General features: G+C 35.8%; 21 protein-coding genes, 1 long non-coding RNA gene and 2 pseudogenes across 52 annotated transcripts; 15 read left to right on the top strand and 9 right to left on the bottom strand.

Annotated features, from left to right (window-relative positions):
- Window positions 1-4022: 4022 nt before the first annotated feature.
- Window positions 4023-5414, bottom strand: LOC132192367 (uncharacterized). The gene has a single exon (XM_059607684.2). The coding sequence runs from the start codon at window positions 5162-5164 to the stop codon at window positions 4202-4204; it is 963 nt and encodes a 320-aa protein (XP_059463667.2). The 5' UTR covers window positions 5165-5414; the 3' UTR covers window positions 4023-4201.
- Window positions 5415-7629: 2215 nt separating this feature from the next.
- Window positions 7630-10813, bottom strand: LOC132161789 (POLAR LOCALIZATION DURING ASYMMETRIC DIVISION AND protein). Of its 3 annotated transcripts, none has more exons than XM_088511254.1 (4): window positions 10271-10813; window positions 8770-9209; window positions 7938-8193; window positions 7630-7836 (listed from the first exon to the last, which is right to left on the bottom strand). In XM_088511254.1, the coding sequence occupies exons 1-4, from the start codon at window positions 10710-10712 to the stop codon at window positions 7739-7741; spliced, it is 1236 nt and encodes a 411-aa protein (XP_088367380.1). In that variant the 5' UTR covers window positions 10713-10813; the 3' UTR covers window positions 7630-7738. The 3 variants fall into 3 exon arrangements, with proteins under 3 accessions (XP_088367380.1, XP_059427963.2, XP_059427962.2); XM_059571980.2 differs by having other exon boundaries at window positions 8755-9209; XM_059571979.2 differs by having other exon boundaries at window positions 7938-8226; window positions 8755-9209.
- A 6188-nt stretch (window positions 10814-17001) lies between these two features.
- LOC132191887 (E3 ubiquitin ligase PQT3-like) lies at window positions 17002-22295 on the top strand. Of its 2 annotated transcripts, XM_059607008.2 has the most exons (11): window positions 17002-17527; window positions 18048-18144; window positions 18390-18471; window positions 18581-18854; window positions 19021-19177; window positions 19276-19424; window positions 19582-19746; window positions 19835-20140; window positions 20482-20707; window positions 20790-20865; window positions 22104-22295. In XM_059607008.2, exons 1-11 carry the CDS (start codon window positions 17362-17364, stop codon window positions 22254-22256), a joined length of 1851 nt encoding a protein of 616 aa, XP_059462991.2. In that variant the 5' UTR covers window positions 17002-17361; the 3' UTR covers window positions 22257-22295. The 2 variants fall into 2 exon arrangements, with proteins under 2 accessions (XP_059462991.2, XP_059462990.2); XM_059607007.2 differs by lacking the exon at window positions 22104-22295 and having other exon boundaries at window positions 20790-21309.
- Window positions 22296-23553: 1258 nt separating this feature from the next.
- Window positions 23554-27306, bottom strand: LPPGAMMA (Phosphatidic acid phosphatase (PAP2) family protein). Of its 3 annotated transcripts, none has more exons than XM_059572451.2 (2): window positions 26493-27306; window positions 23554-23858 (listed from the first exon to the last, which is right to left on the bottom strand). In XM_059572451.2, the coding sequence occupies exon 1, from the start codon at window positions 27177-27179 to the stop codon at window positions 26511-26513; it is 669 nt and encodes a 222-aa protein (XP_059428434.2). In that variant the 5' UTR covers window positions 27180-27306; the 3' UTR covers window positions 23554-23858; window positions 26493-26510. The 3 variants fall into 3 exon arrangements, with proteins under 3 accessions (XP_059428434.2, XP_059428436.2, XP_059428435.2); XM_059572453.2 differs by lacking the exon at window positions 23554-23858 and adding an exon at window positions 25689-26028; XM_059572452.2 differs by lacking the exon at window positions 23554-23858 and adding an exon at window positions 25689-26055.
- Window positions 27307-28843: 1537 nt separating this feature from the next.
- Window positions 28844-35569, top strand: LOC132161624 (importin subunit alpha-9). Its single transcript, XM_059571783.2, has 11 exons — window positions 28844-29024; window positions 29467-29686; window positions 30019-30172; window positions 30495-30597; window positions 31471-31655; window positions 32038-32117; window positions 33087-33237; window positions 33800-33881; window positions 33986-34044; window positions 34125-34430; window positions 35145-35569. Exons 1-11 carry the CDS (start codon window positions 28973-28975, stop codon window positions 35307-35309), a joined length of 1557 nt encoding a protein of 518 aa, XP_059427766.2. The 5' UTR covers window positions 28844-28972; the 3' UTR covers window positions 35310-35569.
- A 2662-nt stretch (window positions 35570-38231) lies between these two features.
- On the top strand, window positions 38232-42975 carry LOC132162654 (P-loop containing nucleoside triphosphate hydrolases superfamily protein). The gene is made up of 12 exons (XM_059572936.2): window positions 38232-38432; window positions 38547-38664; window positions 38745-38881; window positions 39023-39114; window positions 39842-39938; window positions 40133-40213; window positions 40307-40539; window positions 40914-41108; window positions 41211-41301; window positions 41533-41655; window positions 42095-42245; window positions 42617-42975. The coding sequence occupies exons 1-12, from the start codon at window positions 38352-38354 to the stop codon at window positions 42814-42816; spliced, it is 1599 nt and encodes a 532-aa protein (XP_059428919.1). The 5' UTR covers window positions 38232-38351; the 3' UTR covers window positions 42817-42975.
- Window positions 42976-45210: 2235 nt separating this feature from the next.
- IRX9 (Nucleotide-diphospho-sugar transferases superfamily protein) lies at window positions 45211-48848 on the top strand. The gene is made up of 3 exons (XM_059572021.2): window positions 45211-46043; window positions 47342-47570; window positions 48534-48848. The coding sequence occupies exons 1-3, from the start codon at window positions 45382-45384 to the stop codon at window positions 48660-48662; spliced, it is 1020 nt and encodes a 339-aa protein (XP_059428004.1). The 5' UTR covers window positions 45211-45381; the 3' UTR covers window positions 48663-48848.
- Window positions 48849-54507: 5659 nt separating this feature from the next.
- On the top strand, window positions 54508-61265 carry LOC132192032 (protein IQ-DOMAIN 3). 2 transcript variants are annotated; one of them, XM_088511302.1, is made up of 7 exons: window positions 54508-54524; window positions 54637-54790; window positions 55334-55437; window positions 55532-55843; window positions 56082-56303; window positions 56731-56850; window positions 60189-61265. In XM_088511302.1, the coding sequence occupies exons 3-7, from the start codon at window positions 55363-55365 to the stop codon at window positions 60930-60932; spliced, it is 1473 nt and encodes a 490-aa protein (XP_088367428.1). In that variant the 5' UTR covers window positions 54508-54524; window positions 54637-54790; window positions 55334-55362; the 3' UTR covers window positions 60933-61265. The 2 variants fall into 2 exon arrangements, with proteins under 2 accessions (XP_088367428.1, XP_059463201.2); XM_059607218.2 differs by lacking the exons at window positions 54508-54524; window positions 54637-54790 and adding an exon at window positions 55010-55078.
- A 2072-nt stretch (window positions 61266-63337) lies between these two features.
- Window positions 63338-66724, top strand: LOC132192143 (mitochondrial import inner membrane translocase subunit TIM14-2). The gene is made up of 3 exons (XM_059607387.2): window positions 63338-63442; window positions 64791-64969; window positions 66162-66724. The coding sequence occupies exons 1-3, from the start codon at window positions 63440-63442 to the stop codon at window positions 66316-66318; spliced, it is 339 nt and encodes a 112-aa protein (XP_059463370.1). The 5' UTR covers window positions 63338-63439; the 3' UTR covers window positions 66319-66724.
- Window positions 66725-77949: 11225 nt separating this feature from the next.
- On the top strand, window positions 77950-79395 carry LOC132162390 (UPF0481 protein At3g47200-like). Its single transcript, XM_088511416.1, has one exon. The coding sequence runs from the start codon at window positions 77950-77952 to the stop codon at window positions 79393-79395; it is 1446 nt and encodes a 481-aa protein (XP_088367542.1).
- A 6834-nt stretch (window positions 79396-86229) lies between these two features.
- On the bottom strand, window positions 86230-87599 carry LOC148583429 (F-box/FBD/LRR-repeat protein At5g56420-like; annotated as a pseudogene).
- A 1478-nt stretch (window positions 87600-89077) lies between these two features.
- Window positions 89078-91876, top strand: LOC148583430 (uncharacterized). Its single transcript, XM_088511417.1, has 3 exons — window positions 89078-89269; window positions 90423-90764; window positions 91091-91876. The coding sequence occupies exons 1-3, from the start codon at window positions 89078-89080 to the stop codon at window positions 91874-91876; spliced, it is 1320 nt and encodes a 439-aa protein (XP_088367543.1).
- A 13041-nt stretch (window positions 91877-104917) lies between these two features.
- LOC148583431 (uncharacterized) lies at window positions 104918-105568 on the bottom strand. The gene has a single exon (XM_088511418.1). The coding sequence runs from the start codon at window positions 105566-105568 to the stop codon at window positions 104918-104920; it is 651 nt and encodes a 216-aa protein (XP_088367544.1).
- Window positions 105569-117754: 12186 nt separating this feature from the next.
- On the top strand, window positions 117755-124774 carry LOC132191458 (uncharacterized). Of its 4 annotated transcripts, XM_088511149.1 has the most exons (5): window positions 117755-120333; window positions 123126-123277; window positions 123673-123803; window positions 123920-124380; window positions 124461-124774. In XM_088511149.1, the coding sequence occupies exons 1-4, from the start codon at window positions 117777-117779 to the stop codon at window positions 124050-124052; spliced, it is 2973 nt and encodes a 990-aa protein (XP_088367275.1). In that variant the 5' UTR covers window positions 117755-117776; the 3' UTR covers window positions 124053-124380; window positions 124461-124774. The 4 variants fall into 4 exon arrangements, with proteins under 4 accessions (XP_088367275.1, XP_088367276.1, XP_088367274.1 ...); XM_088511150.1 differs by lacking the exons at window positions 123920-124380; window positions 124461-124774 and having other exon boundaries at window positions 123683-123791; XM_088511148.1 differs by lacking the exons at window positions 123126-123277; window positions 123673-123803; window positions 123920-124380; window positions 124461-124774 and adding an exon at window positions 121753-122511.
- A 317-nt stretch (window positions 124775-125091) lies between these two features.
- On the top strand, window positions 125092-128091 carry LOC148583432 (uncharacterized). The gene is made up of 3 exons (XR_015909339.1): window positions 125092-125208; window positions 126627-126799; window positions 127175-128091. It is a non-coding gene; the product is annotated as an uncharacterized LOC148583432 (long non-coding RNA).
- A 2481-nt stretch (window positions 128092-130572) lies between these two features.
- Window positions 130573-136105, bottom strand: LOC132192075 (alpha/beta-Hydrolases superfamily protein). 2 transcript variants are annotated; one of them, XM_059607278.2, is made up of 7 exons: window positions 135784-136105; window positions 135078-135493; window positions 133917-134108; window positions 133557-133796; window positions 132441-132658; window positions 131804-132058; window positions 130573-131273 (listed from the first exon to the last, which is right to left on the bottom strand). In XM_059607278.2, exons 1-7 carry the CDS (start codon window positions 135801-135803, stop codon window positions 131016-131018), a joined length of 1599 nt encoding a protein of 532 aa, XP_059463261.1. In that variant the 5' UTR covers window positions 135804-136105; the 3' UTR covers window positions 130573-131015. The 2 variants fall into 2 exon arrangements, with proteins under 2 accessions (XP_059463261.1, XP_059463262.1); XM_059607279.2 differs by having other exon boundaries at window positions 135818-136104.
- A 471-nt stretch (window positions 136106-136576) lies between these two features.
- POP4 (ribonuclease P family protein) lies at window positions 136577-146445 on the top strand. 3 transcript variants are annotated; one of them, XM_059607044.2, is made up of 10 exons: window positions 136577-136728; window positions 138920-139198; window positions 139854-139889; window positions 140017-140093; window positions 140222-140487; window positions 141237-141305; window positions 141472-141530; window positions 142209-142310; window positions 143731-143854; window positions 146112-146445. In XM_059607044.2, exons 2-9 carry the CDS (start codon window positions 138976-138978, stop codon window positions 143826-143828), a joined length of 930 nt encoding a protein of 309 aa, XP_059463027.1. In that variant the 5' UTR covers window positions 136577-136728; window positions 138920-138975; the 3' UTR covers window positions 143829-143854; window positions 146112-146445. The 3 variants fall into 3 exon arrangements, with proteins under 3 accessions (XP_059463027.1, XP_059463028.1, XP_059463026.1); XM_059607045.2 differs by lacking the exon at window positions 146112-146445 and adding an exon at window positions 144998-145097; XM_059607043.2 differs by lacking the exon at window positions 146112-146445 and having other exon boundaries at window positions 143731-144097.
- An 8540-nt stretch (window positions 146446-154985) lies between these two features.
- On the bottom strand, window positions 154986-166484 carry LOC132162392 (uncharacterized; annotated as a pseudogene).
- An 8961-nt stretch (window positions 166485-175445) lies between these two features.
- Window positions 175446-180792, top strand: RIP2 (ROP interactive partner 3). Of its 6 annotated transcripts, XM_088510911.1 has the most exons (5): window positions 175446-175583; window positions 176987-177111; window positions 178254-178434; window positions 178687-180366; window positions 180450-180792. In XM_088510911.1, exons 2-4 carry the CDS (start codon window positions 177092-177094, stop codon window positions 180346-180348), a joined length of 1863 nt encoding a protein of 620 aa, XP_088367037.1. In that variant the 5' UTR covers window positions 175446-175583; window positions 176987-177091; the 3' UTR covers window positions 180349-180366; window positions 180450-180792. The 6 variants fall into 6 exon arrangements, with proteins under 6 accessions (XP_088367037.1, XP_059427810.1, XP_059427808.1 ...); XM_059571827.2 differs by having other exon boundaries at window positions 175446-175697; window positions 178687-180792; XM_059571825.2 differs by having other exon boundaries at window positions 175446-175697; window positions 177013-177111; window positions 178687-180792.
- A 3259-nt stretch (window positions 180793-184051) lies between these two features.
- LOC132161661 (small ribosomal subunit protein uS12) lies at window positions 184052-196652 on the top strand. 12 transcript variants are annotated; one of them, XM_088510913.1, is made up of 9 exons: window positions 184052-184288; window positions 185916-186132; window positions 186218-186321; window positions 187387-187567; window positions 187863-188014; window positions 188099-188225; window positions 188328-188430; window positions 195616-195796; window positions 196043-196652. In XM_088510913.1, the coding sequence occupies exons 4-8, from the start codon at window positions 187532-187534 to the stop codon at window positions 195678-195680; spliced, it is 483 nt and encodes a 160-aa protein (XP_088367039.1). In that variant the 5' UTR covers window positions 184052-184288; window positions 185916-186132; window positions 186218-186321; window positions 187387-187531; the 3' UTR covers window positions 195681-195796; window positions 196043-196652. The 12 variants fall into 12 exon arrangements, with proteins under 12 accessions (XP_088367039.1, XP_088367046.1, XP_088367049.1 ...); XM_088510920.1 differs by lacking the exon at window positions 184052-184288 and adding an exon at window positions 184775-184866 and having other exon boundaries at window positions 188328-188433; window positions 194440-195796; XM_088510923.1 differs by lacking the exon at window positions 184052-184288 and adding an exon at window positions 184775-184866 and having other exon boundaries at window positions 188328-188433.
- Window positions 184774-199605, top strand: LOC148583433 (small ribosomal subunit protein uS12). 2 transcript variants are annotated; one of them, XM_088510924.1, is made up of 5 exons: window positions 184774-184860; window positions 197814-197833; window positions 198873-199028; window positions 199112-199238; window positions 199334-199605. In XM_088510924.1, the coding sequence occupies exons 2-5, from the start codon at window positions 197829-197831 to the stop codon at window positions 199472-199474; spliced, it is 429 nt and encodes a 142-aa protein (XP_088367050.1). In that variant the 5' UTR covers window positions 184774-184860; window positions 197814-197828; the 3' UTR covers window positions 199475-199605. The 2 variants fall into 2 exon arrangements, with proteins under 2 accessions (XP_088367050.1, XP_059427812.1); XM_059571829.2 differs by lacking the exon at window positions 184774-184860 and having other exon boundaries at window positions 197731-197833.
- A 1752-nt stretch (window positions 199606-201357) lies between these two features.
- On the bottom strand, window positions 201358-206699 carry LOC132161662 (uncharacterized). Its single transcript, XM_059571832.2, has 9 exons — window positions 206440-206699; window positions 205872-206069; window positions 205517-205783; window positions 204967-205001; window positions 204787-204882; window positions 204124-204277; window positions 203350-204023; window positions 202054-203133; window positions 201358-201797 (listed from the first exon to the last, which is right to left on the bottom strand). Exons 1-8 carry the CDS (start codon window positions 206552-206554, stop codon window positions 202090-202092), a joined length of 2583 nt encoding a protein of 860 aa, XP_059427815.2. The 5' UTR covers window positions 206555-206699; the 3' UTR covers window positions 201358-201797; window positions 202054-202089.
- Window positions 206700-209147: 2448 nt separating this feature from the next.
- LOC132161663 (PWWP domain-containing protein 5) lies at window positions 209148-212711 on the bottom strand. Of its 2 annotated transcripts, XM_059571833.2 has the most exons (3): window positions 212606-212711; window positions 211778-212510; window positions 209148-211495 (listed from the first exon to the last, which is right to left on the bottom strand). In XM_059571833.2, the coding sequence occupies exons 2-3, from the start codon at window positions 212499-212501 to the stop codon at window positions 209580-209582; spliced, it is 2640 nt and encodes an 879-aa protein (XP_059427816.2). In that variant the 5' UTR covers window positions 212502-212510; window positions 212606-212711; the 3' UTR covers window positions 209148-209579. The 2 variants fall into 2 exon arrangements, with proteins under 2 accessions (XP_059427816.2, XP_088367036.1); XM_088510910.1 differs by having other exon boundaries at window positions 209148-212510.
- Window positions 212712-215185: 2474 nt separating this feature from the next.
- MCM8 (minichromosome maintenance 8) lies at window positions 215186-224144 on the top strand. The gene is made up of 17 exons (XM_059571834.2): window positions 215186-215394; window positions 216026-216166; window positions 216279-216396; window positions 216550-216772; window positions 216908-217071; window positions 217255-217518; window positions 218106-218201; window positions 218377-218529; window positions 219169-219239; window positions 219331-219449; window positions 219701-219830; window positions 220431-220482; window positions 220616-220772; window positions 220891-221065; window positions 222492-222662; window positions 222742-222855; window positions 223329-224144. The coding sequence occupies exons 1-17, from the start codon at window positions 215221-215223 to the stop codon at window positions 223377-223379; spliced, it is 2373 nt and encodes a 790-aa protein (XP_059427817.2). The 5' UTR covers window positions 215186-215220; the 3' UTR covers window positions 223380-224144.
- Window positions 224145-231601: the final 7457 nt, after the last annotated feature.

Here is a 231601-nt window from a genome sequence, read left to right on the forward strand (position 1 = left end):
ATTGTGGAACGAACTTGTATTAGGAAAATTTCACTAAAAGAATCATGTATTAGGGTATGAGAATAATCTAGGGCAAATGGAGATTGTTATTTGTATTTTTTTGCTGATGAGGGTATATATATATATATATATATATATATAGCCTTCCTCCCCGTATATGCAAACCATCCATCGATCTTTTCAAGAAAGACATCATTTCCTCCATGTATTTACAGTGAGGTTGCAGTGGAGTTATGGCACGCAGTAGAAGAGTAAATAGTTTAAATAAAGAAAGCAGTTGATTTTGAAAGCACGATCACGTAGGGTCGTTTGCTATTTATGACATTTGTTTTACTCACTCCCGAAAGCATTAACTTAAATATTCCAGGGTGCCATGATTCAAAAGGGTTGAAATTTTGGATTCCAAACTGGCAACATTTTGTTAGTGGCCAAACGAAACATGACAAATTACATGTACCCCCTTGTGATTTCAACTGCCATGGATCCTGTACGGGCATTATAATTAACAGTAATATTACATTGGATATACCTTCACTTACTCTAAATTTTTTTGTTTTTTTTTTTTTACTAAGGGTACGTTTGAAATTACGATTTTAATAAGTTGTTAATTAGCCGTTTTCCGTACGAGCCAAACGGGGTTTAAAATAAATATGGTCGAGGTATCTATATACTGCTCATTATTTTGGCCTATTATGTGGCCTGAGTTTAGAATTTGTATACCTTATGTTTCTTTTCTTGCTTGTAAATTGGAAACAGTATTGAAGATAGTATCCTTATATATATAATCAGCTTCTCTACATGGTGATTACTCTACCTTTCTTAAATCCTTTTCTTTATATGCAAAATTACCAAAATGCACCTCTTGCATGAGTCAGAAATACAAAACCTAGAGAGAAAGAGAGAAATGCCACTTCAGCAAACCCATTCACACATATGTATGGGTTTGCTGAAGTGGCATTTTTTATTTTTTCTTTTTGTTTCCTTGAGTTTCTTTAGGTTGCATCATCTATCTACATATTAACTGCTGTTTTGTATTACTCATAAACTTTTGCAAAGGATGCCAAAGTTAGCCTTTCTTCCATCTTTAGACAGCATAAAACAATTAGGGAATAGGCAACATGTGCATATTAATTGCCATTGTCTTTTGTTTTTCAAACACATCAGCTTAGGTTGTTGGCATGCATGGGGGGATGCTTGTTGGGAGCAAGTGAAATAGAAATAGTGCATAAGCATGATTTATAATGTTTTGGAAAATGTGATAATGCTTCTTCTGCGTTATCAACAATTTATACAAAGATACCCAATATATATACTTAATTTTACTATAAATGGGTTCTGAATTCTATCAATAATCTTCGAAAAGTATCATCTTAATCTTAAGTAAATAAATGTTGTTGAGGATCTGGTTATCTTGGATTGACAATTGTCACCTAAAGAGTTGTCTTTATTATAAGATAGTGGAAATGGGCTTTTGAAATTTAGCTCGGACTTAAGAGGTCTTATAGAACTGTTCTAGTAGCATATATTCAAAACTCATGAAAAATACCAAAGAATCTATATTGTGGCTAAGATGGCTCATATAGTTTTTGATTTTTGTTTCCATTGTGTTTTTGCTCATGGGAGTTAGCAGTTTGAGTATCTTTAGGGGGTTAACATTTTTTGTTTTAGTGGAGTGAATTTGTCATGTGATATGGACAAATCATTGGAGGTAATGGCTAGCTCAATTATTACGATCGTCCTTATAAGGACATAGACATAATTGCCTTGCCCTAAATGAATTCAAAAGTTGGTTATCTCACATATATATTACTACTAGATACCAAAGATTTTGTAAATGCCTTAAAAGTCATTTGATGATTTGCTGAGTGAAATCTAATGTCACCTTGTGAGTTTGACTGAAAATAATGGTAGAGTAGCTAACTTTGTGGTGATTTATTGAGATATAAAGGCATTGTATGAATGAAAGTAGAATCTCTTGATTTATTATAGTAGGCACGTCAATTTTTTTTTTTAAGTCACTACATGTGTTGCATATATAGAGAAATAGTCCTAAAACACTACTTGAGCTTTTTGGTTTTAGTGTTTGTAGTTAACCATATTATGTGATTTATTTCTCCTAGATGATGATGTTGTGTTTTTATGCACATGATAGTGATGTGTTCTATAATCATTGTGGCATGACTATGAACATCCTGGAGAGCACACGCATACTCACAGGCTTAAGTTAGCTCACTCACATGAGCAACCGCCTCTTGCACTTAGCTAGAGAGCAAAGATGAGACATTGTCCCTTAATGCTGATGTAGCACATAGACTTAATTTACACAAATATATGTTGTCTTAGTTAGAGCTAAGATGAGGTCTATCTTTTTGTTAAGACCGTGTATGGATAGCCCACAATCCATTAGTCTATGATTAGTCACATGTGATACCTTAATTTGGCACCTGAGGTGGTGAGTAAATGGAGGACTCGGGTTAGGTGCTTGGGTTACCGCCTAGACTAAGATCTGCATAGTGTACTAAGTTTAGACATGCGCTCTTTTGAAGAAAAAAAACCCTCCACAATAACATGTAGTTTATACTACATATTCTTGTTCGACCAACAGTGAAAGTGAGTAAATGGATCTCTACTTTCTTACCGCTTGAGTCCCGTAGGTCATTGTTAATGACCTAATTTATGCCCTTTATGACTTTTGAATATGTCACAAGGTTGAAGTTTTAGTGTTTGCTACTTTATCATGCTACCTATGACCATGTATAATTAAAGGAGCATTCCTAGGAAAGCAACAAGATTAAAGTTGATTGGCATGAGGACGAATGAGAGACTATTTGGTACCATATTCGTATTGTATTTGTACTCATTGCCGTCAAGTTGTGTTGCTTCTTGGATGTTGCGACCTAACTCTCGATACATCATGTGTTGTAGAGGTTAAACATTGCTCTAAGATATCATACTCAAAAGGGATTATATATGCTTAGTCTAATGTAACCAGATGACTTGAAACATAATGAGACACTTAAAGGAATGTTGCTATGCTGATCCTTACAAGATCTGGCATAGTGTTCCCAACATTTTCTACAAGTATGTTCAGTTATCCCACAATTTCTCTTTTTTAGACCGTGGGTATAGCGTGCATCGCTCTAGTATCGTGCTTCACCGAATCACCACCAAGAGAAGGAAAGGCCAAAAGAAGCAAAAGCTAAGGCACATAAAACAACAAGAGAGATACCGAATCTATGTTATATACATTGTTTTTCAAACAACATTAGAAAGGGGATTAGACAAAATAGGTTTCTATCGAGCCTTAAAAGTCCATAAAAATTGTCATCATAATTTCTTTTCCATCATGATAAATGTCCTAGTCATTGTTGAGGGCCAATAAATTAAGCCCTCAAGGCCAGTACATGTCCAATCCAGTTAGCTGGACTGAACCAAGAGGCAGTGTCCGCCCTCTATTTCTTATCTAATGTGAAACGAACAACGGATTTACGTTTCCCAACCCCATATAAAACGCCCTGTAGCGGACAATCGACAACGACCCGCCCACGCATCTTTCACATTACACAACAACTTCTGTTTCTGTTTCTGTTTAAAGACATCATTAAAACTTCAAACTGGTGATCTAAAATCCTAAATCCCAATTAAGATTCTAAGAGGCAGGCATGCAGGTGGGTGATCTGATAAAAGATAATATTATATAATAACTTTCTAATAAATGATATAAAAAAGTTTGGTCAGAGTATCCTGTTCCATCCAAAGATGCTTTTGTATGGTTGATTGTATTAACCAAATCCCATTTACCCAAAACAAGCCTATAAAAGCAAAAGCAGAAGACACCGAGAAGAGTCCCAGAATTGCCAGTTCCACCAAGTTTTGTTGAAAACCACAAAGTGATGTAAATGACACAACAATGGAAGTAATAAATATAGAGGGATCAGCTGCCCATGATGTGATGCAGAGAGTTGGGATGATGAACATTGAACATTGAACACAACAATTCATTGCTTCTTCAGCTTTCAGTGTACGAACAACTTAACCCTTTTATATTACTATCAACTACCAGGGAAAGAAAGCGCCATACAGATTCTCTCGTATAGCCCAACATGTAATTGTATATAAAAAAAGAAAAAAAGAAAAATAGGCAATATAATTGAGTTACCCAAATAAAAGAAGATTAAAAAAAAAAATAGTAATTAATTAATCACAAAACATACGGGGAGTGTGAATCAGCGAGTCCCAACCTGCTCTGTTTCCAGAAATTCATATCTGCGTAGAGCTTCTCTGCAGTTCTTGCTGGTTCTGATTTACACCTTGTGAGTATGAGAGGCTGTACAGAGTCTACTGCTTCCCCTGCTTTCAATTGTTTGAGATTTTCGGATTTGAGGAATCGTTCTGTAATTGGACGACCTTCAAATTCTTTCAAAAAATCCAACTTTCCCTCCGTCTCAGGACCTATTCTCGATTCTTGATCCAAAGTCGGTTTCTCAGTCTCTGCGTGCTCCTCTCTGTTTTCCTGCTCTGCTCTCTGTGTTTCTTCCGCCATGAGCGGTGAACCCCAGAATCTACTGGCTAAAGATGAAGATCTGTAAGGAGCAGATCTACACCTAGTCAACAACAAAGCGTTCTTTGGTGGTGAAGAAGAATTACACACAAACACCTTCGCTGCTTCTTTCTCATCTTCTTCGTCCGCTTGCTCTGACAATTCACTATTATTCCCAAATTTCTGCTCCTCCACCTTCGGTGAATCTTCTCGAATTTTGGCTTTTCGTCGAAACCCCACCTTGAAAAACAACACGCACTTGCGCCAAGCGGGTCGGCACGACTTGGACTTGATCTTCCGGGCGATATGGTGGCAGAACAGGGCATTCCGGAGCCACTTGCACCAGCCTTTTGTCGGGGCTCCGGCCCGACGGGGCCGACCGGGTCCGGCTGTAGCCGCTTGTTTGGAGGAGCGCTTTACGCGCACTTGGCCCATGCATGTGACTTTCGGAGAAGAGGGTTCTTGTGTTTCAATGGCGGCGTTCTTTTTCCTAACAAACATCGGGCTTGTACGTGACCTGCCTCTGCTTCTGCTCCCCACATTGCTCCTCAGAAACCTCATCAATGGCGGCGGGAACTTGTCGGTCCGACCCGGACTCGATATGGGTTTTGTGGATAGCTTCATTCTCACCCACCCTTCTCTCTCTCTCACCCTTTCTCTGATATTGAAAAAAGTTACCTCCTTCTCTCACTCTCTCTCCCTCTCTGTCTCTCTGTATCACAACTGCTATGAGAGTTTTTCTTTTTGGAAGAGAGAAAGATATGGGTGTCGTATCCTATGTTACTCCCCTCCCCAGCCCTTTATTTCATCTTCGCACGGATGGGTTGATTCAAAGTTAAATTATTTTTCCAAGCTTGTAGTTGTAGGGTTCAGTTTGGCAGTCTCTTCTCGGAGTCAGTTTTCTTTCTTTTTTTAATATTATTTTCTTAAGGACTTTTTTGTACACTATTATATAATATTTATATCAAGTCTTCAGATGCATGTGTACAGTAAATTTTGAAGCAATGATAACCGTTAGATGTTAGTTGAGTTTGGTTTCTTTGTCGGTTTTATATTATGATGGTAGGAGGAGTAATTATCTTGGTAATTGGACAAGTTACAGTCTAATGAGGCTTTGCTTGTCCGTTCCCCTTCTTTTTCTTGTCCACTCAAGTCACTCAAGAATCTATGATTGTAGATTTGCTTTTAATCAAGTAATATTTATTTCTCTGTTTAAACTAAATGATTTTTTTTAGTTTGCATAGAAAAAACAAGTTATATGATTTAATTTGCTCCCACTTTCTTCTCAACCCACATTAATAGCTTCTAATAATGGTTTCAAAACTGTTTAATTATAACATTTTCAGCAACGATGGCAATTTTAGTTATTCAAAATATGTCTATTAAATAATGGAGAAAGAGAGGGAGAGAGAAATGATTAAAATAATTATAATTAGAATAATTACTCTCTTAGAGACAAAAAAAGAAAAACAAAAAGGTTGATAATAGTCTTACTATTTATCATAAAACATTAAAGAACTTGATATTTTTGTTCTGATATTATATTAAATTATCACATATATTAACTATAAGCTTCATCAAATAGTTTATTAGATTCCCGTCCGCTTGATTTATTGTTTATTTCGATAATATTAAAAAGAATATTATTTTCTCACTTGTCATCATTAATTTCTCATTTTCTTCTAATATTTGTGCTTAATGGGTTCACATCATCTATAGAGATGGTATTTCAACAGTATTTTTTTTTTTCTGTGTTTTATATTTCTACCCTAATGTTATGTGTAGGCATTAAAAACCACAGTTGCCGTAACTGCCAAGTAAAAGCCGGTGGGGAATATGGGGGGCCTAGCCATAGCTCACCCTTACGTCTTTCTTTCAAGTACCAGCACAGATTCAAAGTGTCGAGCTGCTTCTTTTTCCCCTAAACAAACCCTACCCGACCACATTTGTGAGTGGCTTTCAAAGTACTCAGTACTCACATGTTGGAGCAGGTTTTTACAGACGGTATACACATTTGTCCGAACCCTTCATCGGTGACTTCTTCTCACAATTGATTGCAGGGACAGACAAAGGCAATTACAAAAATATCTTCAATTACAAAAACAATTAGTTAAAGTACTGTTCATGAAAAAATATCGCATGATTCTTGTACTTTAACTTTGTGGAACATAAGATGATTGGACTTTAGATGTAGTATTCTTAAAGATTAATGAGAATAGCCACATTTGTTTTACCAATCCAAAAGAATAGTTAAATGTATCATTGTAATAGCTAAGAATTATTATCCCTGACAATAACAGCACCGGCAATAGATACCCAATAACCTATTTTTTGTTGTTCTCAATTACTTCTTTAAGCATTTGAAATGTTACAATTGCATTGAATAGAGAAGAAAATTATAGTTTTGTTACTTAAATTTATCGTAAAAAAAAAAAAAAAAAAAAAAAAAAAAAAAAAGCTACTTGTTTGCATGGAACCGACTTAAAAACATTTCTTTCGAACTGAATTTTTTCCAATTAAATATATTAAAATACATGTAATTCTCACATCTATTTACATTTTTTTTAATGCATTTTTGGAAAACATCACTTTAATCTGAAATAATTTTTCTAAGGAAAGTTAAGGAAATAGTTTGATAATAATAATAATAATAATAATAATAATAATAGACCTTATAACTTGTGTCAGGGGGTAGGGTTCAGTGTTTATTTATTAAAAAAAAAAAAAAAAAAAAAAAAAAAAAAAAAGAGTTTCATAGGGTGGGAATCTTCACAGTCCTCCTAAACCCTACCATGTCTACACCTTTCTATATATGTATCTCTCTGAGCAACCCCCACCGCACTAAATATTACCACTTTCCACTACTATCCTCGGTGATTGAAACCACCTTCTGAGTGCTCGGTGCAATTTAGGAAAATACGTGAATGGAGTACTGAAAAGCAAAACAAGAAAGTCAACTAAGCTTTCTGGCTTCCTTTCTGGCACCCACAAAAGAGCAGGTAGATTAGATAAGTCAATTGGGTGCGAGATACAAGACATAATAAATTAACATTATCATAATATAAAACTGGTAATTACATGTGCAGAATGTAAGAAAAGCAAGTAATACAAGTTTTGATTAAAAAAAAAAAAAATTCACAGCTATTTTTCTAATAAGGAGGTGCTAATATTACCTTCTTACCCACAAAATATATAGCATCATCTTACATAATGGCCGCATGATTCTGAGTCCGTAGGTCTTTTCATCCCAACCAATAAGGTTTCCTCTTGTTCCTCATGTGCTGCAGTTTCATCCTCTAGGGAAAAAAATGCCATGTGTGAAATAGTCAGTAAACAAAAACCACAACTTTTTTTCACATGACGACTGGCTTAAATGGGTGAAGTTTGAAAGTCCTACCCGAAACAGTTGACAGAGAGAAATCGGTTAGGCGTCTAACGCACTCCTTCAATGCTTGGAGCTCAGCTTCCTTGGACTGGAGCTTGGATTGGGCCAAATTCAATTCAGATTCCAGCTCCACAATTTGGTTTTCCTGCTGGTCAATGAGCAAATGGCAAAGTTTCTGATCAAGTTCAGCTGGCACTACTCCATTGAACTTATAAGAGTCCAAACTCTGGCCCTCCGCTTCATGAAACCCCATAGCTGAAGCATCGGTCTGTGCAACATTTCCCAAGTCAAACTGAGAGAACTATCCAGAAAGATGCATAGTTTAGTAGAAAGGCGCAAAAACTGCATCAACATTTCATGAATTACCATGCCCACAGGCACATACCATTCATCTTGTGCAATGTCCAGCATGGAAGTATTCTAACAACCAAAAAGGGGTTTTTTTTTTTTTTTTTTGGTCTTTTAAGAAGTAATTCAATCCAAGGAATGCTATACATACTCCCAAATGTTTACTCTCTAATGTGACTGAAAAATTACAGTTGGGTGCTAAATGTACTTTCATCTGTTATTTCAAAGGATGATTTTTGCTGCCATGTTAGAAAGTAGACACTTGAAAATATATATGTATGGCATTATGTAGTTGAATACATAATAGTGTATCAAAGCCATAAATCCCGGTATCTAGAACTGACACAAAACTCTATATAGAAAAATCAGAAGCATGTACCATGTTGTTAATGTTAGAGGGAGATGAGCGCAATAGTATGACACATCTTTATGTGTTAAAGTAATCTTATAGAACACAAAAATTCTAGAAGAAAAATCTCACCTCACCCAGATTTACCTTCATTTCCTCTTGGTGAGATGCTTCTGTGATGGACCAAGGAAGCTTTTGCAGTTCAGACTCTAGCTCAGCTTCCAGTTGATCTATTTCAAGCACCCTTGGCTCTGGCTCTTCAGTAAGCACACTACTTGTGCATTCACCATCGTCAATAACAGGGAGATCAGAAACTTTGATATCATCAGGGTCTCTGTTTCCTGCACCAAACTTGGTTGATTGAGTTTTCTTGCTGCGATTTTTCTTTGACTTTCCATCGACTTCACTAGCAGAACCCGGACTATGCAGATGCGGCGATGATTTTCTTTTGCAAAGCTCAGTCTTTAATTCCTGGACAACCTTTGCAGTCTCATCCATGGCTGTGTTCAGCTTACTAATCTCAACTTTCCCCGCTGACATCATGTACATGATCCCAACACCAAGCCCCCAACCAAATATGGAGTTTTCTACATAATACAACATGAAGTGATCTTAAAAATTATGTAAAAAGCAGAGCACGCGCAAGTTGCAAACTAGTAAAATGAAAACAGATAAACGTTCACTAACAACGCATAGATTTGAGACAAACAAAAACGTTAACCGCTAGCAATTAATATTGTCATTTCTCTTTTTGGGGGTGGGGTGCCTAGTTTGGCTAGTTATCATATTGGAGTTGGACCCCATAGAGCTTCATTACAGTGACAGGAAACAAAGTTGTTGGATAATTAGCACAAGCAAATCATTTTCTTCCTTTGCGGTCATCAATCATATAAAGGCTTTTCTTTCCCTTTTTAAGTTTTTGCATAATTGACCTACTTTTTCTCATTTTAATATAGAGCAATCTTTTATCACTTTGTGTTCCAAGATGCATGAAACTTTATCTGTAACAACCCAAAAAAAGGTCAATCGCAATGACTCTAAAATGAATAATTGAGTTGTCCAATCTCACCTAGTAAAAAATTAAGGTAAGACTTAATACAACGAGCACCTTTATAATCTATTTACTCAATATAGGCAGTTCACCGTCTCTATTTTCACAATTTTTCCCGCTCAAATCCCACGCATAAAAATTATTGTGAGACTTTGCATTCATGGCCACCTTTATACTCTACTCCTTCAATGCAGGCAATCCACCTATTGCACTAAAATTTCGGGTTGTCACGTTCTTTACCTCAAGCGATCAATTTTTTTCTTTAAAATATTAAAAGGACTCCTTGCAAACCTTAATACCCCATATCACTCAATCATTGAAATTAACAAACTTTTTTTTTCTTTTTTTTTTTTCTGAATACATGATTGCTATGGATGATCGCTTTGCGTGGAATTTCATCAATTTTGTAGTCTTGGCATCAACATTAGAGCATTCAAAATTATCTAATACGCACATTTCAGACACAAATTTGAAGGCTGCAATGATAATAACGTGTACGAACTTAAACAACAGAAGTAATTTTAATCAAATACCCAACACGCACAAGCATAACAATCGGAAGGTTGTAATTTCACACTAACCAAACAGTTCACTAACCTTTAGAGGAAGACAATCCAGGCTTTGCAGCCACATTCTTAGTAGTTGTCCTCCTCTTCAAGCGAACAGCGAAACTCCTCGAACTCTTCCTCGGGACCTCCGTCTCCTCCCTTGCACAACCAGATCTGTCTCCAGCCTTCTTAGCCCCAACCGCTTTCTTCCGCAAGCTCTTTGATCCAGATCGCGACGCACCCTCCGAGCTCGAGAACCTGAAGATCCCATCCTGTCTCCGGCAGTGGCTTCTGTCTCCGTTTCCAAAGTCGTTGCAACCACTCGAGGCCGGGGGAGACCCCAATGTGGAAGCGACCGGGACTTGGGGCTTGGAATGATCAAATGGGTTCTGGGTCTGATCGGAAACAGGATCGGCATTTGTGTTGAAGACGTGCTTGGCCACCAGACCGGTGGATCCGGCTACTGCTGCAGCTAAGAGAACCTGCCACATTGGTTGCGATCAAAGAATCTGCGCTTTTTTTGTTTTTTCGTGTGAGAAAGTGCGAGGCCTGAGAGTTGGAAGACCCCAGAGAAGGTTTGGTTCGGTCACATGTTTCCCGCTTCCCACCGATTTTCCAAATTAGGCGAAGGTAAAATTAAAGTTCACCCCACCAAAATTGATAGTATTTTTCAATTCTAACATTAAAGTTTTAATTTTTGTAATTTATCTTTTAAAATTTTTACAATTTAATTAATTGTATCCAAAACTTCCTATATTATCCTTAATTTTTATTTTTTTATTTTTTATAAAAAAATTAAATAAATAAATAAATAAATTCCAGGTGGCTAACCTCTGGCAATTTTTGCCCTCTCAAATTTTTTTTTTTTCCATAAAAAATAAAAATTATGGGCAATATGAAAATTTTGGGATATTAATGGTCGAATTGAAAAAAATTGGAACTTTGTTGGTGTGGATTGCAAAAATTGAAACTTTGGTATTCGAATTAAAAAATATTGTCAACGTTATGGGGTAAACTATAATTTTCCCTTAGATGAAATAATTGGGCCGGCTCTTGAATTTTATTGGGTTTCAAGGGTACTGGGTCTCCAGTTGGCGTTTTGATGGATCCCAACGGGGATTTCAAGTGGCTAAAAAGTCTAGTTTAAATTTCTAATTAACCCTTCGCATAGTGCAGGAAGGGTTCGGGTATCATTATTTATGATTAAATGATTATCAGATTGTCAGGTAGCAATTTATATTTCAATTAGAGTGTCAATCCAGTCCGGTTTTTCGGTTTTTGGCCAAAACCGGGATTGAAACTGGGGTACCCCGGTTCTTGGATTTGGGAAGCCGGAACCAAGAACCAAGTCCCGGTTCCGGTTTTTACCCGGTCCGATAACCTGTTTTTTAAAAAAATTGTTTTTTTTTTTTTTTGAAACCTCGTGAAAACATTGTTTTCTGAAATGAAACCTCATGAAAAAATCATAAGATTTCATTTACGAACCATTTAATCACCTTAATATCAAATTGACAAATACCCAAAGCTTAAAGGAAAGAGAAATTTACCTTTGAAGAACTGTCAATCCATTGGGCCAGACTCACTGATACAAAACTCACCAAAAAAATATCAAGCACAAAAAGTAAATCTTCAAAAAATGAAGCACACAAAGCAAACTAACCAACAAAAATCCATACCGTATACAAAAAGTGGAGAGGAAGAAGAGAAACGAAGGAAAGATGAGAAGAAGAGGGAGAAGATGAGAAAATGGAAAAAGAAAAAATGAGGAGAGAGAGAGGAGGCTCTCAAAGGATGAAGAGGAAAAAAAAAAAAAAAAAAAAAAAAAAAAGTAAAATAGAAATTATGAGAAGACACAAATAACCCTATTAATTTAACTATGACAAAGAAAGAATAAGGTCTAACCGTAAATCTACACCATCATACAAAACGTAAGTGAAATGAAATACTTAAAAACCCGATCAAACTAATTCAAGTTCATTATTTCCTTACCTTTCTTACCTTTGTGTATTAAAATAACCACAAATCAAATTCATTATTTCCTTACTAATTAAACTAGGTGAGCTTAATACCAAAGGGCAAAATAATAATTTGGCGCCATCAAAGAAAAATCATTGTTACAAAGGCATTGGATCTTTTGTATATATATATATATATATTAAAATAATAATAAAAAATGATTATTATATATAAATGCACCTGGTTCTAGTTTCCCAGTTTTTACTGGGTGCCCAAAACCGGGGTCCCCGGTTTTTGGTTTTTTTGCAACCGGAACCGGAACCGGCTTCCCGGTTTCTCGGTTTCTGGTTTTCCGGTTTCCCTATTCCGGTTCCAGTTCCCTGGTAATTTTTAACACCCCTAATTTCAGTGTTTGGCTATCAGATTAATTTGGGATGGAGGTAGAGTGTAGTATGGCCAAGGTCAATGGCCAATAAATTGTGTTGCTAGGGGCCGATATGCAAAAAAAAAAAAATTAAAAAAAAACCTTATAAATTTTTTTTTTTCTACCTTCAATTTTTTTTTTTTCCTTTTGAGTTGGGGGTGGTCATGGCCTATATGGGTCATCCCCTTCCTCTGTCCTTGGTTGTCATGCAATATTCTACATTTTAGTAGTTAACATGGTAAGTGTTATATGACTGTCACTTCAATTTGTAAAAAACTTATTGTAAAATATAGAACACCTCTAATAAAAGAGTCAAATTTTAAAATCTCACTTACATGCCTATAGACTAATTAGTATAAAACCTCAATTGTTTCTACTATCTTGCAAAAATACATCAAGATTATGAAACTCCAAATAGAAAGAGCAATTTGCTCTAAATTAACAATGTCACTAACACAACCTGGTGTGTCTTCCAACCACACCTCATTAGAGAATTCAACCAAAGCTAGTTTCGCGAGATGGTGGGCTGCTGTGTTCGCTTCTCTCTTCACACGGCTGATCATCCAACTTCTAAGTGAACCAACAACTGCCCTAATATCATCCACCACATGCCCATAAGCCCTCTAGCTAGGTCTCAACTCTTGTACCACCTAAACTACCTGCAAAGAGTCCCCTTCAAGGATTATGTCATAAACACCTAGTTCTCAGCAAAATTCCGCATCCTACAAGGCCGCCATCGCCTCCCCGATTACTGGTACTTGAAAGAGGTGGACTCATTTGCACAAAAATAATTATGATTATGTCATAATTATTGTTTTAAAATAAGGGTTAAATATACTTTACCTCTCAAAATTTGAGCTGATTTTCAATTTGACCTCTAATACTTTAATTTTTACAATGCAACCCATCAAAGTTTTTTTAAAAAAAAACAATTTCAATGTGGCCCGTATGTTAACTGTTTCCGTTTTCTTCAGCGAAAATAATAAAAAATATTAAATTGTCCCTATAATTTTATTTAAAAAATAAAAATAAAAATTGGGGGTGGCTTCTTTGGCCATGGTCACCCCGATCTTGCCAAATTAGGGCTAGCCTAGCCACCTCTAAATGGCCAAGAGCCACCCCCAAATGGCCGGATTGGGGGTGGCATAACTCATGGGGGGTGCTTGACCACCTCATTTTGCCACTTGGGGGTAGCTTGCGTTTGGGGGTGGTTTCAGCCACCCCCATTTAGGCCCTTAGGGGTGGTCGGCCACCCCCCATGAGTCGTGGGGTGGCTCGCCATCCCCAATCCAGTCGTTTGGGGGTGGCTGGCCCTAAGGCCGGCAATTTGGACACGACCCGCGAATTCGACACGAACACGATACGAAGTTAACAGGTAATGAGTTTAGGGTTATCGGGTTCGGGTCTACCCGATTAACACCCAGATAAAAATCGTGTCTGGCGGGTCGACCCGGCGGGTCCACGGGTCGATCCGCCAGACACGTTTAAGTTAACGGGTCTGGCGGGTCTCGGGTGACCCACCAGACCCGTTAACCTTTTTTTAAAAAAAAAAAAAAAAAAAAAAAAAAAAAACCACCCCAAGCGTAAGCCCAAGTGCCCAACCTGCAAGTGCAACTAAAAAATAAGAATAAGTGATTCAGACATTTAGTGAATAACAAATAAAAAGTGAAAGTGAAACCCTAAAAAATCAAAATTTCCTAATTCCCTAAACCTGAACTCCCTCCCTCTCAGACACTCACCCTCGTCCCTCACGGTCACGGCCTCACGAGCTCAGCCCACTACCCCACCAATCGCCAGCCACCAGCGCCCCCCCCCCCCCCCCCCCACCGGCGACGCCTCTCTCCCTCCCCTGCATCCGCCAGCTCCCCCCACCCAAACCGGCGATCGGTCACCACTCACCGCCTAAGGGTGGAGAACATCCATGCTTCTCTTTATTTTGGTCTTTCCTGCACATTCTTGTCCATTTAATTTTTGATTTTATTTCATTCCTTGTAGATCTAATGCTCAAGCAGCTCAACAAAACAAGCATGTCAATTGTTCAAATGGCTTTTCTTAGTTTTCTGCATATTTTTTCGGGTCAGGTCGGGTCGAATTACCTGTTTAACGCATGTGTCGTGTCGGGTTACTCGGGTATTTTCCGTGTCATAATCATGTCAAACCCGTTAAGCCGATTAGCTAATCGAGTCGCGGGTCTTAATCGGGTCTACCCGATTACCCGAATTGCCACCCCTAGCTGGCCCTTGGCTATTTGGGAGTGGTCGAAATCACCCACATTTGGCCTCTTGGGGGTGATCAGCCACCCCCATGGGCCATAGAGGTGGCATGCCACCCCCAATTCGACTAGATGGGGGTGGCCAGTCCACCCCCATGGCCAAAAGCCACCCTTATTATTATTATTTTTTTAATTTTAATTTGATTTGGGGTCATTTTTTAAATTTGTTAAAATACATGGAACAATTTTGAAAATTTAAGACAAAAAAAAAAAAAAAAAAAATACACGTGCTTGGCACGTGACCAATTTTTGATTAAATTGGACGGAAAATTGTTAACGGATGGGCCATATTGAAAAATTTTGAAACTTTGATGGAGTACATTGTAAAAATTGAAACATTAGAGTTCAAATTACAAATCAGCTCAAACTTTGAGGGATTAAAGTGTAATTTTTCCTTAAAATAATTATAAGGGCAGTAGTACAAAAATTGACTTATAAAATTGTTCCAGTAACAACATGACGGAATCCATTATCAAAGCTCCTTGTTGAGGTTATAAATCTTGATTTGATTTAATTGTGTTACATTTAGTACAATAGAATGGTAATTCTTTAAAATAAGAAATGAGTATTATTAAGAATATGAAAAACTGGAATGGAATTACCATCTGTATTCTTTTGTCTGACGACAAGTCGACAACACAAGAAAATTTTTTAAATTAAAATTGAATCATATTTTTCCCAAATTTCCTCAAAATGTCTAGCTCAAAAAGTTGTTTCTCCAAAAATTCATAATTTTTTTTATGGGCAACAAATTAAAACTAATCTCCACATATGGTTAGCCACCACAATTAGAAGCCCTGGAGCCCTTGATGGTTCTACTTGGGGTGAGAAATAAAAAATGAAAGGGTTTTGTGGAAAATTTATTCCCCTCGTGGCTATTCCTCTCCTTTTGTGAAAGACTATTCATATGGAATGGTTATTCTCAAAGAATAATAAACAAACTAAACGTCAGAATATCTATTATATTTTTGAACCTATTCTTATGTAATGTGTACCAAACATGAATCTTACCACCAAAGAGTAATAGATAATGGGGTATGAAACTCCATTCCATTATATATATATATATATATATATAAAAGATAGGGAAAATACACTTTACTCTTCTGAATTATCTATTTATTTACACTTTTAACCCAAATGTTTACCCACCCCAAAAGTATCTGACATTAACACTTGACCCCATGAAAAACACTTTACCTCTAAAGTATTTTGAGTTGACACTTGACCCCCTCGAAGTAACTAAGTTTTGGAGGGTAAAGTGTTAACTCAGGAGGATAAAGTGTCAATTTAAAATATTTCAGAGGGTATTTCATGGGGTCAAGTGTGAATGTCAAATACTTTGGAGGGGTAAAGTATCAATTTTTAAACATTAGGGTTAAAAGTGCAAATGAGTTGATAGTTAGGGAATAAAGTGTATTTTCCCCTAAAAGATAAACAAGAACTACAAACAAAATATAGAAACTAAACAATATGAAAATTATTAACTCAATCCATAATGTTGTTTTATTGTTTTGTTTTTTTGAGTGAAAATGCCTTGTTACTTGAAAATACTATATTGTCTTTAAAATTAAAAATACGTTTTTTTTTTTTTCTCTCAAAATTATTAATAAAAAAATTCAAAACATAATACATTTTTTAAATACAAGTGGATGCTACCAATAAAAAAAAAAATTGTTTTTTGTATCACATTAAAACTATATATATTTTTCAAATCAAAACCAAAAAAAAAAAAAAAAAAAAAAACTCTTATCATTTTACTATTATTGATAGACCCATGATGAATACGCCTACAACTTAGAGTCCACAACAACTACAGCCCAAGAAGGGTCTACGGACCATCTTACTAAAGCCTAAGAAGGGCCCAATAGAACTTATAATGGGCTCGGTATACATACATTTTTTACATTTAAGATCGAGGCTCATTCTTGGATAAGGATAAGGGCTCGGTACTCTTTTTAAAAATGTTTTTTTTTTTAGAGAATAAAAACAAAAACGCGTATAAAAAAAACAAGCTGTAAAAAACGCGTAAAAATTGACGGCGTTAGGGCTAACGAACCGTCATAGCTCGGACCAGTATATATACGGAGACCTCAGTGCCAAGTTATCTATTTGGTTATTGCTTTCTGAAAATTGGTTCGTTTTGTTTCTGCGCTAGCAAACCCTAATAATCTGCTTCTTGTTCTTGATCTGATTCACGAAGACTGTTTGGGGCTTGTTCTTGATCTGAATCACGAAGACTGTTTGGGGCTTGTTCTTGATCTGATTCACAAAGACCGTTTTGGGCATGTCCTTGATCTGATTCACAAAGACTGTTTAGGGCTTGTCCTTGATCTGATTCACAAAGACTGTTAAGGGCTTGTCCTTGATCTGATTAACGTAGACTGTTTAGGGCTTGTCCTTGATCTGATTCACGAAGACTGTTTAGGGCTTGTCCTTGATCTGATTCACAAAGACTGTTTAGGGCTTGTTCTTGATCTGGTACGCCATGGCGGTGTACTATAGGTACAACAGTGAAAGACTTTTCGATTCTATTGCCATAAATGTGCCATTCATCTCAGTGGGTAATTTTAAAGAAAGAATTTTTGAATCCAAGCGCTTTGGTAGGGGTAAAGATTTCGATCTTGTGGTCACGAATGCCAACTCTAACGAAGGTTTGTTCTGAATTTTAAAGATTAATTAATTGAATGCCGTTTTCTAATATTTCCAACAAGATTAGGGTTTTAGGCGGTGTCTTGAGAGGATTGTGATTTTTAGAGATTAGGGTTTCAGGCGGTGAGATTATTTTTTTTATTTGGGATTTAAAAAAAAAAAAAAAAAGAATCGTTTCCCCTAAAAAGAAATAATCGTTAAGGGGTTTGGGTTGGGTTGCATCGTTACGATTCCAATGGAAATGGGCTACCATTTGCCCTGGCGTTGACAAAATAAAGAACTTTATATTGGTGAATTTACGAATGCCATGGAATTGAAAGAAATTTGGTTCAAAATTTGATGTGGTGCAATTTGTGTGGGGATCGGTTGTGAGATCGATACTGGGGAGGTGTGGAATCGTTAGGCATACGAGTGGGGAGAATAGGGTCTTCTTGTATTTGATAACTTGTTTGGTTTTTTAATGAACTAATGTGTTTTACAGTATTTAATAGACAATCCGTTTCTCTGTTTTGGAATTTTCAGAGTATCTTGATGAAGCAATGCTGATTCCTAAAAATAGCTCAGTTTTAATTCGTCGAGTTCCTGGATGGCCACGCATGCCCATTGTTGCCGACCAAGTGTACTATCTCTAACCTTTAATTTCGTGATTGCCTAGTTGAATTTGTTTCAGTTTAGTCGTTTAATGGAGTGAACATTTATGGAAATTGAGCGTAGCAGCACACAAACATGGTGATATGGACAATCATTGTCACTTTATCTTTTCAAACCCATATCACGGTGGTTATTTGTGCATAAATAGATTTCTTCCTTTTGTTGTGGAGCAAATATACTTAAAGTTTGGTTTTGGGCTCCTTTGTTTTGCAGGCTGATGGTGGAAAATAAGAAGGTCAATTCTGAACCAGAAAAGAGTAGCTTTTCAGCTACTGATGCTTCTGCCATGAAATATGTAAGCTTAGCCTTCGTAATTGTCCCTTGGATTCAGTATCTTATGGAACTCTGACGTTTTCCTTAGATGTATGCATTCAAGTAATAATGTGTTTCATTTGACTTTACAGCCTGAATACTCGGAGTGGGATGACTTTGGGGATGATGTGTATTCAATTCCTGAAGTTCCACCTGTTCAGTCAAGCAATCCAACTGCGGGAACTCCCCCTACTAATATAGCTGATGAGGAAAGCAAGATTAAAGCTAATCTTGTATTCAATTGCAGTCAACGTCCTGATGGTTTTGGCCTTAGCAGAGGATTTGGAAGGGGTATAGGTGGTCGAGCAGGATTTGAGTGGAAAACACCGCCACAGGGCTATGTTTGTCACAGGTGCAAGGTGCCTGGTATGTTCATTTTTTAATGATTTTTTTTTTTCTTCAAATGTTTTCTCTTCCTCGTCTTGTTGCTGGTGAGGGGGGGAGAGAGAGAATTGCTTGCTCTAACGTTTATTTTTGTAGCCAAAACAAAAATGAAAAATAGTGCTCACTGTGTGGAACTTTTTGTCTTCAGGGCACTTTATTCAGCACTGCCCTACAAATGGTGATCCAAAGTTTGACATTAAAAGGGTGAAGCCACCAACTGGTATACCAAAGTCCATGCTAATGGCTACTCCAGATGGCTCATACGTGTTGTCAAGTGGTGCAGTAGCTGTTTTGAATCCAAACGAGTAAGCTGATACCATTATTATTGTTGCATATATATATATTATAGACTATCTAGATTTAGTCTAGAAAATTGATTATAATTGTTAATTGAAAAAAACAGGGCTGCTTTTGAGAAAGAAATGGAAGGGTTACAATCCACATGTTCTGTTGGTGAGCTACCACCTGAGCTCCACTGCCGGTTGTGCAAGGAAGTAATGAAAGATGCTGTACTGACGAGCAAGTGTTGTTTTGAGAGCTTCTGTGATAAATGTAAGTTGTGATGTTTTAAGTTTTAAAATGTGAACTTTCTGCCCAATTTCGATGTTATATAGAATCTTAACTTTAATAGTATGGTTTCATGAGCTTTTCTTCATCCATCGGTAAATGTTTTATTCTCAAGCTCATATGTTTATAAAATTTTGCTCAGGTATCAGGAACCACATAATCTCAAAGACAATGTGTGTATGTGGGAAAAAAAATATTCTTGCTGATGATCTCCTGCCAAATAAAACGCTCAGGCATACAATCAACCGTATATTGGATGGTGGTACCAGTAGTTCTGAAAATGCTGGAAATGCTTTTCCAGTTCGAGGTTTGTATTTTAGTAACATGACTGTTATAGTGATCATAACTATGTGCCATAATACATCTTATTAACAACATTTTGACTTAAAATTCAGATATGGAATCTGCTCATTGTCTGCTGCCCAAAGTTCCTTCCCCAACTTTATCTGCTGCATCAAAGGGTGAACAAAAGCCATCACCTGTTAATGAAGAAAAAAACCCGAAGATACAGGAAACTAGAGATGAGGGACAGGCTACTATTTCCCCTCTGCGTACTGCAAAGAGGAGGAGGACTGAAAAAGCAGCTGACATTTCTGAATTTACGCATGAATCAGTGAGTGTGAGGGAACCAACAACATCACTGGGGAGTGTTCCCTTGGCCAAGGAAGAAGTGCACCAGAAGGTGGCTACAAGTGAGGCTGGTAAAGTTTTGTTCTGTTGTATTTTGAATCTATTTCTTTTTCCTCCTTCCTCCCAACACTTATTGACTCCATATCCTATTTTTTAGTTATGTTTGTTGTTGCATTAGGAGCTGCATGGATAGTTGTCATAACAGAGACTGAAACCATATAAACACTATTAAAAGAAGTGTCCTACAATCTATTACTATTACTATATTGTATATTATATCTGTTGGTTGTGAGGACTGGGTTTCTTTTAGTGGCTCTGGTTATGAATATGCTTAATTTTGAAAACCGTAATGTGGCGGGTGCATCCCTTATGTTTTTAAGATAATTTATTCTAGTTTTGAATGCCTTTGTAGATTTGCAGTGGAAAACCTCTCAAGGCCTTGCAGCTGAGAACAACAATTTGATGCCTTCTGGTTCCTCTGCCTTTAATCCGTACTGGACTGGCATGCAACCTGGTATGGATGGGTGTCTGGCACCATATCCTGGTGCTATGCCCTACATGGCTTATGGAATGCATCCTTATGACATGCCTTTTGGCGCACAAGGCTATATGTTCCCTCCTATTCCACCACCTCAAAGGTATGTGTTTGTAGCATCGTTTGAACCATAAAATTGCCGTTTTTTTATATGACTAATTAGGTTAATTTCTTTATCTTGACAGGGCGTTTTCCAAAGATTGGGAGTTTGATAAGTTAGCGAACCGTGATGCCGATGTTGATTCAATGAAATTGAAATATGTATGTCTTTTGTATTGCCCTAATGTTGTTCCTTTGCCCTGTTTATTTTTCTACCAAGGAAGAGAGATTGTTTTATTATTGTTGTTAAGATTAAATAATGGATATTTTAGAAGTACTAGTTCATTCTTCTTTAATATATATATTTTTAGTGATGCTCCATCTAATTATGGAGTTATCATGGAAGACGGTGCAACATCATTTCAAATTTTGGTTTCTCTATCTATGGCAATTAAATGTATATCTAAAGTGGATGAAAGAAAAGTGGGAGAATATGCAAGCCAAGTTCATGGCAGCATGTTTTTGGTCCTATTGCCTTCTAATTCCACTGGCGAATTCATTTCAAGCTATCCTTCGAGGAATCAACATCAATGTCCAATCATGTTTTTCAATTTTGGGAAGACAACAAATAGTTCATTTGAATCCGATTGAAAAAAAAAAAAAAAAAAAAAAAAAATCATTTTTGCCTAATTATTAGGCATTAAAAATTATCTTACCCACACAATTCACACCTTCTGGGATTTTAAGCCCAAAGATATGAAGACATGATTGGATATGGATAAAAGTGAAGAATTTCGGAAAGGACAGAAATTTTTCCCAAACTAGTTCGGAAGAAATTTCTTCCAACTTACTTCAATAAGCGACAAGTGTTATCTCTTACATATTTTAGGACAGTTTTCCTCCAAACTAGGTTGGAGGAATTTTCTTCAATCCCGTCAATAAAAATGACATTTTTCTGTTTTTTAATTTGTAAGATACACATGGGTTTTTAATATTATTTATTTTAACTTTGTCTCTGCTATTAAAAAAATATGTGCATCTCATATCTTCAAATGGCACATGTCATTTTTATAAACTGAGTTGAAGGAAGTTCCTCCAATCCAGTTTGGAGAAAAACTCTATCCCATAATTTATTTAATATTTAAAACAATCATTTATTATCATTCTACTAACTTAAGAACCTAAACATTAATTTTTGAAAAATCCAAAGATGTTGAATGACACTTGTCACTTATTGAAATAGGCTGGAAGAAACGGAGGAAATTTCTATCCTTTTGGAAATTAACTAGTTTCGGTTGCTGTAATATTTTTCAAAGAATGATCCTATTAAAAAATAAATATCATTTTTAATTTTTTTTTAATTTTATGTTGCATCAAAATACTTTATAAAAAATTAATTTATTGTTGATGAATTAGAGCCAAGGGAATTGTGTCTGATATGGTTTATTCCATTGGTGTAGAAACATTCCCACCACCATCGTGCAGCTAAGAGAAAATCGGAGCACTATGTGGACGGAGAAGTGAGCAAGAAGAGAACAAAGACAGCCAGTGCTTCTGTGCATTCCACGTTTCATCGGCCCAGCCCATTATTTTATGCACAAATTTTGACCTGAGCAGGCCCAAACTAAATGGAATGGGCCTTACCTTTTTCGGCCCAATGAGAAGAGGATTAGTCTAGTTTCTTTTTTTCTTTTTTTTTTTGAGCAAAAATTATGATTGTAAATGAAATCACATTGTAAGAAAAATTGGGAAGAAAGTGAATGAAGTGATTCTTTCCTCTAGCACAATGATTTCATATCCTTTATTGCATTCGACTAAAAATTTTAATTGATTTTGAAATTTTCAAATCAAAATAAGAACTAAAGAAGGTTTATATTTTGAGTTGGGTATATATATATATATATTATTATTTTATTTTTATTTTTTTAAAAAAAGGGAGACTAGGTCATGTACAGGCAGTACAGCCACGATGGCTAGTGAGGCAACCATGGCGAGCACGACTCAACCATCTTTATTTTAATTTTTAAAATTTTTTTATAAGAGTAACATATTTGTATTTTTATTATTTATTTAACAGAAAAATAGATGTAAATCTCAGATTTAAAATCATCGTGAATTCAATTTTTAATTTTTTTTTTAAAAAAAAAAATTGAAAACTAGGGTCTAAAAATCAAAATTGGATAAAATATTGGGATGTTCCATTATATTTTTCCTTTAAAAAAATATTTATATGAGAATGTGAGTTATTATCTTATTAAATAATCACTTTAAAGAGAGAAAGAAAAGATAACTTCAGAAGATTAAATCTATAATGGTAGTTGCTATGAAAACAAAAAAAAAAGTAAGTAAAACTAATGAACATCATTTGTGCAGGAAAAAAAAGCCTCATTTTAATATATATGAATTTTGAATCTTTTATCTTATATTTTTAAACATATAGTAAATTTTGCAAAGAAATAAAAGTTTATTAGTTTACATAACGGAATATCATGCAATGAGATTGAATTTTGTTCCTTTTTATTTTAAAGGTGAAATATCGTGCAATTCTTTTTCTAAGCTAAGCAAGCATTCTTCGGTTAGTAAAGCAACATCATAAATATTTTTGACAAATGTCATAAGATTTTCCAGCAAATTTCAAAACAAAATATCAAGTGCTATAAAAGATTCATATAGGAGCATGCAAACTGGGAAATAAATTCATATACCCAAATCCTTTTTATTTTTTGGACAAGGTCACAATTATCGTTTGTAGTATAACCGAGCTTGAAGAACGCTTCAAAACAAAAGCATTAACAAACATTCTATAATACAAAATATTCAAAATTATTTTTACTTTTATGTCGCAACATAACATTTTTTCACACAAAAAAAATAAAAAATAAAAAACCAAAAAAAAACCAAAAAGCACTCTCTAAAAAGCATGGAGTTCATTGCATTCACAAATTCAGTCAGGAAGCAAGTCTAGCGTTCTGACAAGCAAAATCTTCCATTGTAATGTAATAATTTTTGAATCATCCACGTGATAAATATGGAAGTTTCTATATGTAGTATCTAAAGATATATATATATATTTCTTTCAGCTAGGTAGAACTTATGCAAGTACTTAACATGAGAAAATCCAAAATCCAGTGCTGATCCCTCCTGCAGCCACCTTTCCTAGGAATACTCTCCAAATGAAGTGATCTAACCCACAATGACAGTCATTTAATGTTTACCTGGAAAAAAAGAACATAAAGAGCAGTTTCAACGATAAACATATATCAAGAACCAAAGGATCTCATACATAATGTTACTTGTCCTCCTTGTGTCAGGCAAAATTAATGTGGCTTTTAAAATCATGATTGAATTTGTGATAAATCACTATTAAATTTTAATTTAATGGTGATTTTAAAAGCCACATCGTTTTTTAAGGGACACAAAAATGACGTTTAGCGTTACTTCTTTTACATTATAGACACTGCAAAATGGAAAATCATGAAATAGGAAACAGATTTTCTTGAGGCTTCACAATAACAGGATCGGCTCATTTGCTTAACCCTGACATTTGAAGGCAAGAAGTAAACCTTCAAATCAACATAGACACTTCATACTGGAAAATCATGAAATAGGAAAAAGATTTCTCCAGGGCTTCACAATAACAGGATCAGTTCTTTTGACTACACCAGACATTTGAGGGCAAGAAGTAAACCTTCAAATCAACTAAAATAGACAACATATTGCCCTAACCACATGAAGTCAATTAAAAAAACTAAAGCACTATTTATATCCTCAATCCCTGTTTCTCCTCTCATCACTATAGCACTTTTAACTCTGAAGAAAAGCAGTTCCTCTGGGAGTATCACACCAAAACAATTTAAGGAATCCTCTCATCAATCCTCAATCAGCATTAATTGTAACTAGCTCAGAGGCATCTTAATTATATTTATACTCATCCTGTTTCTGACATCCACTTCAACATCCTTAAATCATGCTCATTATACAGACGTCTGATTCCTTAACCACCTGAAACTGACACAAAAATCCTAATTGTGCTCCTTCACCGCATCCATCCTACTCTTTATCCATGAAAGCATCTTTGTGGATGCCCTACCTTGCCAAGAAACAAACCCCCCCACCCAACGGAATATCCAATCACAATGAAGCATAGAATAGTTAAATTCAAAATATTAAAATCATTCTTTGGAGCCTTGTACCTGCAAGTACATGTAACTTTCATAGTGCCATATTAGAAGATTACTTTCAGAGAACACCTTTTCCTTTGACAAACTTAACATATAATTAAATATTGAGGGTCGCTGCACCAACTTAATTCCAAGCTTAAAACTCAAATAAAGTATCATAATACACAAAGTATTATAACCGCTAAACAAAGCCACGATCTTGTCTAAACATATAACCCGGCACCACCAGTTGGTCCTAAGGACAAAAATTGAGGGGAGACACATGCCCAAACCATTGAAGCACTTAAGTTTCACGCTTTTGTGGTGTTTTCTTCAAAAAGAATTCATTTTAAAAGCAAACCAACTTGAAATAGGATGAGTGCAAGATTTAGATTGTGGAAAGTTTGCACAAGGTCTCAATACTCTGTTTCTTTGGACAGCTGCACTTTTTTCTCCTTTGCTTCTTTATTTATTGTGATTTCCTTGGTCTTTTTTTTTTCTCTAGTATAGTTCACGTATACTTGATGGCACTTTATGCTCTTAATGATATCTTGATTACTTATAAAATTTAAAAAAGAAAAAGAGTTTGCACAAGGTCTTCAGGTTCAAAAAAGTCCCAGTTATGTTCTTTTTGGTTCCCACCAGTTTACAATTTATATGCAAAAACTGAAAGCCTACTAAAGTAATCATGATCAATAAAGTTATAAGATTCTTGGTAAAGATATACTTATTTCTGATCCTTTTTCTTTTAAAGATGTCACATACCCCAGGTGATAAAGTACAACAGCATTAGTATTTAGCAGGCTTTGATTTGCCCCATTTTAACTCTCTCAGATCCCCTATCCCCATACCATGTAATGATGTTCTATGATTTGTGAGAAAATCAGAAAAATAACCTATTTATTTTCGAGGACCGTTAACTTAAGACAGATACAAACCAAATCAAAATTTATTATAGTTGGGGGCCAGCATATTGCTCCTTCTGGAATGCTTTTCCTCAACTGTCAATAAACTATAAAACAGAATAAATCCATAAACAGTGATCTATTTTACGTGTAAAAGTATGCCAGTTGCCAATGAGCTCTAGCTCAAATGACACCTCCTCCTCCTCCTCCCCATAAAAGTACACGGCAGAGGGTGTGGTTGGGGCTTCAAAACCCATCAGGTGCACGTTTCACTTACCAATCAAAAAACAATATGCCAGTCCTATTGCTAAACCAATATCCTGCAAAGCACCTAGCTGATGAGGCATCTACAATATGTAGTAAAATAAACCAAATAAGGAGATAAGGAGATAATTATATCATATAAAAACTGCATGAATCTTCAAATAAAGCATAACATATTTTAGGAAAGATAATAGTAAGAAAATTATAGGCATACACTAAATGATTCTAATCTGCATCTCTTATTAAACTTGCCCTGCGAATATACTCTCAAATAATAAGAGCTCTACTGGTCCACTATACATCTATGAATTGACATTCCATAGCATCTGGCCATTATACTTTTGATCGTACAAAAGCTGGATTGCACGATCAAATTCGCATCCAGGTCTGCCTCATTAAGTTAAGCTAAACAAACAATATCCACTTACAGAGTTTCAAATCAACGCAAAAATAAACGAGGTTTAAATCACATATGTAAACGTCCAATGTTTAGCTCAGGAAAGATAGAATTCATTCATACCCAGATGAATTTCATGGTTTAATTGCTCTTGGAAGCCATGTTTTTCCTCGCAGCTCTGGCATTGTCGTACTCGAACTTCAACACATTGGGTATATGAGACGTATCCTTAATATAGAACATCCTCCCAAATGCGCTCTCCTCGATGGCCGGAAAGTAAGGGGAAAGCACAGAATTCACCACCCAGAACCACAGGGCCCCAAGAAAGACCCCCAGAATAGCCCCAGCGAAGACTTGGGCAACGGTATGGTACCCCAAATACACCCTAGAATACATAGTGAAAAATGCAAGAGACCAAGGCCAAAAATTCACAACCCACTTGTTCGTCGTGTCCCAGAACCCAATCCCTTTACACGTCAACAGCGTAAAATACACAGCAAAGAAGAACATGTACTGGGAGTGGCTGGAGGGCCAGCCGTGCGAGTCGCACGTCTCGAGCAGAGCGCAGGTCTCGGGGCGAGCCTGCTCGACCGATGTCTTGACGAACTCGTTGATGAACTGCGAGATTATGAGGCCCAGAGCGAAGAACATGCCCTGGAGCTCGCGCCGGAAGAAGAAGTGCGAGACGAATCCGCCAAGGCTGATGAAGACCGGCACTAGCGAGACCCACGCTAGGAAGTACCCCAGCGGATCCCCCCTCTGGTACCGCACGTGTGTCAGCGTCAAAGCCTTCAGTGGCAGCGTCGCCATGACGAATAGCGAGCGAGACACCTAAAGAAATTGGGTTTTGATTTATAGCTGATTACCAGATCTCTGCTCTGGTGCTCTGAGACAGAAGAGTTGTTGAGGGAGAGAGGGGTCCCTTTTAGGCTTTTAACCCAGTTTTTTTATTTTTTATTTTTTATTTTTCTAAAAAAAAAATTATTATTTGATGTTTGTTTCTCGGGAAAAACCGTTGACGATTGGACAAAAAAACCCGGGGGAAAAGAAAATCAGCCATGGAGTGGGCAACACGTGGTTGTCTGGTAAAGCCGTATAAAAAGCGTCTTTTCATATGAAAGCCACATGGCCCGTAAGGTGTGTTCCCTCTCACTAGCCACTGCCAACAAAGTTAGTGGAACTCTTTTAATTTCATTTTGTGGATGTGAATCATGTGATATTGTTAATCAGATTTTGAGTAACATATTATGAATAATGTTATTTAGTAAATATAACTTAACGAAGCGAGAGTGAAAGTTAGGTTTAATATCCGTATTTGTCAAAAGTTGCTATCATGTTATTTCAATAAGCTAACAATTTGTCTTTAAGGGGTAATTTGTCTTTGAGTGAGCATGTCAAAAAAAAAAAAAAAAACAAATAATTTATTAAATAGTATTATATTTTATAATATTGATATAACAATTTTAACTAATTTTTAAACTTTTTTTTAACAATAATTAATTCAATAGTTAATTGAAACTGACACGTTAAAATAGTAAAATGATTATGAGATAAAAATGTAATTTCATTTATTTTTTAATATTTTTTTAACAAGAGTTAATCCAAGAAATGTTCGATAATATCAAAGCGGTTGTTGTCTTACAATTGGAAAATGATCAATAAAGAGGAGTTATTAAGTAGTGAATGTGTCTAACTGTACATAACACCTAACAAATAATAAATATTTTGGCTAACCATTAAAAAGATTTAGAGGAAAGCCTACTTAACTCAATTGATAATATTCTACTTAAACTTTTAATTGGGATAATGTCATCCAAAGAAATTGACAATATCCCCTCAAGGTCAGCAAAAAAGGAGTATCTGAACTTTTCTAATATATATATATATATATATATATATATGTATGATACAGTTACAACTTAAACCTAACTTTGATTCAATTTTTAGACCAAATTTTTCTCTCTTTAGTTTAAGGCTCACTCTCTCCTCCACAGGCAGTTTTTTTTTTTTTTTTTTAACTTAAGAGAAAAGTTGGACCAAAGTTATATTTAAGTTGTGCATTTATCATTTTCTTAAGTAATGCTATGTACCATTTTTTTATCCTCCTAAAATCCTCCTAAAACTGATGTGGCTTTCAAAATCACTATTAGATCAAAATTCAAGTATAATTCATCTAAAATTTAATGGTGATTTTAAAAGCCACATCAGCTTTAGGAGAATTTTAAAATGATAAAAAGATGTTACTCTATATATATATTTCCTATTCAATTCTAATATATTTACTTGAATCCAATGCAAGTCCTGTGCATAAAAGCCACAAGCTTGTAGGAAGAAATGCATGGCCCAACATTTGAACGATCCAGAAAAATAAAGCCCAAACCAAATACACAAGCCGCCTAAAACGGGTTCCTAAAACGGCATGACGTTTCTGTTTCTTAATACAAAAACGAAATATCGGAAATTTCAGGGGAGACCAGCGTAGTACGAGAAACATTGGGAGCCTTTTCGAATTTTCCGAGAATAAAGAGGTAGCACAGCACAGGCGGCCGACATTGGCGCTTGCCCACCGAACTTGAAACATTTCTCCCGGAGCTTTCTCAACAATGGCGGATGAAGGCTTGGCTTCTCACAGAAGAGACCCTATTAAGTCTTCAGGCACGTAACTTTTCAAATTACGTCTCGTTTTGTTCTATTTCAAGTTCAATGTTGACCCTTTGTTTGGTTCCCGAGAAATCCGAGGGAAAGAAAAAGAATAAAAATGAAAAATCGCGGACTTGAAGGACTTGCCTCGAGTAAGCCCATGGTTGGAATTTACTAAGTTGAGTTGGGTTTTACTCCGATATTTTAGTTTCCATGCTTGCTTGCAATTTCTTAGCAATCAGTTTTGTCCGTGAAGAAAATAAAAAAATTGAATTTTATTAATTTAGTTATTTATTTATTTTTTCTTTTTTTTAGAAAACCATATTGTTTGTAAAAATTTACAAACTGGTTTAATTGCTTTATATACATGTAATATATGTTAGTATTTATTTTGTGAATTTTTTTGGGACTCTGATGTTTGCTTCTGAGAAATGCTAATTATGTGTCTGGGGATTAGTCGGGAATGCTGCGTCAAATCGAAGACGGCAACATGCGGTTACGGTGGGAAAAGAAAGAAGAGAATCATTGGTGCGGGCGAAGCGCCTATGCAGAGCGGGGATTAGTGATGAGAGTGATGTTTCTCTTGACAATGATATGATGATTGATGAAGAACAATCAATTTTGGAGGCTCAAACTTCTTCGGCAGTGGAAGAGTTGAAGTCAGCCGTGGCATATCAGTATGTCGATCTTAAATTTTGGTCTCACTTTCTCTTGATTTTAGTATGCAGGTAGTGCTATGTTTTAGTTTGACAGGAAATGAACTTGGCATATCAGTATGTCAATGATATTCTATTGAATGATATAAAAAATAGTTCCTCTTGAAATTATGAGATATGGGTATTCTTGATAATTTCTTCACCCTGCTTAGTTGCTATGTAAACGCAATAACTATCTTCCTATTTTTCGTGCTACATCTAGGTTTCTTTGTCTATAAGCATGTGGAAGTTCAAGCTTCTGGCTGGGTCTACCTAATCTTAACATATGAACAAATTCCGTGTTTTAATCTTAGGGGAAAAGGTGCAATGCAGAAGAGAGTAAGTGCCCTTCGTGAACTAAGGCGTTTGTTGTCAAGATCTGAATTACCTCCTGTTGAAGCTGCTCTTAAAGCTGGTGCAATATCCATACTTGTGCAGTGTCTTTCATTTGGCTCTCCAGATGAACAGGTTTATTTCATTCTGCATATGTATATTCTTCCCAGCACAATATAATAACAAACAGTAGTTGTTTTTACTTTGTTGAAAGAAGAAGGGAAGAAGCACTCTCTAGATATTGCTTACTGTTATGGTCTAATTTTCTATTAATGTCTCTTTTCAAATTCCAGATGCTTAATGATTTTTAGTACACATAATACTCACCTATATAATTTACGTGTCGAAGTAGACATCAGTGGGTTGATAAGCTATTTAGGATTGGTAAACTGAATGATGAAAATTGGAAGGAAATATATATATAATGGTTTTTTTTGGTTTTTTTGTTATATGGCAGTTGCTTGAGGCAGCTTGGTGCCTCACAAATATTGCAGCAGGAAAACCCGAAGAAACAGAAGCTTTATTGCCTGCATTACCATTGCTGATTGCTCATCTTGGAGGTTGGCAAGGACCCATGCATTCCTTTTTCATATGAAAAAATGTTTTATTTTCTCATCTTGATAAATATAATAACAAAAACTTCAAAAGAAAACTTTTTGAGCCCATAGTTGGCAAAGGTGTAAGATGATCTAAGAGACCGTGAAATACTCTCACAACTTTGAAAGTTGAAATAGTGATTTGTGAATAATTTTGGTCAAATGTGAAAAACATTGGGCCTCCCGATACATTGCTTCTAGCAACACTCAATTGATTCTCTAGGTTGATGGTTTGTAACAGCTAGCGCATAGTCAACATTGGTAGATGCTGCTAAATTTAAGTACCCATGATAGCTTACATTGATTCCCTTCGTGATGAAGATTTAAAATTTTGTTGAACTATGAGCAACCTCACGTTGTTGATGTTGTCTTAAAAGAGTGATGACACACTGACCTGAAAATCATGGTTTGAGTCATTTAAAAGAACAATAACTGCTATATGAACCTGAACAGTTTTATCTGGAAATTTGAAGTGGTAGAATTAACAGCAATAAGTATAATTCTTTATTTCTGTTTACGATTTTTGTGTCCCAGATTTCTTTTGGATCTATTCTCATAGTAAATATAATATGTATACTTATTGTATCTGTCACTGTATAAATAATTAAACTAACTAAAGTAGGTGGTGCCTGGTCCTTGTTCTATTCAAGATCCATATTTTTCTCACGAGTCATGCTTCTTCCCTTGCTTTTGTAATTCTGTTTATTGATATCTACAGTATTCATGTAACTTGTTTGTTGATTAAATTATTTAGATATAATTTGTGCGTGAAAATTGGAACAGTTATCATCATTTACTGCATTTGGCTCTGCATTTATCATTGTACTTATGTTGCAGAAAAGAGTTCCTTGTCTGTTGCTGAGCAGTGCGCATGGGCATTAGGAAATGTTGCTGGTGAAGGAGAGAAGCTGAGAAATGTTTTGCTATCCCAAGGGGCCTTACTACCTCTTGCAAGAATGATGCTGCCAAACAAGGGTTCAACTGTGAGAACAGCTGCTTGGGCATTGTCAAACCTAATCAAGGTTTTAAACCCTTCTCTAAGGAACAATTTGTTCATACATACAAAGACACATACTAATTAATTAGAGGCATCTTCAGGCCTTGCTTTTCTGTATTAGTTATGCCCCACCTGCCTTTTGTTGATCATCCTCATTAAAAGCTTGACAGTATTTTTGATATTCCATTTCTGTTTTCATACCAGATTTGTCATTTTGATGCATGTTTTAACATTTCATTTTTCCTACACTAACATGTTTGACTTTCAACATTATATGAGTTATGAAGGCTTTGTATATGTATGGAATATATTGTGTGTGTGAGTATGGGTGTGGGTGAGGTGTGTAGGTATGTGCTCTTTTCCTCAAATTTCATTTACAACATGACTTCAGTTTGCTTTGAGTGTAGGGACCAGATGCGAAAGCCGCCACTGAACTCATCAGAGTTGATGGGGTATTGGATGCAATTGTTCGGCATTTGAAAAAAGCGTAAGTGGAGTTTATCTCTTTGGACTATTTTAAGTGTGTTTGGTCTTCAGGGTTGGATGCAGTGATAGACATTTGGACTATTTGTAGTTGGATGTTGCAAGAGTTTATTCAGTCCGTTGCAAACAACGGGAAACTTTTTACCTCACCACACAATTCTTGGTATTGTAATGTAGTAGAAGGATCTGTTGTTTCAGCTACCACAATCGTGTGTTCCATTGCTCTCCTTTCTTAATGATAATTTAAGAGATGCTACCAAGGCCTGAGATTAACCCAAAATTTTCTGTTTTATAATTTGTTTGTGAATGCAAATTGTCCTGGTCAACGGCCATTTCAATTTATTTTCATATTTGTTCTGCCACCATCTTGCTTCTTGGTATTGATCTTGTAGTTGGACTAACTAGCAATTGAAGTTTAATGCAAAATCATTTCTTCTGCTTGTTGCTCCATTATATTCGAAGATTGCTTGTGTGTTTTCCCTTTTGTCTCTCTTTTCCTATCTTTCATTTCTGTAGTCATGGATCTACAGGGGAAGCCATATGATAAAAGATTCTTAGATAATGTTAATTGACCGTGTCTAACTTATGAAGTAATGCCAATGCTCTTTTGATGGCATTTTTTGTTGCCATTAGAATTTAGATGCAGTTATATTGCTCAGCGATATCATATTTGTAAGGCTCATTTGTATATTATGAGAAATAACTATAGGAAACAATTTTCTAGAGAGAAAAGTTATCTTTAAAGTTTCATTCCTCATGATGATTTTTTTTTTTTTTTTGTATAAGTAATGTCATATCATTAATAAAGCGCAGATGATATTATTATAAAGTTCTTGTTTTCTCCTTTTATTATAATTATTATAATATTGATGATCCCTAAAGTTCTTGTTTTCTTGGAGAAAGTTAATTTTGGAAGTTTAATGTTGAAAAGGATAGATATCCAAGTATAATCCACTTACTTTCTGAAATGCAGGGACGATGAGTTGGCAACTGAAGTAGCATGGGTAGTTGTGTATCTCTCAGCCCTTTCAAATGTTGCTACCTGTATGCTAGTGAAGAGTGATGTCCTTCAATTGCTTGTGGAAAGATTGGCAGCATCAAATAGCTTGCAATTGCTCATTCCGGTAGTGAGAGAATTAGCTTTTACATTTGACCATCTCCTTTTGTGAATAATGTAATGAAATGTTTGTGGAGCAACCGATGAATATTTATTTATGAAGGTTAAGATGGGTATTACGCTAAATGGAAATTTGCATGCTTCTATACTTGTCCAAGATTTTCATATGGTGACTTTTCTTGGGTCTTTTTTTCATGGTACATATTGTGATATAACCAATATTAGCACATAATTGGTGCCAGTATATGATCTGTTAGTTGATTTCTAATTCTGAAGCCAGTCGCCTATAAGTTCACTCTGAACTCAGGTTCTATGTGTTCTTTTCTCAACTTCTAATGATGCTGTAAACTTTTCCACTTGTCTAGTATTTAAAAACTTAAGTGAATCCTTGAAATGAAAGTGAAAATCTACTAATTATCAGTACATAATTGATCTGTAACCATCTAGAGCATGTTAAAGGATGCACAAAACTTGGTGTATCATTTCTTTCAAGTTGTATGTTAATGTGAGAGTAGCTTTGATTATTACATTGTCCTTGGATTCACATTGACCAATGATATTCCATTTAGGTGCTGCGGAGTTTAGGTAATCTCGTAGCTGGTGACTCCAGCACAACTAACACTGTTTTTGTTCCTGGACGTGAAATTACAGGTTTGTAAATCATGTCTTATGCTTGCTAAGATGAAAACAGTAATCTTTAGAACATGTTTTTATCTAGAACTCCTTATATTTAATTTATTTGGCAATATCTTCAGATAATGTCATAGAAGTCCTTGTAAAATGTTTGAAGAGTGAACACCGGGTTTTGAAGAAGGTATGCCAATTTCTCTTAACTGTTGTTATGACTTTACCTTAAATCACCCACCCTCATTTGACACTTCGTAATTTACGTAGGAAGCAGCGTGGGTACTATCTAATATAGCTGCTGGTTCTGTTGAACACAAGCAGTTGATATATAATAGTGAGGCAGTGTCATTGCTATTGCGCCTTCTGTCCACAGCACCATTTGACATAAGAAAGGAAGTAGCATATGTACTGGGGAACCTGTGTGTTGCCCAAACAGAAGGTGATGGAAAACCAAACCTGATCCGGGAGCACTTGGTTTCACTTGTTGGTAGAGGATGCCTGCCTGGATTTATTGACTTGGTTAGATCTGCTGATACTGAGGCTGCAAGACTAGGACTTCAGTTCATGGAGCTGGTAAGCAAATATGATGGTACATGATATCCATCAATTTTAATGTGTATTGTGTAGCATGTATGTTTCTCTACTGCAACGGCAAACAAAATTCTCCGTTTTATGTTCTGATGTAATTTTACTAGTACGGAACGATCAAGGCTTATTAAATTCTGTGATGTTTGAGAAAATTAGGCCTTTTCGTGCATGGGCACACTAGCACCCCCAGTCTTGAAATGACAGGACATTTACCTGTGTGGATGCTTCAGTTGGCGTAATGTGAACTGATTATCCTACAAGCAGATCAAATTGGCAAATCTTTTCAATATAGCATTAGGCTGTAATGCTCATGGTTTCCTATGTAATATCTTTGGTTCTAAATTAGTCTAAGACAATCTTTTAGCGTGGAACTCTGTTTAGTGTTTCCCTGTCCATGTAATGAAGATTTGGCATAGGTTTTTGAGGAACTAGGCCAGATTCACCTGCAGTGGTTATCTGGGACATGTTATTTTGGAGCTTTAAGAATAGCAAATCGACATGAGGAGATGGCATCCACATTCCCTGAACATCATATGCATTAATTTCTATGTGAAGCTCCTTTTTAGAATTTGATATATTGCCTTTTGAGCTGATAAGAAGAGAGGAGTGTTTTCTAATCCAGTTATTATGACACTCCCAATGAATTATGACAAGTTCTTTGACAACTAAAACATGGTGTTTTTATTTTTGTGCAAGCAGGTTTTGAGGGGCATGCCACATGGTGAGGGCCCAAAGCTTGTTGAGCGAGAGGATGGAATTGATGCCATGGAAAGATTTCAGTTTCATGAAAATGAAGAACTGAGAAATATGGCAAATGGTCTAGTGGACAAGTACTTTGGAGAAGACTATGGGCTTGATGAGTAGGGCAAGTGATGCATCTCCAGAGATTCCCAGCTATCTTCTTCCTTCCTTGTATGCAACACCTTTTGGTTTTCTTTGCCAATCCTCCTGTGCAATTTATAACAAGTTTTTGGTTCAAGAATTCAGTGTCCATGGTGAATAGAGTAAGATCTTTAGGTTTGGTTTAAACATGTAAGATATGGGGTCAGCTGATGGCCTCTGTTGGGCACTGTTTGTAAGATCTGTTTTTTGTCTCTTATCCTGGTGAATCTTGGGTTTATATAGCTACATATTCTCAAATGCACCTTTCTTGACGTGGCACTAAAATTACTAGTGGATCCAAAATTCAACAGTAATTTTTAATTCCACGTTAAAAAGTGTGGGAGTGTACGTTGCGTTTCTCTTATAAGAAAGTAGTTCATGCTATTTGAAAATAGTTCATGTTATTTGAAGAAGATATTTGTTTTTTACTTGTATTTTGGTAACAGTGACTGCAAATTGTAATTTGGTGAAGATATCTCTTACAAACAGGGTTCTATTTTTAATATGAGAAATGCTATATATATCCTACACCCCAATGCCCACCCCAATGCCCCAATGTTCATTAGCCTTTATTTTATTTTATTTTATTTTTTTATATTTTTAAGGTTGATCTAATGGTTGATGCGCACCGTTACATTAACCCAGTGAGACAGAGGTTTAGTATATAACATTGATAAATTAATCCCATAATTATTCCACAATGTTGGCATAATAGTCTTAATTATCTCTTGGACTAATAGTTCAAAAATAAAGAAAAAAAATCACGAGTTGGTTGAAAGTGTCACGTTAATATTGTGTGATGATTATGAGATAAAAATGTAGTATATAACATTATTTTTTAAAAAAAAAAAATCAAAAAAATCAAAGGCAATGTTACATCAAAAAAGTGAAATAAAAACGAGATAAAGTGGATAGCATTCTTAAAGTTGATGTGGCTTTTAAAATCATCTTTTTATTCTCTTAAAGCTGATGTGACTTTTAAAATCATTATTAAATTTTAGATTAATCATACTTGAATTTTGATCCAATAGTGATTTTGAAAGCCACATCAGATTTAGGAGGATAAAAAGATGATCCTAACATTACTCTCTTATTTATTTATTTTATTTTATTTTGGGAAAATACTCATCTCATTGATTATTAAGTAAGAGTAACATTACTCTTACTTAATACACATTATAGTCAGGTGATGATACCTCCGGAGGGGTGGATTCTTGCAAACTGGGATGCTTCTCTGGACAAGGAAAGAGGAAGGGTTGGACTGGGAGTGTTGCTGAGGGACCACACAGGGAAGATGATCCTGGCGATAGGCCAAACACGGAGGGGCTACCTCAGTGCTGCGGATGCGGAGACGCTAGCAGCCATCACCGCTACCCAAATTTGCCGCACATGGGGTTTTGACAGTGTGCTGTTCGTGGGTGACGCTAAAGGGGTCGTGGAAGCGATACAAAAGGGAGAGCGGGGATGGAGTCGGCGGCACCTTCTCATCGCAGACCTTCACCATTATCTGAGTGAATTTTCTCACTGGAAGATTGCATACAGTAGGAGGGAGGCTAACACTTAACAGGCCAGCCCATGAGCTTGCGAGAATGGCAACACAAAATGTAATGGACGCTATGTGGGTCGTGGACCCACCCCGGTGTATTCACTATTCAGGACCATCTGGTTCTGGAGGAAATTGCTTTTGCTGCTTGAGTAATAAAAGTTATACTTTTCATCAAAAAAAAAAAAAATACACATTATAAATTCACTAAATTTATATAGATCACGTGTTGTGAGCTATAATATAAAGAATCAATTTTTAGCACAAATACAAGGCCAATAAATTTAGAGAGCCCTACTATCAGGTCCATCTTGATAACATCCATTTTGCAGCCTCCAATTACTACGTGACACATTATTAATTTAAAAAAAATGCAAAAAATAAAAGTGAGAACAATCACACCAAATCAAAGAAAAAAAAAAAAAAAAAAAAACAATAGCTGGCAAGACCTAGACCCACGCCGTGGGTCTGGCCGGACCCACATCATGGGTCTCGCCAAACCCACGGACCCACGGGTTTGGACAGCGGCGAACGCCTCAAATCACAGGGGCAGTGACCCGCCTCAAAACCCGTTTCTAATGCCTCCAAACTCATTTCTAATGTCCTAAAACTCATTTTTAATGCCTCAAAACCCGTTTGTAATGCCCAAAAACCCGTTTTTAATGCCCTAAAACCTTTTTCTAATGCTTCAAAATTCGTTTTTTGATTCAAAACTAAAACCTAGAGGTGGATGGTTAAACTTATTTTTGTATTTTGGTCAAACTTATTTTTGTGCATTTTTTATATTTTTGCTTATGTATCGGTTATTGATTGGAGGCGATAAAATGAGTGTTATCATGATGGTCCTAATAAAAGGTTTTCCCTTGAATTTAATATTTATAAACTTATGAATAAATATTAGTTTATCTAATTATTTGAATGAAATAATATCAGAATAATTAAGATAAATTTATTAAAAAAATATAAAATTTCAATTATAATAATACTCCTAATAAAAGGTTTTCCCTTGAATTTAATATTTATAAACTTATGAATAAATATTAGTTTATCTAATTATTTGAATGAAATAATATCAGAATAATTAAGATAAATTTATTAAAAAAATATAAAATTTCAATTATAATAATACTCCACTGAAGCATTACGTGTTTTTTTTAAAAAAAATAAAAAATAAAAAAATAAAAACTATTTATTAAACTAATATTTGTTATCATATTAATATCATGACAAAAATAACACACAAATTTGAAAAAAAAAAAAGAAAAAGAAAAAAAAAAGCACCAGGAAGTAAACCGTGTTAAACCATATGTCTTATACTATATGTATCTAAAACCTCCGAGAAACCCATATGTATCTAAAACCTCCGAGAAACCCTTAGACCACCAACGATCTAACAGCCGTTTCCTCCGCCGATTGCAGCCACCATTGCCTGCAACCAAACGAAGCCTATACCTCTTCTTCAAATCTGACAGACCTTGTCCATGGAAAAAACCGCTTCCTTTTTGTTTTCCGGCATTAACTTTGACCGGAAAAAGTTCGCAGGAGATTTCGCCAGGTTCGAGGTATGATTTTCGTTTTTTTAACGAATAAAAGGAAACTCTCTCAGATTGAATGGCTTTGTATTCTGATTTATCAAAAAAAAGGAAAAAATATATATTTGTTCATGTTTAATTTAGGAGAAGAAAAAAATAGATAAATCGGCGGAGGAATCGAGCTTGGCGGAAATTGGAAACTCTGAACCGGAGAAGGGGAAGGTATCTGTCAAGAAGCGAAAGCGAAAAACAAAGGATTCAGGTATTTTATTTTGGTATTTTTCCTGAATGTGAAGGCAATGAATTTTGCGCTAACATTCGCATTTGTTATACTTTCGTTAGACAAAGAAACGGTAGAAGGATTCAGTGTCTTTAAGAGCTCGAAACCAGAAGTGGAAGCTGTGGTGCTGAATGAAGAGAATGACAAAGACGAAGACAAGCCTTTAAAAGCAAAGAAAGAAGTGTATAGGCAACAAGAGGTTTCTTCTATTTCTTCACCTTCTTCACTATTCTATGTGCACATGGTTTATGGTTTATGTTTTTTTTTTTTTTTTTAAAGAATGTTTGTGTATTTGTTTCGTTCGAATTCTGTTGTAATTTCATTTTCTTTATGCGAGTAGCGGGATGCTCTGTCGCGTAAGAAGTACAACATTCATGTGTCCGGGAATAATGTAGCAAGTCCACTTCAGAATTTTGAGGAATTAAGTTCAAGGTATTCTATATTTCTTTATATGCTAGGTGTTTAGGCACAAGCATCCATGGCACAAGCATCTATGTTCAGCTCTTTACACGGTCAGTATAAAGAGGTTTCTGAGGAGCCAATGCTTTGCTATAATTATTGGTATGAGTAATGTTAGATACCATATTTTTATCATTCAATTGTTTAATAATGTTGACGTGGCACTCCAAATCAACCATTGGATTATTTATTTAACAATGATTTATCCAAGGTTTAGTTGAGAGTAGCACGTTAGCCTTGTTGGATAGAATTATAGCATCTAGGATTTCTCGTATTGGTATTCCACGGATTAAACCCTATTCTTATTTTGTGATTATATAATTGTTACAGTTGTTATTATTTCCTACCAAAGGTTTTTTTTTGGTGTGTGGGTTTTCTGTCATATTCTATGTATTCTTATAAAAGATTATTGCCAAAAAATATCACAGCATAAATTTTAGTCTGGTGTTTCCTAGATATTGCACACACAATTAGAAAAAATGTTTTTATTCCTGCCTTTATCATGCTTCTTTACTTCTCTCTCTTTTAGTCATTGCCGTCTACTATTTCTTGCGTCTTTAGGTGTAAAAATTACGGAGGGCGTTCTGCTTCCTATTACTTAAATTTTTAGAAGCATTATTAATGAATCTAGTTTGTATTTTGCAAATTTTGCTTGCAATAATTATTGCTTAGAATGAGAATTTACTTGGTTTGTTCACAGGTTTGGGTGTGAACCTTATTTGTTACACAATATGGCAGGACTTGGATTTAATGAGCCGACACCAATTCAAAGGCAGGCTATTCCGGTTCTTTTATCTGTATGGTCTTCTATTTTATATATCTTCTGCTTTAGCTGATTTGACTTCCTTTTATTTTTCCTTTTTCCTTAGCTTCCAATTATTTTTAAAATTTTTGAGAATAGAATTCCTAAGCATTGGTCTGATTAAACTCCAGCATGAGTTGATAACTTGGTGTTAAAGTTGTTCTGACTATTGTCATAATATCGTATCAGGGCCAGGAATGCTTTGCGTGTGCTCCAACTGGATCTGGTAAAACCTTGGCTTTTGTCTGTCCCATGCTAATGAAACTTGAGGTATTTTTTTAATGCCATTTAACTACATTTTTTTTGGCAAACGATGATTCTTTGAGTTTCTCTAATGAACTTTATTTATATCCTCATTATCAGCATCCATCAACTAATGGCATCAGAGCTCTTATCCTCTGTCCCACACGAGAGTTAGCTACTCAGACAACTAGAGAGAGCAAGAAATTGGCAGAAGGAAAAAAATTCCGCATCAAGTTGATGACAAGAGAGCTATTACGAAGTGCTGATTTGTCAAAGCTACCTTGTGATATACTTATATCAACACCACTTAGGTTGAGGTTGGCTATAAGGAAAAAAAAGCTCGACTTAAGCAGGTGCATGGCGTTAATCTCTTATTTATGGATCTCATTCACGCTAGTAGAAAAAAAAACCAATTAATAGAATGATGGTTTGGTTAAATCAACCTAATGTGTAACTGCCTCCACTGTGAAGAAGATCCCTTTCTATTGACACTCGGAAGGCCTGAAACAGAAATCACTACTTTATATTGGTTCAGCTAGTAGACTGATGGATGTTTTATTTCTCCTTGTTGGATTTCTGTTTAAAAAATTAAAACATAAAAGGAACTTGGACTACAGGTTTTTGTACTATAAAGTGAATTTGTAGGAAATTATGCACTATAGACAGCTCTCAGTGGTAAATAAAATGGTTTGAATGCTTTCCAACTTAGAGTTTTGGTGATGTGCAGGGTTCAGTTTCTTGTCTTAGATGAATCTGATAAGCTATTTGAGCCTCGTTTGATAAAGCAGATTGATTCTGTGGTCAAAGCTTGTTCAAATCCTTCAATAATACGCTCCATGTTTAGTGCTACCTTACCTGACTTTGTTGAGGACCTTGCACGCACAATAATGCATGATGCTGTTCGAGTTATTGTTGGCAGAAAGTAAGATTGGCTTACTCTATTACTAAACCACGGAGGGATTCCTTGAAATGCATTTCATTCTTTTCCCTGATAAGTTGACTCATGTTCTACTTTTGAAAACAGGAACACTGCTTCTGAATCGATCAAGCAAAAATTGATTTTTGCGGGAAGTGAAGAAGGAAAACTTCTTGCACTTCGTCAAAGCTTTGCAGAGGTATCTGAAGATTCTGCTTAATATCTCACCTGATATTTAAAGATTCTGCTTAATATCTCACCATGAAAAATGTTCTCACACTGCTAGTTGAGGAAGCAGTTATTTGTTGAAACTTTTTAAGCATGCCATGTTGCAACATCCCTTTTCTTATCATTTCCTTTTCAATGGTTTTCTATTCGAGCATGTTTATCTTCTTGACCAAACTCCTTGTTCCTGTTGTATTGTCAGTAGAGTTTGAATCCACCGGTATTAATCTTTGTACAAAGCAAGGAGCGGGCAAAGGAACTGTATGGGGAACTGGCATATGATAACATAAGAGTTGATGTCATCCATTCTGATTTGCCCCAATCGCAGGTAGCATCCCATTCCTGATATTGTCTTATATAACATGTGTACATTCCTAGAATTCTAGTCCTGAAAAAAATTAAATGAAGATGAAGGAAAATCTTGCTCAAATGGTCAAGCCTCATAATCACTTAAATTTTTTTTTTCTATGCATGACCTGCATGAGAAAGACTGAGCATTGTTATATCTGGGTCTCCTAGAGGATTTAATGGGAAAAGTAAAGATGGCCAAATGGATTTAAATGTTCTCCTTGTTATCCTGCCCCATTATACTGGGGTTTTAACTATTCCTCTTAGTATTGAATTGCCTGAGAAGTCATTTTAACCACATTTTCGTGCTAAAGTGGCCTAGAACAGAATTTCTCAAGTCGCCATATTTTATGCTTGTAGTTTCTTTGTGTTCCAACAATTGTCGGCTTCTTAGTACTGATGTATTAAATTTAACACAGCGAGAAAATGCTGTGGATCGCTTCAGAGCTGGCAAGACATGGGTCCTGATTGCCACTGATGTTATTGCCCGGGGTATGGATTTCAAATGTGTCAACTGTGTGATTAATTATGATTTTCCAGACTCTGCTGCTGCATACATCCACAGGATTGGTATGTTCCTTGTCTCTAACTGCTCCTAGCCCCTGTAATCTATGTTTGTGGTTATTAAATTGAGTTGTCAACAAACAATTATATGTGAAAAATGTTTCAGAAAATGCACAAGATACTTCAAATTTTGTTAGATTTCACTTGTCTGTTGTTGTTGTTGTTAGGAATCATTGAGATGATATAACTTTCAATTTATCCATATAATTCTTGATGCCCCAGATCTGTCACTTTGCACATGTCATATGACATAGCCATTCGATGATGGGTTATAATAGATATCGTAAGAAATGATTGAAAAAACTACATGCATCTCTTTTGGGGGTAAATGTCTTTTTTGTGGTCCCTATAGCCAAGTTTGTCGTTCTTCCATATAGGTCGGTCGGGCAGAGCGGGGAGGACGGGAGAAGCGATTACTTTTTACACCAAGAACGATGTTCGCTTCCTGCGGAACGTAGCTAATGTAATGACAGCTTCTGGTTGTGAAGTTCCATCCTGGGTCATGGCATTGCCCAAATTGAAATGGAAGAAGCACCGTCCACAAAGAGAGCCAATATCAACTAATCCAAAAGATTAGGAAGAATATAGTCGGTGATGAGGGATAATCTTTTACATGGAGATATTTCAGGGAGTTATCTTTTGTTAACAGTTTCAGAACACATTGTAATATGTAATTTTCCAACTTTTGCATTTGTAGCTCGATATCATGGGAAGCAATCATTTTTCTGAGGATGAATTTCAGTTGCAACAAGGAAATGATATTTATATTTTTGTCTATTACACATAACACTTTTATAGGCTGTATTGGAAGAAGTTTTTTCAAATCAGTTTGGAGAAAAACTTTTGTCTTTCTTGAAAGGCCCGACATTAACAACTTTTCTTAGTTCGGGCTATCTTTTTTGATGCCCCAAGTCTAGCCTAGCGTTAGAGCTTCATTTTACTTGTCCAAATTAAACTCAAAAGTTTTTTTTTTTTTTTTCCTACATGGACAAATGACAATGTACTTGCTTTGTACTTTTTCTTGAACCATAAGATGCAATAGTTTCGGACATCTTTATAGAACAATTTGATCTTAATATAGAAGCACAAGTGTTATAAAAGCTATAGTTTTAGAGGACACCTAGTCTAGGAATGCTCCAATAAGATTGATTAGTGGAGAAAGATTAGCTGAGAAAGCACACAAGGAAGAGTTTTACTTAGGAAGCCTCTTTCTTTGAAACAAGTTCTGCTGCACGATATTCATGATAACATGTGCTCTTTTTATCCCCCTCTCACTGTGCACAATACACATGATGAGCACACCTATGGTGCAAAGATCTCTAAAACCACCTCCTTGCAAACAGCAGCCATCTTGCCTATTGCAGCCCCCCAACCACTCGTTCCTCCATACATGCCACCACCACCAAGGGACAATGAAAGTGCGATTGCTTAATTAAATAATTTAACCCCAAACCCTACTGAGAGTGATGACATTGCAAGCTTTTTAAAGTTTGATACACTAAATCAATAATTTTTAAACTTTAGAGGATGATTGCAAAAGCGATAAAAGTTCAAAAATGTTAAAAGAAGTTTCTTCCAAAAAGGTATTCATCTTCATTCCATTCTTGATGCTTAAATTAATTTCAAGTTATCCCCAAGTAGCAGCTCAATTGGCTGAGGATCATGCCTCGTGAAGCGGAGGTCACTAGTTCGAATTCCTCATCCCCTCTTGTGCGGACAATTAAAAAAAAAAAAAAAATTCAGGTTTTCCAATTTTTTATTTATTTATCTATTTTGTTTATTTTTCTTTGGGTTGGTGTAATTTTCGACCCACCTAATGCAAAATCGCTGTTTTCTTACTTTACTTTGTTGTTAAATGGCTCCGTCCGCAGTGCTTATCCATATTAATCAAATTCATTTTGGGTTGGTAGAATTTTGGACCTTAGGGCCACCTAATGCAAAATTTATATGACTCAAAACTGCAGTTTTGCTTGTCGTTAAATGGGTCGGTCCCAAGTCCTTATCAAACTTGTGAGTGCTAAAAGGGATGGGTGTTCGTTAGCTGTTAACTTATTACTTCTCTTAATTTTTTTTTTTTTTTAATTGCCTAACATCTTCTATGAACAATAGCCAATGTGTTGGATACATTTACATTTATTTCTAACTGGATTTTGAAGTTCCATGTTACGAGTCCGGTGGTGCCTAATTTGGGGTACGGGTGTTAGATTGGACCAGCCTAATATAAGATAGGTTTAAGAGCATAACTTTTCACGTTCTAATAGCCCTAAAAATTGGAGTTCTCGGCATATTGTTTGGATACCTAATACTGGTATCAGAGCAGGTACCGCGTTACGTACATTCGAATCTCAAAGTGGGTGACCTATTTTGAAAGGGCTACATAATGCCTGAGTAAAGCCGCTACAAAAGTAAAAAGAACTACCATATTCGGAGTGAAAGCTGACGAAAGAAACGTTATAGATTGTTATGATCCTAATAGCACCAAAATTGAGGTACATGCACCCTAGATTGAGTCAATTTGGTCTAAGGTAAGTTCAAAAGCCAAATTTTTCTACGTTCTATCAACTTTGGAACTTTTGGCATGGGTATTGGTCAAGTACCTAATACAATAACAATATTGCATAGGATCCAGTAGATATGATTTTGAATTATCACAAAGTTAACCCCAATCAAAGTCGGTTGAATCCCTTTTCCTTAATTTTTTTTTTCTTCCTTTGTTGATTCTTGAGTCAACTCCTCCTAACAAAATAAACCCTAACAACAGTTTTTAGCATACATATTAAAACTTTCAAGCCTTTTAGTTGTTGGGTTGCATCCCAACAACTATTTGGTGCAGACAGCAACTCATGTAATGTATGTTCCTCCATCTTCCTTTAACTTCAAGGCACAACTAATGAAGCAATCCCCTGACCAATGAAACAACCGCATACAAAAACAAATCAATCATTGAGTTTGCCTGTGCCTTTCATGGACGCATTAGCTCCCAACTTTTTACTAAACAAATACTCTTTGTATGACACAATTTGCTGTGTGTCTTATAAATTCTAGTCTTCTTCTTCCAACATCCTCCTGAGCTCACCGACAGTGACTGCTACATACTTTCTACAACAAATTGTTTGATTTCCGGTCGTTCTTCAGGAGTTGAATGATGGGGTCAATGGAAAGATCAAAGAAAAAGGTTCAATTATGGAAGAAAGCAATTTTCCATTTCTCTTTGTGTTTTGTCATGGGGTTCTTCACGGGCTTCGCTCCAACGGGTAAAGCTTCAGTCTTTTCCAACCATTTTGCTTCGTCGAATATATCAGAGCCTTCATCGTCAAAACCCATTGAAACGCTGCCCCAGGCGGCCAACGTCAACCGGAGTTTGATAGCCCAAGCTCCGGCGGCCATTCCGGCGAGGCCTAAACAGCCGGAAAACACAGAAATTGAAGAAGAAAAAGAACCCAAGTTGACACCCAGAAGACTTTTGATTGTCGTGACGCCGACGAGTGCAAAAGATCAGCTTCGAGGTGTTCTTTTGAGAAAAATGGCTAACACTCTGAGGTTGGTTGCTCCGCCATTGCTGTGGATTGTGGTGGAGCCGCAAACGGATTCGAACCAGGTGTCGGAAATACTTAGAAAAACAGGTATTATGTATAGGCATTTGGTTTTCAATAAGAATTTCACCGACACGGAAGCTGAAATGGATCACCAACGAAACGTTGCGCTTAAGCACATCGAGCACCATAGGCTCAGTGGGATTCTGCACTTTGCCGGGCTCTCCAATGTCTATGATCTTGGCTTCTTCGACCAGCTCAGAGAAATTGAGTATGAAAAAACTCTTCTTCTTCTTGTTTTTTCTTACTTTTATAGTTATAGTTATAGAAGTTACACAAAGATTAAAATAGTTTTAGAAAATGTTTGAAATTGAGTTAAGAAATAAAGATTTTAAAGTTTAAAAAAAAGAAAAAGAAAAAAGCCAGCTTTTTCTATAAGTAAAAAAGGAATTTTGAAGTTTTCTTTTATCAATCATCGAGCTTTGTGTTTTGCACAGTTTTTTAGGTACTAAATTAATTTTAAAGCTTCTTAAATGAATTAAGATCATTTTCATTTTATTTGAATTAAATAATATTCAATTAGTTATATTTGATGAACTGACTGATGTCACTTAAAAGTAAAAATGAATTAAAAGATGTTACGTTAATTAATATAAAATGAGCGTGATAAATGATGGTAAATAGTGTTACGTTTTTCAAAATTAAAGAAAGGAAATAGAAAAAATGTTGAAGTGGTCTTTCGAAACCTACCTGCCTGCTAGAATTGGTGGGCTTGGGCACACAAAAAAGATAAAGTTGGTGGGAGAAAGTTCCAAAGTTTGTAGAGTAATAATTTTTTTGGAGACAAATTTCAACATTATTGATTGAAAAAGACGGCTGAAAATCTTCCCCAAGTGGGTTGTGCCAACCTTTTACACCGCATTTTTTCTTTATTAATTGGAGGCTCATTATCATTAACATACATATATAATTCTCTCCCTTCTATTCAACCTCATTCTATCTTTAAGGTATCAATATATTTGGTTTCATGGTTGGAAATATAATAATAATAACAATAAGATATTTAATATTTAATTATGCTTGCCTTTCTCACTTGGAGACATGGAACCAAATATATGTATATATTATTATATATAGTTACATATATATATATATATATATATTAGAGCCAAAATATTGCATTTGACCCTTATTGACTCGACTCTAGTGCCCTTTATAAAACCCTAACTTTATTATAATTGGTCTCTTTACACCCAAAGATTTTTCTAATTTGAATAATTTTTTTGTAAAATCAAACTGGGTCTTAAAGTCAATTAATGATTTCACAATGTGAAATACATTATCATATGTGTGTAAGTAGTGTAACTTAAGCCATCAAAACAAAGAACTTAAGATAAACCAAAACAATTAAACGAGGTTTTAAGTTAATTGATTGCATACTGTAATGTCTTTTAATTGTTATTTGTTATGTTGTGCATATATATATATATATATATATATATATATATATAAATTGGTAATGAAAGATAATTGGTAAATAGGACCTCATTGAGTTGAATAATTTTGCAGGGTGTTTGGGGCATGGCCAATGGCTTTGCTCTCAGCAAACCAGAAGAGAGTGAAAATAGAAGGACCAGTGTGTGATTCTTCACAAGTTATAGGATGGCATCTACGGAAAATGAACAATGAATCTGATACAAGACCCCCAATTCATATTTCAAGCTTCGGCTTCAACAGCTCCATCCTTTGGGACCCCGAGCGATGGGGCCGCCCTTCCGCTGTTCAAAAATACTCCCAGGTATGCCAAATCAATTATTTTTTTTTTTTTGGATTTGCTATTTTGTATGCTTCTATTCATTTGCATTCATCTTTTATTTTTAAAATTAATCATTGAATTTGTAGGAAAATGAGTAATGCTACATATTGCACATTTATCTCACTTCTGTCACACTAAGTTGACGTGACAGTATCCATCGGTTTTTTTTTTTTTTTCTTTTTATAAAAAAAAAAAGAACTAATGAGCATGTGTTGGTTTGGTCACCTCTAAATTCACAAATTAGAAATTTTGTGGGTTTCTAAACCACCCCCTTTGCATCAAATGGGTGGTTTGGCCTGGCCCTTAAGGATCTCAGGGTGACCAAACAACCCCCCAAAGCTATGTGGGTGATTCAGCCACCTCAAAATAATCTTTTAGAGGTGACCTCAAAATAATCTTTTAGAGGTGGCCGTTGGCCTACCTTCCCCTCAATTTGAAGAGGTGATCCGACTATCCTCTTTTCTCTTTAGTTTTTGTTGTATGTTTTATTTAAAAGACAAATGTGAATTTTACCTCCTAAAATCAAGGTATTTTGTGTATTTTAAAATAAAAAAAGTTCCATATGTGGGTTACATGCACCATTTTCCATCCATTTTAACACCAAACGCTCACAAAAAGTGCCATCTACAATAAAATTGTAGTTAGAGGGATAAATATAAATGAGATATTAGCTGTAAGTGTTTTTTTATTTCACAAATAATAAATATACTATTAAAAAAGGTACTGCATGTGTATATCAAGTTAATCATGCCTTAATTGTTGTAGAGAATTGGCCAACCTCCAGCGTTGGCAGTAGGTAAAAGGCATGATTAATGATGACTAAGGTTTTGTTCAATTAAAAATTAATCAAATTATATATATATATATATATATATATATATATATATATATATATATATGTTTCTTTCATATAAATTAATTTCCCTTTTTTTTTAATTCTTTTAGAATTCAATGAGATTTGTAAAACAAGTAGTTCTCGAAGACGAGACGAAATTAAAAGGAATCCCGCCGGAAGACTGCTCCAAAATCATACTGTGGCGTCTTCAGTTGCCCAGAGGGACGGCGTCCAATTAATTGATCGATCATCATCACAAGATGTAATAAGAGGAAGAAAGTGAGATTAAGAGGATATTTTAATCAGTGGAGATCCATTACGATCATATAAATAGCTGTCAAATTTTTGTATTATTTTATAATTTCTCTAATTTTTGGGGGAAATATTGTATATTATAGGGTGTATCTTTTGCATATTACTTGAACCCAAAGCATAAATCATTAGAAGCAAATGATGTTTATTTCTCGTAGAATTTTAAAATTAGTCAATAATTGAATTATTAAGGAGCATAATCTGAAAGGTTGGGTGGGAATTCGGTTAGAAATTGTGGCTTCGGTGGGTGGGGGTGGGCCGGTGGGGGGTGGTGGGTGGTGGGGCTAAAGGTTATGCACTAGCTTGAAATCTATGTTCAAGAAGAAATAAACCACAAAGAATTGAGAAGATCGGCTACTAATTGGAAAAAAAATGAATAAATGTTATTTAATAGACTGTCATACAATTGAAATAATGTGACAATGAAAATTAGTTTTTAATTTTTCATTTTTACAAGTTCTTGTTGATCAAAACATTAATTTTTAGTGTCATGTCATTTCGGTTGTATGACAGTTGTCTATGAGTTTACTAAATTGTATTTTACTCATTACTCATTGCAAAAAGCATTCTAAAATGGCCGTGAGATGAAGCAAATTCCAAAATAGGACTAACCTATTCTCTTTTATATTTCTATTTGTCGTTGGAATTTTTCACTTTTCTAGGATATATTAACAAACAATTCAAAACATAAAATACTTTTTATAAAAAATTTCATATTTTTTTTTTTATGAATATTTTGACAAAATATGTGTTTAACTTTTGTAGGAATACGATTTAACTTATTATTTAATTTTTTTTTTAATTTTTGAAAAGTATGTAATTTCACTTTAAATTATTGAATTATCACGCAATTTAACAAGCCTCCTGAATTTCAAAACCTCTCAATTTGAATTCCTGAACTTTCAATTACAGTCAATTTACCATATTCCGTCAATTTTTGCCGTTAAAATCCCTAAAAAGATAAAATTACCCTTCAATTTTCTTTTTATTAAAAAACATAGAAATTTTTTTTTTGAAAAATAAGGGTCCACAAGGAGGCCCAACCATGGGTCACCTTGTGATTTTTTTTTTTTTTTTTTTTTTATATATAATTTTTAATTTGAAATCAGAGGTAAATTTGAAATTTTATAAAAAAGTTAGGGGTATAAACGTTATTGTCTCACTTTTAACGTTTAAAATATGACGGAGTGATTCAAATTAAGAGGTTTTTAAGTTCGGAGAGCTTGTCAAATCATGTGGTAATTCAAAGGTTTAAAGTAAAGTTACAAAAAGAAAAAGAAAAAAAGATTAGAGTGGTCATGGCCACCCTCAATGGAGGAGAGGCCAGGGGCAACTGTACTACCACCTCAATCTGGTTGGAATTGGCCGCATGAACACTTCTATACTAGTCACTAGTCAAAGGTAGTTGAGCTAGTAAGGTGTAACATCTCTGCTCCAAGTGGTATAATATTGTCCGCTTTGGGCCAAGCCTACACGGTTTTATTATTGTATTTCCTCCCAAAAGGCCTCATACCATTTAGAGAGAGTATATTACATATAAACACATAATCTTTTTCATATCCAGACAATATGAGACGTCACATAAAGGGTGACCACACAACCACACTTTTTCTTTTTATCTTTTTTAATTTTTTTTTTAATAAATAAGTCAGCTCTACATCATTTTGAATTTTCTCAAAATAAGCATATGCACACCATAGAAATTTTTTTCCTCAGATGTTGACCATATTAGAATATACTTTCGAAAACACTAATCACCTTCATGTCATATCAAAAACACGACTTAGTGCGCCTCCCCGAGCCTATCTCCCAATGAAATAAGTTAGAAAGAACACTATGAACCCTCAAACCATATGGCTAATAGTAGCTGAAGACAAAGACACTTACAAGATAAGATAGCCATACTATTAAGTCACATCATCACCATAAACTAAAGCATCATAACAAACTTACCAAAGAAGATAACATCAAGTGTCTTGGTCAACGACTAATCACCAAATCAAATATCAAATATTATAACCCAAGTATAGTAGTCATAGAGCCATCAAATATCCAAAATACTAAGTAATTGAGCTCGAGTGAAATCTATCCCACAAATATGAGTCTCCATTCAAAAGAATGTCTAACTCCTTAAAAATCAACTTAACGAGTTTGTCCAAGGGCATTTTTTTTTTTTTTTTTTTTTTTTTTTTTTTTTTTTTTTTCAGAAAGGTTGGAGGGAGAGGTTAATTGTAGCTATTCTACTTGGGCGTGATCATAGTAGCACCAACCCACGTGGCGCCGCTCAGGAGGGACCTAAACGGTGGGAACCGCAGGTGCTCCCCCAAGACTGACCAAGCCATACCTTAACACCCGCCTCACCCAGGCATCAATGAGACTGAAGGTGGCTAACACTAATAGGCTAAATGATTCACATTGCGGGAGTCGAACTCAAACCTTCCTTTATGTATATGTTCTCAGTCTCTATTATCCAAGGAAAAGTTCGTTGTAAAACAAGAATGTTTTATAGGTGAAAAAGATAAAACGTAACGCTATATACTATATTTTTATTATACATATATTTCATAATATTGACACAACAGTCCTAATCAATCATTTAAAAAAAAAAAATTGATCCAAAAATTAATTAAAACTGTAAGATCAACATTATATCAATTTATAGTATTGCTCTACTACATATAAAAACAATGTTAGCAAACTGTCTTTCATGGTGGGTAAGTCTAGTTGATTCATAAATACTCTCTTAAAACAACCTTTTTGGTGGTTCGATATTTACATGTGAAAGTGTTAGGGTTGATATACTGTACAAGTAACAAAGGTACTCAGTAGACAGAGATGAATTGAATGAAATTAAGGATATGCTAATTTAGGGGATCAAATTAGGGGGAAACATTATTCAGAAACAGGAATCTAGGCCCAAATTTTAAACCTGCTCCAATTATCGATTGGTTGTGAGATTTAAACATACACTTCTTTATGCCTTACAAGTTTTTAATCTATGATTACCCCTACCCACTTTATCTATTAATTAATTAATTAGTTTATGACAAATTTTTTTTTTTTTTTGAATTGGAAGAGTTTTATTCAATTTAGTCTATTAAATTAACATTTCTCTTTAGGACTTTTTAAAAATAAACGTTAGTTTAATAAACTAAATTAAAGAAAATCAAAGTTTAGGAAAAACTTTATATGTGCATTCGTTCTTGTGTCATTTTTTTTATAGGGAAAACTTTATTTTAACCCTTTTGAATTTTCGTCACTTTTATAATGTCTTTCTCAAAGTTTAAAAACTCTCAATATAGTATATGAAACTTTCAAGGTTTTACAATGTCATCCTTCTGTTAAAGTTTGAGGTTAAACCAGAAGGCAAAATAGGTAAACTGACCTTTATATATATGACAATTTTATAAAAATTTACCCTTAATTAAAGACCCCCCCCCCCAAGCCATTCTTCTTTTTATTTAATGGTAATTTGGGAATTTTACACTATTTATTAATATTTAACAGAAATTTTTAGTAGATGGTAACATTATAAAAAATTAGAAGATTAATATGAGTTTATTATAAAAAAAAACATTATAAAAGTAATAAAAGTTGAAATGAATAAGTGAAGTTTACCTCGTCTTAAAGAAACGGCCGCAAAAGGTAATAGTGTAATTGGATTTTGTTAGCAGGCACGTGACCTAGTTGGGGCAATATCGTCTGGTCAACTAGACCTTGTAAACGTTTTTTGTTATGGTAAATATAGTTAACGTCATAGCCACTGCATATCCTCCATTAAAAAACGAAAAGAAACTACTTAACCATAAATAATAATAATAATAATAATTTTAGGAGGCTTATTTGTGTCATACTAAGAATGATATGACTATTAAAATTATCATTGAGCTTGTGATTGATCATTATTGAATTTTGATCAAATGGTGATTTTAATAGTCATATCATTCTTAGTAGAATACAAGTAGAACTTATAGAATTACTCATATAAAAGTGGTTAGGTACATGCCTTTATTTTATTTTAATTTCCACTTTTGATAGTTTTGAACCATTAGAAAAATATGAAATCATTTTTACCTCTCCTTATTTTCTGAAGTTAAAACAATCAAAATATATATATATATATTAACTTCACTTTAGATCCCTGAATTATCACGCGATTTGAGAAGTCCCTCAAACTTTAAAACCTCTCAATTTAGACTCCCGAACTTTCAATTAAAATTAATTTGAACCCCTCCGTCATATTTTAAACGTTAAAAGTGAGACAATGATGTTTATACCCTTGATTTTTTTATAAAATTTCAAATTTACCTTTAATTTCAAATTAAAAAATACATAAAAAAGTTTTTAAAAAGTGATATTTTGGTCATTTTAGGGGTAAATCAAGGAAGTTATCGGCTAAATCTGACGGTGGGGTTCAAATTGAAAGGTTTTGAAGTTTGGGGGCCTTCTCAAATCGTGTGATAATTTAGGGGTTTAAAGTGAAATTACCACCTTTTTTTTTACAGCACTCTTGAACAATAATTTATTTGTTTCCCCTGATTAGAACAATTGTAGTATTAGACCCAAATGAGAAGAAAAAGAAATTGTAATACTAGAAACCACAATTTTATCTTATAATTATATCACAATGTCAATGTAATAGTCTCAATCAACCTTTATATTAATAATTATTTTAAAAAAGAAATTGTGTCATAAAAATGTAGTACATAATATTATTAAAAAATAATTAACAAAAATAGAGACATGACAGCTTTTATCAACATTATGATGTAAAAGTCCCTGTAACATATGTCACCATAGCTAAAAATATTGTTAATATTTTGTTTTTTTGTTTTTCCAATTAAATATAACAAAAGCATCTATCCCCCTCTCTTTCTTTCAAAACATGGCTTTATCAATTCTATTTATTAAAAAAAAAATTGACATCATGTTTTGTTGGTGGGAAATTGTTAGGAAAGAAAATAGATTGGAAGCTTGATATTGGTGGGAAAATATGAAAGAAAATGAGAGAGAGAGAGAGAGAAAAAAGCTCTTATTAAATTAATTAGGAAATTTTTTTTTTTTTTTTAAGAAACTGGAAAACAGAAAACAATTATCCGTAACGGTTTTAAAAGCAATTTTATGTTATATTTTTCTTCAAACTCTTAACAAATAATTCAAAATACAAACACTTTTTCACAATATTTTTCAAATGCGATCACAAAAAAAAAAAAAAAAAAAAAACTCACTTTTATCTCGCATCAAAATACTTTTTAAAATCAAAACCAGAAACTATTATCAAACATACCCTAGTTTTTTAACTAACATATGCTTGGTAGATCTACATTTTAATGTTTATAACTACCATACCATTTTTGTTAAGAAATTTTTTTTAATTTTTTTTTTTTAAGTTTGATAATGATATTAAATATCAAGGATGATATTTTGATATAATAGTAAAAAAAAGAAAAGAAAAGAAAAAAGAAGTAATCCCCTATAGGTAGCTCAATCGGTTAGGATCATGCCTAATGAAGCGGAGATCATTAGTTCGAATCTTCCTTCCCCTTTTTGTATGGACATGTAAAAAAAAAAAGAAAAAAAAAAACAAAAACAAAAACAAAAAACAAAGTGAAAGATAAGTGAACTTACTCGCTGAGCATAGTAATGAGCTGAGATCAGGAGCAGTGAAACTTTGATTAGCGGTAAAAAAAGGGAAAGAGAGGTGGTTTATCTCATTATATTTATGGCCGAAAGGATTAGGAAGTGTCGGGGGACTCGGAGCATCTGATCCCTTAACGAAGACAATAGAGGTGTGTTTCTTAATGAAGTGGGGTCAGTCTAAGCGGAACCAGCTAGTCTACCCCATATTCCCTCATCATTGATATCTCCTTGGCAAGATCTGATTTTTTCTTCTTTTCAAAGGGGGAGTGGCAGGGAGATACAGGGAGGGCTGCAAGTGAAAAACCGGGTCTTTTTTGTTTGTTTGGTGGAGAAAGAAAAGAAAGAGAGAAAGGGAGATAGAGGGCCACCTGTGAAGTGAGGATAAGCTCTTTGAGATCTGCCACTTTGTCTACAGGTACTTCCACTTTCTCTTCTCTTGGACCCCAGTTGAACAATTTTTACATTTTTAACTTCACTTTGGGCTGCAATGCATTTTTCTTTCTTTTTCTTTTTCCTTTTTTATTTTAAAGATGATTGGTTGTAAATTTTTTTTTTTCTGTTATTTGATAATGGGTTACTAGTTTTGTTAAAAAAAAAAATTAAAATTTAGAAGTTTGATCTTTGCAGCATTTTATTTGGAAGCTGGCCATTTGAGGATTTGTTGATTGGACATAAAAAAGTTGGATAATTTTCCTGAGAAAATGTAAGGAAGAAGAAAAAAGAAGACTTTGTATGTTGGATTTAATGTTATTCGCACTTGGCTAAATTAACCATTTAGCTCAATTCTGGGTGGAACATAATAAGATCCATGAATTGAATTAGTTTTCTTCTGTAAAGGTTTCTCAATATTTAACAATAGGAAATTTCACCAAAAATGGTAGTCATTGTGCTTTGGAAATTTATTAAATTACTTAAGAAAATGGTTACTTAATTAGCATTTGTATTCAATTGTCTCCAGGAAGGATCGCATTAAGGAATGATAAGGAGATGGGGAGGAAGGGAAAATGGTTTTCTAGTGTAAAGAAAGCGCTTAGCCCAGAGTCCAAGGAGAAGACTGACCAGGTTTGGAGAAATCACAAAATGGTATTTTTGATTATCTGGAAATTGGGTTAAAAGTTGAATAGGTTTCTGATAGTTTTAGTAACTGTTTTTTCAGAGATCAAATAAATCGAAAAAGAAATGGTTTGGAAAGCAGAAACAGCTGGATTTAGAATCCACCTCTTCAGGACCTGCCACAGTGCCACCTCCTCCCGTTGAGGAAGAGGTCAAATTAACCAATGCAGAGAATGAACAGAGTGATCATCCCTACTCTGTTGCAGTCGCCAGTGCTGCAGCTGCTGATGCTGCTGTTGCTGCTGCTCAGGCAGCCACTGAGGTTGTTCGACTCACTGAAGTTACTAGGTTTGCAGGCAAATCGAGTGAGGAAGTGGCGGCAATCAAGATTCAAACAGCATTTCGGGGATACATGGTATGTGTTAATGTCAAATACAAGCTAAATGTTAATGTCAGCTCGTTATACAAGATATTTGGTTCAATACAAGCTAAATGTTAATGTCAGCTCGTTATAGAGACATTTTTGATTTAATGACCACTTTCATTGCAGTAGTTTAAACTTTATCAGTAGCTGCTAACAATGGTTTTACAGGAACTTTTGGGTGAGTAATGAGTGGCTTTCTTAATATGGTTTTGCATTTCATTGTTTTCAGGCAAGAAGGGCATTGCGGGCTTTAAGGGGGCTGGTCAGGCTGAAATCGCTGATGGAAGGACCTGTTGTGAAACGCCAAGCCGCAAAAACCCTCAGATGCATGCAGACTCTAGCTCGTGTGCAATCTCAGATCCACTCCAGGAGGATCAGGATGACAGAGGAGAATCAGGCTCTCCAGAAACAACTCCTACAGAAACGAGCAAAAGAGCTTGAGAGCTTGCAGGTCTCTTTCGTTTCTTCTTAATTCTATTATTTCTATAAAAAAATTGCTAATCACTTAGCACATGTTTTGTAGTCTATTTATTGCCACAGGTTTATGTGATTATATTTGTATAGACATGAAGATCTTAGGGGCTCGTTTTGGGACTAGAATATGGCAGCCAGGGTTACCTTGGGCCTATGTACCTGAGATATTTTTAATGTATTAAACAGTGACAGTTGGCTCAAAATTTTCCACAAAACACCCAGCAGAAACATGGGAAATTCCATTTTGGTGCTGGCTTAGACTGTACCAATGGGATATTTAGAAATAGGACTAATTTCTGTTTCCTACTTTCCTTGATGGGTCATGTTTTTATTTGTTATCTAAGTAGTTTTTGTAATAGAAAGACCTCATTTTTTGGACTTTAACTCGTTTAGATGTTATTTAGATTGGAGAGGAATGGGATGACAGCATTCAGTCAAAGGAACAAATTGAGGCAAATCTTCTTACCAAGCATGAGGCAGCTATGAGGAGAGAAAGAGCACTGGCTTATGCTTTCTCTCATCAGGTGATCAATTTCTCTCATTATTTTGTGCATTTGAGTTTACAAAAAAACAATATTAAAATGAATGTAAAAGACATGGTGTGAGATTTGAAAAATATGGGAGGGGATTGGCTTATGCAGGGGAGGGGGGGCATGGTCCCCCTGGCCTTTTGAATCTCTCCTTTGAGGTCCTTACAATTTTCGGTCCCTATAATTTGGATGTCTCATTGAGTTTTTACATACCCACTTTACTTTTTCATGGCTAACCATTTTTTTTGTCTCCTCAAAATTCAGATATAGTCCTTTCCCACGTTATAATCCTTTTTTAACCATTCTTTTCATTTGTATTTTTACTTCTCAAACTCTTTCAGAACTATTAAGAGATATTATTGATATTATATATTCCCTGAAAGTCAATATCATGTTATCCATTCGACTTATCAATCTATATATTTAGAATCATATTTTCATATGTAATGCCTATAAATTTCACACTCATGCTCAACATACACACATAGGATTGTACTTTTTTTTTTTTTTTTATAAGTCAATCTTATTAGAAAGTGCAAGGGGCACAACCCAAGTACACAAAGAGCATTCAAGAGAGACACCCAACTTGATTTTACCATCAACCAATCCCCTAATGGAAGACCTAGGTACTTCATAGGTACTTCACGGGCAGAGCGGACACCCTGCTACCCAGGATACTAGCTAGTCGTCCAACATCATCCATGGCACCAACAGAGACTAACTCTGATTTAACAAAGTTAATTTTCAATCCTGAGATAGCTTCAAAGCATAAGAAAATGCAACATAAATGACATAGATGCTTTGGATTTGCCTCACAAAAGATCAAGGTATCATTCGCAAATAATAGATGAGACATTAGGAGTTTGTTATTATTCCTGAATCCCACCGAAAAACTAGATAACAGTCCCCTATCACAATGGCGAACAATATTCTACTCAAAGTCTCCATAACAAAAATGAATAGCATAAGGGTATCAGGCCACAAGACCTATTAAAGAAGTCGGGGGGGAGTTCCATTAATCAAAACGGAGAAACGCATCGTATAGATACAATGAGCTAACCATTCACATAATTTCTCCCCAAATCCCCATCTCCTCAACAGATGCATAAAAATCCCAATTAGCATTATCATAAGCTTTTTCAAAGTCCAATTTACATGGCACACCTGGATTCCCTTATCAAATTTTGCTGTCAAGGCATTCATTTACACTAAGGATTGAGTCCAACATCTGTCTCCCCTTGATAAAAGCATTTTGAGACCTAGAGACTACCTTCTCCAACACTGATTTCAGCCTGTCAACTGAAACTTTGGAGATAATTTTATCGACGCCCCCACAAGACTGATAGGCAAAAATCCTTGACATCCACTGCCCCAACTTTCTTAGAAATAAGGGAGATAAAAGTAATATTGAGATTCCCTTCAATTTCCCTCGAGCATGAAATACATTCATGAGATCTTCTTTAAGAATCTTCGAACAAGACTGAAAGAAAGCCAAAGAAAAACCATCGGGGCTTGGAGCCTTATGACCGTTCAGAGCTTTCACCACCTCAAAGATCTCACTCTCCTCAAAATCTCTTTCCATCCATAAAGCCTCATCAGTACCGGTAGAATTAAAAGAAAGAGCATCCAATTTAGGACACCAACTGAATTGTTCTCAATACTGATGAGTGTAGAACTGCAGAATATGCTCATTGATTTCTAAATAATTTGAAGAAACAAATCCATTAATGACTAAGGATTCCACGGTGGTGTTCCTTTTATTCGAATTAGCCACTCAGCAGAAAAATTTTGTATTCTTGTCTCCCTCTCTCAACTAAAGAGTCCTCGATTTTTGTCTCTAACTTACTTCTTCCAAAAGAGTAACCATTTCCATTGTCATATGACGTCTAGATAGTGTATTAACCTTAACAGTTCTTATATCACTAAATAGCATTTGCCTCCCTTTGGAAAACATTCTGGCTCTATCAATGCTCATGCATTTCATTTGCAAGCTATGTCTAACCAGTGGCTTGCATTTTCTGTTTATTTCGAGTACCATAACAGTTTCTTGATGCCTCTTGAGATAGAAAGCCTTAAAAATAGACATCATAAGAAGTGAGAGGAGAAAAATATCGACATTCACTCAAAATATTGAAAGTGGAAAAATGTGCATGCCTTCATGGTACTAGGCATATGCTGCATATGTCATACAATGCCCAACATTTGTCGCATGAGCCTGAATTTGATATGGTGAATAAAGGAAACATTGATTACATTGCATTGGGTTGCTTAACTTTTTTTTTATAGAATATCATGACAATGCTTGAAAGGCTTTACCATATATTTTCTATCTTTTCTTTTGGTGTTTGTGGAGAAAGAGTGATGCATGAGGTGAAGCATGAAATGTTGGTCCACTTAATTTTATAAGTAATTTTATCCTCCCAAAGTTGATGTGACTTTTAAAATTACCATTAGATTTGAAAAGATAAAAAGATGGTCCTAGCATTACTCTAATTTTATTTAGGTCATATTAATTAATGAGTTATCAGTTTTTAATATTATGTTTTATTTAAATTTTAGAAGTCGAGCATATTTTTTTACTTTAATAATGGGTGTTACCTAGATTATTTTTGGTAATTCACTAATGAGAGTTGCCTTAAATTATGTAAGGTAAGTCGATAAATGGAGTGATGCCCTAGGGTTTAGTCGTTAGTCTATTTAAGTGTCTTTTGTACTCCAATGGAGGCTGACTTTGATGTAATAAAAAAACTGAAGTTTTGATTCTTCTCTCTCTTCTCCTCCCCTCTTACCCTCTCTTTCTCTTTTCTCTTAGCTTCTTCTTCTTCTTCTTCTTCCCCCTTTTAGCTTTTTGTTTCTTTCTCTTCCCCCTTCTCCGAGCTTCTTCCTTCTCTCTTTGCCCTAATTCACCGTGTGTTTTTTTGATTATTAATTGTCCTGCATCAAAGAGAGATTTAAGTTTGGTTACTTGACAACTTTAGCTATTGATGTTGTGGTTGAACAACTTGGAAAATTTAGTTTGAGTTTAGTGCACTAACTTGATGCCTGAAAAGTCAAAATGTCAGCTGATCCAGAGGAAAAAAATTAGTTGGCGAATGTTTTGCATGTTTATCTGCTCTGTTGGTAAAGCTGAACAGGATCTAGTTGTCAGTAATATAGTTGCAGATCAGTAATTGTATGTGAAATAACATGATTAGCATTACCTATTTTATATTACTACATGGTCTGTGTTTACCATTTACTAGTCCAATAGTATTACAGGCTCAAACTTAAGATTTCTGAACGTTGAGAGAAACAATTTATGAGTCTAACACATGCAATGAATCACTCAACAGCAAACCTGGAAGAATGGTTCAAGATCTGTAAACCCAATGTTTACAGATCCAAGCAATCCCACCTGGGGCTGGAGCTGGTTGGAACGATGGATGGCAGCCCGTCCATGGGAGAGTCGTAGCATGATGGATAAAGAACTGAACAATGACCATTCATCTGTAAAGAGTGCGAGCCACAGCGTTGTCGGTGGAGAAATCAGCAAATCTTATGCTCGCTACCAGCTCAATTCTGATAATCATTCCCCAACAGCCAGCCAAAAGACCGGCCATCAGAGCTTCCAGTCCCCTTCAACTCCTAAGCCAGCTTTCTCAAAAGTAGCAAAAAAAGTAAAGCCTGCAAGCCCAAGGGGTGGATTGGGTCCAGATGATGACTCTAGAAGCATGGCCAGTTTGCAGTCAGACCAGTTTCGAAGGCACAGTATTGCTGGGTCATCAGTGAGAGATGATGAGAGTCTGGCAAGCTCTCCAGCACTTCCGAGTTATATGGTACCCACCAAATCCGCAAGAGCTAAGAACAGGTTGCAAAGCCCATTGGGGTCTGAGAAGAATGGGACGCCAGAAAAGGGGTCTTTCGGGACGCCGGAAAAGGGGTCTTTCGGGACACCGGAAAAGGGATCTTTTGGGCCTGCAAAGAAACGGCTTTCATTCCCGAACTCACCAGCCAGGCCAAGGCGGCATTCAGGTCCACCAAAGGTGGATATCACTCGTATTGCAGAAAACAACACGAGCAATGGAGTGGGCAGTTGATCATTTCTAGTCAAAATCAAGGGAAGTAAAGAAATTAAATGGATTTGGATTTGAGGAGGTAATGGAGGAAAGGAGAAATAATGGTTATTTGATTTGTGAATTCACTATTTTCTTAACAGCTTTAATTTGTTATTGCTTAACAGGTGCTCCTGTGGGGTGATATTCTTTATATTTTTATTCTCTCCATCATTTGGGTTCTGCATGTCCTGATGATACCAGAGCATGTCTGAACCCAAATCTGGATCTTGATTATTTTCTGCATGAAGAACAGTTGTCAGTCTGTTAAATTTATTGATTCGACGGAGTGCTGTATAATGGATGTTTAATTTCCCACTTCTTGTTTACTTCGTACCTATAACTTCGTCCATATTGTTTAATCCTTTAAATTGTGAATTGAAAGCTAAATCTACTAGATGCTATCTGCTTCTCCCAGTTGCCATTTATCTGTAGCAATCATGAATGTATGATGATAATCTTTTCATGCAGCTTTGCAGGCATTTTCATAGTATCTTTCCTTCACAGGGAACTTCCGCCAAACCCGACTTCTCAGCCTTTCCTTTTCTATCTTCTTCACCAATTACAGGACCTGAAGCCCACCTCTGTTTTTGCTCTCATTCTCCACCTATTGGACGATCCACCCCCGAGGACCAAATCCAAAAAAAAAAAAAAAAAAAAAAAAATGGGGTTTGGCGCTTGGGGGTGGCCGAACCACCCCCAAGGGCCTGTTGGAGGTGGCCAAAGATGATCCACTACCGAGGGCCAAACCCAAAATAAAAAAAATATGGGGTTTAGCCCTTGGGGTGGCCAATCCACCCCCAAGGGCCATGAGGGTGGCTTTGGCCACTCCCAAACCCCAAATATTTTGGAGGTGGCCGGCCACTCCATATTATTTTATTTATTTAATTATTTTCTTTTTAAAATTAAAAAATTATTTTATTATTATGGAACACGTGACATGACCTTGGCCCTTGGATGGAAATTGACGGCCCAAATTTAGAATTTTAGAAACTTGAGTTCTCTTAAAAATTTCAATGGATCCTCACCCTCTTTCTTTGTGAATAAAATTGAAAACAAATTGTCAAGTGTCCACAGGACATGTTAATGCACCATGATCTATTAGTCTCATGTTCCACAGAAATAGGACACAAGCACTTACCAATGTCAACGACAGTGACACTATCCACTTGCTCACTGACCTTAACCTTTAATATAATTTTAGAGAGCTTTTCTCACGGTTTTTTTTTTTTTTTTTTTTTTTATAAAAAAAAAAAGAAAAAAAAAAAGAAGAAGAAAAAGAATGTTATACATATACAATATCTCCAATGAAGCTAGGATAGTCTTCTACCCAAACTTGTTCCAAAGATTGATTCACGCAGCCTTTGCAAGACAATGAGGAGCCAATTTGCTTCCCTTTTGATATGCCCTATAGGCTATAGACTAAGATTGCACACAATACTTCAAACAATACTAGTTGCAAACTCAAGTTTCTACTCAACACCTCAACGTCCAAACTGCTATAACTTCAGCCATTATCGAGTTCAGGAACGGAGGAATCAACTACGTCAATAAGATGTATACATATGTCAATTGTGATACTTTTGGAACTAAAATGGTTAAGATAGAATCACTTCGTGTATCCATTCTTATCGGGTAAACTTCAGACCGGTGCAAAGCACCCCTTCCATACAAATCAGATAATATTTGGACTTCGCAGGCCAGTTGACCTCAAAAATTGTTTGCACCCAATGTAGGAGTGAAAAAACAGTTATGGTTAGCGATTATTAGCTAAAACCGCCAATCATAACTGCTTAAGCAATTAGTAAAATTTGCTAATCGCCTAAATGGTTAACCGGTTATTTAATAACTCCAATAACCACCAACCCTTTTTTTTTAAAGAAAATAAAAAATAAAAAAAAATGACGTCATTTCATATATATATAGTTCACTCCTAACTCAAGGAGATTCGAACCTTAAACCTGATGAAAATGCCATCAAATTCAAGATCAATGTCCTTACCACTTGACTCACATGAGTAAACCGCTTAGGGTTATTTTGCACTAAGTTTTGTTATCATTTCCATAACTTAATTACAAAAATCTAATATTTTTAAATCAATTTTTTTCTCAAAAAATATATTTACATTATAATCTTTTTTGTTTTATAAAAGTTTTTATAATTTTGATGATTAAATTAAATTATTTTGAATAATAACTATATGAGAAAATAAATACTATGTATTTTACTTGAAAGTACAACAAAAAAACTGAAGAATTATATGTTTAATGAATGAAGATTATATTAACTAATATCTTAAAGTAGTCACAAGACGATAATATAAATATAATGTTAAATTGAAATATAATAAAGAAATAACTGCCCAATTGGCCTTGGTGAACTATATTTTATTTTAATTTCTCAGAGAAAGCGCAAAACCCTACAGTGTCAAAACCCACACAGACCACGAATGCCCATTTCCGCTTGTTAAGCTTGAAGAGCATCACACAAAAATGGTGAGTCCTCTGTAAACACGTACTCTTTCATGTCTTCAATATCTGATTTATATATATTTCATATTTCATTTTATTTTGGAAAAACCCCCCTGATTTCTTAGGGCAAATGTTCTACAGAGATTTCCTGGGGTTCTGTTTTGTTTTGGATGATTTTTAGGTCAGGGTTTTTGTTTATTTTTACTTACAAATCTGGGTTTAGCTAAACCCTCCGTTTGGATTCCGAGAAACTTTAGGAAAAAGGCGAAAGAATTTGAGTAATTGGTTTTGGGTTCTTTCTTTTGTTTGGACACGACCTAACAAAAGGGTCCTCTAAATTGCCACTCATATTGTGATCACTTTATTTTATTCTGTAATCTATTCCTTGGTCTTGCTCAGTTTTACCAGCAATCCAATGGATGGGAAGTGCCATTTGTTTCCCTTGTGTTTCTGATTTAGTCCAATTTTTTCGTTTTGATTTATTCAATTATTTTTTTCTTTTCTTGTTTTATTTGATTAAGAAATTTACCTGTTATTAGGTGTGATTATCAAATTTGTAAGAAAACTAATGAGTAGAAATGTATTTGTTCAGGCATTTTTCTTCGGAACTCTGTAGGGTTTTTCAATCTTTTCTTCTAAGGGCTTCCATTTATGGAATGCTAAGTTTATAATACATGTGCGTATTGACATCAAGGGGTGCATTCTTTTAAGGAGTCATACAGTTTGAGAATTGATACCAAAGCAAATTGGAATTTTCATTGATGCTTATAAAGTTTTAATATATGTGCATGTTGGAATTTTTCATTGATGCTTTAAATACTTCGAACAATGCTACATGGAGGGATATGGTCTACCAAAGCCACCAAAAGGAGAGGATGAGCTATGACACTTCTCCATTTTGACAATAATCCATCTATCCCATGAACAAATTCCTAATTAAAATTCTCCAATGTTGCTTTGTCATCTTCCTTCAATGGTCCACACCCTTATGTTTGACCCATTATATTTCCTGTATAAAGGCCTACGATAAATAACCCAAGGAGCCTTAAGAGTTGTTAAAATAAGAAATTCCAAGTGCTCTGCCTTCCCAAAAGCCGGTAATCCTCCCACCTTTGTTGTGGCTGCTGTGTGTAATATTTGGAAATACTGGAAAAAGAACTTTCCCACTTAGACCAATGTGATGGATTTATTATGCTTTTTCTATGTAGAGTTTCATATTCGATGTTAGTAGTATGAATTAGTCATTTTGCTCACCCTTTATGATCTGGAGTTAGCACTAAAGATTTTGTTCTTCATGACTATAAGTATTATGTTGGACATTGCAACAGAGTACAATCTGAACTATGAAACTTATATATAAAATTTGCATTAGGTTGCACCATTGCTAGCAGGCCTTGCTGTTGCAGCTGCCGCTTATGCTGGTAAATATAGTGTTCAAGCTTGGCAGGCATTCAAGGCAAGACCACCAAGACCTAGAATGCGCAAATTTTATGATGGTGGTTTTCAACCTACTATGACTAGGAGGGAGGCAGCTCTAATACTTGGAATCCGGTACGTGTCACCTATTTTTCTCCAATATATGATTTGTGTCTTGATTAGTGGCTTGGCATCTTTTATTGAGAGAGTATTTACTGAAAAATTGTTTTTGTTGATGTGCTTAAGCACAGATGAAGTAGACTTCTCTTTTTATATTTTGCATTTATATGAGTGAGAAACTCCTTGAAGCGCATCAATCTGCCAGGTGTGTGTATTTAGGATGGTAGATAGGAATGTGCATAGTTAGGGATAAGTGGCGTTGATTGTTCCCTGCAGTCTCAAGTAGATCTGCATACAAGCCAAGCTGAGTTAGCATTTGGCCATCTAAGCTGGGCTTTAGTCATGTCCAATGGTTTTCAGGCTCAGATCAAGCTCAAGTGATGTTTGGATTGAAATTGCTTGGCTGTCTTTGACTCTTGAACTACTGTTGAGCTTGTCTGTGCCTTGATTACTCCCACGAATCAAAGTGGGAGAAGAGAAATAGGCACTGGACATAATATCCTGTCTTACTGTCTCATCTACTCCCTGAACCCAGACAGACGACATTGAACAATACCATTGCCTCATTTCTCTAACCATTCATGGCCCATCAGAGTTATTTTTAAAGACAGAACGCACACTTAGAAAAGTATTAATAAAAATGGAAAAATTGACTGGTAAAGACAACTTGAGTATCTTTCCACGACCTTCCCCCGAAGTGGATGTTATGAGGTTAGATCATTTGGATATAATGAGGTTAGATCATTTGCTTTTGCAATTTAACTATTATCATAGAAAAAAGAAAGAAAGAAAGCATTATCCTGACCCTGAGTTTTTTTCCCCTTCATAACGTAACATCAATTTGACCTTGCCTACTGTCGCTCTGGTCATTTGTGAAGTTCATTCCTCGGAAGGCTATAGTGGATTCAGGTTTGAATATCTATATGCTGCTTGATAAGCTGATGGTGATTGTGCCATAGACCGTATTTCAATTTATATATGATGGTTAGTTTGTTCTGAAGGTGCCTTGTTTTCATATTGCAAAGTCACTACTACTGGTTTTCACATAATTCTAGACCATAACATGTCAGTGATGCAAACTTGTGGTTCTTTCCTTTCCCCAATTGTACTTTCTCATATAGGTCATTTAATAGAATTGATAATATAAATGCATTATCAGCTCTTCATAGTTGTTATAATTGATCCTCTCTACCTGATTGTTTCACAGAGAAAGTGTTGCAGCAGAGAAGGTTAAGGAAGCACATAGGAGGGTGATGGTAGCCAATCACCCAGATGCTGGTGGTAGTCATTACCTTGCATCTAAAATTAATGAAGCAAAGGATGTGATGCTTGGAAAAACCAAGGGTGGGAGCTCTGCATTTTAATGGCGCAAACTGTTCCCATATATAAGCACGGCAATTCTGCAAAAGTTTTAGTGAGTTTTTAGAGCCATACATGCTCCAATTAGACAGTGTCACCCCCCTTTTTCCCATTAGTCTTGGTGCAACAGTAGGTGATCAAGATATTTAGAGCATTAATTGGTCATTGTTTACTTGATTCTTTATAACCCTCTAGTTTCACAATATTTGGAAGAAAAAAAAAATTAATTCATTTTGGTGACTATGAGGTGTGGATGTCCAAGCGAGTAGGAGGATTATGTTGATGGCAATAATTATGCAATCCTCCCCTAATATTTGGGTCATAGGCTCATCTTTTGTTATGGTCACAGAAGTTTTGTACACCGGATGTTGAAACTGACCTTCACCAATGATTGCTAGAGTATCTATTCGGTCCTTATCCCATCCTTCTTTATATATATATATATATATATATATATATATATATATATATATATTATTATTAAAATTAATTATTAGATTTGTAGAATCCACCAAAATGAAGGTACGAGTCATATAAATTTAATGGTTGGTTTTGAAAATGTAACATTACGGTATTTATATATGTTCCAAGTGCAAAAACATATAGCTTGTTATATATTCGAGTTGGTGGTTGTGATCATGTTGAAGAAAAGTGTTCCAATTCTGTGGATGTATTTATAGAAGATAATAACTTTTATAAGGTCTTTGCATAAATTAAGACATTTGTGCCACTCAATAAGAGCATGACAAAACAACGTGGAATACCATTAAAAAAAAAAAAAAGCATGAACACTTAATTTATTCTTACCGAGACCTGCATTAAAACAAAAAATCTTTTAGAATAAACTTTTCCTATTCTTCCTACTTAGACCCACCGCCAACTAGCACAAACGATATGCACCAGCCTAGATCACGCCGGAGACGACGCCGGCTGGTCTTGATAACGCCAGTAAATCTCTCTCTCTCTCTCTCTCTCTCTCTCTCTCTCTCTCATCGGCAGCAAAGAAGAAGCTCTCTGTCTCCGGTGCTCCCTATCTGTCCCTCTCTCTCTCTCTCACCCCGACAGCAGAGAAAAAATTTCTCGTCTCCGGTTCTCCCTCTCTCTCTTAAACACACCGGCAGCAGAGAAAAAATTTCTGTCATCGGCATAAGCGCCCAGCACCTTTGTTTTTTTCTCTCACATTCTTAAACCGAAAGAAATTATGTCACCGTAAAAATTTCTCACATTCTTATTGCATTACTTTTTTTTTCTTTTTTCTTTTTTCTTTTTTTTTTTAAAAAAATCTATAAATTCATAAGAGATGCCATGGTGGGTTCATAAGAGATGGCAATGGTGCTGTCATGTGGAATTAAACAGGTCTCCTCTAGGAATCAAAGATGCAACCTTTGCAAAAGTAGAAACATAGTTTTGTCCAAAATATTGATTATTTTTCAAGTCATCATATACACACCGGCAGCATAGTTTTTAGTTTGTTTTCTATGTTAATGCATTCTGGGCCGGCCAGCGTCATCTTGTCTCCGGCGTGGTCTTGGTTGGCCGGTGGCGGGTATGGTGGCTAGCGGGGGGTCTAAGTAGGAAGAATAGGAAAAGCTTATTTTAAAAGATTTTTTGTTTTAATGCATGTGATGTCTTGGTGAGAATAAATTAGGTGTTTATGCACTTTTTTTTGTTTTTTTTTTTTTTTTTGGTGTTCCACAATGATTTGTCATACTCTTATCGGATGACACAAATGTCTTGGCACAAGCTAAAACCTTATAAAAATTATTCTCTTTCTACAATTATCAAAGAGAAATGCTTTTGTACAATATAATGGCCATATTTGGCACATTTTTAGTGACGTGACAGATGAACAATCACATGAAAGGAATGATTGAAACTTGAAATTTGAATTTCAATCCTCTCTCTCTCTCTCTCACTAAATATGGGCCAAATGTGAGCATTATATTGCACTGTAGCATACCTCATAAGTGAAGGTATGAGTCATATAAATTTAATGGTTGGTTTCAAAAATGTAACATTGCGGTATTTATATATGTTCCAAGTGCAAAAACAAATAGCTTGTTATATATTTGAGTTAGTGGTTGTGATCATGTTGAAGGAAAGTGTTCCAATTCCGTGAATGTATTTATAGAAGAGAATAACTTTTATAAGGTCTTGGCACAAATCAAGACATTTGTGCCCTTCAATAAGAGCATGACAAGGTTTTGTTTCTGCACAGGAAAGAAGTAAGTTGGATCTAGTATGGGTTTCGTCCAAACCCAGCGTGGGTTAGGCTGTGACTCGCGTTGGTCAGCTAATCGACGTGACCTAGCAGTGGGTCGATTGTGACCTAGTGACCCGCGTGGGTCTGGTGACCCACGGCGGGTCTCAGGCCGTGACCCAGCCATGGGTCTGCTCTGGCCTCTCTCCTTCTCTCTCTCACCGTAGACCCAACAGTGGGATTTTCTCTCTCCTTCGATCTAGTGTTTACGTTGTAGATAATTTTTTTGCAATTTTTTGCTTTAGGCCAACGTGGCTTTCTTCCATTGGAGGGCATAAACTCCCTTGTTTATGCAACGTCCGCATAGAAGTTAGGCTCAATATATAATAATACAAAGTGGGTTGGTGGAGGCTTCTCGTTTGTCTCATTCTCATAAATTTTAGGGGTGTGAGTCGGTAGGTTACGGTAGAAAATTTTTGCTTCCGCTCCAAAGTCGGTAAATTCACCGACTTTTTCCGACCATGATTTGTACCACCACCGACGGTCACCGCCGTGTCGGTTACGATGATGATCGGTAATGTTGGTTTGGGCTGGGCCACAATTAGTAAGAAAATAGACTGGAAAATCAAGCCCAAACAGCAGGAAAATTTTTTTTCCTCCACTTTCTCGGCAACCAAATAGCAAAAAGAAAAAGAATTTGAAATCAGATCAAAAATACTCAATCAGAGAACACAACTTGAACCAAAAAAGGCACAGAAACTCGAGTCTAAAACATGCTTAGTAAGAAAATACATCTTTTCCTCCACTTTCTCGGCAACCAAACTGCAAGAAAATAAAATCAAAATTAGATTTAAAAAAAAAAAAAAACAAAGGTTGAGTCATGAGTGAGTGTGACTTGTTATTGATTTGAGAATTTCTGTGTGGATTAAGGATGGTTGATTGAATGATTTGTAAAACAATGGATTAAAAATAGAATTGAACGGAACGAATTATAGATAAGGATCAATTCGAGTTGATTAGATTCCTCTTACAAGACTAACGCTAAACTATCAAGAACTACTAACTTTCAAGATCTACAAACTACAGGTTCCACAAGATACAAGATATTCAATAATGGACTTTTATTGACTTTTGGTTTATATACAATTTGTCAAGCTCAAGCTATTAAGACCAATTGATTCCAGCTGTTAAACCCAACTGCCTAACAACTGTCCAACTCAACTTATAATCCAACTCACCATACCTGTTACAGTGAGAGTAAGAGAAAGGCGAAGATATCAAATGAGAGGAGAGTGATAGAGAGAGGCAAAGATGAGAGGAAAGTGACAGAGAGAGGAAGATGAGAGTGACGGCTAGGGTTAGGGGAAATGGGAGAGAGCTTCTAAACACGGCACATATTCAAGTCAAAACGGCACCCTTTTGATTAGGAAAATATTTTATTTTGATAAGTAAAAATAGAAACATTAGGCGCCCAACATGGGGCTTGAACCCACGACCATCAACCGACTGAGTTGGACGAGCTTTGTAAGTAAAATATAATGAATAATTACTAATATTAAAAATGAATATCAAAACGACGTCGTTTTGAAAGTCGGTAAAAGTTGGGTCGGTGGGCCAGCATGCGGTGGATTTTCTCGGGCCTACCATCATAATCATGCAACTTTTATGGCAATTACCATTTTGGATATATATTATATTTTAATAGTTACAGAGAGGCTTCTGGATGGATTCTACGAAGCTAATCCCCTCGAATATGTTTTAGTTATATAAAAACTAATTTGTAACATTGTTATCACGTGTCTGTAGTTTAGTGGTAAGAATTCCACGTTGTGGCCATCGAGACCTGAGTTCGAATGTCAGTAGCCTCAACAACCACTTTGTCTTGTTTTGGATGAATATTTTTCACTTTCATTTTTGGTGAGGAATTATTTGCAATTTTGTTTATTTTTTGGGACAAGGGTCATATACTGTCAAAGTTGTTGGAGTCACTTTTTATTTCTTTGTCCTTTTGTTGGGTCAACATGCAATTATTGCCAATTTTTTAGAAATTTTCCCCAAATCACTTCAAATGAAAACATATTTGAAAAGTCGAATTTGCTATGCTCTTATTGTTCAATGTACTATTTTTTAGTACACATATGGGTAATCAAAAATAATCATTTTTTTAGGTAAAAGAACAGCAATGGTGTTTGTGTAGGGTTGGACCAATACGGTAATTGGATGAATTCTAAACTTCCTAATAAACAACAATCATTTGATAATAGTTTTTTTCATCCTTTTTGTTTAGGTTCTACGGTTTTAAAGAGAGTAGAAGATAAATAAAAATAGAATAACCGTAAAATATTGTCATCCAACTTAAGGTAACTTATTATCATTTATCACTCCAAAACTTAATGAAAGATGTTGACGTAAATAATATCTACCGCTTTTTAAGTAGGAGCTCGGCCTGGAAAATAAGAGAAAGGCCACTGAGAAACAGGGGTAGAACTAGAAGGTTTAGTTTGGAGAGGCAAAATTTTTTAAAAATTAATAATAATAATTCTTGGGGGTCTCTGGCCAAAACCCAACTGGATCACGGCGGGTCTGGCCTAGCCCATGGGTCACAAGGCCAGAGAACCTCTTTTTTTTTTTAAACAAAAAATGGAATTAATGGTAAATTTGAAATTTTATAAAAAAAAAAAAAAAAAAGTCAAGAGTATAAAAGTCATTGTCTCACTTTTAACATTTAAAATTTTTACGAAGGGGTTCAAATTGATTGCAATTGAAAGTTCAGGAGTTCAGATTGAAAGGTTTTGAAGTTTGGGAAAGCTTGTCAAATCGCGTGGTAATTCAACGGTTTAAATTTAATTTAATTTATTATTTTTTTTTTTAAGGCTGGCCTATATATATGGTAAAGTCTACCTACCCTCCTCAAACTACCACCACATTGACAATGTTTCCTCCAAACTTTCAATTGCGACAATGTTTCTCCCAAACTACTACTAGAATGACAATGTTTCCCCTCCGTCAAATAAAACCGTTAATACTAACGGCAGGGGCTTATTGGTCTTTTCATTGGAATCTAAACGTCTAAAATAACCTTAACAATTACTTTAAACATTTCAACACTTAAAACGACTTCATACCCATTGGCCAATGAAACCCAAAACACCCGGTCTTCTTCTTCTTCCTTAATATTCTCTTTTAGTCTTCTTCTTCTCTCATTCTTCTCAGAACAATTTATGTACTTGCAGGAGCATGATTTTCGCTACTCAAAACGACGTCATACAATTTCTATACTTGCAAGAGCACAATTTCTATAGGGAAAGTGAGTTTGGCATATCAGTTTATTTTTTAATGAGAACCTATGAGCATTTTCTCCCCGTTTTCTTCATCTTCTTCTTTTCTCTCTCTCTTTTTCTATAATTTGATATGAAGGACAATTTTTATACATGCACCGACTATTGAGACGATTGAGATTGAACTATTTCTCAACAGACGTTTAAGGCTTGACAAGCAATTGGTTAAGTCCATGGAAATAACTCTGCAGAAGTCCAACCCAAACTCTTTAATTGGATAAAAGAGCTACATGTCCACGAAATTATCTGAGCATACCGTTATCTACTTACATATATCTGGAAAACTTTTTAAATACCCATAAGTGAAAAATGAAAAGACACATTAAAGGGTATAGTGGTCATTTTAAGTCAAATAAGAGTATGATAGTATTTTTAAAGTCAAATGTGTGCACATGACATGCACATGATGCCTCTGCAGTTAGTATTAACGGTTTTATTTGACGGAAGTGAGACATTGTCAATGTGATGGTAGTTTGAGGGAGTAGGTGAACTTTACATATATATATATATATATATATATATATATATATATATATATATATATATATTGATTTTTTCATTAAATTATTAAAAAATATATATTTATTTTTTTGCTTTTAAATATTTGGTTAAATTGCTTATTTATTTTGTAATTATATTTAGTAATTATTTTTGTTTACCTTAATTTTTTTTTTTTTTTTTTTTATATTGATCCTTTTAAACCAAAGTTCTGGTTCTGCTCGTGATATTAGCTGGCAATGGTCAGTCTTTTTCGAAAATCGAGATGGAAGTGGTATTGACTACTCTCACGGTAAATCTGGATGTATTAAGGGCGTTTTGGGACGGTTGGATGTAATAAAATTTCATCTTGACTGTTTCGTTTGAGAAGGAGAGACCGAGCTCAGCGTAAAGTGGTTTTTGAAGATCGCAGCTCCTTTTTCAATCAATAATAATCTCGACGGAAGGAGTATTTTTTTTTTTTTTTTTTTAGATGTATGCATAAAAGGGAAAGAGGTTCGAACTAGTAATTTTCACTTTATTAAGCCTGATCCCAGACAATTGAGCTACCTCTTACATCCTTCTAGATTATAAAGTTGGAAGAGTTGGACGAGTTCCCTATACTGTCGGAGCTTGATTTTTGTATCCGTTTTCAATCAATAATATGTCTGTGACTACATAGGACCATGTCTCATGTGTCTCAAACTTGAAAAGTGGGGCTTAGACATGCATGAGTTGGAAAGGTGCAGATTTTTATTTTATTTTTATTTGCATGAGAAAATATATACAAATCATTCCCAATCATTTTTTACCCAGATTTCTGCAAACTCGATTAAAATTTTGTAAAGAAAAACTACCAAAAAAAACTAATTCTCACTCGACCATAAATTGTTAATAATTTTATTTTTTATTTTCTAAATTATTCAAACCTAATACAAAAAAAATCCAACACCCAAATAATAGTTTCTAGATTTTAATTGGTAAAACTCTTTTGAAACCAAGTTTTCATGAATATAATATATTGATGTAGCCTGACTTGCTGGGAGGCAAAGAAAATAGTACAGTAAAAAATATAAATAATTCTTAGATCTTGAGTCTATTAAAAATTTGAGAATTTTTCTAAAATACCTAGAGTCTATCGAGGATTTGAAGAAAATATGAAGAAAATTCTTATTAGAGAGTAGTGAGATATTTTATAAGGAAGATTCAAACCTTCTATAGGAGGAATCATTGTCTAGTATTATATTGATACCAACAATGTGAGACTTTCCTCGTTTGTTGTATTAATGGACGTTTGGGAATTGATTAGGGTGTCCAACTTTTTTATTTTATTTTTGACATATCCACGTAATGAGAGAGAAATAAATTCGAACTAGTGATTTCCGCTTTAATAAATATCTAACTTTCAATGAGGGAGTGTGAAAAGAAGAATATGTGTAGTTGTCTTTGTGAATAGTTAGACCTTTTATAGGAAAGATTCAGACCTTTTTATAGGAGGAATCATTGTCTAGTATCGTATTGATACCAACAATGTGAGACTTTCCTCGTTTGTTGTATTAATGGACGTTTGGGAATTGATTAGGGTGTCCAACTTTTTTTTTTTGACATGTCCACATAATGAGAGAGAAATGAATTCGATCTAGTGACATCTGCTTCATAATGTGTCTAATTTTCATGTGAAGAAAATTCTAAGAACTATTTGATTAAGTTTCATTACGATGATAATTGTGTAATCTGGTGGCCTGATGATTTTTCAATGTAGAAGCTGCAGTAAAAGTTATTTATTCACTCCAATAACCTTTTATTTATAGGAGTATGATTATCTCCATTTCATTTTCGGTTTGTGTAAAATTGAGAAAAAAAATTGCAATTTTACATGTTTAGACAATTTTGCCTCTTAAAAGTACCCAATCGGTTCCCCTCTCTCTCCTTGTTCCCATGGCCAACCAATCCTTTCATAACATTATTCATGTCATAATAATCACGTGACATAATTTAAGATCCAAGATCACATGATAATCCAAAGTATTGTACCAAGAAGTTTCCTCTTGATTTTAATGAAAGAATAAAGTTTCGTCTATTAAAAAAAAAACAGGGTTTATCTTATTTAAGTGTGTAGGTTATGATTAGGTATCTAGATTATGAATTGTTGTATCATATTCATAATTAATCATAAATATATAATCATCCATAGTCATAACTTAAATGCGATTACAGCTTAATTAATAGTTTGCACTTCAAGCAAAGCACATAATTTTGATTAATATTTATAGATTAAGCCATAATTTATAGCTTAAGTAGTATTATTATTATAACTTAAGTATAATTTATAGTCAATTAATAATAATATTAATTTTTTTTTTTTTTTTTTTGGGTTCAATAAGTTAAATTTTGTTTTTTTTTTTGTTTTTTTTTTTTTTTGTGTTAAGTCAATTAGTTAATTATTATTATTATTGCTTAATATATAATTTATAGCTAAATTCATATTTTATAGCCTATAAGCTTATGATTTTTCATATAATCATTATTATGTATCTAATTATATAAATAAAGTAGAATTTGTTATTTTATACGTGATTATGTATAATTATATGAGACGGTTGGTTGAAATTTTGGGCTTCAAAATTTATTTTTATTAAATATAGATATTATTTATTGTATTTAAATATAGATTGGAATGGCACGTGAACCGATGCGTTGAAAACCAAAGAAATAAAACTGTTATTCTAGGGACTAGGGATAAACTTCAGCCGTGCGATTATTATATCTTCAATCCTACCCGTTGATTCTGGGTGGTGGGTTACAGCTGCAACGCCAGGAGTTGATACGGTATTTCGCAATCACCATAAATTATATTTTACAACGACTATGATTGAATCAAGTAAAAACTTAATTTAAATATACGCTCACGATGGCTGCTTCAAGTGAACTTGGAGCCGAGCTCACAAACAGACGCATGTAGAGGGGATATTTTTTACAAAATTTATCATACTTCTTCCCTTCGACGCAGTTCCATCAAGCTTTCCTAAACCTTCTTCTACTTTGTCTCATCTTCTCTTCACTTCAAGAAAGCTTACACACCAAACACACCTTAATTACCCATTCTCCAGACATACTTCTACGTCTTCCCTACTACACACACTTCCCTCAAGCTTGCCTAAACCTTCTGCTTTCTCTCATTTTCTCCTGCACAAAGCTTACTCCAAACAGATTATAATTACCCATTATTCTCCAGACATAACCCACGGTAATTAAGGTAATGTCTTGCTACTTTCGGACCATGGAGATAGAGCTCGTAGCGAAGGTTGGGCTGGGACGTTCTTCCTCGGCTCCGAAAGCCCAAAGCCCAAAGCCCAAAGCCCAAAGCCCAAATATCTCTCCTACCATCCTATGCATCTCTCATCTCAGATCAACTTCGTTTCCCTGTATTTGTTTTAATTTTATTTGTAAGTTTAGTTGATTTCTTTTGTATATGATTTTGGATAAATTTATCATTAATTTTATATATTTTATCTTTTTAATTTTTGTACCATTAGATCTATGGTGTGTGCATTTATCATTTGCTGAATAGCTTATTTCTCTTTTCTTTTCTTTTTTCTTGCCGAAAATGGATATCAAGTGTGCGAGGTTTTTGGCTTTGCTGAAAATGGATATCAAGTGTGCCAGAGAGAGAGAGAGAGAGAGAGAGGGTTTTGCAACTTTTGCTGTTGATTCTCAACTTTAGCTTAGCTCAGAAAAAAAATAAAAATAAAAAAGAAAAGAAAAAAGTAAAAAGCTTAAAACCCTAGAAAAGGACAACTTTTACCAACTTCTACCAACTTTTACCAAACGCTCCTGCCGCCGCCGCCTTTGTTCTCACGCCTAGAGAGTGAACGGAGGGAAGAGATTCTTTAAGCCCTGACGCGGAGGTTCTCTCGCCGAAGGTGAGAACCTCTCTTTTCTTTTACTCATTTTGGTTGCATGAGTGTTTATTGTGTTTTGAAACTCTATTTTGTTTTTGTTTTTGTTTTTTTTTTTTCTTTCAAAAAATTCATTTAACAATGTTTATATAGCCAATCGTAGCAATTTTTTAAAAATAATCTTAAAAAAGTGATCCACCGTGGCCGTTTTTGACTCCTGGTAGGTCAACCCACGGCGTAGTTTAGCCTTTTAAGTCCTATTTTAGTTGTAAATCAAAGCTAACGAGTTTTATATAGTAAAACGGCAGACAGGATTTTGTTATTTAAAGTGATCCCACCAATAACTGATCCCCGGTGGGTCACTTTGTGGCCCACGCCGTGGGTCACAAACGGCGGGTCTTCTTTCTTTCTTTTTTTGTTTTTTTGTTTTTTGTTTTTAATTATAACAATAATCATATGTCCCACAAGGCGGGTTAGTTTTTATTAGGAGTGTTTTTTAATAAAAAATAAAGGCAAATTTTAAAGGGAGGAGGTAATTGAAAAAAATAAATCAAAAAAGTGAATTTTTAAAACTCGGAAAGGATGTTTGTATAAGGGATAACTAAAGGTATCAAATTTTATTTTGTTTGGCCTTCACTTTTATACTCTGGAAGGATGTTTGTAAAATGGGTAATTAAAGTTATCCAATTTTATTTTGTTTGACTTTCACTTTTGGGACGTACCATTAATTTTACGGATTAAGATTTCATTTCCTCGTATTTTAGAATATTTGAGATTCCATTTTCCTATTTGGATAATATCCCCAAAGAAACAACAAAAACATCCAAATTTATGATATAATTAGTTTTGCTTTAATCTGGAATTTGTAAAGTGAGATTTGAAAGAAAAAAAAATAATGAATGAATGAAAGTATAGCAAAGAGTTGGTACTCTGCTTTTTTTTGATCATATATTTCCTTTTTTGAGTAGAAAATTTTCGTATTCTGAGAGTGGGATTTGAATAGAGTTAGAAATTACTCTTGTGTCATTTAAAAAATTAAGTAACTTTTAAAATTATTATTAACCTTGTGATTAATTATTTTTGAATTTTGATTAATGTGTGATTTTAAAAGTCACACATTAATCAACATAAATGATATTTAGTTCGAATCCTCCCCCTCCCCCCTCTTTGATTAATGTGTAACTTTTAAAAGTCATACATTAATCAACATAAATGATATTTAGTTTTAATCCCCCCTTTCCCTCCTCTTGTGTCGACATGTTAAAAAAAAAAATTATTTTGCTGGAATGCACGACTACAACATTAATTGTATAGATAGTTTCACCAATAAAAAATAATATTTAGTTAAAGTAGAGAAATATTTAGAGAATTTAACATTTATGAGTTCTGAAAAGTAGCTTGCTAAAACATCAAAAGTAGCGTTTTAGAGTTAACTTGTGAAGAGTTCAATGTGAATGCTATTAGATGTTTAAGTGGGTCATGAATTTGATCTAGTGATTTTGAATGTCATGTGTTGTGCAGAATTAATGTGGCAAAGAGAGTCTTTAATTCCTCACCAACCGAAATAATACCAAACCTATAAAGAATTATGTTTTGTTTGAATGAAGTAGAGAAATATTTAGAAAGTTTGATTAGTTATAAATTTTTTAACTAAGTTTTGTCTAAACTTTGAGAAGCTTACTAATGCTCTTAATACATTACAGCCCTACACGGTCTAGAACCATGACAGAAAACAAATTTGTTCAAGGAGGTGTCAGCCACATCATGGACATCCCTGAGGAATATGCTAGCGATATCATCAACATTCGGGATAAAGGAAAAGGAAAAGCTGTTGAAGCCAGTAGTAATGTGGAGGAGAATGAACACTTGGCTTGCCAAGCGGAAATGGAAGAGATGTTACACAAAAGAAACTCCTTATTCACAGCCAATGACAATGATTCTTGCATTTTTAGGCTCCCTCACAGATTCAAGGATCCGAAAGGCTTAGCTTACCAGCCCAGGATGATTTCTATTGGACCGTACTGTCGGGACAACACTGAACTTCAAAAAATGGAGGGCCTCAAGTGGGGATGTCTTGAACATTTATTGAAAATTAGCGGTAAGGAACTAAGCCAGTACATTAGCTGCATATTTTCATTGGAAAAGGAAGCGAGGAAATGTTATTCAGAAACAATTCCTCTAACCTCCATTGAATTTGTAAAGATGATGGTCTTAGATGGATGCTTTATCATTGAAGTGATTAGGTATTTTTATTCGGTGATAAGAGAAAATGGAGAATTCTTGGAATCCCACCCTCTTAGCAGTCCAAGGATAGACCGGCAAATGTTTCAAGTAATGTGCGGGGACTTGCTGTTGTTGGAGAACCAGATCCCATATGTTGTTCTTGAGAAATTATTTCAAATTTCTATAGTGTCTTGGGGTGGTTCAGATCATTCATTGTCCTTCTTGATTGTGAAAGTTTTTTCACCCATATTGGGAACTCCATACGAGGAAGACATGTGTCGTTTTCGTCGGGTCAAGTACTTGCATCTGTTGGACGTGGTGCGGTTTATTTTTGTCTCAATTGATCGTGAAGAACAGCTTCCAATTCTTCAAGATCTTCCCGAGGGGTATTGGAGCATACCGATGGAGACTATCCTGCGCATTTCAATACTACGCTGTGCAGGGATAAAATTTAAACCGCGTAAGAAGGATAATTTGCTCGAAGTTGAATTTTTGAAGGGTGGGGAGGTTGAAATGCAGAGCACCATTCTCAATGACTTGATGTGTTTATTTTTCACAAACTGCGTGGCATTGGAGCAATGCCACCGTCACAGTTCAAAACATTTTTCAGTTCAAGCCTTCATATTGGACTGCCTTGTGAATGATGCTACAGATGTCGTGTTCCTATGTGAGAATGGAGTGATAAAAAATTACATTGAGAACGACTCTGTTGGTTTCATCAACAATTTGGGAAAGGGTTTGAACCTTGGCAATGAGGGCTTTAAGATTTACAAGATGTGCAATCAAGTCAACAACTATTCTAATAGTCGTTCACGTCAGCTGTGGACAAGCTTCAAGAACGAATACTTTGGTAAGCCATGGCTGTGGATCTCAGTATTATATGCCATTGCACTTTTCGTGCTTACTTTATTACAGACTAATTACACTATACATCCATCCTCTTAAACACCTCATAGTATTAATTAGTTGTAAATATTGATACACTCCCATGAATTATGATTTGTTGATTTAGCTTAATGACAATTTATTTTTCAGAAAATATGGTAAATAGATGTTGTGAGATACCATTCCGCTAGCTTGATGCCAAATTTTATATTTTATGCTCTTGTTCTATTTTGAGGGAAAATTGGGTCACACCCTCACTAGCACTTGAGGCTGCAACAAAATTGTCTTGGTGCAACACAGAGTCCAGTTCTTTATGTTATACCCTCTAGTTTATTATGTCTCTTTTGAGTTCTTGTGGAAGTTGCTTTTTTCGTGGATGCAAAGGTGATCTCTTGTAGTTTATTATTTATTTATTTATTATTATTATAATAATCATGCTTTACATTTCATAATAGTTATTAATGCTTTTGTTGTTTTTTGATTGCTTATAATAATATTCTTATTCAATAGCTTTTTAGGTTACTTATACATTACTTTTCTTTGTGATTTCTCTCACACGTTCTTTTTCTAAGTGGGAATTGTAGTCTTTATTCTCTTTTGATCTCTTAGAATCTCTCTCACTTTTTGTTCTTTCCAAAATGTGCATGTGGTTTGTTCAGATAATCGATGTAATTAAGGAGAGCTGCTTCTTAGATTATATCTAATTATGTTATGTATAACTTTAATTAATCAGGATTTGGTGTAAATTCACTCATTTACAGCAACTAATAGAATACCAAATAAAATAAATACAAAATATGGGATCAACCCACCCAATTCAACAAAACCACTGTAGCTTTTCTTCTCCCTCTCTTGCATTATGCCAAACAGAGTCCTCTTCAGCTATGGTGGTGATTTTCTTCACCAGTAAGTCTATAATTTATTTTCAATTTAATGTCTTTGTCTGAGTTAGTGGTTTTCTTCATCCAATCTGACCTTGGAGAACAAAAAAAGTAGACCAGAGGTCCAGAGTATTTTCAATTTATTTTCAATTTAATGTCTTTGTCTGAGTTATTGGTTTTCTTCATCCAATCTTACCTTGGAGAACAAAAAAAGGAGACCAGAGTATTTTGTAGTCTTGCAGGATTGGGTTTATGTGTAGATCCCGTTGTGAAGAGAATACAGAATAGGAATCTATATGGTGTTTTCATCTTAGTGCTTTTTCGTGTTCCAAGATGACATGTTGATCTACTGAAAGAAGCTAGTTTACACCTTGACCGAATAGTAGGGGCTCCCAACAAATTTATATTTTGCCTTGTGCTCCTATAATCCAAGAGGAGAAAGAAACAAATTTATATGATTTGTGATAGAAATGTTTTATCTAGGGGTGGCAATTTATGTTCGAGTGTTGATGCATAAGTATAAGATTATATATCTCAATTATAATATGATCTATTTAATTAAATGAGTCAGACGCTTGAACCATAATCTGCTAATTTCATGTTAGGTTTGTGTGTCGGGTCAATAATTGTTAGTCTTAAATGCCGCATGTCGAATTTGGGTCATGTCGAATCATGAGAATAAGACTATATACGATTATACGTCAACCTTAACTCGACCTATTTAATTAAATGGGTTAGACTTTTCAGTCCCAACCCGATAATTTCGTGTCAGATTCACGAGTTGTATACCTTAGTATTATCACCCTTTTTAACGGATAAAAATTATTTGGGTTGGCCTGAGCCAAGCTAGTTAGGTTTGAGCCTAGCCCAAGCCATGACCTCAATCTATAATGTTTCGAGGAATAAGCCTATCAGCTAAAATGCACATATAAAGCATGAGATGAAGTTCTTATAATATCGTTGGCAAGGGCGGAGCTATAAAATTTTATTAGAAATGGTCAAATCATAAATGAAAAATATATTAAGGTAAAGGGGTTAAAATATAAATAAAAAAATATATTAAGATTAAAGATTAAATTAATATATAAATATAAAATTAGTATCTACTCTATTAACAACAAATAAACAAAATAATGGTTTCTTAATATATTTTTAGCCTATTTCACGTGTCCTTTTTAACGGATAAAAATATATTAAGGCCGGCAAAGAAAGAGGGAGAGAGATCCACCACCTATGGGTCGGCGGAGAGAGAGAGAGGGAGAGAGATTCAATCGGCTGTGGCAGGGAGAGGCTGGGTGTGGGCGGTGGGTGGATTCGATTGGCGGCGGCAGGCGAGTGGTGGCTAATGGTTGTATGGGAGAATTAATCTTGTGTTTTGCTAACATTCATTTTTTTTTTTTGCATTTTTTTTAAATTGTTGATGTGTCAAAATCTGAGTGGTGGGCGTAAAGGCCAGGTGGCTTTTGTGCCACGACTACACAGAAAATGCACTCATCGTAAGTAAGGTTGCGAGGGTGAAGATAGAGTTTTCTACTAAATTGTCTTCAATAAAATTTTTCCAATTCAGTTTATAAATTTTCAAGTCTCTTAAAAAATGAAAAGTACACACTTTTATAATAGCTCATGAGAAATACATGTTAATGCTATTAAAAAATATGTGATCTAATTCACATTATATATGATAATTTATAGATTGGATTAGAGATTTGGCTTTTTTTTTTTTTCTGACCCAATTTTCAGAAAACTCAATCTAGATGGTAGATGGTAGAGTACATTGATTATTGATACATTTTCAAAGAATCAAAATCCTAAACTTGTAAAATACAAAATGCCTTTTCATTTTGATAATTTATGAGTCCTTGTTATATCGTTAATTAATATGTCTTAAATTGGATTAATTTTGCTGGGTTAGGCTCGGATTAATTGTCTTCGCGCACGAAATATCATTGGGGTTGCGATCCTCAACAGCCGAAACACAAGCTGAGCTCGGTCTCTCGTCATTTAAGCATGCCGGACTGAACGGTCAGGCTTAATATTATGTGATCCGATGGACGTAAAGGGCGTTTACGTGGTGCGCATTACCCTATCTGATCGCAGCCACTAAAAGCTCCATATCAATTTTCGAAAAAAGCATACCATTGCCAGCCCATTCACATGGCAGCTACTAAATGCCAATTATCCTGTACTCGTGAACACCATCTGTTGTTTTTATGTTGACGGTCCAAATTTCCAATCGCATCAAAAGTCAACAGATCTGAGTATTTGCATGACTAACTTTACCCTTAATTTCAAAACCCTTTTTTTTTTTTTTTTTTTTTTTTTTTTTTTTTTTTTGTATTTCTAACCGTTAAAATTGACAGAGAGGTCCAAATTGATTGCATTTGAAAGTTTAAGGACTAAATTAAGAGATTTTGAAGTTTAGGGAAGGTTTGTCAAATCAGGTGAAAGTTCATGGATCTTTAGTGAAGTTACTTCCAAAAATTAAAAAGAAAATAAACACCAAGGGGTAGCCAAATTTAAAAATTTTAAACAAATTAATAAAACAAAAATTGTTTTTTTATAAAAAATAAATAATTAATTAATTATTTTATTTTATTTTATTTTATATATATATATTTTTTTTTCGAATTTATGCCTCACATCGGCCTTGGGATATAAACAATTTAATAGTTTGAGGAGAATATTGTCCAAATTAAAAGTTTTGAAAAAAAAAACATTTTCAACCTCTTTTAAGTATGCAACTTTTCATGTACTACACCCTCTTCTATATTGGGCCCACCCAAATTGCACCGATGGACCATTTGAAACGAATACATTTGTTAAGCGTTACTCACATCCCAATAGTGACATATCCCAAACTATTTCTTATGTGTTTTACATGATTTAAATCCAATTTTAGATTCTAACTCGGGTGTATATACGTTTATGGGATACTCTTCCCTTGCAAGCCAATTTTTAAAGATAATTTTTACTTTAATTTATATCATTTGGTACTAGAGACAGACACTACATCATAAGTTCAAGTTACGACAGAGGCAAACATTGGATAGAGTGAGCCACCGTGGACGTCGAATTTGGAAGCATGGTAGTATGTTGCAATCCTAAGTGTCCTACTAGAATTATTTCAAGCCAAATATTTTTACTTCCACACTAAACTTTAAAAAGTAACAATTGATCCTATGAAATTATCAAATACTTTCAATTTGTCTTATCCATTAGTATTTTTTGCTAACTTCAAAAAAAAAAAAAAAAACTTGAGAGAACCGCTTGTTTGTCCTATTTCTTTCTGTTTGTTTGTAATTTCTCACTATTATTTTTCGTTTTAGGTCTATTGTTGAAAAGCTTACCAATTTTATTTTTTTATTTTTTTTAGGAACCCTCCATTCACTTTTCCTTCCACATTAAGAGCGTAAATTATCCTCCCTTATAACTTATTCACGATTTCAATTAGAAAAAAATAAAAACAAAAAAAAAGCATTCCGTAACCCACATTTTACTCAAATTATCTATTAAGTCTCATGTAATTGAGAAGTAGTATATGCACTACATAATATAATGCAACGTTTTGTCTACTTTTTGAGGAAATATCAAAGAATTAAAGCGTAAAGCAGGATGTTTTCATATGCTCAAGAGTCAAGGCCTTGCTTTGTTTCCAATGAAAGCAAAAAAGCAATTATTCTATAGCTTGCCATTTTGATCACTTCCCTTGAACAGCAAACCAACAAATACAAGTCTTTTTAAATTGGATAAAAAACAAGGTTCAAGACTCCCTGATCCACCGATTACAACTCTCGTAGCCATCTGATTTTATGCTCATCGATCAAAATTAAGCAGACGGAGGAGAAGTGCAAGGGTTTTCGTCACTGCATGACTATCATTCGGACTCATTCTTAATTGGCCAATAGTTTCGTACTATGATGTATCCGATCAACGTTGATCGCCATGCAAATTGTTCTTTGCTTAACTAATTGTTGGATAATAATGAATATCTGTCATTATTGGGAATGAAGGATATTGGAATAAAATAATTATTAATACTTTTTAGTTTGATAGAAATATATATTTCATAATTGAAATTGAACTAAAATTATTAAAAAGCTCATATTATTTCTAAATTTTCTAAAACTCAAATTACAAATAAAAAATAAAAAATGTTGAACATGTGGTTGGCCTGCCACCCCTAGGGTTTGCTGTAGGTGGTCGGCCACCCACACGTTCAACATTTTTTTTTAAAAATTTTTTTTAATTAAAATAATTGAGTTTATAACTAGACAAAATAATTGATTTTAGATACAAAAAAATTATTTATATTGTACCAAATTCCTAAATCTCAAGAGAAATGGGCATAAATTTACATATAGATCTCAAGCAACAATACGTACCCTTTTATTTATTTATTATTATAACACATTGCTTTGAATGGATATTTGTTTATAAACAAATATTTACTACAAATATTATAAAAAATTTATGCAAAACAATACGATTATACAAATTAAGTAAATATTAACATTTGTTTGCTTTAATACTGACACGTACACTCATAACAAATCTCCTCCTTATTACTTCAAGTTTTGTTTGGTTTAACTCACAGTTCTTTATCAATCCACAAGTTCAAACGCCGGCAACATCAAACACCTTGCAAATTTTTTTTCCTATGATTCCTTAGAAACCAAACAAAAAGTTATTCCTCTAAACTTCAGGCCACAAAAGAAAAACAGGGTGATTCTAATAAATCAAACAAATCCTTCATTTTCTTTCTGAAAAAAAAAAAAAAAAAAATTGTAGCAGAAAAAGAGGTATTAAAAAAGAATGAAACACAAACCCATGACTTTTAGTTCCTCAATAAAAGATTTTCCTTTGCTTTCTCAACAACCAAAGAGGAAAAATAACAGATCTACGACTTCTTCCGGTGGGCCCTATTTGCTAAATCCACCATTGCATCCACCTCTGTTGTATCGTCCGCCCCTAAGACCATTGCCGCCTCTCGGAGGTTGCATTGTTCACCGATTGAGCTGAGTTTTGAAGAAACTATAAGAAGCGACTGCCCACATAGTATTATGGGTACCTCACACATTTTTTTTTTTTTAAAAAAAAACAAAAAAATACTCAAAGAGTCTCCATGAGTTTACCGTTGGTTCAACCAAAAATATAAGAAGACCATAGATGAAAATACAATAAACAGTACACATTAAACACAGGAGAACAATTCACATTAGGTTTTTTAGAGATTATATTAAAGCTAAATTTATTACAGCCATGAAGAAACAAAAATATTAACTCTAAAACCAATTGTTAGAATAATTTGATAATATATACTTTTTTTCTTCATAATATGCATAGAACAAGTATGAGAACATACCTCTATTAATCTTGAAATAACCTTCTAATACTTGAAAGATGACCTAAAATAAATAAGAAAATAGTGTTTGGGTGTCTAGGTAAAGAGCATTGTGAAGGTAAAAGATGAAGAAGTTGATTGATATGATATAAATTCCTGAATCAACGCGCGAAAACTGAAAAATCTCTCATTTTTATTCAACGCACCGTTTTGCCATGTTAGCATATTATAGCTGCCTACAAAAACAGTGATAATAAAGTAGGTAATTTTATTCCCTCATCAAAAAGACCAAAAGAAAGAAGAAAAATAACATTATATTGCCATTTGATTTCATCTAATTCATTATAAAAAAACTTTATATTGCCATTTGATTTCATCTAATTCATTATAAAAAAAACTTTATATTGCCATTTTATTTCATCTAATTCATTATGTTATCATAAACAATTGTTGAGTTATTAGGAATTTCAACAGTTATCATCTATGATTATCAAATTTCTATCTTCATGTCTACATTCTCAAACTACCAACCAATTGACAATGTCCTCTTAACCTACCAAAACATTGTCAATGACAAAACTATCCTCAGTAAAATAAAAACAAAAAAAAAATACTAAAATTTCTAAAAAAAAAAAAAAAAAAAAATGTTGCGAGTTTCAAGACCTTAAGAAATCAGAAACTGCGTAGTCTTAGGTCCTTTACATTAGCGAGCTCTATAAGAACCTTAAGCATGCGGTAAGCAACTTGTCTTCTCCTCTTATAAAAGTAAGTAGAATTACAATGAGTAACTTCAATTTTTGCCCTATCTAGTGAGAATGAGTTGTAGAACGAAAAATCATTGAAGAATTTACCGGTGTAAAAAAACCATTTGATATTAGCTCCAAAAATCATAATACGACACCCTTCAAAATCATGGTGATCATCACAATCACTCTGGTTCCACAGATTAGTTTCATTTATGGTTAGAGACTTAAGCTTGGGGGCAGAAATCTCCAGAACTTTGAGACCACCCCCATATGCATTCCATTAAATACAACACCTCAAGGACTAGCAGACCAGAAAAAAGCTGCTGGGTTGTGTAATCATCAGAAAATGTAACACTTTCAATTCTTAACACAATAAGATTTGAGAAACAGATTATAGGAGGAACTTTGAGGATACATGGCATATTAAGGAATAACAATTTCAGTGTGTCACAAGTAAACATACAATGAGGCAATGAAAATTGTCCTCTAAAGTCCCTAAGGCAGATAGCCAAATCTTCATCATTACGCCTTACTTCAGCAGTGATCCATGACTCAACACGAGATACATCACATTGCACATCAAATCCAAGAAAGAATCCTTTTATATCAGAGTCGTCCCAAAGACAGAGCGCTCTTTCCACAAAATTCATGTGAAGTGTTCTATTATAAGGCAAGGTTTTTGAAAAATCTAGATTGGGAATAGTAGTCCAAAGGTATTCCCACCTTTTAGAAAGTACACTTGTCCTAACAGCATTTTTCATGGGAAGAAAGCAAAGGATGAGTAGAAGAACATCCTCAGGTAAGTTACTCATGCATTTTCTGTAACCATCAATGCCTTGTTCTTCATTCAGTTTCTGTTTTTTTGGGTTTATGAATAAGAGAATTTGCCTCTATATTCCGACGGTTCCCCTATATCCCCAATACTTGTTCAGAAAACCCTGTAGAACCTCAGTGAGTTTGGTATACCAACATTCAGCAAAATACAGGAGCTTTAGGAAGGGAAAAAAAACATGAGATATTAAGATCCCTGTTATAATAAAATAAAATAAGATAATAATTATTGAATGACTTGATTTTACAATTGTACCGCACAAATTTGAATAGAAAGAGAGGATTATAGCAAGAAAAAATAAATCTAAGACCAATATGAAAAAATCTCTTACACATTCTAACAACAATACCTATGCCAAACAATCCATGGGTTAAACAAGGGAAGATGGTCATGTGAGTAAAGTGCATAATTAAGCAAAGTAATTATAGAATACCCACATCAATTGGCGCCATAAGAAGCCTCATAATCAGAGACGGAGGGAGGGGGGGACCGGGGTGGGCCATGGTCCCCCCAAAATAAGGAAAAAAAATATTATAAGTAAAAAAAGTAAAGTTAAAGTTTTAATTTTAGTCATTTGGCCTCCTCAAAAAAAAAAAAAAAAAATTTGGCCCTATTTTTAATTTTGTTGGCTCATACCCATTAAGTTTTTTATTTTTATTTTTGGCCCTTACTTTCAAATGTTCACCTTTTTTTTTTGCCCTTACGATAGTCTTTAGTTCATAAAAAGCAACAAAAATAATTTTTTTTTAATAAAAAAATTCTAAAGAATCGAAAAAAAAAAAAAAAAAGATTTGGTTAGCCCCCTCCCATAAAATTTCCTGGCTCCGTCCCTGCTCATAATCATAGTTGTTAGATCCACATACTATATATAAAAAGCCTAAAAGTTGTTTGGATAAGTTTAAGTAGGTCTGGATGTTGAAGCAACTGTGGGACAAAAACATACTGATTTAGAAAAAAATAGTCACTGCAAGTTTAAATCAAAAGGATCCGGAGAAATTCACAAAAACTGAAATACCATTTAGAAAATAATAATAATAATAATAATAATAATAATAATAAATGTTGAAAATAAATTGAAGAAAACAGACAAAATTTAAAAAAGACCAGCCAAATAAGACCTTCTGGGTGTCAAAATCAAACAACAAGCTGGGTCTAACTCATGTTAAATTACTAATCATCCCAAAATCTTAAGTTTATAGGAAGATGTAAATTTAATCACTTAACCATTATTTTAACACTCCCTCCCCCCATGTGTGGAATATTTAATTTAAATGGGGGGTGAATAGACGAAGTCAAGGTTCAATCATACGACATTTGGCTTTGATACCATGTTAAATTACCAGTTATCCTAAAAGTTTAAGCTGATAGAAAGAGGTAAATTTAATCACTTCATCATTACTTTAACAGCCCACTGATGGAACCCCGCAACAAAGAACAGAAATATGCTAGATATAATAGCTCCTTTCGGGTAGGAGAGACCACAAATAATACTCCAATTGGGGCTGGAGATAAACCACAAATAAGCTTTAGCTTAATAATTCTCAATTCAAAATAAACTACAACTACTATCCTCTATTTATAAGACAAGAAATCCAAGTAAAAGAATGACTAGAAAGACTAATTAATAAAGGACTCCAACATAAACTAGGACTTGGAATATAGACTCCTTATTGTACTAGTAGACCTTTCTTCTTGTCCCAGAAGAACAAGTAGACAAGTCCCTTACTTCTCAACCCTCAATTGCCATGTGAGACCTACGTGGCATTAGTTCTCCATCATTCGCCCCCCCTTGAAGGGGAACCTTGTCCGCAAGGTCCAAGGTACCTACACATGGGCTTATTAGGTGAATTATGAACCCACTTTTTTTTTTTTTTTTTTTTTTTTTTTTTTTTTTTTTTTTTTTTCGCTTTTTAATCCCCTTGAACAAAGATGGTGTGAGGAGATGAGGCTGCGACACTCGAGACGTGTGGCGGAGTTGATGGCGCAGTTTGAGGATACGACGACGTGGAATGGCACGATGGTTGATGGTGCAGTTGGGATGGTATGCACGCTTGGAGGGTTGAGCCCGGTGTTCTCTAGATCTGGGACTGGTGGGGCAGCTACCATGGGTTGTGAATGGCTCAATCTTTGGACGGTTTCACAATACTGTTGATCTCTGTAAGTTGTTTGTTGAAGGTGGCTTATAGTGGACCCAAGCTTTTTTGAGAGAGATGGGTGATGATTCTTCATCCTCTTTCAGTGCCTTCAGACCACATAATATTTCATCTAAATTTCACTCAATTTGTTTCACAATTTGGCTTTGATGGGCTAGCTGACGAACAAAAATCTGCTCAAAACAATCAAGTAAACGATGAAGTTGAGAATCCGACATAGTTGCGAAGGCTCTGATACCAAGTTGATGGAACCCCGCAACAAAGAACAGAAATATGCTAGATATAATAGCTCCTTTCGAGTAGGAGAGACCACAAATACTCCAATTGGGGCTGGAGATAAACCACAAATAAGCTTTAGCTTAATAATTCTCAATTCAAAATAAACTACAACTACTATCCCCTATTTATAAGATAAGAAATCCAAGTAAAAGAAGGACTAGAAAGACTAATTAATAAAGGACTCCAACATAAACTAGGACTTGGAATATAGACTCCTTATTGTACTAGTAGACCTTTCTTCTTGTCCCAGAAGAACAAGTAGACAAGTCCCTTACTTCTCAACCCTCAATCTGCCTGACAAAGAACTGTCAGGCAGATTTATGTCATTGGAGGCGGTTGAGTCCGTTGTTAACTATCTATGAGAAAGCATTTGGTCAACGGCTAAATTGAGAAAAGACGGCAATTTTTTTTCAGTCGAAATACACCTGTGGAGGCAAAAACAAAAATCATAGAAGTCTCATGGATTCAGGCAACACAGAGATATGACACTTATTTGGGTTTACCTGCTCTAATGGGAAGATCTCGGATAAAGTCGTTCCAAGATATCAAAAATAGAGTCTGGAAATGGCTTCAAGACTGGAAGTTGAAGTTTTTATCTCAAGCAGGTAAGGAGATACTCCTAAAGACAGTCATTCAGGCAATACCTACATATAGCATGAGTGTTTTCTTACTGCCAAAAGTTTTATGCACTGAGATCAACGCCCTCATACAAAGATCTGGTGGGGTCATCAGACAAATGAGAACCGGATTCATTGGATGAGTTGGGAAAAATTGGGAATGTCAAAGAAGAATGGGGGAATGGGCTTTCGGGACCTACATTGTTTTAAGCAAGCTTTACTTGCCAAACAATGTTAGAGATTATTCAAAACTGAGGATAGCCTTGTCTCCAGAATTCTGAAAGCAAAATACTATCCAAGGAGTTCGGTCCTTGAGGCACAAAAGGGGACCAGGCCATTTTATGCGTGGAGGAGTATACAACAGTCGTGTGGGCTGCTCAAAAAAGGATTGATATGGCGAATTGGGAATGGAACAAGTGTTAAAATCTGGGGTGAAAAGTGGATTCCAATGCTGGATACCTATTCTATTCAATCCCATCCCGTTACACTTAATAGAGACTCGAAGGTTAGTGCTCTAATTGACCCTGATACTCAGTGGTGGAATCAGGCTTTGCTCCAAGAAAACGTCAGGCAAGATGAGGTGCAGCTAATCCAATCTATCTCGATTGGTAATACTTCGCAACGTGATCCGCAAATCTAGAGGGGTCCTTTACGGTTAGAAGTGCCTACCACCTCGCCAAAGAGCTTTCCTCAGCTGCTAACGCAGAAAGTTCACGAGGGGTGGAAGACAGGTCCATTTGGAAGGAAATATGGGGTTTACAAATAGCAAATGTGGGTAAGACCTTTACTCTTTTGCCGACAAGAGATAATCTAGTTCGGAGAAAAATTACAAATGATCCCATGTGCCCAATATGTGGGCTTGAAGTTGAGACCACATTTCACATACTATGGGCTTGCCCATCATAGGTGGATGTTTGGAGTGGAGGGTTACGTTTCTTTCAAAAATTCATCTCACCAGTTGCTGATTTTTTGTCTTTGGCTGAAGAAATTCTTCAAAGGAGTCGGGGAGAGGAATTCATTATTTTTGTGGAAACTGCGAGAAAAATTTGGTTTCGTAGGAATAGGTGGATTCATGAGGGTTTGTTTGCCCCTTCGAATGAAGTGGGCAGGTTGGCGTCTGCAGCAGTGGAGGAATTCAGAAGATGTAATGCACCTCTTAATGAGGAAGGCGACGACAAGGAGATGGAGATAAATAAGTCGAGAGACCTCTCTGGGTGGTTTAAAATGAATTGTGATGCAGCCGTGGATGCGAAAAATGGACGGATGGGAGTGGGCCTAATTCTTAGAGACCACGACATAAGGGTCTACGCCGCTTCGAGCTTCACGCAAATGGGCTGGCTAGATCCGACTATGGCAGAGGCGATGGTTACAGTAAAAGCAACTCAGTTTTGCTTGGAAATGGAGGTGAGAAGCGTAATTCTAGAAGGCGATGCACAGACAATTATAATGGCGTTACAGGCTGAGGCACAGAATGAAAGCCGGTATGGTCAGTTAATAGAAGATGCAAAACTAATTTTGAACACACTATCAAATTGGAAAGCCAACCATGTACACCGGAACATAAATGGTGATGCTCATAGCCTAGCTAAATTAGCTACAAAAAATGTCATAGATTGTGTATGGAGAAATGCGATACCCGATTGTATCTGTGATATTGTTCAAGCGGAGCAAATTGCTTCAGCTTGTTTTTGATATATATGAGAAGTGAACTATTTTTAAAAAAAATAAAAAATAATAAAAAAAAAAACCAAAAAATATATATGGTTGGATTATGAGATGAAACTTAATTATGAAGTGCATGCTGTTAGGTTGAATATCATATTGTAATACTTTTTTATTGAAGTTGTACGAATAAAAAAGGTTATGTATGAGAATTGTAATGCCATAAAAATTATATAACTTTGTCGGTTGTCTAAATATGCCAAAAATTACATAAGAATATAAGGATAGAGTATTTTATTCGTTTCATTATCCAATGTGGTTCTCCCAACTAAATCTTGACATAAATGATGATAATCTATTTAGGGCTGAAAAGGAGGGCGGTTATTAACCGTCCGCTAACCGCTATAATTGCTAACCGCCATAACCGCTAGGGGTTAGCGGTTATTGAGTGAGCTAACTGCTAACTGCCTTTTTATATAATATATATTTTTATAATAATAATAATAATAATTATAATAATAACATTTATACTTATAACATGATCAATGATGATTAAATTACAATTTTTTGGCATAATAAATCACAATTTAAGTATTAATATATACTCATATAAATTATATGATTATATTGCATGATGAATTGATGATTAAATCATATGATTATATAATAACAAATAATACATATATAATATGACACAAGTCATAAGTCATCATAAGTATACAATTTAATCATATGATTCATATTATTCATGTACAATGATAATCACATTTCATATAATATCAAATTAATTATTAATTGACATTAGATTAAGCAATGTGTTACTTATAACCATAATTGAGGTATTAATATATTATTATTATTATTATTATTATAATTTATATGATTATGTCACATGATCAACTAATGATTAAATCATATGATTATATATATATATATATATATATATATATATATATATATATATGACATAAGTCATAAGTATAGAAATTCATACTAATACAACAATTAAGTACCTAGAGACTTAATTCCAATGTATGTTATAAAATATAAACTTATAAGTCCATATAAATTGTAATTATACATATATAATACAAATTGATTTTTATAGTATTTTTTTAACCATTTTCTCTTAATTTATTAGTAATTTTTAACCATTGATTTATCATTTCTTACTCAAAAACGACGCATTTTTTTCAAAGGGTATATATTCATTATTTTCATCTAACCCTAAACGGCTAAACCAGTTCTCTCTGTCGTCTGCCTCCTTCTCGCTCTCATCACTGTCTCCCTCCCTCTCACTCTCTGTCTCAGCCGCCTGCCTCTCTCTCACTCTCGTCATTGTCTCTCGCCGGTCTTTATCCCGCTGTCGCCGGTCGTTGTCTTTGTTGCCGGTATCTACTCTGTCCTCCATCTTCGTGTTTGTCGTCGGTCTCCGTCTCTCCTCGCTAGTCTCTACCTCTCTCGCCGGACTTCTGTTTGGATTATGTAAGGATTTCTGTCTCTCTTCTCTCTTATACATTATGTAAGGATTTATGAATTGTTGCTTGGATTTTTGAATTTCTGTTTCGACTGTTTGGATTTTTGAATTTCTTCTAACTTTTGCAGAAATTCATATTTGGATTTTACATGCCCGTGATTGGATTTTCTTAGTTTAATTTTACAATGGTTAACCGCTAACTGACGATTAGTGGAGGCGGTTACAGTTAACGATTTTAGCTAGTAACTACAAACCGTAACCACCATTTTACCCCTAAATCTATTGCAGTTGAATGTTAAACACGTATGAAACCAATAAAAAAAACATACAACTTTAAACAGAATTTAACATTCAACATCTCCTAGGAAAAAAAAAATAGAGGAAAAAAAAAAAGGTCATGTTATTGCATTGCCCAAGTTGTCAAATGCCCTGTGTCCAAATGCCAACTTTTTCAAAGAACGACCTATCGTTTTATACTGCCTGGTTTGTCTACAAATGCCAGGTCTTTGTGTCATTGTACAATTCGTCTTAAGGGCCTCAATTGTTTCTGAGATACACTTTATTTGATATTCCAGTGAAGCGATTCGACCATTCGGATCAACTGAGGTTCCCGATTGTTCAGCTTGAACATTTGGCTCAAGCTCCCTCGAAAGTGTAGTCACCATATTAGATTTTGTATGTTTAAGAAAAGATGAAAATCAAAGTATTCCCACAGACAATGCCAAACTGTTGATGATAGTTTTCGAGAAGTGACATGGCACAGAATCCGAGGAGTCATCAATCTGCAAAAGAAGGAGATTTTAGGATAAGAGCTGCGGGGGGTGGGCCGGCGGAGGATAGCTCCAATGCCTAAGTCAGTAATGATCTTTGATAGAGAAAGTGTTTAAAGATCGAGAATGCAATAAGCAAGAAATGACTCAGAGAGTGATAACCAAATAATGAGTTGGAGCTTCCTTTTTATGGCATCAGGTAGCAGTTGTCGCCCCGAAATTCTCGGCCCCACGTTCCCAAGGATCCACCATGTGCAGGGCTAAGAAAGTGGATCATGGGGTCGTGGGTTACTCCACGATCCTGAGATCGGCCACACTTGATCTGGACGTGGGTTCCTGATTTATGCTCGGGACCACATGGCTTGGTTTGGCGCTGACAACTGGACCACGTGAAGGTCTATTATAAACTCGGTGGGCTAGCTAATTCTCGGTCTGGGCTGACTATAACTGGGCCCATATGTTGGGCCGGGCCTAGAGGTCCGTTGGGCTTAAAGTGGCCGATCCATTACCCAACAAATATCAAAACCAAAATTCAATCACTGCACCCAAATTGAATAATGCCAAAAACTACCTTAAATGGTAGAACTCAAATCAGAAAGGAAAAGAATCCAATTTGCACAAATGTAAATATTGACGGCCAATAAACAAGCAAGAAAATGCTCAATAGGTAGATGGCAGCTTGTATGGTTTGAAGAAGCCATAGATTTACTGAAGTCTTTTTCAAATCTGGATCATTTATCTTATGACCATTTCTATTGCTTTCCAGTAAAAGAAGCCCAAAAATCTGAGTGAATTAGAAAATTTGTGACAAGAAAAGACGGTAAGAATAATACCTAAGCGATTAAATTCATCTTTTCCAATTAATTTAGACTTTTGGGCAAGTAATAAGTTATCAACGCATCAAAACAGATTGCCAAAGTTGAAAATTTATCCTCTTCTACATTCCATTTAAAATTAAACACTTCACATGTTGGATCACACTCAATTAATGGAGCATCAACTCTATTCCTAAATTCAAAACGATGATGATTCTACTCGTTAAATTATAAAACATATTATAAAAGAAAATAAAAAGGCACTAAATTTATGAAGTAGATGGCACAAAAATCATCATCCAAATGCTAAGATTGATCACAATGCTGAAAAGGTCTTACAAGAAACAATCTTACCTTGCTTTTGGCGTCTGCATATTCTTTTATCTCCTCAGGTAAAAGTGGCAACAGGGCAAAAAGTAAATGATCTCTCCTTCAAAGCCCCTTACCCACACCTCTGTAGGAGTTCTAAGCGATCTTTGGCTGAGAAAGATCTTAAAACAGAAAAGCTCAGAACACCTTAAAACAGAAAGATCTTAAACCAATTCTCAGGTCCAATCCCATCTTCTATAGGAGAACACCTTACAACAGAAAAGCTCAATTTGAATCGAAATTCACTCTCCGGCTCAATCCCACCTGAGATTGGAAATGTTTACCATTTGGCATATCTTGACATGAGCCAACCTCTCTGGCTCAATCCCACCAGAAATTTCCAACATCCAGGTATTGACCTATTTAAAATTATCCAGAAACCACTTGAAGCAAACAATACCCACATCAATTGGCACCATAAAAAGCCTCATAGTTGCTGGATCCACCTACTTCGAAACTACTATAAAAAGCCTAATAGTTGTTTGGATAAGTTTAAGTAGGTCAAAGCCTGGATGTTGAAAAGGTTCATAAAAGGTCCAAAAACATAGTTGAAGCAACTGTGGGCCAAAAACGTTCTCATTTTTGTGTGTGTATGTATGTTCAACCCAAGAGAGCACAGATAGGCAACATTTCATTATTCATTTTTTTTTTTGTTAAAGATTAATCGAAAGAAAACTAACTAGTGAAATAATCACTTCAAGTTTAAATCAAAAGTATCCGGAGAAATTCACATAAACTGAAATACCATTTAGTAAAAATAAAATAAAAAATAAATGTTGAAAATAAAATTGAAGAAAACAGACAAAAATTTAAAAAAGACCAGCAAAATCAGACCTTCTGGTTGTCAAAATCAAACTACAAGCTAGGTCTAGCTCACTGACCTGAAACAAACAATCACTTGAACAACTAAAACAAAGAAAGCAGAAGCAGAGAAAGCAAAAACAGAGCTTTGAACTTAGCAAACAAATGAAAAATCTCTCTTAAAATACCAAACTACTTCCAAAAGTAAGTAAAACAAAAAGAACCAAACTTTAGCTCTTCTTCTTGTTCTTGTTCTTGTTCTTCTTCTTCTTCGAATTTCGAAAGCCATTTAAACACCAAGGCTTTCAACATTTGACACGTCCAGGTCAACGACAAACCACATTTTCATTCCAAAGCAGAAGCAAAAATAAAAATAAAAATCGAAAAAAAAATATATAAAATGATAACTAAAACTAAAACCAATAAAAGAAGGAGCCAAGTAGAGGAACAAGATGAAATGCAGAGAGATAGGTTGAGTGAAGAAGAGAGAAAGAAAGTTCTTATTCTCTGTATCATCAATCTACTTACAACGAGGGATCAAACCTCTTTATATACTCGGCTGCATAACAGATTGTAATGAATAAACTAACTAATGTTCAACTAACTTCAACTGTACAAGAAACAAAAATAACCAACTAAACTGAAAAATATTACACATGTATGCAGCCAACTCACATTGAGTTGTCTGATAACCAACTAAACCTAAAAATGTTATAACTGAAAAATATTACACATGTATGCAGCCAACTCTCACTGAGTTGTCTGATACTCCCCCTCAAGAGGGAAGTCAAAGATCTTTGACAAACATCTTGGACAGCAAATGAGTAAAGACGAGAACGAAGAACCTTGGTCGAAGAAAGACGAGAATGAAGAATCTTCTGCTTTGTCTTCTCTAAGCAAGTTGGGTTTGCTGTTGAGATGGATGGCTGTCGAATGGAGTTGCAAAAAAACGAGGTTCACAATTGATTAAACACGCATGGAGTTATGATGGGCATTGTGGACATTTCACATAGTGGGTTGTGAGCAATTTGGGGAGAATAAGACTAAAAATAGCACATGCTTCTCACATGGTAGGCTTTCTGTCTTTTTAGACGGCAATGACTAACGGATGGTTCAAATTAAAAATTCTTAAAACTTTAGGAGGGTAGATTGCAAATTTTTAAATACTCGGGTTCAAATTGAAAAAGTGGTCAAACTTCGGGAGGGTAAAGTGCAATCTCCCCTAGTTTCTAATAACATAGCAACTTTCCTTACTCCTTATATTTCCTCTAGCTTTTAGTTTATAGAATGGTTGTATCACATTTGAAGAACATTATGGCAATTGCTATTGAGAAGCAGTGGATGATATAGGGTCCGTGCAATAGAAAAAGGGGGTGTTGCCTTTGAAATGGAGAGAACCTCCTTTTTATAAGGATAGAATGATTTTTTAAAAAAAAGTGAAATGACCATTCTATCCTTATAAAATAAGGAATAGGATCCGAGTCCTTGGTTTAGTCATGGGTTGTATAAGATTTTTTGTTGCAAAATGTGATCGGTATGAATTGAAAAAATATTACACAAATGCCAATCCGCTCTTCTGCTATATAAGAGTGAAATGAAACATAATAATTTTCATTGTTCACATTTTTAAGGAAATTTTGTTTTTTTTTTTTTTTATTATTATTATTATTATTATTTTTTTTTTTAAAAAGGCCATTAATCAATTTTTTAGGAGACCCTTGTGATCATGGAAGACAACCGACGTCACGTCGTATACGACAACAAAGCACGGAAGCACAAGTCATGGATTCAATAGCAGAAGCTCATCTGAGCCTTTGACTGATTCCCAGTTGATCACACATTAAAATCAAACAAACCCATCTTCTCCATCTCCATGAGATAACGAGCAAAATTTTTTTACAAACCGGTCTAATAAATTGTAAATGGCGGTGCTGGTTTTGACATGGCTCTCACTTATATGTACTATAACCTATTGGGGTTTTAACCATTGCGGGATATGGATTGCTATATATATTGCCTGGAGTTTGTGTATGGGAATTGATCCTCTTCTACTGCTTGTCTTTGAGTACTTCTTTCCTCTTCTAATTGGTACTTGATCGTGAGCTTTGGTCTGATGGGTATTTCTCAAATATTGACAGGATGCTTGGGGTTGTATGGTTGACGGCTTGGGTTCAAGCCGCTTCCGCTGGGATGTGTTCGAGAGAGAAACACTAGCTAGGCTAGAAGAAGGAGACCTTGGAAGGGACCCCAGTCATGGGATCTATGAGATTTTTTTGTTGCATAATGTGACCGGTAGTGCATTGAAAAAATATTGTTTATACATGTTTGCTATATATATATAATGCAGAAATTTTATTAAATCTAGACAAAATTAAGGTTATAGACGCTTTGTTTATACATTTTCTCATTGTAGACAGTGACTTAAATTGAGGTCCCTTGTTTTAGCGTAAACTATTTTTTTATTGAAAAATGTTTTCCGCTAAAAAATGGGAAAATAATTTATGTTGAAAATATTCTTCGAAAATAATCAATAACCATTTCTTATATTTTCAGCCAATTATTTAACCTATAAATTTTACTTTTATTCACAACATAAAATAAATAAAAAAGATAAAGTCTGTGAATTGAGGGGATGTGTCCACAAACGGCAGCGTATGACTCATTGGCGCCCATTAGAAACTTTTGGTATGCTGATCTTGTTGGAGCTGCAAGACCTCTTTCATGTCATCACATAAACAAGAAAGATTATTTTGGAGCACATAATTCATCCCAACACCCCTCAATTTGGTCGCCACTAACATGGTATCATCTAAACTAAAAGATCGTAAAGGCATTAATTTAAGAAAGAAATAAAAATAAAAGATGATTATTCTGAAAACCAATACATGTTTTCTCACTTGTTTTATGAAGATCGTAAAGGCATTAATTTAAGAAAGAAATAAAAATAAAAGATGATTATTCTGAAAACCAATACATGTTTTCTCACTTGTTTTATGAAGATCGTAAAGGCATTAATTTAAGAAAGAAATAAAAATAAAAGATGATTATTCTGAAAAGAATTGACAAAAGTACGTTGTAACTTTTTAAGGAAAAAAACTTCAATGTTTTTTTTTATTTTTTTTTTTTTCTATAATTAATAGAGATGCTCTCTTAATTTCTTTCTATTATTATATCATATTTTACATCTCTATACATGATTTTTATTGTTCCTTAATTAACATGAAACATAAAAAGATTTAAATTAATTTGAGCAAGACTCTCAAAAACGACATTCTTTGTTTTTTCAATGAAAAAACTCCATATTTTTCTATTATCAATATTCTCTTATTTTCTTTCTACTACTTTTGTGGCTTATTTTACCTTTCTAGATATGGGTTTTCATTGCTATTTAATATATTTCCATGTTTATTCTATAATATCTTGCTTGCTAATTTGACGATTTCTTGAGATATTTTTTTATTAAATTTATTTCAAATTCTCTTTTATTGTGTGATATTCTTAACTTAATATTACCGTACGTATTTGCTTAATTAAAACCTATATATTATGCTTATTCTTTGCTATATATATATATATATATATATATATGTGTGTGTGTGTGTGTGTGTGTGTTTCATTCATTTGAAGTTTGGTGTGTACTTTTTTCATCTCAATATGAAATACTGTGCAGTATTGTCTCTCCTTTTGGTGACTTCCTTAGTTTTCTCTTTCGGTATCGTTTTCTCTCCTTCGTATAAATATATATATTTTTTTTATTTTGTTAAATTTGTTGACATTACAAATATTAAACTTTGTACATATATTAACATTCAAATTTATGTTTGTTTAATTTTTTATTATTTTTTTTTCATATCTGTGTAAAAAACTTCTTACTAGCTAGTTACTAATTAATTCGGGTTTGGTGCTAAAAAAAATTACTAGGTAATTTTGACCTTTACAATATCGTTGTCTTTTACTTTTGATATTTTCTGTAAAAGATTCATTAAAGAATTTGGTATAATAAAAGTAATATATTTTTCCTTAGTAACTTTATATTTTATTTCCCGAATAGCAGGAATGGTATCAGGAGTACCACCAGACGGAACACTAAAAGGTTGCTGGCATCTTCGAGGTACTTGTGAATATGACAGCTGCCAGGAAAAGTGCATGGACAAATTTTTCGACCAACCTATCTATTGGATGTGTGATAGAATTCCAGGCGTATGTTGCTGCTATTTTCCCAGCCCCAGCCGTTTACCTCCAAATTATGTTTTACCTCCAAATATTGGTAACCCCAGGCTTTTACCTCCAAATTATGTTTTACCTCCAAATATTGGTAACCCCAGGCTTTTACCTCCAAATATTTTGACCACTCACCAATCAAACAATAACAAATTAAACTCAAGCAGGCTCATAAACCACGGAGTAACGCTACTCTTGACATTAATTTATTACTTCTACTTTATACTTGTTTGACATGCTATATTGTATATGCATCGAAAAAGTTTCGTTATTATCATTTAAATGAAAGCATGCAATTTTTTACTTAAAGAAAGGGATAAATGTTAAATTAGTTCTTTGATTGGCCTAAATTACAAATCATTCCATGTGGTATAACAAATAATTTATAGGTCACTGTAGCGCTTTTAATTGTTTTTACCAAACAAATACTTTTTTCTTCAAACGAAATTTTTTAATGTTAAACTCACTTTTAAGCCATTCAAATGCAATCTCAAACAAGCCATTAATCATGTATGACAAGTGACAACAACGCGGACAAGCAATACTTGTTCTATCACCCTTATTCCGTGATAGGTTTTAAGCAAATACCGTAATATTAGGTTAAGGATATCACACAATAAAAGAGAATTTGAAATAAATTTTTATAAAAAAAATAGTTGACGTCAAATAAGTTACAAATTAACAAGGAAATAAATTATTTGACATGAATCGGTGAATATATGATGACTAAGAAGAGATTATGGAATAAAACATGGAAATATGTTAAATAGCATTGAAAACCCATATCTAGAAAGGTAAAATAAGCCACAAAAGTAGAAAGAAAATAAGAGTATTGATAAGAGAAAAATGGGTGAATGAAAACAGCAACATGCCGCGTGCAAATTTTTTTTTTTAATTAAAAAATAAATAAATAAAAATTGCACAGGCATGCTAAGCACGTCATGTGCTGTGAATCAGGGCTCGAGAAAAATATGGAGTTTTTTTTTTTTTTTTTTTTCCATGAATAATCTTCTTTTGGTTTTATTTCTTAAATTAGCGTTAAATACTCTTTTGCCCCCTATGATTTAACGACTATAGTTGGAGGTGAAGGAGTTCAATGTGACTCCGATCAGTGTAGAACAACACCAATCCTTAATAGTGCATGAAAGGGCAGACGGGATGGAGGCAGGCAATTTAGTTTCTATTTGGCATATGATACAGATGTGGACTTGCATTTTTCATATACAACTCTATTCGTTTTTTCTGTTGCCTTGTTAACTTTTGTTGAGATTCTCTAGAGAAGGAAGTGCAACAACAATTGTCCAAATCTAGGTAGGTTCTTGCAAAAGCCTAATTAACTAAACTGAGCTCTTAGTCAAGTAAATGTAAAACCCCTGATTTCTACGATTCTATTGAAGATGTTCCGAGCCTAATTTGATAGGTCACACACTGCATGCCTAGAGTTCCAGGCTATGTGTATATTTATGTATTCGATCTATTAATTGGTTTGATCGAAAGTGTTAAGCTAAGACGTGCACTTAAATCTCTGTAATTTGTCTCTAAGAAGTAGTTTAATCGGCTAAGGACCACGCCTAATGAAATTGAGGTCACTAGTTCGAATCTCCCCTCCCCCCTCTTGTGCGGAGATCTCAAAAAAAAAAAAAAAAAAAATCTCTGTAATTTAATTTGGGTAATCAATCAATTAGTTTACATTTGAGTAGTATTGAAAAAACCACTAATTGGCAACTGCACGCTTTTCTCCTTGGCCTTGGGCAACATTATATTTTGTTCCATTTTCAGTTCTATTTAAACCTCATTTATACGATTAATTTTCACATGCATTTCTAAAGGCCTAGCTAGAGTACTACTACTTGGGAAAATATATATTAAAACTTGATATTAATTAGTTTAAAAGGCCGAGAATATACATAACAAAGAGAACGCTAACTAAAAGGAAATGGAACTTGCTTTTCCAAATCTATGAGATCGATGAACTTGCCCTGTTTGTGTTAAGAGTATGGAATCTTACCAGACTTGCATGCAATTGCCGGTAATTATCCACTCAAACCCTTCATTACATGCACAATCAGAAAGAATGTTACGTACGCCCCAATCCCAAAAACGGATCAAGGTGAAGATTTTGTTTTCTTAATTTTAACATGTTTGCACAAGAGGAGGGAGGGAGGATTCGAACTAGTGACCTTTGCTTCATAAGGCGTGGTCTCCAGCCGATTGAGTTACTCCTTGGGGACTTGTTTTCTCAATTGCATGGTAAAAAATATTTAAGCACAATCTAGAGCAATAAACATTTCATTAATTACACTATGTGCCACCGAGCACTTTTTCAAAAAAATAAAAAAATAATAAATCTTGTGGTGACCCAACTTAAATTATTGATTACTCCGGCCTTCTACACTTGATCACCAACATGCATCTAGAAATTTTAGAAGAAGAAGAAAGAAAAAAGGTGAATTTGGGAATATATATATATATATCAATCATTTATGAAATGCTTCTTTGATAAAAAGGTCTTCGATTCCGACTAAACGGGGGTGGTCAACGACCCACAAATGGCCTATGGGGTGCTTGTAGCTACCCCTTTTTCTTTCTTTCTTTCCATCCTCTTTTATTATTATTTTTTTTTTCTTCAACGAAAATGAGGGCATTTCGGACTTTTTAGCCCCCAACAAATCCACGTGTGCTGCCTTCCGTCAAAGAAGATGGAAATTATTAATGGAGTTGTTACAATGAAAATTTCATAAACTTGGTTGTGTTATATTGCCAATTTTTAAATATTGGAAGCAAAATAAAAATTTTTAAAATAAAATGGTACAACTTTGAGAGTAAAATGTCTTTTTCCTTTTCCTTTTTTTTTTAAACCTTAATGGCATTACAAAAAAAACTGGGTTTTAGTGACTTTAGTTTGGTGATGTGTCAATGGCTAAACACATTACTAATCGGATTGAGACGTGTCATTAGTGACATGGGTCACAGGGCATTAATTCACTGGTCTAGAATTAGATTTGGTGACCTGTTAACTTTGCACACGTCACTAATTGTTGACAAATGGAAATGCACACCTCACCCTTCAAAAGGTCACATGTTATGTTTAGCACGTCACCAAATTGGTGACGTGCCACAATTGACACGTCATCTTTGTTGATGACGTGCCATATGTAACATGTCACCAAATTTGGTGACGTGTCACTATTGACATGTCCCCAATTTGGTGACCTGCCACAAGTGACACGTCACTAATATTTAAAAAACAATAATAATAATTTTTTAGAATATATATATATTCCATTTTTATTAATTTAATTTCTTTTCTTTTTTTTTTTTCTTTTTTTTCTTTTTGTTTTCATTCTTTCATAATCTTCTTTTGTCATAGATCTTCTTCTTCTCCCTCAGATTATTTTTTTTTCCTTAAGATCTTCTCCTCCTCCTCCTCCTCCTCCTTCTTCTTTTTTTCTCCTTCTTGCCCTTAGATTCTTTTTTGCTTTCAGCCAAAAAAAAAAATTGAATCATTAACATATGAAAATAAACAATATAATTAAACAAGGAACAACAAGAACAAGACTATATCAATCAAACAGAACCTTAGAATACCAAACATTCGTTTTCAAGAACATCAACGCAGTCGAAGAAAGCTACCAATCATCAAGGGCAAAAGCATTGAAATCGGATTTAACCAAATAGCTCAATCTAACCCAAATCAAATCCCAACCAATTAACATAATTTTCATGCTTAACAATCACTGGGTAACATAAAAACACAAGGAGAAGTTAAAGATTTCAACAAAATAACAAAAGCCTCAAAATTCCATATAAACCCTAATTTTTGGACCTATTCAAAATCCCACAAATCCTTATGTTTTCAAGCTTCAAATCTAATGGGTAGAACTAAAATCATAAGAAAAGGGTTAAGGATTTTACCTCACAACCATCCATGGCCGGAATTCTTCTTCACTTGATCACTTTCCTCTTTTTTTTCTTCTTCTTCATCTCTCTCTCTCTCTCTCTCTCTCTCTCAATATCAAAATCTTCCTTTCTCACAGTCGATCTCTCTCTCAATGGTGTGCATGTTCGAAGAGAAGAGAGAAAGAGATGAGAGAAAGAGAAAGGGGAGGTGGGGGGTGTACGTGCGTGTGTTATTAGAAGGGAGAAGATTTCAACTGGCGCCATAAACCTCTGAGTTTGAAGAAGCAAATGAATTTGAGATTTGAGAGGGAAGGCCAGGCTGTACGTGCGATTTCCAATGCCAATTAGTGACATGTCCACAAGTGGCACGTCACCACTTGGACAAAACCACATTTCCATCGTGAGAGTGTATGTAAAATGCGTCGTGTGTCCTCCATTAGGTGTCCGAAACGGCTCCATGTACATAAGGTTGAGTTCACAGCATCCACTACCTATTTAGCATCGCCCTCTAGGAAAAGATGTTGTACGCCGTGGTCTCTACAAAGATAAACCGCGTAGTATGATGCAAGAGCTTCCCCATCGTGGGCTCAAGAGCACCCAACCGTGTCCGACTCCTTGCAGCAACTACCCATCCCCTCTCCTCCCTAACAACGACGCCTATCCCCACCCTTCCAAAAGTTTTATTAATAGCCACATCCCAGTTTGCCTTATACCATCCCTAGGTATGAGCCGTCCATCTATTTCCTTGTCTGCTGATGTTCTCGATATTTCCAGGAGATATATGCTCATGTACCTGATGATATTCCGCCACAGATTTAAACGTCTCTTGCATTAGGACATTTGGTTTAATAAAGCTTCCTTCGTGGACCCACTTGTTCCTACGAAACCATATTTGGCGGGCTACTTGCACAAACAGAGCAAAATCTTCCTTTCCACACCTGGACATCATATACTCTGCAACATGGATGAAGTCCTTGCTCTCAATAACACATTTTTGGAAGGCACTCTTACTACTCCTCCATAGATCCATAGCTGCTGGGCAGACCCATATAGCATGTAAAACAGTTTCGGGTTCCCTCTCACATATGGGGGAAAAAGGATCCTTCACCACCTTCCCCTTAAGCAAGTTGTCTTTTGTAGGTAGTAGGTTGTGGTATGCTCTCCAGAAAAAAAATTTTAACTGCATTTGGAATAAGTAAGCTCCAAATCGTCTTCCACAAGACACTCTCCTCCACCTGTCCAGTGCATCGCCAGGTTGGTCTGCATGGCTGATTTGGATGGTGTTAATCGCTGCTATTTCCTCAGCCGTGAAAAAGGTTTGCCAAAAGTTTCTAATCCCACCAAACCATTCCCCAAGTAATAAGCTCATGCACCTTACTCTTCGGATCCAATACTCTCGGAGGAGAATGGATCCTATAGCTTGATGGTTTGGGGATCCAATTGTCGCCCCATGTGCTCACACTTTGACCATTGCCAATCCCCCACGTTAAACCAGCCTCAATAAGATCTCTAGCTCCTTGAATACTTCTCCATGCAAATGAAGGTTTTGTACCCAATTTTGCCTCCATAAAAGAACCATTAGGATAATACTTTGCCTTTATAATTCGAGCTGTCAGGCTCGCGGGGGCCTTAAGTAGCCGCAAAATTGTTTCGCCAATAAAGCCCTATTGAAGCTCACCAAGTCTCTAAAGCCCATGCCCCCTCGATCTTTTGACATCCCCATCTGATTCCAACTCATTCAATGAATACGAGACTCATTCTCTTGATGCCCTCACCAAAATTTTTGCATCAAGGAATTAATATCGGAACACAATCCCTTAGGAAGGAGGAAAATACTCATACTATACGTCGGTATGGCTTGGATCACAGCTTTCAACAAAATCTCATTCCCAGCTTGCAAAAGAAATTTAAGCTTCCAGTCGCCTCCATACCCTATCCTTGATGCTCTTAAAAGCTTGGTTACGAGATTTTCTCACAAGGGCTGGCAAGCCAAGATACTTATGATATCACTAAGTGGCCGGAATCCCTAAGACCCTCAATATTCCCTGCTGAGTATCTTGTGGGGTATTGCTACTGAAGAAAATTGATGTCTTAGCTTGGTTTAGACACTAACCCGAAGCCATCTCATAAGCATGTAGAATTTTCGTCATTCTTCGCCAATGTAGGGGAGTAGCTTTGCAAAACAAGAGGCTATCATCGGCACAGAACAAATGGTCTAATCGGGTCCCTTTTTGGAGGTTGGAACCCTTGTGAGTTCGCCATTGTTGTCCGCCTGAGTCAAAAGAGAGCTAAGAGCTTCTGCACACAACAAAAAGAGATAAGATGAGATAGGATCCCCTTGTTGAATATCCCGAGTGGGATGGATCCAACCGTGGGGGTAACATTGACAAGGATCTCATAACTAGCTGACTTAACACACATCATGATCAGCTGAGTCCACCTATGTTCAAACCCTAATCGATCCATAACAGCTTCCAAAAACCCTCATTCCACCCTGTCATAGTCTTCGCTCATATCGAGCTTGATCGCCATATACCCAACTTTTCCCCATATTCTCGAGTGCATGGTATGGAGGGTCTCATATGCTACCAAAATATTGTCCGTGATTAAGTGACCTAGAATAAAGGCACTTTGGTTTGAGGATATTATATCAGGCAACACCATTTTTAGTCTATTTGCAAGAGTCGTAGAAATAGGCTTATAAAACACATTGCATAGACTAATGGGCCAGAAGACTCGGAACTCAGTAACATATGTAGGGTTTGTAACTTTTGGGATTAAAGCAATATAGGTCAAATTAAGCTCTTTATTCGTGCACTCATTATTCAAAATAGGAATTACAACTCGGCTAACCTCCACACCTATGGCTGCCCAATCTTTTTGAAAAAAAAAACATGCAAAAAACTATTCGATCCCGGCATTTTGAGGGGTGACATTTGATTTAGATTAGCCCCCACTTCACCCACAATGAACTCTCTCGACAAGTACTCATGCATAGCAGGAGTCACACGTGAATCCACGGCATCAAGCACTTGCAGCATGTGTCTAGGAGCTTCAGCTGAAAACAGGCCTTGGAAGTAACGGACAAAAGGCTCCCCAATGTGAACCTGTGTCTCCTATAATTGCCCCCTCTCATCCGTAATACGGTTGATCAAGCTGGCCTTGCACTTTTGGTTAGCACAAGCGTGGAAGAATTTTGTGTTGCGATCCCCAAACCTCATCCAGTCTTCTTTTGCTCTCTGCCGCCAATGGAGGTCTTCATGATCTTGCAGCGTGACCAGGTCCGATCCGTTTGGAGCTTGTGGAAAATAGACACATCCGCAGCCTCAGTCTTGTTTTGTAACGAAATAGTTGTTGGATTTTCTGCCCCATTTGTCTGCCATGCACCCTCTGCCACTTCAGCAGACCTCCTTTACTTTCCTCCAATTTTTTTTTTTCCACTGATTTCCACGTTCCCTGCTCTTTCTCCTTCACCCTCCATATATATATATATATATATATATATATATAAAGATTCTGCACTCCTTCTTCTCCACCCATTCAGCCTTAAACCTAAAGCCCCTCCTTCTCCTTGGTGCATTGTTTTCTGTCGTGGGGGTTTATAATTATAGGTAAGTGGTCCGAAAAAAAAGGGCCACGTCAACTGAGGCCTCCACGTTGGGGAAGAGGTTATGCAATGCATGGTTTGCAACAACCCAAGGATGGATCCAGGAAGTTTTATGGGACGGGGCCAAAGCAATTTTTTTTTTTTTTTTTTTGGTTATTAGGATTTTCTTTTTCATCGTGTAATGAATTGGTACTTTTTTTTTTCTTCTTTTTCTAATCACTAGTACTTTATTTATTTAATTTTTTTCCCCTTCTTTTTTTTCTAATCACTGGTACTCAAAATGTGCGACCTGCCTTAAGATATTTTACACATCGTTGATTAACATCATATTCTCATATGTAACGACACAATCCAAGATCAAACTCTAATGAACTAATATCAAATTCATTAATGCCATCAACTCCCCGAAGTCTTTTAAGAGAATTTTCAGAAATTGAGATATCAGAAGTTGACGATGATGTATCACCAACATTGACATTTGAACTTTGTTCATTTTATCTTTTGAAAAAGTCAAGTATTGTATTTGACTTTCCCATCATCTATAAATAAATTTACATGATCATTTTGGAGACTTTAGAAAATAATACTCATATTCACATACAATAATCAAAATGATTCTAATATGACGTATTAGAACCTAAACCCCATAGGCATCAATTTCTATTTAACTCATGAAAGTCTAGGGTTAATTAACACTTTAAATGTAATTAACTCATTCAAATAGCAATCCTAGTATTCACATACCAAAAGCCCTAATTTAATTCATACCACACAAATTAGGGTTTATGTCCATACTATGAACAACTGTGAAATTGAAGCTTTCAACCCATTAATCTAACAACCTGGAGTTTAAATCATGCATAGAAATCTACTACACACAAAAGCACCAAGTTAATTTTAAGAATTTAACTTCTTACTAAAATTCCCTTAAATTCGGACCTAATAAAAAAATTTCCCTAGTCAAAATATGATTTCAAACTTGAAAGTCAATGGGTAGAACACAAACTCAAAGAGAAACTAGAGATTTCAACAATATAGCAAAATCTCCAAAATTCCATGCATGAACCCTAATTTTGAACCCAACACAAAGTCTCACAATTTCTAGCTTCTAATCCCACAAGATAACGAAATTTACAAGAAAAGGATAAGAATTTTACCTATGTCTGAAAATGTCCCTCTAGATTTAATGAAGATGAAAGCAAATGGGTAGTTTTTTTTTTTGGACAGGGCTAAAAGGGTAGTTTTTATTTTTTATTTTTTTATTACCTATTTTTTTTTTTTTTTTTTTTTTTTAAGGAGGAATTGGGAGAGTCCCTGCGGCCCCTGCCCCACTCCAATTTTTTAGAACAGGGCCAATGGCCTTTAATTTCTCTCAGTTATTATTATTAATAACTGAGAGAAATTAAATAATAATAATAATTATTGCTATTATTATTTCTCTCAGTTATCTTCATTTTCACAATTTAACCCTAAATTTGAGAAAAAGAAAGGAAAATATTAAAGATACGATACAAACTCAACTTAGGACCAATTTCTGCCCTACTAATCATTTTTTTAAAAAATATTTTAAAAGTACGAATTTTAAACCATACACATCGTCTTTTCCCCTTTCAGAATCCAAAAATCCTCTGTCTCTCGCCCTCCCTCCCGCGCTCATCCTCTTTCTCCTCCGGCGAGTTCTTCGGCCACCGGCGAAGCTGTCCGTACGTCGCTCCTGTCTCTCTCACTCCTGCGCAAGGTTCCGTCTCTGTCTCTCACTCCGGCGACTTCTACGGCCACCGGCGAAGCTCCTGTCTCTCTCACTCCGGCGAAGCCGAAGGCTGTCTCTCTCCTCCACCGGCGGTAAGTAATCCCTCTCTCCTCCACGTGCAAAATCTAGGGCTTTTTGAACACTATTGCCTGCTAGAATAGTGTATTAGATTTCTGTGTGTTCAGATTTTTGAACACTATTGGCTGCTGTTTTTTGAACGTTATTGGGTAAGGGTTTTTATTTCTTTTTTCGTTGGTTGAGGCTGTGTTTGTTCATGCCCTAGAAAAATAGTTTTTGGTTTGAATTTCATGGTGAAATTTCGAAGCATTGAAGAATAGAGCTTTGAAGAATTTCGAACATAATAGGGCTTTAGTGTATTTAGAGTTTAGATTTAGGGTTTAGATTTTTGTGTGTTTAGGGTTTAGATTTCTGTTCTTTGAAGAATTTCTGTTTTTGTACTGCCATCTTCTTGTAAATGAAACTGTTTATATCATATTACTTGCTTGGATTTTTCATATGAATGGTAATGGGATTGATTATTTTGCATGCAATTGGTGTCCAAATGGCCATTTAGTATCTGCGCTGGCTTTGTTTCTCTAAGCATTCTTTGTGTAGAAGTCGAAGGCACAGTCTTGCTGTTCGGACTCGAATTAGGGCTGTGAATGAGGAAGGTGTGGCAGTGGAAGACAGGGAAAGGCGAGTGATCAAGGAATTGAATGGGAATGGAGCTGCTGGTGGTTCGAGTTCGAGGTATGGCGTGTACTCGAATGGCGGTGTGGGTGTGTCCGAGAGTGAGAATGGGAGCTTCGTGAAGTATGTGAACGGGAATGGTGTGGCGGCGGCGGAGGTGGTGGCGGAAGTTGAAGATCCTGTGGCGAAGGAGGTGGGGAGGAAGAGAAGGGTAGAGGAGATTGGGAAAGAAGACGCCTGGTTCAAGCGAGCTGAGGGAGAATCCGTTGAGGTGAAATAGGTGTTGATTTGAGTTTTCAATTATATGGAATTTGAAAGAAAATTTTTGCTTGGCTATTTTGTTATTGTTTTGGATTTGGGGTTTAGTGAATTTGAATTCAGTTAAGAAAAGTACAGTTTTGGAATTGGGGTCTGGGATTCAATTATGAAGGACCCAACTCTGTGCGAAGCAAGGCAACTTGAGTGTGTCCCAAATTTATTGTTGTTGGTGGTGGTAGTGTTGTTGTTTAGGTGGGTTACACATCTTATGTGAGATTTTGAGAGAAATATGAGCGTTTTTTCATTGATAAGTTACGCATGCACCCATGGGTCTTGAACCATCGCTTCACCCTCAATCCCATTCTTTGCGGGGAGGAAGTGTCATTTGAGCCAGAGCTCAATGGAGAAATATCAGTGTTAATGAAATTGAGGTGTAGGAATCTTAGGAAGAGATATATGAAAAAATTGAAGAAAAATGGAAGTGTATTTAAACCATGATTTCATTCTATGTCATGTAAATTGAAGTAGGGTTTGATAGATAGTTGAATGCCAGCTCAAATATCTGTCTCTTCTATCACAACTAGGACAAAAGGTTTCTGTTGCACCTGGTGGTCGTTGGGGTAGATTCAAAACCTATTCAACAATACAGAGGACCTTCGAAATATGAGGATCTGTTCTAATATTTATCTTTTAAGGCTTGGTTGAACAATCAAAAATTCTCTTATCGAGGTCAGGCACCTCCTCTGGATTGAAAATTTGCAAACAGTTGAAAGCATGTAGTTTAGGCTCTGTTCATAACTAAAATTCTGATGCTGTTGTGCCAGTAATAACTTTGAAAATCTGGCCCTTATCCATCTAGGAGTCCAAGTAAAGAAATAAAAAACTTTGCAATATTTAATGCTGGATGGAAAATATTTTGCAAGTGCTGTGGACGAGAAAGCTATTTAGAATTCTTGGTACAATATTAGCAGCTTCTAACTCCAAAACTTGAAAATGTTTTATAGAAATAACTCCTATTAGATCCCAGTAAGAAGCAGGAAACCCTGCTCCAAAACTCAGTATCAAGCTGGTGGGTTGAGAGATGATTAACTATTTTAACAAATGTGATTATGAATGAACCCTATAGTGATCTGAATCAGATTTTTTTATAAGTAAATCATTTTCGTTAAAAGCTCAGAGGGATGCAAGTATACCAAAGAAACCCCTAATCATAAGAAAAAGATGGACACAAATGGAAAAAAAAAAAAAAAAAAAAAATTGCAAAGCTAGAAAACATCAAGCTCTGATGTGGGGGGATCTGAATCAGATTCTAAAGGAACAAAGAGAAAATTTCATTTGACACGGCCAAGCGGAGCAGGAATAAAACAGCTCTGACAAATTCCACAAAGAACAATATTGTCTTCTCCCTGCTCCTCAGAGTGAAAGAATTCCTTCTTGTTCTTTATTAAATTATCTTGTTGGGCTGTTTTTTAGCATGTGACTTTTTCATTGGATTCTCTTAGCGGTGGGATGAATCATGATTGCTCATTTCTACCTTTTCATATCCTCTTTGACATATGTCTTTTAGGAGCAATTGACAAGGGCTACTTATCAATAATTTTGATCACTCCTCATCTCCTTCATCATTGTTTGCCTGCAACGATACCAAGAAGTAATTCCTTTTTCTCCAACCCAATTTTTAGTGAGGTATTTATATGCTTTTCTCTTTTCAATTTCCTAGTTTCATGAACGAAAAAGTGAACACACACGATTAGGCTGACAAATTCATAGTAGCTGTTGATTATTGGCTTTTTTTGTTGCTTTTCCCCTTGTTTTCTTGCTTTTTCTGTTGGCATTTCTTGTTGTTGCTTTTCTGTTTTCTTACGTTATTTCCTTGTATTTTTGTTGTGGTTGTGGAGATCAGTGCTTTCACAGATAGTACTCCATTTCTTCAACTTTAGACTTGGATTTTGACAGTTCCTTTTTTGTTTCAGCTTTCTATCACGTGTTGTCACTCTTCCTTGGCGGGATACAGATGGGTTTGGCCTAAGTAGGATTGAAGAACCTATTGAGGTTTGTGACTCTTCATGTCTTCTTTTTGCTTTAGAAACCACTTTATCGGGTCCCTTGAAGAGGACAGATCATTTGTTTTGCCCATTTTCTACTATGGCTTGTTTACTTACATTGTTATTTTTTTTATTTTTGTTTGGATTTGTTGTAAGGGAGCATACTCCTTTTTGTTATTTTGATCGCCTATAATTCTTTTCCAATTTGATTAGGAAAAACAAAAAGTCACAATCCCTAATTACACCAAAGCATAACCGGTTGATAATATGTTGTTAATAAGTTAATTCCGAATCAAATGACTAAGAGACCTACAAGTTTTACTCCACAATTTAGTAAATTAAAGAAAATATTAGATTCAGGAAACTCTGATAATAACAAACTAAGAACATTTTATAAAGGTATTTTGATCCATTCTCAATAGACAAGTGGGCTTAATTAGTTTTAAAGTCAAATGGACTTTTTAATTAAGTAAAGATTAGTCCAATAGCCCATTTAACATTATTTTTGGGTCAAGTTATAAGAAATTAGTTGGAATAGGTCCAGTTGGGTTTTCTGGAGGACCCAAAAGAACTAGAATTTTGCAAAAAAACTATGGAACTAGAAAATTAGTTCTTTTTTTTCCTAAGAGATGAGTCCAAAAAGGTTGTTTGGCTGATTCTAGCTAGGTTAGCATGTGTGTATTGATGCGGCTGAACATTTGGTTGATTTCTAGTAAGTACGTCAATGCATCAAGAGGTGAGTTATGCAGGACAAATTATGAAATAGAATGGGGAAAATTATGAAAGCAAAAGTAAAATATATTTAGAACATATTTTGATCTAAGTGTGAAAGGGTTTTGACAAAAACATTTCCTTGTATAAATTTTTTTTGTTTGATTTGTATTGATTGTTCGTTTCATGGTGCATTGCGATGCGAAAGCTTACGAGTGAATGGGTCTTTGATATTTACTTCCTTAAGTCTTTATTCGTTTGGAGTTTGGTTGTTGTTGGGTTTCGAGTGGTGGCAGATCATGGTTGTTTTGTGGTGTTTTTCTTAAGAAATCAAAGCCAATTCCAAAAAATTCTACAAATGACAGATGGAAATGGTTTAAGGTATATTATAATGCACTTTTTGCTATGTTTATGTCATACAACTATAATATTATGTACTTATATTTTGTTTTTATATATAGAGAATTGTTTAGGTGCAATAGAACTAACACATATTAGGGTGAGAGTACATTTGGAAAATAAACGTAGATATTGCAACCGAAAGGGAAAGATCACCACAAATGTGCTCACAAGACATTCAATTTATTTATGTTTTAGCTGGTTGGGATGAATTCCCGAAAAAAGTGATGCTCTCAAGTAGATTTAAAAGAAGTGTTAATATTAGAAAAATGATTTGTGTCAATATATATATATTATTTTCATCTAATCCTACAAATTTAATAGATCAACCATTAGATTTGTGAACTCATGTAAACCTCACACAAATTCAATAGTAAATTCATTCATTCACTATGGAGGATACGAGCTTAATATTATCATAAAATAATGTGAAATTATTTATACAGTTAAATACAAAAATTTTAAATTCTGTTATAATAATAATTATTATTATTATTATTTTAATGAAATGGGTACCTTATATTTCATTTGAAATGAAAATAATCATATTCCGTAAGATTAGTAATATTTAATTTGATCTGGGTAACATGTCTGAAACGTCAATTATTAATTCTTTTGTTGCTTACAGTCTTCGTCATCCTTGATTTTTATTTGAAATGGATAAAAATTTGTTTGGATGAACTAGGGTGTCCTTTCAGGACTTTAGGTAGGACTTTGTTAAATGAAAGATAATGACGGATAACTACTAATTTAACACCTCATGCATTACCCTTGAACTTCCAAGTGAATCGGAGAGCATTTTTTTTGTATTTTGAAAGGGTTAAATCCTGCCGGTTAGAACTTGCCATCAACCGATAACCGGCTAGCCATTTTTAAAAGCGGTTGGAAATAACCGGAAATCAGACTTACCGGTCTGGTTACCAGTTTTAGTATTTATACACCTGATTATAACCGATAACTGAGTATATATGTATAAAACGACATCATCTAGTTTAGGTTTTTTTTTTTTTTTTTTTTTTTTTTGGAACAAACACAACAAAGCCTAGCTTATTGGGCCAAAAAGTTATAATTGTTTTTTATAAAAATTGCTAAATTAGCCAAAAAAGTAGGTCTAATACACAAAATATGCTCAAAATACCAATTATTTAAAAAACCCTGTTACCGGTCCGGATAATTGGCTACCAACCAGTAACTGGCGGTTATTACATAATCAGGTAACCGATAGCTGGTTTTTAAAATTGACCAACTGGCTACCTTGGTTCTGGTTAGCGATTTTAGCCAATAACTGCTAACTAGAACCAAATTTACACCCTTAAGTAAAACAATGGGAGTGATTTTATCGATTAAAAATGGATTGTTACCAAATAATATTAAGTAAAACAGTGGGAGTGATTTTATCGATTAAAAATGGATTGTTACCAAAGAATATTATTTACTTTTCTCTCACAAAAAATTGAGTAATGCTAAAAGTCACTCTAAAAATGATTGGCTTGTAATTGATCATTATTGAATTTTGGTCAAATAATGATTTTAAAAGCCATCTCTTTCATGGAGTGACAAAAGAGGAATACAAGAGTGACTTATAGAATTACTTCAAAAAATTATAAATCTTATTCTGCATTATATCACAAAACTCTTTACCTACAGACCCAAACAATATTTTCTTATTTATTTTAGGGCATCTATCAAATATTAGAAGGTTATATCAAGATTTATAGAGGTATGTTCTCATACTTGTTCTATACATACTACGAAGAAAAAAAAGTATCTATTATCAAATTATTCTAACAATTGGTTTTAGAGTTAATATTTTTGTTTCTTCGTGGTTGTAATAAATTTCCTGTGTTTAATGTGTTTTCATCTGTGGTCTTTTTATATTTTTGGTTGAACCAGCGGTAAACTCATGGGGACATTTTGAGTACTTTTTTTTCTTCGAGAAACAAAAAAATCGTGAGGCCCACTAATGAGAGAGCAGGCACCACGGTGGGTGGCTGAATCTCTGGCCACCTGCATAGAGACCACCGGCATGCACTGGTTTAATGCCGGTTACTCGGCACCATAGTGGGTTCCTCGTTTGGCCGTTCCGATGGTGGCTGGTTGTATAGTCGTGTCGTGAATCTCATGAACCATTGCGACATGCCCATCTGACCATAAGGGTTGGCTGTTCGATGGTAGTGGGAACGGGAAAACCCCGCATGATGCGGAGTGGCTACCGCTGCTGCTGCGTGCGGCGTGTGGTATTTCGCTGTGTTCAGTGATGGCGGCCCTATACGGGTCACCAATGATGAGCTCTAGTGGTGGCTTTTAGGTTGTCACCAAAAGTGGACTAGGCGGAGGTGGCGACCCATTGTTAGTCGCAAAGGTTGGTTCATGGGTGCCGCATGAAAAACTGATTTATTTTGGTGAGAATTGGCAATCACATAAAAGCTGGAACAGGTAGGGTTGTAAACCCTAGATTAAGATCCGCTTGCTTTCTCAAGTTTGGCTTGTTGCATTTATTATCGAGCTCAAGCTTGACACGAGCCCCATTTCGTGTCCAAGCTTGGCTCGCTAGGGTGGGTACCTTGTCTGAGCTCAACTTGTATTGGATTATTTAAATTTTGTAATAAGTAAAAAAAAAAATAAAAATCAAGAGAACAAAATAAACAAATTTTATTAATGATACGATTAAGTATAATAAGTTTTCATTCAATCATACTTATCAAAAAAAAAAAGTTTTCGTTCAATCATATGATTAACAATTCAAATTGTTGATTCAACTAGCATTAGATACTTAATGGTTAGATCATTTAAGATATGGCAATATAATCAACTTTTATTATTAAATTATATACTATATAAGTTATTTTTATTAATTTATATATATATATATATATATATATATATATAAATTAATATGTAAATATATAAATATATGAGTCGCACTAATAAGCGAGTCGAGCCCTTGTACGAGTATGTTCACAAACTTGAAACGAGCAAGCCGAGTTTATATGGTTATATATCGTTTAATAATCGAGTATAGTTTCATGCATAGGAACGGCTCATTTAATAATAAAGTCGCGCACGAGCCGAGCTTTATTGAGTCGAGTTTAAGCAAGCTCACAGGTAGCTTTGTTCATTTGCTGCCCAAGTCCTGAACAACACTTCTTCTCCCTCCCAAAAACAGCTTGCATCGTTTCTATTTCCTTTCCCCCCCTCCCCCCCCACCCCTCCCTCATTCATCTCCCTCCAGAACCGTGTGAGGTACCTGTAATACTATGTGGGCAGTTGCTTCTTATGGTTTCTTTAAAACTCAACTCAATCGGTGAACAATGCGACATCTGAGTGGCAGTGGCATTTTTAGGGGCGAACAAGACGGCAGAGGTGGATGCAGAGGTAGGTTTAGCGACTGGGGCCCACCGGAAGAGGTGGTAGATCTGTTATTTTTCTTGTTTGGTTGTTGAGAAATCAGAGTAAAATCACTTATCAAAAAAAAAAAAAAAAAGAAATCAGAGTAAAATCTTTTGTTGAGGAACTAAAAGTCAATGGCTTGTGTTTCATTCTTTTTTAATATACCTCTTTTTCTGCTACACTTTTTTTTAGAAAGAAAATGAAGAACTGATTTGTTTGATGTATTAGAATCACCCTGTTTTAGTTTAGGGGAATAACTTTTTGTTTAGTTTCTAAGGAATCATAGGAAAATCTTTTGCCTTTTCTGTTGCTTTTCCCCTTGTTTTCTCGCCTTTTCTGTTGGCATTTCTTGTCTTTGCTTTTCTGTTTTATTACGTTATTTCCTTGTATTTTCTATTGGGTTTTGTGGGTTATAGTCTCCCTTTGGTCATATGTTATATTTTTGTTGTGGTTGTGGAGATCAGTGCTTTCACAGATAGTACTCTATTTCTTCAACTTTAGACTTGGATTTTGACAGTTTCTTTTTTGTTTCAGCTTTCTTTCCTGTGTTGTCGCTCTTCCTTGGCGGGATACAGATGGGTTTGGACTAAGTAGGATTGAAGAACCTATTGAGGTTTGTGACTCTTCAATTTTGGTGGACTCCATAACAATCAAGGGCACTACTTTTCTTCAGGTTTCAGAGAAAGGGGCTGCTTGAGGTATTTATTGCCGCCAATAGCATTTTGCCATGGCCACGCCATTTAAACGACTCCCTTTCAAACAAAGAAAAAGATGTTTGATTCCACTTGCTAATATGGTGCCTTTCATTGTTTTGTCACTTGTCTCTCTTCTTAGTACTTGTTTTGCTTCTTCTTTAGATAGTGATTTTCATGCCTTAGTCACACTTAAAAAAGGAGAATTCTCCAACTCCATTCTAAATACTTGGAATTATTCGAGTCCTAGCACAGTTTGTTCCTGGGCTAGAATTCAATGCTCCAGTAGACGTGTTGTTTCAGTGGACTTAACAGGGTTGAATCTGAGCGGCTTTGTGTCACCTCAAATTTCAAAACTTGACCAGCTTACTAACATTTCTCTTGCTAGTAATCAGTTCATAGGTACCCTTGAGATTGCAAATTTGAGCAGTCTTCGATGGCTAAACATCTCATCCAACCACTTTTATGGTAGCTTGGATTGGAATTACTCTAGCATTGCCAACTTAGAAGTGTTTAGTGCCTTTGACAACAAGTTCACTGCCTTTCTTCCACTTGGGATTATGACCTTGAAGAAGCTCAAGTTCTTGGATCTTGGTAACAATCATTTCTTTGGTAGAATCCCAGAAATCTATGCAAATCTGGTTGGTTTGGAGTATCTTTCGCTTGTGTCAAATGATCTGAATGGAAAAATTCCCTACGAGTTGGGCAATCTCACTAACCTAAGAAACATTCGCTTGGATTTTAACAATTTTGAAGGTGGGATCCCAAAGGAATTTGGTAACTTGGTGAATCTAGCTCAAATGACTTTGTACTTTTGTAAATTGGGTGGCCCAATTCCAAAGCAATTAGGCAACTTGACAAACCTGGTGCATCTTGCACTTTCCTTCAATGCATTTACTGGTGAAATTCCATTTGAGTTCTGCAATCTCAAGCAACTCAAGCACCTAGAACTGTCCTCAAACAATCTGCATGGGTTTATTCCAGATTGCCTCGCAAACTTTCCAAATTTGGAAACCCTTCAGCTACCCCGAAACAACTTCACTGGCATGATTCCTGAGAATATGGGACAAAACGGAAAACTTCAGTTTCTCGAATTGTTCTCAAATAAGCTCACTGGTACAATCCCTCGGAACTTGTGTTTTTCAAATAAACTTAGAAAACTGAATCTCTTTAAAAACTTCCTCTCTGGGCCAATTCCTGAAGGACTAGGGACATGTTCAAGTCTCACCATAGTGAGTTTGAGGGACAACTACTTGAATGGTAGCATCCCAAATGGATTCCTATACTTGCCTAAGCTAAATGTACTAGAGTTGCAGAACAACTACCAATCGGGAACCTTGCCAGAGAATGCCAATAGTTCATCAGAGCTGGTAAAGTTAGACCAACTTGACTTATCAAACAATCGCTTGTCCGGTCCTTTACCTCATTCATTTTCAAATTTCTCTTTTATCAAATTCCTTTTGCTTGGTGGAAACCATTTCTCAGGTCCAATCCCATCTTCTATAGGAGAACACCTTAAAATTGTAATGCTTGATTTGAGTCGAAATTCACTCTCCGGCTCAATCCCACCTGAGATTGGAAATTTGTATCATTTGACATATCTTGACCTAAGCCATAACAACCTCTCTGGCTCAATCCCACCAGAAATTTCCAACATCCGGTTATTAACTTATTTAAATTTTTCTAGAAACTACTTGAACCAAACAATACCCACATCAATTGGCGCCATACAAAACCTCGTAATTGCTGATTTTTCCTTCAATAATCTCTCCAGTAAGCTACCGGAATTCAGCCAATTCTATTGGTTTAAGGCCTCCTACTTTGCAGGTAATCCTAATCTTTGTAGTGCTCTACTTAACAATTCTTGTGATTTCACCCCAGGCAAAGGGGGATACAAAAGTGACCCTGCACATTTCAAGTTAATCGTCATTGTTAACATTTTGATAGCCTTTTTAGTGTTTGCTGTTGCTGCTGCCATAATCATGGTTGAGTTATTGAAAAGAAAGCGTCTGGATTCATGGAAAATGACTGCATTCCAAAAGCTCGAATTCAAGGTCTCTCACATCCTCAAATGTGTGAAAGATGACAATGTGATTGGAAGAGGGGGAGCTGGGATTGTCTACTATGGCAAAATGCCGGATGGGGTTGAAATTGCAGTCAAAAAGCTTCTTGGTTTTGGCTCAGACAGCCCTGACCATGGCTTTCAAGCTGAAATTCAAACACTTGGCAAAATTAGGCATCGGAATATTGTGAGACTCCTAGCATTTTGTTCAAACAAGGAGACAAATCTCCTTGTTTATGAGTACATGAGAAATGGGAACTTAAGTGAGGCACTGCACGGCAAAAAATCTGTAGTCTTGGATTGGAAATTGAGGTACAAAGTTGCCATTGAAGTAGCCAGAGGCCTATGCTACCTTCACCATGATTGTTTGCCATTGATCATTCACCGGGATGTCAAGTCCAACAACATTTTGTTAGACTCCAGATTCGAAGCACAACTTGCCGATTTTGGGCTCTCCAAGTTCTTGATCAACAACTGCAAATCAGAGTGCATGCCAGCAATTGCAGGATCCTACGGCTACATTGCACCTGGTATGTGCCACTTTTTGCTCTATTCTAGCTGTATATGAACGTCTCTATTTTTATGTAGTGTTATATTGAGTTAGGATGGTTGGTTGGTAGTTACTTTGTTAGTGAAATTAGTAATTTGTGAATTGTCAAACAACCAAAATTTGTGGCCTTGTTGTAGATTGAAATCCCCTCTTATTAGGCTGTCCAAATAATACAGAAATTCTGACCGTTTAAGAGAGGGGTGTTGCAGGATCCACCTATTTGAGCAGAGGGTAAGTCCCTCATCCCTCATCTTAGACTATCCGAAGTAGGTAGTCCGCAACCCTTTGTCCTGGCTACCTGAATTTCTTTATCATTCGAACAACCTAATAACAAGGGATCTTGATCCCCTTGTTTGATTGTCCTTGCATGGTCCATCATAGGGTAGTGGCCCAACATGGGTCACTAAATTTCAACATCATTAGAAAATCACATCAATAATTGTAAGGACAGGCACCTACACGACTAACATATGTGTCAAAAATGCAAACACCAAATTTAAATTCAATTAGGGAGAGAGGACCTTAAATATATTAGTTTTTATGGAAAATCTTATTTTTATATCCATATATTGTGTACACTTTTCATTCAGATTATTAATTTAAAAATAGAATTAACAAATATGGCAATTAAATATCATATTTATGAAAGATATGCGTAATAGAATGCATAAAATGTGTGAAATAATATTCTCAAAAAAAAAAAAAAAAAAAAAAAAAAGTGTGAAATAACACTTAACTTTTCTTTTTTCCCTTTTTCCACATTTCTCTGGGCCTCATCATAATTGCTTGGAATTCAATGTAATCACTTATCATGGCATTCTTTGTAAAGCCCCGAGTTTGCTCAATGAGTCTAAACTTTTCATTTTAACAAATGGCCTCAAAGTTAGATGGTTATGTACCACCAGCAGCTATTGAGTGTGGAAACTCCAATGCACGGTACCAAGTGCTTTGAGCAATATTTGTGAATTTGTGTTCTCCCATCCTGGGAGGAGTTTTGTGGTCTATCCTACCCAAAAAAAGTTATAATATTTCACCCAAACGTACAGCCCTTTAACCAAGTAGGTTTAGGTTTCCATCAATTTACACGCCCCTGCCCACACAACCACCACTGTTTTTGTATTGTTAGTGTAAGCAAACTGGGTTTGACTAATGTGGAAGGCTCCCCACTTGCATTTTTCTCTCTTGGCCTCTTTGGATTCACTTTAAACATGTTGAATCTCTTTTTGTCTTAACCCTAATTGTTTTCTTTACTCATTGATTCTCTAAAAGTGTGATAATTGACTTTCCTAGAATATGCATATACTTTGTGTTTGGCACCGGCATCGAGAAGGAATGCACTTACCAAAAAATGCATATACTTTGTGTTGTATATTAATATCGTGGTCATCACATATTTCAGAATATACATATACTTTGAAGGTTGATGAGAAAAGCGATGTGTATAGCTTTGGAGTTGTCCTCCTAGAGCTTCTCACAGGCCGCCGTCCAGTGGGTGATTTCTGCGAAGGCGACGATATTGTACAGTGGACCAAAAGGGTAACAAAGTGTTGCAAGGAAGAGGTCATGGACATCGTTCATCCAAGCCTAAAACCGGTGCCCAAAGATGAAGCGATGCAGTTGCTCTTTGTTGCACTGTTATGTGTCCAAGAAAAAAGTGTTAAACGCCCGACAATGAGAGTGGTGGTGGAGATGCTCTCGGAGATTCCTTACCGGTCATTGAACGAACAATCATCCCCGTCTTCATTTGTTCATATTGAAGCAGAACTCTCAGACACAAAGGAGTCTACGTCATCCTCAACCTCAACTCTATCAACAACCAAAAAGTTTGGAGAGATTGAAGAGATCAAAGATTAATGATATTTGAATTTTGTATTTGCATTTCGAAGTGTTCTAGAATTAACAATATCTCTTACCTGTCTATACCCCTTGTTAGTGGGAAAGATCCCTCTCTTCTATTTGTTTCTTGTAGTTTTTCTTCTTTCAATGTAGTTATAAAAAAAAAAAAAATTTTTTAAAAAAAAACTATATCTCTTACCTTGTACAGTTTATTTATACAATGTAAATGGTAAAGCAAATCAAGCAGTGAGGAATATTCTCCATCAACGTCGTCGTTTCTTCTAGGAACCCACCTCAGAAATTGTCTTTCCTCCTCTTCTTCTTCTTCTACTTCAGGTCAGCTTTTATTTCTTTCAAAAATTACAGTGAATGATAGTAGTCATCACCCTTTTTCTTTTAGAATCGGGATTGTTCCAAATGTTGTTATCTTAATGTGCTCTGTCTTATAATGAATATTATTAGTAATGTGAATTTGATAGCACAAGACCCCGTTACTTTTGTTGTGATGTCTTCATTCAGGATGACTATAAAATGTAATGCAGTGGTGAATTTAGATTCAGTAGGAAGAAGTTTAGTCGTGCTGTTAAAGTTTGATATTTTGTCCATTCAATTGAATTCTGCAATGAATTTGCGTGTGCTCGTTGAATTCTGTTATAGTACTTGTTCATTTAAGAAGTTTGTCTAATTTAACGTATTGCTGGCTCTATAGATAGACTTGTTTTTATTAGTGAGTGAGTTTCCAAGTTTCTCTTCCTGCAAATGTTTAAGCTTAATTGTTTACCTTCCACTCTTTGAACCCACAAACAAATAAATGAGAAAATCCTTTGGGTTGCCCAGAGTTAATATTTTTTTTTTTTTTTTTTTTTTTTTTTTTTTTTTTTTTCTGTGTGTTTGAGCTTTCATGTGTCATAAGTGTTTGTGCTCTTGATTATGCAGTTTTGATGCTTCACGAGCAAGCAGCTCCTGCTGTTACCTCTATGCTAAGCTCTTCTACAGCACGACGGTGTCATACTTCAGTTCTATTACAAGAGCAGCGTGATGAAACTGGGCCTCCATCGCACGTATTTAAGAAAGATGCAACTTCCTGGGTTAGCCTCTTGCTGTGTATAATTATGTCATATAAATTGGTTTACTTAAAATATATGAGGGTTGTCAATTGATTTTTAATACATTAACTGTCAATTTTTGTCTACTTCTATCTCTTTGACTGAGCAACTGGTTCTATTTTTATGTTTATATTGAATAACACTTCATCCGAAAGTTTCTTTCCCCTCCCTCATTGTTTGGAATCAGCCGCCTATTGACCATCCTAGCGTTGTTGTGGAATTCCTGTTGATCAATGTTTTTTTCATGCTTCAAACATATTTTCTTTTTTTTGATAAAATTTAAACTACTGTGATGAATAGTTTCGTTCAATATAAACCTCTAGAAATTCCGATTTAAATATATTACCAATTATCCTCTTCTGTCTGTTCTATTAAAGGCAATTTCAGAGAGAAGGCAGATAGAAATTGAGGCCTCAGTCCATGAAGACAAAAACCCTGGAAACTCTTACCAATTGGTGCAGGACTTTGAGCGCCAGTTGCTTCCTGGCCTGGTTTATGGCAATTGGAAGTTGAGTCGAACTCTTAAGTTGAATCAGTTCTGCTACTTTCGTTGATTTGTTTTGGTTGGATTTTCATCCTGAACTGCATCCTTATAGAGTTTTATGTGGAAATTCTGTGTTGCAGGTTTCCATCCTTGCAAACAGGAAAAGATACATCCTCCCCCTTGACTATGCAGCCTGTTACCACTGATATGGAGAAGCCTATGGATAACGTAGTGGCCCTTGCTAAGAAAGCTTTGTCAGCCTCTAACACCTAAATCTAACACTTAAAAGTTAATTTATTTGGGGACTAACACCTAAATCTTTTGTTCGTTATGGGGTCTAGAAGTTTGGTGAACTTACCACTTGAGGAGGGGAAAAGAGTAAGGTCAACACGGCTTCTTGAGAGGCGATCTAAGAAGAGAAGGGTGCCAAAGCCAATAGCTCCAGTTTATGAGATTAACAGTTCTAGAAATGTAGATGTAAAAAAGAAAGATTAGTGAAGGTTTTGATCCAAATGATCCCCTTCGGTTGTTCTTGTGGGGTCCTGAAACAAAACGACTTTTGACTGCTGAAGAAGAGTCTGAATTGATTGCTCGAGTACAGGTATATTACTAAATTATGTCTATTCTTCACAGTAGGGGATTTTTGGCTTATAAAGGGTCTTAACTTGGAATTGTGTGCAGGATTTAATGAAATTAGAGGAAGTGAAGAGTAGGCTTCAATCTCATTTCGGCCGTGAATCAACATTGCATGAATGGGCTGAAGGAGTGGGGCTTAGTTATCGGGTCCTGAGGTTACAAGTTTACTCTGGTAACAGCAACCTGAAAAAGCTGATTTATGCAAACTTAAGAGGAGATATTCAATTCAATTTCTTTTTTGCGGGCTTTATGGACAAGATTCATTTAGGTTATTGCAGTTTACTTAAGAGGAGATATTCAATTTGCAGATGTAGTGTTTTTATGTTTTTAATAATGAAATGAAATTGTGCATTTTATCCTTTCTTGAGCATAAGGAGGGTTGATAAAATATATGATTTTTCTGTGTTTTGTGAAAGCAGGAGCTTGTGTTTTGTTTCTTGTGTCAGTTGTATTTATGAGGTTAAACATCAAGTCGTGCGTAACTTGTGTGCTTTAGACTGCAATAAGATTATGATGTGTATCAAACATCAATGCCCCCATGCACAACCACGTTATGTTTTATGGAACCATTCTTTAACTTATAAACATGGAACGAAAATATTGAACACTTTCACCTTTTAAGATCACTCTCCCTTAATTGTCCATTTATTTCATCTTTTTGTTTTAGTTGTCAGGTGGAAGTTGTGCTACATGATATTAGTGGTTCATTAGTGGCCTCATTTGGAGATGATGCTGAAAAAATCTTAGGATGCTTGCCAACAAAATTCATGTTGGAAACTTGGAAACAACTGAGGTATAAAATAAAATAACTAAGGTTCCTTGAACCATTTTAGTTACTCAATTGCATGAGTATAAGTTGTGTATATGTTTAAATAGGAGAGAAGGAATGAAGCTTTACATGCTTAAACAATATGCTATAGATTTATCGCCTTCTACTAAAGAGCAAAAACTGCACATTATACACTCTTTTGAGCTTTAGGTGGGAAAAGAAATTGCCATGCTCTTGCATCAAAAGCTCATAATCTGTTTCTCCTTAGATTATTTGTTGTGGTATGTAGTAAGGTCTGAATTAATTATCAAGGTTCAACTAGCTCACTTCAAACAACATAATGATTTATTACACTACCTATCTTAGGAAGATATTTGGAAATAACTTTTGCTTTTGTTAATTTTTTTAATTGATGAATTTGGTTAATGGGTACGATAAGGAGTGCTACAGCTTACACTACAACTTACACAATCAGCGTAGCTAAAAAGAAAACAATCAAATTCAAATAGGAACAAACAAACAGTAGAAACAGCTAAAGATAGTTATTCGTAGTGTTTCGTTTACTAGCTTGAGTAGCTTTCTTCAATACTTCAGAATAACATAAATTATCCCAAATATTAGCATGTATAGCATTAAACAAATCTATCCTGTATTTGCATTTTCCAACATATGGTTGCTCAATTGCATGAGTACAACATTATTCAATTATATATGTTCAAGTGTAACAGCGTGCATATATGTAATTGTTTTTTTCTCCTTTTCAAATTGATGGCTTGGGTGTGATCTAAACACAATTGAGTCATGTTTTCTTTTGTTTGTTTCCTCTTTTTTGGTTGATCAATGTTCACCCTAATACAAAATCCCATGTATTAACTCTACTTGAAATAGGATGGCATTGCCAATATAGAAAGCATTGCAAAGCTTTCTTTCGAGCAGAAATTCATTATCCGGCTAAAAGCTGAGTTGCTTTATATCTCGTGGAGGACTAAGCCATAGATTCAATGTTACTTTTCTTCATGACGCACCAAATGAAGATGTATGAATTTATCCTCTTAACTATTAGTAGATTGAAAAGTGATGTTTTTTGAAACTATTGTTGGTATCAAACAATGGCAAATAAGGAAGACAAGCACATACATTTTTATTCTTTAAGAGTGTTTTAATTTGTCTTCCAATATTAGTAAATAAAAAACAATAACGTATGCTCTCTTTTGTGTTACAATGTGTGTGCCATTTGAATTAACTTTTATCTTTTTTTGAACCTTATATTTACTCACTTTTGTAATACTTTTGTAATGCTATGTTATCCATTCAGTTGTTAAAAAAATTAAATATGTATTTGTGCAGGAATTTAGATATTAACTGTTATAAACACTTTTTATTTTATATATGGTTTTGAATTTGAATTTTTAATGTTAATTAACACTTGATCCATAATACAGAGAACCAAGCACGTGCATTGTAGGTGCCATCCCTACTAGTATGTATATATATATATATACACAAAAAAAATGACAAGGTCGTGGGGTCTTTGAGGGCGTCTGAGATCTACTAGTAGAACTAGAGATAGAGATTGGCTGAGAAAGGAAAAGCAAGAGCAATGCAGGAGGAGAAGGTAAAACCATTTTCCGAAAACCCTAGTTGTACAGACAATTTGTTTGATTTTTTGATTGAGCCCTTCTCTACATATTTATCGTCATCATCCTCGGTATCCGTACAAACTGGTCTTTTGGTACTCTTTTTCTTCTTACCTCGAGGAATTTTTCAAGCTTGGCGAATAAATTCTCACGTGAACTTTTAAACCAAGATTTTCGAGCATGAATATTTGTTATAAACTGTGCATTTTATATGATGTCATGAACATTTTTATACAATGATATGACATGATGATATGAATTTTACAGTTGGAAAATTATATGATTTTTAACTCTTGATTTACCAGCATGTAATAAATATGAATCTCTAATTCGAAAAAAATTCCTTGTTGTAGCTCAATCCAAGTAGGGGATAAGGTCAATGAGTTTCTAGCCAAGGATTGCACACCGCCAACAAGGAGGAGAATTTGCAAAGAAAAAAAGAGGTTAGAGGGTTTGCTGGCAATGGATCCAGTGATACCACTTTGGCGTTCAAGTCAATTTTGAGAGGTAAGAGGAAATTTTAGTAGAGTAAGGATATGGTCAATTAGGCGTACCTGAACTAGTTTTCTTCTGCTTCTTATATAGGTCGTGGTGGGTCACCCTCCCCTCTAGGGTTTTAGGAATTCCAACCAGTAGTTCATTACTAATGTGGAGATTCTTCCTTAAATTTGTTAGAGGAGAGGGCATGGCGTGAGCAGCCGTTTGGCTGGGCCGACAGGGTCTCCCATCAATTGCTAAATGTGCTATTTTGGCAAGGGTGCGTTCATAACCCTATTGAACTATTTGGGCCACAAGCCTTCGTGCCCTTTAGGCTCTAGATTTAGGTTGTTGGCCTTTTAGGCCTTTCAACCATTGGTTGTCGGCCTTCCTAGCAATTTGGCGGGTGGCCCTTCTTGTGGGTTTGTTGATAGTTAGGCCTTTCGGGAGTCCCTTAATTCTTTTGAATGAATTGAACTGAACCGTTGGTAATCAGGTCGTCCTTGGCAAGATAAACCCAGCTTTTATGGCAAACAAAATTATAAGGTATTTGAGGTTTTAGGTAGTTAAAATTTTGGAGGTTGAATTGAAAAAGGCCCGAATTAAGCAAGAGAAATGTGTGGGCAAGAGTGAACTTGTAACTACAGCTTGCACAGATCCACAAAAATGATTTAAGTGACTCTCTCAAACTCATTAAACCAAAACCGAATATGAAAATCAACATCTTAAGTATCTTAAACCTTTTTCAAACCTTGATGCCACAGAAAATTGAGATGTAAAGTAAAAAAGTTAAGTGGGTCTTTTTTGAATTTAAAATAATAATTGTTATATTAAATATGAAATAGTGAGTATAAAAATTACTTCTTCTGGTTTTTTGAGATACAAAATTATTAATCAAACTCTTATATTCAAGATTATTAATATATTATTCTCAAGAAACAATATGACTAATCTATTTGATATTTTTGTGGCATAGATAATAGAAAAGATTTTATTAGTTTTAATTTTGAAGAAAAAAAAAACTAATTTGTACACAAAGAGTCTATGTAATGAAGGGGGTGTGGTGTATATATATATGTTTTTTTTTTTTTTTTTTGGAGTGTATATATATATATATATATGTTTGGTTTGCAAATTGCAACAAATTCTTGTGGATGACGCTTATTGAGTTGATGTTGACGAAAACATAAAACAAAAATTTCATTGAATGCTTATTCCATATGTATCAGAAACAACCGTAAAGTGCATTTTGTGCATCCTATGTTTTATGCCATCCATTCCAGCAGTGGCGGAGCCACAACACTCATGGCTCCCCCAAAGATTATAAAAATAAAAATAAAATAAAATAAAATTCCCACCGCAAAATTAAAAGAAAAAAAAAAAAAAAAATCTTTTTACCTACCAATTATCTATGGAGTTTGGTTATCCAGAAATGGAAAAACCCATAGGCATCTAAATCGAAATGGATATACTCGATGATTTTGTACTTCTAAGAGACCGTAAAGTGCATTTCTAGACACTATTTACTCTTTTTTTTTTTTTTTTTGTAATTTCTGTCTTTTTGATATAGTGCTAACATGTTACATATCTAATATATCAATTTGAGCACATGTTGATGAATTTTTATAGATTTTTTTTTTTGAAGCATATATTGTGTGAATTACCAATTTTAGGACACCAAAAAAATTTTAGCGGCACCTCTAATATGAAATGTCTGGCTCCACCACTACATTTCAGTCGTACACCGTAAACCTTTGTGAAAAGGTTAGGGAGGTGTAATTGAAACCAAATTTAAACGACTTAATTATTAGGAAATAAATTTTTTTTAAGAAAAAAAAAAACAAGATTTAAATTTTACATGAACCAAAATTAGGATAAGAACGTTGCCAGCCAAAAACTTTGAAAATATATAAGAGAATAACTTCTATAAGGTCTTGGCACAAATCAAGACATTTGTACCCTCCAATAAGAGCATGACAAATCAATGTGAAATACCATAACAAAAAAAAAAGCAGGAACACCTAATTTATTCTCACCGAGACCTGCATTAAAACAAAAAATCTTTTAGAATAAACTTTTCCTATTCTTCCTACCTAGACCCACCGTCAACCAGCACAAACAATGCCGGCCAGCCCAGATCATGCATGAGACGATGCCGGCCGGTCCTGATAACGCTGGCAAATCTCTCTCTCTTTCTCTCACCGGCAGCAGAGAAGAAGCTCTCTTTGTCAAGAAGCTCTCTTTGTTTCCGATGCTCCCTATCTGTCCCTCTCTCTCTCTCTCTCTCACCTCAGCAGCAAAGAAAAATTTCTTGCTTCCGGTTCTCCCTCTCTCTCTCTTACACATTGGCAGCAGAGAAAAAATTTCTCTGTCATCGGCACACGCACCCGACACCTCTGTTTTTTCTCTCACATTCTTAAACCGAAAGAAATTCTGTCAAAAGAGATGCCATGGTGGGTTCATAAGAGATGGCAATGGTGTTGTCATGTGGAATTGAACAGGTCTCCTCTAGGAATCAAAGATGCAACCTTTGCAAAAGTAGAAACATAGTTTTGTCCAAAATATTGATTCTTTTTCAAGTCGTCATATACACACCGGCAGCATAGTTTTTGGTTTGTTTTCTATGTTAATGCATTCTGGGCCGGCCAGCAACGCCTCGTCTCTGGCGTGGTCTTGGTTGGCCGGTGGCAGGTATGGTGGCTGGCGGTAGGTCTAGGTAGGAAGAATAGAAAAAGCTTATTCTAAAAGATTTTTTGTTTTAATGCATGTGAGGTCTAGTGAGAATAAATTAGGTTTTTTATTTTTTTATTTTATTTTTTATTTTTTTATGGTGTTCCACGATGATTTGTCATGCTCTAATCGGATGGCACAAGCCAAAACCTTATAAAAATTATTCTCTTTCTACAATTATCAAATGCCAATAGAAAATGACACGTCTACAGTTGATTGAAATTGATCTACACTACGGCTTTTCAATTCATTTCTGCTACTCTTGTTTGAATAAAACAGGGAGGCAAGGTTTCAAGTACCCTTCAATTCAGGTCGCGTATTGTAAATGAATTATCATGTCACGAGTATATCACGTGACCAATTAAAAATAAATAAATTAAAGAGGGCGGAAACCATCTCAAGATTATGCTATCTAAACATTATAACCTTTTTTTGGAGTGGTCCAACCGCCTCAAGATTTAGTGTTGGGGCAAAGTATATCATCAATTTTTTTTTTTTTTTTGGTAGGTATATAATAATTTCTTTAATAAGCTTGAAAATAGTAAATTCGAATTTAAAAATAAAAACAGAACTATATAATCGCTCGTGTATACAGCAACAGTCGGCTTCCTATCTAGTTGTTGATGGGATGAAACCACAAAAGGAACACGTGTACGCTTTCAACTAACAGTAATATCAGATGGTAGGACCATTTTTCATATGTTTGCTGCTCAGTCGAAGGTTGAAGATAACTGAGGAAAGTGTTACGACTAAATCAAATGATGATACTGATATACAGCAGAAAATCATAGGATTTCAGTAAAAAATTTCTGCCTCCTTGCTTTCTCCGTCTCTCATCAGAAGTGCTTGTCGTCGAAAATTACGGAACAGGAACAGGCCAGTTATTAAAATCTCATCTTTCTGCTCCAGGAGCGTAGGAGCAACCTGTGGTATATACATCAGAATTTCGTGTAGAGATTAGGTTATCAGTAATCTTATCATCACCTGTCATTCTGTTGTAGAAGCAGCAACAGGTGATACCATTTGAATATCTCCTTCAAATGGAGTTTGATCCATTTCCGCTTTCTTGTCAAGTGGACCTTGAGGGATTCCAAAAAGTGTGGAAAATATCTGTCTATGGCATTCATCACAGAAAAAGAAATAGGAGAAATGGCCTTCATTTGGGAGCTTATGCACAATGGCCCCGGGTAGAACCCGCTCCACATACTCGGTCACTGATGGTGGGAATACCCGATCATCCATGCCCTGTTTCAGCATTCATAAAGAACATAGAATCAACAAATCTCTTTTAATAGCAATGCAAATATTCTTTAAATATAATTAAAATTCAAAGTATGTCTTATCCTGGATACTGTCACAGTCGATCATAAAGGGTGGAAAACAGTGGAAACACGAGGGAAGAGGTAACGTAAAAGGATTGGTAATGCTCTTGTGGGGAATTTCAGCAAACGACTTTTTCCACCTCTTCTTAAAGAAAGGGTACCATTTTTAAAAATCAGAAGCCCACAAAATGAGAGTCACAGGCTGATGGCGTTGAATCAGATTTACTTCAAAATTGTCCATAGACGGTCTGAAGGGCCAAGACATGAAACACATGCATATACATCATTTGTGAAATACTTATAGTATCAAAGTTTCCCGTTAAGACGTCAACCAATAATAGATTATAAATGATTTTCAAACACCATCCTATTATACTAAAATCATAATGGCATTTTGTTTAAAGGAATACTACAGCAGTAAACAAAGTAACAACAAAGAAGCAAGACGCAAACCTGCCATATATGTATTGGGCCTAGGAATCCAGTCAATTCACATTCTGCCTCACTGTACAAGGACCTCAGCCAAGAAAGAATGCCTATTCTCTGACACTTCTTCCGCACCTGAAGATCTGCTGGGCTAAACCCCCAATCTGATACCTGTAGCACAGCTTCCTCTATAAATGGTTTTGTATTTCCCTGTCGAATTGACTCCTCCACATCTCTATGCCAAAATTCTTCGAATATTGGCTCGTCGATCAGGAATTCGTCCTGAACATGTCAAGATTTTGTCATACAAATCATTATAAAATATCAAAACCTACGGCAACTATTGAAGATGATATGTAAGATTGTCAAAAGTTATATAAATAATGTCCAAATTGTCTCTTAACAGTTTTAAGTGGGATAGAGTTAAATCATACATTTTATTGAAAAAACGTCAGTTTTGGGAGAAACAGTTATAAAAAATTTCATAGAGCATTCAAAAATCAAGGAAAAGAATCACTAAGCCAGATACCCACTACTTGACAAATTTGTTATGACTAGCTGCCATTGATCACCCCAACTCCTTATATATAAAAATTGAAGCTTATAATTGTGGCCACAAGTGGAGAAGCTTTCAAGATTTCAATCAAAGATGACAATGACTCACTCTCTTTCCCAGTGAGACAAATAACCGGTTATCAATTCGATCATGCTTTCCAGATAGAAAGCTTCGGCGATAGAAATAGGAGAGGAACTTCGGAAATCTACGAGCTAAGAAGTACAATAATTTTCTTCTTGGCATCCATTTTTCCCACATTCTTTTCATCTCTTCTTTAGTCATGCTCGGATCGTATGGATTAATCATTGGGGCCAAAATGGCTGCTCCTGCATATTCAATGAGGATGCATCACAATTCATAAGTATGTTTCATTTTACCTGCTTATTGTGTTTCCATTAAGAAAAAAAAAAAAACAAAAAACAAAAAGAAGAAGGCTCAAGTGCGAAGACAGGACGGTAGGCAACCAACATGATCAAGAAATTGAATTCCAATTATTTGAGGAAACATGTTAATTGGTAGAATACTAGATACACTACAATTCAATGCATAAAACCCATTAAACAATCAATTCATATGCATTGAAAAAATTGAAACTATAAGTTTATTGGCAAAACCATATACTATCAAATTACAGAACACCAATAATTCATATAATTCAAATTCGACATGGCATGAGCCCTAGAACACTAGCCATAAAACTAGCCATGACCCTGAGGACTAAATCTGTAACATATGTAATTTCAGGACAAGGTTTTGAAAAAAGGCTAAATTAACTTCACATCGCTACCAACGTATTCAAGCAGTTCAAAAATTTTCTTGATAATGAATCAAAGACACCAGGCTTCATCTCATTTATCATATAACCCCGACAACATCTAGTTTTATGCCAAAAGAGTTGCTTCAAATTTTTTTTAAAACTTTCTAGCTTGCTTGCATGCCTCCTGTAAACACAACTTAAGCTACCCATTCATTTCTTGATGTATGTCAAACAGCAACAAACAGTTCTAAGAGAAATTTTTTACCCGAGTTATCAGCATATGAAGGGCAAGGGTATGAAGCTTAAAATTGTAAGAATCAATAATCATACTGAATTCATAAATTTTAGCACAAGGTTCAGATCTCCCAGGGCCCACTAAATAACTGCATGCCAATCATGTGAAGTATCCGAATAGAATTAAAACATAATAAATTAATAATAATAATAATAATAAAAGGTTGACATACCTGCAATTCTGTTAGGTATGTATCTGAGAGCAGCCCAAGCATGAATGGATCCACTTGAATGGCCCAAAAGCCAGAACTTGTCACTAATACCAACTGCGTTAGCAAGGTGCAACATATCAAATGCTGATGAGTTAAGGTTCCTTCCGGGATGAGGATCGCTCTCCCCAAAACCGGGAAGATCATATGTGACCAAGCGAATGCCAAACTCTTCAAGCAATGACATTTTAACTCCCGGTATACCTTTCAGACAGAAATTGTTCAGAAAATCAGTCTTCAAGTCCACATTAGTTTTCACCAACACTACAATTAGAGTCCCATGGATACCACTTCAAAGGATTAAAGATTTATTATTTTTTTTACCTGCAAGTCGTGAGGAAAGAAAAGAATGTGGAGCTATTAGGGAAAATCTAGCTCTGTCGGCTGGAACACCTTGCTCATGGTAAGCCATGTGTCTACCATCTGGAAGTAGTATGTGGCTAGCGCTGGGAGGATGTATACACACCTTCTTTACTGGTGGAATCAAGCTGTCATGTGTGCTATTAATATTCAAAGCTGCAAATGTTTTTAACAATGTTATAGAAGTTTATCTATTGTATACCACAAAGGAAAAAATAAAAGAAATGAGACGGAACGCAAAATCATGTATGCAAGTTCCCCTTCTCAAAATTCCTATAATTTCTAAGAATCCTGATGATCTGGAAAAACTTTACGGCACTATTAAGAACAGAAAACAGAAACAAATGCAGTACATGCAGACAAAGGATAAACACAAGGTGGAAAGCTGTAAACTTAAGTAAAATTCCACCACATAGAAAGGCCAGGACCAAAATGTAAGTTCCTGACAGAATTAGCCACAGAGGCACATTTTGCTTAATAATGGGAACATGCATTCACTAATGAACCAACTTTATGAATACCCTCAATGCCAGTGTTTCTTTACATTTATCCAAAGAGGTCATTATACAGAAGTCCACTTATCTATGGATGTTACTATGACACCACTGCAGGTATTGTCCAAAAAATGGAGTGCTCAGGTTTAAAGATCAACAGTGATTAACTGAAAAATGCAGTCACAATCAATCACGCTCGGGCTGAGCGAGCGCCTTGAATTTACCGCAACCTAATAAAAAAAAAAGCTGTGTCAACGTGATTCACATGAAAGCAATGGCGTCCACCACATATGAATTAAGTAACAAACCTTTTCTCCCTAATGTGACGAAAAGAAACTATCAAATTTTACAGGAACCAATACTTGGTTATTGAACATATAGAATCCAAATTGCGAATCATGGACCACCAATAGGGGGAGCAAGCGATGGAACTCAAACTGACAAATAAAGCAAGTGATTTTCATAAATCCGACTGACAGAAACAATTATGAATAAGAAAATCACCAATTCAAGCTTTTCAAGTAGATCGTCCTAGAACATTTTCATGCATTATAGATAATTCTACAAATACTTCACAAACAAATAACAATTAAAAAACAAAGAGTAATCTTAGAATGAATTTGAAATTCACCTGCAAGCGCGAGAATGAAAACGAAGAATATAACCGACCACGCTTGAGCCGGATCGCGATCCTCCGGCAAAAACTCGTTCAAGTACTTCAATCTGCCGGAGACCTCAGCGTACGGCTTCCGAAGCTTTCGCACGATATACGAGTCCTCAGTCAGAAGGCTCTGCTGCGCAATGTCCCTACAGCCTCTGCCCAATTCCATCAGTATCTCGCCCCAAGCCATTGCGAATCCCTTCACCTGATCCTTGAGGCTCTCCGATCCCGCCGATTCTTCTCCCGAAACGAACCCCGTCCTTCTCGTCCCAAACGACGCCGTCGAGTCTCCGATTGGCTCCCCGGTGTATCGTATCGCCGTGTCCTCCACCAGACTAGCCAGCTCGTCCCGCCACGTGGCCGATCCTCTCACTTCCGCCATTTCGCTGAGAAAAAAGATTTTCGGTTAAGAACTCCCAAACACTCACTCAACTCTATTGAAGCCCGAGTTACACACAAGAGAGAGAGAGATATACGTTCAATTAAAAAAGAAAAAGAGCTCAGAGTAATAATTTCCATTCACAAGAAAACAGAGCTGTGCAGCTTTCCAAGCGTGAAATTCAAGCCAGGTTTGTTTAATCCCAAAAAGAGATAAAAACCTAACCGACCACCGTTCAAACCGAAAAAAAAAAGTTGAGAAAAGAAGCACTCATGAAGTAGAAAAATGCAAAAGCACCTCTGCGGCTCTGCGAGCATTATCCTTTTCTCACCTTTCTGCAGTGAAACCGTTAGGAGCTCTGTGTGGTGTATATGTGGAATTGACTGCTTCACCAAACTTTTAGCAAACGAACCAAGCTTTTGCCTTTGCTGGTCCGAGCGAGACTTGACGATGAGTACGAGACGTCCGATGAGATCACCGTCAGTGGGGGGAACTGACGGGGAGGATCTGGCCACGTAGTCAACTGCTGGCTGCTGCGGCGTGCAACTAACGGTTGGCTACCGGCTCAGTCGGTGGGTGTCGGTTGGTTGTTTGTGCGATTGCCTGACGAGCATGCGCCAGTGATGTGCGGTGCGCGCATGTGACTTGGGAATGTCCTTCTTCGTCCTTTTTCCGACGTGGTGCCTTTTTTTTTTTTTTTTTTTTGACAGGCGTTGATGGGGTTCTCTTAAAGAGTAGGTCTTCCTCAGATCTTAACCGTCAGTTTCCGTCAAGGTTGATCAGGGAACACTTTTCATCTCATCCAACGGTGGTGAGGTCGTTCAACAGTGAATGCGAGTGATATTGTTGTTTTTCCCTGCTATTTTTTAATTGACAGTGAAAGGCAAAGTGGGCGTAATGATAGCGGTGAAAGCGTAGAGTTTTAGCGAAAGAAGTATGACGAGAAAGATGGAGAGAGAAATTTATCGGAACGAGAAAATCCCCGTTGCCCTTTTGGTACCAAACTTTTACAATGGTGGGCCCCTTGTGTGTGTAAACTTGTAAAGCAAGTTGACACACATTCATATTCGAAACGACGCCGTCTTCCTTATACTCAGGAAACGCAACGTTTTCGCGCGCTAAAGCTGGAACCCTGGAAATACGTAGCTGACTGAACTTCATCTCTAAACCCTGTTTCCATCACCTGAGGGATTCAAAGGTTTTTGGGGGTGGGGGCGTAATCCAGAGGCGGCAAGAGTTTCAGTGAGTGTCTCTCTCTGTGTTTTGTCTATTTATGACTGTCTCTATGTTTCTTTCTCTCTGAAATTTACTCGATTGTTTTGTGCCCATCTAATCTAAAGCATCTGTTACGTCTATGGAGTTGATCAATTAGGTTAGTTGCTGTATTTTGGAGCTTACTAGCTTTTTAACACCCGTCAATTTCAAGGCCATCCCTCTCTCTCTTCAAGATGGCCTTGAAAATCCTAACTGTAGGGACAATCTGTTTGATTTTTTGATTGAGCCCTTCTCTACATATTTATTGTCATCATCCTCGGTATCCGTGCAAGCTGGTCTTTTGGTACTCTTTTTCTTCTTGCCTCAGATCCATGGAGGCGATTTCTGATCTTTTTGATTCTGGGGTTTTGGGCTTGGGATTTCTGTGTGTTTTTGAGTGTGTATTTTGGGTTGTTGTTGTTTTTTGTGTTGCTGTGAGAAGATCTGAGATGGGTTTTTGAGCTGGGTCTTTGCATTATGCTGATGTTTATGGTTTGAATTTTGATGGGCTGCCCCAAGTGGGTTTTTGATGAATTTTGATAGTTTTTATGAATTTGTTTGTTGAAATGCACGAATGGCAGTTAAAGTTTAAGATTTTTTTTTTTGCACATCAACTGCTTGCTGAAATGCATCGTAGAGTTATTATTACCAATTGTGAATGCCCAAATACCTTACAGGATTTGCAAATAGCAGGAATCCAGTCATATAGAAAATGAAAATACATTAGAGACCTCTATTAACTACCTATTTCTGTTAGTTTCTGTTTGTTCTCAAGTTCTGATCGAGATTTTTAAGTCAAGCTTGTTGCAAGGGTAAGCCCCTTTACTAGGAGACCATGAAGTATGGTTTTAAGTCTTTTGGTTTTCTAATCAAATCTGCCAATTTTTGTGTAAACCAATTACCAACCAAGAAACCAGATTTGAGAGAGATTTTCTGGGTTGGAAAGACACAGAGCTTGGATTCCTTTGGACGTGCGAGAGGGAGATGTGCGTGTGTTTGTCTCTGTAGATGTTTTAGAGAGAGAAGCTAGAGGGAAACGTGAGAGAGGGAGAAAAAAAATTTGCTAGAAGATTACGGAGTTAATGTACGTTTGTGGTGATTAGGGTATTAAAAAAACACATGTTTAGGGACACATGTCAACTTTAGAGATTGGGTTGGAGGAATTTCTTCCAACCTAGTTTGGAGGAAAACTTTGTCCTTGCTGAAATATGTAGAAATCTGGTTGCTGGGTTTGTTAGAAAATTGGCTCTTTGTTTTGGATTTCTTAATACCTACTGGATTCGGGAGTTTGATTTGGCATTTGGATGATTGTAAGATGTCGGTTGATGTATGAGCATGTAAAACGGGTTAAATATTTGAAGGGTTTGGAGTGACAGAATTTTATCAAAAGGTGCAGTAATTAATTTAAAAGCCAGGAAAACAAAATAAAGAATTTTAACTATTAAGGTAGATCTCTTTATTACTTATCATCAAAAAAAAAAAAAAACAAACAAACAAACAAACTATTAAGGTAGATCTCCAAGTCTAATCCTAAATTTTTTGAAGTAAGAAATGCCATAGATTGTCAAAAGAAATTAAAAATTAAAAAAGAAAAAAGAAAAAAAAAGGTTTGGATGGAGGTTGCTATGTTGTTACGACGCAAAAGATTGTCTTGTAAAGATTTGATGGGCTTTCTGTTTAGGACCATATCGTAAGTCTCAGCCTAGATACCTTTCAATAATCCAACAGCTGTAAAATCACAACTATTTAATGATGACAATTTGATATTTAGTTTTACACTGTATCCGCCCCAACCCACAATTACTAAACCTTTACGAGCACCTCAACGAAAAGGAAAATATGCAGCGGGCTGGACTCTCTCTCTCTCTTTATGATGCTTTGTGCCGCCCACATCTTCAGAACCCCCAAAAACACAATGAGCAATCAGGTTTAGCCCTAGTTTGGCTCTGGTTCTAAGAGAAGTTTGAAGTATTTACTTGAACCAATCAATGATTAAACATTATTATTGGAAACACATGATTGTATCTGTTATCAATGATGAAAGCTTATTATTGGAAAAACATGATTGAATCTATAGTTTGAGACGGTAGCTTTCTTACCAATTGTCGATCTTGAAGTTTTAGAATACAAATCATTTAGTTTAAACTTGTGAATAAGCTTATTTTCCACTGCCTTTTAGGGTTGTTCCCTTTTCTTTTGTGTCGTGAGGAGGAAGGTTGGACCGTTACAGCTTCCATGGCTACCGACACAGTCCTTCAAGATCAAAGAAAGCGCACTTTGGCAGCATTGGAGCGGAGGTTTGCTGCTGAGCACCTTCTACAACAAAAGAAGAACAAAAAGAGCTTAAACGAAGGAGACATAAAAGAACATAATCATACAGGTTCTTCAGTCATTGCTTCTTTGGCGGATAAAACTGATGCAGCAGTCACTCCCACATTGGGTGCTTCATCCAAGAAAGGTTTTTTATTTATTTATTTTATTTTTTATTTTAAAGGGGTGTATACTTAACTTTGCTTTGGAGGATCTCCCATTTAACATGTTTGTATCTTGATAGATCAGTTATTGACGTTCTAGCTTCTCAGGGGGTGTTCAGATTGACACTTCATTTTTTTCCTTTCATATTTTAATACCACGCCACTTTTTTGGTTCAGGTTCCTTTAGCCATTCTGGAATCAAGCTTGGCAGGTCTAATATAAATGAATGCATATCAAGGCCCTTTATTAGCTCCTCGTTTTAGTTGATCTATCTTACCTATCGAATGGTTGTTGATATCATTGTTTGCCTGCTAAACCTGCTAAATTACCCACCACCACCACCCCATGGGGGTGCCATGTACTGGCTTCTTGTTGTTTTATTTATTTATTATTTTTCTTGAATTTATTTGATCATTACTCCTGTTCAATGTGTGTGTGTGTGTGGGGGGGGGGGGGAGGGGGTGGTAGTATTTTTAATATTCTTTTATATAAAATTATTTGTATGCTTTCTTCCTGTTTCACATAGTAAAATTTTGTCACTGTTGAGGTTAAGATTTCCAGCATTATCTATTCAGATATTTGCTAGTCTTTTCATTCTTGTTTGCATTAACTGATTGATATCACTGGGCTTCCTTGTAGGAATTTTTACTTTCTCAGGTCACCCTGCTTCACAAGGTACTGCTCTTGGATACATGTGTTTTTGTTACGTATATTATAATGAAAAGAGTATGTAATATGTTTCTGCGTCCTTTTGTTTTTATATATTTTAATTGATTAGATGGAAAGTGAATGTTGTATACAGATCCTGAAGAAAATGCTCCAGCCTATTTGCAGCTCTCTCAACCCGTACATGAGAATCTGCTGGCAACCAATATTAAGGTAATTTGCTATCTGAACCATGAATAATTGGTCATTGGAGGTGCTTCTAATTAGAGACCTAACTTTTCTAAATTAAGAAAGGATATATTCTCGGCTTCTTGGCTTAACATCTGCCTGCCATCATGCAGCTTTCTAGTCGAGAAGGGCACATGGTCGATAAGATTTTACATGAGCTTCTTCAGAATGGTGATTCAGCTCAGAAGTACATGCAGGGCTCCAGAAGCAAAAAAATTGACAATTGGATCCTTCTTGATAATTTTGTACAAGGGCGTGGTGTATCTACTGGTTCTCATACCAGGGCTTTGCGGATCCATTCAAAGCGATCTAAAAGGCACATGTCCATGAAACAACAGAAAAAATGTGGATCATTTGATTTGCCCCAAGAACTTCACAAGTGAGTTTCTCTACTCTACATGTGGTTGCGACCTCACAATCTATTTCTTCTCCTGTACTTGCAATCTAGATGTTATTCTTTTGACTGTATTTCTGGTGGCGCCACATTGGTTCTTTTCATGAAGATCTTATGTTTTTTTTAGTTAACCTTCTCTAAAGGACATATAAACATTGTTTAGAAAGATTATATGAGCTGGACTGTGAATCAGGGGAAGGGTGTATCAGGTTGATCCTATGTCTAGTGATGAGGTAAAACTGCTGACTCAGGCAGTTGAGTTGCAAGCGTATAATTTGCACTTAAATAGCTGTTTAAGCTATTACTATGGCTTGATCCATTTAAGTAGTTTGGTCTAACCTAGTCAGCAAAATTTCAATAACTTGATCCCATCCTGCTGTTTGAACTGGTTAGAATTTTAATCTTCAGAAGGTTGATGTTTTATTGGGGGCTTTACATGATGGATCTGTCTTTTCCTGTTCCTCTCTTGATCAGTCTGATGCTTGCCAATTGTTTTTAATTTTCAGATGTAGGTTATCTAACAGTTTGGGGAAGGAAATCAGGAAAATAACAATTGACTTCCTCTTGAATTTTTAAATGATGAGAGAATATACTAGGAAATTGAAGTTTTCTTCTATATATAACATATGACTAACTCTGAGAAAAACTGTTTTTATGAGCTTCTAGGTTGTTCTGGTTTCTATTTCTCTTAAAACAGTTTGTTCTAATAATTGTTGGCTGTGTTTGGATAACAGGTTTGATATTTTTAGGCCAATGCATGAAATGTGGAAAGGCTACATGATGCAACTGCTTAAAACTATCGGGTGAGATATTTTCCTTCTTTGCTGATATAACAATCATGCGGTTTCTTGTCCTTTATCATTTACCTTTCGTCTTTTTCTTTGGGGGTGGGGTGTTAATTTTATGTTCCAATATGCTCTATCATTCAATCTATTGGTTTTATAACTGTACTTCTATTTGATCTTACAGAAAAAATCAGTTGGCTCAATGTCTTCTCAATGCAGATCTACATGGTGCTATCATTCTAGGTCAAACTATACTCTTTCTACAACAATCTTTGCAATAAAAGTACTAATGGAATCTATAGTAGCTGCTTGCAATAAAAGTAATTTTTCTTGTTTGGACCCAATAAAAGTTCTATTGGGTTAAACCACCAATGTTCTTTTATGAGTTGTTTGCTGCGAGTCCAAAATTCACCCAGATATGCGCTATAAAATCTCCTTTTTTTTTTTTTTTTTTTTTTTTTTTTACTCTTGGTTGAATGCCCAAGAATAACTTGCATGTGCAATTTTTGGGTCATAGTCTATTAAATTGTTCACCAGCCTATAGAATTGATGCATACCAAATCTCATTATAATGCAACACCACATATTCAAAATCTTTAAGATTTTAGACTTAGAATTTTACCCCTTTCTCAATCAAACACCTATGAGGCTCACTGTGCTCCATCGATTTTTACCAAAATGTGTCGTTATTTTACTATTTTATTTATCTATTTCAAATTCCTAATTTCTTTTAGTATTTTCTTATGTGTGGAGCTGCACATACATACTCAATTTGTGCAGTAATCATTAGTGTCAAATACAGTAAAGAGATCCCCAAAAATAAAAAATTAAAAAATTAAAAACTAAAATACAGTCATTAGAGTCCTGCACTTATCTTTATTATTATTATTTACTATAGTTTCCTTTCATTTTTTCTGGCAGTTGCTGAGTGTAAAATAACTTCTTTCACTGGAGTGAGCGGCATTGTGATTCGTGAAACTGCGGAAACATTTGGGATAATTACACAAGATGATGTAATCCAAGGTAATCATCCACCAGCGCCAGGTTTAAACCAATTCAACTATAATTAGTTCCAGTTTTGGTACTCTTATCGTCTGTACTGCATATTTATACGTAAGGATGATGTGATGCATCGTGTATTCTACTATGTCATTTGTCCTTATGAAGTAACAGATTTCAGCTGTACAGCTGGCTAAAGTAAAAGGTTTCACCTTGATTTTTTATTTTTTTATTTTTTCAATTAAGAACTTTTTTTTTATAAGAGAGGAAACTTATGTATACGTGATTGCAGAAAACTAGATTCTAGAGCTCCATGAATTAAAAGAGGAAAGAATGACAAGAAACCCTTCCAACAACAATTCTACATTCATAATAAAGATTGCAGAAAACTAGATTCTATCTCAACACAAAACTACACGACACTCTCAAAAATACGATTATTCCTCTCTCTCTCCAAATCATCCAGATAAGGCAATATAGAGCTGCATTCTCTCTGAGACTATTTTTATGACAACCGAACAACTCTTTCTAATTGAAATCATTTTTCTGAGCAGTTGAACTTGCATTATGTATAATAGTCAAGGTATTTAAAGAATTAACTTAAATAATTTTAGGCCAAACTAAGTAATATAAATAAAATTAGTGAGCTCTAATAATTAGTCATTTTGAGGCATCACGTAGATGTGTTTAACGGAGTCATCATATATGGTTTTAGAATCAATATAGTAATGCCATATGGACAATGGTACTGTAGCTCAGCATATTTAGCATGAACCTTTAAAATGGCCTCAAGCATTTGTATGGGAGAGATAATGATACCTTGGATTGGATTGTACGGGTGTTGTATATAGGGGCACATTAATACTGACTTGTCCTCAATATCATGTGTATGCCACAAAGTGTTGATATTTGTGACTTGAATAAGACAAGTCAATACACGTGGGGCCCATTGCAAGTTGCTGTTCAGCCTAGGAATACTTCTCCTAGTTGGATTCCTTATGTGGTGTCGTGGCTTTACACACCGGCTTTGAGTCCTTGCCCTGGGAGGTTTTGGAAAACACTTACTGTTAGCAAAATTGAAGGAGCATGCGTTTCATGAGGTCTTTATTTATCAAAAAAGAAGTTGGGAAAGAGAAAAAAGCAGATCTTTTAGTCTAAATATTTGGTGAAAGTTGCCTGATTTTGGTCAAATAATGAACATCAGATCTACAATACGGTTATGTCCATGCTTCACAAGAGCATGACAGCTGCCTGCATGATAGGAAGCAATTATAAATTTTATGAGATACATAAGTTGTAAAGATGCCGGAAACTATGGAGACATTGCTTTTATGATTATTGGATGAATAATTGCTCTACATGCATTTTCATTGTCTTCTCATCCTGCGACTTTATATTGCAACTCCTGATGGTTAAAGCTTAATTTTTTTGGAATGATTTGCAGTTGTGCCCAAAAAGATTTCTGTCTTTATTTTCCAAGTTGATTGCTGGAAAGTTACATTGCTTGGGGACAAACTCACTTCAAGAAATTTGGGCTTGTGATCTTGTTATTGATCATTGCCTTCCAGGTGATTTTTTTTTTTTTTTTTTTCATTTATATGGATACTAGATTTTGCCACATAAATTACCAGCCCTTGTTTCTAGATTTTTGTACATGAATAGTGTTAATTTGTATTGTTTATTGATAGCACACCCAAGAGTTTCCGTGTCTTAGCATAAATTTCATGTTTCTTTGAAACTGTGTACCATGTTTAATGTAACCATTGTTGCTGGGGAGAGATTTTTAAGATGTATATAAAAGGATTTTTTTTATCCAAGGCCATTACTAAGTATCAGATACCTAAATCCAAATGGGCAAAATGCTTAAGTTGGAAATTTCTCTATGGTTCATTCATTTGGTTGTTTGTTCAAACGTATCATTTTTTATGCATTCATGCGTCATTGCTGGCCTATGGCTCACTGTGATATTTGAGAAAGCTAAATCAAAGATTCTTTTTTTCGTGTCTATTTGTTTTATTTGCTGGAATCTGGATGTTCAATCATGCTACCGTTGCATACTTTGAACATACCATTGATACGTTGAATTCAGTTATATTAGGGCAAACAAGTTGATGAGGATTATTTCTCTTTTCATATTCTAGAAAACTGTGATTATTTTGGGAAATTAGGTCAGGACCTTCCTGTGTATTTTTGGCCATTTTGACTTTAAGATCCTAGTTTTTAATTTGATAAATTCTAGATCCAAATTTGGGTTCATTCTAACTCGAGACCTTTTTCAGCTTTTCTGTCAAATAGATAACATAAATTGCTGTGAAAATACAATTATATCTTTCGATAAAAATAAAAAATAAAAAAAGAACCAATGGCTCGCATTCACCCCTTAAGTTAACAAAAGGTTGGCTCGCGGCCACCCCGGTTAGAGGGGGTGGAGCTATAGCCACCCCCTCTGCCTAGCGGCCACCACTTCTTTGATTGGTTTATTTTATTTTTGAAAAAATTATTTGAATTGAGGGCTATAATTGTATTTTCACTGTCATTTTTGTTATCAATTTGACAGAAAGACTGATGGAGGTTCAGATTTAGAATTAGCCCCCGTCTAAACTATCCAATTGAAAACTAGGGCCTTAAAGTCAAAATGGTGAAAAGTACAGGGTTCCTGGCCTGATTTTCAGATTATTTATTCATGAGTTCCAACTTAGATGGAATTGTAGGAAAGCACAGAAATTGCCTCAAGTGATGCTTCAGAGATTGGGTCATTCTGGACTAGGCTGATTTATGTGACAAATTTTGGTTAGAAGGCGGGTTGGCAGAATGGTAAAATATAAGATATAAAATATAAATTAAAAAAAGTGAAACGACCATTTTACCCTTGTAAAATAAGGGACCTGGCAGAGACCCCAGTCCCCAGTCATGGGTTCTATAAGTTTTTTTGTTGCATTATGTGATCGGTAGTGCATTGAAAAAATATTGCCCAAATGCCAATCCACTCTCCTACTATATATATGTAGATGTTAGAACCTTCCAAAAATAAATAATGGAGAAATTTGGATTATACTATTCGCGGAGTTAAATCTAGACAAAATTAAGGTTATAGACGCTTTGTTTGTTGTACCTTTTCTCATTGTAGACGGTGACTTAAATTGAGGTCCCTTGTTTTAGCGTAAACTATTTTTTTTTATTGGAAAATGTTTTCCGGGAAAATAATTTATGTTGAAAATATTCTCTTCGAAAATCAATAACTATTTCTTATATTTTCAGCCAATTATTTAACCTATAAATATTACTTTTATTCACAACGTAAATAATAATAATAATAAAGGTAAAGGCTGTGAATCAAGAGGACATGTCCACAAATGACGCCAATTAGAAACTTTTGGTATGCTGGTCTTGTTGGAGCTGCAAGACCTCTATTTTTGTGAGGCTGCAAGACCTCTTTTAGAAACATTGCCATAATTAAAAGTTCTGTGTGTTTTCAAATCTTATTTTATTTATTTATTTATTTTATTTTATTGGTTTCATATGTGTTTAACTTTCGACTGCAATTGATTATCATCATTCATGTCAAGATTTAGTCGGGAGCACCACATTGGATAAAGGAACGAATAAAATACTCTATCCTTATATTCTGATGTAATTTTTGGCATGTTTAGACAAAGTTATATAATTTTTATGGCATTACAATTCTCATACATAACATTTTTTATTCATACAACTTCAATCAAAAAGTATTACAATATGATACTCAACCTAACGTCAAGCACTTCATAATTGAGTTTCATCTCCTGATCCAACCATATATGTTTTTTGGTTACTTAATTGTCACAGTAAAAGTGCGTGTAAAGACTTGATCATTGGCTTCTTCTTTCTCGAGACACGCATTTCATTGTAGGCCGGGCCTCTAGTTTCCATTCCTTGTTTCTCTTGGCTTTAATTGAGTTTTCTTGAGTATGCATCGAGACAGGAGAAAGCCACCCGGAACTAAGAAGCTAAGGGAAATGGTGATGGGAACAAAAAATTTCACCCTAGTTGCAATTGATTTGCAAGGAGGGAAATATATGAAAACACCGCACAAATTCTTATTGCCAATTAATGTGTCAAATGTATGATAGACATCATAACCATATGGAATTGGACCTTCTAAAGAATTGTATGACAAGTTGACGTATTTAATAGAAGCGTAAGTATGGGGGATGTTGCCTGTGAGATTGTTGTAGCTGAGATCTAAGATCCATAATTTGCTTGCAGCCCCAAGTTCAATAATTGCTTCTCCACTGAGAAAGTTATGACTAAGGTCAAGAGTTAACAATAAATGAAGGTAGGCGATCTGAGTAGGGATATGACCAATGAGATTGTTATGATCGAAAGCCAAAGCAATCAAACTCTTCAAGTTCCCTATTTCTACGGGGATTGAACCATTAATTTGATTGTCACTAAGAATCAAAATTCGTAATTTAGTCAAATTACCTAGAGTGGAAGGGATTTGACCGCTAAGGTTGTTATTCTCAAGAGCCAAGAAACTCAAATTCTTCATTTTGTATATTTCCGGGGGAATGGAACCATTTATTTGATTGTAATAAAGATCCAAATATTTCAAATTACTTAAATGACCCAAGGTGGAAGGGATTGGACCGGTGAACATGTTATAACCTAGGTTCAAATTGGTCAAATTCTTCAACATCCCTATTTCTGGTACTATGAAACCACTGATTTGATTATAAGAAATGTCAAACCAATCTAATTGGGTTAGGTTTGCAAGTGAACGAGGCAACTTACCGGTGAGATTGTTGTGGGACAGATCAAGATAGGTGAGTTTAGATAAAGTACATATTTCAAGTGAAATACTCCCCTGAAGATCACTATTGGACAAATTAAGGCGGACTAAATTTGGGAAGAAAGAGAAGTTGAGTTTTGACATCTCTCTCAAGTGGAAACCCGAATCGAAGTGGATGGCGATCTCGGAGACGCTTCCACCAACATTGCAAGTAATACCATGCCACTTGCAAGGATTTGAGGTATTGCTGATGTGGCCACTCCACCATCCACTCTCCAGCAGTGCCTTCGATTCTGCTGATGCTGTCACGAACAGAGCTGTTGTGTCCAAATATGTTGCATAGATCAAGATGAAGGTAGCCCATGCAACGACCACAGTGGAAATATTGGAAATGGAGGGGGCCATGTTTCCTAAGTGTATGATTGATGAGGGGAATGGCAAAGGGGTGATTATAAATAGGGAAATTGAATGGCCATGATCGATCTAATTAATTCAACACTGCATGTGAGCGTAATTACCACCACAGCCCCACATGGTGCGTCCGTACGTCACCGTTTTATTTGGCACAAATCAACTAAAGAGTCTAAAACATTGCATGCCCTTATGCAAGGACGAGATGGTGGACAAAGACAATCATTATGGCTTATTATTAATGCAATAGCTACATAATTTATCATCAAGGTTTTACGTAAAACTACATTACATGGGGTTTCTTAATACAAGTGGGAAAATAAAGAAACGCCAACAACCCCCACCAAAAAAAAAAAAAAAAAAAACGAATATGAAAGAAATGTTACCTATCCATTCCCAAACTATCTCCTTTTAAAATTCACAAATAGATTTGTGAGACTCACTGTTAGTCTTATAAAATTTAATAGTAAATTTTAGGAATAAATGTAAAATTGGTCATTGTAATTGGCCTAACTTACAACTCCAATTGTCTTCACCATAGATCGATCAGGGCGAGTGTGACAGTGGTTCTCGGGGTGCTTTTTAACAGCGCATGGCTAGCCGGCGGTGACGCGTAGAATGTGTGAAGATGTGTTGGGTTTCTGTTATTGTATTTTCGTTGTTTTTAAATAAAAATGTATTATCTCTAGATCTGCTTTTATTAGCGATCTATGGGGTAAAGTTTTATTCGTTTTTTTTAGGTATTGTTTTCACGAATCCTTAAAAATAACGAAATTAGTTTTCAGTCGGTCTTTTGTTTTCTTATAATTTTTTTTCTAAGTGTAAACCATAGACAGGTGACGGAGGAGTTATTAAATATAAAGAAGAATTGCCACTATAGTAAAGGCAACGAAGGGGATTGCAATTGATAAAGCACTAGTTGTGGAGATTAAAAAAAAAGTTAGGGAATCAAGGACTTGGCAGCGGATAGAGACGTGATTCACCGGAATTTGTTGTAGATCTGAAACTGATTGAAACGGTGACTTTTCATAGATATTGTCTTACAATAGCCCAAGAAGCTATTGTATATGTCATAGATAAGGTTTGAGTTGTGAAGATTCCAAATTATATCTTTGGCATTGTACCGAGCATTTTGCCCCATTTGATTGTTATATCAATAAAGAGATAATTTGTTAAGAAAAGAAAAGGAAAAGAAAAAGAAAAGAAAAAAAAAAATTACAACTCACTTTCTGTGGTATAAAAAATTATTTATAGGTCCATATAGTTGAGCTAAATTACAAATCACTCCATGTAGTATAAAAAATAATTTATTAGTCCTCAGGACAGGCCAAAATAACAATTTATTCACTGCAATCAATTTTCGTTAAATAACTTAACAAAATCCATTACTTTAGCACGTCATATCCAATAAAAACGCGGGGTTGGTATTAATTTTTAACTTTAAAAAAATAAAAATTAGGATTTTCCACATCATTTTAGGATGCCAGCTAAGATTACACATTAGCCCTAAATACGTGGGGGTCTGCCACCCCTCGAACTAGCCAATTTTAGACCCCTCAAACTAGCCAATTTTTTTTTTTTCAGTTTTTATTTTAAAAATTCACATATATATATATAGCTCGTACTGGGGCCCCCAAGAGGTCGACAAGGAGCTACAGAAAGACTAGGAGACAGAAAGACACGGAGACTCAAAAGCAAAAAAGATTAGTACCGGATTAGTAAACTTAAAAGCAAACCAATCAGAGGATAATCGGTATCCCCCCGAAGGGGACGAGCACAGCGAAAGGGGGTCACGGTCCTTCCTAACGCAGCTAAGGAGCCTCATCGATCGAGCTTTTACCTCGAAAAAAGGGATTTGGAATTACATGAAATCGAGCTCAAAAGGCATTTTTGTCTATCAAAATCTTGAGTTTGTAACCCCTCACGATAGTTTGTACCTTTGAGGCTTTTTTCGTTGAAAAAAGATGAACCGTGGCGCGCACACACCCGTGCGCGGACTATTTCGCACACGCGCGTAACCCCCACGCGTGCGAACAGAGAACGCACCTTAGTTTTAGTTTTATTTGTTTTTCAAATATATTCAATTTAATTTAGGTATCTGCCAGCTTACAAAGTGCGTGCACTTTCCACGAGCTGCCATGTGCTTGTCGCGCCCTTTCACCCAACATCTTGGTAAGTAGACGAACCTATTTGTACAAGATGAGGGTGAGTTGGATTTACGGGAGGGTAAAATGAGCGTTGGCAAGTCAAAAGCTGGAGTATGTCAATCCAAGATACTGAAGTGTCAACATTGGAATGGAGCATTCAAAAGAGCTTGGCAGAAAGAAATAGTAGCATAAATGAGCCGAGCCTGACCGAGCTTGCCTTGTTCGGGCTCGGCTCGTTTACTATAGAGTTAGGCTTGAGCTCAACACGAGCTGGAAAATCGAGCTCGAGCTCAGCCTGACATGATTGGAACTTTGTTCGAACTCGAGCTCGCCTATTTTGGTCAAGCCAAGCTCGAGTTCAACTTGTTTATGTGAGCGTGAGACACTGCAAAGTAGTTCTTGCTATGAACTTACTACCTCTCACCACAGAGCACCTTAAGATTCCAAGCTAGGCTTGGCTTTTTGCATGTCAGAAACAAACAACAAAAAATTAGATTAAGAAAGAAAGCCACACCTTAGGTGTATTTTTTGAATTATCTAAGCATAAAGGCGGATTGTTCAAGATCTGTTTTGACAGATGAGAGATGGTAGAGATTACCAGTGGGTTTACCACCAAGATCCACCAAATCGGCAAGAGACTAGGTCCTGGGAGAGAGATGCAAAGTCAGCGTGAGCGTGAGCTTGAGCTTGAGCTTGAGCTTGAGACAATGAGAGGCTGAGTGTGTTGAGTGATTTTCGTTTAGGTTTAAGGTTAGGAAGAAGAAATGAATATATAGAAGTGCAAACCGACATAGTTTTGCCTTCAATTAATTAATTTTTTTTTAAAAAAATGGTTTAAGGGTAAACGACATCGTATCAATGGTTCAATTTTAAAAACAAAATTGTTACAAATGGTTCAAAAACTAGTTAAAAATATTGTTCAAAAAATGGTTTTTTTTTTTTTTTTTTCAAAAAATGGTGAAAACATTGTTCAAAAAATACATTAATACTTCAATTGTGGTTATAAGTAACATATTATTGAATCTAATGTCAATTACTTAATTTAATATTATATAATCATATGATCTCATTAAATTAGATCATATGATTAATGATTTAAATTATTATCATATTTACTTATAATCTTCTTTTTTTTTTTTTTTTTTTGAATTGAACTTATTATCTAATAGTAATGCTCAAACTCCTAAGTCCTAAATTCCCAATGATCTAATGGCCATACACTCATACTTAAATTATATGATCATATTATCTCACAAATCACAATTCATATTAATATAATAAAATGATCTTAGATCTAAGAATCTAAGACAATGTGACATATGTTTTCTAAGTATAAAGTATCTAATAATGCTTTGATTAAATGGCTGATGACATCATGACACAATAAATTATACAATTATACCATATGATTATATCATATGATATAATGATTAATGATTATAACAAATATTTATTATTATTTACTATATATATTTTATATTTCTTATATGTGTTTATATAATATATACATATATATACACAAATGACACATATATAATAATATAAATAACAAAATAAAAATAAGTTATATAGTATATTAGTATATTTGTAATTATTGAGTAATATTGACTATATATTGTTATTTGTTACTTAATAAAAAATATGGGTAATTTCACTTACCCCCATAAAGTTACATGACTTTTGCAAACACCCTCAAATGTTCAAAGCTTCTTACTTTGGTGTATCGAACTTTAATTTCCTTCCATTTTTCTCCTTCCGTTACATATTGCAGTTAAATTAAACGGTGGAATGAGTAATTTCAGTAAGAGTATTTTAGTAATTTCACACATTTTCGTTAGGATTTAAATCCTAACAGAAGGGGGAAAGTATAAGGAAATTAAAGCTCGATACACCAAAGTGAAAAACTTTGAACATTGTTGGGGGGAGGGGGGTGTGTTTGCAAAAGGCGCGTAACTTCATAGGAGTAAATGAAATTACCCCTAATAATAATAATAATAATAATAATAAAAGGAAAAAGACATTTTACCCTCAAAGTTGTACCATTTTATTTTTTAATTTTTATTTTGCTTCCAATATTTAAAAATTGGCAATATAACACAACTAAGTTTATGAAATTTTCATTGTAACAACTCCGTTAATAATTTCCATCTTCTCTTATGGAAGGCAGCACACGTGGATTTGTTGGGGGCTGAAAAGTCCTAAATGCCCTCATTTTCATTGAAAAAAAAAAAGGGAAGGAAAGAAAGAAGAAAAAGGTGTAGCTACGGCCACCCCATAGACCATTTGTGGGTGGTAACAGGCTGCATAGTCAAGGGGGAGGATGTATCTTTTCCTGTTTGCAAGGATGGAAACCTGCAACACAAAATTTCCACATAAAACTCTATAAGGATGCAGTTCAGGATGAAAATGCAACCAAAACAAATCAAGGAAAGTAGCAGAACTGATTCAACTTAAGAGTTTGACTCAACTTACAATTGCCATAAACCAGGCCAGTGAAGCAACTGGCGCTCAAAGTCTTGCACCAATTCGTAAGAGTTTCCAGGGTTTTTGTCTTCATGGACTGAAGCCTCAGTCTCCATCTGCCTTCTCTCTGAGATTGCCTTTAATAGAACAGACAGAAGAGGATAATTGGTAATATATTTAAATAGGAATTTCTAGAGAAACATATTGCACAAAACTATTCATCACAGTAGTTTAAATTTTATCAAAAAAATGAAAATATGTTTGAAGCATGAAAAACATTGATCAACAGGAATTCCACAACAACGCTAGGATGGTCAATAGGCTGATTCCAAACAATGAGGGAGGGGAAAGAAACTTTCGGATAAAGTGTTATTCAATATAAAGATAAAAATAGAACCAGTTGCTCAGTCAAAGAGATAGAAGTAGACAAAAATTGACAGTTAATGTATTAAAAATCAATTGACAACCCTCATAAATTTTAAGTAAACCAATTTATATGACATAATTATATACAGCAAGAGGCTAACCCAGGAAGTTGCGTCTTTCTTAAATACGTGCGACGGAGGCCCAGTTTCATCACGCTGCTCTTGTAATAGAACTGAAGTATGACACCGTCGTGCTGTAGAAGAGCTCAGCATAGAGGTAACAGCAGTTGTTGCTTGCTCATGAAGCATCAAAACTGCATAATCAAGAGCACAAACACTTACGACACATGAAAGCTCAAACACACAGGAAAAAAAAAAATGATTATATTAACTCTGGGCAACCCAAAGGATTTTCTCATTTATTTGTTTGTGGGTTCAAAGAGTGAAAGTTAAACAATTAAGCTTAAACATTTACAGGAAGAGAAACTTGGAAACTCACTCACTAATAAAAACAAGTCTGTCTATAGAGCCAGCAATACGATAAATTAGACAAACTTCTTAAATGAACAAGTACCATAACAAAATTCAACGAGCACAAGCAAATTCATTGCAGGATTCAATTGAATGGACAAAATATCAAACTTTAACAGCACGACTAAACTTCTTCCTGCTGAATCTAAATTCACCACTGCATTACATTTTATAGTCATCCTGAATAAAGACACCACAACAAAAATGAAGGGTCTTGTGCTATCAAATTCACATTACTAATAATATTCATTATAAGACAGAGCAAATTAAGTACATAACAACATTTGGAACAATCCCGATTCCAAAAGAAAAAGGATGATGACTACTATCATTCACTGTGATTTTTGAAAGAAATAAAAGATGACCTGAAGTAGAAGAAGAAGAAGAAGAGGAGGAAAGACAGTTTATGAGGTGGGTTCCTAGAGGAAACGAGGGCCAAACCCATAAATCATTTGGCCCATATTTTTTTGTTAAACCCTAAAATCAATTGGGTGGCCGGCCACCCCAACTTTTTTATTATTTTTTTATTATTTTATTATTTTATTTTTATTATTATTATTATTTTTTTAAAGTGAATTAATATTTTAGTATTTAATTTATAGTGGGACACATGACAAGCGGTAGACCGTGGGATCAAATTGAACGGTCAGGATTGAGAATATGAGACTCTCATATTCTCCCACTAATGGGAGGGGATCCTGATCCTGGCTTTTTCCTCCACATACTGCTTAGCTACTTAGTTTTATGGATTCCAAGTAGATGAAAGAAAGAAAGAAATTAAATAAAGTGAAAAAAAAAAAAAAAAAAAAAAGAAAGAAAGAAAGAGAAGGAGGATTAGAGAGTGTTGCATGTACATGCAAGTTAATAAATTGAAATGAATAAAACGATGCTTTGTTAAGTAGCATCTGCAATCTTATTTTATTTTATTTTTTAATAATAATCTGTGATGGATAATACAAAACAAAATTTGTGCACAACATATAAATAACAGTAATTTTCTTGTTTTTGTATTAGCGTCGAGTTTTTACCCTCTCCCTCGATCTGTAACGAGGTGTCAATTTCTTTTTTCAAGATCTCCTTCTTGATATCATGATTTTCCCAGACGGCTATGTTAGGTAAGCATTTTAAAAAGTCTTTTTTCTTCTCAGATACAAAAACATACTTTTTAAAAAAATATAGTTTGAGCATTACTCTTTTTAGAAATTATTATTTTTTATTTTTTTTTTTAAAAAAGGAATTTTTTCTAAGGAAAAGAGAATTATAGAACCGGCTAGCGAGATATGCTACCTTTTTTTTTTTTTTTTTTTTTTTTTAAAGAGGGGAGAGGGGCGACCAGTGTAGATTTCCCCCCCTGGGCGTGACCATAGGGGCCCCCCCTCGCCATGGAATGTCCGGTTTGAGCCATAGCTACTGCCTAAGCGGCGAGCCCGTCACCACAGCCCCACAAAGGTGCGAGTTGGTAAAGCCCAGTGTTGAGCACGCACTACGAGATATGCTACCTGGTTTACTTAGAACATTGCTAACTGTCGAAGCATTTCATTAGCTTAAAACATTGCATTGAATTGTAGTGGATAATATTACGGTGTCTACCAGCAAAATTGCTTTCCTGTAGGATTAAAATCCTAAAAGACTAAATCTTTGCATGAATTTGTTTCATATAATTTGGGCACAACATACAGGGCTTCTAGCAATTCTAGGCAATCTGTTTTCTTATAGTTAATTAATATGAAAAAAAATTTAGTCATGAACTAAAGAATCTAAGACACGTTGATGGAGAATATTTTTCACTGCTTGATTTGCTTTACCATTTACATTGTATAAATAAACTGTACAAGGTAAGAGATATTGTTTTTTTTTTTTTTTTTTTTTTTTATAACTACATTGAAAGAAGAAAAACTACAAGAAACAAACAGAAGAGAGAGATCTTTCCCACTAACAAGGGGTATAGACAGGTCAGAGATATTGTTAATTCTAGAACACTTCGAAATACAAATACAAAATTCAAATATCATTAATCTTTGATCTCTTCAATCTCTCCAAACTTTTTGGTTGTTGATAGAATTGAGGTCGAGGATGACATAGACTCCTTTGTGTCTGAGAGTTGTGCTTCAATATGAACAAATGAAGACGGCGATGATTGCTGGTTCAATGACCAGTAAGGAATCTCCGAGAGCATCTCCACCACCACTCTCATTGTCGGGCGTTCAACACTTTTTTCTTGGACACATAACAGTGCAACGAAGAGCAAGTGTATCGCTGTCTTTGGGCACTGGTTTTAGGCTTGGATGAACGATGTCCATGACCTCTTCTGTTGAGGAAATAAATCTGTGCAATGGTCATAAAACAATTGAGAAAGGCAAATCTCCAACCAGCAATGTTAACATTCCTTCTACATAAATAATTTTCATGTATAGAAGATCTTAACATTAATTTGCAATCGCTATGTAAACCATTTTTTTATGTATAAATACCCATCATGTAAATCGATTGACATCAAGTAATACATACAAAATTTCTTCTCAGTTTAGTTTTTATCATGGTATCAGAGCATAGCGTAGATTCTGAGAGAATGAAAAAACTCTATTTCTACAATTGAAAAACATAGTATTTTTTTTTCATACCTAATGCACTTCGTTTTTTTTGCAGTGTCTCGGCAATATCTTGCCCGATTACTTTGGGTGCTGGTCTCACCCGTTTTTCGCCGGTCAGAAGCTGTCCTCCACCCGTCACAGTGGTCCTCGTTGGTCAGAGGCCGCCAATCCATGCCCCAAGTATTTTTTCTGCTTCAATCCTTGCTCAGAGGCCCTCCCCGCTCCAACCCACTCTCAAGCCGTGAATTATTGGTGTTGCGGCAGCGGGACCTCACATTCTCGTCGCATACCCACGTCATAGCCACCGACCCTCGATCAGTGTTTTTACTCCTGCTCTTTCTTGGCCTGTTCCGGTCTGACAACACTAGCTTCTGCCAGTTCTGATTCACCTCCGTCGCCCATCACGTCCTCTGATTTCTGAGCATTCTATAATTGCACAAAGGAGAAGACCTCTTTTTGGCTTTTAGGTAAATCGTTCCTTATCCATTTCCTTTCTTTTTTTTAGTTGTATATTTCCTTTATTTTTATTTTTATTTTTTGATTGGATCCCTAGCCCATAAGTGAAGCCCATTAAACCATTCATTTTTGTTTTCACTAAACCTACACACCAGACTATTAGTTCACTCATTTTTTATTTTTTGTCTAAGCCCATTTTATCTACAAAAGCCCACAACCCAATTTGCCTCCTTGTTATGCTACATGTAGTTTAGGCTGGTTACACATCACCCTAAGCTACAAGTAGTTTAGTGTCACAAAAAAATAAAATAAAAATAAAAATGACGGAAACCACCACTCCCACAGCCTCCACACCTCCTTCCCAAGATCTCAATCATCATCTATACCTCCTCCATTCCAACCATCCGGGTTTGGTATTGGCCTCTCAATCTCTCAATGGAGAAAATTATCAAACATGGAGCCGAGCAATCACTATGGCTCTTAGAGCCAAGAACAAACTCGGATTTATTGACGGAACCATCTCTCTACCAGCAACCTCCTCCAAAGATTTTTCGCAATGGAGCCGTTGCAATGATATGGTAAAATCTTGGTTATTAAATTCTATTTCTAATGACATTTGCATCAGTGTTATTTATTGTAACCTTGCGAGGGACATTTTGTTAGATCTTAAAGAGCGATTTTCTCAAGTGAATGGTCCTCGCATATTTCAACTAGAGCAAGATATTAGCACCCTCGTTCAAGGCACCATGCCTATCGCCACATACTTCACAAAACTAAAAGGGTTATGGGATGAACTATCCGCAATTCAACACAGCGCCCCTTGCACCTATGGCGCACTAAAAGAGGGTCTCCAACTTTAACAATGTCAGTGTACCATAAAGTTTCTCATGGGTCTCAATGACGCAGCTGTTCAGGGACATATTCTCTTAATAAAACCATTGTCTTCAGTCAATCGTGCATATGCCTTGGTCCTTCAAGAAGAACGCCAACGCAACATTACCACCCCACCCACCATTGAAGGCATTGCCTTAGCTGCAAAAGGTACTATACCACCACGAAAGGACAATCGATCTGGCTTTCAGAAGAAGGAAAGACCAAAATGCACTTATTGCGGTCGTGATGGTCATACTACTAAGTGGTGCTACCAACTTCATGGATTTTCTCCTACTCGTCGCAAGATTGACTCTAGCTCAAGCTCCAGTCCAAAGCCCCGTGCTCATCAAGTTTCCACTACCAGCAGTCTCCCTTTTACAACTGATCAATGCCAACAACTACTTGCAATTTTGAATAACGTTACTCCACAACAGTCCATGACCCACCAAGCAGGTAGTACCGAACTATCTCTCTCAGGTACGTCTTCTGTCTTATGTGATGATTCATTATGGATTCTTGACAATGGTGCTACTGACCATATGGTCTGTTCTCCCACTGCCTTGACCCAATCCTATTCTGTTCATGGTCGTACTGTCCAATTACCTAATGGCTCATATACCTCCGTAAAACACATTGGATTTATGACCTTTTTCTCATCACTTGTTCTTCATAATGTCCTTTGTGTTCCTACTTTTCACTTTAACCTCATTTATGTGCGTACACTATGTTGCACATTGCATTGTCTCATTATTTTTTCTTCTGCTTTTTGTCTCATCCAGGACCTTTGCTCAACGAAGATGATTGGTTTGGGCACTGGGCGAGATGGTCTGTATTACTTCACCAACACGAGACCCACAAGGTGTTAGGTGGCAAAGTCAACCCCAGAGCTTTGGCATCGCCGATTAGGTCACCTCTCCAATAAAGTTTTGTCTTTTCTTTCCAATAATGTATCTGAAATTTGTAGTTCAAATTCAGAACAATGTCTTGTTTGTCCTTTAGCAAAACAAACTCGTATTCAATTTCCAACTAATCAAATTTCCTCTGCCACACCTTTTTGTATTAATACACGTTGATATTTGGGGTGGTTGCAGTACTCCTTCCATTAATGGGGCACATTATTTTCTGACCATTGTTGATGACTACACCCGATGTACATGGGTCTATTTGATGCAACATAAATTTGAGGCTCGCTCTCTTCTGCAATCTTACATTAATCTTGTCGAAAATCAATTCTCGACCACCATCAAAATAATTCGTAGTGACAATGATCCTGAATTCACTATTGCATCATTTTATTCCGCCAAAGCATCATCCATCAAACTAGTTATGTCTCTACTCCACAACAAAATGGTGTTGTTGAACGCAAGCATCATCACCTTCTCAATATGTCTCGAGCCTTACTCTTTCAAGTACACTTGCCCACACGTTTTTAGGGAGACGCTATCTTAACCGCTGCCTATTTGATCAATAGAACTCCTACTCCTCTCCTATCAGGCAAAACTTCATATGAGAAGTTATACAACTCGAAACCTCAATACAATCACTTACGAGTTTTCGGTTGTTTGTGCTTTGCTTCCATTCATTCCTAAAAACCATCCAAATTTGACCCTCGTGCTATACGATGTGTCTTCTTAGGTTACCTTTATAGTCAAAAGGGATATCGTCTATATGATCTTGATCACCACAAAACCTTTATCTCTTGTGATGTACTTTTTTATGAAGATCATTTTCCCTTTGCCCAAACCACCCTAAACAATCTTCAAAGGTCTTACCTATTCCTTTTGACCTCCCTGATGATGTCCTTACCCCTTGTCATCTGTCGTTGAAGCTTCGGTTGCCCCTTCTGCCACTCAAACTACCTCTTCCCCACCTTCGGTTGCTCGGCAATCTACTCGATCAACCCAGCCACCTGCATACTTGCGTGATTTTCACCTTGCATAGGCTTTACCGTCTCATACCACTCAATCATCTGAGTTAGCATTGGTGCGTTCCTTAGGTACCCCTTACTTTCTCGACGCATTTTTATCTTATGCTTGTCTCACTAACTACCATCATGCCTTTAGTGCTGCTATTTCTCTTGCACAAGAGCCAAAGTCTTTCTTGCAGGTCATACAAGATTCCAAATGGCGAGATGCAATGCATGATGAGGTGGATGTTCTAGAGTCGACTCAGACATGGACGACCCCTCTTCCGCTCGGAAAGAAACCCATTGGTTGCAAATGGGTTTACAAAATAAAATATCACCCAGATGGTTCTGTGGAACGATATAAAGCTCGCTTAGTGGCTAAAGGTTACAACCAACAAGTTGGCATTGATTATACGGAGACCTTTACTCCTGTTGCTAAGATGGTCACTGTCCGCTCTTTCCTTGCCCTTGTTGCCTCCTACAGTTGGCACTTGCATCAACTTGACGTCAACGCCTTCCTTTATGGTGACTTTGATGAAGAAGTCTACATGCACCTTCCTCCTGGTTTCGGACGAAAGGGGGAGACTAGAGTTTGCAAACTCAACAAATCCCTATATGGGCTTAAACAAGCATCGAGACAATAGTATGCAAAACTTTCTTCCACTCTCATTAGTGTAGGATATAAATAATCCAAGGCAGACTACTCACTATTCGTCCGATCCCACAAAGGTAACTTCACAGCCATTCATGTATATGTAGACGATATTATATTGGCAGGCAGCAATTTGGAGCAAATTCAGAAACTTAACAAATATTTAGGTGACCATTTCAAACTCAAAGATTTGGGCAACCTAAAGTATTTTCTGGATATTGAAGTAGCTCGTTCAGAGAAAGGCATCTTTCTATCACAAAGAAAGTATGCTCTTGAAATACTTGAAGATACCGGCTTTCTTGGTGCTAAGCATAGCAAATTTTCCATGGAGCAAAATTTAGCACTCAGTAAACATGATGGGGACCTCATTGCTGATCTCTCATCATATCGTTGATTAGTTGGTAAGTTGATTTATTTAATCATTACGAGACCAGATTTGGCCTATGCAGTGCAGGTGTTGAGTTAGTTTATGGACAAACCACAGACATCCCATTTAGATGCAGCACACAGAGTGTTACGATACATCAAGCAATCTCCAGGACAAGGAATTCTCTTATCAGCCACAAGCAACATTCAATTACACGCATTTTGTGATGTAGATTGGGCACGATGCAGAGACACTCGACGATCAGTCACTGGATATTGTATATTCTTTGGAAGCTCACCAATATCTTGGAAAACGAAAAAGCAAACAACAATATCCCGTTCTTCAGCTGAAGCATAATATAGAGCTATTGCCTCAACCCGCTGTGAAATTACTTGGTTGAAACAACTGTTGGCGGACCTCCATATCTCACATTCACAACCAACAAAATTGTATTGTGACAACAAGGTGGCCATCCACATCGCCTCAAATCTTGTCTATCATGAGAGAACAAAGTATTGAGAGAACAAAGTATATTTGCCACCTCATTCGAGAAAACCTGCAAGATGGCATAATTTAAACTTTTCATATACCTACCACTCAACAACCTGCTGATCTATTTACTAAGGCACTAGGTTCAACACAATTCCATTACTTACTTGGCAAGTTGGGTGTCATGAATATCCACTCCAACTTGAGGGGGAGTGTTGAGGAAATAAATCTGTGCAACGGTCATAAAACAATTGAGAAAGGCAAATCCCCAACCAGCAATGTTAACATTCTTTCTACATAAATAATTTCCATGTATAGAAGATCTTAACATTAATTTGCAACTTCTATGTAAACCATTTTTTTATGTATAAATACCCATCATGTAAATCGATTGACATCAAGTAATACATACAAAATTTCTTCTCAGTTTAGTTTTTATCATCTTCTTTGCAACACTTCGTTACCCTTTTGGTCCACTGTACAATATCATTGCCTTCATATAAATCACCCACTGGATGGCAGCCTGTGAGAAGCTCTAGGAGGACAACTCCAAAGCTATACACATCACTTTTCTCGTCAACCTTCAAAGTATATGTATATTCTGAAATATGTGATGACCACGATATTAATATACAACACATGCAAAGTATATGCATTTTTTTGGTAAGTGTATTCCTTCTCGATGCCGGAGCCGAAGACAAAGTATATGCATACTCTAGGAGAGACAATTATCACACTTTTAGAGAATCAATGAGTAAAGAAAACAAATTAGGGTTAACACAAAAAGAGATTTAGCATGTTTAAAGTGAATCCAAAGAGGCCAAGAGAGAAAAATGCAAGTGGGGAGCCTTCCACATTAGTCCAAATCCAGTTTGCTTACACTAACAGGTGGTGTGGGCAGGGGCGTGTAAATTGATGGAAACCTAAACCTACTTGGTTAAAGGGCTGTACGTTTGGGTGAAATATTATAACTTTTTTTTGGTAGGATAGACCACAAAACTCCACTCAGGATGGGAGAACACAAATTCACAAATATTGCTCTAAGCACTTGGTACCGTGCATTGGAGTTTCCACCCTCGATAGCTGGTGGTGGTAGATAACCATCTAACTTTGAGGCAACTTGTTAAAATGAAAAGTTTAGACTCATTGAGCAAACTCAGAGCTTTACAAAGAATGCCATTATAAGTGATTACATTGAATTCCAAGCAATTATGATGAGGCCCAGAGAAAGGTGGAAAAAGGGAAAAAAAAAAAAAAAGGTTAAATGTTATTTCACACTTTTTTTTTTTTTTAGAATATTATTTCACACATTTTATGCATTCTAGTACAAATATCTTTCATAAATATGATATTTAATTACCATATTTGTTAATTCTATTTTTAAATTAATAATCTGAATGAGAAGTGTACACAAAATATATGAATATAAAAATAAGATTTTCCATAAAAACTAATATATTTAAGGTCATCTCTCCCTAACTGAATTTAAATTTGGTGTTTGCATTTTTGACACATATGTTAGTCGTGTAGGTGCCTGTCCTTACAATTATTAATGTGATTTTCTAATGATGTTGAAATTTAGTGACCCATGTTGGGCCACTACCCTATGATGGACCATGCAAGGACAATCAAACAAGGGGATCAAGATCCCTTGTTATTAGGTTATTCAAATAACAAAGAAATTCAGGTAGCCAGGAGAAAGAGTTGTGGACCACCTACTTCGAATAGTCTAAAATGAAGGATGAGGGACTTACCCTCTGCTCGAAGTAGGTGGATCCTGCAACACCCCTCTCTTAAATGGTCCGAATTTTTGTATTATTTGGACAGCCTAATAAGAGGGGATTTCAATCCACAACAAGGCCACAAATTTTGGTTGTTTGACAATTCACAAATTACTAATTTCACTAACAAAGTGATTACCAACCAACCATCCTAACTCAATATAACACTACATAAAATAGAGACGTTTATATACAGCTAGAATAGAGCAAAAAGTGGCACATACTAGGTGCAATGTAGCCGTAGGATCCTGCAATTGTTGGCATGCACTCCGATTTGCAGTTGTTGATCAAGAACTTGGAGAGCCCAAAATCGGCAAGTTGTGCTTCGAATCTAGAGTCTAACAAAATGCTGTTGGACTTGACGTCCCGGTGAATGATCATTGGCAAACAATCATGGTGAAGGTAGCATCGGCCTCTGGCTACTTCAATGGCAACTTTGTACCTCAATTTTCAATCCAAGACTACAGATTTTTTGCCGTGCAGTGCCTCACTTAAGTTCCCATTTCTCATGTACTCATAAACAAGGAGATTTGTCTCCTTGTTTGAACAAAATGCTAGGAGTTTCACAATATTCTGATGCCTAATTTTGCCAAGTGTTTGAATTTCAGCTTGAAAGCCATGGTCATGGCTGTCTGAGCCAAAACCAAGAAGCTTTTTGACTGCAATTTCAACCTTATCTAGCATTTTGCCATAGTAGACAATCCTAGCTCCCCCCTTTCAATCACATTGTCATCTTTCACGCATTTGAGGATGTGAGAGACCTTGAATTTGAGCTTTTGGAATGCGGTCATTTTCCATGAATCCAGACGCTTTCTTTTCAATAACTCAGCCATGATTATGGCAGCAGCAACAACAAACACTAAAAAGGCTATCAAAATGTTAACAATGATGATTAACTTGAAATGTGCAGGGTCACTTTTGTATCCCCCTTTGCCTGGGGTGAAATCACAAGGATTGTTAAGTAGAGCACTACAAAGATTAGGATTACCTGCAAATTAGGAGGCCTTAAACCAATAGAATTGGTCGAATTTCGGTAGCTTCCCATAGAGATTATTGAAGGAAAAATCAGCAATTATAAGGTTTTGTATGGTGCCAATTGATGTGGGTATTGTTTGGTTCAAGTGGTTTCTAGAAAATTTTAAATAAGTTAATAACTGGATGTTGGAAATTTCTAGTGGGATTGAGCCAGAGAGGTTGTTATAGCTTAGGTCAAGATATGTCAAATGGTAAAAATTTCCAACCTCAGGTGTGATTGAGCTGGAGAGTGAATTTTGACTCAAATCAAGCCTTACAATTTTAAGGTGTTCTCCTATAGAAGATGGGATTGGACCTGAGAATTGGTTTCCACCAAGTAAAAGGAATTTGATAAAAGAGAAATTTGAAAATGAAAGAGGTAAAGGACCGGACAAGCGATTGTTTGATAAGTCAAGTTGGGCTAACTTTACTGGCTCTGATGAACTATTGGCATTCTCTAGCAAGGGTCCTAATAGGTAGTTGTTCTGCAACTCTAGTACATTTAGCTTAAGCAAGTATATGAATCCATCTGGGATGCTACCATTCAAGTAGTTGTCCCTCAAACTCACTCTGGTGAGACTTGAACTTGTCCCCAGTCCTTCAGCAATCGGCCGAGAGAGGAAGTTTTTAAATAGATTCAATTTTCTGAGTTTATTTGAAAAACACAAGTTCCGAGGGATTGTACGAGTGAGCTTATCTAAGAACAACTCGAGACACTGAAGTTTTCCATTAGTCCCATACTCTAAGGAATCATGCCAGTGAAGCTGTTCCGGGGTAGCTGAAGAGTTTCCAAATTTGGAAAGTCTGCGAGGCAATCTGGAATAGACACGTTCAGATTGTTTGAGGACAATTCTAGGTGCTTGAGTTGCTTGAGATTGCAGAACTCAAATGGAATTTCACCAGTAAATGCATTGAAGGAAAGTACAAGATGCACCAGGTTTGTCAAGTTGCCTAATTGCTTTGGAATTGGGCCACGCAATTTATAGAGGTACGAAGTTATTTGAGCTAGATTCACCAAGTTCCCAAATTCCTTTGGGATCCCACCTTCAAAATTGTTAAAATCCAAGCGAATGTTTCTTAGGTTAGTGAGATTGCCCAACACGTAGGGAATTTTTCATGCAGACCATTTGACACAAGCAAAAGATACTCTAAGCCAACCAGATTTGCATAGATTTCTGGGATTCTACCAAACAAATGATTGTAACCAAGATCCAAGAACTTGAGCTTCTTCAAGGTCGTAATCCCAAGTGGAAGGAAGAAAGGCAGTAAACTTGTTCTCAAAGGCACTAAACACTTCCAAGTTGGCAATGCTAGAGTAGTTCCAATCCAAGCTACCACTAAAGTAGTTGGATGAGATGTTTAGCCATCGAAGACTGCTCAAATTTGCAATCTCAATGGTACCTTTGAACTGATTACTAGCAAGAGAAATGTCAGTAAGCTGGTTAAGTTTTGAAATTTGAGGTGACACACAGCCGCTCAGATTCAACCCTGTTAAGTCCACTGAAACAACATGTCTATTGGAGCATTGAATTCCAGCCCAGGAACAAACTGTGCTAGGACTCGAAGAAGTCCAAGTATTTAGAATGGAGTCGGAGAATTCAAATTCTTTTTTAAGTGTGACTAAGGCATGAAAATCACTATCTAAAGAAGAAGAAAAACAATAAGTACTAAGAAGAAAGATAAGTGACAAAACAATGAAAGGGACCATATTAGTAAGTGGAATCAAACATCTTTTTCTTTGTTTGAAAGGGAGTCGTTTAAATGGCATGGCCATGGCAAAACGCTATTGGCGGCAATAAATACGTCAAGCAACCCCTTTCTCTGAAACCTAAAAAAAAGCAGTGCCCTCAATTGTTATGGAGTCCACCGAGATTGAAGAGTCACAAACCTCAATAGGTTCTTCAATCCTACTTAGTCCAAACCCATATGTATCCCGCCAAGGAAGTGTGACAACACGGGAAAGAAAGTTGAAACAAAAAAGGAACTGTCAAAATCCAAGTCTAAAGTTGAAGAAATGGATTACTATTTGTGAAAGCACTAATCTCCACAACCACAACAAAAATATAACATATGACCAAAGGGAGACTATAACCCACAAAACCCAATAGAAAATACAAGGAAATAACGTAATAAAACAGAAAAGCAAAAACAAGAAATGCCAATAGAAAAAGCGAGAATCAACAGCGTCGGCGGAGGGGAAGGTGGAGAAACGACAGGAGAAGCCCGCTGGATCGGCATGTGAACGGCTAAAGCCGGAATGAAAGGTGGTGGTGGGGACCAGGGAGGACGGTGGATAGCGCGTGGAGACCTGAATCAATCGAAGGAAGGTAGATCGAGTGTTAAATAAAACCCATTTATGAACCTTTATAGATCTGGGTTGTTGAGGGGCGGACAGCGAACGAAGAGTGGAGTGAGTTGGACGAGGAAGAAGGCGAGCATCATAGGCAATGGAGTGGTGATCGGCGGTAGGTGGAGAATAAATACTGTGTAAGAAGGTGAAAAAGAGACGAAAAAGCCATTGAAAAATGCAAGTCAGAGAGAAAAAAAGAGGGAGAGGGGAAGGAGGGCCCTCCTCCTCAAACAGCCACACCACCTTTAGATTTAGTACAACTCAGTTAAAAGTTGTTTCATTAAGAAAATTGGGCCACCCAATTTACAGAGGTACAAAGTCATTTGAGCTAGATTCACCAAGTTCCCAAATTCCTTTGGGATCCCACCTTCAAAATTGTTAAAATCCAGGCGAATGTCTCTTAGGTTAGTGATATTGCCCAACTCGTAGGGAATTTTCCATGCAGACCATTCGACACAAGCGAAAGATACTCCAAGCCAACCAGATTTGCATAGATTTCTGGGATTCTACCAAACAAATGATTGTAACTAAGATCCAAGAACTTGAGCTTCTTCATGGTCGTAATCCCAAGTGGAAGGAAGAAAGGCAGTGAACTTGTTCTCAAAGGCACTAAACACTTCCAAGTGGGCAATGCTAGAGTAGTTCCAATCCAAGCTACCACTAAAGTAGTTGGATGAGATGTTTAGCCATCGAAGAGTGCTCAAATTTGCAATCCCAATGGTACCTATGAACTGATTACTAGCAAGAGAAATGTCAATAAGCTGGTTAAGTTTTGAAATTTGAGGTGACACACAGCCGCTCAGATTCAACCCTGTTAAGTCCACTGAAACAACACGTCTATTGGAGCATTGAATTCTAGCCCAGGAACAAACTGTGTTAGGACTCGAAGAATTCCAAGTATTTAGAATGGAGTCGGAGAATTCAAATCCTTTTTTAAGTGTGACTAAGGCATGAAAATCACTATCTAAAGAAGAAGAAAAACAAGAAGTACTAAGAAGAGAGACAAGTGACAAAACAATGAAAGACACCATATTAGCAAGTGGAATCAAACATCTTTTTCTTTGTTTGAAAGGGAGTCGTTTAAATGGCGTGGTCATGGCAAAACGCTATTGGGGGCAATAAATACCTTAAGTAGCCCTTTTCTCTGAAACCTGAAGAAAAGCAGTGCCCTTGATTGTTATGGAGTCTATCGAAATTGAAGAGTCACAAACCTCAATAGGTTCTTCAACTCTACTTAGTCATTCCCATTTGTATCCCGCCAAGCAAGTGCGACAAAACGGGAAAGAAAGCTGAAACAAAAAAGGAACTGTCAAAATCCAAGTCTAAAGTTGAAGAAATGGTTACTGTCTGTGAAAGCACTGATCTCCACAACCACAACAAAAATATAACATATGACCACAGGGAGACAATAACCCACAAAACCCAATAGAAAATACAGGGAAATAACGTAATAAAACAAAAAAGCAAAAACAAGAAATGCCAACAGATAAAGCTTGAAAACAAGGGGAAAAGCATCAGAAAAAGCCAATAATCAACAGCGTCGGCGGAGGAGAAGGTGGAGAAACCACAGGAGAAGCCTGCTGGATCGGCGCGTGAATGGCTAAAGGCGAAATGAAAGGTGGCGGCGGGGACCTAGGAGGACGGTGGACTGGTGCGTGGAGACCTGAATCAATCGGAGGAAGGTAGATTGAGTGTTAAAGAAAACCCATCTATAAACCTTTGTAGATCTGGGTTGTTGAGGGGTAGACAATGAACGAAGAGCGGAGTGAGTTGGATGAGGAAGGAGGCGAGCGTCATGGGCAATGGAGTGGTGGTCGGCGGTAGGTGGAGAATAAATACTGTGTAAGAATGTGAAAAAGAGACGGAAAAGCCATTGAAAAATGCAAGTTAGAGAGAAAAAAGAGGGAGAGGGGACGGAGGGCCCTCCTCCTCAAACAACCACACCACCTTTAGATTTAGTACAACTCAATTAAAAGTTGTTTCATTAAGAAAATTGGGCCACCCAATTTATAGAGGTACAAAGTCATTTGAGCTAGATTCACCATGTTCCCAAATTCCTTTGGGATCCCACCTTGAAAATTGTCAAAATCCAGGCGAATGTCTCTTAGGTTAATGAGATTTCCCAACTCGTAGAAAATTTTTCCATGCAAACCATTTGACACAAGCAAAAGATACTCCAAGCCAACCAGATTTGCATAGATTTTTGGGATTGTACCAAAGAAATGATTGTAACCAAGATCCAAGAACTTGAGCTTCTTCAAGGTCGTAATCCCAAGTGGACAGGAGAAAGGCAGTGAACTTGTTCTCAAATGCACTAAACACTTCCAAGTTGGCAATGCTAGAGTAGTTCCACCTGCACATTGAATTGATAAGTTATACTGTATTTTTCAAATTTTAAATCATGATGTTCCATTGTTTTTTTTTTTAAAAAAAAAAAAAATTAAAGGTAAAACAAAAAGCCATTTGTTTTAAAATCTAAATTATATATATATATATATATATATATATATATATATATATATATATATATATATATATATATATATGTGTGTGTGTGTGTGTGTGTGTGTGTGTGTGTGTGTGTGTGTGTAAATTCAATATATATGTCCTGTAAATAGGCTAATTCATAGTTTATCAATATTAAATCAACGGCTCTTTAATCTAATTCATATTGTTGCCGTAAACAATTGCCACACGCAGAGACATACCCAATTGTAGATGGGGGTAGACTATGGCCACCTCCATGTTTTGAAAATTTTCATTAAATATGCCTTTAAATTTACATCTGGGCCAAAATTTTCATTAAATATGTTTATCACTCAATAGTCATTAAGCATGGAATAATATGGTACAACTAAAAGATAGGTTAGAGCAGTACTCCCCACATCAGTTACTTCGGTTTCGAAAAGTATTATAGGCATTTGCCAGTTGATAGTGAGCCCTGAATCCACCGGAGAAAGCTTTAATTTCGAAGAAACTAATGGGGACAGTGGGGGGGTGTAACCTTTAAGGTGGTGCTACCTGCTGTTCGTTAAGGCCATTAGGGAGAAATTGGAGGTTTTTAGACGAATGTGGTCATCAAGAACCATAGGATGACTTAATAGATTCATGTCTTCAGCTTTGTCATATTTGATGTCTCGCGCTAGGGTTTCGCTCTTTGGATAGTCTTCAAGCATCGTGTGAGATCGCTAGTGGCGGGGAAAGTCTCCGTTTGTTTCACAAACTAGGAGGTTGATATTAAACACGGTAGAACATCAACAAACAATGGTGGGAGGATTTTCACTCACGGAGGGAAAACAAATCAGGATCTCGATCATAGAAGAAGATGTTGTGGAGGTTCGGGAATACGGGGCCCACTGCTTGATCGGAAAGCTATGGACAAAAAAAAAAAAAAAAAAAAAATCAACAAAGACGCATTCAAATCTGTGCTTATTCGGATATGGAGGGCAGAGGGATGTATCTCTTTTAAGGAGCTACAAGACAATCTGTGGACCTTCGAATTTACTGATGATGTAGTTAAACGGAGAGTGCTGGCTGGACACCCATGGTCATTTGATAGGCAGGTTTTGGCGCTTAATGAGTTTGATGGCATTACACCCCCTTTTCAAATGGATTTTACATAGTCACCGTGTTGGATCCAGGTCCATGACATGCCGCTTCTCTACATGTCAAAGACAGTGGGTACCAAGATAGGGCAATCTTTGGGCTGATTGGAGGAGATGGACGTGGATAGTGATGGGATTGGGTGGGGGAAGTATCTACGGCTAAGGGTGACCATCGACCTCACTAAGCCGCTTGAACGAGGAAGGGCACTCTTGATAAGGGGACGATCGGTGTGGGTTTGCTTCAAATATGAGCAACTCCCCCTTTATTGCTATCAATGTGGGAGAATCATCCATGGAGGTTAGGGGTGCACTATTTCTCAAACTCGAAGAATGAACGTAGGAGAGGAATCTAAGCCGTGGGGGACCTGGCTCAGGGCGGAAGATGTGTGGAAAACAAATGGGGGTGACTCCGCCTGTGGCACTAGGTCTGAAAGATCGCCAAAAAAGGAATTAAGCAGTGAAGCTTCAATTTCTTTCCATTTGGAGAAGGAAAACGACGAAACAACTAAGGTATTTCCTAAGACTCTTAATGAGGGAGCTAAGGAAGGGAATCTTCTCTTTAAAGAGGCTCTTAATGAGGGACGCTCTCGGAGCGTCGCCGGAGCTTGTCGGAACTGGCCGGAGAAGACTGAACTGGCCGGCCACAACAAAAACACCAACAACAGAATCAAACGATGACCACAGATCAACGTTTCAACAACACAAACATCAAATCGCCAGATTTTTTTTTCCGATGGCCGCTGCAACTTTGCCAACCACCACAGAACACAAGAACTCGCACCCCAGCAACAACGACATTGCTGTTTTTTTTTTTTTTTTTCACCAGAGGTGTTCCAGTCACCTTAAAATAAAACTGCCCTACCAAGGTACTGCCCATGTGGGCTTATCCCACACGGGTAATGCTGCCATCAACAAGAGAAAACCCAACGATAAATTATCCAAGAACCGAAACAAGCTCTAATACTATGTTAAGATTTCTAGGAGAGGGAGTTTGAGATGGAGAAGAGAAAATGGAGGCTAGTGCCTCTTGTTCATTCAACTTACTTGACCTAATACAAACAACCAAATATATAGGCTAAACCTAAAGACACAAAGACCAAACTACCCCCAACCCAATTGGTTTATAACACTTCTAACAAAATTAAATTATGGAGAAAATCCACTTTATCCCCTGAAGTTTCAGGAATTTTTCAATTTGAACCCCAAAATTTAAAAAGTGGCAATGTACCCCCCCAATGTTTCAAAAATTTTCAATTTAAACCTTCCGTTACAATTTCTGTTAAATTGGATGGAAATTTTTTTAAAAAAAGCCTGAGGGTAATTATGTAATTTTAGAGATTTTCGTTTAATTTAACGGAAATTATTAATAGAAGATTTAAATTGAAAATTTTTGAAACATTGGAGGGGGTACATTGCCACTTTTTAAACTTTGAGGTTCAAATTGAAAAACCCCTGAAACTTCAGGGGGGTAAAGTGAATTTTTCCCTTAAATTATTAGAATTTTGCTATATAAACCTTTATCACTTTCAAAACACAAGGAAATATAGAAAATGATAACATAATAAACATTAAGTCAATAAAAGGATAAATAGTAATATTACAACGTCCCAATAGAACTTTCTTTAACACTTTTTTCTCCAAACGCTGACGTTTTACTTCATCCATCAGCACCTGCAAATGGAAGGAATTCTAATCCGTATTCTCGCCAAAAAATTGACCTACAAAAAACATTATGTCCGTTAAATCAATCCCATCCCTTTCTTGATCCCATCATTTTCTTGGTTCTCTTCACTTCCCTCCACCAAAACACCAATCTACCCACGAGAAGCGCCGTCGTTTAGTTTCCGCCAATGGCATTAGCGGTAAGTATCCAGCCTTTGTTTCTATTATTCTTTAAGATTTCAGTCTTTGTTATCTGATTTCCAACTTTTCTCTCCCACATGTTTTGTAATTGTATAAATATACTATAAATTCCTGAATCAACGCACTAAAATTGAAAAAAATCCCTCTATTTTATTTTATTTTTTTCGAATTTTTACTCCCTTGGTTAATCAAAAATGCAACTTAATCCCTACCGTTAGATTTTTTTTCAAAGGTTTAATAGGTTTAAGTCCTAAACTAAATGCACCGTTTTGCCACATCAGAATATTAATTTTTTATTAATTAAATCTAAAAATTAAATCTAAAAAAATTGAAGGGGTGGCCGGAAAGCCACCCCTAACCCCGGCCACCCCAAGTTTGTGAAGCAATGAGGAGGAGATTTGTTGTAAGTGTACATGTCAGTATTAAAGCAAACAAATGTTAATATTTACTTAATTTGTATACTCGTATTGTTTTGCATAAATTTTTGGGTTAATAACTTTTTTGGTACCTAAGTTTTTACTTTTTTATTTTTTTTCCCCCTGAGTTTTAAAACATGACAAATCTAGTACCCAACCTATGGGGAAAAGACAAAATCAATACCTCCGTTAGTTCCGTCAGTCCTAATTAACGAGTTTAGTAGGAAAATCAACAAGGAAAGCTTGGAACCCTAAAAAGTTAAAAAAAAAAAAAAAAAAAAAAAAAAAAAACGAGCTGCCACTGTTTGGTTGTCGAGAAAACAAGGGAAAGAATGTGTTGCCGAGTTGACAAGAATTTATTTTTATTTCAGACACTATTACATGTCCAAGTTCTTTCGGATAATTTCAGAGACTAGTTCTAAGCTTTCCTTGTTGATTTTCCTACTAAACCCGTTAAGTATGACTGACAGAACTAACGTAGGTATTGATTTTGTCTTTTCCCCATAGGTTGGGTACTAGATTTGTCATGTTTTAAAACTCAGGGAGGAAAAAATAAAAAAGTGAAAACTCAGGTACCAAAAAAATTATTAACCCTAAATTTTTTATAATATTTGTTTTTAAACAAATATTCATTTCAAGGTAATGTGTTATAATAATAAATAAATAAATGGGTACGTATTGTTGCTTGTGAATTTATATGCATTGCTCTTAAGATTTATATGTGAATTTATGTCCATTTCTCTTTAGATTAAAGAATTTGTTACAAAAAAAAAAAAAAAAAAAAAGAATTTGGTACAATATAAATAACGTTTTTGCATATAAAATCAATTATTTTAATTAAAAAAAAAAAATTTTAAAAATGTTGAACATGTGGGTGGCCGACCACCTACAGCAAAGTTAGCAAACCCTAGGGGTGGCTGGCCACCTACATGTTCAACATTTTTTTTTTTTTTTTTTAATTTGAGTTTTGAAAATTTTAAAAATAATACGAGCTTTTTAATAATTTTAGTTCAATTTCAATTATAAAATATATATTTCTATCAAACTAAAAAGTATTAATAATTATTTTATTCTAACATTCTTCATTCCCAATAATGACGAATATTCATTATTATCCAACACTTAGTTAAGCAAAGAACAATTTCCATGGCGATCAACGATTGGATACGATCATAGTACGAAACTATTGGCCAATTGAGAATGAGTCTGAATGACAGCCATGCAGTGACGAAAACCCTTGCACTCCTCTCTTCCGTCTGATTAATTTTGATCGATGAGCATAAAATCAGATGGATACGAGGGTTGTAATCGGTGGACCAGGGAGTGTTGAACCATCTTTTTTATCCAATTTAAAAGGATTTGTATTTGTTGGTTTAATGTTCAAGGGAAATGATCAAAATGGCAAGCTATAGAATAATTGCTTTGTTGCTTTCATTGGAAACAAAGCAAGGCCTTGAGCATATGAAAACATCCTGCTTTACGCTTTAAATCTTTGATATTTCCTCAAAAAGTACACAAAATGTTGCATTATGTTATGTAGTGCATATAAAATTCTTCTCACTACTTCTCAATTACCAGAGACTTCATAGATAATTTGAGTAAAATGTGGGTTACGTAATGCTTTTTTTTTGTTTTTATTTTTTTCTAATTGAAATCGGGAATAAGTTAAAAGAGAGGATAATTTCCACTCTTAATCTGGAAAAGTGAATGGAGGGTTCCTAAAGAAAAACAAAATAAAATAAAATAAAATTGGTAAGCTTTCTAATAAAAATGGACCCAAAACGAAAAATAACAATGAGAAGTTACAAACAAACAATAAGAAATATGACAAACAAGTGCTCCGGTCCTCTCAAATTTTTTTTTTTTTTTTTGAAGTTAGCAGAAAATACTAACGGATAAGACAAAGTGAAAGTGTTTGATAATTTGATAGGATCAATTGTTACTTTTTAAAGTTTAGTGTGGAAGTAAAAATATTTGGTTTGAAATAATTAATCTAGTAGGACACTTAAGATTGCAACATACTACTACACTTCCAAATTTAACGTCCACGGTGGTTCACTCTATTCAATGGTCATCTCTGTCGTATCTCGAACTTATAATATACTGTATGTCTCTAATACCAAATGATATAAATTGTAAGTAAAAATAACCTTTAAAAATTGACTTTGCAATAGAAGAGTACCCATAAACGTATATACACCCGAGTTAGAATCTAAAATTGGATTTAAAGCATGTAAAACACGTAAGAAATAGTTTGGGATATGTCATTATTGGGATGAGAGCAACGCTTAACAAATGTATTCGTTTCAAATGGTTCATCAGTGCAATTTGGGTGGCCCCAATAAAGAAGATGGTGTAGTACATGCAAAGTTGCATGCTTAAAAGAGGTTGAAAGTGTTTTTTTTTTAACTTTTAATTGGGACAATATTTTTTTCAAACTATTAAATTGTTTATGTCCCCAAGGCCAACGACGAGACAAAAAGCCTTTATAAATTCGAAAAAAGAAAACTATTTTTTTTTTATAAGAAACGATTTTTTATTAATTTGTTTTAAATTTTTAAATTTGGCCACCCCTTGGTGTTTATTTTATTTTTAATTTTATTTCTTAGTATTTTTTATTTTATTTGGGATATCGGCGAGTCTTCAATCCTGGTCCCAGCTTCACCAACATTGGCATAAAAAAAAGTAAATGGAATGGTGTAACTAACGAGCCTGTGTAACTCATTCATTACGGTTGACGGGACAAGTCGAACTGTTGGAAGCAAATGGAAAAGAAATACCGATGGAGATCACTATAGGAGAACATTGACAATTTTTAATAGTTTTTAGAGGTATTATCTCAATTGAAAGGTTATTGAGAGATAGTTTTGAGGGTTATGTGAACTTAAAAAGAAAAAATAATAATAATAATAATAATAAACTAAAAGAAGGAAGGAAAGTCCTAAATCCTAATGGAAACTTGGGTTCTACAATTGTGATCCTTTCTGGAGCTGGATGGTTAGTCAGAAATCCTAAAGAAATGGGAAGTAAAAGCTGAAAGCATTTAAGAATCCTCATTTGTGCATTTAAATTAGTGCACAACAGAATCTGGTGATACTTTTTACAAAGTGGGAAACACAATTTATGATTTTAGGGCATGGACCATGCTGGCGTGGGCTCCATCGTGTTTATTGTTTCGATTCTGCAAAATGAATTTAATTGACAAAGGACCAGCAAAGCATAGCAACATCCTGTTTTATTATGTCCCCATTCATTTTTGTCACATTCAATTTAATACATATATTTATTTCTTCATTCTTTGAGTTGTTGGCATTGCGGGTCCAATGCAGGAAAACTTTTAAAAATGAGAAAAGCTACATTTTAAAAAAAAAAAAAAAAAAAAAATTTAGAGTTAGTTCTTAAATGATGTATTACTATCTCATAAGTTCAAAAAAAAAATTGATAATGTTTTGTAGTTTAGAAGAAACATTGTCACGATTAAAAGTTTGTGGGACATCGTCAATTTTGTGATAATTTAAGGGCAATATGTAAACTTTTTCCAATTTTTTTAATGCGTTGAATATTGCGATTTTGTAAAATTAAATTACAAAACTGTATCATTTTCGGGTGCAGTTTTTAAAAATTGTGATTTATAGGGACAAAGCTAGAGCTTGAGATGGGTAGGGGCTAAGGGTCAAAAAATTTAGTGGACAAGGGCCAATAGGCAAAAAAAAAATACATTATAAATTTTTTTTTTTCCTTGGGTTAGGGGGCCATAGCCTACACCGGCCATCCAGCTCCATTCCGATATATATATATTCAAAGGTTATAAACTCTGCAATTTTAAAAATCATATCCATTTTACATTTTAAAATCGTAAATCAAAACATTAATGACACGTGAATCATTTTTTGCTATTCTCGAATCTTCAATAAATTCTATACTTATTCAACAAAAATTCTCTGAAAACGAACCGTTTTTGCAGCCGAGATGAACCGAGCAGAAGGGAAGCTAGTACATTGGATGCCCGGCTTCAGATTACCCACCCGCACCACCAAACCACGTGACTGGGAGAGTGAGTGAGCGCGTGGAAGTATCCCCTGTAGAGACCACATAGTACGAATGTCTGCTCACTCCCTCCACTGACAAAAACGAAAACAAAACAAAAGGCAGATAGATAGAGAAAGAGGCTCGGGAACTGAGTTCGGAAGCGAGCTAAAGAAGCTACCTCCACCCCCTACGAGACCAGAGAAACGCGCAAAAGCTGGTGAGCCTTCTTTTCCGAAACTAGGGTTTTCTGGGGTTTTGTCGCACCACGAAAACCATCCAAACACCAACAACAACCACCTGTGCAAGTGCAACAACCTGTGAACTCGGACCAGTAAGAGTGAACGTTGTTGGAGTATCTCATAATTTCTTTTTCTTTGTCCAACAATGTCCCTTTCTTTTCTTTTCCTTTTTCTTTTTCTTGATTTTCTTAGTGTTTGTGTTTGATTGTGGTAATTAAGGCCGAGGATTTTTTTTTGTCTTAAGTTATTTGTTTCAGGCAAAAAGAATTGCTTTTAGTTTTAGTTATTCTTTTTTTTTTTTTTTTTGCTTCTTCTTTGAAATGAAAATGTGGGTTTGTGGTTGAGCTGGAGGCTTTCAAAAATGGAAGCCTCTGCGTTTACACGGCTTTTGAAGAAGAAGAAGAAGAAGAAAAGCTAAAGTTTGATTCTTTTTGTTTTACTTACTTTTGGAAGTAGTTTGGTATTTCAAAAGAGAGATTTTTCATTTGTCTGCTAAGCTCAAAGCTCTGTTTCTGCTTTCTCTGTTTTAGTTTGTTCATGTGATTGTTTGTTTCAGATCAGTGAGCTAGACCCACCTTGTAGTTAGATCTAAGAACTAGTTTGACACCCCATAAGGTCTCATTTGGCTGGTCTTTTTTTAATTTTTGTCTGCTTTCTTCAACTTTCTACATTTTGTTTTTTTTTTTAGTAAATGGTATTTTAGTTTTTGTGAATTTCTCCGGATTGATCTGATTTAAACTTGCAGTGATTATTTCACTTGTTAGTTTTCTTTCAACAAATTTTTTCGTGGGTGGTTGTTGGAATCAACAAACATTGACTAACTCCATTATTTTTTCTAGTTCTTGGTCATAATTTTCAACAAAATATTAATAAAGAAATGTTGCCTATTTGTGCTCTATTGAGTTGAACATACATACGCACACACACAAAATCAGTATGTTTCTGATTTATGTCACGAGCACTAATGTGAATTGTAATTCAAAGTTAAAACAGCGTGATCCTACATGGGTTATTATTGTAATTTATTTCCTTCTGGCCCACCGTTGCTTCAACTATGTTTTGGTCCTAGTATAAGACTAAAAGTACTGGAGTGAAAAGAAAGGCAAAGAAAAAGAAGATTAGAAAAGTTGAAAGATTGTCTGCATAATGATATGTAATGAAATCGTTGTATTGCAACCTTTTTCATTTAATTTTTATTTTTGTCTTGTGGCTTTAGTTGGTGGTAGTGGGGGTAGTTTCTGTGGAGTTTCTTTGAAGCATTGTGTTGTTTGTTTGTTAGCTTTGTGCTGAATACTGGTATGAGGTGTCTGTCTTTTATAAGCCTTTTACTTGTTTTTTTTTTAACATGTATATTAGATTCCCTTTTGTGTTTCTTTCTCAGCCAAAGATTTCTCTCAACTTCTGCAGAGGTGTGGGTCAGGGGGCTTTGAAGGAAAGATCATTTACTTTTTTCCCTGTTGCCACTTTTACTCGAGGATAAAAGAATATGCAGACGCCAAAAGCAAGGTAAGATGTTTATTGGAAGGCCTTTTCAGCATTGTGATTAATCTTAGCATTTGGATGATGATTTTTGTGCCATCTACTTCATGAATTTTGTGCCTTTTTATTTTCTTTTATAATATGTTCTATAATTTAACAAGTAGAATCCTCATCTTTTTGGATTTAGGAATAGAGTTGATGTTCTATTAGATTAAGCCCACCAAGCCTAAACTGATAATACACAGTAAATTTAATAACAATTCTCCCCATGTGTGAACTTAGACTAAATTTAACACAGCCATTATTCTCAAACTCCCCCTTCCCCTCACATGGGAGTCTAGACTTCCGCTTAATGAGTGTGATCCAGCATGTGAAATTTTTAATTTTAAATGGAATGTAGAAGACGATGAAGTTCCCACTTTGCCAGTCTATTTTGATGCTTTGATAAATTATTACTTGTCCCAAAAGTCTAAATTGATCGGAAAATGTGAATTTAATCGCGTGGATGTTATTCATACAGTCTTTTCTTGTCATTATTTTTCTAATTCACTCAGATTTTGGGCTTCTTTTTACTGGAAAAAAGTAATAGAAATGGTGATAAGATAAATGATCCAGATTTGAAAAAGACTTCAGTAAATCTATGGCTTTCTCTAACCATACAAACTGCCCATCTACCTATTGAGCACTTTCTTGCATGTTTATTGACTTCAATATTTACATTTGTGCAAATTGGATTATTTTCCTTTATAATTTAAGTTCAACCATTTAAGGTGGATTTCGGCATTATTCAATTTGGGTGCAGTGATTGAATTTTGGTTTTGATAGTTATAAAGAATGCATTGTGTAACATGGTAAAAATTATCAAACAGACTCTTTGGTTAAATTCAACTAGGCACAATATGATCCAAATGCTTGTCGAAGATTTAGGTTACATTGTCTTAACACGTTTAAGACATTGGCACCTACCAATGCATCAATTGCCCTTGTACTAAAACTGCTGAAACTAAGTGATGCTGGATATATACTTTTTGACTCTGAGCTGCCAATGTCTCTTTTTACTTTCTTTTTTTTTTTTTTTTTTTTTGCATCAATTGCTGTAAATGGATTTTTTGTTGATTTTTATGCCTGTGTTCTCATTTTGATTGTCACTCCACCGAGTTTGAAAGCAGAGCTGGCTCTTTGGAAGTGCCGCAGAGGAAATCTCCTGCAACACCTCGGACTGCTCGCCAACTCAAGACTCCAGTTGCAGATTCTGATTCAGTTTCCTCATCTCCACATCCAGCCAGTAGGACGCCAAAAGGAAGTCCTAAAGTTATGGAACGCAGGTCACCACGAAGCCCAATGTCTGAGGTATTTCATAATAACTTTTGACTAAAATCAGCTGATTTTGATGGAGTTTTACTTAAGGAAGCTCATAGCGCTGTTGGCAATCACATGGACACTGCTTATTATATGCATAATGCATCAATTGTGTTATTTAGTCATCATCCTTTCGTTCATTCCACAAATTTTGAATTTCTTCTTTACATCCTAGTGTTGAATGTGTTTAGTTATTCTTTTTATCTTTCTTCATATCCTCTCCCTTTATTTTGTGAGCTCCAGAAGAAGCGCCCAAGCAGAGTGTCTGAATTGGAGTCGCAGCTTGCTCAACTCCAAGAGGATCTGAAAAAGGCAAAGGACCAACTGAACTCATCTGAGTCATGGAAGAGGAGAGCCCACCAGGAGGCTGAAGAGGCCAAGAAGGATCTCTTAGCCATGTCAGCAAATCTTGAGGAATCCCAGCAGCAGCTGCTGGAGATTTCTGCTTCTGAAGAAGCTCGGCTTCAAGAGCTCCGCAAAATCTCCCAGGATCGTGATCGAGCATGGCAATCTGAACTTGAGGCTGTCCAGAGGCAGCACACAATGGATTCTGCCGCCTTGGCTTCTGCTATGAATGAAATTCAGAAGCTCAAAGTTCAGCTGGAGATGGTGGCTGAATCAAAAGCTACCCAAGCTAAGAACGTAGAGTCCGCACATGCTGAGATTGGGGGCTTGAGAATGGAACTTTCCAGAACTCTATCTCTTGTTGAAAAGTTGAAAACTGAGCTCCATGATTGCAAAGAATCTGAAGCTCAGGCTCTAGAAGTTATTAGTAAAACTCAAAGGGAATTGGAAGAAGCCAATGCAACTGCAGAAATGCTCCGGTCAGATGGCATCAATGCCATGGGGGCTTACAACTCCTTGTCATTGGAGTTGGAGCAATCAAAAGTTCAAGTGAAATCAATGGAAGAACTTGTGAGCAAACTCCAGGCGGATCTGGTTGATAGCAGCAGCAACAAGTTGGTGGATCCTACAGACAATTGTAAAACTGTTCAGGAAAATGGAGAAAATGAGGATGCTAACCAGCTGAAAGCAGAGCTTAACTTTCTGAAACTTGAGGTGGGTCAATTGAAAGCTGCTTTAGATGCAGCTGAGATCAGGTACCAGGAGGAATATATTCAGAGCACATTGCAGATTAGAAGTGCTTATGAACAAATTGAACGTACAAAATCAGAATCATGCAAAAGAGAGGCTGAATTGGAGGCAGAAGTAGAGAAATGTAAGGCTCATATCGAAGTGTTGAGGGCTCATTTGACGGATAAGGAAACTGAATTGCAGAGTATTTCAGATGAAAATCAGGAGCTGAATTTAAAGATTGGTACAAATCTATCAAGTGAAAAAGAAGCCAAACTCACAATGGAGCTACAGAAGTCGGAGGCAGATTTAGGAGAGTTGAAGGCGAGTTTGTTGGATAAGGAGACAGAGTTGCAGAATATCGCCGAGGAAAATGAAGTGCTCAAAATGGAAATTCAGAAGAGGGACATGGAGAGGAATCAGGTTAATGATGAGGCTGTTGCTTCAACAGAAGCAGCAAGGGCTGCAGAGCGAGAGGCTCTGATGAAACTTGGCTATCTAACCGAGGAAGCAGAAAAAAGTAGCAGAAGAGCAGCTCGGGTTACTGAGCAGCTGGATGCAGCCCAGGCTGCAAATTCAGAAATGGAGGCTGAGTTGAGGAGGTTAAAGGTACAGTCAGACCAGTGGAGAAAGGCTGCTGAGGCAGCTGCTGCTATACTTTCTTCGACAGGGAACAACGGGAAATTTATGGACAGAACAGGTTCTCATGACAGCAACTACAATCCTTTGGGTTCACCTTATTCAGAAGACATGGATGACGACTCACCCAAGAAGAAAAATGTGAACATGTTGAAGAAGATTGGGGTGCTATGGAAGAAAGGCCAGAAATAGATGGGGATTATGTGGCTGGTAGCATATGCGTCTGAATATTGTTTTACTGCTATTGGTATTATTCCATTTTCCGTGATTTTCTCTCCATTTCATCCTGACAGGTATTTTGGTGGGCGGGAGCAGCTGAATTTCAGTGAATGTGGTAAAAACAAAATAGTAAGCTCTTTTGCAGACTGTATAGAGTAATGTGAAAAAAACTGGTGAACTTTTGTAGTTCCATCTGTTTTAATTTGGTGTATGTGGTGGCTCTGGATCGAGGCAATATGTATTGTATGTTCTTTTCTTTTGGACATCTTTCTGTTTAGGCTTTGAAGCAGTTGAGTATTGGGTATTTGAGCCCTGAGGTGAACTCCTTTGGAGTATTACTTTGTTATTGAATTGCTTTATCTTGTATAAGAAGAAATTCGCCATCCCGTCAGCAATGGCTTCATTATTGTTACTACTCTTGCATATCTGTTTAGTGTGGATTGCTTGGCTGAATAAGCTGTTGGTTCGAGGATGTTCCTAAATAAATTGACCAAAAACAAAAAAATGGAGAAGAAAAACTTAATGGAATTCATTCAAATAATACAGCAAATAGCAAACCCTGTGCAAGGTCACTCACAGTATGTGACTGCTGTGCTCATGCATTTTTTTTTTTTTTTTTTTTGTGATAAATGATTGATTTAATTATTTAATTAATATTATAATATTCTCTTTTTCGTGTTGGTTTAAATTTTCTATTAATAAGTGAAGTACATCATAAAGAATATTTCATTGAAATAAGAAGTTTATGAAGGCAATGTTCGAATCAAGACTTTTGCTCTAATATCATGTTAAATCATTTATCTCAGAAGCTTAAGCTTATAAAAAATGATTTATTCAATCAATTAATTAATATTATAACACCTATTTTATTTTATGAGTTCAATGCTCATGGTGACATGTTAGATCCATACTTTTACTGTATGAATAATAATACATATTAGTCATGAATTTAAAATTTGTCTCCGTAATTTACCTTTCATTTTAATAAAATATTTTATGCATTGGGCGTAAAGGACATTATTAAAATAATAATTAAATAATTAAATTTACCTTCGGAATAAATTGTGATTTAACAAGAAGTGTATCTTATCTTTACCATAATGCCAACTCGGACTTCATTAGTCACAAATAACCTTTCCTTTGTACATGTTCTAAACACTCCCACACTAAAAAGAGGGAGAAAAAAAAAAAATGCAATGGGAACCAGTATAGCCTTTGTTTTTATAAATTTTCTAATATTATAATTATTTTACAATTAGATTATTTTAAATATTTTAAAAGGATGAAACTAAATTTTCTTCTAATATACAGTCACATGTGTTTATGTGTGTGATAAATATTTGCATAGAAACAAAATTGAATTGTCTAAATTTTTTTACAAGGTCATAAGATATAATATAAATAGTCCATTTCGTGATAAAAATATGATTTGTTACCAGTATAAAGTCGGTGAACTTAATTTCTATAAGTTCATAAATAACAATTTAGTTTATCTAGTTAAGCTGAATAACATAATCTTAACAATAATTTAAATAACTAATAATCTTCAAACATGAACATATAATCTAATTCAATAATAAACTTGAGCTTGACTTATATTCGATTGAAAATTATACAAATTAAAACTAAATTTTTAATTTTTAGGTGGACTCAACTCGAATCGATTATAATTTTGCTAATGGACGGACCAAAGGGGTGACGGATATCGTCTAAGCAAAGCGATTAAAAGTGCTGTCATTAATATTGTTTTGAATAAATCATACATATAAAATCGAGATTTCTTTTTTCTTTTTTCTCTGGCCAAAGTTTTCGAATTCAAATAATTGGAAAATTTTCTTCTACCGCTGGTCCTCTTTTTGGGTCCCCAACCAGTAAAACATAGCTAAAGGGATTCTCTTGGGTTCGTATGGGCCCAAGACGAAGCCCCAAACCGGGTTCAGTCCGGTCTCTCTTGGACCAGTCCAGCTAAGCCCAAATCATACCCTCTATATATCATATGTCGAGCACAAGCTTGGCTGGCTTGTGCTTGACTCGAATATTAAATGAAACATTTCGTGAACACAAATTCTGACTCGAATGTTAAACGAAGCAAGTTCGGTTCGACTCGGCTAAGCTCGTGAGCAAGCTCGCATCGCTTATTAGGCTCGGCTCGTATATTTTTTATTAAGCAACAAATAACAATATATAATCAACATTACTCATTTACTCAATAATAACAAATATATTATATACTTTTGTTTTTTTTGTTATTTATGCATATGTGTGTATATATTAATATAAAAACATATATATATATATATATATATATATATATATATTATCATTAATCATTTTATCATATGATATAATCATATAGTACAACCGTACAAGTTATTGTGTCATTTAATGCAAATATTATAATTAGATAGTTTATACTTTGGAAATTGGAATCGTATACGGTATATCACATAATCATTAATCATTATATAATCATATGGTATATCTGCATAAGTTATTGTGTTATTTAATCAATACATTATAATTATATACTTTATTCTTATAAAACATATATAATGTATCGCATGATCTTAGATCTAAGATAATATTAATATTAATTGTGAGATAATATGATCATAAAATTTAAGTATAAGTATATGACTATTAGATTATATGAATTTATTACTTAGAGTTTGAGTATTACTATTAGATTAAATGATTAATAATTAAGTAACTAATGTATTTCTTATAATTTATACATTATAATTACAATTTACGGTAAGTAAAAACTTAACAATTTGAATTTAAAACATATATCATGAATCGTGATAATGAGAACATATAATATAAGTATATAAGTTATAACAATTAACATTGACCCATTGCCCATATAAATTAGATAATGATACAATCATATAACTATATAAGTATATAAATGTTTACATATAAGATACAATATATATTAATATTGACATTATATACTTGACCCGTGTTAAGCATTAACATTTTAACATATTAACTAAATAATACAGTTAATACTATATGTAAAATGAAAATAGTGATTAGTGTGTGTGAGTGTGCGACATAAAGTGTTTTACGTTGTAATTTAAAAAATGTTTAATCTAAAATAAGGAGAAACAAAAATATGCGATTGAAAAAAATACAATTTTTTAAATCGTAATTATTGAAATTGAAATAACAAATTGACCCTAAATAATACTACACAACACAATTTTTATTCCTAATTTCTAAATTTTGAATTTTGAATTTTTTATTGAATTTAATTGTAGCTGAATTTGAATTTAATATAATAGCCATCCAAAATGGTTTGTATATGGTGTATAAGTGTAATCGTAGCCGTCCAAAATGTAGTGATGATCTAATAGCCGTTGGATGATATTAATGGATGACAGCTATCAAGCACTTACTAAAAAGTATGTATACGGTGTAACAGAGACACCGTAAGCTTGCCTTGTTTGATCTAATCTGACGAGTAATATTAAATGTTGAAAACGTATATATAATCAATGGATCATATTGAACAAGCACACCAGATCTAAGTAGAGACAGCCACATGGGATAAGTCTTTGGTAAAACGAATCAAACCGTTAATATTTAAAATTTAATTATTTTTCCAAATCCAACGGTTGTAAATTAGAGAACCCAAATTTAACCTAAATCTATCAATCAGATCTCTCCATTCTCTCGACTCTCCTCTCACAGTCTCTCCTATCTCTGTAGCCGCTCCTACCACTCCCCCAGTGCCCCCAACAACAACCACCACCACCACCGCAGCAACCACACACCTCGACGCCTGGATGAAGCTGAACGGCTCGTGCCCAGTTTCCAGGAACTTGCCGCTGCCAACCCCGCTGTCCACGCCGCTCTCGGAGGTCGTTTCACTCTCGCAGTACGCCGCGGATCGGAGGCGGAGGAGGTGATAAGATTTGTGGGTTTTTCTTTTCTTTTTGGGTTATTTTTTTCTCTGTTTCTTCTTGGGTGGTGGGTGGTTTGGGGTTTTGCCGTTTGTTTGTTTGGTTGCCTAGAAAAATGTGTAAATATTTTTGGATGTGTTTGTTTGGCTGATCCTTTCTCCCCATAATTATCTGCTGTTGGTTTTGATATCCAATCTGTTTAGAACTTATATAACCTTATTTAATTTTAATTTGTAATAAAATATTACAAATTTTGGCTTTGTATAAAGATGCTCATTTACAAATCTTGTGCGGCATTGCTTGCTAAAGACGGCTAATTATTTGATATAAACAGGGTTCAGACCCTATCGAGCCGAGCTCGAGCAGCGAAGTCAGGCTCGACTCGAGCTCGAGCCTGACTCAAAAATAAACGAGCTGAGCCTGGATAGCCCAAGCTCGGTTCGATTACACCAATAATATAAATCATCCACTTCATTTTTAGGGTTAGGGTTTTACGTTGCGGCACAGCTTCAACCTCCTCTTCATCTCCAGGCTCTCAGACCCTTGTCTTCTTCGAAGAACTTCTCTCAGTCATCATGGGGTATGAGCCGCCACTCTTTGACTCTCGCTCACCTTCGTTATACTTTTACTATTGCGAATGTCACTATTTACAATCTCATTCGCTTAAGATTTATTTACTTAGAATGTAGTTTCTCGTGATCTGAAATTGGATGTAATTTCAGTATCGAAATCTAGGGATTCGTAATGCTCTGTTTGTGTTCTAAATATGCAATGCCATGCTTACATCTTATGTGTTTTTTTGGCTGTTCTCCTACTGTCTGTCGGCTGATGAAGAAGTTCAGGAATATTGATGGGAATAAAAGTGGTATATGATCTTGGTTGGTGTGATTTTCGAGAAAAATTAGAAATTCGCAGCAACCAAGTTGAATGATTTTGTTAGGCTTGTAGGGCTGAGACTTGAGCTCAAATGAAATCTACATGTTCTGTCTAAAGGAAAAGAAAAGCACTTGGTTTTTGTTTCCGCAGTAGGAAGCATCTCTTAGGGTTAATGGGTCCTATTAGTTGCAGGCACCTGATGAGATCTTAAAACTAATATGGTTTTCGTGTTGTTTGAATATTAGTTCTGCCTCAAACTGTAGGTTGTGTTTTGTGTCTGATAGATGGATGTTAATTATTTGTGATAAAGCTTTTCAGAAGCCATTGCTTGGTTTACTTCTTTTTATGAGCTTTGTTTCATCTTCCAGTCAATGAATTATATGGTGGCTTAATTCAAATTGTACCAAGCAATTACTGAAAGTGTTATGAGGTTTTTTTCTCTGTAAAAATCGGTGTTCTTGTAATCTGTGAATGGTTGACAATTGTTTAGTTAGATAGGTGGCCTTTCTTTTGACCTAGTAAACAGGTTGGTTTATTTCTTTCTTTGACATGTTCTCCTTATTTCTGCTGGAAACTATGAGAAGCAAATTAGAACCTGGAATTTGGTTCCAGGATATGGTTTTAGTTTTTCCAAAGTTTATTTTTGGCTCACTGGCAATCAATTTGAGCAGAAATTATTTTTTGGATTTGATATATTAACCTTGCTTTATTAAGATGAATGTGTGCATGATCTGATGTAAATTCGTCATACAGTAAGACACATGGTATGGGAGCTGGTTGCAAGCTGAAGTCCCACCGTAGGAGGCAAAGGTGGGCTGACAAGTCTTACAAAAAGTCCCATCTTGGAAATGAATGGAAGAAGCCATTTGCTGGGTCTTCCCATGCAAAGGGCACCGGCCACCCCCTTTGGCTCCTCGGAGATGGGGATGGCTGCTCTATCCCTTGTTGAAAAGTTGAAAACTGAATACTGGTATGGGGTGTCTGTCTTTTATAAGCCTTTTACTTGTTTTTTTTTTTACATGTATATTAGATTCCCTTTTGTGTTTCTTTGTCAGCCAAAGATTTCTCTCAACTTCTGCAAAGGTGTGGGTCAGGGGGCTTTGAAGGAAAGATCATTTACTTTTTTCCCTGTTGCGAATATGCAGACGCCAAAAGCATGGTAAGATGTTTATTGGAAGGCCTTTCCAGCATTGTGATTAATCTTAGCATTTGGATGATGATTTTTGTGCCGTCTACTTCATGAATTTTGTGGCTTTTTATTTTCTTTTATAATATGTTCTATAATTTAACAAGAAGAATCCTCATCTTTTTGAATTTAGGAATAGATTTGATGTTCTAGTAGATTAAGCCCACCAAGCCTAAAATGATAATACACGGTAAATTTAATAACAATTCTCCCCATGTGTGAACTTAGACTAAATTTAACACAGCCATTATTCTCAAACTCCCCTTCCCCTCACATGGGAGTCTAGACTTCCCCTTAATGAGTGTGATCCAACATGAAAAATCTTTAATTTTAAATGGAATGTAATTGAGGATGAAGTTCCAACTTTGGCAATCTGTTTTGATGCTTTGATAAATTATTACTTGTCTCAAACGTCTAAATTAATCGGAAAAGGTGAATTTAATGACTTAGATAGTATTCTTACAGTCTTTTCTTGTCATTAGTTTTCTAATTCTCCCAGATTTGAAAAAGACTTAAGTAAATCTATGGCTTCCTCTAACCATACAAGCTGCCTATCTACCTATTGAGCATTTTCTTGCATGTTTATTGGCTTGAATATTTACATTTGTGCAAATTGGATTCTTTTCCTTTATAATTTAAGTTCAACCATTTAAGGTGGATTTCGGCATTATTCAATTTGGGTGCAGTGATTGAATTTTGGTTTTGATATTTATAAAGAATGCATAGTGTAACATGGTAAAATTATCCAACAGACTTTTTGGTTAAATTCAACTAGGCACAATATGATCCAAATGGCTTGTAGAAGATTTAGGTGACAGTGTCTTAACACGTTTAAGACATTGGCACCTACCAATACATCAATTGCCCTTGTACTACAACTGCTGAAACTAAGTGATGCTGGATATGTACTTTTTGATTATGAGCTGCCAGTGTCTTTTTTTTTTTTTTTTTTGCACGAATTGCTGGAAAATGGATTTTTGGTTGATTTTTATGCCTGTGTTCTCCTTTTGATTGTCACTTCACCGAGTTTGAAATCAGAGCTGGCTCTTTGGACTAGCTGTAGAGGAAATCTCCTGCAACACCTCAGACTGCTCACCAACTCAAGACGGCAGTTGGAGATTCTGATTCAGTTTCCTCGTCTCCACATCCAGCCAGTAGGACGCCAAAAGGAAGTCCTAAAGTTATGGAATGCAGGTCAGCACGAAGCCCAATGTCTGAGGTATTTCATAATAACTTTTGAGTAAAATCAGCTGAATTTGATGGAGTTTTACGTTAGGAAGCTCATAGTGCTGTTGGCAATCACATGGACACTGCTTATTATTTGTATAATGCATCAATTGTGTTCTTTAGTCATCATCCTTTCGTTCATTCCACAAATTTTGAATTTCTTCTTTACATCCTAGTGTTGAATGTGATCAATTAGAGCATAAATTATTTTTTGGATTTGATATATTAACCTTGTTTTATTAAGATGAATGCGTGCATGATCTGATGTAAATTTGTCATACATTAAGACACGTGGTATGGGAGCTGGTCGCAAGCTGAAGTCCCACCATAGGAGGCAAAGGTGGGCTAACAAGTCTTACAAGAAGTCCCATCTTGGAAATGAATGGAAGAAGCCATTTGCTGGGTCTTCCCATGCAAAGGGCATTGTCCTTGAGAAGATGTAAGATTACTTGGTTCATGTTTGTCTTTCAATCTTGCTTAATTTATTGAGCATTTGATGAACGGTTTCCAAAAATATGTGCAGAGGCATTGAGGCCAAGCAGTTTAACTATGCTATCAGGAAATGTGCTAGAGTTCAACTAATCAAAAATGGGAAGAAGATTGCTGCATTTGTCCCTAATGATGGTTGCTTGAACTACATAGAAGAAAATGTAAGTAATTTTGGTTTGAAAGTCTATTGTGGTCTATGCTGGTGGTTACTTATTATTGTTGACCACCCCCCCCCCCCCCCTTACACGTAAATTTGAATGCAGGACGAGGTCTTGATCGCTGGATTTGGACGAAGGGTCATGCCGTCGGTGATATTCCTGGTGTCTCCCTCCTGGCTCTCTTCAAGGAGAAAAACGAGAAGCCTAGGTTGTAAGTTTGTGGGGAGAGTTTATTTTTTATGCATTAGGTGGCTTTGTTAAAGCATTAAGATTTTACTTCCTTTTATCTTCCAAATTTTGTGAGCTCTCTCTATTAATTTCAAGTTAGAGCATTCCCAGCAGACTCCCTATAAGGGGTTTTGTTCCCTAAATGAGCTTTAAACATGAGGATTGCTGCAATGGAACCAAAAGTCTTGGGTTCCACTGTAGCAATCCTTGTGATTATTAAAATAGAAAAAAATGATTCTCTCCTCTCACATCTCTCTCGCACCACCAAACAAGAAGCAAACCAGAGATTTCAGACCAAATTGCACCACCAGATGGATCAAACTAGAGATTTCAGACCGAATCATAGATTTGTTTCTACTTTCAACTGATCAAACCGAACAGACCTAGAAATCTCAGAAAGTTGTGCTTAAAAAATAGCGAAAATTGGATCGATCAAACCTAGGGTCAAGGCGTGAAGGAAAGCACAAAGAGCGATAGAAGGAAGGCTTCAAAGAGAGAGACGGACCAGAAGGGATTTCGCCTGTTTGTCTTCGTGAGCGAGAGAGAGAAAGGAGACAGACAGGGAGATCAAGAGAGTGAGGCAGATAGTGAGATTGAGAAAGGGAGATGAGATGAGAGACGAGATGAGATTGATGGTGGAGTGCTAGGAATGCTCTGGAAGGCTTCAAAGAGAAGATGAGACGATGTGAGAGACGAAGAAGAGAAAATACAGGAAGGAAAAAAAAGTAAAAATGAAAATAATATTTTAATGATAGAAAATAATATTTTAATGATATAGGGAATGATAAAGGGAAGCTATTGGGGAGTATATATAGATAGGGAAGCAAAAAGTAGTTTTATTTCCTAAACTTAGGGGAAATGAGAGAAAAGAGAATGGAAGCTGTTGGGAATGCTCTTATTACATGGAGTTTTGGACCATCGTTTTTTGCCATCCCCAAGATCAAAGGTTCAATTTAGAAAGCCACCTAATACATTACAGCCCCACACGGTCTAGAACCATGACAAGAAGCAAATTTGTTCAAGGAGGTGCCAACCACATCATGGACATCTCGGAGGAATATGATAACCAAGTCATCAAGATTCGGGAAAAAGGATAAGGCAGCCATGTCATTGACATTCCGTAGGCATGTGCTAGCCACATTATCAACATTCGGGATAATGAAAAAGTAAAAGGAAAAGCTGTTGAAGATAGTAATGTTGAGGAGAAGGAATGCTTGGCTGATCAAGGGTAAAGCTGTTGAAGCTAGTAATGTTGAGGAGAAGGAATGCTTGGTTTTTCAAGCTAAAATGGAAGAGACGTTATACAAAAGAAACTCCTTGTTCACTGCCAATGACAATGATTCCTATATTTTAGGCTTCCTCATAGGTTCAAGGATCCGAAAGGCTTACCTTACCGGCGCATGATGATTTCTATTGGACCGTATTGTCGGGACAACGTTGAACTCAAGAAAATGGAGGGCCTCAAGTGGGAGTGCCTCGCACATTTACTAAAAATTATTGGTAAGGAACTAAGGTAGGACATTAAATGCAAAATTCATTGGAAAAGGAAGAGACAAACAATTTCTCTAACTTTTTATGAATTTTTAGAAATGATGGTCTTAGATGGATGTTTTATCATTCAAGTAATTAGGTATTTTTATTCGGTGACAAGGAAAAATGGAGAACTCTTAGAAACTCACTCTCTTAGCAGTAGGATAGACCGTCAAATGTTTCAAGTAATGTGTGTGGTCTTGCTGTTATTAGAGAACTAGATCCTCGATGTTCTTGAAAAATTATTTCAAATTTCTATAATGTCTTGGGGTGGTTTAGATCATTAATTGTCGTTCCTGAGTGTGAAATTTTTTTCACCCATATTGGGAACTTCATATGAGGAAGACATGTCTTGTTTTTGTTGGGTCAAATATTTGCATCTGTTGGACTTGATGCGCTCTATTTTTGTCTCAATTGATCATGAAGAACAACTTCAAATTATTCAATATTTTTCGGATGGGTTTTGCAGTATACCGATGGACACTATCCTGTGCATTTCAAAGATACGATGTACATGGATAAAGTCTAAACTGCGTAAGAAGGATAATTTGCTAGAAGTTGAATTTTTGAAGGTGCAGAGATTGAAATGCTGACCATCATTCTTAATGACTTGATGTGTTTGTTTTTCACAAACTGCGTGGCATTGGAGCAATGCCACCGTCACAATTCAAAACACTTTTCAGTTCAGACCTTTATGTTGGACTGCCTTGTGAACGATGCTGCGGATGTCGACTTTCTATGTGAGAATGAAGTGATAAAAAATTTCATTAATAACGACTATCTTAGTTTCATCAACAATTTGGGGAAGAGTTTGAACCTTAGTAACAAGGGCATTAAGATCTACAAGGTATGCAACCGTGTCAACAACTATTCTAACAATCGTCTACGTCAGTTGTGGACAAGCTTCAAGAAGGAATACTTTAGTAAGCCATGGCTGTGAATCTTAGTATTGTGATTTGCTTTTTTTTTTTACGGAATACTTTCGTGCTTACTGTTTTACGGACTTGTTACATTATACATCCATCATCCTAAACACCTCACAGTATCAATTAGTTATAAATATTGATGCATTCATGAATTATGATTTGCAGATTTAGCTTAATCAACATTTGTATGTCTTTATGTTGATTTATTCTTACACCTTGTACTTGTTTTCAACATAATTTTCATCCTTTTGAGGTAAGAATGAACACATTGAGGACAATGTTTGATTTAGGTTAGGGGAACATAGTTGTGTTATGCTTAGATTTTTTAGTCAAAAAAATAATAATTTTGCTTCTTTAGCATGAATTTTATGTTTTAAGTTCATTATGCTACTTCTGCTAAAGAATTTCATTGCCTTCATACTCAATTTATTGCACATGCACGTAGCCACATAAACATGACTCTTTGTTAAGGATAGACGTGACTGAGAATATCTTGAGGATAACAAATGTGGAGATTCCTAACCCTTGTGAGTTTTGAGCCAATCATTCTTTGTAGAGGGTAAATTTTCATGAGATCATATTTCATTTGGAAGCGTTGAAATAAACTTGTTGTGTTAGTCTCATTACTCTTCTATTTGGCCGAATGCAAATATCATTTATTTTATGCCACACTTGAATCATTTGAAGTCATGAATATTGAAGAACTATGCAAATTCTTGAGAGATGAGATTAGACCATTTTTCTTTATTTTGAGCCTCAATTTTCTTTGTATGATACACCGTCTCTAGTCACCCCCATTGAGCCGTATAATTAGCTTGTCTTTCTTAAACCAGTTCTCAAGTGTTTCAAGAATGAATTTTATTAAATTATCTCAGTGTGGTGGATTAGTAATGCAAAAGAAGATGAAGAAAAAAATTTTGAAAAAAAAAGGGATCAAAAGAAAAGATTGAAAGAGAAAAAAAAAAAGTGTTGATGTTCAAAGGTAGAAGGTATACTATGGAAAAGAAATAAGTGCTTTATTGAAGGAGAATTGGAGAGAGAAATTGTTGAAAATACAAAAGAAGCTGGAGTTCTAATTATCTTGAAACACTTCTTACTTCTACCCTCACCTTTTTGTTATCTATTTCCATTTTCTTTAACCCTATGTTACATCCCAATAAAAGTCCTTATTTGATCTTGAGGAGTGTATGGTTCAGACATGTTCATGACAAATCAATGAGTATGGTGTAAATTATTTTGGGCATCCTTTCATGAGACTACTTGTTTTATCTTGATTAAGCGTTTTTCATATGATTTATATGTGAGATATTTGACTTTGCTTACATCATTCCACTCACATATTCTTGAGTGTGACACCTATTTCTGAGTGATTTTAATTGTTGAGCGTTAACATTGGTAAGGCTTGAATCAAAACATACCTTTCGATAGAAATTCTATGTCATGGTTATCTGGACACTGAGAGAGTGTTTGTGTTGGCTAAAATTTTCACTCACATTGAGCTTTGAGAGCATATAAAATTTTTTTGGTAGTTGTTAGTATTTTGACCTTTAACAAATTCTTGTTGCTTTGGTTTAAAAAAAAAAAAATTAAGCTAAATCAGCAAATCATAATTCATGAGAGCGCATCAATATTTACAACTAAATAATATTGGGAGGTGTTTAGGATGATGGATGTATAGTGTAATAAGTCCGCAAAAAAAGTAAGTACAAAAATGTTCCGCAAAAAAGTAAGCAAATCATAATACCGAGATCCACAACCTTGGCTTACCGAAGTATTCATTCTTGAAGCTCGTCCACAACCGACGTAAACGATTGTTAGAATAATTGTTGACACGGTTGCACACCTTGTAGATCTTAATGCCCTCGTTACCAAGGTTCAAACTCTTCCCCAAATCGTTAATGAAACCAACAAAGTCGTTATCAATGTAATTTTTTATCACTCCATTCTCACATAGGAAGTCGACATCCGTAGCATCATTCACAAGGTAGTCCAACATGAAGGCTTGAACTGAAAAGTGTTTTGAACTGTGATTGTGGCATTGCTCCAATGCCACGCAGTTTGTGAAAAACAAACACATCAGGTCATTGAGAATGATGGTCGGCATTTCAATCTCCCTACCCTTCAAAAATTCAGCTTCTTGCAAATTATCTTTCTCAAACTGTTTATACTTTATTCTTGCACAACGTAGCTTCGAAATGCATAGGATAGTCTCTATCGGTATGCTCCAAAACTCATCGGGAAGATCTTGAAGAATGTTTTTCACAATCAATTGGGACAAAAATAGATCACACCACGTCCAACAGATGCATATATTTGACCCGACGAAAACGAGATATGTCTTCCTCGTATGGAGTTCCCAATATGGGTGAAAACAACTCACACTCAAGAAGGATAATGAATGATCTAAACCACTCCAAGACATTATAGAAATTTGAAATAATTTTTCAAGAACAAAATAGGATATCTGGTTCTCAGCAACAACAAGTTTAAGAGGGTGGGGTTCCAAGAGTTCTCCATTTTCCCTTATCACCGAATAAAAATACCTAATTACGTGAATGATAAAGCATCCATCTAAGATCATCATTTCTAAAAATTCATAGGAGGTTAGAGGAATCGTTTCTGAATGACAATATCTCGCTTCCTTTTCCAATGAATTTATGCATTTAATGCACTGTCTTAGTTCCTTACCACTAATTTTCAGTAAATGTGTGAGACACTCCCACTTGAGGCCTTCCATTTTCTTGAGTTAAACGTTGTCTTGACAATAGGGTTCAATAGAAATCATCATGCGCGGGTAAGGTAAGCCTTTTGGATCCTTAAACCTATGAGGAAGCCTAAAAATACAGGAATCATTGTCATTGGCAGTGAACAAGGAGTTTCTTTTGTATAACGTTTCTTCCATTTTAGCTTGATAAGCCAAGCATTCATTCTCTTCAACATTACTAGCTTCAACCACATTTCCTTTATCCCGAATGTTGATGATATGGCTAGCATATGCCTCTGGAATGTCAATGACGTGGCTGCCTTCTCCTTTTTTCCGAATCTTGATGACTTGGCTAGCATATTCCTCCGGAATGTCCATGACGTGGTTGGCACCTCATTGAACAAATTTGCTTCTTGTCATGGTTCTAGACCATGTGAGGCTGTAATGTATTAAGAGAATTATTTTTTTCAATTTGAACTCCAATGCTTAGAAATTTGCTATGTACCTTCCTAAAGTTTCAAAAAATTTCAATTCGAACCCTCCGTTAGTTATTGCCGTCTGAAAAGACTGAAATTTTAACACGTGAGATTTTAAATATCAATCTTCCCAAATTGCCCCCAAAAAAAAAGGTAAAACCCTAACTACCCCAAAGGTTTGGTGGTGGTTTCGGCCACCCCTTTGTCTCCTCGGAGATGGGGGTGGCTGCTCTTTCCCATGTTGAAAAGTTGAAAACGGAATACTGTTATGAGGTGTCTGTCTTTTATGAGCCTTTTACTTTTTTTTTTTTTTTTACATGTATATTAGATTCCCTTTTGTGTTTATTTGTCAGCCAAAGATTTCTCTCAACTTCTGCAAAGGTGTGGGTCATGGGGACTTTGAAGGAAAGATCATTTACTTTTTTACCTGTTGCGAATATGCAGATGCCAAAAGCATGGTAAGATGTTTATTGGAAGGCCTTTCCAGCATTGTGATTAATCTTAGCATTTGGATGATGATTTTTGTGCCATCGACTTCATGAATTTTGTGGCTTTTTATTTTCTTTTATAATATGTTCTATAATTTAACAACAAGAATCCTCATCTTTTTGGATTTAGGAATAGAGTTGATGTTCTATTAGATTAAGTCCACCAAACCTAAACTGATAATACACAGTAAATTTAATAACAATTCTCCCCATGTGTGAACTTAGACTAAATTTAACACAGCCATTATTCTCAAACTCCTCTTCCCCTCAAATGGGAGTCTAGACTTCCCCTTAATGAGTGTGATCCAACATGAGAAATTTTTAATTTTAAATGGAATGTAGAAGAGGATGAAGTTCCAACTTTGGCAATCTGTTTTGATGCTTTGGTAAATTATTACTTGTCCCAAATGGCTAAATTGATCGGAAAAGGTGAATTTAATGACTTAGATATTATTCTTACAGTCTTTTCTTGTCATTGTTTTTCTAATTCACCCAGATTTGCAAAAGACTTCAGTAAATCTATGGCTTCCTCTAACCATACAAGCTGCCTATCTACCTATTGAGCATTTTCTTGCATGTTTATTGGCTTGAATATTTACATTTGTGCAAATTGGATTCTTTTCCTTTATAATTTAAGTTCAACCATTTAAGGTGGATTTCTACATTATTCAATTTGGGTGCAGTGATTGAATTTTGGTTTTGATATTTATAAAGAATGCATTGTGTAACATGGTAAAAATTATCAAACAGACTCTTTGGTTAAATTCAACTAGGCACAATATGATCCAAATGGCTTGTAGAAGATTTAGGTGACAGTGTCTTAACACGTTGAAGACATTGGCACCTACCAATACATCAATTGCCCTTGTACTACAACTGCTGAAACTAAGTGATGCTGGATATGTACTTTTTGATTCTGAGCTGCCAATGTCTTTTTTTTTTTTTTTTTTTGCTTGCACGAATTGCTGTAAAATGGATTGTTTGTTGATTTTTATGCCTGTGTTCTCATTTTGATTGTCACTCCACCGAGTTTGAAATCAGAGCTGGCTCTTTGGACTAGCCGCAGAGGAAATCTCCTGCAACACCTCGGACTGCTCGCCAACTGAAGACGCCAATTGCAGATTCTGATTCAGTTTCCTCATCTCCACATCCAGCCAGTAGGACGCCAAAAGGAAGTCCTAAAGTTATGGAATGCAGGTCAGCACGAAGCCCAATGTCTGAGGTATTTCATAATAACTTTTGAGTAAAATCAGCTGAATTTGATGGAGTTTTACGTAAGGAAGCTCATAGTGCTGTTGGCAACCACATGGACACTGATAATTATTTGCGTAATGCATCAATTGTGTCCTTTAGTCATCATCCTTTCGTTCATTCCACAAATTTTTAATTTCTTCTTTACATCCTAGTTTTGAATGCGTTTAGTTGTTCTTTTTTTCTTTCTTGATATCCTCTCCCTTTTTTTTGTTAGCTCCAGAAGAAGCTCCCAAGCAGAGTGTCTGAATTGGAGTCGCAGCTTGCTCAAGTCCAAGCGGATCTGAAAAAGGCAAAGGACCAACTGAACTCATCTGAGTCATGGAATGATGGAAGAGGAGAGCCCACCAGGAGGCTGAAGAGGTCAAGAAGGATCTCTTAGCCATGTCAGCAAATCTCGAGGAATCCCAGCAGCAGCTGCTGGAGATTTCTGCTTCTGAAGAAGCTCGGCTTCAAGAGCTCGGCAAGATCTCCCAGGATCGTGATCGAGCATGGCAATCTGAACTTGAAGCTGCCCAGAGGCAGCACTCAATGGATTCTGCCGCCTTGGCTTCTGCTATGAATGAAATTCATAAGGTCAAAGTTCAGCTGGAGATGGTGGCGGAATCAAAAGCTACCCAAGCTAAGAACGCAGAGCTGGCACATGCTGAGATTGGGGGCTTGAGAATGGAACTTTCAGGAACTCAATCCCTTGTTTGCTCATACTTCCTATTAATATGTGAAGTAGAATACAAAATATTTAATTGAAATAAAAAGTGAATGACGAAGAAAATGTATAAATTCAAGATTTTTTTTAATGGGTAATGATACATATTTTTTATTTTTTATTTTTTTCTATTCAAATGAGGGAAAGGGTAACGGGAAATACATATTATTAATCATACAAGAAAAATATGGATCCAACATATGACCATGAGCATTGAACTCATAAAGTAAAAAGGGTGTTATAATATTAGTTAAATGATTGAAAGCTAAATTTTTGAAATAAATGATTATTTAACATAATATTAGAACAAAAGTCTTAGTTTGAACATTGTTTTTGTCATTTATTTTTTATTTCAATTAAATATTTTATGTATTAGGCGTGAATGACATTGTTAGAATATTGATAAAATAATAAAATTTACTATTGAGATAGATGATGATTTAGCAATAAGTGTATCTTGTCTTTACCATATGATTTGTTACCCATATAAGGTCGGTGAACTTAATTTTTATAAGTTCATAAATAACAATTTAGTTTATCTAGTCAAGTTGAATAACATAATCTTAACAATAATTAAATAACTAATGATTATTATGAATCTTCAGAAGGAATAGAAAATTTTAGGGATGATATTTACCGTGTATATATATATATATATATATATATATATATATTTTAAAAAAATTAGTTAATCAAATAGCTCCGGAACAAGTTCAAGCTTGTTCCATAATTTATGAGTAAATGAGTCAAACATGATAAACTCGAATTTGACTTATATTCGAATGAAAATTATACAAATTAAGACTAAACTTTTAATTTTTAGGTGGACTCGACTCGAATCGATTATAATTTTAGTTATGGACCAAAGGCGTGACAGATATCTTTTAAGCAAAGCGATTAAAAGTGCGGTCATTAATATTGTTTTGAATAAATCATACATATAAAATCGAGATTTATTTTTTCTTTTTTCTCTGGCCAAAGTTTTCGAATTAAAATAATTGGAAAATTTTCTTCTACCTCTAGTCCTCTTTTTGGGCCCCCAACCAGTAAAACATAGTTAAAGGGATTCTCTTGGGTTCGTATGGGCCCAAGACGAAGCCCCAAACCCGGTTCAAAGCGGTCTCTCTTGGACCAGTCCAGCTAAGCCCAAATAACACCCTCTAGATATTATATGTATATATAACCATCATCCACTTCATTTTTAGGGTTAGGGTTTTACGTTGCGGCAGCTTCAACCTCCTCTTCATCTTCAGGCTCTCAGACCCTCGTCTTCTTCGAAGAACTTCTCTCAGTCATCATGGGGTATGAGCCGCCACTCTTTGACTCTCGCTCACCTTCGTTATACTTTTACTATTGCGAATGTCACTATTTACAATCCCATTCGCTTAAGATTTATTTACTTAGAATGTAGTTTCTCGTGATCTGAAATAGGATGTAATTTCAGCATCGAAATTTAGGGATTCGTATTGCTCTGTTTGTTTTCTAAATATGCAATGCCATGCTTACATCTTATGTGTTTTTTTGGCTGTTCTCCTACTGTCTGTCGGCTGATGAAGAAGTTCAGGAATATCGATGGGAATAAAAGTGGCATATGATCTTGGTTGGTGTGATTTTCGAGAAAAATTAGAAATTCACAGCAACCAAGTTGAGTGATTTTGTTAGGCTTGTAGGGCTGAGACTTGCTCAAATGAAATCTACATGTTCTGTCTAAAGCAAAAGAAAAGCACTTGGTTTTTGTTTCCGCAGTAGGAAGCATCTCTTAGGGTTAATGGGTCCTATTAGTTGCAGGCACTTGACGAACTAATATGGTTTTCGTGTTGTTTGAATAGTAGTGCTGCCTCAAACCGTAGGTTGTGTTTCGTGTCTGATAGATGGATGTTAATTATTTGTGATAAAGCTTTTCAGAAGCCATTGCTTGGTTTACTTCTTTTTATGAGCTTTGTTTCATCTTCCAGTCAATGAATTAGATGGTGGCTTAATTCAAATTGTACCAAGCAATTACTGAAAGTGTTATGAGGTTTTTTTCTCTGTAAAAATCGGTGTTCTTGTAATCTGTGAATGGTTGACAATTGTTTAGTTAGATAGGTGGCCTTTCTTTTGACCTAGTAAACGGGTTGGTTTATTTCTTTCTTTGACATGTTCCCCATATTTCTGCTGGAAACTATGAGAAGCAAATTAGAGCCTGGAATTTGGTTCCAGGATATGGTTTTAGTTTTTCCAAAGTTTATTTCTGGCACACTGGCAATCAATTAGAGCAGAAATTATTTTTTGGATTTGATATATTAACCTTGCTCTATTAAAGATGAATGCGTGCATGATCTGATGTAAATTTGTCATACAGTAAGACACGTGGTATGGGAGCTGGTCGCAAGCTGAAGTCCCACCGTAGGAGGCAAAGGTGGGCTGACAAGTCTTACAAAAAGTCCCATCTTGGAAATGAATGGAAGAAGCCATTTGCTGGGTCTTCCCATGCAAAGGGCATTGTCCTTGAGAAGATGTAAGATTACTTCTTTCATGTTTGTCTTTCAATCATGCTAATTTATTGAGCATTTGATGAACGGTTTCCTAAAATATGTGCAGAGGCATTGAGGCCAAGCAGCCTAACTCTGCTATCAGGAAATGTGCTAGAGTTCAACTAATCAAAAATGGGAAGAAGATTGCTGCATTTGTCCCCAACGATGGTTGCTTGAACTACATAGAAGAAAATGTAAGTAATTTGGTTTGAAAGTCTATCTTGGTGTATGCTGGTGGTTACTTATTATTGTAGACCCCTCCCCCTTTACATGTAATATTTGAATGCAGGACGAGGTCTTGATCGCTGGATTTGGACGGAAGGGTCATGCTGTCGGTGATATTCCCGGTGTTAGATTCAAGGTCGTGAAGGTTTCTGGTGTCTCACTCCTGGCTCTCTTCAAGGAGAAAAAGGAGAAGCCTAGGTCGTAAGTTTGTGGGGAGAGCTTATTTTTATGTATTAGGTGGCTTTGTTAAAGCATTGGGATTTTACTTCCTTTTATCTTCCGAATTTTGTGAGCTATCTTTATTAATTTCAAGTTATTACATGGAGTTTTGGACCATCGTTTTTTGCCATCCCCAAGATCAAAGGTTGGTTAATAGAAAGAGAAATCATTTAAGAAGTGACGCAAAATATGCAAATGCATATGCCAATGTGGTAATGCCCCTACACAAGGGGTGACAACCCGCTGATTTAACACTATAAGGTGCAACTTTTGAGCAAAATCTTAGCTTAAGCTTTATAGGATGCGATTCTTTGGGCATGCAATAAAAGTAAATATGATGGGCAGTGGGGGAAGCACATGCGAAGTATTGTACCTTTGCCCCATACTCCACTGCCCATCATATTACTCTTAACAATGAGAATCAATACGAATACCGAAAAACCAAATCCATGGTAAATAAATAACTAAGATAAGCATCTTGTCTCAAAACTTATGATCATTAATTAAAAAAAAAAAAAAAATTCAATTCAATAGTTCCAGGAGCATCCAAATTAAACATTCAACCTTGAGAGTGAAGAAGAAAACATGTAAAAAAAAAAAAAAAATGGAGATAAAAGATAAAGAGATCATGTATTTCATAAGCTTCTCAGCGAGACCACCAATTTCATCGAACATGAGCAAATCGTCATTGGTTTCTTCTTAATTTGATGATAAATTGACTGGTGACGAACGTAACATCTGTTATATTCTTATTTCTCATTAACATGGCAATTTATACGTACTTTGTCAAGTTGGGCAGTGAGTGATCCATCTTCTGTAAGCCCTGCTTCTCTTCCATAAGTCCTTGGTTCGACCTCTTTCTCGGTCCATCATGGCTGTGACGCCTGATTTGTAATCCCAAGAGTCGAAGACTTCATACTTGCATGGCCAGAAGAAGAAGCCATGAACATAAATTAAAATCTGTGGACTAAAATATTAGAGTTGCTGTAGAGAGAGATGTTCGTTGCCTTGAGTAAGATGTCTGCGACTGATTATGAGGACTTGGGGCTGAGGAAGCATTATAATTTATATAGGTTGTGTTTTATGGATCTGAATCTCTGATCCTGTCATTTCTTCCCCCAAAGAGAAATGCTCCAGTGATATTAACAAGGAAAGTTCGGAGTTCCTCTCACATACCCTTTGCCCAAACCCAAAGCAGAGCCAAGGATCCCCAACATCATGACTCAATTTTACATCATAATATTGTTTTTTTTTTTTTTTCTCCCATAAACTATCACTCAATCTTGTGTCATCATAGTCCATGTTCGAAAAACCTCAAGTTGACAGTCGCTAGATCAGTTTTTAGTCAAGTTAACATTGCTAGATGGATCAGAAAGACAAAAAAAGTCCCATGTATGGATCAGAAAGATTGCTAGATCAGTTTTTAGTCAAGTTAACATTGTTAGATGGATCAGAAAGACAAAAAAGGTCCCATGTATGGATCAGAAAGATTGGTAGATCAGTTTCTTAGTGCCTGTATTTTATGTCAATTACCAAAGTATTAAGTCCCATGTTGGGTCTGGATGGATGATATGATTAACAGCGACTCATAATTTCTTCACACATTCCAATTCATTATTTTCTGACATCAGAAATACGCAAAATGTTCATGTATAGTGAAAACCCTGTTAAAGTATATTTTAGGTGGATATCACATAGTTTTGTAATTAGGGTTTATCAATGAGGCCCTGCTTTGTTTTTCAATTTTCATGTAATAATATACTGAAGTGGACAAGACAAGAAAGGAGATTATCAATTTAGCACAAAACATCTTATCTTAATTTCATTGTTTCAGCACTTGATGGTGTGTTAGATTTGTTTTCACAGTGAAATGGTAATTAAACATGGCAAAGACCAAAAATCAGCTCCTTGAATGAAACCTAACAAAATATGAGCATTTTCTTTAACCAGCTGCCTACTAAATCATTCACACGAATAATCTGGGTTGACAAAATAAAAGTACACAGGAGCTTTTAAAGTACCACTCTATCCAAATGTACCTCATCAATAACATTCCAAAGTACAACAGATAAACTATTAATAACTTAACATGGCATTATTAAACTACACACGCATGAACACTTTCTTCCTTCCCCCAAAAGCATGCACCACCATCTTATAACTTGTGGTTGAATATGCACTTCAGATACAATTTACAATGCCAACAGGGGCCAATGCAATTGGAAGGTCCTATAAGACATCATATATTGGTTTCAGCCACCCACATAGCTTTAAATCTGAAACAATTCTGTCATCAGGCATGGCAATATCTGCATGTAATCAGAACAACAAGATACTGAGATAAATGGACAACACAATTCCAGAAACCTTATGGAAAGAGTTTTCACTCTAAAACCTACAATAAATGGTTTGTAAAATATAGAGGCTTATTCAAAAAAAAAAAAAAAAAAAGCTTAAAAGAGCTTAAATTCAACTATTTATGTAGCATGGATAGGATAGAATCTACGCCAGCATTTCTTACAACAACCAAATCCAGTATATCAGTAGATTTAAAGAAACACTTGCCTTGAAGAAAATTAACTGCTATGCTGTTGCACTGTCTCAGATGTTCTCTTTCAGACTGCTTTCTAGAGAAGTCAAGGTGGCTGTCTTCTCTACTTCTACCACCGTCGACCCCGTTGAAACATCAAAAAGTCCATCCATATTGCAAAAAGAATCCTTGACAGAAAAAGGTGTCCTCATGCTAGACGTAATTTCGAAGGTGGTTGGAGAAAGAGAGGGAGTAGGTTTTGAGAAACGTTTGAAATTTCCATCCTGTTGAGAACAATCATGAAGCTCCCTTTGACAGGATAACTCCAGAGCAGCAGAATCATCTTTGCTGCTAACATGTAACTGAGAAAGAGAATCACCAATGAGCTTGTTCTGACTCTCCTTATTTATATCCATAGCTCCAATTTGTCTGCTCAAACCATCAACTTGATCTTCAAACTTGAACTCTTCCTTCTCAATAGTGCTACTAATTAAATGCAAATCATTCTCGAGATTATGTTGGATATATGTTGCATCTTCACCCACTTTTGGACATGGAGTTACATTTTCAACATAAAAAGTGGAACCTGAATCACTAGAATTAAGCCCTACATTAATAGGAGTGACCTTCATATCTGTTACAAGTGTACTGCCCTTAGTTTCTGAACTCACTTTATCCTTCAAAAAATCAAAGCTGCTACTTTTTTCAGCAATCCCAACATCTGAATCACATGTACCAATATCACATCCTTCAGCTTCAATTTCCTCAGTTTTCAAATGACTTTCTCCACCAGTTTTTGGACATAAACTGTTTTGAAATTTTGGAGATATGCCAGGACATCTCTTGGCACTCCTTGATGCAGTAGAACCTCTGATTGCAGAAAACGATGATTCCTGAAGAGGTGTAAGAGATATAGGTTTTATATTCAAGGAAGTTTCCTGAGGATCCGGTTTTACACTCCTGGTTGCCATTGGAGTTCTGGCAGGTTGAAGCTTTCCAATTTTCGCCTTGCCTACACTTGGGGTAACATTTCCGGCTCCAATTTTAGGCAAGCCACTGGGTACAAAAGGATGAGTTGGTATACTTCCAGGTGGTGTGCGTCCTGCTGATTTCACCTGCATAGTATAAAAAATTTGATGCAGGTTTTGACGTGAGGAAAGAGAATAAGGGGTGATTTTTCCAAAAACATTTCCAAACCTCATCACAAGTTCTTTTATTAATTATATAGCCTAGACAGTTTAAAATTATATCTTTTACCGCCATCTTAAAAACTTCTAACTCTTTTTCCCAACTAGAACACAACAATTATAAGAGGGAAAGCAAAAACTGACCCCATCAAAGAAGCCAATTTTAGGTGATGGCAACCGAAGGCCTGAAGGTCTCATAGAAGCTGGATGAGGAAGTGTACCAGTTCCTGTAGAAGGTTTTTTTACACATTGACCAAGTAATCCAGTTAACTGAGTTTCATGCCTAACTGATCCCTGCTCATTACAATGTTTCGGAGAATCTGAAACATGAGTTGCATTGCTGTCTACAGAGACCCTTCTGCAAGAAGCTGTGTCAAGGCTAGCTCTTGAACTATTAGATCTTTGTTTAACAGTAGAACTTGATAATGAAGATTCTGAAGACCATTCACTGATAGAGCTAGCAGGTGATGTACTAGGGGTGAGCTTGGACACAGACGTCAAAAAAGTTGAGAGATGAGAACTGCCAGACTGAGCTTTATTTCTTGAAGCAGTTCTTGATGGTGTTTTGCAGGTTGAACCAAATGAAGGTGGTTGACCAGTTCTGGACTCAATTTTTCTTTTCGTCGAATTGAGCATAGATTTACTAACATTGTCAGAAGAAGCACTGCCAGAACTATCAATTGAGGAAGACATTGTTGGTTGTGTCTTGGTTGCAGTTGATGAACCAAAAGAAGAGGATTTAGATGATGCTGCAGGCCTAGGAACAATATTCCGTGAACCACCCGAAGCAGGTATTCTCGACACTGGAGCCCCTTTACCTGAGAGAGTGGAATTAAGTTGAAGTGTACTTCAATTCAAATAAGAGTGAAAACTGTTCTGCCTGTTAGAAATTGATCTGACTAAATAAGTTGTTATTACCACTTGCATTTGTTTCATTATCCTTTCCCATCTTGACATGCTTATCACTCATAGAAGCCCTCTTGCTTAATGTTGTTGAGCTTGGTCTGTCCTTGAATAGTACCTTCGGTCGCTTTGCAAGAGATGGTGTAGGCTCTCCTCTCGTAGCAAATGACTTCATTTTAGACAGCAGAAAAGGGTCAGTAACAATACACAAGGTCAGATCTTTCCATTATGTTTAATAATTTTTATTCTGCCTATACATTAGTTAGCACAACTGAAGGGCCAAAACGTTTATTGCCATCGTATTGATTTCAAGTAACATATATTACTTTAGGTTAAACAGGCCAAATAATTTATGAATTAAGGAAATGACTAGTATCATTATCAAGTAGCCATCTCCATTCCATTTGGATCAGCCTGGAAAATCCAGTGAGTCATGTGCAAACCATGGGCATAATGAACACGACTTTCAGATTGCTAGCTGCTCTTTCACTATATATATAAAAGTAATTGACCTCAAGGGGAGAAGGAAGGAAAGATTCGAATTAGTGACTTCTAGTTCATGAGGCGTAATCCTCAGCCGATTGACCTACCTACCCCTAGGGTTACTACTCTTTCACTATATGAGAAGTGAAAATGAAACAAACGAATGACTAGAATGTCTGAAAGACGGATGCACACCTGTGATACTTGCGGACAAACAGAAACTTGCTTTGTCGTTTTCCTTGGTCCTTGCAAGCCTACATTTGGCTTGATGGAAGCTGGTTTGGGCTTAATCTGAAATTGTACCAATATTATTTCAGGTATTCCTAAACGGTTAAAAAATATTCACAATTCCTAGGTGCCATGCTTAGGACTTACCTTACTTCGAGATGCAAGGTCCACCTTCTTTGAAGCTGAAAACATAAGACACTGTTGTTAGTACGAGAATAAGTCTGCCTACAAGAGCTCTAGGCTTTAGCTCAAGTTATATGGGGTTCGATTGAGAATACGTCCTTGTATTGTAGGCACAATACAAGGGCTCCATTGATTCATTAAGTCCTCCAACCAAAGAACCTATGTTTTAACCACTAAACAGATGCTTGTTAGGATATTAATTAAATTATTAAATTTACCATTTTTTATCAATTTAAACTTTTTGGATAAGTAGTAATTTAACATAATATTTGAGCCAAACATCCTGAGTTCGAACTTTGTCTCCGTCAATTCACCTTATTAAGGGGAGAGTTTAAGCCTACAAGTGAAATTTATCATGTTCTATCAATTTAAGGTTTTAAGTGTTGATTTAACGAGGTTCACTCGATCAATATGAGCTCAGCACATCAACATGTACAATGCAAAGGGAATGATAGCTGAACAATATATATCTATATGCCCTAAACCAAGTGTAGATATAGAAAGTAATACTTACAACCAACACTATGGGTTTCGGTCACTCCTGATCCCGTGTTGTTTCTTGCATTTGCCGCATTGGACACTTTACTGGATTTCTGGATTGAAGCTCTTACATCTTCGAACAAATCAGCCTCAAGAGTTTCTAATGTCAAGCAGTCGCTTTCCAACGTAGAAATCGAATCAGCAGATCTGTGAACTTCCTCTTGAATCCCAGGCAACATATGATTTTCACCCTTTTCGACTCCCTCAATAATGCTAGACAGCTCATCCGGTTCGAGAACGCCTGAACACACCCAAAAGATATATCTCTCAGACTCTCACCATGTCAAATCAAAGGTCCCAAATTTGAAATACTGTATTGAAAAGCGTACCTGCACTTGTGAAGAAAGCGCTATCCCATGCCAAACTTTTGCGCAAGTTATATTTGGCATTTCTTCTAGTCACTTCTGGTTCCACTGATTCAGATGGCTGAGGCACAAGTTCCCTATGTTCAAAAGTCCCAGCTGTGTCCTCTAATATGTTAGAATCCACAGCCTCCGACAGCTCAACATGTCTGTGTTCCTGGTTTTCTGAGCACCATATTAAATTAAATTAGATTTATAATAGCAATTACTGAAAGAAATAAACATAAATTGAAATCAAAGCAATTCTTCAAGACCTACAAGACCCATTTGGCCCAGATTGCTCTTGTTCTAGCTACCTAAATACCCAATTGCTAAATTACATGAAACAACAAATAACCTAAACAAAAGACCCAAACAATCTAAACTGTAACAAAAAGAGACTCTATTTCGTCTACAGACTACAGTAGCTATCAGAACCGCACAATGAACAAGATCAGTCAACTTGTAATCGCTGATTCCAAAAAAGAAAAAGAAAAATCTGCTGATTTTGAAAACAAAATTAAGAAACCCTTTTCATTTTGATTTGGCTAAGTACCTGAAGATGGGTGGTCGAGGGAGTCGCTGGTGAGGAGGGAATCGTCCTCGGACGACACGTCGATGAGGCTGAGCCGTCTGGCTTGAAGGCCGTTTCTCTTAACGGCCTCGTCCATACGAAGAGATTCGGAGCAGCGGATCCAACGGGAAATTGAGACGGCGCTGGCGTTGGTGGATTTGAAATTCGAAGATCAGAGGGAGAACTAGTGAGTGGTTTTGTGTAGAGGGAGTTTTTTGAACTTTGGAGAAGCGGCGGTTTAAAAATTTGGACAAATAAAAAGAAAAATGAGCAAAAAGAATGAGAGCGTCTTTCGTGTACTATACTCTGACCCAAATAATGGTCTACACTCTGGTGGTGGACCCTGATAGGCTCAGGCAGTCAACGTTATCTGCGACATTTGGAACGTTGGTTTTCTCTTTTTTCTTTTTCTTTTTTTCATCTCAGAACCCTTTGGTTCGAAATGAAATGCTGGGTACGCGAAGTGGACGGTCAGATTGCCGTTTAGCGAAGGTGGAAGAGATTTTTTTTTATTTTTTTATTTTTTTATTTTAATTCAGTCTATTAAATTGATATAATAAAATAGATGGATCACATGCATCACTTGTTTTGTTTTAAAAATAAATATTAATTCAGTAATACCTTTTAATAGACTATTATAAGATTGTCATATAACTGAAATAACGTTTATTTTTCTTTTACCAATACTAATCTAATGGTTAATGGTCGTTGTCATATCTATTTTTAATACGATAAATAGATCAATCATATGCATCACTTTTGTTAAGGACAAATATCAATTCCATAATACTATTTAATATACTGCTATACAACTGTCATATTACTGAAGTAACGTGTTAGTGAAAATCAACTTCCTTTTTTTTTTCTTTTTTTTTTTTACCAATACTAGTCTAATGGTTGACAATCACTACAACATTTATTTTTAATATGATAAATAAATCGATAACCAACCCTTGTTTGTTTTTTTTTTTTGCCAGTACTGATCTTATGGTTGATTTTTGTTGCCATATTATTAAGTTGTACCCCACTCTCATAGTTGTGTTTCGGTCTATATCCCCTCTTTAACACAATTTACTAAATATAATTACTCATGAATTTAGTGAGCAATGCTGCCTATTCATTTCTTATCTCACTCTCATACCATCAACCCTTGAATCAATCTTTATTTCAAAAATAAATAAAATAAATTCAATGGCTAATGTGACAGTGAGTGGTTTATGAAAATTGGATGCGAGATGAATATTTAAAAGGGTTAAATACCTTATTCCCTTTGTGGTTTACTTCTTTATTTTTTATCCCTAAGGTATACTTTTTTATAACAGGAGGTACCTCTGTTTGCCTAAAGACATTGATGGTACCTCCATCTAAATTCCATTCAAAATTTGATGAAACGTCACGTCAGCACCAATAACAAATTGACATATATCCATATAATTAATTAAAAATAATAATAATTTTTTTAAAAAATAAAAACATTAAAAAATTATATTTATTATTATTTAAAAATAAAAAATGAGCTACCCCCTTGGCCATTTGGGGCCCTTTGCTCCTTGGGGGTGGCTCGACCACCCCCAAATAGCCGGTTTGGGGGTGGTGAGGGCACCCGGCTGTTTTTTAATTAATTATATGGACACGTTGTTATTAGTGCTAACATGGCATTCTGCCAAATTTTAGACGAAATTTAGAAATAGGTACTATCTTCACATTTAGGCAAACCAAAAGTACCTCATATGATAAAAAGTAAACCCTAATGAGTAAAAAATAAAGAAGTTAAATCACATTGGGGAATATAGTATTTAACCCTATTTAAAATTACTCATAAATTAAATTAGAGAAATTGCATCAAACCCAATTTGAACGAAAACTCTTCATCTATTAAATTTTTTTATTCTCTATCTTTTACTTTATCTTCTTAAAACAAAAATATTAACAAACAATTCATACATAAAACGTACTCAAAAAAGTAAAAAATAATTTTGACTATTATATCATATAACACTTTAAAAAAAAAAAAAAAAACATTAACAAACCGGGCATTTGTTCTTACCTTTTGTGTGTGTGTATGTGTGTTTTTTTTTTTTTTTTTTTTTTATCTAAATAAAAATAAATAAATAAATAAAAATAAAAATTTGAATACTTGCAAAATTTTACCCGGGCCAGGGGATGGCAAAGAAAGAAATGGCTCCAATTTTACCATAGTGTGCGCGCGCCGGGAAAAATGTGAAATCTGATATGCGAGGACGGATCATAATAATGAGTTTGAAAACATTCCCTGAATCTCTGCTATGATTATGGAGAAGATCCTTTGCAGCCAAAGTGGCAAGGACATGATGGGTAGATAATGACAAGGAAGACCACAGTTTATGATAATACATTAACTATTTCATCTTTACATCACATCAAAATACTTTATTTTAACAAAAGTATGAAAAATATAAAAAAGACTTGATAAATAACAAATTTAATCATTTTATGGAACATGATATATATATATCCAAAACCAAAGATCTAAAATAAACAGAGATGGTAGAATTTAACTAGACTGAAATTAGCAAGACCTAAAAGTAACAAAATCTGGACCCTAAATGAATTCTCCCCATTTTAGAAAAGAAAATGAAATGGCATATCTGTGTGTATCACATATAGCAAAGAAAACAAACCGTCGACAAAGTGACATTGATCATAGCACATAATGAACTTAAGACTATATTGGTATAAAACCTTAAAATGCAGTTTACAACATCCAAACAACCAATAAGACACATGATTTCCGAAGCCTTGACATGTTCCCAACCTCTTGCTCTAGCAAAATTTTCAGACAGAAAATGAGTAAAATTGCACTCATTTGGCCAGTTGAAAAACAAACAAGATGGTCAGAAATATTGACTGAGTCTGCTTCCTACATTTATTCACAGCAATAAAAAAGTCAACTGCTCAATCCTACCTATTTGCATGCTAATAGCATTAGAGTTAAGCCGCTAACATAATCTACTCATGGCGCCCATAGATATAGCCTCAAAGCACTAAGCACCGAGTAAATAGTTGATTCATCACAAATTACCAAACGTTGAATGAACATCGAAGTGAGAAAATTGAAAGCATCATATTGATTTGCCTTCTGCTCAGGGGGTGTCTTTTGTGCCTGGCTTTGTTGCACCGGGAGAAGCTTTACTGGGTGTAGAAGGCAAATACTTGAGGCGGTAGCTGACAAGAGAAGGTCCAAAAATGCTGTATTTCCCAGCACTACTAAAAGCCGCTTCTGCATCAGAACGTCTCTCAAAAACCACCTTGGCACGGCTACTCTTCTTCAGCACTTCAGTCTCTGATTCATGCAAAGGCCCAAAGCGGCTAAATATCTTGATGAGATTTGCTTCTGAAGGAACAGAATTTAAGTCTGTAAAGTTTAGAATCAGAGCTGTGGGTGAGAGATCTTGCTCACAACTCTCCTCCAAGTGGTCCACTGGCTTCACTGCTTCGTCGGATTCAAGATTTTCACCAGAACTTTGCTGCTTAGGATCCAGATTGAGACACCCTTCAAGAGCTGCTTGTGGTTCGACAGTGGGAAAACCCTTATCACTTGTTTCATTCTGATTTTCTAGTGATAACTGCTCCTCAGGAATGCTTTGAACAATCCTGTCAGTCCAGTAAGAGTCGTTCATACGCTCCAGCATATACATTTCAGTGATTCCCGGCTTAGTTGATTTTCTTCCAGCCTTGGTTGATTTTTTTCCAGTCTTACCACCAAACGCTTGTTTCAAAGACGGTTCATACCCCTTTAATATAGGATCATTCATGCTAACAGAATTCCTGAATTCCAAGAAAAAGCTGCCTACAGATAAAAAACTGTATCCTTTCATGGGATCTATGGCAGTCAAGCACAGCTGGGACAGCATATCCTGAGGAGAAGAAAACTCCAAGATGGGTTTTTGTTTGCTTTTATTCGTGACCTCAGATTCTTGATACATTCCATCACCATACTTGAGTATTGGACTTGACCCACTCATTTGGTTTGCAGCCCGACGAATGCTATCTCCAACGCTAAAAGTTTTCCTTGTCTGTACAGTCTCATCAGCAGCCCCTGTTGACAAAGGACTTCTACCATGTTTGCCAGCTGAGTCATCAGACATGGCATCAGCTGCCTTGCGTTTCTTACCATAAGATTGTGAAATCGACTTCCTAACAGCTTTCCTTCCTGATACATTTTCACCATTTGGAGTAAGCAAGCCCTTCTCAGTGGGCAAATCTGGCAAGCTTTTCTTTTTTTTGCCGGGGTTCATACCATCTCCAAAAGTGTTCTTACGCTTATGGGAAGAGCTAGCTCGACTCTTTGACTTTCCTTTTCCAGAGGACACAGACCCATTGTTCACTTCTCCATGATCCTTCGCCTCCCCAATTAGTTGAATTTCCTCATCACTCTCCAACAAACCACCAAGCATATTGAACTCAGGCAGTCGAGAATAACCCTTCCAGCGATAGAAGGCCAACAGTTCAGCCAGTGTAGTTACAAGTTCTAGTCTGTCAGCTCCACCATATGGCAATTGAGCTAATGCTTTAACGTACTCAAGAAGTTCCATAGGTTCTAAAGAAGTTGCATTTAAACAACTGTCCCCACCCTCTCTTCGACTTGATTCTTCACTGATTCCAGCATTAACTATTATCTGAGTTTTGAGTTTGGCATACACTTCTTCTGATAAGCAGGAACAGGCCAGCCCAAACTCTACCCGTCTTGAAACCTCTTCCAAAGCACAGTCAACAGCATAGCGAAAATCTTCCGTAGTGCTCTGCTTCTCCATTTGCGAGAAATGTGCCCGAAAGGGCTTTATCCGTGATGCATCATTCCAAGCAAATGTTTGATCCCCAAAATACGCTATCAGGTAACCGTCCTTTCTAAAGTACTTCTTTGCCTTATTTGATGAAGCTGAAGGATCACAAATCTGCCCAGGCCACCAGGGATGGCTCCTTACTTTGCCCCATACTAGATCAGAAACACGGAATTCCGGTTTTGAGACAGCTGATTTGACATTTTCATCACCATCACCTGATACATTCCCATCAGTCATCGTATATGGATTCAAATCCACAACAAGATTAAAAAGATTGTCATCGTCCTGAGTATTTGGACTAGACCCAGGTTCTGAAACAACACTGCCTGTGGTTGGATCCTTATTGGTCTCTAAAACTGCATCAATTTCCATGGTCTGATATTCGGATTCTTCCAAAGTTAAAACCTCAGATTTAACCAAATTGGACACATGAGTACCCACAATGGAATTTTCGTTATGCAAAGAGTAATTGATATCAGCTACTTCTACTTGCACACCTGGAATGCCAGCCGGTAACTGGCTAATAGACTCCGAATGAGGCTGCATCGAACCTGAGGCATCAGCATCTTGTAATTGGCTGATACCCGAAATCTCTTCAGCATGAACCCGCTGCTCATTTTGATCCCGCCCTCCAGCTACTTGCGTTGCCTCCTCTTCTTTTCCATTTAGTTTTGGATTATCCCCTCCATCTCTCCCTACATTCCCTGCTGCTCCGAAGGTTACCAAAGAATCTCTATCCGTAGCACCCATATCTTTACCTTCCGAACCTTCCTTCACAGACTCATCCTCCCCACCATTCTTCTCATTAGACCCTGAATCTCCAAATATGGCACCAACATTCCCAACACCACATTTCGACTCCAAAACCGGCTCTCCATCATCTTCTGCTTCCCCAACAACGACCCCGCCTTCCACCGAACACTCTGCACCCTCAATCCCACCATCCTCCTCCTTCGCATCAAGCACAACATTCCTATCAAAACCACCAATGTCCGACCCACACGCCCCCTCCAAAGAATCATTAGCTCCGGTAAAGTTCCCAACTTCATCCACTACTCGCCCCATTGAAGAACCCTCGACCTTACCCTGATCCTGACCCTGACCCTTCGAAGACTCGGTTAGGGTTTCAGCTCCAGAACCCTTAGCCCCAGAAACCTCGTTTTCCAGGTCAAACGAAACGACGTCGGAGTTGAGGTCGATATGAGCGGGATTTGCAGACATTAGGAAACCCTAAAAATGAAATAAATACAAGCCCTAATCACGGTGAAGTCCCTACAATATACCAAACACAAACGAAGCGAGAGAAAGGAAAAATATATTTGTACCTTTCGTTCTTTTTTTCCTCTTTTTTCATATTCCTTTTCTTCCTCCCTTTGTTTAGGTTGGGCAGAGAGACGGTGTTTGAGAGCTCGATGAGAGGGAATTCGGAGCGTGGGGTGAGGCGTGGTTAAATCCGTGCGGTGTGGGGTGCAGTACGGATCCGGATCCGGATCCGGGAAAATTCCCCACCAAAAATTTCTGAAATCTTAGCCATCCAATCTGATCTAAGGGCATACAAGCCGCCACGCACTAATAATAAAATTTTTAAAATTTTTTTTTTAAAATATAAAAGAAAATAATTAAATAATTAAAAAAAATATGGGATAACTAGCCCCCTCATATGTCATTTTGCCATAGGAGAATGATCAGTCACTCCCATAGCCACAAACAAAATATTTTTCAGTTCATTTTAAACTTGAGAGAATTCTATTCCACCCGATCACACCCTATGACAAAAATAAAGTGATCAATCATCCCATATTTTTTATTATTTTATTATTATTTTTAAAAATTTAAATAATATTTTATTATTAATAAGATACTGTTGTAAACCCTAGAATAGGATGGCCAAGATTTGAAAAATTATTGATGAGTAATTTTCTCCCTATTGCAAGGATCCGATCCGGTGCGGTAACCAATGGTTTTCACCTTTCTCGCTTCAGGGACAAGACATAGGAATTCGAGTGGCCACGTGGTGCAGATCAAGCGGTAATATTCTGGAAGCGATCTGACGAGTGGGGTAATCAGCTAAGCTTAATAATAAATAACATACAAGAAAATCAAAGAACGACAAGGATAGCAATTCCAAGAGAAATGATAAAAAAAATATTTTTTATTTTATTTTCCACCCATATTTGGATGGTAAATGGATGAATTTATTATTGGATTTATGTAGAATCTATATGAGTCAATAAATTTAATAACAAATTTATTAGATTTGTTAAAAAAATAGTTGAAAGATAATCAATAGAATGATGTATAACATGTCTCAATTCCAAATAATAATAAATAATACCATTAAATATCACCATTCTTTCTCTCTCACATGTTTCAATTAATTACTTAATAATCTAGTAGCTCGCATATATAATTAGTATTATTGAACATAGGGGATAGTAATTCATGTTTGCGTGTCAAGTTCGAGTCGTGTCAATATATAAGTATAAGATTATATAAGTTAACTTTAATTTGTCAAATTTAATTAAACAAGTCAAATCCTTCAATTATAATCTTTTAATTTTATACTAGGTTTGTATCGAGTTTGCGGTTCTGCCGGTTCATATAAAAAATTGTCAGCTATTATATTACGTGTAGGTTCGAGTCGAGTCAAAATATAAGTATAAAACTATATAGGTTAACGATAACTCAATCAATTTTAATTAAACGGGTGAGACTCATTAATTTTGACCTCTTAATTTTGTGTAGAATTTATATTAAATTTACAAGTTATATCAAAAATTGCCGGTCATAATTGAACATTGGATTCATTATATATGCCTACCACCATCTTTATCATGTTTTTTTCTCCCTCCCTTGATGAATCCATCTCTTTTTTCACCATTTCTTGTTTTTATCTCTCACTCTGATGTCTCATTGAACTCTCTCTTTAGTCTTTTATCATCGATTGTGTCATAGTCACATTTATTAATGATCTAATTATACCTAACAGCTAAATTCTTAAACACTATTTTCACTTTAAAATTTCCATCCCTGTTGACTTCAACAAATGTAAATAATTTAGGAAAATGCTAAAGGCACAATTATTTTGCCAAATTTTGAGCCAACTTTTGCCTTATTTTTTAATTAAAAAAAAAAAAACAAAATTAAAGATAAAATAAATTTTTTGAAGCAATAATTTTTATTTTGGTTTGGTTATTCTTTTTTTTTTTGGTATTTTTTTTTAAAAATAAAAACTGTAATTTGCTTCAGAAACTTTTTCCTTATTTTTTAATTTAAAAAATAATAAAATTAAAAAAAAGTTTATGAAACAATAATTTTTATTTTGGTCCTTCTTTTATTTGATTTTTTTTTAAAAAAAAAATTGGTCATTATTATGAATAAAAATACAATTTTTATTTTTTTAAAAAATACCAAATAAAAGAAGGACCAAAATAAAAATTATTGGTTCAAAAACTTTTTTAATTGTCATTTTTTTTTAAATTAAAAAATAAGAAAATAGTTGGCTTCAAGTTAGGGCTGTATTATTTCTCAATAATTTATTGGGTTAAATACTTTTTTTATCAATGTGATTTAACAATTTTATTTTTTTTCGATTTCATTTTGTATTACAGGTGATATCTTAATAATGACAAAAAATAGAGATGATACTTCTGTCTAAATTTCGTCTAAACTTTAACAAAAAACCACATTAACACCATTAAAAAATTAATATGTGTCAGTATACTAATTAAAAATAAAGCCATCCTTGAAACTTTCCCTTAATTTTGAAAACAAAACCTATCATTGTGTAAAAATAATTAGAGAATATATTGATTTGATTGATTTGATTAAGTAATATTGTTTATTAATTTTTATTATAGATATATATAAGTTTCCATTTCCCGCCAAAACTAGAGAGCCGAAATTTAGAGGCCTTCGGGAGAGAGAGAGCCAGAGGTAGATGATGAGAATGGACATGGATTACGGCTCCGTAGACCCAAGCGGCTACATGGACGTCTTGGCCCCGTACTTCCCCCGACAGGTGTTCCCAACCATCGAAGAAAGCTGGCTCACGCTCACTTCTTCGCTCTTTTGCTTCTTTTCTACTCCACCAGGCCAGGATCTCGCTTCTCAGGTCTCCCTCTCTCTAATATGCTCACCGAATTTTGCTGATTACTCTTCTTTTTGCTGTTGTTGTTTAGGACACCTAGTTTGTGAGTTGTGGATGTGGTTGGATGGGGATCTATAAGGCATTTGAATTTCAGCTCTAATTTTATAAATTTGGCATGAATTACTCTTGCTCTGGAGGATCACGCTTTAGGAATTAGCGTTCCCAGTGCTATGAGCATCCAATTAATGGACAGTTTTTGGTTTAATTATGTTAATGATGTGCTAATCCAGTTGTTAAATCAACAATCTCAAATCAGTTTAAGTTTTTGGATAACTAGTGATTTAACCTGTTATTATCTCGAGTTCAAACTTTAACTTTATAGTTTACCCTTATTCCAATTAAACATTTCATATGTTAGAATATTAATTAAATAATTAAATCAACAATTTCTTATATCGAGATAATTGGTGATTTAAGAGGAGAATAGTTAGTTAAATTCTATAAAGGTTTTAAATTGCGTAAAGAATGTTATGGCGATTAAGCCTTAAGTATCCCTTCAGGTTTGGCTTTCCACTGATTGGATTTAGTATTGGTAGTCATCTTAGGGAATTTCATTATTCAATGAAGAAGGTTGACATTTGAATTATGCCAACAGATAAAGGATGATGATGGTGTCTTCATTTTGCCGATGGATTTTCAACAATTTCGGAAAATATGCGATATTGAGGAATTTTACTTAATGTTGGAGGATAAACCTGAAATAGCTCTCTTATGTATGAGTGCTGCAATTCACAAGGTACAAAATAATAGTGGTTGGAAATTTATAGAACTTTCGTCTCATTTCTTTCATTTTTGTTTTATAAAAATACCTTTTGGACTATGATGTTAATCACTTACACTGGAAACAGGTTTTGTTGACCATATGGGAGAAAAAGAAGCTGGAGGATGGTGCAAAAGTTATTATACGTCTGCACAACTACCCTGAAACTATGATTGCTTTAAAGAACTTAAAAGCAGCTTATATTGGTAAATACTTGTAATTATTGCCTTACCCAAAAGAAAAAAAAGAAGCTTGTATTTGCCTTTTCTGATATTAAGCACCAGTAGAAGCTATATATTTGAGAAAACAATATAGATGATATTACTTGTTGACATTTGTTGGTGCCAACAACATTGCAGACAAGCTTGTATCTGTCCGTGGTACTGTAGTAAAGGTTAGCACTGTCAGGCCTCTAGTGAGACAAATGAGTTTTAACTGTGCAAAGTGTAAAACAGAAATTACGCGTATTTTCCCTGATGGAAAATTTTCACCACCAGCCAGTTGCACTTTTGATAGGTGCAAGAGCAAAACTTTTAATCCAATTCGAGCTACTGCTCAAACAATAGATTTACAGAGAGTAAGGTAGGTTCATCGATGTTAACTTCTGCTTTTAAGTATTTGTTTTTTCAGTATTCATAGACGTGTATAGAATTTCCCGGAACATCCTTCTTTCAAATAACATTTTTTGTCATTATGTTTTTCCTTGTACTTCTCTAGGCTTCAGGAACTTTTGAAGCCTGAAGATCATGAAGAAGGCCGGATGCCTCGAACAGTGGAATGTGAACTGACCCAAGATCTTGTCGGTGCATGCATACCTGGAGATGTGGTGACTGTCACTGGAATTATCAGAGTAATTAACAATTACATGGATATTGGAGGAGGTATGATAAAAGGATTCCTTTGATGCTGTATGTTTAGTTCATTGACATGTGTGAACTTTGGTTGATGATTTATTTCTTGTATCCGTGGAAACTGTATCAGTTTGGTTTAACCACACTTCCTTTATTATGGATAGCAGTGAATATCTGCTAATGCTGTTTGGAGAAAACTTCATTATTTTTCAGGAAAATCAAAAGACAAAAATCAAGGGTTTTACTATTTGTATCTAGAAGCAGTTTCAATAAAAAATTCCAAATCACAGTCTACACCTGAGGATTTGCAAGATCCTAATTCCAATGCTAGAGCCACGGAGCTGTTTGATTTATTCTCATTTTCTCCAAGGGATTTGGAATTCATTGTGAAGTTTTTGGAGGAACATGGTTCAGATATCTTCAGGCAAATACTTCAGTCTATATGTCCATCTATCTATGGACATGAGCTTGTTAAAGGTAAAGTTATATGTATTCTATTAATTATTGTGTATATGTTTCTAAACTTTCATGATAAGTCAATTTTCTGTAATTGTATTATTCCTTTTTCCCCACTGCTTATTCTTTTTAATTACCATTATTTTGATTTTGTCCCTTTACACGGCAATGAATATTGACTAATCCAAAATCCAATGTTCTGCATTTCTTGCTTGAGAAATATAGAATGTGCTGATCTTCTTTTTTAGAATCTCCAATCCAAGTTCTGGTCTTAATGAGTTGCAGTTGGAGCAGATACAACATTGTAATTTTTACAAATTCTTGTTCTTAAAATGCTTTCCTTCCTATACCAATCCATATGCAAATATGGTACCTCAGAGTTTCCTTTCACCAGTGATATTTCTTTAAGTTTTCACTGATATGTGCTAGCCACACCTATAATGGTGTTTGATGTAACTCTTTTGGAAAATAGCATAATCATGAACATATAATTAAATATGATCTACCTACTTTCTCAGGTTGCAGACTAGATTATTTTTTCTCTGAACATGTATCTGAAATTGATGTTTGGAGTGGTGTTTTTATACTAATTCCTGTTTTTTCAACAGCGGGAATAACACTAGGACTGTTTGGAGGCGTACGGAAGCATTCAAAGGATCGTAACAAGGTTCCTGTCAGAGGAGACATTCATGTCATAGTTGTTGGTATGTTTAGACTCTTTTTCTTTTACTTTTTTTGGGGATAAGATTTAGACTCTTTGTCAATGGAACTAAACCTTATCAATTATCTTATTCAAAGTAAGAAAGCAAATAATTTTATTTCAAAATTATCTTGGGAGGAGAAGTTGAACTTCTACCATTTTAATTGCCAATTTGCTAGGTGATCCTGGACTAGGCAAGAGCCAATTACTGCAAGCAGCAGCTGCTGTTTCTCCACGCGGCATTTATGTTTGTGGCAATGCCACTACTAAAGCTGGCCTCACTGTAGCTGTTGTTCGGGATCCCATGACAAGCGGCTATGGTTTTGAGGCTGGTAGTTATTTCCTGTTTGTTATATTATCATCAAATCTGATGTCTTGTTATGTCTGCTGCATTGAAATATGAATTCCTTACTAATGATTTAGGATTGACTAAATTTCACAAGTATTTTTTTTTTTGTAAGTCATGCAATTCATTAATAAGAGTAAAGGGGCACAACCCTAGTACGCATGATGTATACAAGAGAAAACCCTCCCTAATGATATAAAGAAGAACAAAAATAATTGTAAAAAGAGAACTGCCACAATTAATTAGCTGAAGTTTTCATGCACAAACAAAATCTTATGAATGTAGCCAAGCATCAGAAATTTCTGACATGATGGTTAAGAAAGAGATGGACATAATTTGTCTGATTCTTGTCAAATACTTGATTAAGCTACTAGTAATGATTACTTTGTAAGAAAATGATGGGAATTAGTAACATCTTTCCAAGTCCAGAACATATGGGACATTGGGACCCCCATGACTTCTGCATTTTTGACAATTATAAATCTACCTTACTCAAAGTGTTCTCTAGCTACAAAATGGAGAGACATTAAAAAGAAAAGGTCCAAATGATTCTCCAAAACTTTTATACTGTTGCTAATACATGGAAAACTTTAATGCTTATCCTAACAAGTGCATTTTCCAATAGGTGCCATGGTACTTGCAGACAGTGGATTATGCTGTATAGATGAGTTCGACAAAATGTCTGCAGAACATCAGGTTTGTCCCACAGGTAATCAATTTTTCTTTTAATGATTTGCCCTCTTTAGGACCAAAATTAGACTCTCTTTTTTTATTGGGATTACCGCAGGCCCTACTGGAAGCCATGGAACAACAGTGTGTCTCTATTGCAAAGGCTGGACTTGTGGCAAGTTTATCAGCACGAACTTCTGTCTTAGCAGCAGCAAACCCTGTTGGTGGTCATTATAAGTAATTACATTAGATTCAATTTGTTGATTAATTAGTTATTATTGGACTATTCTTTTGCTGATATTAGATGTCTCGAAGAACTTTCGTTCGTTGTGGGCGATGAGAGGATTTGCTTATGTTAAGTTGTGACACTTTAAACTAAATTGTTAAGTAGCAGAAGTATATTTTACTACTATTGTGTGATGCATGCAAATTATGCTTATTTTTTAGAAACAAGTTAATGAATATTAATATCTAATCTCCAATTGCAGCCGTGCAAAAACTGTGAATGAGAATTTGAAAATGAGTGCTGCTCTCCTCTCACGATTTGATTTGGTCTTCATATTACTTGATAAACCAGATGAAGTTCTGGATAAGCAAGTCTCAGAGCACATCATGTCAGTAAGTTGTCCTATCTGGCCACTTGTTATCAATTGCATGATTATGAGTGAATCACATGTTACTCAAATCTTATTTAAGGTAGATGTGTATGGTAATACTATGTTTTTATCTTAACCATTAAGCCTATCCTACAGTCATAGTGACAGTTTAGAAATTGATCACTCATGACACTCAATGGGTTTTGGAAATATATATGAAACTTCATACCAATTGTGCTAGAATTGCTACTTTGTATTAGAAAAAAGTAAGCATGTGTTGTCATTGCTGTGAGATTAATCATTATCAACGGCATATGGAATATTTGTAAGTACCTTTTACTATTTAATATGCATGAAATTGTTTAACCAGATGAAAATATTAGGTTTATCTGTAAAGTTGTTCAACAAATTGGTGTCTTTTTCCAAAATTCTGGTTCTTGAGGACCATAGATACTTCTAGGTAACCTTTCATGTGCAACTGAACTGAATTCAACCAAGTGTTAATCCTAATTAAATTGGGTATTGGCTATGGATCCTTGTCAAATATTTAGAGCGTATCACATATATGGTAGCCTTCCATGTGTTATTCACTAATATGATTGGCTGGATATCTGTTTTGTAGCTTCATTCTGGATATGGAGAACATTCACCGGCAACAAAAAAGCTCCGTAGAGGTAATGTGTCCACATTTTTTCTCCTCTATCTGTGGCTTAGCAAGGTAGTATCTCTACTTATTATTGAACTCAATTTCAAAATAATATAGTATTTTCTATGTAACTGTATATGTTTGTGCTTCGCAAGATGCAGCATCACAGAGTGCTGGAGGCATAGATATGAGTGTAAATGGTGGTTCTTTAGTATCTAGGTTGAGACTTGACCGAAAGAAGGATGGTGATTTTGTTCCATTACCTGCTCAACTTCTTCGCAAATATATTGCTTATGCACGGAATTATGTCTTTCCTAGGTGATTTGCTGTAATCTCTACCTTGCAACTATAATACAGATATTTGCTTATGCAAAATATATGCTTTAATTCCTTATTTTTGTTCCTTCAATTTTCTAATTTTAATTCTTAAAATCAGAATGTCAAAGCCAGCAGCGGAAATCCTTCAGAAGTTTTACTTACAACTTAGAGGCCATGATACATCGGGTGATGGTACACCAATAACCGCCAGGCAACTGGAAAGTCTAGTGAGGCTGGCAGAGGCTCGAGCTCGGATAGAGTTAAGAGAAGAAATAACACCCCAAGATGCAATGGTCAATACTTACTCTATGATCTATCCAGATGTTAATATCATCAGTCCTATTACTACTTTTTCATAGAGATTTTTAGCTCGTAGATTGAATTTGAAAAATACAATTTAGCCCCAAGTTGTTATTAATTAGATTAGGAAAGTTATCAACTTTAAATCCAAACACCACAATATCAATACCAAAATCCAAACAAACAGAAAATAAATGAACGCAAAGATTTTGGTAGCGAAATGGAAATCTTTTGAAGAATATTTCAAAAGTAAAACCACTCTGAGGGTCATCCAACCCCAAAGGCATCTATAGAAGACTTGTGTTACAAATGGTTGATTTTACTTACAAAACCTTTGTAACTCTCAAGACTCAATTTGTAACACCGGCAAACGACCCGTTCACCTCTTACCGCAATAGCTCCAAAACCTCTAGCATTCTTCTATGTGGATCACTTTCATGAACGAACCTCATTTGTCAAGCCAGAAATCTGGTGGCTGTAGGCTTTTCTGTTTTTTGAACAAAAGAAACCGAGAAGGAATAAATTGTTTAAGGCTCGAAGGTGTTTAGGAACTTCTCCAAGTACAATGAAAAATAGCCTCCCTTGCTTAAGAAAGTCGTGACTTATGAGGCTTATATAGATGGGGAGAAAATAGAAGTTTTTTAGGCTAAGTTGGCTAGAGTTTAAAACAGCATGCCCTAGTTTCGTTTGAATGTGAGCTAGGGTTTCACAGTTTTCGCATAGCGGTGTTCGAACGGGTTGCAATCGAGTGTCTCGGATTTGACTCGATGACCTTCCTCATCAAATGCTACGCAATGATTGCGATCAGGGTATTCTGTGAGTTTTCTAATTTAGCCTCCTTCAAATTGGAGGTGATCACTCTTGTGATCAAGCCATTTTAGAATATGAATTTTGAAGTCTTCATGCTCTCGTTCGAATGCCTTCCGAACGTGCTTACAATCAACACATTTTGCCTTGCATATCGATCTTTGTAAACTTTGTTTGAATGCCAACAACATAAAACCTACCAGAATTATCTGGAGATATTTGACAACTGTGCAGGGAAGCTCAATGTTGAAGTGCCCTTGCAAAATATAAGTTTTCATGATTTGAGGAATTATCATGTAGTACTTGAAACAACCAAGACTAGAAAATCCAGTTTGAACCTAGAGCTCCTTTAAAACATAATTTTTCATCAAATATATTTATGTAAATTCTGTTTAAATTTGTTATGAAGGTTACATAGTTTGCTTTATTTCGGCATTCATGTCCTAAAATATGACAAGAACCATTATTTTATTTAAAGGTTGTGGATCAAAGTAAAAATTCTTTTCAGCAATAGCATTGACAATTGACCGCTATTATATATGAAATTTAGATCAACTAAACCTTTTGTTATAAAATTTCTAGATCTGTCTTATTATAGAATGTACCTTGCAGGATGCAGTCGAAATAATGAAAGAATCCTTGTATGATAAGTATGTTGACGAGCATGGTTTTGTGGATTTCGGTCGGAGTGGGGGTATGAGTCAACAGAAAGAAGCAAAACGGTTTTTAAGTGCTCTGAATAAGCAATCAGAATTGGATCAGAAAGACTGCTTTTCAATTTCTGTATGAGCTCTTGTTTTCCTGTAGTTTCTAGCAATGATTTTTGCTCTTTAAGTCATGCATATATATTGTGGTATTTCAGGAAATTTACGGTTTGGCAGATAGGATTGGCCTAAGGGTTCCTGATATTGATACATTTGTGGATAATTTAAACAGTGTCGGCTATCTACTCAAGAAAGGGCCAAAGACATACCAGGTATAGTCACGTTGTAAACTCTGAAGACTCAAATCCACAGTTGCAGGCCTGCCATTAGTTAATTAAAAGTTGGGTTAGAAAGGATATACATTTTTTTGGTAAACATAAAAAATGTAGCGTTGAAATCTTCCTCAGCTGGGTTTTATTTTCATTTTCATTTTTCCCGTATTTTCATTCTTTGAAAGTGAACAACCTACTTGAGGTTGGAACCAGCCATGATGGTCTGGAAACTCTGGCCACTGAACCAGATTGCTAGGTAATATCTCCGATTGTTGTTCATTTACAATTGTGATAAGAACACAATGCCCTTTTCTACCTAGGGTTGATAATGCTATGAATATGAACACGAACAAAAGGGCAATGGTCAAAGTAGCCAATATGTGAATGACTGTATATCTTCAGCAATTATATATGTATCAATCTATCCATGTTTAATGATATGCAACTTCTCATTAATCATGTATTTCTTACAGGTGCTGTCCTCATCTTATTCACAAAGCCAATCGTCAAGGTTGAGGGGCTAAACTGGAGCAGCTCTAAATTTATAAAACCATTCTCCTGATCTATGGTATAAGGTCTAATGCAGTCCCTGATGCCAAAACATCCCAAAAAACATGTAGAGAGAGAGTGAGGCAACCACCAATGCAGTTGACTGATCATAGTTGTGTGTGCTTTGGTTAGTCTTTGATGGACTCTGTTCCTTGCTCTTTGCATGTACTTAAGAACAGCAAAAGATGAGAAGTACAACACATCTACGAGAATCCGTAAACAAGCATGAAGAAGGGCAACTAAAAACTTAAGACAGCCCCGTATTCCTTTCTTGTATACAAGACCATATTAGTTCTCAGGTAAGTAGTGAAAGACAGGTTTTGAAGAAGTGCAGAGACAGGTTTTGAAGCTGCCTGCTTAGACAAAACATCAAACAAGGTAACAAGTCAAAAAACTTTCAAACTTTGCACGATAATGCAGGTTCAGAAAAGCCAGAAGAGAAAAAACCACATCTGAACATCATGATTATACTATAAACATTCGACGGGCTGCATGCACCCTGTTTCCTTTCAGCATTGCTACTGCATTTATATCACAAAACTGATATTAATATATGCAACCTCAATTTTGGCTGCTTCATTGGGCTGTTTTTGTTAAGTCAGACCCCAATGGAGTATAGTTTGTTTAGAGTACTAGTAAGTAGTGGTTATAGCAAACCATGTTGCTTTACATAACTATTGAGACAAGTCAAATTGGTCTTCATGGATTTAAAAGAAACTTATCAGCCTTTTAAAACTCATAAACATTGCTTATTTAGGGTTGGTCCTTTTCCCCCCTATTTTTGTAGTAATTTTGGTCATACACGGTGACCTTGTGTTCAAATTGTTTTAGATAGTGAAAAACAAATTATTTAACCTCCATTTGGTGAAAACACACCACAAGGACTGAGAATTTTTTGTAACTTTATACAGTAAAATGTTCATATTCAAAAGTGAAGTTTGAAGGTTGATACGTCCCGGAACTTATCTAAATTATATCATAAGCCACTGAAAACAAATTATCTTCTCGGAATCTTGTGTAAAACAAGCTCTTTAACAAATCAATTATTGATAAGAGAACTATACAATGTGTGGCTTTGCCTTTTCCGTCTCTCGCATTCTCCAAGTGTTTGATGTTCGGCTCACCCCTCAGGTTTAGACAGAGTCTTGCAATGTTTTCCTTTTTACCTTTGCCATGATATATATATAGGCCATGTGGGAAGGAAGACTAACCCGTCTTATTCCAGGTTGCATATAAGGCAATCCTTAACATCCAATTTACACCTTAGAGTTCGTTTAGCCCTCGATTTTGCAGGTTAAGAGCATGTTTCTAAACAAAATTGTAAAAAGCGTCTCATTTGGGAACGAGTTTTTTAAAAAACTGGTGGTTTGAAAACATAGAAAAATCTTCGATTTCAAATTGCACGCTAGGGGATTGGTTTTTAAAAACAAACGATTTTAAAAGTTAACACGCAATTTTATCAAATGCTTATTTGTGTTTTTAAAATTGTTCTAAAATTGTACATTTTGAAATCACTATTATTTCAAATCACATGTTTTGAAAAATGAACCTGATTAAAGTCAAGTCACTTTGACTCAAACCTGACTTACCAAACACAAATCTATATCCGATCCTATCAGAGTATAAGGTCGAGTGATTTATGCATAAAATAACATACTACTCTTCATTCTTATAAGATAATGCGAAAGAGCAGACTTTTACTAATACACACTTGTTTACCCTTTAGTTTATTCGAAAAGACAACTCAAGGCATAGAAGGAAATCAATGATTTTTATTATTATTATTATTATTATTATGGCAGAAACAGAAGTATGATTCTGACCCCCTTTTAATTTTAAAAAATAATTTTACACTTGACCACAAACCCTTTTAGATAAGTTTCAAATAAGTTACCTGCTATGCTGATTAGTCTTTGATTATTTCCATCTCTTCTACATCATCCAATTGCTTCACTAGAAATTAGCCCCACAAGCTAAACTATATTATATATGAACCATATATAATGGATAATCTTGACAAATTCTGGTGATAACTTAGAAGTACTTGAAAAGACAGATGAAAATTATATGCAAAACTCTACCCTTTGTTTTAAAAACAATAAATAATAAAGAAAGTTAAATAATGATGTGGATTACTAGACAAGTTAAATAACCATAGCTTATCCACAAAATAAAGCGACTCTTTTGTAGTACATAAATACCCTTAATTGCTATCCATAATTTGCCAAAAAAAAAAAAGGGAAAAACATGGCTAAGACTACCAAATCTATTTATTTCTTTGCTACTTTCTTTACCTTCATACTCTTAGTAAACGCGGGTAAATAGTATTTTTTTTTATTTTTTGTTTTTCGTTTTGCAGTATCCATGCGTGGCCATAATTAAGTAAATTCTATTTTCAAATCCTTTAATTAGAGAGCAGATCATATTGTTGCTTTGCAGTATCCATGCGTGGCCATAATTAAGTAAATTCTATTTTCAAATCCTTTAATTAGAGAGCAGATCATATTGTTGCTGTTAGCATGTTACATGATTAGCTGTGTTTTAATTATTTTGTGAGAATATAATATGCACGCCGCTAATGATTTTGTGAAGTACAACTCCCAACTTGGGTTGCCTATGAGATTGTGATCGATGAGATATGTTGTTTTTTTTTTTTTTTTTTTTTTTTTTTTTTTTTTCATTAATAAGTATTTCAATGCATTTTTTTATGTTCTTTTATATTAGTATTATTTTGTTCTAATTATTTCTTTGTATGGCAGAAGAAGCCACAGTAGATAACAATTGTAGGCAGCGAAAAGTTTCTTTTCTTTTCAAAACTTGTGACGAGAGATGCAAGAATGAAGCACATGCTGTGAGTAGGAAATGCGAATGGTCTTTTATAGTTTTTCCGTCATGCTTCTGCTACTTCTGTTGAACGGGAAATGCGTATGATCAGAAATGGGCTTGCTATTAATTTGCTAAGATGTCCTTCTACTTAAACTAATTAAGACTTTCTCCCTTTATGTATATATTATAGGCCATGTTCTCTCTCTCTCTCTCTCTCTATATATATATATATGCCATGTACCACGTGTTCAATGGATAAATATATGCTTGTTTATTATAGTGTATTAGACGTCTTTTTTTTTTCTTAATTTTTTTTATTTATTTTTTATTTTTTTATTTTTTAAATTTTTTTATCGTCAAATTAGAAAAAGGTTACAAGTGAAGGAGAGGGGAGGAGGGAGGGAGGAAGACCCTGTTGGAAATAATTTTGGATGGTGCACAAATTCTTATTGATATAAAATAATTACAATATGAATATTAACAATAAAATAAATAAAATACAAGAGATGAAGATAGAGTATGAAAAGATCTCACAATACTATAGAATCACGCAAGAGCGTTGTCCTTAAAGGTTGATTCGTGCCTCCCGGAGTGTATAACTCGGTGCGATCGGATCCTTTGACACGCAACCTCCCAGAATTAGACTATAGCGTCTACCTTCGTTAAGGACGCACTTCCAATAACGAAGACTAGTAGAACAACCCTTTAATTTGCTTGAAAAATATGATGGAAAATGAAACAAAAATATTCTCTATATTGCTATTCCATAGAAAGATAATATATTGGAACAAAACTTTTGTATAGACACAAAAGTTAAAAAACAATAAGAACTATGTTACTCTTTTTTGTAAGACACGCCTTGTCTTGGAAAATTGAGAATATATATAGACATAGGAAGTTGGGTTTTGTCTTAAAGCTCATAACCAAGTGTTAAAGTGGGTAAAACGGTCACAAGCAGTTAAAGAAAATTCAATGACTTTAATGATTCATTGTCAAAAAACGTATGGAAAACAAATTGACTTTAATGACCAACGGTCATAAGTGTTACAACTGATTTTTTGCTTTCATAAAAACTCATGATCAAACGGTAAGATGTTTAAGAGATTGAAAGCAAACGGTCAATAAGAAATTAAAGTCAAAGAAAATAAAGAGTAAATAAAATCAATATTTGTAACATTACAACAGACCCTTCCCTCCTATCCAAAAGACCACACCATCGGTGGTAAAAGGCCTCACAAGGAGGAAGGAGTTCTCTAAATTTAACTTTGAAAATGAATTTATTTTTTTACTGAATTAGCGACTTTTTAAAATTACCAAATATCAAACTCTCTAAAAATATTTCGCTAAATATTATTTTTTGTTAATGTTGATGCACAGTTTTCCGAGATGGTGACGTGGCACGCCTAGAGGTGGTGCTGACAACTTTGTAGACACTTCCAGCTACACACAAAAAAGAACAAACAGGATTAGAGCCCCCGGTGGTGTCCCGGCGGGGGAGCTCCGATGCCTAAGTCAGAACGTGAAAAAAGAATGTCTAAGCAACCAAAGTTTTCAAAGCTAAAATTGCGCTTACCCTTGATGGAAATTAGGACTTGTATTTATAGGCATGGAGTAAAATTTGTTTCCCGCACGTCTTGGGATCCCTATCCCTAAGTATCTGTTTCGCAGTTATTTGATTAGGGTAGGAATCCTGGGACAAAGTGATAAGATTTTGAGTTAAATAACCTTTTGAATTTGAATAACATCTTTATCCCGCTTGAGTAGGGATTGTTTGTAGGTAAATAAGCTTCTACGCTGTAGAGAGCTTTTTTGAATGTGAGATAACGTTTACTTGGACCAGTTTGAATATTTGCATATCCATAGTTGTAAAATGATAGTTTCACCCTTGGCTCTTGACTATTTGCTTTCGAGTTACGTCTCGGATTCAGCATCCGATACCTACCGAGGAGTAGTCTCGGATTCGTGTCCGAGACCTTCTTGGTTTACGAAGCCACCTCGGGGAAAGCTTGTCCAAGGACTTGTCGGGTATTCTGTTTTAGCTTAGATCAGGTTTGGGACCCGTTGGGCTTTAAGAGCTGATCCTTGGCGCAACAGTTACCCCCCAATTTCCTGATCTGAAAGATTATGGAAATTTTTTGTTCCTGGATGGATCGGCGTTCTGAAATTATACTTGAGTAAAAATCTGAGACCTTTGAGGCGGTAAATTTGAATTTCGAATTTTGGCGGGAAACCTGGCACCAAATTTTGCCGAGATGGTTGACATGACCGAGGGCTTATCAGTTGCTCCACGTGTCAGTGCCGGGATAGGCGTCTTTTCAGTTGCCGGCTGCCAGCTGTCATGCGGAATTTACAGAGGCGCCTTTTTTGCCGCATTTATTGCGCGTGTGTCTTGGGGAATCCTTTGGTATTTCTCGTTCTTATCTTTACTTTATAAAACCTTCCTCCGTTCTTGTTTTTCTCATATTCGCACCAAGTTTTTGCACCGTTTGTTCTTTTCTGCTCTGCTCTGCTCTTTCTTTTGCAATTTTCCGGCTATGTCTCAAGGAGAAGGATCAGGGTCCGATGGTGGCTTGGGTAAAACTTACCCAGCCTTGTGGAAGTCAGATCTGACCTCGACTGACGAGCGCCGAGTTAGACTGGACTGTTATATCCCAAAAACGGTGAAACTCCGTTTTGATGATGAGAGGAAGGGTGCCATAGTGGACGCCGAGAGCCACGAAGTCTGCCTTTATGAAGAGATGTTTCATGCAGGCCTCAAGCTTCCTTTCCCCAAGGTCATCCGTGAGCTCCTCAGTCGTTTGAATGTAGCTCCCCATCAACTGGTTCCCAATGGTTGGAGGATGTTTTTCGCTTGTGTGGCTATCTGGCCCATGGCCATTGGAGAAGGAGAGAGCCTGACCGTTTTAAAATTTCTTTGGATGTACCGACTCTAGAAGAATCCCAACAGTGATGGGCTGTATAACTTCCAGTCGAGACGGGGAAAACTCTTTTTTATGGATAAGACCTTCACTAGTAACCACAGATGAAAAAACAAGTATTTCTTTGCGCAGGGGCAATGGGAATTTGCTCCATGAGAGAAAGCAGTGGGGCCGAGAGTACCCCTAGAGACGACTACCCCCATCTGGGTTTCCACAAGAATCTGTGTTTGTCGGTGGACGAGATGGTTTGAGTTAACAAGGTTCTGGCCTAGACTCAGCGGCATGAGTCTATCATGACTTTCAAGCAATTGGTTACAACTGGTGCGCTGAACCGCTGTTTATATGTCGACATAGAAGGCGTCGGTGGGTCACGGAGGAGACCAGCTCAAACAGCTGTTGATTTGGGCCCTCCGGCAGCCAATACTTGAGGTGCTACCCCTCGAAAGCTTGCGCTTGACAAAGGCAAGAAAAAGGTAGACGAATCTCGGGTAAAGAGGGCTCTGCGCTTGGTTGATGAGCCCGAGGCTCCTCAGTTAAAGAAAATGAGGCTAGTGAAGGGCAAGTGCCCTGCTGTTGAGGCTAAGAAGGGGAGATCCCTTTTTGCCGACCTCTTGGCCGCTCGGAGGAAAATTAATCCAGAGCCTGATGTGGCTCCGATATCGGCCTACGAGAACATCCTTGCAAACCATCCTATTGCTGCAACCCCTTTGGCGGTGACTCCCCTGGAACCTTCTGGCGCTGCTCCTACTACTGCGATCCCTGTGGGGTCGGCATCACCGATCCATTCGGGCCCCAACATTCAGTATCTCTTAATAGATCCATTTTCAGACAGCTTAGTAGGGATGGAGCAGGAAGAGAATGGGCAATGCGCCGAAGCGGGAGAAGTGAGGCCTAGGGTCCTATCCCCGGTAACCGAGGAGCAGCCTCGGGTTCCGACTTCGGTGCCCAAAGCCTTGTCTCAGGCCCCGACATCGACTCCTCAGGCTGAGGCTGGTACTAGTTTCGAGGCTCCTCTTACTACTCCTTGGCGAAGCCTCAGAATGTCGAATGGACCGTGGAGAAGCCCTTGTCTCGGTTCGGTGGACAATTACTAGGGAACCCATTCCAAGCTCTGGTGGAGCTGGTTCCCCAAGATAGCTTGACGGGCGAACGAGACATCTCTGCCAGGGAAATGGCAGAGTCAATGTTATTCAATCAATTGTGTGTAAGTATCACTCTTCATGGGATTTTCTTTTTGCTTGAGTTGTACTCTGCTTTGATTAACTTTGCTTTTTGCAGGGAGCTATGAAGTCAGTAGTCTTATACTGCTACTTTAGGAAGTTTTTTCAGGAGTCAGCCTTGTCGGTGACCCAAGCTGAGGCTGCACAACCTGAGTCCTGTATTTCAGATCTGTCTTTTGAGTTGCAGACCCTTCGTGCCGATCACTCAAAGCTTCAGGAGGATCATTCTATTGTAAAGGAGGATCTGCACCAACTTGAGGAGACACATACAGAAGTTCAGGAGCAGCTGAAGGCTTTACAGGCAGAGGCTTCCAGCCAAAGTGCTAAACTTAAAGATGCCATCGCCGGTCAGACGGTTGCCGAGGAGCGGCTCAAATTCTTTCGCAGGAAGCTTGATGAGAAGAAGCTAAGGCTAGAAGAAGCCGAGGCCCGTTCTTCCAACTATCTGCAACAGCTCTCGTATGCTTCGTGGACTCGGGATAGTGCTTGGGCTGATGGGATCATTCTTGGTTTCGAGACCTTTCGGTCTTGGGCCAAGGACCATGCTCGCACCATAGATCTCGAGATGGTGAAGCCCGAGACCATTCTCGTTTCTGATAAAGCTTTAAAACAACTTATTAGTCTCGGGGCGGATTTGATGCCCGATGCCGAGGGGATTGACAGATTTGCTCATCAGCCTTTCTCAAGTTCCGAGGAGTCATCGGGTAACGAAGGGACCGCTTCTGGACATGGTGCCGAAACCCCATCTGCTTCCAAGGCTCCAGCTGTAGACTCCAAAAAGAGCTAAACCTTTTCTTTTTGCTTATAACAAAGTTAGTACATTTGAGACTTGTAAATCACAAATTTGAGACTTTAATGAAATGTGTCCTTTGTTATCCTAATTCTTGTAATTCTTGTAGTTTGGCTATGTTTATTTCTTGGAGTAAACTAGTAATATTTTTTGAACACACCTTTTCTTGAAGGATTTATGTTTTTGACGGATTACTATTATGAAGTTTGTTTAGCCTTTTTCGAGCACACCTTTTTTTCTCAAGGATTTCTGCTCTTGACATGCTACTTGTTTGACTTTCTTTAAACACACCTTTTTTTGGAGGTTTTATGCTCTTTACAAGTCATTAGTTTAACCTTCTTTGGACACACCTTGTTTGAAGGTTTTACGTCCTTTACAGGTTGTTAGTATTAACCTTCTTCGGACACACCTTTTTTGAAGGTTTTATGTCCTTTACAGGTTGT

The sequence above is a fragment of the Corylus avellana genome, chromosome 10, assembly GCF_965113065.1.
Source record: "Corylus avellana chromosome 10, dhCorAvel1.hap1.2, whole genome shotgun sequence".
In the NCBI taxonomy this organism is placed as follows: Eukaryota; Viridiplantae; Streptophyta; class Magnoliopsida; order Fagales; family Betulaceae; genus Corylus; species Corylus avellana.

Bases quoted from the DNA above. Each gene is read 5' to 3' on its own strand.
- POP4 (XM_059607044.2), top strand. From the start codon at position 138,976: ATGGCTACCGACACAGTCCTTCAAGATCAAAGAAAGCGCACTTTGGCA. The intron at 140,094-140,221 runs GTAATTTGCTAT...GCCATCATGCAG, and splicing joins TGCTGGCAACCAATATTAAG to CTTTCTAGTCGAGAAGGGCA. The intron at 141,306-141,471 runs GTGAGATATTTT...TTGATCTTACAG, and splicing joins CAACTGCTTAAAACTATCGG to AAAAAATCAGTTGGCTCAAT.
- LOC148583430 (XM_088511417.1), top strand. From the start codon at position 89,078: ATGAGGCTGCGACACTCGAGACGTGTGGCGGAGTTGATGGCGCAGTTT. The intron at 89,270-90,422 runs GTTTCACAATAC...AAACAATGTTAG, and splicing joins AATGGCTCAATCTTTGGACG to AGATTATTCAAAACTGAGGA. The intron at 90,765-91,090 runs GTGCAGCTAATC...TGCCCATCATAG, and splicing joins AAAACGTCAGGCAAGATGAG to GTGGATGTTTGGAGTGGAGG.
- RIP2 (XM_059571827.2), top strand. From the start codon at position 177,092: ATGCAGACGCCAAAAGCAAG. The intron at 177,112-178,253 runs GTAAGATGTTTA...GTTTGAAAGCAG, and splicing joins ATGCAGACGCCAAAAGCAAG to AGCTGGCTCTTTGGAAGTGC. The intron at 178,435-178,686 runs GTATTTCATAAT...TGTGAGCTCCAG, and splicing joins CACGAAGCCCAATGTCTGAG to AAGAAGCGCCCAAGCAGAGT.
- LOC132162654 (XM_059572936.2), top strand. From the start codon at position 38,352: ATGGAAAAAACCGCTTCCTTTTTGTTTTCCGGCATTAACTTTGACCGG. The intron at 41,109-41,210 runs GTAAGATTGGCT...TTTTGAAAACAG, and splicing joins CGAGTTATTGTTGGCAGAAA to GAACACTGCTTCTGAATCGA. The intron at 41,656-42,094 runs GTAGCATCCCAT...AATTTAACACAG, and splicing joins CTGATTTGCCCCAATCGCAG to CGAGAAAATGCTGTGGATCG.
- LOC132161663 (XM_088510910.1), bottom strand. From the start codon at position 212,501: ATGTCTGCAAATCCCGCTCATATCGACCTCAACTCCGACGTCGTTTCG.
- LOC132192143 (XM_059607387.2), top strand. The intron at 64,970-66,161 runs GTACGTGTCACC...ATTGTTTCACAG, and splicing joins GCTCTAATACTTGGAATCCG to AGAAAGTGTTGCAGCAGAGA.
- LOC132192367 (XM_059607684.2), bottom strand. From the start codon at position 5,164: ATGAAGCTATCCACAAAACCCATATCGAGTCCGGGTCGGACCGACAAG.
- LOC132191458 (XM_088511148.1), top strand. From the start codon at position 117,777: ATGGCCACGCCATTTAAACGACTCCCTTTCAAACAAAGAAAAAGATGT. The intron at 120,334-121,752 runs GTATGTGCCACT...CACATATTTCAG, and splicing joins CTACGGCTACATTGCACCTG to AATATACATATACTTTGAAG.
- LOC132161661 (XM_088510913.1), top strand. From the start codon at position 187,532: ATGGAATGCAGGTCAGCACGAAGCCCAATGTCTGAG. The intron at 188,226-188,327 runs GTAAGTAATTTT...ATTTGAATGCAG, and splicing joins TGAACTACATAGAAGAAAAT to GACGAGGTCTTGATCGCTGG. The intron at 188,431-195,615 runs GTTGTAAGTTTG...GTTTGAAATCAG, and splicing joins GAGAAAAACGAGAAGCCTAG to AGCTGGCTCTTTGGACTAGC.
- LOC132191887 (XM_059607007.2), top strand. From the start codon at position 17,362: ATGGCGGTGTACTATAGGTACAACAGTGAAAGACTTTTCGATTCTATT. The intron at 18,472-18,580 runs GTAAGCTTAGCC...TTGACTTTACAG, and splicing joins ATGCTTCTGCCATGAAATAT to CCTGAATACTCGGAGTGGGA. The intron at 19,425-19,581 runs GTAAGTTGTGAT...AATTTTGCTCAG, and splicing joins TGAGAGCTTCTGTGATAAAT to GTATCAGGAACCACATAATC.
- LPPGAMMA (XM_059572451.2), bottom strand. From the start codon at position 27,179: ATGGCGACGCTGCCACTGAAGGCTTTGACGCTGACACACGTGCGGTAC.
- LOC132192032 (XM_088511302.1), top strand. From the start codon at position 55,363: ATGGGGAGGAAGGGAAAATGGTTTTCTAGTGTAAAGAAAGCGCTTAGC. The intron at 56,304-56,730 runs GTCTCTTTCGTT...GATGTTATTTAG, and splicing joins AAGAGCTTGAGAGCTTGCAG to ATTGGAGAGGAATGGGATGA. The intron at 56,851-60,188 runs GTGATCAATTTC...ATCACTCAACAG, and splicing joins CTTATGCTTTCTCTCATCAG to CAAACCTGGAAGAATGGTTC.
- LOC132161624 (XM_059571783.2), top strand. From the start codon at position 28,973: ATGGCGGATGAAGGCTTGGCTTCTCACAGAAGAGACCCTATTAAGTCT. The intron at 33,238-33,799 runs GTAGTGAGAGAA...TATTCCATTTAG, and splicing joins GCTTGCAATTGCTCATTCCG to GTGCTGCGGAGTTTAGGTAA. The intron at 34,431-35,144 runs GTAAGCAAATAT...TTGTGCAAGCAG, and splicing joins GACTTCAGTTCATGGAGCTG to GTTTTGAGGGGCATGCCACA.
- LOC148583431 (XM_088511418.1), bottom strand. From the start codon at position 105,568: ATGAGCTTATTACTTGGGGAATGGTTTGGTGGGATTAGAAACTTTTGG.
- IRX9 (XM_059572021.2), top strand. From the start codon at position 45,382: ATGATGGGGTCAATGGAAAGATCAAAGAAAAAGGTTCAATTATGGAAG. The intron at 46,044-47,341 runs GTATGAAAAAAC...ATAATTTTGCAG, and splicing joins GACCAGCTCAGAGAAATTGA to GGTGTTTGGGGCATGGCCAA. The intron at 47,571-48,533 runs GTATGCCAAATC...TAATTCTTTTAG, and splicing joins CTGTTCAAAAATACTCCCAG to AATTCAATGAGATTTGTAAA.
- LOC148583433 (XM_088510924.1), top strand. The intron at 199,029-199,111 runs GTAAGATTACTT...AAATATGTGCAG, and splicing joins GGCATTGTCCTTGAGAAGAT to AGGCATTGAGGCCAAGCAGC. The intron at 199,239-199,333 runs GTAAGTAATTTG...ATTTGAATGCAG, and splicing joins TGAACTACATAGAAGAAAAT to GACGAGGTCTTGATCGCTGG.
- MCM8 (XM_059571834.2), top strand. From the start codon at position 215,221: ATGATGAGAATGGACATGGATTACGGCTCCGTAGACCCAAGCGGCTAC. The intron at 216,397-216,549 runs GTAAATACTTGT...ACAACATTGCAG, and splicing joins CTTAAAAGCAGCTTATATTG to ACAAGCTTGTATCTGTCCGT. The intron at 222,856-223,328 runs GTATAGTCACGT...TATTTCTTACAG, and splicing joins AAGGGCCAAAGACATACCAG to GTGCTGTCCTCATCTTATTC.
- LOC132192075 (XM_059607278.2), bottom strand. From the start codon at position 135,803: ATGCTCGCAGAGCCGCAGAG. The intron at 135,494-135,783 runs GTGCTTTTGCAT...CTTTTTTCTCAG, and splicing joins ATGCTCGCAGAGCCGCAGAG to CGAAATGGCGGAAGTGAGAG. The intron at 134,109-135,077 runs GTGAATTTCAAA...AAACATTTGCAG, and splicing joins TTTCATTCTCGCGCTTGCAG to CTTTGAATATTAATAGCACA.
- LOC132161789 (XM_059571979.2), bottom strand. From the start codon at position 10,712: ATGTGGCAGGTTCTCTTAGCTGCAGCAGTAGCCGGATCCACCGGTCTG. The intron at 9,210-10,270 runs GTTAGTGAACTG...TGTATTATGTAG, and splicing joins TGGATTGTCTTCCTCTAAAG to AAAACTCCATATTTGGTTGG. The intron at 7,837-7,937 runs GTAGGACTTTCA...TTTTTTCCCTAG, and splicing joins CTCTCTGTCAACTGTTTCGG to AGGATGAAACTGCAGCACAT.
- LOC132162390 (XM_088511416.1), top strand. From the start codon at position 77,950: ATGACAGAAAACAAATTTGTTCAAGGAGGTGTCAGCCACATCATGGAC.
- LOC132161662 (XM_059571832.2), bottom strand. From the start codon at position 206,554: ATGGACGAGGCCGTTAAGAGAAACGGCCTTCAAGCCAGACGGCTCAGC. The intron at 206,070-206,439 runs GTACTTAGCCAA...TATGGTGCTCAG, and splicing joins CCTCGACCACCCATCTTCAG to AAAACCAGGAACACAGACAT. The intron at 205,002-205,516 runs GTAAGTATTACT...TTATGTTTTCAG, and splicing joins CGAAACCCATAGTGTTGGTT to CTTCAAAGAAGGTGGACCTT.